Genomic DNA, 286739 nt, shown 5'->3' with positions numbered 1-286739 from the left:
TTTGGCACCATGGAAGTGTCAGGGTATTTGCTGTAGTCTCGGATCGGACTGAAGACAAACTTAATTCTAGAATTCCTCGGTACGGCTAAAGGCCATTCTTACTTTGCTTTCTGTAGCCGAACTATACTGGGACTTCTAAGGCATAAACCAACAAAAAATCAAAAAGAGTGAGCAAACAGTGTGACTGACTACATTGTCTCCTGGTATAATGAATTCTGTTCTTCGTTCCATTGTCGACGTGGCATGTGGCATGGCTCTCCCGGTCTGCTCAGCTTACTCTCCTAACTCTAGGCAAAGTTTAGTGGGAAAATACTTTTCACCCAGATGACAGGGGAATAGCATTCTCTTCCTGTACTTCTCTGAAGTCACCTGTACTTCTCCTTCATAGTATTTTACACATTTCCAGTGTATAGCGGACTTTTTGGTGTGGATTGATCAAATTTGGCTTTTCTGTTAGGGAGTAAACTCTGTGAGAGTGTGGAGTATGTTTGGTTCATTAGGGTATCAAGTCTGGCACAGAGTTAATACTCAGTAAATATTTGCTGGCTAGCAGACGGATTCCTGTAAGTCTGACCAACTTTAGCACTGCTAGAATGTCAACTCCAAGCGGACAGGCACCGATGTCTGTGTGAGCCCTCGTTCATCTCTGCAGCCGCAGTTCCTGGCACAATATCAGGCATGCTGTAGACCTTGGATAAGTATTTCTTTCCTTTTTAAAAAATATTTTATTTATTTACTTGACAGAGATTGAGAGCCAGAGCACACAAGCAGGGAGAGAAGCAGGGTGAGAGGAAGCTGGCTTTCCACTGAGCAAGGATCCTGATACGGGGCTTGATCTAAAGATGCTGGGATCGTGACCTGAACCTAAGGCAGCCACTTAACTGACTGAGCCACCCAGATGCCCCTGGGTAAGTATTTCTGAAATACGTGTGTGTTCACAAATGGAGCTTTTAGTGACCTGAAGAACTATTTAGTTTTTAAATATCAAAACCCATTTGATGACTGCCTGTGATACTCTGTCCATCCCTCTCTCTTCCATCAATCTCTTCAGAGCAAATATCACCACAGGCTGTCCCTCCTTCATGGAGTCTGAGCCACTGCCATCCATAAAAGCTGTCCCTCCACTCAAGAAATAGATCATCCATGGACAGCACACAGTTCATTCCCCCATCACCCCAGTAACTGCGCTACAGGCCATTTCAGACCACGTGCTCATAGGCAGTGCTATGGAATCCTAGAAGACATATCTTTTACATACTATAAACTGGCAAGACAAGTAAGAGGGGGCCAGAGAGAAGGCAAACAGCATTGCCAGGCACATGAACGTCTACCTTCCAATAGGCCTATTTTTGTGGCAATTTTTGTTTTTACCTTCACAACTTCATGAGGTATATATGACCACCCCCATCTTGCAGAATTGAATTTGAGAAGCTTTCAAATTCTAACGAGCATGCTCAAGATCCAAAAAGGCTTTCCAGTGTTCTATCATGAACATTTTCAACAACACCGGAAAACAGAGAGTCTGAAATCAATGCTCGTTCATTTACCTGTCTATTTCTCAATCCCTCTATCTAGCCATCAACCCATCTTAGTATTTATGAATTTCAAAGTAAGTTGCAATACTTTGGTATGTGTATCATTAACTAGAGTTTAATATTTGTTTAAGTTCTTTTATTTTCTTAGAGACATGTTACATACAATGAAGAGCACAAATCCTAAAGGTCCCATGACATGATTTCAAAAAAGCACATACCACCCCCATTAAGTTACAGGACATGCCCTTCATCCCTGGAAGTTCTTTTCTGTCTCCCCTCTTCAAATTCCCTCCTCAACCTCTGGAAGGAACCAATGTTCTGATGTGTGTGTGTGTGTGTGTGTGTGTGTGTTCACCTGTCCTAGCTCGTCACATCACGGAATCATAAAGTATGTGGCACTGTGTAAGACTTCTTTCTCTGACCAGAGTTTTGAGAGTCACTTACGTTTTTGTGTGTAATGGGAGTTCATTCTGTTATTGATGAATCCTATTTCATGGGCAAATATACCACAGTTTATGCGTTTTCCTATTGACGTACACCTGGGCTGTTTCCAGTTTGTGTTGTTATATATAAAGCTGTTATGAGCCGCCTTATGCAAGTCTTTTTTGTGGAATGTACAATTTCAAAGCACAGCAGTCCAAGTCCATTTGATTCCAAAACCCACATGTTTTCCACTACACCCCGTTGTTTCTCTGCGGTGTATCTTCCAGCACTCTGTTTATGTGGAATGTACCTCCAGAGTTTTTAATCCTAAAATGGTTCATTACAGTGTGAACACAAATGGGGAAATATGATCTTTAGACAAAAAAAAAATCCAGATAGAAATTCACCTCTTAAGAAAAAAGAAAAGAAAAATAAATTCAGCTCTTCATTAGCCATAATCCAATGAAATATTCATCTTGGTATGATTTTTTTTGAAGGGTAGTTATCATTTTACCTGTTTATACTATCTAGATAACTTCTTTCTCTAAAAGATTTCAGTATAACTTTGTTTCCTATATGTAGAATATAACCAGTCATAAAATATGGGTTAAAGTTCCTCAAATAACAGAAGAAGCGTGGTTGAATTTATTATGATATGTCTGTTTAATATAAAACTATAGAATAGATTATTAAAAGAAAGACAGTATAGCAATAAAAATGTTATTCTATTATTGTAAATAATAGAAATCAGAGTAGAAAATTGCATGCTGACTACCATTATGATAATTTTTCAAAACATATGTGCATATTAGTAGACACTAGAAGGGAACTTGGAAAAATTGAAAATCATTAGTAACGTTGGAAAGGTAATCTTAGTCCACATTAAGAAATTTAGACCAATTCTAATCATGTGTAAATCATGTAAAAGAGTATTTTCAGAAAAAAAAATCTTCAGAAAAAAATGTTCCCTTAATGTTGTTAAAATATTGTATATCTGAGTATAAATCTGAAGAAAAATGTTCAAATTTAGTGCTACCATACACTACTGTACAATTTATACATTGTACAACTAATTGTAAAACAAATTTTCCAGAAAATGATACTAAAAATGTCAGGAGTCAGGAACAGCTTTTTCTAATTTGCACAATGATGCACTTGAACAACGAAGAGGGCTGTACCCCTTATAATCTTCCTTTAAATGACACTGTCTGATTGATTTGTCAGCTCATATCTGCTTTGTCCTGCTTAGCTATATAAATGAGCCCCTTTTTTCATTCAATCAGCAATTTTTTTTCCAAATAAACTAGTTCTAATATTTAAATCTTCCTCAGTTACTCTTACATGGTCTTTGGATGGAGGCATCCGCAAATTTTTTTCAATGACTCAGCTTTTCCTTTAGTTTATCCTTCCTTTCATACCATGATGTCAGAAAAAGTTGCTCATCCTGTGTGACAACAGCAGCCTTTATTGGTTTGGAAGCTCTGGTCTACATCACATTCACATGGTCCTTATATTACCGAGGAGGGCAATGAATAGAAAATCAACTGCACAGAAGTTGGGAAGGCCCCATCCTGGCTTCCTTTACACATAGGGCCAGGCTCTGCTGAGCAGCTCACACAGCCCGGATTTTCCTTCAGAAGACAGTGGCAAAAAAACAATAGGGGTCTCTGGCCCCATCCAGGCCATAACGGTGGTGGTCATTGTGGCTCCCAGGCACTTCGTGTCTAGTTAAACTCCTGCTGGCTCTCCTTGTAAAAGGACTTCCAGAAATTCTCCTACTGCCCACTGTGCCACCTCATGTGGCACGTATTCCACATTGTCACTCATGGGGCACAATGAGGAAAGGGCCAGACCTAGAGGGTGTCTCTCGATGGGAACCTGTCTTACGGCTTCTGGCACCAGGGGCCACGCTAGAGGATGGGTTGGGTTCTTTGCATTCTCTCTGCAGGAAATAATGTCACCAAAAACATGTGTATGAAGAGGAAATGGGGAAAAAGTAAGGTGAGATGTATCAGGCAATCTGGGATACTGTGATGTTTGTAACTCTTGGCAGCTTTTTAGTATTTGTAATTTAGTTAAATGAATATTCCCTTTCATACTTAATTTTGCATTTTTATTTTTTAAAAGTGAGAGCCCCCCAAATTTAAAAACCTGCAGGCCCCACAAAATTTGGATTGGACTCTGAATCTGAGAAATAGTGTTCTCTCCAGATGAACATGCTTAATAAACATTCTTCTGATCCTTCTCTTCTCCTCTTTGCTGCTGCTGGTCTCTGAATCCAGGCTTCCTGACTGCCTGCCTTGTGGGCAGAACTTCTAATAGGTTCCCCTGACTGTGTTCTTGCTGCCCAGGGCCATTTCCATAGGGCACCAAAAAGACTTCTTTTCTCACATCTAGACCCTTAAATGAATTCCAGCCCTTTTAAACCTTTCATCAGTTTCCAGTGTTCCAAGGATTGGTTTAAGTTTCTTAATGAGGCTTAAGATACCCTGAACAGTCCAACTCTAGCTGAGCTGACATATTCAGACCCATCTCCTGTCCCTGCTGGACTTGAACTCTGCAATCTCCTCCCATTTCAGATTCTACAGTGGGCCCCCCAATCAGCAGCTTCTTGACTTGGTTCCCATCTCAAAGGGTCTTATCTCAGTCATCACTGTGGAGGTTCTAGTCCTAACTCAGCACAACTCACTAAACCAGGAATAGACTTGTCTTGCCCAGGGAGCCCACAGGATGGGCCAGAATCCCCTCTTTCACATCTTCCCTCTCTGAATTCAGTTACGGACTGCTGGTATTAGTCAGGGTTCAGTGCTGGAATTTTAAGAAGGAAGAAACTCAACACAGGGAAATGAATGCTTATAAAATCATTAGAAGGCCTGAAAGATCAGATTCCAAGCAAGAAGAAATGACTCCCAGAATAATACAGAGCTGACTTAGCTGAGCTCCTGTATCCAAGGCCCCCTAATAGATCTGTGAGTTCAAGAATGTGTTGTTTAAATCTAGGGATCAGACCATAACTGCCACCATCACTGCATTCTTCAGGAAGCTGTTGATGCTGGAATGCTGCCTCAGGAAAATTTCACAACTGCCTGATCCCATAGGCTAGCAGAAACTCCCCAAAGAGACAGAGAAAATCTGTATCTGTCTGCGTGCAGATGCGTGTAATTGACAATCTACAGCCTGATTGCAAGGAAGTCTGGGAACTGAGACTGATATCCTTGTCTCTAAAATGAGATAATAATAGCATCCATCTCCTAGGTTTCCTATAAGAATGAAATGAATTCATATACAGAAAGTATCTAGAACAATATCTGACCACAGTGATCCTTAATAAGTCATAGCTGTTGTTATTACTTGCATCCAAGGGACCCCACAGAAATATAGGAAATAATAGAATAATAGAAAAGTATAATAGTCAAGAGTAATAATAGAAAAAAATACTAGTTCAAGATTAGGATAATATAAACTCTAAGGCTGGATTTTTTTTTTTTTAATCCAGATGAGTTTGGACATTTCACAGTATTCATCTAGGCTCAGTTTCCTTATCTGGATAGGGAGACATATATTTTCTTTGCCCAAAGCTGCTTTTGCCAGGTAGCCAAGCTCCCTTCTTTTGGAAATACCCTTGTAATTTTCTTTTGGGAAAATTATATGCTGTTTTAATGGACCTGCCAGCTAATGCACACCACCCTTTAGTCAAGGAGTAGGCTCGTAGCTGCCTGCCATGACAATGAGATGTTCTGTCTTGGGAATGTAGGTTTTCAGAGGTGACACAGGGACTGTAAGTCAGTCATTCCCAATGGCAGAATTCATGAAAGAACATGCAATAATTCCTATTACCCATTTCTCTAGAACTTTCCTGGTTGTTCCCATGACTTTGTTCTCCCAGTTGCCCCCCTCAGTTCTACAAACCATTCCGGAAACCAAGCAACAGATTCATTTTTGACTAATGCTGGCCAGAGTCCAAAATTCTGAACATGAACTCTCTGAAAGGATTTTAGTGAAGATAAAAATCAGATGAAGAATTTGAAAGCACTTTTAAAACTGTTAAGGTGCTACATTAAATACAATTTATTCACCAATGCCACAGCAACAGTAAATGTAGAAGAAAAACTATTTGTTTATCCATCCAGATCATGCACTCCATTTCTAAATAAGGACAGAAACAGCATATGACGGTAGATTGGCAAGGGATACAGTGGTGATAAACCAGAAAAGTCTACGAATCCCCAGCTTTTACAATAGCATGACCTGACTCAACAGTTCACAGAGCCGCATTACCCAACTGGAGGCCCTGGGTGAGATCTTTACCTTTCACATGAAAATATGGGGGCTGGCCTGGCTTCCTAGGAGAAAAGTGAGAAGGGAAAGCTCCAAGTATAAAGGGTTGAAGGTGTATCTACATTTTTCAAGCTCCATCTTTAGACAGTTCACTCTAAGAAATAGCAAGGGCAGCCCTGTCTTCCTTCCCTCCCTACTGCCAAAAAAAGTTCTCTCACCTTTAAAGCTCAGAGAGTCAACCTGGGCATCAAGACAGAATGGATTTGCTAGGACAGAGCTTCCTAATTTGTGTTCTAAAAGTGTCCTCTGAGAGGTTAATAGGTAGCCTGAGGAATTAAAAAAATGGGGGGGGCGTCTTCCATTATCCGGAGATTTGAGAAATTGTCCAATAGGGTATGCTGTTCTTAGAACACCCTCACTCTTAAGAAATTTTTCCATATAGACACTAAGCACTTTTAAAGTAGATTTCTGCTACCTTTAATTTTAGATCTGTAATTTCTCTACAAAACAAAACAAAACAAAACAAAAACATTACTTTTTAGAAGAACACAGCTTGGAAAATCTACATTGGACTATCTGTGGGATTGGGGTGGGCTTTATGTCCAGAGGCCTCAGACCAGAATTTGCTCTTCTCTGCTGCCCCCTCCTGATAGGTGGAGGGAAGAGCAGGTCTCCCTCCTCGAGGGGCTGAAGAGATTGAAACAAGTTGCCCCCAGGGTCTGCTAGGAAAAGAGAGAGCTCCTCACCAATGGTGGGAGTTGGTCTTGACAGCTGCTCTGTGTGGTTTTTGTGACTCTGGTAAGCTGTTTGTTCATGCTACATCTGTGCCTCCTCAGGTGTCCTTGGGCCCTGGAGGGAAAGGAATATGGGCAATCTCAAAATCTCACTCATCCATCCATACAAATATTTATTACGTGCTTACTAATACAACAGTGATAACCCGGTACAAAGTGATGGGGATAGAACCGTGAACAAGGCACTCTTGTGGGAGTAACAAAGACTTTTCCAGGCTGTGTGACTGGATTCATTGTGCCTGTACCTGACCTTCCTTCGGTGTCCAATATCCTTCCTTTCTCTCTGTGAATCTCAAAGACTGCAGCTGCCGATAGAGACTTCTTTCTTATCTCAGAAAACAGCCATCTTTTCAGTTTTTCAGATTCCAGCTAATGTTCGTAAGGGCATTTTGCTGGTTCGTCATAAATGACCTCCTTAGTTTCATATAATTTTTACTGTCTCCAGAACTCTTATTTTATTCTGTTTTGTACTGATATTTGAGGCAGGATCTGGGTCACAGAGTCTACTTGAAGCTACCCTGGGCATGAAAAGGTATTCACTTTGGGAATAAATACAAATGGAATTCTTAAGATACATGGTCATCTTCTTGAGCATGGTTTACAGCAAACGGAATATTTTTAAAAAATTTTCTCTGTAAGGAACATTTATGAGGCAGTTTCTAGCCCCTCCATCTCTTTCCTGGACCTCTATCCTCATAGAAACTTCTAAGTGACATAAAGAATCTACTGGCAAATTCTAGTGTCTCGCCCCTCTGCAGAGCACCACAGAGTAGTCCAGATAGGCTGAGACACTGTCACTTCAATCACCCTTACTGTATGATAATTCAGTCATTCATTGGCTGGAAGAAAATAGTTCTATTTTATTGCTCTATGAACTTTTGCCAGAACTTATATCTGTCCTCTGAAAAAGGTAGAAGAACCAAGACCTGTGTATTTTGATGGGCAGGACAGCAGTGGCACCCCCCTCCCCTCCCCGGACCCTGTCACCAGCACCATACTCAGCAGCAGAGTTCAGGTTCACAACTCATCTTAAATGGTGCATCACAACTCAACTTAAATCTTTCCACAACCCACGTAACCTACTCAAGAGTCTTCTTCAATGGATTCCCTACTTCCTAAGCAGAGATTTGAGGATGAAAGAGAAGAAAACCCAGGTTTGAAGATTTGTATGTCTAAGAAACATAATAAAATTGCATTAGCAGAGATGTTAATTCAAAGAGCAAGCATCTTTCACAAGATGAGCACCATTCACATGTCTTTATTGATTTATTTCTAGAAGACTAGGAGATATGCACTTTTCTAAAGGGTTCTGCCCACAGCTTAACCTTTTCTGGGCTCAGGAGAGATCTCCCTGATGCACAGACATTGAATAAGTAAGCTGATCCCTGGCCATTTCTTCTCTTCAGCTTTATAATGACATCATTAAGAACCACAACATGTAAGAACTGAAAGCGACCTCAGAGACTATCAAGTTCACGGTGCCTTTTTGACAAGTAGAGAAATTGAGGCCTTAAGTGCTTAAGTAACTAACCATGTTGTGACCTACTCAGTAGCTTTAGTATATAAATGAAGCCATTAATTATTATATGGTAGAATTACTAACTTCACGTCATCTTTGATCTTTATAATTATCAAAAAACATTAGTAACCTGAGGTCACTTTGGGTGCTGCGCCTGAAGACAGGCTGCTGTGCTCAGGGCCCTGTGAATGCCACTCTCCCATTGTCTCACCCCTGGCAAAGGACTGACAAGGAGAGAATCTTATCCAAGGCCAAGGGGCAGGTGAAGAACAGGATGAAGATTCACGTCAAGCCCTAGTAAATATAACTTTCCTTGTCCTCAGTCTCTTGAGGTGTTTCTTTTCCATTTCCTTCTCTACCTTGCAAAACATTTAAACACCATGGAGGGCAATGAGAAATCCAAAGAGGTGGGCCTGTGTGACGCAGTTGGTTGGGCATCCAATTCTTGGTTTGGATTCAGGTCATGATCTCAGGGTCCTGGTATCTAGCCCTGCACTCCGAGGGGAATGTGCTTGAGATTCTCTGCCTCTCCCTCGGCCCCTCCCCCGGCTCATGCACTTGGGCTCTCTCTGTCTTTCAAGTTCTCTCTTTCAAATAAAATCTTAAGAAAAAGAAAGAAAGAAACCTAAAGAATGGCCAGATTTGAGTTGGCTAGGCAATTAGATGATGAATGAGGCTCTTGATGAGCATTCTGAAAGATATTTCACTTGAATCATCAGGCCTATATTGTATTATATGCTTCCCTGCCTTAGCTGACATAGGGTAGAAACCAGATGGAAGGTTTCCTGGGTTATCCTGGATAACGACTATGTTCAGTTGTCATGCAGTGACGTCTTGAAGAGTAACTAACCTGAAAATATGAAGCTGCCTTTGCTCCTTTACTTACTTGCTTTGAGCTTGTGACCCTCAAACATCTTTGCTCAAGGATACTGTAAAAGAATTTGAAAAACTCTTGAGAAATTCAGTAGCTCTTCATACATTTCTAAGCTGACGTCTAAATGTTTTACCATGAATTTAAATCCTTGCAAAGTCTGTATTTTCTAGGATACTGCAGAATATATATACTCTTTGGATATATTCATTAAAAGCAAGGAACTATTTAGATTCCATCTGTGAATAACACCTGTCACATACCATGATGGGCCTCAATGCCAAACCGAACAGTCAAATAATACTTATTCTCCACCAGGAAATATTTAAACTCATTTTTGAGTTCAAATAACCACATTAGTGTGCACCTTTCTGTGACGGTCTTCACATTTCTGAATTCTTGTTGGAAAATAGACTTATGATAGATGGAAAGAAAAAAGAGCATTTCCCATGAGTTGGAACTGACCTTCCTGAGTTTGCATGAGGAGTAGGAATGATCCCCACCCATCTCCTGATAAAGATATTGTTAAAAAGCAACTAGAGCTGTCACGTCATGACAAAGACATGGAGGAACCCTAGACCCATATCACTTAAGTGAAAAAAGCCATAAAAACAGGTTTTTTCAACTATAACATACTGGAAAAGCTAGTATGGTAGAGATCAGTGGTTGCCAGAGGTTGAGGGGAGGGAGGGATGAACAGGTGGAGCAGAGAGGAATTTTAAACCAGTGAAACTACTCTGTATGATAATATAATGATGGATACATGTCTTTATCCATTTGTCGAAATCTACAGAATATACAATAGCAAGACTGATGACTAATGTAAGTTATGGACTTGGGGTGGTAATGATGTTAATGTAGGTTTATCAGTCATAACAAATGTACCGTTTCTGGTGGAGGATGTTGATGGGAGGGCCAGAGAGAATATAAGAAATCTTCATCTGCTCGGGGCGCCTGGGTGACTCAGTGGGTTAAACCGCTGCCTTCAGCTCAGGTCATGATCTCAGGGTCCTGGGATGGAGTCCCGTATTGGGCTCTCTGCTCAGCAGGGAGCCTGCTTCTCTCTCTCTCTCTCTCTCTCTCTCTCTCTCTGCCTGCCTCTCTGTCTACTTGTGATCTCTCTCAGTCAAAATAAATAAATAAATAAATCTTAAAAAAAAAAAAAGAAAGAAAGAAAGAAATCTTCATCTGCTCAATTTTGCAGTGAACCTAAACTTACTTTAAAAAAATAAAGCCTTAAGAAGAAAAAAAAAAAAAAAAAGGCAACTGGACTAGATTTGACCAAGCTCAGTCTGAACTGACCTGTGTGTGTGTCTGGCAGGTGCTGTGCTACCAGCCTTAATCACTCTGGCCTGGAGAAGTATGCTAACATCAGTTGGCTGTGTCTGGATACTTTTATCATGCCAGAGTCCAGGAAGAAAGCCACGCCCTCTGGACTGGGAAAGCAATTCCAGGAAGCAAGTAGAAATTTCCACAATCACTCCTGTGAAAGGGGCAGATCTAGAAACCAAAAACGACAACTTGGAGGACTGGGATGAGATTGGGCAGGGAGGTAGGGAAATGTTCTTTCTTTGGGGCTTTAACAAAGAAGGGCTCAGGATTGATACCCCAGGGGAAACCCCGCTGGAGGCCCAGCAGGGAGAGAGTTGGCACCTGAACCTGGAGGCAGGCCGGTGTACAGCAGGCAACTTAACATCAGACTAGCCCTGAGCCTCTGAGCTGTTGTTCTTTGTGTCTACATTGTCCACAGGTTTGGCAAACGGTAGTGGCCAGTCTCAGCTACTTTGGGAGGAGTGGAGGCAATCATCGGTGCACTTGCTTAGGCCCCAACACAGAGAAAAGGGAGCAGTCTTTTCTCCTTCCTTGTAAATCCTGATCTGTGACCAGCCTGCTGAGTTCCTGGGGGGACCTGATAGGCTGTGGCTCTTCACCCACTCTTTTCCCACATCTCAGGTTCTCTACATCTCCACTTGGAATCTAGGATGGAACTAAGGAAAACAGTTCCCCAGAAAACATTTATATAATTTAATAGGCTCTGTGCCTGAGGAAGGAAGGGGTAAGTAACTCCATCTTTCTCCTGGTGAGATCTCTTTTGAGTAGCCGAAGTCATTTTTTTGGTGCTTATTTTCAAGTTTGAGCTGTCATGAGTGGGTGATGACATCAGATATGCGGGCTTCAAATAAATCTGGAGATAGAAAAATACACATCTAAAGATTCATCCAAGAACACATTTGCCCCCCATCTTGAATGAATTCTAAGAACATCCCAGTGTAACCCAACCTGGCCATGCCACCTGAGTTACAGGCTGAGCTGCTGGAATTTGGGTGGGGGCAGCCCATGATGGAAATCAATCAGAAAGTGAGTGGCTGTAGTTACCAGTCTGACAGAAGTAGGGGTAGGAAGTAAATGGTCTCACAGTGACAGGTGTCCCAGGCCGGAAATGATATCACCTATGAAATAGCTCAGGTGCATTAGTGTCCTAGGATCGCCGTGATGAAGGACCATAAACTGAAGGGCTTAAGCAAGGAAAATGTATTGTCTCATAGTTCAAGGGACTAGAAGTCCAAGATGAAGGCCATGCTCTCTTTGAAGTACTAGGGAAGGCTCTGTTCAGACCTTTCTGCCAGCTTCTGACAGTTCCTTGGCTTGTAATTCCAATCCCCAACTAGTGTTTTCCCTGTGTGTCTGTCGTCTTATAAAGAGAGGACACCAGTCATCATGGATTAGGAACCTACTCTACTCCAGTAGGACCTCTTTTTAACTAATCACACCTGTTAAGACTCTATTTCCAATAAAGTCACATCTGAGGTCCTGGGGTTTAGAATTTCAGTATATTAATTTGGGGATGGGGACACAACAGAAACTCTTCTCAGAGCAACCTTTCTGCAGATATTGGACTAAAATGTCTAAGAACTTCAGAAGAGGATTTAGAATCCACTGAAAACCAGAGGACACTGAAGGTTGGTTTCCTAAACACCCACCTGAAGGCTGTCTAAAAGGCTGGGGTCTGTTTTTATACTGAGATTAGAGTTTCTGGTGCAGAAGGAGATGGCCCAGGAGATTTAGAGACCTGTAGCTGGGAATTTGCTCATTAAAACAGGGTATGTGCAAAACAGAGGGCCTCACCTTGCTCCATCTCCCACTCCAAGTGCTCTACTACCCACTGAAATGGGTGAAGGAAAGCGGGGAGGTAAGGAGTGAGGAAGCTATTGCTCAGTTACCTGAGTACAAGAGCAAGGCATGAGTAGGTTGACTTCAGTGGCCCATATCTTGCCTGTTATAATAGATGGAAATTTACTACCGCAACAAAAAGCCCTGACTTCCCAAAAGGCAGGCTTTGGGGAAGTTGGTGAGGATGCCCTCTTAGAAAGGCGGGTCCTGAAGCATCCTAGAGAGAGTACCCTCTGGTCTGGTACCCCATCAAATGGGTCTTACTTGGTCCTTAATGGAGCCTAGAACCGAAACAAAGCCATTGAAACATGAAGTAGGCCCCCCCCCCGGGGCTCCGGGGGAGACAAGGACCCCCATGGTAGGAAGATCCAAAGCAAGCCACTGAGGGTTTAGGGAAGCCCAATGGGCTTGTGTTTGCCTTTCTTGTGGTGGGCTGTACCCAGGAGTGAATGTACAACTAAATAGAGGAAAGTAGGGTGTGTTTGTGTTAATTGTGGAGAATCTGGGAGGGAGCAAAGAATGGAGACACTACACACAGTAAGAAATTAGGCTTAGCTGTCTTCTTTGGTTTTCCCTTTTACTCCACACTACAGAGATCATAAAAATTAGGTTAAGAATACTGAGGAAGAAGAGGGCACAATCCCCAGTTAGGAGACAGGATCTCGTTTTGTCAAAAATGGACTCTCTTCCTCTCCAGCTGCCTTTGAGCCAAACATTTGCTTCCCAAAATTAAGGTTTTACTAGGGGCCTCAGAGCCTAAGAAAATTCTATGCATCAGGCACATAATGAATTGGGGAGTTGCTTCTTGATTCACTTGCTGGGGACCCGGATACCCCTGACTAGTAGTCCAGAGAACATGGGGAAGATCCCTCACCAACTGAGAAGCTGCTTCATTCCAGGGAGCTAACCTCCTAGGAAACCTAGACCTGGTCCTCTTGGATGGACCACGGGACAGGGAAATGTTTTCTTTTCAGAGACTCCAAGCTCCGGTGGGGAGATGGGAGGTAGACAAGAATGTTATAAGATCATTCTTGGAAAATACCAGTTGGTGTTTCTGTCTTGCTGCTAGCGAGTGTTTATTCCTCCCCTCCCAGAAGATCGCCAGGCCTTTGTGTTCCAAGCCAGACCCAATGCTTTTGTGCCTCACGGCAGGAAGTGGCGGTTGCCAGGCACCCAGAAGACACCCCCCCTCCTGGCTTTTGTTTTGCGGAGGCCTCAGCTGCTGGAGGGGAATTATGCTGCCTAAGAGGGAGATCAAGAGAAGTGAGTGCTCAGGATTGAAAAGACCCAAGGAAACTACAGGGGAGGAACATTTCTCCAGAGCTCCCCTCCAGAACTGAGAAGGAAATGGGGGCTTTTGTGATTTCTATACCTAGAGAAGCAAAACTCTGCCGTCCCAACATATCCACACTGTCTTGAGTATTTTGGAGCAGGACTGTCAGAAAGCTCAGAGGAACGGAGTCTAGGTTCACTAAGAGGCGGCTCCTCCTCTCCCTACCCAGTCCTTGTGGAAATTGGGACCCAGCTGTCCCTTTCACACACAGGGGTTCATGAACAGACTGCAGAATGGCTTTTAGTTCCTACTGGCTCCTTCACTCTGACAAACCTGTCAGTACCAGTCTCCGTTCCCAATTCATTAGAGTTATTTTTAATTCTTTGATTGGATTTTCCACATGCCTCCAATTCTCACTATAGCACCTTCTAACTTCTAAAACCAAACTTATTTTTACATGCTCAATATTTATAGCGTCTGTGTTTATAGTGTCTTTGGCTTTAATCAATTTCTTCATACTTTCCCTGTAGTTTTTTTTTTTTTTTTAAAGATTTTATTTGTTTATTTGACAGCTAGAGAGGGAACAAAAACAGGGGGAGTGGGAGAAGGAGAAGCAGGCCTCCCTAAGAGCAGGGAGCCCTATGCAGGGCTCATCACAGGATCCCAGGACTGATCCCCGGACTGATCTCAGGACTCTGGGATCATGACCTGAGCAGAAGGCAGAGGCTTAACGACTGAGCCATCCAGGTGCCCCAACCTATAGATTGTTTTTAAAAACTGCTATTCACCATACCACGTTTATAACAAGATACTAATTGTAAATACATTATTTACTACAAAACTAACTGAAGTGGTGTGGTGGGATACATACAGAAATGTACTCATGTGTCACTAAAAGCTGTAATATTAAAAGGAAAAATATGTCCAAATGTTAAAATCAAATAATTTATTTTCTTATACTCTACCAATTATTTGAAATTGTACCACATTTTTTATTGCTTCATATTTGAACCTTGATTTTCTTACAGACGTTTGTTTTTAAGTCTCTAATTGCCTTTGTATTTTCCTAAAAGAAACAGATGCCATATTTTTCACTAAGATCATCTAGCTTCTTAAAGATATTTGTGGAGTTGAGTTCACTGACCTTCTTTGACTTCGTGTTTTAATATGAACATGTTGCATTTCAGCTCTGCTATATAAACTTCATCATGGGTTAGTCTCCTGTCTCTTGACCTCATACTTTTTTTTCTTGGATTCAGTTTAACTTTTTCTGAAGTAAATCCTCATTTTTTCCCCCAAAGAGAAATAGTAGAAAACCTTTTCAGCTATGCATGTTTCAGAATACCTCTGTCTTGCCTTCATGTTGGAGTAATGGTGGGGGTTGGTATATAACTCTAGGTTAACATAACTCTTCCTCAGAACTCTGAAGGCATCCAGCAATAGGCTGGCCACCTAATTTTCATTCCTTCTAGAGAAACTGTATTCTTCTCCCCCTCTCAAAATCTCTTAAGCTCTTTTACTTACTCCTGGATTTTTGAAATTTCCTATCTTGGTATAAATCTTTTTTCCTCTGTACCCATTCGTCCCTCTTAGCAGTTTTCAGCCAGACTTGTTAATCTTTTTATATTTTAGGAATTCTTATATTGCATAATTTACTTCCTCCCCTTTATTTTCTGTATTTATTTTTTTATTTCTAGAACTTTCCTTTACCAGACTTTGGGTTGATTTCTCATGTACTAGTTATCTATTAATGTGCAACAAAATGCCACAGGCTCAGCAGCTTAAAACACATTTACTATCTCATGGTTTCCATGGTTCAGAAGTCTAGGCACAGTCCAGTCGAGTCCTTTGCTCACGGTCTCAAAAGACTGTAATTAAAGTATCAACCGGGTTGCTGTCTCATCTGCAGACTTGACTGGGGAAGAATCTGCTTCCAAGTTTAGGAGAATTCATTTCCTTCCAACTATAGGACTGAGGGCCCTAGCTTATTGGGGGTTTTGGCTAGAGACTGCCCTCAGCTCCCCAAAGCCACCTTCAAATACTTTGGCACATAGGCCTCCCAACACAAATATTCTCTTCTTCAAACCAGCTGGGGAGAGAGAATCCCTAGCATTTGTCTTCTAGCAAGAAAAGATCTTATATAAGGTAATGTAGCCACAAAAGTGACATCCGTCAGCTCTGCTATAGTCAAGTCACTAAAAGAAAGTCATAGGTTTAGTACACACTCAAGGGGAGAGAACTATACCAGAGCATGAATACCAGAAAGTGGGGATCATGGAAGAGCCACCCTATCATTTGTCCCCTGCATCCCATGTCTCTTAATCACCCCTCACCTGCCTTGTCTTTCTCCTGCAATTTTTATTTGTTAATATTTTTCATCTTTTAATCTATGCTTTTTAAGATTTCCTCTTCTTTATTTGCCTGTTCTTCCTGAGAATACTTCCCATGAAGTAGGGGAAAAAATTACAATAATGTGATGTCCTAGATGTCTAGTGAAGAATATGATTAAAAGAAAGGAATGATTAACAATGTCAATGCTATGTTTTATTTGCTAATGAGTCAAGAAAAATGAGGACTGAAAACTTCCCTATTGGATTGAGCAACATGGCATCATTGTGAGCTTGGCAAGAACAGTTATGGTCGAATGATAAAAGTAGAAGCCATTTGGAGTGGGTTCAAGAGAATGGGAGGGAAAGAACTAGAGTAGGAACTAGACAACTCTGTGGAATTTTTTTTTCTTTGAAGTTTGTTCCTAATTTTATTGAGAAATAATTGGTATACTGGGGAAGTTTTTCTTTTCTTTTCTTTTTTAAAGATTTATTTACTTACTTGTGAAAGAGAGAGAGAGAGCAAGCAAGCAGAGGGAGAGGCAGAGGAAGAGAGAGAGTCTTGAAGCAGACTCCCTGCTGAGCGCAGAGCACATGGATGAGGGTCTCAATCCCCAAGATCATGCCCTGACCCAAAATCAGGAGTCAGACACTCAGACTGAGCCACTCAGGCACCCCTGGAGGAGTTTTTCTATGAAGAGAAACTGAGAAAATGGGGCAGGAGGTGGAAAAGGATGAAGGATTGAGATTATTTAACATGCAAGAAGTTACAGAATGCTTATATGCTCGTGGCAGTGATCTGGAAGAATGGAGAAAAATATTAAGGGATACAGGAGAGAAAGGGAACAATAACTAGAGCAATAGCTTTTAACAGATAAAAGGCAACAGGATCTGATGCACAAGTGGAAAGGTTTGCCCTAAACAGCAGTGTAGAGACTTTTTAGTAAAAAGCAGGATTAAGGGTTGGGAAGGGAAATGTACCTAGGAATGTGACCTTGTGACCTCCTCCTACTAAGGAGACATGGCACGAGGATGGTTGACCTTGACCACACCCCCTTATAAATATGTTAATGATGTTTACTGTTAGATGGACACACACACTCACAGAAAGAGAGCTGCCCCGTGTCAAGGTGGTCAATTAAGACAATAAATAGAGTTAGTTATATAACAACCCATACTCTTATTTCAACATGAAGACAGAATGAAGGCATTTTTAGACATGGGTATCTCAGAAGATTTTCTACATATGCCCTTCTGAGAAAAGAACACTGAAGCTATACTTCAGCCAAACTTACAATGAATCCAAGAAAGAGACAAATATCAGATCAAGATTGCTTATTATAAAGAAGCCTGGAACTTCAGGGAATTTTGCTTAGTGACAGGGTGGGGAGCAGACGGTGCCCTAATACCACAAACATGGTTCCAAAACCAATTGTTGATCTGAAAGCAAAATGCATTCTGATGAAGGAGAAAGAGACGTTTTTTAAAAAGCTGAGTCTGACAGATTTGGGCTCCTCCTTCCTCCCGAAAGAAATGCCACATGTGTGCCTAGTTCTTGCCCATAGTCTTCAAATTATCAGTGAAGTTTGCTGCTGGGTGAGCTCTATTATTCAAGTGAGTTTGCTTTGACAGTTCAACACTTCTACTCAGAAGGCAGGTAGGTGGGCAGATGTTAATGTGGGAGTGTGGTGGGCACAATATCTTTTCTATTTTTTTTTTTTTCCTTTTGGGTTTCTTGGGTAAACTTTGATTTCTCTGGGATTAGTCATACTGTTTATTCCTCTTGGTCCTTCTCTTGATGACTAATTTTGGGAAATTGTTCTTGGTTCCTTGGCAACAAGCTAGTTGAGAATGATGGCTCACGCCTCTCAGGGGCAGAGTCTGAAATTTCCTTTGTAATCAAGGGCCTTCACAAGGAGGAATGGTACTGAAATTCAATGTTTCACAATTACAGGCACCCTCAAAATCTCCAGATGAGAATAATGGCATTTCCTAGGAGGGTCCTAAATCATTGATGTCTAGGCTCAGACTTCTTTGTACCCTAGACCATAATGTTTATTTTTCTTCATCCAAGACGACTGTCATGCTCACTTTATACAAAACAAGAGCAACAAGAATCAGGGTCTTCCTCCTGGAGACCAGTCCCACCATGTGTTCTGCTGCTCCCAGATCAAGCATGCCTCCCTGGAGGGTGTCAGAGACCACAGTCCTCTCAACTGGCCTCACAAATAGCTTCTGGTGTTTGCCTAGATCTCTGGGGCAATGGTCTGGTGATCCTTGGCTGTCCTTTCCTATTTTTGCATGCAGGGCTAGACTGATTAATGGAGGAGACTGGCATTGTTTCCAAAGCTATTGCCTAGGTCTATTGTCCCAATGAGAATTTTCCTGAAACCAGCATATGGTCCGGTGAAGGGGTGTGTGTGTGTGTGTGTGTGTGTGTGCACGCAGGCACATCTGTGCATGTATACACATGACTGAACGACAGGGTTTACTCCTGGGTGGAAGCCCCATGGAACACATAGGCTCATTTTGTCAACAAAAAGGCTAAGGTTTTAGTTTGATTTGCGACATCCACTCTTGGAGCCCTTAACTCTGTGTAACAGATCACTCCCTTTCTTTAGCTACCGTGTCTCTGTGGCTTTTCCCCCTTTGGGCTAAAGACAGCAGCCAATTACTTGTTAAGTGTGAGATGAGGGATGATAGATGGGAAGGCAGCCACTAGCACTAATGTTCTGGAGAAAGCCTTCCAACAAATGAAGGCCTCCCACTCCTTGGAACCTGCCTATGCTAAGCTTAGCACTTCCTTGGAGCTTGCAAATGGGAACAGCTGCCACCTCTCCTGCAGCCTTCTCCTGGGGGTGCTTGAAAAGTACTCCCCAACCTTCTTTCCATTTTCCAGAAATCAGTCAAAACCACCACTGTGGTTTGCCTGTTGTGGTTGTTTTCCCCTCTGTATTTCTTACGTGTAGCACATACATTCGTCCAAACCTTTGAACGAGAAAGCCAACACCTTTATTTTAAAGACTCTGGGTATGAACTAACAGGCTACTATGAACTCTGCCTTCTGTGTTTGTATGGGATGTTGAAGTAGACACTTGCCCTCAATTTTGGCTACAGCTTCAAAAGGCTGAGTAGAGGCTAATCTGCAGCGAATGTTCCCATATTCTCAAGAGAAGTATTGCACCTCCTAGGCAGGGCTGGCAAAGTTGGTGATCAAAAGCTGTTTCCATGACCCTTCCACCCTAACATCTAGCAAAGGGTATGAGAGGTAGAGGTTGCAGAAGAAGTTTCTTTGAAAAAATGCTAGTAAGGTAGCTGGTAACTTTGAAAAAATGCTAGTAAGGTAACTAGTAATGCCTCTTCTCTACTGAAGCTGATGACAGGGGTTTCAGAGACACACTTAGAAAGCTTGATGGGTGTTTCTGAGTTTAGGAATCAATTTGAGCCATTCATATAGAGCCAAAGCTAAAAGGCTAAGCTGAAGCCACTTGTGGAGATGGGAAAGGAAAACGGGCTGTGTTGGGCAGGTGGTACAGTCAAGGATGCTTGAGCATACCACAGACCCAGTGGACAGTGGGGACTGATCCTGGATGCATCTGGAAGGAGGCCCACACAGAAGAGCTGTGAGTGAGGTAATGCCATCAGTATCAGGTCAAGGGAATACATTGGCTCTGGCGTTAAGGGGAGAGGTTGGCACGAAGGATCAGTTAGGGACTGCAACACCCATATCAGAGGATATATGGGAGGATATATGATGTGAGGTCTCATAAGGGGCCTCTGAAAATCCCACAGGAGCACTAAAACAACAAGGTCATCTTGGAACGGGGAATGAGTTTGAGCGTCCTGAGTTGGAGCGTCAGATCAGTTGGTAGAAAGGAGAAAGAAGCTCAAGGAAATAGAAAGGAATCTGACCATGTCCCTCTTTCTCACTGCAGGTTTCCAGCCCAGAGGCAGCCTGGGCTGGCTAAGAGAGAAGACTTTACTTAATAAAGTCTGGAATTTTTACAACACGTGGAAGTAGATACATTGATGATTGAAATAAAGCTTTTACTATGACTAGAAGTAACTGGAGGTCATTTTTATTTTCTGAGAGTTATTATAAGATTCTTGGGGCCTGCCTCAGATGTTATCCAACAGACGGAGAAGAAATATCTCTATAAGGGCAGGTTGGAAAGGGCAATGAAGAGAAAGAAGAAAATTGTTTTTTCTGCTTGCATGCCATGGAAATTACATTTCCATTCTTCTCACTCAGATCCAATTTTCATATGTACCTTTTGAGGAAAAATGAAATTGGAATGAGAGGTAGCAGTTTAGATGAATAGAAACAGCTGGTACGTTGTTGAAACTTCCAAATGTGAGAACATTCATTCGTTATTAATTCATTAAAAATAAATGGACCACCTACTGTGTAGCTTGACCTGAGCTAGGCATGTGGGATACAAATGTGAATAAGAGTGAGCCTGCACAGTTCTTACTCGAGTGGGAGAGTCAGGTGTATAAACAAATTGTGGCACAATGTCATATCATACTATAGACATAGTCCCAGAATTATATGGAAGCCTCTTCATAGCTCATTCTGCTCATTTGCATTTCTTATCTGCATAGTCGTAAAATCAAAATATACTAGGGGAGAGCCACTAGCCCTAAATGTGGAATTTCCTAGCAGGAAAGTAGAGAAGGAGGCCTCAGTGGAATCCGGGGTGGAGTGGGGCCCGGGCTTAGAAAGATTAAACTGGATGAGCCCAAAGAGTGTTTGCCCAATTCATGACTTTGCTGAAAGCCAGAGCACCTTGCCAGGAAACAAATTTTGTGACAGCTATTATACAAATTAAACCCAACTTCTGTGATTAGAGCATGGTGGGAACTGGCACAGTGATATGTCTTTTTTCTATCACATATTAAAAAAAAATCTTAAAAAAGCTAAAGCTATTTCTTGCACACCACTTTTGGATTTGGCAAATGTGGCGAATGAGGAGAAAATGGAAAAATTTTAAGAGTTTGTGGCATTTAGCCCTTATCAAAGATAAGAATTGAAAGTGAGAATAATACTAATCATTAGCATTTCAGTCTTCAAATACTTTTCCCTTGGAGATTCTGAAGTGAGCAAGGTACAAGGACTACAATGTTCTTTTCAAAGGTCTTAAGGATGATAATTTTTTTCTTTTATTCTTCTGTCACATTAAATAACATTCACTCCTCAGAAATACGGTATTTTGCCCAGGTATGTACAGATTACATTAAACTGGAAACCCACTGGGTTAACATATTTGGATTTATTTCTCTGTACAATAACTTGAACATTTTGTTTGTCTGTTTGTTTGTTTGGTATGGAAAGAACAGAGAATACAGCCGCTTTTTATTTGCTTTTTTTTGAAACAAATTTACCTGAAGTTTAGGATTTTTCTTTCCCAAGCAATAGAGTAGCTTTATGCAAAAAGACGATCAACTTTTACACTGTATAACTGCCATACCACTTGAGGGAAGGCCCTATTTTTTTCCCTTCCCATCCTACCCTCCAAATGTCTCAATAACAACCACCCTTTCAAAAATATATTTAAATTATTAGTAGCAGTTATTAACATGATCTACAGTTCCTACATGTGAGAAAGGTTGTATTATTTATTCTAAATTAAATATATCAGTCATATTTTGGGGGTGACATTAAGGATCTGAAGCCTCTTATGGAGCCCTCAGACATGGAAAAAAGGTTTCTAGTCTTCACAACAACATCGCCATGGTTGAGACACCCACCTGCCGTATCCCCCTCCCCATTAGAACTGTGCCTAGCATATCGATGCAAGTTTGGTAAATAGATGAATGAATGCTAGAAAGTTATTCAAAGTGGGCAAGAGCTCTGTAACTCCAGTGTCCAAGGCCATGATTCTTAGTTATTGGTATCTGAAGGGGTCGATACACAGGACCCCCTTTTCTTCTCACTTGAGTTCAGGGCGAACTGGGAGATGCATCAACCATGCAGAAGGAGATGGAAAGACCACTTCAGATACAGTAAAGCTACATCAGAGAAAATGGCCAAATGGTTTGTTGAAACTAAACTCCAGAGCTCAACTGGTTTACCCACCAAGCTAGATTGGTTCACTGACCCAGCCAAGGCTGCTGTGGGCAAGGGCAGTCCTCCTCCGTTAGAGGCAGAGCCTGGAAAATAAACAGCAAAACAGAGCAGGAAACAGTGGGGAAGAGCCTGGGTGCACAGGCCTCTCTTTTTCCCATCTCATTCACCAAAGCAGGTCAGGTGTTTGACTTTTATGGAGATCTCTCGTCAAGGGAAGAAACATCAAGAAAGGGAGTAAGCGCACTCCCCCTGACATCAGTATTCAGTTCCTCCTTCAGTTAGGAGCCACTTCATGTGGGAGGTCTTATGTCCCCTGGGAACACAAACAGCCACCCACTGTGAACCCCAAACTACCTGTTTCTCCTCAGGCTCTGGAATGAGCACTCCTGCAGGCTCCTCTGGCTGGTCCTGGCTCTCTACCCACAGTAGCTGCCTCCCTCGGTGGGCCATTCTCCAGAACAAAAAGGTGGGTAGGGCTGGGAACGGCCAACTCTGAGTGTCTCTTACCTTCTATTCACCATAAAAATATCCCTGAAGTCATGGAGCCCATAGTCAGAATCTAGTTTCTTAGGATGAGAAAGGGGAAAAAACAATTCTCCTCCTTCAGTTTTCCTATAAATTAAGAAGAAAATGCAAACAAATGGTCTAAATATGTATTCTTTTCACCTTTAAAAAATCGTCTTTGCTATTTAAGTCGTAGGCATTTCTGGTGGATCGGTTTAAAATTCAACACTTAAGGGAGATGAAAGATAGTGAAGTTTAACTTCCTTCCCCTCAGGCGCATTGAGGTTTTAGCCCCGGGGGTTGGGGTGGGGAATCAGGGGTTGGGGGAGGGGACAGATTGTATGTGACGGAAAGAAATCTTTTTTTGGAAGGATGGAACTCTGGCCAGTTACAAAGTCATCAATTCTGAATTTTCCCCTTCAAAGTGGGCCTTCTGGTGGTGAAGGCAGCTGCCTGCTAACAGATATGCCTGAGTCAATAGGTCTTTCCAAACAGATCTGCCTCCAGGAAGGCCAGCATCAAAATAGAACTATAAATACAGCACGGACAAGTTTTTTCCCTGGACATGGATGAAGAAGCAGGTCGCCCAGATATCTTTTGCCACCATCTTGTCAACACAAAGCAGAGCCAGATTTACGCAGTTAAAATAATAAAAGGAGAGATGCTTGCTCCTTTTAACACCTTTGTACCTGTAAATCAAACCGATCCTATCCTACGTTTGAAATTTTGAATTACACCGACCCATGCTATTTGAGCTAATAAGTAGATAGAAAAATTTTTAAAGAAATGGTAACTTCTTTAGCTGTTTCCCACCACAAATTTGGTGGTTTAAGTTGATTAAATCAAATTAATCACAAGATTGACTTTCAAGAAATAGAGCACAGGCGGTTACATTTTGGTAAGAGGGGAGGGAGAGGAAAAAAATGGAAGAGAAAAAGGAGGAGGGGAAGAAAGAAACAGGAAGCAATTTTCAAAGCTGGCCCTTTGAAAACTATGTAGTATTATATATCAGATAATATCTTAATTTAAAAATTAATTAAAGGTGAAAGGATGGGGATTAGGATTTTGCAGACTCTTGCTTTTTTTTTTTTTGAATTTAAATTCATTAGCCACAGAAGTACCTTTGAGAAGACTAAAAAGCATTCTGGCTTCTTTAAACTCATGGAACTTCCTTAGAGAGATGGGTGAGGCAATGGGATTAAACAGACAAGCCATTATTTTATATCTTACTGAAGTGGTACTGGCTTCTTAATTAGCAATAATGGGAAAGGAATGCAACATAACTGAAAGACTGGGAACTGATTTTTAGAGCCTCATAAAGTTCACTATACACACACACACACACACACACATATATAGACATATATATGTTCAATTTACATATATATAAAATATATATATAAAGTTCACTATATATATTCATAAATATAAATATTCACAACTATATGCACAAACACACACACATAATATAAAGGGAACATTGAACACAACTCAACAAACAATGAAGTTTACTCCAGAAACCTTGTTTTAAGTATGAATGTTCTTTAATCCTAAACTTGGCCATTATTCATAAAGTGTTTCATGTTGATAAATCTCATGATCAAACCAAAGACTTTTGTCAGGAATTGTATTTTTGTCTAATCTACAGCTGAAACGTGATGAGGCAGCTGGTTTAGCACTTAGTAATAAAATAAAGCTCATTCTCACAATTCTGATCTAGACTAGATTTATATATCCTTTGGCCACAGATAAATCTGGAGCTTTGCACAGCTTTGATTTAAAAGTTTCTCAATAATGACCAAACCTAGCATCTATCCCTTCACCCTTGCTGAAATACTAGAATGAAAAAATTCTCACTGTCACAGTAATTCAGAACTTCTTTAATGAAACAAAAATATATGGAGCTTTCAAAAGCTCCATATATCCAAGGGATGTTAGCACAGCTCTCTGCCCTTGACTCTCCATGGAATGGAATCTGCCTTTATATATAAAACATGGGGATTGACTACTTCATATATTCTGATAGTACATTTTCTAGTTTACCTTTCTACTGGTAAAATTTCAACTAGGGTAAAGTTGGCTTTTTGGGGAAAGAATGAAAAAGAACCTCACTCTCTTCAAAGGAGAGTTATATAAGAGCTAACGAAGACTTTAATAGTTCAAATAGAGAAATAGGCACTATGCTCTTGGGAATACCTCCTAAATCAGCAAAATTTTGATCAGGATGATGATCTGGAAATCATAAATTAGTGTCCTATGACCTCATTTCATCTACCCTTGATCAAAATGAAAGAGTGGGTTAAGGGTGGCGCCTGGTGGCTCAGTTGGTTGAGCATCTACCTTGGGTTCCGGCTGGGAACCTGCTTCCCCCTCTCTCTCTGCTTTCTGCCTGCCACTCACCCTGCTTGTGCTCTCTCTCTCTCTGTGTCATATAAACACAATAAAATTAAAATAGTTTAAAACAAAACAGACAAACAAACAAACAATCCAAAATGGCAGAGTGGGAATGAGGCAAGCAGCCCCTGTAGCAAGGAGCTGGCCCAGACTACTCATTAGATCCGGGTTTCGCCAGCCCTGGCGGCTGGTGCTCCTATCTAAGTTCTGTCTCTCACTGTTGAATGACAGCAGCTTCACAGAACATCAACACTAGGCAAGGCCAGCTGGGATGGTGATGGATTAGGAGAAAAACAAGTTTGCTCTTTAATCATGCCTCAGCACAGAGAAACACAAACATTCTCCAAACCACAAAAATGACCAAACATCCTCCTAGCCTGATCAGTGAACTTGACTGCTGCCTCTTTACCAGGCACAGCCTTAGCCTCCTCGTCTTGTTCTGTCAAGGTAAGATTCACTAAGATGCCATGCATGGATGGAGTTGTGCCACCCTACGTGTACTGAAGCTCGAGCCCCCAGCACCTCAGAACGTGACCTTGTTCACAAATGAGTTTGTTGCACATGGAAGGAAGTTGAAATGGGATCATGCCGAGCCCCTAACCCAATGTGGCTGGTGTCCTTGTAGGAAGGGGAAGTTTGGACACAGACATGCACACAAGGGAGAACGCCATGTGAAGATTGGTATTGCACTGTCTCAAGACAAGGAACTGCTTATAAGTCAGGAGAGAGGTCTGAACAGAGCCTTCCCTAGTGCCTTCAGAGAGAGGCTGGTCCTTCTGACACCTTAATCTTGGACTTTTTAGCTTCTGAAACTCTGAGACAATACATTTCTTTCTTTCTCCCCCCCCCTCAAAGATTTTATTTATTTATTTGACAGAGAAAGAGATCACAAGTAGGCAGAGAGGCAGGCAGAGAGAGAGGGGGAAGCAGGTTCCCAGCCGTGCAGAGAGCCCAATGCGGGGCTGGATCCCAGGACTCTGGGATCATGACCTGTGCCAGAGACAGAGGCTCAACCCACTGAGCCACCCAGGCGCCCCAACAATACATTTCTTTTGTTTAAGCCCACCTTGTCTATAGTACTTTGTTGTGGCAACACTAGAAACTAATGAATAGCCAATCATAGAATAACCCTCTTCCCCCACAGAATCAAATCCAGAGCAAAACTTTACTTCCTTGAATTCTCCTCAGAATCACCTAACACAAGCCTGGGTCCTTTGAGTTTTTTTCTTCTATCCTTTTACCACAGTTCCCCACCATGTGTGTCCTCCCTCCTGCAAAAACAGATAAGACAGACTTTGTTTAACTGTGAGTGAATTCCTGGCAGCCTTCCACTAAGGGGCATTGACACAACTCAGGAACCTTTTTTCGGTATGTGGATAATTATTTCTTATTTCAATTGCTTGAGTTATTTCTTCAGGGAACCCTTAACCTCATATTATGAATGTCTGTCACCTTCTGTACATTATACAAAGGCTCCTACACATTACCAGTTGGATTTTACCTGATATCAAGTCTGTTCTTTATTGGCTTAAATGTGGACTTTTAACTATTTCTTCATTTTTTAGCTCATTTAAAATGCCTCACGATTTTTCTACTTTTATTATCCTAGCATCCTTTTTTTTTTTTTTTTTTTAAATTTCAGATTTTCCTCTCCTTATAACTTTCTGGTCCTGTTTGACATAGACAGTTTCATTTTGAATTTTACTGAAAATTTCAAACAGTTTTCTCAACTTTTGGGGGTGGGTTCTACAAGAAATCATTTTCACAGGTTTCCTCTTTTCTTTCTGCGTCTTAAATACCACAAGTCTCTTCTCTTATTCTGAAAGACATTTCTTGAATCTCTATGTTTTCTGTTTGTGTATATGTTAGATTCGATTATTGCTAAAGACTATTCACCTCTGTAGAATACACTCAATTGAGTCCACCCCAGATCATTCAACCCTTACCTGAGCCACAGATCCATGAGAATAAATATTTATTGTTGCATGTTACTACCCTAAGATTTTGTGGCTGTTTGTTATGCAATAATAGCTAATGGATGCATCATGTTTTCTCATTTATTTGTTTGGATATTCATAGCCCACGATGGGATAATTACTGTATCCAGATCTAGAATTTGCCTAATGGAGTGGATGGTGCCCTTGGTTTCAATTTCTGACAGTTGGGTGTTAGATAAATTTTCTGTTTAGATCTGTGGCTGTTTAATAGGTTAGCAATCTCAACCCCTAGCTCAAATTCTAGCAGTTTACAAATTACATTCATCTATCTTTGTTCTGTGGAACTGATGGGATTTTATTCTACTCTACCAGTTTTCTGACCCTGAACACAAAAAGATTATAAAAAGTGATTCCCTCTGGACCTGACACTACTGATAGCACTTGAGTTATAAAACTACACATCCCTAGATTCAATGCATTTCTTCCTTGTCCAATTGTCTACCTCAAGCCCTGGTTCCTAAACAGATATATGAAGAAAGGCACCGAAAGGAGAATGGGAATGGTGGACAGAGGGGAGAATGGCAACTTGGGAGTCTATAAAATCAAAAGCCACAAGGGACAGGGAGAAATGCCCAGATTTCTTTTTTAGATCAGGACTTGCTTTTCTGGCTTGGGGGCACATGATCTGGAAGGTAATAACAACATGGTACAGGCAAGGCATTTCAACCCAGGTTGAAATGGAATTCCCATAGAATTAAGCAAAAATTCTTTTAGTCTTAGTTTTTAGTGTTGTAAGCTTTCATATATTTCTTTTTTTCATGTACTTCTCTTTTCCCAAGAATTTTAATAAGCAGAAAGAAGACGGATTGGAAGATCCTTGTCAGATGCCATTTTGAAATATGGACTACAAATGAATACAGTGATACAGCCAGAGTATATGTTCCTTATGGGCAGAGACTGATTGTGCATCTCTTAACTAATTTATAGCATAGTATCAGCACATGGTATTCAACAAATTTTCTTTGATGGATAAAATCAGTGTGATCTAAATCATGGATGATCCTTAATTACCCAGCTGGCGGTTTTTGGCAACTGAGAAAGGAATTCCATAGCCTTTTCCAAGGTCAAAATAGGCTGTTCAAGTATGAAGCCAATTTACAATTCACAATTCATATAAATTAGTACCAACTTCATAAATTTATTGTGAAATGTGGAGTATTGCTTAAAGCAACCAGTATAATTCCACCATAATAGCAAATGGGTCTTCCCCTAAACATATATGTTAGCTTTTATTATAAGTCACTCTGAACGTAAGTTTCTTGACAGCAGGGCCTTAACGGTTTCCTTCAACCCTGTAACCCTAGCACCTAGATGCCTGGTATACATCTACTGAATGAATGAGTGATTGAAAGAATGCACTAGTGAATGCACAAATCAAGTCACATCCAGACTTAAATTCCCTGACGTCCTCTTTGGAATATTAACCAGGAGTTACTGTAATGTGTACTAGAAACTGATGAGTCATTCCTCAAGCTTATCATTTGGTGGCACCAACACAGGTAATGGAAACCACAGAGTGATTAAGCTCAAAATAAGTGTAATCAGCTGAAATGAAATTATTCCTAAGTCAAAGGAAATATTCCGTTTCTAACTTTTTCCTGATTTAAAAGATCATGACGGGCATTAACAGCAGTTAATTCCATTTAAATTAGTACTTGAGCCTTGAAACAAAGCTGCTTAGAGAAGTTTCCTTTAATTTTGGTGAAGTGACTCTGAAATATTCAGCATTTACAGCAATGTTGCCATGTGTTCATAACAGTCTTTTTAACTACTGTTAGTGAAAAATATAGGTTGGACAATAAAACCAAGTCCCTTGGGACAATCAGACAAGTAGATATTTACAAACAATATTTATGTAAGACAAAGGATTTACCGGATTTTCTGTTAAATGATCTAATTTATCTTATTTTATGGTGCTTCACCTCAGTAAATCTGCAATACGATGAGGGATTTAACATTTAATTACCTCCCAGCCTTTACATTCTGTGATTTTACAGCTCTTCAATCCTGAGGACAATTCACGTCTCTTTTAAAGTAAATGAGATAAAAATAAATGTTTTCAGTTTTCAAAATGATAAACAAACCTAATTTTTATTTTCATACATTCATGGTTTCTTTCTGATAAAATGAGACCAACCAAAGTATTATTACAGAAATCTTGTAAATTTAAAGTTTCTAGAATATTCCTTTGCTCCAAGTTTAAATTTAACGTTTGGAGATTCGAGAGAAATCATAAAGTAATAAAGCAACAGCGTCCCTCTATAAACAAAAGCAAAACCCTCTTTGAAAAAGCCATAAAGAGCTGCTTGTTGCTCCAGCGCCAGAATTTTCTCTAAGGGTCCTTTGTAGTGGGCTGGTGAGACGTTTCCGAGCCAATGCTGCCATCTGTTGGTGAAGTTAATACGGAGTTTACAAAATGTAATTTTGGTTGATAAATGGTGAAGGCTTTGTGTTTGCTTTCGCTTTGGTTTATTTTCTGAATTTTATTTAAGCTGGCATGTAAAGGGAAGGAATCTTCTTCTTTTTCAAATAATTTCACAATTTGGTTTGCTGACGAAGGACGCTGGGTACGTTATTTCCCACTGGTGTGAACAAGGCAAGTTAGTTAATCTCCCTGGGTTTTTCTCATCCATAGAGTGGACCTACTAAGCACAGTGCCTGGGGCTTACTTGTGCTCAGTGAACGTTAGTGATTATTATTGTTTCCTTCTTAAGGCAAACCTGAATGAAAGCTTCTTGATTGCTTTCTAGGAATATTCCTGGTTTCTAAGATATTTCTCATTTGTTTGTTCATTTGTTTCAATATGTCTGCAATAGCAGAACATAACAGAAAGTCTCAAATGTTACTGAAGTTTTTATTTCCATCTCTTGAAATTATTCAAACTCTTAAAATTTACTTCGTTGAGAGAGATTTCAGGTGACAGCTTCTTTTTTTGGAAGCACTAGTTTTGCTTTGAATTTTCACATTTTTCTGTAAACTCAATTTATGATGGTGACAAAATTCACAAAAGAAAGCTATAAACAAATAAAAAAGGAGTCGTGCTTTTGGAAATGCAGCGTAGACTTACTAAAAACAACGTCTAGAATGTGGGTATTATCACAGAAGGCAAGCAGTAAGAGTCATTCCGTGTTCTCTTGGATTGGGAACTGACTGAGGGCTACTGTGACATGTATACCTTGGTTTTTTTTTCTGCCAACAGGTATCTTGTCCCCCTTTTTTTTGCTTTAAGATTTGTTCTGTAGGCTCATGCCCTTTCCAATGTAAATTTGCCTCTCTTTTCTCAGCTCCTGCCAAACTTCCTCTTCATCAATTACCCTGATCAATATTAAAAAGGCCCAGGAGAACAGCAGACCCCGGAAGAATTCTCCTCAGAAGGTCAAGGGGAGGATCCCTGGGGATAGTTCCATGCTAGCCTCTGCGACCAGCCACAGAAATATAAGTCACAGCTAACATACAGTTCAGTTTAAACAATAGTTCATGTTCCTCCTTGTCAGAGACTTGGTAGAAGTGCTACCAGAAGTTTTTGCCTTAGTCCTGTTAGGATCCAATGCTCTGGACTTTTGACTCCCACATTGTCTCCTTTTCTGCCACTTACTCTTGTTCAATTTGAATAGTCAATTTTTTCGTATCAACACTTGAACACTAATTGCAGGGAATCCCTGAAACCCATCCAGATCTGATGTTTGCATTACCACACGCCCTCCTGTCCTACCCACAGCAGCTTCCTTTGGTTTCTACCCATCGTCTTCAATGACACCACCTCTCATCTCCTGGCTCAGGCCCCAAATCTTAGAGACATTTTTAATTTCTCTTTTCTCTCACATCTCAAATTTAGTCCATGGACAACTTGCCAGCTCTACCTTCAAAATACATGTGACTTTTTAAAAATCTCCCCCACTGCTAACATCCTGTGCTAAACCAGTCTTCTCTCCCGGGACGACTGAAATGTCTTTGAACGGATCTTTTAAGTATATAAACCAGATCATGCCTCCTCTTTGTTTTGACTCTTCAGCATCTTACTGTTTTATTTAGCTACAGAAACTGGCTGGTGATGACCTTACTCATTTCCATCCAGACCCCCATCACTGTGCCTGGCAGCTCTTCCTGAATATTCCAGCACACTCCCCCCATCAGAGCCTTTGCACCTGCTGTGGTAGTCACCCAGCATACCCTTCTCCAGATGTTGCAACAATGTGCTTCCTCACCTCAGTCAGGCCCCTGCTCACATGTCACTTCCACAGCTAGGCCTCTCCACACATGCCGGGTGAAGCAACCACCCATTCCTCCACATAGGAGGCATTTCCAAAAATATGTTAAATTTGTGTGAGAATTATTGAGTAAATGCAACTTCAGAGTCCCTGCTGACTATTTCTCAGACATCACACTTGATTATGAAAAATATTAATTACCTCTCAGAGAACTTACCAAGGGACAGATGTGACACTAGGCACTTGATACATGTTGTCTGATTTAATCCTCACAGTAATGCAAAAAGAAACCTGGGTGTTTCTGCCTGATAACCTTGTTTTTCTATGAATTTCCACAAATTAAGAAAGCTGTTCGTCATTTGATGAATGGAATAGATTTTACTGCGACATTGTGCAGATAGGGTTCTAAGGCACTCCTTTCCCCCGACTGACACCAGTCTAAGCTCATCTGTCCATTTGAAATAGCTTCTTTTTTGGGACATATCAGTCATCTCCAGCGATGAGGTAGGAGACAGAGTTAGGGGTGCACTCTGCAACCTTGCTATCAGCGTATGTTAGTATGAAAGCAAGATGCAGGTTGAATTATGCTACACGAACAGCTTTGAGCAAGCTGTCACAGTAACAGCCATGCAGTCTATTGTTAAATCTCTGTGACTACCTTGCCCAGGAGATTCACGGGATGTGACGATATCCTGGCAGCAGGATTGAGCTGATCTAGTCAGATCAGGTGATTGGGTGATCGGGCGATTTTGTGAAGTGGGGTGGCCCGGTCTTATCTGAAGCTTAGAATGAGTTTTCAAGGGTCCGGGCTGTGGTCCTCATCTGAGCCTAGGATTCCAGTTTACATGGGGGCAAACACTCCTGTGCAATAGGTTTAAGCAAATCCCCAAACTTGAACACACTCATTTTCACAATGTAAAATTAATCCTAACAACTCTTCCGCTGATGAACAACCCTTACAGGACTGCTAGAAACAGTGGGATCCCAGAGCTGTGGCCTCTGGAGTGAGATCTCCTGATTAGAGTGTTTCCAATGCTAACTAAGTACTTCTGGAGTGTGTGCTCTTGACTAGAGAAAATACACTTTGAATGTCAAGTAACCGATCCTCGAGTGTTCCTACTTCATTTTTACATCACACTTTCCAAGATAAAGTACTGAAAGGGGAATTATAAATGATGGAGACGCTCCATGGGATGGTCAGTCCCCAGGCTGTGCGTGGGCAGGCCGGGCCCAAGGCTGGGGGCACCTTCGTGACACCTTCCTGGACCCCGAGCAGGCAAGATGGAGAAGATGAAGCCCTCAGTGGCCAAAGGGAGACTTCTCTCAGTTGAAGGCTGTACAGCATCCAGAATTGGAGGGAGCTGTCTTTACCTTTGTTCCCACCGGGACCGTGGTTAGCTGGAAAGTTTGCTCAGGCTTTCATCCACATCTCTTGGTCCCTACTTGGAGCTCTCTGAAGTAAGCACCCACTTTTCTTCAAAAACTGTTTGGGGGTTGTGGAATTAAATGAAGATCAACCCAATGAGAAAAGCAAATGCTATTTATTCAGAGCTGCAAGGGAATCAGCCACCCACACGTGTGTTTTGGTAGCGATTTTAAGGCAGAGGAGTGGGCAAGCTTTATAATAAAAAAAAAAAAAAAAAAAAAGAGAGAGAGAGAAAGAAAGCTTCAGATGTGCCCTGCTAAGGGGTGGTTGCACTGGGGAAACTATGAGCAGGCTAACTAGAAGTGGGGCATCCCAGGTGACTGGTTGGGGGTATGAATTTGGCTTTCTCTGCTTTATCCTAAATTGGAAATGGGACAAGAATTAGGGGCGTGGTCAATTATTATTCAAGTTCTAGACATTTTGAGCCAATTGGTAAAGAAGTTATTATTCTACTTCCTGGATTGTTACTAAACATAGCAGTCCAACTTCCTCCCAGTCCGACTTCTAGCCAGCTGGTTTCCTGGGCTGGTTACTGTAGATAAGGAGGTTGGTTTCCTGGGTAGGTTGTTGCAAACTGTGGCTCAGAGTTCTGTATTTAAATATGACCTGGCCGTTGTCTGTTTGTATATTCAGTCTGTCCTGGTAGCAGAAGAGTGGGTTGAGAAGACTACCCAGTGCCCAGTTCTTTCCTGACCTTGGCTATTCCTAAGCTTGTTGCTTGAGGTTATGTGCTGTGGGTTCCCTAAAGAAATAGTTAGTAGGTGGGACATTCATGGGGCTCTGTAGACATTATGTCATGTTTGATAAATTTTCATTTTGAGGAACCACATTCTCCACTGCTGACCAACGTTGACAAAGTTACATATATTCTGTAATATTCAAAGGAGGTTTTCAGAAATACATCCAGGAAATTCTCTTCCAAAACTTTGCTGTATTCAGCAATATAAATATATCAAATCAATACATTGTATTACATAATGTCAAACATAAATCAATTTTGTCAAACATAAATCAATTTTGCTGGATTACAATAGTACTTAAAATAGATTTTAGGAAAAAACTTACTTATTGCTGCCGATCAAGATCACCTTTCTTACTATGACTGGTATTCTATTTAAATTGGAAGTGTTTCCACGTTCCAGTAATTCTGCAAATTACTTTGGTAATCTGGCACTGAAAAAGCCATGATGTTCTTTTGATATAGTGACCCTTTCTTTTAATACTAGTGCTTTTACATCCACTATAGGAAAAGAACTGATTTTGAAGTTTGGTTTTGGCTCTTAGCTGGGACAAATCTTGTGATTTTGAGCTAAAATAAATCTTCTTAATATTTCTAGTGTTTTCTATGTGGAGAAGTCAACATTAATATCAATGTACTCTGTCCTTTAATACCAATTACACATTTCTCACAAACACAGTTTGTTTTTCCTCAAGGATTTTCTTAGGGCCTTTGATGATCTCAAAGACTTTGTTACCCTGAATTCTGTTTTCTGCCCTCTTTTTCTCATAACATTAATTTTGCTTAAAATATCATGTCAGACTAATATGGATAAGATGAATTTAATAACATCTATTTTTTTCAAAGGTATACTTTTTGCTTGTATTCTAGAATTTATTAATGCATCAATAACTTCTACAAGATGGTTGCATACTGCCATTATTTGAGTTTTTGTGTTGACTTTCCTCTTGTGGTTTAAGTAAAGTTTTTATTTTTATTTTTTTAGAAGATTTTATTTATTTATTTGTCAGAGAGCGAGCGAGCGAGAGTGAACACAGGCAGACAGCATGGCAGGCAGAGTCAGAGGGAGAAGCAGGCTCCCCACAGAGCAAGGAGCCCGATGTGGGACTCGATCCCAGGACACTGGGATCATGACCTGAGCCGAAGGCAGCTGCTTAACCAACTGAGCCACCCAGGTGTCCCTTAAGTAAAGTTTTTAAATGTGTGTTTGTTACAAGTGTTTTCATACACCAGATAGTTTCATTGTAGCCTAAATTAATACTTTTTAAAGATCTTCTATTGAGGGGCACCTGGGTGGCTCCATTGATTCAGCAGCACTCAACTCTTGATTTCAGCTCTTGTCATCATCTCAGGGTCATGGGATCTAGCCCCATATAGGGCTCCATGCTCAGTGGGAGAGTCTGCTTGAGATTTTCTCTCTTCCTCTCCTTCTGCACCCCCCTAAAATAAATAAACAAATCTTAAAAAAAAACTTCTGTTGAAATCTGATTTTTTAAATTCACATTTCCAGCAAGATACAGATACCGTGTGTTCATATATATTATATATATATTCCATTCACAGTTCGAGTATTCTGTGTGTGTGTGTGTGTGTGTGTATGTGTGTGTGTATATATGTATATATATGTAACATATATACACAGCATTATTTTATATATTTGTATATATCATATATATAAGTATGTATGAGGAAAGGGTTAACAGAGATCTGGTTGCTTACTCTGCATGCCTTCAAGGAGACCTAGAATCATGATTGACCCTTGGCCAACCTCTGGGCATGTAGCCCTTGGAATGTTCTTTACATTGGTGATTGATGATTTTTTTTGTTTATATCTGGAGCAGTGGGTCATCCTGTATTGGCTGGTCATGTTGATTTGCACAAACAGCAAGATGGATAAGGTTTACCTATTTTTCATTGTTGAGGTTCTGAGTTTCAGTTACTATGACTGGTTGACTAGCAGGGTATACTTGTGTTTTTAGCACCTCTTGAAATCCTCAGACCCTGGAACTCGGATAGGCTTTCTTGCGTGTAGACACTCTCCATTCATGTCACTGTAGCTCTTCATCAGAGAGATCGCACATTGTATGTGGCCTCAGATGAGGAAAGACTCAGAAGCCCTTCCTGGCCTAACTGTATCCCACCAGTGCACCTTTTCTCTGCTGTTTTTGCTCTGTGTTTATTATCACAATAAATCTCAGCCACAAGTACAACTGGCTATTGAGTCTTGTGTTTCTAAGGAATCAACAAATTTGAGGCAAGTATAGGTATATAAAAACATTATACTATAAACCATATTATCTACCAGACACATTTCTCTAAATACATAAATAAAGAAATTTTTACACTTAAGGAATCCACAAATCCAGACATAATTATCTGGATTAATCTCTCCAAACATCAGAGGTTTTATCAAAAACAATTAAACAATATTTAGTATGCATTGTCTTTTTAAAAATTATTTCATTCATTCATCTACTATAACTCTAATTGCTTGGTTTTGCATTTCATCTTTTAGGCCATGTGTTAGCAAATTTGTTATGATTTCTGCCAAAGGAATAAAATTCCCAGTATCACACTCAAGAGGTCTCTTGGATTATCTTCTTGTGTCTTGTGTTGGACATTTTTTTTTTTTTTTTGCCAAACTCTGTGTTGTGTGTAAGTATATTCAAGAATAGCCAAATATCATCTCTCATTGTCTCTGCAGCCTTCATGTGTTTTCAAATCAGATTTTTTTAAAGATTTTATTTATTTATTTGACAGACAGAGGTCACAAGTAGGCAGAGAGGCAGGCAGAGAGAGAGAGGAAAGCAAGGCTCCCCGCCAAGCAGAGAGCCCAATGTGGGGCTCGATCCCAGGACCCTGGGATCATGACCTGAGCTGAAGGCAGAGGCTTTAACCCAGTGAGCCACCCAGGTGCCCCTTCAAATCAGATTTTAACTTCAAATACATACCACTATTATTTAAGTCTTATGAAAACTAATTGTTGAGTTGTCTTCTATCATTGTATAACAAATTACTACACACCAAGTGGCTTAAAACAATACCCATGTATCAGCTCAGATCTGTAGGGCAGAAGTTCCAATATGGCACACCTGGATTCTCTGCTCTCATTCTCCCAAAGCTGAATTCATTCAGCAGCTATTGTCTGGCTGCTTTCTCCTCTGGAGTTCAGGGTCCTCTTCCAGCTTCCAGAGGTTGTTGTCAGAATTCAGTTCCTTATGGTCATAGGACTGATGACCCTGTTCCTTTGCTGGTTGTCACACAGGGCTATGCGAAACTCCAAGAGACCATTCTCAGTCCCTCACCCTGTGGTCCCCTCTGTCTTCAAAGCCATCATTAGAGACTCTTCCATGAGTCAAATGGCCCTCCCATTCAAATCTCCATCCCCAGGAAGAGCTCAGTCCCTTTTTAAGGGCTCACCTGATGAGATTGGGGGAGCCAATCTCCTTTTCCCAAATTCAGCTACAATAATCTAATGACGGAGAAACTAGTCTGTCATTCATAGTCCATGCTCGCACTCAAAGTCAGGGGAGGGGACTATATTGGGGGTGTATATCACCAGGGTGCAAACTTGGAGACTATTTAGAATTCTGCCTTCCTCTAAGTCATTTTACTTTCTTTATGATTACTAAGACTTTATGATAATGGTGACTATCTTTTTATACATTCTTATTTTTCAGTTAATTTTTTTCCATCCTCAAGGAATTTGCAATTTAGCAAAATATTTGGAGGTAAAATAAAGAAAGCAAGTGTAGTAGTTTTATGGATACTTAAAAAATTTGTGTGTAATAGGTTTCTAAAACATCATATTTGTAATTTGGAAGAATTAATTTTCTTGACTGATAGAGTTAGTTTTCCGTAGTAACATCATATTGTTTATTATTTCAATTACAAGGTTATATGACTGGATCAGGGGAAAATATATTAAGTTTAGTGGATTCTTCAGGTGTTGCCTCCTCAAATTTTTTGAGATTCATTTCTGGTTGACATGAAACAAAAGTAAATTTACATTCTGCCCCATCAGTCACATAGAATGTCCCATGTTGTTGAAACTAGTAGTTTTAGTCTTTTCAATTTTTGGTAGTCTCAAAATATACCCTCCAGTGAATCTCACTTCCCAGGATCCCATTTTGTATGAATTCCACAAAGAATTTGGGCTGATTCTAAGCCCCACTTTAATCAACAGAATGTCAGAATGTCAGAACTGATATTAGGCCAGTTCTAGAACTAACATTTAAGAAGGTCTGGCACCTTCTGTCTTTTTTCTCTTAATAATCAACTATGAGAAGACACTTACTCTTCAAGAGAAAGAAGCCACACATGGAGGCCTGGAGGCCTGGAGGCTGGGATGCCACTTGAAGAGACAGGCTATGTGGAAGAGCAACAAGGCACATGACTGAAGCAGCTACCTTGGATGCCCAGCCCAGCAAAGCCTTCAGAGAACTCCAGCCCAGCATCTGATCTAAAGGAATTCAGGTGACTGGCAGAAGAATAACCCAAATAAATCTAATCCACCTGTACAACTGTGAGAGATACTAATAAATTGTAGTTGACCACTCAATTTTTTGGGACAGTGTGTGATGTTTTATATTGTTATAACAATGGATATCCAAAACAAAATTAGTGTCTGAAAGCTGAATTTGTCATAAAGGAATTTTAAAACATGTGGCATTGGTTTTGGGATTGAACAAATGGGTAGAAGTTTGTAGAGGCTTTAGAAGACTAACAAAGACTAAAAGACCACTGAGGAAATTACTACCAGAGGCAAGAAAGGGGTGATATAAATTAAGTACAGACAGAAGAAATGAACAAAGCTGTTTTCTGTAGTAATATGGACTATATTGTGGATATAGTTAAAGAAAATGTTGAAAATGTCAACTGATATTTTTTGGCCACCAATGATAAAGTACAGGAAGGTGAGCAGAGCTAAAGAAGGATACGTTTAGTTTTAAAAAACAATTTAGAGAAAATATTTTCATCCTGGGACATATAGGGTTAGAAACAAACTGTTACTAATGGGAAGAAAGTTTAGAAAGAGGGAGGAAGTAAATTTCTACATAAGAGATACATGAACATTATATCGGAGGCAGGCTGTGGTAGATTGTGCTGGGATGAGAGAAAGGTCCAAAGTGATCTCATTACCTTGACTGGCTGTTGGTGCTGGCCCTCGATTGGGAGTTTAGCTGGGGGCCTCTGTTCTCCTCTTTGTTACCCTCTCTAACTTGCTCTTTAAGCTTCGTTTACAACATGGTGGCTAGTATGTGGTAATTTCCAAAAAGAAGCATCTTAAGAAGAGAAAGCAGAAGTTGCAAATCACTTACATTGTGTCACTTGTGCCATATTCTATAGGTCAAAACAAGTCATAGGACCAGCCCAGAACTAATATGAGAGGGAGACTACACAATGCAGAAAACTCTAAGAGGTGTGGTTTGTTAGTGACCATCTTTGGAGCCTAACTGCTGCAGTTTAAATTTTACAATTTTTTTCCAAAATTTTGTTCAGTAATAATAATAAAAAAATTCCATTTTCTTCTCCAATGGCTATTTTCCATTTTCTAATTATCTTTACAGAATAACTTTCTAATATCTTTACAGAATATATATATATATATATATATATATATATATATACATTTGCATGTTTTTCTTTCTAACATTGGAGGATAATTAATATAAAAGCTTAGTATTTTAGTTTAGATTTTGTTGTATTTTTTCAGTTAAAAATTTTTAAATGTGGTAAGAACACATGATATTTACCATCTTAATAATTTCTAAGTGTATAGTTCAGACATTTTTAAGCATATACACATTATCATGCAGCAGGTCTCTAGAATATTTTTATCTTGCCAAAATGAAAATTTATGCCCATTAAGCACAACTCTGCATTTCCCCCCAATAATTTCTTGATTTTAAGTAATGCTAAATAATTTTATTTTATTTTTTATGATTATGAAATGTCCATAGCAACAAAAACCAATGGCTATAATTAGCATATATTATAACCTTTCATTTATGTCTATGTAATTCTTATTTATTGATTATTAATAGTTACCATATCATAAGTCACATCACTTACAATGAAAATACTTGTAGATTTGAGCTGAGAACTCAGCAATATGGTTCTGGTACAGTAAACGAGGAGCAGGTTCTCTGAATTGCATTAGGGCACATCAAATTCGCTTAGGCATTAAGAGTAACAAGAAATTTTCTTTGAAGATACTCATCAGTGTATCAGTTGAAAAAGCATCTTCTTATTTAGATGTGTTGGTCATTGCAATGTTGTTGGATCAAAAAAGACTTTCAATGATGAGACTTGCTCTTCTGAAACTTCCAAAGTTCCACTCTCTGTCCATGCGCACTGTCCGCTGCACTCTCCCCCCGCAGGCCTCCCTAGCTAACTTTAGTCTACTCCATTGGTCTCCTATCTATCCTTTCCCTGAAACTTCTTTCAGCGTCGATCCACCCCATATGTAGTGTTGCCAAATTAATTTCCCTCAAGCCAAGTTCTGATCTTGTCAACCACAACTGAAAAATGCTTAATGAATTTCTATGGCTTAAAACAGTGGTTCTCAAATGTTGCTGAACATCAAAAGCAACTGGAGAGCTTTTAAATATTCGGATACCCAAGGCATACTCCAATCTAATTAGATCAGAATCTGGCAGCAGTAGACTGGGGTGGGAATGAGCCCAGGCATTAGTGGTTTTACAACACTCCAGGCAATTCCAATGCAGTCAAGGTGGAGATGTGAGGCTTAGAAGAATGGTTAATTAGAGGTAACTTTAGCCCGTCTGTGAAGCTTTAACAACTACAGATGTCTGTTTCCTCTCTTTCTTCTTGCCTCCAGCTAAGAGATAACAAATCCTAAAAATGAACTTGGGCATTTTGTCCTTTCTAAAGGTCCACATAGGACTCTGTTGCTGCTTATTAAGAGCCACTAGCCTAGACTAATTAAAGATAACTTGACCAGACCAAAAATTTTATTTTATTTTATTTATTTATTTTTTTAAAGATTTTATTTATTTATTTGAGAGAGAGATTACAAGTAGGCAGAGAGGCAGGCAGAGAGAGGGGAAGGGAAGCAGACCCCCTGCTGAGCAGAGAGACTGATGTGGGACTTGATCCCAGGACCCTGAGATCATGACCTGAGCCGAAGGGAGTGGCCTAACCCACTGAGCCACCTAGGCACCCCCAGATCAAAAATTTTAAAAGTGGGGCACTTGGGTGGCTCAGTCAGTTAAGTGCCTTCCCAGGATCTTGGGATCGAGGCCCCGTCCAGCTCCTGTTCAGTAGACCTGCTTCTCCCTCTCCCTCTGCCATTCCCTTTGCTTATGCTCTTTCACACTCTCTCTGTGCCAAATAAATAAAATCTTTAGTTTTTTTTAAACTATTGCTTGATTATGTGGTTTAACCAAGTGGGAACCAAGAATGAAAACTCCATGCTCCATCTATAAATGAAAAACAACATACATTACAGTTAACATAGATGGCTTTACTTTTAGAAATCAAGAGGCAAGTTCAAATCTGAACTAGGCTTTCTAGATTATTACAATGACATTAGCCCATCACCTACATGGAGCTGGAGGGACCATGGATTGCAAATCCTAATTTATAACTTGCTGGGGAAATAGGGTCTTAGCCTTTAAGCATCACCAGAGTAGAAACCTCGTCGATGCTATTCTAAACCACATTCTCAGAACGTGGAACAGTGTTTGGTTCATATTAGATATTCAAGAAACATTTTGATGGCAAACAAAGAAACAGACTCTTGGGATGGCTGGGTGGCTCAGTCAGTTAAGTGTCTGCCTTCAGCTCAGGTCATGATCCCAGGGTCCTGGGATCAAGTCCTATGTTGGGCTTCTGGTTCAACTGAAAGCCTGCTTCTCCCTCTCCCTCTGCCACTACCCATGCTTGTGCTCTCTTACACTCTCTCTGTCTGACAAATAAATAAATAAAATCTTTAAAGACAACAACAACAAAAAAAACCAAAACAAACAAACAAATAAAACCCCAGACTCTTAAATACAGAAAACTAACTGGTGGTTGTAAGACGGGTGGTGGGCAGGGAGATGAAATGAATAAAGGGGATTAAAGGTACAAATTTCAGTTTTAGAATAACTAAGTGACAGAGATGAGAAGCCCTGCATAGGGAATATAGTTAATATATTATAATAATGTTTTTTGTGATAGATGGTGATTCTGCTTATTGTGGTGAGCATTGAGTAACGTACAGAATTATTGGAATCATGTTGTACACCTGAAACTAACATAACACCATATGTTAATTAGATTTCAATAATAAATAAATAAATAAGCAAGCAAGCAAGCAAACATTTTGATAAGGAAATGCAATTTTCCAATGAATATAATCTAATATATTTAATTATATTTAATCACCTCACCTACTCAATTGTAAAAGAAGTCATCCGTCTTTCAAACACCAGATGTTCAGCCACAGGTACCCTAGATTCTCTGTCACATGCTACCTGTTAAGCACCAACTGTGCACAGATCAGAGGACCTTTATCCCCAGATCCAGTGATGGCCACTGGTTCTAAATCTCAGTCTCTCATGGATCACTGAGGTACCCAACTTTGGCCTCTGTATTTGTTTCCTAGAACTGCCATAAGAAAGGACCACAAACGGGGTGGCTTAGCATAACAGAAATATTTTGTCTCACAGTTTTGGAGGTCAGCGGTCCAAATTCAAGGTGTTGGCAGAGCTGTGCTCCCTCTGAAGGTTCCCAGAATCTATTCCAGGCCAGGTAGTTCTTTGGCTTGTGATGGTGTAACTCCAGTCTTCACATGGCAGTCTCCCTATGTGTGTATCCGTTTCTACACTGCTTCATTCCGTATGATGCCAGTCACGTTGGATCAGAAGCCTATACTATTTCAGTATAACCTCATCTGAACTAATTTCATCTGTAATGATCTATTTCCAAATAAGTTTGCATTCTGAGATACTGGGTGTTAGGATTTTAACATATACAATTTTGGTGAGGGTCACAATTCAGCTCATTACGGGCTCTAAGGACAACTATTAGTTCATAACCACTGCTCAGCCATTATTCCCAAAGCATTCTGAAGTCCAGAGGAGCTTCCAAAGCTTAGCCACCAACCCCCAGGTTCTACTGTTGAGCCCAAACTTTCCCCTTAAGATTTGTTCACAGGTGGGGCCTATGGTGACCTTTCTGTCCACAGGCCATCTGTCTACCCTGAGAGAAAACTTTAACTTAATATTCCAAAGACAGAGGATTATGGTATTCTTCCCCTCCTTTCAGAGAGCCCCTGGTTTCCTTTTTCATATTGCTCCTCTTCTAAACATCCAGAAAACCAAGGAGAGAGGCACAGAGAAGGGCCAGCTTAAGCCCATCAAATATCCCAGCTCTCTGACTGCAGCAATTTGCTCATTGGTAGGCAAGTGATCCAAACCAAATCAAGGACAAGACCCTTGTTTGAAGTTTGGGGAAGTTCTCTGCTTTCTGGAAACCTAGAGCTCAGAGCATTTAAACCTGGATCTCCATCACACATGGAGATACTGTGCATTAGAGTAAAAGCCCTCAGAGCCAGAAACAGAGCACAGTGTTAGAATTCTTAGAACCTTCTTTACGCTCATTGTTCAAGCTCTATCTGATGACCTTTTAAGGTATATAAGTTATGAAACACTTTTTCATCTTTTTTCCTCAAGTCCATATGAGTTAAGTTTTTAAAGATATTCAATGAAAACCAATGTTGACTGGGAAAGCCCACCTCTTACCTTAAATCTTCCCTATGTCCTACCTTAGCAATGAGAGGAGGATAAAATGTGGTATCAGGATGACCTTTCTGTGGTAAAACGAGCCTCCTCTTGTTACCTCTCAGCCAGGCCTGGTCATGTAGTAATCCTAGCCAAAATGACAAGAACTTGAAAGATATGCAGAAGTTCCAAAGATTCTTACAGTCTTGCAGATACTAAGAGCAAAGGGAAAGCCTTAGTAGAGTTTAGAGCTGAAAATGATGACATACAGGCCACTAACAAGATTCAAAAAGAATTTTTTTCCTGGAAGCATTTACTCAGCTATACCTAAGGGGTTAGAGAGGAAGAAGGTTAATGATTTACATAGAGGAGGAGATGAGACAGATAATGAAGTAATATTTTTACACAAAAATTTAATGGAAAAATAAAATTGAAACACCAAAAAATTAAAAAAAACACCATATTAGCATTATTATACTAAGTCAGGGTCTCAGAAACTTTCTATATAATTATAATATTGCATAGATTCTGATACAATAATACAAAATGGAAAAAAAAGATCTCAGGAGAAATTAGAGAAAAAAGGAAAAATCAAGAAAAGAGTCTGGAATAGGAAATTTGGAAGTAACCATGAGTAAAGAAGAAATTCCATGAGCTTTAGAATCCAATGGAATTGAAATCCGAGTCCTGTAACTGTAAACCTGTTATTTACTCTCTTTACTTTTAAAGTTTATTTATTTATTTATAAATTATTTATATATAATATATATTATATATAAAATATATATTTTTAGATTTTATAAAATAAATAAAATACAAATAAAATATATAAAATATATTTATATATATAATTTATATATATTTATATAATATATCAATATAAACAAATTTATTATTATAAATAAATAAATATTTATTTATTTCAGAGAAACAACATGCAGGAGATCAAGGTAAAGGGCAGAGGGAGATAAAAAGAGAGAATCTCAAGCAGACTCCATGTGCAGTGCAGAACCCAGGTGGGGACTTGATCTCAGGACCCCAAGATCATGACTTGAGCCAAAACCAAGAGCCAGACGCTCAACCGACTGAGCCACCCAGATGCCCCTATTTATTCTTTTTTGACTCACTTTCTTTTTTTTTTTCCAATTTATTTATTTTCAGAAAAACAGTATTCATTATTTTTTCACCACACCCAGTGCTCCATGCAAACCGTGCCCTCTATAATACCCACCACCTGGTACCCCAACTTCCACCTGCCCCGCCACTTCAAACCCCTCAGATTTTTTTTCAGAGTCCATAGTCTCTCATGATTCACCTCCCCTTCCAATTTCCCCCAACTCCCTTCTCCTAACTCCCCATGTCCTCCATGCTATTTGTTATGCTCCACAAATAAGTGAAACCATATGATAACTGACTCTCTCTGCTTGACTTATTTCACTCAGCATAATCTCTTCCAGTCCCGTCCATGTTGCTACAAAAGTTGGGTATTCATCCTTTCTGATGGAGGCATAATACTCCATAGTGTATATGGACCACATGTTCCTTATCCATTCATCCGTTGAAGGGCATCTTGGTTCTTTCCATAGTTTGGCGACCGTGGCCATTGCTGCTATAAACATTGGGGTACAGATGGCCCTTCTTTTCACGACATCTGTGTCTTTGGGGTAAATACCCAGGAGTACAATTGCAGGGTCATAGGGAAGCTCTATTTTTAATTTCTTGAGGAATCTCCACACTGTTCTCCAAAGAGGCTGCACCAACTTGCATTCCCACCAACAGTGTAAGAGGGTTCCCCTTTCTCCACATCCTCTCCAACACATGTTCTTTCCTGTTTTGTTAATTTTGGCCATTCTAACTGGTGTAAGGTGATATCTCAATGTGGTTTTAATTTGAATCTCCCTGAGGGCTAGTGATGATGAACATTTTTTCATGTGTCTGATAGCCATTTGTATGTCTTGATTGGAGAAGTGTCTGTTCATATCTTCTGCCCATTTTTTGATGTGTTTGTCTGTTTCGTGTGGGTTGAGTTTGAGGAGTTCATTATAGATCCTGGATATCAACCTTTTGTCTGTACTGTCATTTGCAAATATCTTCTCCCATTCCGTGGGTTGCCTCTTTGTTTTTTTGACTGTTTCCTTTGCTATGCAGAAGCTTTTGATTTTGATGAAGTCCCAAAAGTTTATTTTCGCTTTTGTTTCCTTTGCCTTTGGAGACATATCTTGAAAGAAGTTGCTGTGGCTGATATCAAAGAGATTACTGCCTATGCTCTCCTCTAGGATTCTGATGGATTCCTGTCTCACGTTGAGGTCTTTTATCCATTTTGAGTTTATCTTTGTGTACGGTGTAAGAGAATGGTCGAGTTTCATTCTTCTACATATAGCTGCCCAGTTTTCCCAGCATGGCAGAGAATGTCTTTTTTCCACTATATATTTTTTCCTGTTTTATCGAAGATTAATTGACCATAGAGTTGAGGGTCCATATCTGGGCTCTCTACTCTGTTCCACTGGTCTATGTTTGACTCACTTTCTTTACCAGAAAAATGAAGTTTATCAACTTTGCATTGAGGTTGTGACCATTAAATGTGAGATGAATGTATGTAAAATGTGCGGCATAGTAGGAGCTGAATTATAATTATCTTTGTTCTTGTTTTAGAAGGAGCATTCATATTCCAAGATGACACATTTGATTATTTTAGGTGCTAGGAATTGGGTGGTGAGTATGCAATTGCTGAGAAATCCCTTCAAGTGTGGAATAAATGAGATAAAGTGATTTAACTGAAGTCTTAAAGGAAAAGAATTCAATACCACATGCGATGGCAGGGTTTAGGGGTCCAGGGAGCTGGACTACGCTCAGGGCAAACAGCTGAAAGTGGCTTCACACAGAAGTAGGATCTTGGTGACAGTAGCGGCATCTGACCCGAAACAGCTCTCTGTCACCCAGCCCGTTGCTTCCGAGAGGGTTGGCACCACAGCTGTGCCTGGCGGGAGTGTTCCACAATCCATGGTGACACCCTCGGCCAAACAGAGCCCCTCCTCTGAGGACCTGAATGGGAAACATTCAGTCATGGACACAGTAAGTGACAGAGAAGAGAAGCACACAAAGAAACTGAGTGGGGGACACATGAATAAACAAGACTCTTGCTGTGGTGAGAAGGCAGCATCAGACTTTAACCTCAGGGGTAGGACCCTCAACCAGAGGGGGAGTCCTGGGGCCCCACACTGCTTCTGAAGGGGCATCACTTGGAGCCCTGACCTGGCTCAGGGGCAGGTGGCTGGGAGGGAGAGAGGAGGAGGGGAGAGGGGAGAGATTGGGAGAAGGGAAGGGTGAATGGGGGAGGAATGTGAGGGGGAGGGAGAAGGGAAAAGAAGAGGAGTGGGGGATGAGGGAGGCAGGGGCTCTTGTTGCCTCTGCTTTCCCTCCACAGTGTCTCTGGATTGCCGTAATCCTTTGTAGTTCTCAAACATTCTTATACCATTATCTCATTGAATTCTTGGGAAGTTTTTAAAAAATTTGTATTGTTTTGTTATTTATTTATTTGCTTGTTTGTTTGTTTATTTTTGAGACAGCAGTGTGGTGGACAGCCTGGCTTTCTACAGTTGACCTGGAGATATGCACAAGATCAAGTGGTTACCTTGAGATTTTCTAAACTCAGGAAACGGTTACAGCAAACCTTCAAGGACAGAAGAAAACAGAGAGGAGAACCACCAGACCAAACTGTATGGAAGGAGAGACAAAACAAGGGAGGATGGGATGTACCAAAGGCATGTACAGTGGATGGATTCCGGGGAGTCCCAGATGAATCCACTCAAGACAACAGCATACTCACCATTATGATGAGCACATAGCCCCACTGTCCACAGGTCTGAGGACCCACACAGTCCATCCAGGCTGGCCTTTGTCCCATCTCCTTTCACTCTCAGATTTGTCGCAATCTGAACAATAGGTTATATGGTCCGCTTATTATGAACCTGAGATATTGTTAGTAAATTGAAGAAAGATAAAAATATACTTAACTTTATGTCCAGGACAGAAAAGCATATTCAGAAGAAGTATTCCTCGGAAAATTGTCAATGGCATGTTTCAAAATTATGAAGTTTAATCCGTTTAATCCTTTATTAAGCAGATTATTGAATCAATGAGAACAGCTATACTCTTGCAGCATTTCTATCCATAGTTCCTATAGACTTGAATAAAAGTGTTTGTTGAATTTGTGGTATGGGGTCAAGATCCTGTTCTAACTCTGTCTTTGACGTGAGTTGGGAACTACAAGCAGCCGCTTCTTGTGGTTTGTAAAACATTTAATTGCAGTATCTTAAACTCATTCCCAATTCAGAAGGATCATTTTTCAATAGGTGGAGATAAAAGTACTTCAACGTGTGATTTCACTATAGCCCACGTTCTGCATAAAGGAGTGACTGAGATTACCTGGTTGTAGGAGCACAAGCTGGTTGTGGGCACATCTCCTTATTTGTCCATTCTTACAGAAACAGGTATTTTCCTTATGTGTCTGTCACAAAATCTGGTAGAATCACTTTTACCAAGATGATTGTTCAGTACCTACTTTGGAATGAAGTCCATCCAGATCTTTATCATCCTAGCTCTTAATCATTAGAGCATCCAAATCATTCTTTGTCCCCCCTCCAACCAATCCATCCTATACGGCACCACAAGGCTATTTTTCCTAGAATACTACTTTATTATCACTTCTTTTCTCAAGACATCCAAAGCTCCTCCTTCCTGGCATCATGAACACAAAGTCCCGATTCATCCCTTTGATTGACTTCCCAAGTGTCCATTCCTGGGTCTCTTCCTCTCTCTCCTAACGCCCCTATGACTCTTTTACCCATAGTTTTCATTGTAGCATTTCATAAAATACCAACCATGTATTTAATTTAATCTAGTTTTTCCCGGTCATAGATCTTATTTTCTGAGCAGAATTTAAAGGCCCATGGGGACAGTGTCCTTTTTTTCTTTTGCTTTCTCAGACACAGGCAGTTTAGAGTTGGGCTCTAAGCTTTCTGAGCAAGGGAATCATTTGCCTTGCACAGAATGTAGAAAAGCATCTGATGCCAAATTTATGCCGATACATTGTTGAATTGAATGCGGTAGGATAGGCATTTAGTACATAGTGTAAGTGACCTGAATAATTCACGTTTCTCCCAGCAGATGTCGCTAAATTTAAGGTGTTTAAGACTTGATTGATTGGGCTATTAAAGGGAGAGCTACTTCATTGTAAATATCTGGAGTTTCTTTACGCTGTTTTCAGGAGTAGTTCTTTGGCTAGTCCCATATTGTGCATTTCCTTCTGATTGTTTCCCATGAGTAGGTTTTTGTTCACTGTGCTTGGAGACAGTAACAGTGGCTGACACCTATAGAGGGGTTGCCGCCTTCCACCTGTAGGGCTGAGCACCTCTCATCAGGTGCCTCATCTGAGATTTCCCACTCCTCTGTGAGGTAGGAAGTGTGAGTGTCCATACTTTCCTAATGAGGAAGCCCAGGGAGGCTAAGCACCTTTGTCAGAAGTCTCACAACAGCAAATGGTAGAACCAGAATCCAAACTCAAGCATGAGGACACTTTTTAGCATGATGTCATTAAGTTTTCTTTATGTGCCAGTATCTGCTTTTGTAAACATAATTTTGCTGAATTTTTATCTTGAACACCAATTTGTTTGTTTACCGCATATAATGTATGTTTGGAGCAGAGTGGGTTCATGTCCTCTGACTTCTGACAAGCATCTCTTATGCCTATTAGATTGCTACATTTCTTTAACTAGAAAAAGAGGACTGAACGTTGAAGATTGATTGACTGATTGATTTTACTGATATGAAGCAGACTGTATTTTGACAACAAATCTAGTAATCACAAATGCTATGACTGCACATTAGAATCACCCAGAGAGTTTTATTATTTTTTGTTGTTTCTGGTTTGTTTTTAGGGTTTGTTTGGGTTTTTTTGGTAACAATTGTAAATATATTTTTTAATTTTTAAAATTATTTATTTTTTTAAAAATTTTTATTTGAATTCTAGTTAGTTAACATACAGTGCAATATTGGTTTCAGAAGCAGAATTCAGTGGTTCATCACTTACATACAACACCCAGTGCTCACCACAAGTGCCTTCCTAAATATCCATCACCCATCTAGCCCATTCCTGACCCACATCCCTCCATCACCCTCAGTTTGCTCTCTATTTGTTAAGAGTCTCTCATGGCTTGTTTCCCTCTCCCTCCCCCTCACCCCATATGTTCATCCGTTTTGCTTAAATTCCACATATGAGTGAAATCATATGGTATTTGTCTTTCTCCGACTGACTTATTTTGCCTAGCATAATACACACTAGCTCCATCTCTGTTTGTCATTGCAAATGGCAAGATTTCTATCTTTTTGGTGGCTGAGCAATATTCCATTATATATATATCTGTATGTATAGACATAGATATATATATCTCTCACACCTTCTTTTTATTTTTTTAAAGATTTTATTTATTTGTCAGAAAGAGAGAGAGAGAGGCACACAAGCAGGCAGAGGCGGAGAGAGAAGCAGGCTCCCTGCCAACCAAGGAGCCTGACGTGGGACTCGATCCCAGGATGCTGGGATCATGACCTGAGCCGAAGGCAGGAGCTTAACCCACTGAGCCACCCAGGCATCCCTATCTCACACCTTCTTTACCCATTCATCAGTTGATAGATATTTCAGCTCTCCCCATAGTTTGGCTATTGTTGATAATGCTGTTCTAAACATCAGGGGTGCGTGTCTCTCTTTGAATCTGTTGTTTGTATCCTTTAAATATCTAGTAGTGTAACTGCTGGGTCATAACTTTTAACTTTTTGTGTATTTTTAACTTTTTTGAGGAATCCCCAGACCATTTTCCAGAGTGGCTGCACCAGTTTACATTCCCAACAGTGTATGAAGTTTTCCCTTTCTTTGCATCCTTGCCAACATCTGTCATTTACTGACTTGTTAATTTTAGCCATTCTGACCTGTGTGAGGTGGTAGCACACTGTGGTTTTGATTTGCATTTCCCTGATGTTGAGTGATGTTGAGCATCTTTTCATGTGTCTGTTAGCCACCTGGATGTCTTCTTTGGAAAGGTGTCCATTCATGTCTTCTGCCCATTTCTTAACTGGATTATTTGTTTTGGGGGTGTTGAGTTTGATAAGTTTTTTTTTTTAATATATTTTGGATAGTAACCCTGTATCATATATGGCATTTTGCAAATATCTTCTCCCATTCCATATGCTACCTTTTCTTTAAGATTATTTGTTTGTTTGTTTGTTTGTTTGAGAAAGAAAGCATATGCACAAGTGAATAAGTGGAGGGAGGGGCAGAGAAAGAAGGAGAAAACAGATTCTGTGCTGAACACAGAGCCCAAAGTGGAGCTCTATCTCATGACCCCGAGATCATGACCTGAGCCAAAATCAAGTGTCAGAAGCTTAACTCACTGAGACACCCCGGGAACCCTGTAGGCTTCCTTTTAGTTTCATTGATTGCTTCTTTTTCTGTGCAGAAGCTTTTTATCTTGATGAGGTTCCAAGGATTCAATTTTGCTTTTGTTTCCTAAACTAACTTATTTATTTATTTATATTTTATTTGAGAGAAAGAGAGAGGGCACAGAGGGAGATGAGATGGAGAAGCAGATCCCTTCGGAGTAAGGAGCCCAATGTGGGGCTCGATTCCAGGACCCTGAGATCATGACTTGAGCCAAAGTCAGCTGCTTAAACAACTGAGCCACTCGGGCGCCCCTGTTTTCCAAACTTTAAAGCTCTAAATTCAAAGTTTCTGTCTCAGCTCCAAACTGTACTCAAAATTCTTGATGAAGTCTTCTTCCACCAAAGAGGTATCTTTAAAAGGAGCTCCTGTGAAGCACATAGCACAGGCCTGCACAGAGACGTGCTCCACGTCAGTTGGAGCTGTAGCTTCTATAGCTTCTCTATAGACGCAAACAGAAAGGTCAGAGAGAAAGGCACAAAAAGGATAAAAGAAATTTGTCAGGGCTGTGGTGGGGATCTGTTTGTTTATCTGCCCAGCTTTTCTGCCTTCTCTGCTCTGGGACTATCATCTGCTCTTTTGATATCTTTTCCCAAATCCTCATTCTACGTGAGTCAGGACAGCTGTCACTCAGGGCATGTGTGGGCATGAGGTCCTAGCCAGGAGGGCCGAGTGCTTCCCTGGAGTTTATTAATTCCATAGAGGAAGAGAAGAGTCCTCCCTTCTCTTGAGGAAAATGAAGCAAAATGAAATTAAGTTAATTGTCTAAAATCACATTTGTCAATCCACTTGTATAAAAAGTATGATAGATCTCTGTCTTATATCATGCACAAAAAAAAATTCCACACAAATCAAAGACTTGAAATATATATAAAAGAAAAAAAAAACGAGAATTTAATTCAGCCTAGGGATGCCCTTTTTAAACATTATAAAAGATGCAAAATCTATAAAGAAAAATGATAGATATATTTAATCCTAACAAAAATTTAAACTTCTATGTAATAAACATAAATAAAGTTAAAAGGCAACCAGTAGATTGAGGGGAAGTATTTGTAACATACATAACCAATGGATCAACATCTAAAATTTTACAAAGAACTCATAATCCATAAGTAAAAGATAAACAATATGAACAGAAAATTCACAGAATAGGTAATACAAATTATCAATAAACATGCTCGATTATACCACGTACTGGGGAATGCCAAAACACAAACTTTCATGAAATACCTTTCTTCACCCAGTATGTTGCAAAAAATATTAAAGATATTATAATTTGATAAAATTGTTCGCAAGTGTATGGGTAAAGGGACTTTCTCATGCCTATTGGTGGGACTAAAAATTCCATAATATTATAGAGTGCAGTTTTAAAACCTAGTGCAATTTGGTATAATTTTGAAATGAAATTTTAAAAAGTTTATGATCCAGAAATTTAAATTTTGGTTTCTTTCTGCAGAAACACTTTGCACATGTGCACAAAGAAGCATATTAAAGGTTGTGTATCATAGCCCTGTATGTAATAGGAAAAATCTGTAAGCAGCTTAAATGCCTAACAGAGGTTAAAAACAAAACAAAACCCCAAGTGTATCCAACTACTGTAACTATGGAGCAGCTTAAAGAGGACTATGTTTAAATATCTGATACAGAAAACTCACAGAAAGACATTGTTACATGAAAAGGTGAGTCACAGAACAGAAAGTGTGGCATTAAAATACAACACAATATTAAAATACTATAAAACAAAAATGATAATACACATTCATGTATATATGTATAATATAATCATAGATGATATAAATATAAACATAAACATCATGCCCTCTCAAAGATAAATAAATACCAAACTAGTAGTAGTAGTTAGCTCTATAAGGGATTCTAACTAGGGGTAATGGTTGAGAATCACTTTCATTTGAATTGCTTAAATTTTTTATAATAAGGGTATATTCCCTTAGTGCTTTTATACTTAAATAATTAAAAATAAAAGGAAATATTGAACATGGGTTTTAATTTGTTTTTTAAAGAGAATCATAGGGGTGCCTGGGTGGCTCAGTCAGTTAATCTTCTGCCTTTGGTTCAGGTCATGATCCCAGGGTCCTGGGGTTGGAGCCCTGCGTTAGGCTCCATGCTTGGCAGGCAGTCTGTTTGAGATTCTCTCTCTCCCTCTGCCTCTCCCTCTTCTGCTCTCTCTTTCCCTCTCTGTCTCAAATTAATAAATGAATCTTAAAACAAACAAAATTCTCTCATTTTAAAGGGAATTGTGGTGGTGGTATCAGATCAACTGTGTCATTAGGATCGAGCTGAGAACGCTTGTGTAAACTGGTACAACCCCTTTAGAAACTGGCAGTATCTACCAAAATAAATCAACTACAATCCTTACATTCCAGCAATGAATTGATCAACCAATCAATATTTGTATATAAGTTATACATACACATATAATTCTATGTAAATATGTATATGCCTTCCTAATCTATCCAGTAATTTCACTGTTAAATACATACTGAGTGAAATGAGTGTTTCTGTACAAAAAGAGCCTGTGTAAGAATGTTCAGAGAAGATTTGCTTTTAAACTGGTATGGTAGAATGGAATGAAATACTATTCAGCAATTAAAAAAAGAATAAAATCAGATTAGGTACAACATTGTGACTCTCTCAGAAATAATATTGAGTGAAAGAAGCCAAACAGAAGAGACCAACTTCTGCATGATTCCCCATAAATGAAGACCAAATGCAGTAAAAAAACAAATCTCTAGGGATTGAAAGACATTATTGCAGTGATTATCTTTGATGAATTCAGGGAGAGAAGCTCAGTAAGGCTTCAGAGGCACTGAAAACATGGCATATCTTGATCTCGGTTTTGGTTTTATACATATATGCGTGTGTTTGTGTTTACTAATTGACACACTTATGACTTTTACAATTTACTGCATATAAGTTTGAAAAAAAATTAATAGACGGAAGACAATGGGAAATTCCCACAATAACATCTCGCTGTAAGGAGCCTGACTTTAAGTGTAAATTGTCACTGTCTATTTCTGCAATAGGTGGCAAAGGAAACTGATTCACAGGCACACATAACACCCAGGGACTCTTCAAAATGATTGGGGAGGTGAACCGTAAGAAAAGACTAGATGTCTAACTAATTGAGCAGATGGGGACTTAGAGTACCTAGATTTGCTCTACATTTTCACATAAAGTGATTTCATTGTAACAACTGGCCAAACAGAATCTGTCAGAGTCAGCTAGGACATGTTTGACCGTATCTAGTTTGGTTATAAAGCCAGCACAGCAGATTTCTGATTTTTAAAAGGCATTATTAAGGTGATTCATCAGCCAAATGTTTTCATAAGAATGAACAACTGATTAAGAGAAATAGTTTGGTTGGTTTGTTCTTCATTTACAGGTTTCCAAAATAGCCCTTTCTCTCAAACACCTCATTTTTCTTTGATTTTTTTCTTTCACGTGTACTTAATGTTGCTGTAGTGTCTGACAATTCATTAAAGAAGATCAGGTTTGAAACCAATGAACCCAGTCAGAAATATACAACAAAGCCTTCATGGGTAACCTTTGATATAAGGTTTTTGCATTTTCCGATAACATGTTGGTATTTAGAGCTGCCAGGGACTTTTTTTTTTTTTTTAATGTGTAGAGAGACAGAGCATCTGGTCTACCCCAAGTTCTTCAGTGTAGGTTATACAAATGATGAGAATGATGACAATGGTAACAACACAGCAGAGGCTTCAGCAGCAAATTCTGTCACAGTAGTGTCATTTAAGGAGAGAAGCACTGCTTTGGAGTACCTTGTTTATGTCTGGGAGGGGCACAATTTCTCAGTCTAAATATTTCTGAGTTTTAGTCCTGGATCAGCCATGTATTTATTAGTTATTTGACCTTGGGCATGTTAAACTTCACTGAGTCTAAGTTTTTCATCTAAAAAAAAATAGAGAAAACAGCGAGCCTGGCTGGCTCAGTCGGTTAAGCAACTGACTCTTGATTTTGACTCAGGTCATGATCTCAGGGTTGTAAGATTAAGCCCCGGGTGGGGCTTCACATTCAATTGGGGAGTCTGCTTGAAATTCGTTTGCCCCCCCCTCTTTTTATCTCTCCCCTCACTCATACATTCTCTTTTTCTTAAATAAATAAATACATCTTTTAAAAATGGAGAAAATAATAACCCTCCAGGTAGGAGTGTTTTTTGGGGGCAGTCATCAAGACTGCCTATTGATCTGTGAAATGGACCCAGGCAATTAGAGGATTCTCACCACCTCGGTTGTCCCCGGAATATGTGTTCCTCTTACTTTCCCTTTTCCCAGAAGCTGCACGAGAGTACAACCTTGAGATAGAAAATGGGGGTGTTGAGAGCATCTGGATGGTATACCTGATTAACCCTAATTAAGACCTTTCTTTATAAACTTTAAAGATTTCGTGGGCAAGTATGGAAAACTACTCATCTTATGCCCAAGACAAGCCTTATAAGTCGGTTCCTTACTGATTTCTAAAACTTCCATCTACCCATCTAGAATGGTTTTCCTCTTTCTTTGGTCTCTCCCTGCCCTATGTATATGGGGGTGGATTTCAGATTATACCTGGGAAAACTCCCAAGGAGGTTACAAATGACTAGTGTCTAGTACGTAAAAAGTAACAAATTTTTTTTTTCTCTCCCTTACCTCAGCTGTAACCTTTTTCTATAAAAGCAATATCCAACTCTTCCCTAATCCACACTTGGTAGTGCTGCTTTTAGACTGTTGTAGACTTACCTGAAGAACAAAACTTTTGAGCTTCTGTGTGAGGTCATTACATGACAGCCAATGTGTAGTTTTGGATTCCTTGTAAAGTGTGTGTGCAGCAGGGTGGATGAAAATGTTGGAAAATATTTTATTGTATCAGAAATTATTATTTTATAAATTATTATAAGATGAACATATGAAAGTCAGGAAGCTGGCTTATGAATAGAAAAGGATATGTCTTCTAAACAATACATTTGAAACTGAGATGCCAATCACTAGTCCAACGCTGGGAATCTCTAGTGTTGATCAGCTAGTCATTGGCCTATGGTAGTTTGTTCAGGAATGAAAAGAAATTAAAGAACATTTATGATATACTGGCACTACATCATTGTGTCCAAAAGCAAGGTATGAATAAGATTGCTATAAAATTTTTAGGTTTGGGGGAACAGACTTATACATAAAATTAAAGGACTGGCTATAATGATTTCATTCATCAGATATTTAATTATGGGGTCAAGGCCTCCTCACTTTCACCTGAGGTCCAATTTAAAGTTTGGATTCTTCAATAAGTAAGCTAAAAATTTTTAGTGAGGACTTACTATGCCTAAAACATTCAGCAGTGTTTCTCAAGTAGAGATTAATGCCATTTCAGGAAACCATCTTGTTAGCAGGATTTTTGGCTTCAATTTCTTGCTTCTAGTCTCCTGCAGACGGAGGCTACACCCTTTTCCTACCTGGCAGCACAGCAGTCATGGCCTGAAAGGGAAATCTAAGAGGATTTGCATGAATCGTATGGACTTCTCAAAACACAAGCAGCGAAATCCTCTTAAACACTTATCATCTCATGGGAAATTTGTTTCCCACTTTGCTACTGCAGTAATACTAAAAACTTGACAAAGAGAATGAAGGAAAGTTCTCAGAAGCTGCCAGTTGAGGAGGAATCATGAGAATGCACTGGCCTATTATAGAAGAAAGTCCTGGAAACATCAGGACTCCCACGGGGAACAGGTTCTCAGGAAGCTCTTGAAGAACTGTATTTAATTGAACTCCCCTAGAGGTGAAGAGGCCAGTTTAAGTAAGAGTAGTAATTTTAGCTCCAAGGCCCAGTGACTCTTCTCCTATGGTGGCACAAAATTACCTCAGGATCCCCTGAGGGTGAGGCAGTTTTCTCACTTCATGGAGGCATTTCCTTTATCTTTTCCTGGAATGATTAGGTCTCTCTTCTTTCCATGCTTCCCTCTTTCCCCCCTCCAAACACAGAAATACCACCCAGTCCCGTTCCCTTGCAGAGAAAGTGATGGATGATCTTAATAAATGTTTCCCAAGTATATGTTCTATGGAAGGTCTTCCTCCTCTCGGTTCTCCTTAGCTCTCCCAAGCAACCTAGCATGCCCAGTTACCACTTCCCAGCCCTATCTACTGTGCTCCCCCCAACCCCCAGTAAATTCGTCACAGCACTGCACAGCTTCCTCAAATTTGGATGCAATGTCTTCACAGGTTTTGTATGTTCCAGTTATTTTCATTTGAATTACTCTCCTTTCAAGATTTGCATTTAAAGAAAGCGTAGAAGTTTCTTTCAAAATATTTGTGATTCTGCCCCGTTTAGTGTTCCTTGCAGAGAAAAGTCTCTCCACTGTGGAAGAAAAATGTTAATTCTATTTTTGCAGCAGAAACTGGCCATCGGAGTACTAACCCAAGAGTTCACAAGTGATTATCAGCATAACTCAAAATAATGCTAAATCCTTCCGAGTGGAACATTCAATTACTGGAGACAGGTGGTCATAATTCCATCCTAATTGCTTTTCATAGTTATGGCCCGAATTCAATCATTGAATATTCCTTTTTTTTTTTAAAGATTTATTTATTCATTTATTTGACAGACAGAGATCACAAGTAGGCTGAGAAGCAAGCAGAGAGAGAGAGAGGAGGAAGCAGGCTCCCCGGTGAGCAGAGAACCCGATGCGATGCGGGGCTTGACTCCAGGACCCTGGAATCATGACCTGAGCCGAAGGCAGAGGCTTTAACCCACTGAGCCACCCAGGCGCCCCATATTCTTGATGGGCTTTTTTTTTTTTTTTTTTTTTGCCACTGGAAGACCACGAGGACGTTACTTTGGGAATGGGGTACTGCCGGCTCACACTATCTTCTGAGATGCATAACTCCCTCCAGAGAGGCGAGGGAATGGCGGCACATACCAGTTTGAGCTAATAAAACGATCTCTCTATGAGAAGCACAAGGGCCACTAATATGTGATAGGCTATGTCTCTGCTTATAAACAGTAAATAACCAACTTTCCCCAGTGAATCATGGAATGAACTGACCTACTTTTCTCAGACACTCCATAAACCATTGACACTGTACTTTCTGAAATACATGGCTTCACAAGAACATTTATGCAGTGGGACACAAAAGCAGAACTCTGGAAAACAAACTGCGGGTGGTACTCAGAAATACTTGGACAGGAATGTAGCCTGGGAAATGCTGGGAACAGAGCTGTTACCTCAATGGGAAAACTAAAATGTTTAGGATAGGGACCTCAGGAAGCAGGATCCTAAAAAACTCACACGGACACAAATAGACAGAATTCTGGATTTCCTGGACAGCCTGGGTTACTAGTTTAGAAAGTCTGTGAGTCCAAAAAAGATGATAGAATTAATTAATATAATGAAGTTAATTCAAAATGTCGGAGATTGTCTGTAGCTATAGATAACTTGAATGCATCTTTTCTCACATAACCAATAAAGGAAAAAAAAAACCCACTCAAAATTAAAATAGGCAGGGGCGCCTGGGTGGCTCAGTGGGTTAAGCCGCTGCCTTCAGCTCAGGTCATGATCCCAGGGTCCTGGGATCGAGTCCCGCATCGGGCTCTCTGCTCAGCCGGGAGCCTGCTTCCCTATCTCTCTCTCTCTGGCTGCCTCTCCGTCTACTTGTGATTTCTCTCTGTCACATTAATAAATAAAATCTTTAAAAAAAAAAAATTAAAATAGGCAAACCAAAAGTTATCCGTAGGGGCACCTGCATGGCCCAGATGGTTAAGCCTCAGACACATTTTAGAATGGGGAGCAAACTTGTGGTCATGCAGGATTAAAGCTCAGACCTTGTCATGTGTGTTGGATGCTCCTTTGGCAGATTTTACACCACGAGCAGGAGAACATTTATAAGAAGGAGAGGGCAATGACTTTGTTGGTAAAATGGAGATGGGAAGTCAATAGCGATGGCGTCAAATCCTGGCTTGGGAGATGACTTGTGCTTTAGCTCTAAGACATTTAACCTCTCACTTTCCCTTGTAAAATAGGAATGATAATAGCAACATTAAATGTAACCCGATGCTGAATTTATACAGCACTTATAAGTCTTGAATAAAAAATAGCTTAGAAAATGTCTCTGCATTACTCACTGGGATAATGGATCAGGAATAGGCTTCCTTTGAAAAAGTTAAACTAATAATACTTTTATTGGATATTTGATCTCAATATTTGTGCCAAATGCAATGGACATAATACAATTTCTTACGTTACTTACATTTTTATGACTAAGCCACAGAAAGTTCAAATTGAACCTCTACCTATTTTGGGGGATGGAAAAAAGCAAAACAAAGCAATTATTCATATATCCATGGTAAAATTAAAGGCTTTGGCTTCAAAGAAAATATAATACTTACATCCATTTAGTCAAATGTCTTAAAATAAGGCTGACTTAAAGGACATGAAGTCAAAGACTTGGCAAAAATGAGAGACAACTGGGATGCCAGATTTCTTATTGCAGTCCAGGGAGAAAATGGATGGAAGAAGCCAGAGGAAACAAAGGCTTACGGGTCAAGCAGAAACAATCCATCCACAGCAGGTCTCAGAAGAGCTGAGCTTGAGGAACAACAGCCAGTCTCTTCTGTAGGTCTGGAGACCTGTTCTATGCCCAGGAACTGTTAGCTCTGCTCCTCCTTGACCCCAGGAATAATTCCAGATTCCTGGATGTTTTCTCATGGAAAATTAGTTCCAGGTTCGGTTTTGGAAGTTATTTCTCATCCATTAAGGGTTACTAACAGTTTATTTTATTTTTTTTAACCTAGAATTTAGATGCAATTCAGTGCAACTGGTCTGTCATTTTAGGTGAACACAAGGGCTGGCATGATTGTCTCCAGAGAAAATGTTATGAAAAGACCATGTACTTACCTGCTAGCAACTGGGGAGGACCTGCTCTCACCTGAGTCCAGCAACTATACCACATCAGCCTCAACACAGATCTACATCTACAGTAACTTAGGGTATCCTATCAAAGTGATTCTAGGTTTGGATAACTTCTACCTGAGTAACCTCTGGGTAGGTGCTTGTCAGGGGTGTGTCCTGGGGGTTTGGGGTGGCACAGTTATCCTACCCTCGATGACGACTTTAAATCACCCCCGACAAATGAGAATCTATCCTATTTAACTTTCACTTCTAAGGAAGGACTCTGTTTAGCCATTCCCTAGAATGCATTCCAGAGTTTATTAACCCACAACCCACACTGTCAGAAAATCCTTCTGTGTAAAGGGACTCATGCCCTCTCACATGTGAATTGGAGTGAGGTTAGGGGACATGGGGTGAGGAAGGCCAAGGGAATGTCTATTTCCAGAATGTGTCCCAGGCCAATCTGACAGCTGCTTTAATACTAGTTTAAAATAAATGTTCTGGGGGCTTTTCCCAGAGAATTCCTTAATGCAGTTTCCCTGAGGATTTTGCTGTGAAACACTGGCGACTGACATCAACAGAGCTCTTATCGGGCCTCTAAGAGAGTGGGGCTTGGTCTCCATGTTTCTGCTAGAAGTAGGTTTTCCAAGCCGGGGAACTACAAACATGACACTTTGATATCACGATTGCTGAAAACTAGCATTCACGATTGCTGAATGACTTTTCCATTTTCTTGTTATAATCTGATTCCAGAACTCTTTGAACCCTTTCTTAGTTATTTCAAAGAACTCCAATAAACCTGTGTTTAAATAATAATGTTTAGGCAGAAAATTTCAACGGCAGATAAAAATAATAGGCTATGCAGACGGAAAATGCTTGTATACACTTCTAAATGGTTTTGTTTGTTCTCAACATCCCAGAAAGAGCATCAGAAATGTAAAATATTTGGAGCTGGAAGAAAATGTGGGGGTTACCTGCACAGGTCCCTCCTTAACCCAGTACAACATGCCCCCAAAGTAGGTACAGAGTGTAGTGAGTCATTTTATATGTCAACTTGCCTGGGCAAAGGGATGCTCAGATAGCTGGGAAAACTTTATTTCTGGGTATGTTTGTGAGGTTGTTTTTGGAAGAGATTAACGTTTGAATAGTAGACTGAGTTAAAAAGATGATCCCTACCAATGCTGGTGAACACCAGGCACTCTATTGAGGACCTGAATAGAACAAAAAGACAGAGGGAGGGTGAATTTGCTCTCTTTGCTTAAAGTGGGACATGCATCTTCTCTGGCCCTCTGACATTGGTGCTCCTGGTTCTCGGACCTTCAGACTCAGACTGACTGATGTTGCTGATATTCCTGGGTCTCCAACCTGTAGATGACAGGTTGTGGGATTTAGCATCTCTAGTCACATGAGCCAATTCCTACAACGAATCTCCTTTTACACATATCTGTACCAATCCTATTGGTTCCATTTCTCTAGAAAACCCTAACACCCAAAGTCACAAGATGGTCATGTCAACTCCCAAGATCTTACTACCTCCTCGGATTTGAAGCCAGCCTTTGTGTGATTTCCACTTGTCCTGCCACACAGGACAGCAAGAGAAGGCTAATTCTTCCTCCACATGAAATATTAGTGCACAGCTATTTGCACACCCCCTTTAGGCTCTCTGCCAACTTACAATGCCTCCTTTCCTAGCTAGACATTTGGTTTTTGTGTATGGTAACTGGTTTCAGTAACTTTCCCACCCTGCTCATTTAATTGGGGTGGTTTTCTTGAGATACCCTTCTTCTCCTGGTATCACCTCATGAGTAAAAAGAAACAGAATTGTTTTTCTTTTGAATGCAGTATTTCCAGTAATCAGCCTAAGAGTGCACTTGGTTTTGGGAGACTTCATTTGTCCTTGACTCATCCTGAGATTGCAATCAATTAAATTGTCTAATTTTCCTATGCACTATTAAATCTGATCTTTTCACTTTTACAGTTATGAAATTGACTCTTTGGACTCTTATCTGAAACTTCACATTTGCTTTTTACCGATTTCCATTTTTGTCTCTCAATAATCTTCTTGAATTCAGACTCTGACATATATCATGTTATAGCTCCTATTTTTAGTCTCAGGTTTTAACGTCAGCCTCTGGACTTGTTTCATTCATTTGCTTGTTTTGACTAAATGACTGTTGACATTGATCCAAGTCATATCACCTCTGCTTTTCTAGCAGAGATTTTTTTTAATGTTCTAAAATATTATACAATTGGGGCACCTGGCTGGCTCAGTGGGTTAAAGCCTCTGCCTTTGGCTCAGGTCATGATCCCAGGATCCTGGGATGGAGCCCCACTTTGGGCTTTGTGCTCAGCAGGGAGCCTGCCCCCGCCCCCACTTGTCTCTCTGCCTACTTGTGATCTCTGTCTGTCAAATAAATAAATAAAATCTTTTAAAAAATATATTGTACAATTGAATCAATCATTTGTTCATCTAACAAATACGTATCAAGTGAGCACTTACTATATATGCTAAGCATATGGGTGCTAGCATTTTGTTTTATTTATTTTTTTTTTAAAGATTTTATGTTTTATTTTTTAAAAGATTTAATATTTTAGTCCCGGTGCTAGCGTTTTAATAGAGATCAGACAGATAGAGCCTCTGTCCTTAGGGAACTTATACTTTAAGAAGAGACACAAATGAATAATGGCTGAGTTGTTGTGCTGAAGGAAATAAACATGCTAGGAGAAGCTTCAGGTAGGGTGGAGGGAGCACATCTTCACCAAAATGCAAATAGGTGAAGAAGCTTTTCAGAAAGTAGGAAGAGCCAATGGAAAGCTCTGAGACAGATAAGAGCCTGAACACTATGCCTGGGTCCTGAAATGCATGGTCTAGTTTAGTTTCTGTCTATCGGGTTTCATCTATCACCAGGCCCCCAGGATAGGACCTGCTGGGTATGCTCATGGCTTCGCAAACCAGAGCACCATGAGACGCCTTCCCCCAGAGCACAGCCCTGACTGCAGAAGCCTGGCTGCTCAGCCCAGCCCTCGCCCTCACCAGCCTTGTCCCAGCTGTCCCTTGGCAATTGCTAGTTTCCTCTCTTATGCCCATTTCATGGAGAATTTTCATCTGAGAGAGACCATGGACCAGGTATTCCAGCCTGAGCTGCCACAGAAACACTGTGAAGTAGTCCTTTTTGAAAAGCCCTTGTGGCTTTTAGAACTCAGTAGTTGTATGTGATGAGTGCAAATACGTGTATGCTATTCCTGCTTCACGACACCCGGTATGTGGCTGCAGGCATAAACCTTCCATTAACCTTATTACCTACTTTCAATCTTCTCATGTCAAACGGTGATGCCAACTCAGCTGCAAAGTCATCTGGAAAATTAATATCAAGGTCTAGTGACACCAGTCTCTTTCCCAGATTAGATTTGACTTCCAATTTCCCTTCTTCTTTCCATATCATATTAAATAATAAGCACATGAGCCAAGGAGGAACCACCCAGTGGGCCCTTCTCAGAGGTCCATGTTGCAGAGAGAAAAGTTATAAAAATGGAGTCAGAGCTTGAGAATAAAGAAATACTAATAAAAGCTTGGTAACCATGTACTTCCCCAAAGAAGACAATATAAAGTAAGATGAACTTACTTTAAAAGAATTTTTTGATTCTAGTAATGCCCAGGGAAGGATCTGAGCTTTCCCAACTTTCTCTTTAAAACTGAGGAGGTTGACATTAGCAGTCTTCAGTTTCCTAATGTCACATAATTTGACTGCCAGTTGACTGAGTATCATACACAGTGAAAGACATTCAGGTCAGAGATGAGCATGTTTCCATTGGTCATTCTCCTGCCTGGGTGGAAGGCAATCAAAATATGAGGGTCTTTGAGGTCGGCAAGACCTGACTTAAGTTCTGTCTTTGCCATTCACTAGCTCCCCGGAAAAATCATTTATCCTTGCTATTTTCAGTGTCTCTTCTATAACTCAGGGACAGTGTACCTGATAAATAAGATAATACATCCACAGTCCCTAACATATGTGTGGGTTCCTACAAAGGTTAGCCCTTAATCTTTCCTCCTCTCTGAGATATTCTGAGCTGTGTAGGAATGAGTATGTATTCTGATAACTGGAACAGTATTTGATGCATTTCCTTCGTTCCTATGTAAGATAAGGGAGTTGTCTGAAAGATGGTCCGCATGGCAAGACTTCTAACAATATTGAGAAGTATTTTCTGTCAATATTGTTCAGCTCTTCGGAAGTATCCGGTCTTCTCAATGGTATTTAAGGAGATACAACTCAGAGGGTTGGAGTCATGGATTTTAGTTCCGTCTCACCTTTTAACAAGTCGTGAGACCCACGCTAGCTAATTGAGCTTTGTTCCCTCCCTCATCTGACCAGTTGAATTTGTAACATCTGCTTTACCCTGACTCTTGGGGCTAGTAAATGAGATTTTCGATATCATTCCTGGAGGTGTTTGAAAAATAAATAGCACCTATTTGCATTCTCATATCACAATGTTATACACTAATGTCTCAAAAGTACTAATTTTCTCTTATTTTAAATCTACTTTACAATATTTTCCTCTTTGCTTTAAACTTTGTGTACCATTTTAAGGGTCAGTGAATATGAATTGATGCATTAAAAACCATGTGATCTTTGATCACATGATGCTATAAGCAAAGTATTTATTAATCACCTATTATATACCATGTGCTATAATAGTCATGGCTTTCCCTCTTCAGCAGAGGTATTACTATTAGTTCAATTTCACAGAAAATAGAAAGTAAGTGTCAGGAGAGAAAATCATTTGTTGAATGTCAAAGAACAGTAAGATATCACAGGACTTAAACCCTGGTGTTTCTGACTCCAAATTCCTCTCCTTCCCACGGTTATCCTATACCATGGAGAAAACTCCTTTCTTCTTTCTGTGATTGTCGGGTTTAAACACCATTGTAAACCCACTGCACCCCAAACACCTAGATACACATAAGGACAAATTAGACTCTTGCTGCTCTGGAAAAAAGTAAAAGGAAACAAATACTCTCATTTCCTGAGCTCAGGGAGGCAACATTTGTATGGTTATTGAATTATTGTGTATTTCTCTCACTAGATTTGCAAACTCCATAAAGGCAGGGACCACATTCCTTTTTGCTCATCATGGTATGCCTAGCACTGGGCATGACACCTAATATTAAAAATATGCAATGGATTTTTATTAAGGCAAAGATATGTGCACTAATGCGTGAATTGCAACAAGAAAAAAATTCAAGTGTGGACTTAGCAATTTTAAGTACGACTTCTATCAAGAAGGAAACAGACCTCTCCAACAACATCTCCAGGTTTCCCTTCTGCGTTAAATAATACCTCCTTTATTAGACAAACAGCTGGGTTGCAATTCTGACAAGAACAGCCACAGAGGATGAAGCACTGCAAGTAAAATACGGGTTTTGCTTTGAACTTTGGCTTTTTTTCTCATGAGTTATGAAAATAATATACAGTGGAAAGACCTCCCATAAACTATTTTTATAAATCAAAAAATATGAAAGAAATATACTGAGTGTAAGCAAAAGACCCGAGTAACAGACCTATAATACAGGTAGTTTATTGCCTGAGAACCGACCAAAAAAAAAAAAAGCATCATTTTATCCACTAGGTGGCGATGCAGACTGATGTTGATGTTATTTCACACTGTTAAAGGGAATCAGGAAATTTAAAAAGGACGGTCATTCCTTATATGTAAAAACTCCTCTCATATGATTCTTACAGCAGTTCTAGGTGGACTGAGGGTATATATCCCCGTCTCTTAAACACAAACCTTAGACACCATTAAGCAGAAGAAACTGCCTCTCTGGAGATTTGTAACAAATTTTAATGGCTCTATTCACTTTAAAATGGCTCATTGAAATGTGAACAGCGTATTCCAAAGTTATTTGCTGTTGAGTTTAGGTTTCTTTCCCAGTTTCAAGTGTCTGTCTCAAATACTGGCAGTCTTTTTAAGGAAGGGAGACTCAAACAGCTGGCCTGTCCCTTGCAGGCGGTGGCTCTTCCGCTCACTGGCTCAGGATACTCTGAAGAGGCTTTGAAAAGACAAGGTCTCAGGTGTCAGAAGCAGTGGCTTCGGGGATGACTCTTCCATTAACTCCATGGGTGTCAAGTCAGGTAAACCTCTCAGAGTTTCAACTTCAGTGTATATAAAATGACAATAACCCTGTTGGCCTCTCCAATCTGATAAGACAAAGCGAGTCAGCTTGTGACCCTGTGAAGTGCTCTGTGGAGGTAGGTTGTTCCTGCTTTTCCTGGAAGCTTAATCCATGTTCATTAAAATCCTAATCCCACCTACGTGGTCATCCCCAAACCCCATGCAGAAGACTCTCTCAGCTTCTCAAACCAAAAGGTTTCAACTTGATGTACCTGTTCACTAACTAGCTAATCAATGACTTGATAGTCTTCGATTTTTTTTCTATTAGATTTATAGTTTTCTCTTTCAAATTTAGGTCTTCCATCCATTTGGTGTTTATTTTTAAAAGTCTTGTGAAGTAGGGATCCAACTTTTTTTTCTTCATATACTAACAGTATTTGCTGAGTAATCTACAGTTTCCCTATTGATTTGTGCTCACTCTAATCTGATATATTTCATTTATTTACTTATTTAAAAGAGAGAGAGGGAGGGAGACAGGGAGAGCATAAGGGGGGGGTAAGAGGGAGAAGCAGACTCTCCACTGAGCAGGGATCCCAGTAGGAGCTTGATCCTGGGACTGATGACTTGGGCTGAAGGCAGACACTTAACGGACTGAGCCACTGAGGCATCCACTAATATCATATCTTATATGCCATCTATTCTGGCCCATTTGTCTCTCCATTCACCAACTGCATGCTTCTTTAATACTGTTTTGATGCCTCTGTAGTATGTTTAAGATCTAGTAGATGCCGTTTCCCCTCTTTACCCTCCATTTTCTGTTACAGTAGATCAACTCTTTCATGTACATTTTATATGAAATATTAGTGGATAGTAAGATGTAATCTTTCATATGCATTTTGTAATTGATTGTTAAATTCCCTCCTAAACAAACAACATTTTTGGAATCTTCATCAGAAATCTACTGAAACCAATACATAGATTTGGGGAGAATATCAATCTACTGAAACCAATAGATAGATTTGCAAAATTCTGACATCCCATCTATGAACATGGTATTTCTTGTCATGTAGTCAGTCCCTTTAATAGACATAATTTTTTCCGCTACAAAATGGTTGCACATTCTGTTGGATTACTTCTTAGGTACTTTATAATTTTTGCTAGAGATATAAACAAAATATATATTTTTTCTCTTATGTTACTACTGAGTGGAGGAACATTATTGAATTGTGTAGGTAGATACTATATGTGGCAACCTTGCTGAACTCCCCAAGTAGATCCATAGTTTGTTGATATTTTTAGTGTTTCTGTAGAATCACATCATCTGTGCCATTGGCAATTTCGCCTTTACTTTCCTGATACTTATACCTCATTTCTTTTTCTGGTCTTTTTATGTTGCTGGATCCTCTAAAACTATGTTAGGTATGTTGAAGAGCAATAAGGGTTCACCCTATCAGGATCTCTCTCTCTCTCCAGTGTGTGATTTTCATTTAAAATAAGCTTAAAGAAAATCAAGAGTCGGATGCTTAACAGACTGAGCCACTCAGTTGCCCTTATACTTTGCATTTTAAATTGCTTTCTCACACACAAGATTTCATCATGTTAAGAGTTAGCAGAATGAAGACCGATTCTTCATCTCTGACTTCGGGGATTTGATTCCTTGAAAAGCTTCCTGTTTTTTTTTGTTTTGTTTTAAAGATTTTATTTATTTTTTTGACAGACAGAGATCACAAGTAGGCAGAGAAGCAGGCAGAGAAAAAGGGAGAAGCAGACTCCCCGCTGAGCAGAGAGACTGATGCGGGGCTTGACCCCACGACCCTGGGATCATGACCTGAGCTGAAGGCAGAGGCTTTAACCCCCTGAGCCACCCAGGCACCCCAAGCTTCCTGTTTTTAAAGGGAAAGAATTTCAAAGGCAATTCAAATAAACATATACATTAGATGTATTTAAAAACCAACTTCTACTAAGTAACGAACTCTGAGTAGCAAAATCTGTTACGAAAGTCTTAACAGACTCCTAGAAGTCTCAAGTATTAAAATAAAAAGTCATGTAAATTGGTACAGTACCAGGCACGCTGTCTCCTGAGAAGCATCTGAAACTAACTGATCACTTCCTGGTCGGTGAAGCCCATTCTCATACAACATCTGTCTTGTTGGATCTTTGCACTGGCCTGTGAGGAAAGCAGAAGAGTTAGTTATCAGTGTCCCCATTTTATGGAAAAGGAGATTTACTAAGATGGTGAAGGCAGAACCTGAGCCCAAATCTTCTGACTTATATCCTGATATGGCCCCAACAACCCTGGGTTTCTTCCACAGATCTGACCTTACTGTTGTTAGTGATAATGAAACAGTAAGAACAAAGCTTTTGTGAATGTGTGACTCATTTTTTCTATCTTTAAAGAAAAGGTTGACATGGTACAGTGTCTGTCAGCCTATAGAACACAGTACCGCTGTTTTTTTGGTGAGTTATGTGGCATAATTCACTCTTATTTGATGATGTATGCCTCAGAAATATAAAAGGAATTTAATTTGAAAAGTTTAATAATCCTTTGGGACTATTAGGAAGACCTTGAACTCCATATAACTGGGACATGGGATTGTTTACTTGCATATTGTATTGTAACTCTTCACAATCTGCCTGTTGTAGCTAGAAGGTGGATATGCCTAGGGATATGAGGGGATGCAATCATTCTCTGTTCTTTTAAAGATGCACAGTTGGAGAAGTTGACTGGAAACAGTACTTTAAGTCATGAAGCGTCGGAAGAGCTGAGTTGTCCCAGACTCTCAGCAACCCCAATCAAGTGCCAAGAGCACTGTTATTTACTTATTTATTGAATTACATTTTTCTGTATTGAGACACATATTATCTCAGATCCTTTAGAGTACAAAAGAAATGATTTTAGTCCCTTTCTTTGGGAAAGAAGGAAGGCCCAAGAAGACTAAGAAGTGGAGATGGGTTTCAAAAATCAGAGATTTTTTTTCCTAATTTACTATGCTGCCTCAGTCAACCTATCTTTTTTTGGCATCCTGTTCATTGGAACTTAGGATAGCTTGGCCAAGCTCCTTCTTTATCCTTTTATAGGAGTCAGAACATTCTTTGGATTATTATAAAACTATACCTGATCCATTTTGCCTTGTGAGTGAGGGCCTTTTGAAAGCTAGATTATACACTAAAAAACCTGCCAGCTTCCTTTCCAAAACTGGTTATGGAATTCTGATGGAAGTTGGGACCCCTGATGTGTGAATATGATTGGGAGCTAGAGACAATCTCTATTAACCCTGAGGGATGGACTCTGCCATCTAATGACAGACTCCTGTCCTCAGAAGCCCATTTCTTCCCTACTGTTAAGTACTTGAGAGAAGCAGACCTTTCAATCCCCAGTGTTTAGGGTTTTGTTTTTGTTTTTTGTTGTGTTGCTCATAGTTAAGGAATGACAAGAATGCCAAAGAGAGGGCGGTTCCTTAAATTTTGCATAGTTGCATATGAGATTAGACTAGAAAATTCCCAGATGTTTCTGCCCATTAGATTTGTTTTACTTGGCCAACACGAATTTTATTTTCGATCTTAATTATTATTTTAATTTCAAGGCTTTTAAGAGAACATACATTGTCTGTGACTCCTTGTGTCTTATTCTAAGATGATTTACAAGTCTGGTTCTTAAAGGTGCTGAGTTTATGACCCCTGGACCTAGCATTATTTCTCTCCCTGACATTTTTATGATTCTGTGGAATTGGAAAGGACAGGATAGTTGAGAGGGAGAATGACTTAAGGAAATGTGGGAATGGTTGGAAGGGCAAGTATTGTCCCCTAACCAGGTGATGTTTGTGCAGACATTCAGGTGTGCCCTAGGTTTGAAACCGCTCTTTAAGTGACTGGAAAATCAAGATGGTTTCCAGCTGTTTTAGAAAGTGTAGCTAGAGCCAAGTTGCTGAGCTGTTAGGTTCCAAAGACTGTGGGCAAGGCAAAAATTGTACATTGTTGCAAAGGGCAACCTTGAAAGCCCAGTCTTGTGTCTCAGTGAGTCTACCACTTTGTTTGTTTTTTTCTGCAACATGAAACCAGATTGCTGTGTTTTCATTCAGCACCAAATGAAAAAGTCCCCGTGTGGTGTTAAGCGTTCTGTTGCACCAACATTTTTTTAGACACTAGAATCCCACAAGTGAGATTTTGAGCTTTTTAAAAAATATGAACAATTAAGATAACTTAAAAAAAGAAATCAACCAGCAGTCAAGACACCTCCTCTGCTCCCGCTTTTAAAATTCTAATTCTGTGTTATTGGAAGGAAGCCTTTATGTTTGTACATGCATACCACAGTTCTGAAAAGATACACCAAAAAGCTTACCATTGGCTATTCCCACCAAGGGAAAGTTGGGGTGGGAGTGGCTGGGAGAGGCAACTGTGAAATTATTACTCATTTTAACCCATCATGTTTTTACTTATTTATTTTACCATCAGCGTGTTATCCATTTATAAATAAAGGAAAGCACAGTTTCATTCATTCTTTTCTCCTCCCTGATTATTTCATCTTCATTTTGTTCTGTTTTTAAAAGAGTTGTCATATATATGTTTGATTTGAAAAATTATGTTTTCTCTAAGTTTATCCCACATGTCCATCACTTTAGGTATCCTGTAACTTAATTAGAGGATCAGATCATCACCATATTTCTTTCTCATGATCTTTCAGAGGAAAATATAATCACTGTTTTTAATTTGGACTCCAAGTCATTTCCAGTCTTACTTTAATTAATTTAATTAAATAAACTTTCTAATTTAATTAATTATTGCCCAAACAAATCTGTACTGTACTTCACTAGCAACACAGCAAAACATTTGGAATCGAGCAGTTTAGATCTGGTTGGGGAGGGCAATGACTTTCGCCTCTGGAATGCTACATTAAGAGTGGATATGCCTATTCAAAGTGGCAGTAAAATCAGACTGAGCAGGAGTGTGTTACGATTATCTAGATGTCATGAACAAATTGGCTGTCACTCATCTGTTTTATATATGTGTATGTAAAGTGACACTATGTTTTTATGCTTATGACCCTTGGCCTACTGTTCACAAGTAGTGATTGTCTGCGTGTATATTCTCTTGGACACAGTCTGTACCTTGTATATGGTTGTTACAGTATCGTCATCATGCTTGCTGTGATATGCTAGGTGGAGCACAGAACAGACAACACGGAAAACAAGAAAGCAAGAACACTACCCTTTGGAGCCCATGGTTTCCAAGGTATCCAAATACACAAACTTATCTGTCCGAACATAATGTTATAGGTAAACACTAAACAAACATCAAGGATTACCCCAAGTCTTGCTGCCACAGTTTTTCACAGAGAAGATGTGGAAAGCAGAAAAAACATGTATAAATGAAACATGTTTTTATATAAGAGGTATGTAAGGCCAAAGTAGACCAGGAAAGATCACATTTAAGCACAAGGGAAGTCTAAGCAATAATCACTAATTGTTGGTTTTGGTGAATGGGTAACAATTTTCATGCAATAAGAGGAAAACATTTAAAGTCAGTCAGAGAAAGACTTTTATCATGTGATCTCACTCATATGTGGACTTTAAGATACAAAACAAAAAAGCATAGGGGAAGGGAGGGAAAAATAAAGAGGAAATCAGAGAGTGAGACAAAACATAAGCGACTCTTAATCACAGGAAACAAACTGAGGGTTGCTTGAGGGGTGGGGGTGAGGGGATGGGGTAAATGAGTGATGGACATTAAGCAGGGCATGGGATGTAATGAGCACTGGGTGTTATATATAATTTTTGAATCACTGATCTCTACCTCTGAAACCAATAATACATTATGTATTAATTAATTGAATTTAAATTAAAAAATAAAAGTACCAAAACAAAACCAAAAGAGAGGAAAGCATTTAACTTCTCAAATTGGGCTTAATTAATTTAGATGAATATATATATATATATATATATATATAATTATTATTTTTTTAAATTTATTTGACAGAGATCACAAGTAGGCAGAGAAGAGAGGGGGAAGCAGGCTCCCTGCTGAGCAGAGAGCCTGATTTGGGGCTAATCCCAGGACCCTGGGATCATGACCCAAGCTGAAGGCAGAGGCTTAACCCACTGAGCCACCCAGAAGTGTTGTTCTGCTTAACACCAGGTCAACTTTAACATCATTTTGCTCTTAAGACAAGGCTTGAGGAATATGGAATAGGACCTTAGAGGCTTTTTGATGGATGAGGCAAGAAATTTCTTAACAGCATAGGGTACAGATTGGCTTCAGTATGTAATGTCTTGCCTTGCTAATTATGCTTGTTGATCACGTGATTCCTTATGTCTTGGGGACTATGAAGAAACTAATGGGTGACCTTTGTTGTAGATGCTATTATTGCAGCTATGACAACCACTTCAATAAGTCCATTACCTTATTGAAACAAACTACATTAAATGTGTCTTGTTTTGGATCAACCCTTTTTCCTCCATTTCCAGTGACTCACTAAACTCCATTGATTTAGGGGTCTTCAAAACATCTCTTTATCTTTTCCTTGTCACCACCAATTGGATGACTGCTAGAAGTCTCCTAGTTGGCTTCCTTATTTCTTCTTCTTTTAATTGAGAAGCCTCCACACACTCCCAGCTCTTGGCAAGGGTCACCAGAGCGCTCCTTCCAATCACTCTCCTTTCTTTGGGGACAGTCTTCAAATGCTTCCTGTTGCTACTTTATGGATTCTAAACTTCTCTGTGAGATTTTCAGAAACAGCAGTGACAAGGTCCATCTCTCTATTCAAAATGATTCCTCACTGTTTTTTAATATCCTTTTCTCCTATACTCTGGTGAAGAGGAGAGGTAATTGAAGAATGTAATGATTTGAGAAAGAAGAAATTAATTTGCGTTCTTTGAATTCCAATTCCTTCCGGCTTTGTCTCACAGATAACTGTGAAGAGGTAGGTTAGGAGAGAGTTACCACTTGTCAAAAGCTGGAAAGCTGATCAGAAGAGCTGGAATTTGAAACTCAGTCTGTCTGATACCCTTCCTTTTCTCAATATCCCATCTACTGTGCTTATGCAAGCTGTCCCCTCTCTCCCTGACCTCTACCAGCCAGCACCCGAAATGTCCCTCTTTCTGCCTCATTTCTAAGATTCGGTTCTCAATTCAGCCTATCTGAACACTCCAGATCTCCCTAAGCATCTCTGGCCTAAACTACCTGAAAACTTAGCCCTTGACCCCCAAGTAGATAAGATGCTCCTCTGTATTCCCATGAAATCCTGTTTTTATTATACTAATTTTTTAATAAACATTTCTATTGATACATCACAGAGACAAGTGCACATATCATAAGCATAAAACTTGATGAAATATCAAACAGCAAAATCACTCCCTGAAACCACCAACCAGATCAAGAAATTAACAGGCAGGCAGAAGAACACCCCTTTCCTGGACCCTCTTGATCATTATCCCCACTTGCCTCCCCTCCCCAAAGGTCGTCATATCCGGACTTCCAGAGAGATTCATTTTCTTTGTCTGCTTTCAGGTTTGTATAGAAGTTAAATCATGAAGTCTGGCTTCTATGTTTGTGACATTTATTCCCTGTAGTTGTATGTACGGATTATTCATTCATTTTCGTTGTAGTATAGTATTCCATTATATATTTTCCAATATATGTTCCATGCCATACACTAATTTATTTTACTATTGGTAGACATTTTGAATCATTCTCATTTGGGGCTGATGTGAATGGTACTAGTATGAACATTACTGCACATTTTTTATTGACTCTATGTACATTCTTTGTGCATATAAATCATGGAGTGGAACTAGTAGGTCATAAAATTATATGTATGATCATCTTTAATAAATAGTGCCAAACAGTTTTCCAAAGTGGTTGTGCTAATTTCTGCTCCCGTGGCAAGGTCTATTTCCAGCTGTGCTTCATCTTCATCAACAACCAACAGTGTCTACATTATAATTGTAAATCCCACCCTCTTTCTCCCTCTCTGCATAGGATGACAACTGCAAGGTATCTTAGTAGAAGTCAGATGAAATAATAAGTGAATGGATAACAAACACACAATCATGTGCTCCTCTGCTTTTTGTCACGGGTTAGGCGGAAAAGCATAATGGTCACAAGCACAGGCTTTGGGGACGGGCCATGATGATTCACCTTCTTACTTCACCACTTACTAATCAGCAAATTACCTGCCTATGCTAGTCTGTTCACGTTTGACATCACAGGGTTGTTCTGAAGATTTAAATTGACAGGGCTTTGAATACTGTCTGGCATATAGAGCAAGAGCTCAGTAGTCTTAGCTGTTAGTGTTCTCCAATGCTCAGGGCCTGCACCCAGTTAGAGTTCCTACAAATAGAATCAGTTGGTGTAAGAATCGTTGGCATGCCCTCTGTGAAGCCTGCTCCAGGGAACTGACCCCATAGAAGCCTCTGGACTTCTAAAGTTCTCTTTATCCTTTATTCAGCACCAGCCAGACACCATCAGTAGGTGCCATGTCTCTCCAAGTAGATGGCAAATGCCCTAAGCAAAGTCAATGACTTAGTCTTCATGGTAGCAGTGGTTTCAAAGTCTCATTTTAACTTGTGGGGATCATAGTTCAATACATTCCCCAAACCCATTGTTTGGGGAGAGAACAATGGAGAAGTGCACTATCTGCCTTTGCAACCACGATGCTCAAATGCACTTTCAAATGTTAGCAGGGATGTACTTACTCTTGTAGATAAAAGATACTTCTCCATGTATGTGACTTGACATTATAGTACTTAGTAAATATTTGCTCTTTTTTAAAATTGATCCCTTGTTCTTTCTTGACTTCCTTGTTCTTGCCTTGTTCTCTTCCCACCCACTTGCGTTTGATCTAATCTCCTCCTTTGTGTGACAAGGCCTGGGACTTCTCTGCTCTTATCAATTCCCCAAGCAGTACAACGAGATCTTCTACAGTGATGGACTATAAGCCAATAAGCCAAATTTCTACCCTAAAGAAGTAAAAAGCTCTGTCATCTACACCTAGCTGCTCTGACTTATCTATAATTAGTTTGGAGACGCCCAGCCTGTGTTCCAATAAAAATGTGATTTAAGCACTCTTTGTTCAAGAAGGAATGCGTTACTGTTATTGATAATGAGAATGAAGGGAAGACAGGCAAATAGTCTCTCAGTCAGAGCTGGTATCAATCTTTATTAGGAAAATGCAGGCTTTAGATTCCCTTTGTCTCTCCAGTTGACTTTGGCATGTGGATCTGGGAGGGGATTTAATGTGTAGTTAGTGCCTGTAGGTTCACCAGTTTCTCAAATGCAGCAGTGGGGGGTGCCCACCCTCAGCAAGAATTCATTGACTCGCTTCAATCCCCTTGCTTCAGTGGATTGCTGGTGGGGAGAAGTCAGTCATCTCCAAATACCTGTCCAGCCCTAGAAGCCCTGGAAGGGGATGTGTTGGGGGAGAGGGTGTGTGTGTGGAAAGTGAGATGTAAGCAGCAGGATAAAGGGGAAGAAGATCACAACTTCCCTGGGAGAATCCCTGGGAATCGAGAGCTCTTAGAGGTAAAGGCAGCAACAATCCACTGTTTGAGGACTCCCTGTGTTTGCCAGGAATTTGTGTGAAAGGCCTAGAAAAGTGAGAAAGTACAATTAATTTGGACTCAAAATGATGATCTCTTAATATCTTAGTATCTTCCCTTCTTCCTCAGTAGATATTCCTGCGAGATGGCCCCATGAGTGGCCGCTGCACACCAGACCCAGGGGCAGTAGGTTTAGCTCAAGAGGCTTCTGGGCTAAGCCAGGGACTGGCTCCTCGGGGGTCCCTCTCTGAGCTGGCCCCGCACTCTGTTCAGCTCTGGGTGCTCTCAGAAACCTATAGTCCTGCCAGGTCAGCTTCTCGGAACGTCTCCCTTTATGACCAACATCCCCACCCTCTTCAGCAGCATTCTGCTGGCAGACTATTATCTTCTTCCCATTTTAACACACTATTTAAAAAGTTTGCCTTTTCCATGAGGCTCCTTAAGGGCAGAGATCTGTGTGCTTTGCCCACTGCTATATTCCCAGCACTCAGGCAGGGCTTGGCCCAGAGGAGGCACTCAGATTAGTTGTTGAAAAGAAATACTTGTTCTTTAGGCAAGCCAAATGTCAGGACAAACAGCCAACTTCAGAGGGTAGGTGATAAACATAGGGAACCTGGCTTCGTGGCTGTCCTTGTGAAACAGATTTGTACATTGAAACGGATGGATTTGTGAATGACTGACATCATAAAATACGAAGACCTGGGAAGATAAACAGGCTTTGAGACCACTCTATGCCCTCTGGAGTCTGAAGTAGCTACTGTTGGAGGCCAACCACTGAGCTGTAAAGCACAGCAGCATTTCCCAGGTTTATAAATTTTAAAGGGACCCTTGATTACTCCCCCATCCCATCCCAACCGAGATATACAAAATAACACACATGACACAATTTACGTAAATATTTTTCAAGGTTTTATTGCAAACCAAAGTTGGTTTATCACACACAAAAAAAGTTGTGTGGTGGTGGGGGGAGGAATTGTACATATTATAACCATGTTAATTACAGTACATTAAAATGGTGGTTTACATTACAAATAAGCCTGTCAGTTTAAATATACTAGTGTTATAACCCAATGTACAGACTTTTCTTTATACAATACATACAATTATCAGGAATGCAAAAAAAAAAAAAAAAGAAAGAAAGAAAGAAAGAAAAACATAAATAATGCCCATTTTACAGGTGACATTTTAAACAATGGAAAATACCAGGCTTTGACCGACAACTGGGGCATTGGTCCATAAAAACCCTTTCTAAAAATAGAAATATTTGTAGCAGCAATGCTTTCTTTAAGCATCTGGATACAAGTCATTGCAAGACCATTTTCAATAAATTTTCGTTATTAACTGTATCTTACAAAAAAAACAAAAACAAAAACAAACGGTCTACACGTAAATTTATCTTCCAAATATGGAAGAAACGAACAATGTCCCACATTGTAGTGTCCTGCAAGTGTCACATTGAGGCTTAGAACGAAATCCGTCTGGGATCAAGCATACCACACTCATACCACTGTTCACACAGGAAATCCACAAGGAAAAATAAAGAACTGAAACACTCTGCAAAAGGAAAAGCTTTGGAGCTAACACGATCTCATCAGAAAAGGCACATTTCGTAAGATTCGTTATCACGGCCCAGACGGACCCTTCCGAAAACCCTTCTCAGAACCGCGTCACCCACTAAGACTACTGCCATCTGTCCAAGGCGGCACGCAATGCTCAGAGATAGCACCATGTTGGAAGGAAGAATAAAAATGAAAACCTCATGAGCTCACTGAGAGGAGGGTGTGCTCTTCAAAAAGCTTCCAGCAAACAGTGTGCAATAAGATTGCCAAGATGTGCAAGCTTCCAGAGATGTGCAAATTCTCTTGTAAGATGTCCTGTCAGCCGGCAGCTCCGCCACGAGGCTAACTAAAAACGCTTACGGACACACATAAAATCCTTCAAGACCAACCCCGAGGACTGTTCAGAGGAAGGAGTCCATGGGAGGGGCATAGGAGAAGCCCAGGAAGGCCTCAGCCGCCTCCTGGACGCTGGCTGTGAGAAGGATGCTGTCGGGAGACCTGCCGATGGAGTTGGGGACTGGCTCTTCGGTGAACTCAGGATCGAAGTGCCGCAGGTCACTAGGTCCACTCTACGGTGGAGAAAAAAAAAAAAAAAGGCACTCAGTGTCAAGAATTCTGTGTGCAGACAGGACAAGGAAATCCTCATTTTGGGGCTTTAAATACTGGAGCTCCAGTCTTTGGAATACTATATGGAGACTCCCACACTAACCCTCCATTTCAGGCACAAAACCCACAGGCCACACAAAGTTTACATAACGAGGAGGGTGTTCCCTTTTTATCCTTTGGTACTTTAATTGATGAATGTGTGGAAAGGTTATGTTAGCTTGTGGGACAAAAATTCTACTTTTTAATCTAGGTGAAACAATGATTTGTGAATAAAAGATCTGCCAATGTCTTCCCTGAAGGCCCTCTACTCCCGACCACCAATCCTGATTTCAAGAAGCACCCTTTGGACCCTCCTAGACTCAGAAAGACACTCACCACATTTGGGTTAAAAGGGGGTGTAATCTTCTTGTTAATGAGATCATCCCAGTTAATTAGGGAGAAGAAGACATGACTCTTAATCTCCATCTGTCGAGAAGAAAACAGGAGATGAATTTAGACAGGTGGAATTCAGGAAGGGCAGCGGGGTCCAGGCAGCTTCCCAGAGAGCCCAGGAGAACAGGAAAAAGTTACTCACAAAGTCGTCCTTGGCGCCCAGCCTCTTTGTCCTGTCCTTTTGCAGGAGGCCCTCCAGGAGGTGTCTGGCAGAGTTGGTAATATTTGGCTTCAGCTGGAGGGGCTTGTTCAAAATGTTGTCATACATCTCAGCTGTGTTGCGGCTGTAGAAAGGAGGCTGAAAGAAGGGGGAAAATGCTCGGTTGGAACGTTTGTACAGCAAGCACCACAACAACAGAGAAAAAGTCTGTACAGATCTAGATTAAGCTAGATCTGACAAAGCCTTTCCCTTAATAGATTCTTTGCCCTGGATTTCAAAACTATTTTGGGACCCTTATCAAGGGGTAGATATCTGGTGGAAGGGGAATTTACAAAAGAAAAATTCACTAAGAGCTTACTCTAAAACACTTATAAAATAACCAATGGGCTTCTCTTATCAGCATCTGATAAGCTTATTGATAAAAGGGCAAAATACAACGACCAGATCTGCAATGGGGCTTGAGCGCCCAGGTAAGTCTGGACTTATGAAACCACGGAGGAAGATTCCATAGCTCTCAATGCACCTACTCACCAGGCCATATAGCATCTCATATAGGACGGCCCCCAGGCACCACCAGTCCACTGTCCTGTCATAAGGTTGCTTGTGGAGCACCTCAGGTGCGAGATACTGAAACACAAAGCCAGAAGACAGAGTTTAGAAGACTGTGAAACAGGGCAATCCCACAACCAGGCCTGCACTTTGAAAGGGCTGAGACCCTGAATCCACTTCCAGGATACATTTCTTTACATTACTTCCCAATAAAACTGTGGGACTTGGGAGGCTGACTGGCCAGGTATGGGTGCTGATATTTAGGAAGTGACTGGGCACCCAACGGATCGCTTACTTGGAATTTACAACCTTTCATGACATGGCTTTTGCAAACATCGGGTCTTAATGAAAGCAACGTAAGGCCTTGCGATTTCTCATGCTGCATCAAACAGCACATATTTCCCTTGGACTCAACTGGACTGAGAAACCTCTGAGAACAACCCACCCTTCTGGTAGTTTCAGTTATTTTTGCACTTGGCTCTCCCAGGAAGGGGCAGACAGGACACCAAATGGACAGCACTCCTACCTCGGGCGTGCCACAGAAGGTGGATGTCGTGCCGTTGTGTTCGATGTTCTCCTTGCAGAGCCCAAAGTCAGTAAGGACAATGTGTCCCTGTGAATCCAGCAGAATATTCTCTGGTTTTAAGTCTCTGTAAAAAACCAAAAAAGTTGTGTAAGTTAATTTCATTTCATAAGAAAGCCTCTGTGAAAATAATAGCTTGGGTTATTTAGAAGCATTTTCAATTCACTGTAGCTGTATAGTGAATTTAAAAAAGGGAGTCCTTGTTCTGCTAATCTATTCTGGATTAGGCACAATCCTAGCCAGCTAGCTCCTGGTGGCATGGAGTCAAGGCAGCTCCCATGCTAAGGGATCTGGTTTTAGGTGACCGAACTATACAGAAATACAATTTATTTTAAGGCTCTGTGGAAGGCTAGGGCTCAGTCTCCTTTCTACCCGGAAAGGTAACCTTGAGAGCTCTCCAGCTTACCTATAAACGATGTTCAGAGAGTGCAGGTAACCCAAGGCACTGGCTATTTCAGCAGCATAGAAGCGAGCCCGTGGTTCCAGGAAGCAACGTTCCCTCTGGAGATGGTAGAACAGCTGCAGGAGACAGAACAAAGTTAGGCTGGGTTGCCAAGGCTTGATAACAATGCATTTAATTAGTCTCAACATATACAGCTAAAGGGGACAATTGCAGGAAGCGGCCTTAAATAGTCTATTAACTATTTGCAACCTTCAGGTTGAAGGAAAGGCTAATTCTGGTAACTTTTCCCCCCCATCATTGAAAAACTTTCCTCTCCAACTAAAACCAAGAATGCTGTGCTCAGACACTCAAAGGTTAGCTCATATTCCTGCCACTCACCTCTCCACCGTTGATGTAGTCAAGGACAAAGTACAATTTGTCAGCAGTCTGAAAAGAGAAGTGGAGGCCCACCAGGAAAGGGTGTTTCACATTCTTCAGCAGAACATTCCGTTCCGACATAATATGTTTCTCCTAGAAAAAGGACAATTAAGATTTAGTGGCAAATTTCAACTTGGTACCAGAATTCCAAGGTAAAACCATTCAATGAATGTCTATCTCCAACTCCAATCCATCCAGTGCATTCCGTACCTCCTTCTTTTTCAGGATGGCTTTCTTCTGTAAAACTTTGACTGCATAGAATGCTTCTTCTGCTTTGTGTCTTGCTAGAAGAACCTGGAATTTCAATTTAAAAAAATCATTTTGCTATCTATACCCAGGGAGAATGTAAAATGAATGCATGAAAGATTGGAAGTCATAAGGTCTTCGGATCTGACATTACCTTCCCAAAACTGCCTTTTCCAATCACTTTCAAGAAGTGAAAGTCAGATGGTTTAGCGTGAGGATTGGATGATGGGCCAAGGTTGATTTGCTGAGAAGGGCTTGGCTGGAAAAGAAAACATTTTCTTTTAATACCCTTGCTTCAAAGGAGGACAAGGATAAAGGACAGACAATGTAAAAGGTGTTATATCTGCAAATGACTGAGGCAAGTCACCACCACCCCTCCCAGACTTAACCAAGACTACTGTATGGGAGTATGGAAATTGTACACAATTGTTGTACCCAGATAAGACTTTTAGGCAATAAGCCTTTTAAAATACTTCACTGACTCAATAGTTAAATAACTGCTTATGTCACTTGTTATGCCATTAACTAGGCATTCCTGCCTTGATACTAATTTCTAGAAATGCTACTGTAATCCATCGATGTAGGAATACTAACTGACTCATTTACAAGATTCCTCTACAGAAGCATCACAAAGAGAGAATACTTACTGGAGGAGAAGGGTTGGCATTCATAAGCTCAGGCTCCTGAGGTTGGGAGATTTTCAAAATGGACTGAACTTCAGGGCTGCAGAGAAAGGAACAACTTAGAACTTCTTTAACTCGACACGAGGGGGCACACTAACACCAGTAGTAAGTTTCTGGCTCACTTGCCGCCACCCCCCCCCTCCCCCCCCCCCCCCCCGCCTCTTCGGAGCGTTTCAACTAAAAACACCCAAAGAAGTAACTCAGTTAAAGAAAATAATAAACCCAGTTAAATACAAGGATGAGGGTTGTTCTTCGTGTTAACAGGGGGTGAACTAAGCCAACACGAAACTCTTTATCTTTCAGCTCTAGGACAGGCCAAATGAGCACATTAAGTTTTAACGTCTAAAATGTTTTCAATTGGGACTTAAAACAGAAAAGGTTCCCACCCTCCGGGAAGGTTTCAGCTTTCTGATCAACCTTCTGATGAGATTGTGTCTTTAGGGCTGGTAAAATGAAACTTTACTACTTATTTTTATTTCTCCCAATCCTCCCCAAAACTTACTGTTTGCATGCATAGGAGTTATTGGCAATCTTCTGAATAAAGTCGTTCAGGCCCATCCTCCTCTGTTTCATGAAAGCTGTGAATTAAGAGAGGAGAAATAAATAAACGTCTAGATGGCTTCATAAGGTCCGACGCCACACAAACTAATCTGATGCGCGACCCTAAAAACAAGTCCCCTTCGCGTGTCCTAGAAGTTCAGTAAAATTCCTACACTCACCGATGAGAATTGCTACCATTCCCCTCATTCTGGAGTAAGTGAGGGTGCCCCTAGCAGCCTCGGTTTTCACCGTCATCTCCGCAGAGAGTGCGCAGCGAGACGTTGGTGACGGGAGACCGGCTCAGCCAACACTGTCCGCGAGCCGCGCCGCCTGCTTTATAAGCCCTGAGCCGCCGCAGGGGCGGGGCCCACGCGACAATGCGGAAGAGGCCCCGCCCAGTCCCCGCCCCAAGCCCCACCTCCAGCGGCCGCGGCGCCAGGAAGGCTTCTCCTTGGCGGGCGGTGGAGGGCGGTTCGGCCCCCCAGCCCGAGGGCGAGCCCGGGGCGGGGGCGGCGGGCGCAGGGACTGCCCGGGAGGCCCGGCGCGGGACTGTTATCTGCCTCTCTCCGCTCCCCGGCAGAGAGAGGGAAACCGCAGGCGGAGGGGGCGGGGGCAGGGAGAGTCCGGGGTAATTTTCCACCTTTCTCATTTATTCCGCCCAGCTAGGAAATCAGAGTCGCGGCACAGGGCGCTTTTCGCCCGGTGCTCCGCCAGCGGGTGGCTCTGTGCCCGCTTAAGTTAGTCAAACCCTGACTGCCGATTTCCTCCCGGTCCCGGAGCCGACCCTCTCCCCTAACTCCCCCAGCAGCCTCATCAGCCTCGACCCGGCGGCCGTGCACCACCAGCCGGAGGTGTCCGTCGGCCGAGGGGAGCCCCGCGCGCCCTCATCTGAGGGGTCACCGTGGGTCCGGGACAACCGGTGGGACCCCCGCTTTCGCCGCCTTCTCTCCGGCCTCAGTTCCTTCACCCTGAGAACGCGCACCCTCCACCCCCACCGGACACCCCCCCCACCCGGCCCCGCTCCGACTCGCGGGAGCCGAGCGACTAGCGGCGGAGCGGAACAGTCCCCGCGTGGCAGGCGCGGCGCTTACCCAGGCCAGTCAGCAGGAAGGACTCGCTGCGTTTCTGCGCCTCGGCCCTCTTTTTGTGGCGGGGCCGAAGCAGAGACTCGAGCCGGGCCCTGGCCAGCGCGCCCTGCATCTCCCCCATGGGCAGCGGCGGCCGGGCGCGCAGCGGGCGAGGGCGACAGGAGAACACTGACGTTTCCTTGAAGGAGCCGCCGTGACTCAGGCCGGGCAAGATTTCCTGCCCCGAGACCCAAAACAAACAAATGGCCCTTGTGCACGGCCGAGCTGCTTCCGAAAACGCCTTTTTTGTGCTTTTGGCCAAAGCCAAGCAAGGCTGCAAAAATCCCAGAACTTGGAAGCGGAGGAAGGAAGGAAAGAAAGAGGGAAGGGGGAGGGAGAGGTCAGGAATGTGTAGGGGAGGGGGCGGAAATAAAAGTCGTCTCTGCACTAAAGAAAAAAAAAAAGTACAATCTGCATTTCACTTTTACCCCCCCCCCATCTTTGAGAACATTCTGTCCGTTCCGCATGTAATTTTTTTCTCTTGCATCTTTAATCTCCGCCACGCCAAGAACACGTGAAGAAGTGGCAAGTTCGGGGAGTGGTGGCTCTGCGCTAGGCGCCGACCTGGCGTGACCCCGGGCACCGGCGACTCCCCATCCCCTTTCCCGCTCCCCCACCTGACAACGTAGCAAGGTCGCGTTACATTGTCTTTAAAACCCTCAGTTTGTCCTCGTCTTCCCCGGCCCTTCTCCGGTTTATTCCGGGGCTGACTCGGGAGTCTTCTTACAGTTTAACCACCTTGCTCTTTCTCTCGAGTCCCAGTTTATCTGCGATAAACTGGACTCGAGCACTCGCGAAAGATTAGCCGGGTGCCTGCGCTCCAGAAAGCGGAGGAGAGAGAGAGGCTCGGTAGAGCGGCGGAGCGGTGCCTTCCAGTAACCCCGCCGCTGGGAGATGCCTGGGCGCTGCAGTCTGACCGCGGCGCGAGGATTCGAGCCAGCGCTGACCGGGGAAGCCACGAGCACAGCAACTGGGCCAGAGCGGAGACGGCGGCAAGTTACCAAGGTTTGCAGGGCCGGTACCTGGCGCTTGCCGGTGCTGTCTGCCGTGGCCTGCCCTGCCGTGACCCCTGACTGTCAAGGGCCCTGCCATCTTGGAGTTGCATACTGGGTCTGACACCCTCTGAAACACCAGCTGTCAAACCAAGAATAGCCTGTGAAGCGGGTTTTCTTTCGTCCTGGGCAGGGATTTGTTTTGCAGGCACAACCACCTCATTTGCCCTAATATGATCTGTAGCCTCAGCTGCTTCTTGGTTTGCTCAGTTGCAACAGCTCCAGACTGGGAGAAAGGAACACACATCATCTCTCCTGGAGAGTGGCTGGGAAGTGTTGAGCAACACTACCTAAAGGGTTGAGCACCCACCTAAAAAAGCACTTCTCAGGTGCCTGAAATTGACGCTCCAACCTCAGGCAGGGTTTAGGAAACTCCAAATCACAGTAACTGGCCCATTCCTGCTTCCTCTTCCATGGATTCTTCATATAATACGACTTTGTTACTGCTGATGGCCCCCATACTCCTTGTTCCATTTCAACTAGCCCAGCGGGTCCCTGTTTCCACACCATGCAGCCCTGTTTTAAGCCAGCAAATTTGCACTGGGTGTTATACGCAACCCGTGAATCACTGATCACTACATCAAAACCTAATCTGTTGGCTAATTGCACTTAATAAAAAGAAAAGAGAGCAAATCTTGCAAAGACTGCAAAGAAATACCAGCCTGCACCAAGATTTCTGCTTGTTTGGTCTTAAAGTATGAAACTGAGAAAACTTCCATCAGACCCCTCCCCCACTGCGTCCCCACCTCTTGTGCCTTTCCCAGGCCAAGAAGCCTCAGATCCTCTAAAGCATCTTCCTTTTACCCCTTCCCTCTGAATTAAAGTAATAAAAGTACACAAACCTTTCAAAGGGGATCTTAGAGCTTCCTCTTTCATTCTTCAGGTTGCCTAGGATATGAAGGTTGGGGATTACTTTCTGGAGTTTGGAGGTAGAGCTCAGTTATGGTTGGAACAGCCTCCCTGCTATGTGCCTGATAAGGCTGAAAACTGAGATGACAGGGAGCAGAAGAGTCAGAGGCAGCCGTCCTCTGTTATGCACCCCACTTTATATGAAGGCAATTTACATACAGGAAGGGAGCAAGCTGCAAAGTTCAACACTAGGCCATTTATTCTCTCCATTGCAACATCACTCAGAAAATTACAGTCCTCAGCGTCCTGACTTTATTACACCCCCAGCAAGACACACAAGAAATGTAACTTGACTGATCATCATTACAAATCAGTCCAGAAAAAATTCAAAACACATGCAGAGCCTTCATATTTTCAAAGACGCTCTGCCACGTGCATTCCAGAAGGAACGTGGAATTCAAGTTAGAGGGCTCTAAGAGGAATAGAGAAGAGGCACAACCATATGATTTGTGGTTGGAACAGAAAAGGAACGTCTGATGTTCTCCTTCCTCCCCCTACCCTAATGTTCAGCAGTTGGAGACGGACGGTCTGCTAAACTTATCATTTAACGTAGAGACTCAAGTTGTTGAGACTGGCTTTTCTTCCAACCGGATACCTGAAGGGTGGAGCAGGCGCCCCCTGTTCTGTCCCAGCAACCTACTAAGACTTCCGAACAGGAAGGTGACACACAGCGGCGGGTGGATGGGGTAGGGGGAGTTGGGGCGGGAGACGGGGGACGGTGTGTGACGCGTGCCTGTTAACTCTGTATGGGCTTTGGGTAGCCCTGTGGACGCTACTCAAAGGCTTGATCTGGTCTTCCTTCCTGTCGCCAGCCTCTTTCTTTGGTCCAGGTCGTCTTCCTAAGGGAGGAATCCGGCCCCTTTCCTCTTACTCCCTGGTGGCGAAGTGGTCAGAGTTGCGTCACCAAATTATGCTTGGAAATGCAACCCAGAGGGCGATCGTGTTCTCTGGCAGAACCACTCTGGCATGCAGAATTTCCCCCCCTTCTCCTGAGGTTTAATCAGTTCCAGGTAATTTCTCTACAACACCTTGTGCAGTCACAGAAAATACAGATGGCTTGATAGGAGGTAGACTAATTACCTCCCCACTCCTCCAAGCCAGTAATCTCATTTATGCTTCATAGTGGGGAAACTGCAATCAAAACACTCAAATGGAAATGATTCACCAAGATATAAAGTTTGCATGGAAACAAATCATTTTCCAGTGCATGTATATTTTAATGCTTAAGAAAATCATTTAGTTCTTCTACTTTAATTTTCCTTAAGGAAGGACTGTAAATACTGAAACCTGAAAGCTTTCCGAAGATAGGACCCTTTTCATTTTTTAATTCGCAGGTTCAGAAAACAAATTCCTGGTATTTCTCAACATGCGAAAGCAAATATTTTGAAAAATATATATATATATATTTTTTTTAAAGATTTTATTTATTTATTTATTTGAGAGAGAGAGAGAGACAGTGAGAGAGAGCACGAGCAAGGAGAAGGTCAGAGAGCGAAGCAGACTCCCCATGGAGCTGGGAGCCTGATGTGGGACTCGATCCCGGGACTCCAGGATCACGCCCTGAGCCGAAGGCAGTCGTCCAACCAACTGAGCCACCCAGGCGTCCCGAAAAATATATTTTTTAAAGATTTATTTATTTATTTGAGAGAGAGCGCGCAAACAAGGGGGCAGGTAGAGGCAGAGGGGAAGGGAGAGAGAATCCTCAGGCCAACTCCCTTCTGAGCGGGGAGCCCAAAGCTGAGCTCCATCCATGACCCTGAGATCATGACTTGAACAGAAACCAAGAGTCAGACTCTTAACCGACTGAGTCACTAGGCGTCCCCAAAAATATTTGTATAAGGACTTAGCTCTTTGACTACATCTTAAGTGTGTTAGCTCTATAGTGTCTTCATTTCCTAGTTAGAATACTTTCCATTGATAAAGACAATGTAATTGTTTTGTATTGCCCAAAGGGCCAAAAATTTCAGAACAATTATGTGCACAGTTTGATTGATTCTTTCATTGATGCTAATAGGATCCTTTTCCTGAACCATCACCAAAAAAAGTATAAACACCAAAAAACATAATCATTACTCCAGAGAGTAACTAAATGCATCAGTTTTTGTTGAAGGTTGTCACCAAATGCATGCCCCCCCCTTTTTACAGTATTCATTAAACAGAAAAAGATGATAGCAAATAAGTTTATGCACAAGAGCTATTGTAGTAAGGAATCAGCAATGGTAGTTAAAAAGAGTCTATAGACCACAGATTCTATAGTGATTACTATATTCTGTGCTCTTAATTGTTGAAAGTGACAGGCATAAAGAAGGTAAGGATGAGATTGAAGAGATAACTATGAGAGAAACACATTACTTCGGAATAGCAAGGTTCAATGTTATTAAAACTCACAAAACCACGTGCTTTATTTCTGCAGGGCCTATTTCTTTCCTAAGACTGTGGTTTTGCATAAAGCAGGGCTCTCCACTGGAAGATCCTTGGAATAGGGTTTTGCGACATAACGTCCATGTGGCTGTCTAGTGGAGAGACCTTGGTTGTGCTAACAGCACTCTTCAGCTATTGATGATTAGGTAATTGTTATTTTTCTTCTGAGTTGAGCAGATGATAGGTAAAATTGTGAAGTAGCGAAACTTGCTTTTGAAATCAGATTTATCTCCTCCCTATAGCCCTTCTCTGTCACTGGAGTGAGCTGTGGTGCCTCTCCTGCTTCACTTCCCACCCACAGCCCCCCTGAGCTCTGTTGTCCTGCAGACTGTGAAGTATTGCCTTCCGCCCTCCTCCCTGCGAATGCCAGCTGTCTCAAAGCCCTGTTCTCAGCTAATCGCCCCAGGAGGTATTGACCTGATTCTCCTTCCCTCTCTCCCTGGCTTTCCCCCTCCTTCCCTCCCTTCCTCCCTTCCTCCCTCCCTCCCTTCCTCCCTCCTTCCCTCTCTTCCTCCCTTCCTTCCATTTGTTCATGCAAGCATTTAACAAGCATTTATTAAGTAAGTATGAATATTAAGCTCAAGGGACACAAATATGACTAATCCCGTTATTTGAGATTCACAGAAGCTGTCATTCTGAGTGGGGATCACATGCATAAATTATGAGAGGATATGATGAGTGTTAAAACAGGGGTCCCAGCCATCTACCTTAGGAGAAGAGAGAGGGGAATTTTCTACTGGGGAAAAGCAGCACACGTGTAGTTGTTGAGGAAAGTCTCCCACAAAGGTGTAATATTTGGGCTGATCCTGGAAAGGTCAGCTGGGGACCAAAGAGGAATGTCATTCTAGGCAGAAGAAAGCACGAGTACCGAACTCTGAGGTGCCATGTAGCATCTCTGGAATGATTTGGAAATAGGGCCCTTACTTGGACCTCTTGCACAAGCAAAATGCACAGGGTCCTTGCTGCTGCTGCGAGAGCAAAACAGTGTATATGTACGTACATACGTACGTATGTACGTATGTATGTACGTATGTATGTATGTATGTAATTGACAGAAAGCACAAGCAGGGAGAGTGGCAGGCAGAGGGAGAAGCAGTCCCTTGAGCAAGGAGCCTGAAAGTGGGGATCTACCCTAGGATCCTGCGATCATGACCTGAACCGAAGGCAGATGCTTACCCGACTGAGCCACCTAGGCATCCAAAACAGCACTTTCAAAAAAAAAAAAAATCCTAGTGGCATAAATCTGTCTGTCCCTCTCACTGCCTCTCCTTCTCCAATCTCAATACTTATGGAATTAACAATGTTTTAAAAATGTGTTCACTTAAAGGCCTGCCAAGTATTAGTTTGTACAGGTATCTCTGTTTCTGGTACAGCTCTAGGCATGGCTCGAGTGCATCCATCCATCAACAGATTCTTTTAGAACTATGCTTCAGACACTGCTAGCTGCAGGAGGTATGCAGATGCACAGCACTCACCCAGGGAGGGGACAGGTGGGAAGTCACCTACAAAGGCACACTGAGCCCTACTGAGAAAGGATTAAAAGCCACAAGGAAAACTATCCCACCAAGGCTTTTACTTTTTTTTTTTCCCCCCACCAAGGCTTTTAAGGTGACACATTCCAGTATGTTTTGGAAAGTTCATTCAAACCAACGTGTGATCGATAACTCAACTGTTACTCCCCCAAAGGATATTTGCTTTTTTAAAAATACCCCTGGCTCATTAAACATGAACAAGTTTACACGCACAGACATATAAGGGAAGAAGCTGGAAGTTGGAATGGGAAATTCACATAGCTGGGGCATGGATGAGTGTTTAGACAAGGGTCGCTATAATCTGGCACAGGGTAGAACAATCTCACAGAGGGAGGGAATGACACCAATGTTCTGTATCTACCTCTCCTAGAAAGTCGCACCACAGGAAAGCTGGTGGGGGATAGGGTCATGGTCTGGTAGTAAGTTTTTTATTTCAATCAGTAAAGGAGGCTGGTGGTAGGTCTCAACAGGGGAGGTATGGTAATCTAGCTAACAACAAACCAAGGGGTCTAGCACAGGCTGAAAACCCACCTTATCCCCATCTTTTTTTTTTTTTTTTTTTTTTTTTTAGGAAAGAGAGAGATAGTGAGAGCATGAGCAGGGGGTGGGGAGAGGGAGAAGCAGGATCCCTGCTGATCAGGGAGCCAGACCTCTTTAGATTCCAGGACTCCCTGCCCCACCCCACCGCCATCAGGAGCCAAAGGCAGCCGCTTAACCTCCTGAGCCATCCAGGTGCCTCAGGCATTTGTGTTTTATTTTATTTTATTTTATTTTATTTTTTTAGTTTTATTTATTTATTTGACAGAGAGATCACAAGTAGGCAGAGAAGCAGGCAGAGAGAGAGGGGGAAGCAGGCTCCCTGCTGAGCAGAGAGCCCGATGTGGGGCTTGATCCCAGGACCCTGAGATCATGACCCGAGCCGAAAGTAGAGGCTTAACCCACTGAGCCACCCAGGCACCCCGGCATTTGTGTTTTAAAAGGCCTCTGTCAATTCAAAAATATTGATTTGTAATGATAAAATGCCAGGCATTGAGACAAGCAAATCCAGCTGGCTTTGGCCTTCAGAACCTCTTCCTTCACTCTGTCCCAAGTGAATACACACCTGCACTCCCTTTCCCTGACGGTCCCAGCCCTGCCTAACATTCAGGCAGCACAGGCTTGAAAAGTCTTCCCAGGCTGGATCCTTCAGAGACACACTTATCAAAGTTGTAACCTACATGGAGACAGTATAAAGGGCTCTCTTTCAGCCCGACTCCATTTACCATGTGCTAAGAGTAAATAAGGAACCTGGATTTTTGGCAGACAGCTTTTGCCAGACTGAAGGGAAACCTGAAAGCTTTAATTTGCCCAGAATAAATCTCTCCCTAAATCTCTCCCCTTTATGACCCTATAATTTATCTAGCAAGCAGCAACAGAAGCTCGTCCCAACCAAGGCTTGTTTCCTGTAAACCCTGCCTACAAATTGCCGGAACAAAATAAGATAAATCTGACGGTAACCGACATGGGAAAACCAGGGATAGGATGGCTGGTGGAAGGTTGACGGGGATCATTTGAATGTAATACAGTTTAGGGAATTTCCTCTTAATTTCAATCCTGAGTGGAAGTTACATATACCTTTATGTTACCTCCCTTAGCAAGCTCTGGAATGTCTGCAGCTTGCTGAAGGCGGGGCTCCTTGTGGTCCCTGTTCGTGGGCTACCCCTGAGGCTCATTACCTGTGAGATCCTAGACAAAGGATTCTCTGAGCCTTGCTGACCTGTATAATGGGGGTGCTAACTTAATATAAGTTACAAAAAATAACTGAAATAGAGAATTTAGTAAGTGCCTCATTCAGGTTGGAATCTCACGCAGGACCTAAGACATGTCTACGCTCCTCCCCCCCACCCTGCACACATCACAGCTACAAACAGAACATATCATACAACACAAATGGCTCCCACAACTCAAGAAAATAATGGTTATGGACTGTGCTTTAAGCCCATGAACCGTATGGGCCACTTAATCTGCTAGGCCAAGGACAGGCCGGCATGATGGGACTTCCATCAAAGGCCTGAAAAGACAATTCATTTTGTTCTTCAGATGTCCCCCTCCTTTTTTGATCTCCCCACAGACAATGCTCCAGAATGGGTTGTATCAAAGTACTAAATGCCATGATAAGGGAATAAATACTTATTTATCAAGCAAAGCTAAAGTTTAAGTAAAAAAAGCAGGGGCTAAGCTAAAAGCTAACCCAGCAGAGTTTTTAGTTGTTTAGGGTGTATGGGAGACAATAGAAAGTACATTTGGGCCTATTGAGAGGGTGGGGTCACTGAAAGCAGGTCAGAGAAGGCTAGCTAGCACAGAAGATGTTTTTCCTCTGTTATTCAACTTGTCAGGGAAAGAAGAACCAGGTCCACCCGAGTGTGTGTGGCCTGTTAGTTTTAGTCATTCAGACCTCTATGGAGCACTGTTTTGTGCCAGGTGGGGTGCTTAGTCCTGGTTCTAAGAAAGATACCCAAGATGGGCAACACTGCCACACTCCAGGAGGGCATGGTCCATATGTATTTGGCTAAATTGGACAGTGTTTTCCCAAAAGCAATTTTTTTTTTGTAAGTATCTGTAAGCTTTTTTGGGTTAAAAAAAGCTTACAGATACTTCTACTTTCTCTAAGGCCAAGCTATGCCCAAATGCCATTAGAATATAGTCTTGGGCAAATTTAACCATTTGGAATACTTAAATTTTCAAGTGAGGACTAAGCTGAAAGTACTCCTATAGCTGTGATTGTCTGGAAAAAGATAAATCTAAAAGGAAATTCTTGAATTCCGAGAACAACCTCATGTGTCTAATCCTTTGGAACCTCCCCTTCTCTACCTACCGCCCCCCACTATAGCCTTAGTTAGGGATTTTGTGGCTTGGTTATTTACATCTCAAGTGCCTCTCTGGACTGTTGAGTTCCTTGAAGATGAGACCACCTGGGCAAGATTCATGTTTCTTGCCTGACTAATGGTCTTTAATCAGGCCCTACTCTGCTTCCCCCTTTCCACTCTTCCCTTTGCTCTCCAGGCTGGCGCCATCTTGGCTCTGTTCCTTTTGCAAAGCCAACCTCGCGTCTGTCTTTGGGAGCTTATCTATGCCATGCCCTCCCCCTGGGGTGATTTCCTCCTGGTGCTCCCATGACTAGATCCTTCTTGCTGTTTAAATCTCAGAGTAAATATCACTTACATAGTGGACCTAAACTAACCAGCTGGCCATCATTTGTCATTCACCCTATTTCAATTATCTGCATATTAGTTTTATTATCTGGCATTTTTTGTGAGTTCATTGTCTGTCTCCTTGCACTAGAAAGCAGTCTCTCTAAGACAGGAATATCTGTTTTATTCTCCATAGTGTCTCTGGTGCCCAGAAGAGTGTGTGGCCCAAACCAAGTGCTTAATAAATGAAATGACTTAGTAGTATGCCCCTGATATATTGCTGGGCACAGAATTTAAAAACAAATTTTATTTTCCTGCCTTTACCTAATAATCAAGGGTACGTTTTCTTAGCAATTCCTTTACAACTCACTATGAAAAGCAAGAGAAAATCAAACCAAACAAAAAACTCTTGAGTTCAGGTATTTTGTTACATATTACGTATTATGCTATTCAACTTCAGAAAACTGAGGCACTAAATTTTATGAATGATGTACAATGAAGATTTTGAAATCAAGGTTGTTCCCTTGGTCTAATGAGGTCACTGAACAATCATATTGAATAACCATTTTTTGAGAAAACTGTAATACATACTCTTTTTTACAGATAACATTCAATGGATACTTTGTCAAGTCCAGGAAACTAAACCATTAGGAGGATGGCCATCTAGGCTCTCCTCTGCCCAGCTTGGTAAAGTGCCAATTTAGACTCTTATTCCAAGAATGACAGATAATCTTCCAACAGGTCAGAAAAATGTATCCTCTTTTTTCTCCCCTTTTAAACTTGCTCCCTAAATTTTCCATTGCCCTCCCCCAATTCTTTGCTATTAAGAAAGAATTTTAAAGTGAGAATCCATTAGGTTCCATGATACTTCTGCTTTCTGCTGAAGGCCCTCTGGCCTGTTCCTTTTATGAACCTCCCCAGTTTTGCAGGTGTGCAACGATCACATTCGTGAAATGTTGGTAGTTGACTAAGGAGAACTGTGCTTTTTTAAAGTTTAAAGAAATAGCAAACTATCTTTCCCAGAGTGGTGCAATTGGCGCTCTCTCTCAAAGTCTCTGACCAGCTTTCAATGATTGCCCTGCAGAATCTGTGAAAGCAGATGTGCCCTTAGTAGATAATGGTAGCAAGATGTCCCAGTGTATTTGTAGATACATAGGAATAAAGGTAGGGAAAACCCTCCTCATTAATGATACCATATGAATTTGGTTTATAGAAAAGCAGGCTGACATAGCCTCTTTGATTTCTGTCATTCAACCAAGATTCCCCAAGATGAACATTTCCCTGAACGAACATTTATTACAAAACACTCCTACTTTATTTTCTTTTTAAAATATTCTTTGCTACACAATGGTAGGGCCTTGATAAAAGGGTCCCTGTGCAGCATCTAGTATGTTGTTTTATTTTATTTATTTTTACTTTTTAAATTTATTTATTTGAGAGAGAGAGACAGAGATAGCCACAGAGAGAGCACACAAGAGACAGCACATAAGAGAGCATGAGTGGGGAGAGGAGGGAGAAGCAGGCTCCCCACTGAGCAGAAAGCTCGCTGTGGGACTTGATCTCATGGTCCTGGGATCATAACCTGAGCTGCAGGCAGACACTTAACCAACTGAGTCATCCAGGTGCTCCTAGTGTGTCATTTGAAAGCCATAGCAGAATGACCATGTGCATGTACAAGGAGCAGGTCGGTGAGCAACTGCATTTTTGGGTCTCTGTGATTACATGGACCTCCATGTATGTTAGTCAAGATTCCCCAGAGAAACAGAGCTAATAGTGTGTGTTTATATATGTATATACATGTTCATACATATATGTACATATTATTACGTGTGTGTGTGTGTGTGTGTGTGTACAGAGAGAGACAGGGAGAAAGATTTTTTTTTTAATTGGTTCATGTAATTATGGAGGCTGTCAAGTCCAAAATCTATAGGGTGGACTGGTTGGCTGCAGACCCCGGAAAGAAGTAATGTCGCAGCTCAGGTCTGAAGGTCATCTGCTGATCGAATTCCTTCTTGCTCAAGGGAGGTCAGTTTTTGTCCTGTTAAAGCCTTCTGCCATTCAGCTGTTGGGATAAAGCTCACCCACATCATGGAGGACAATCTGCTTTACTCAAAGTTCACTGATTTAAATGTTAACCTCATAGAGAAAATACTCTTGTGGAAACATCTAAGATAATGTGTCACCAAATATCTAAGCACTGTGGCCTGGCCAAGTAGATACATAAAATTAACTACCACAAGCTCATTTCCTGTGAATTTGGCACACATATGCATCTTCTTAAATTATATTTAATCTTCATACAAAGACAATAATAAGGTCAATACTTTCACCTAATATGGAGCAACTATCCTGCATTTAACTGAAAACCTAATAACCTTTTCCCCAGAAGAGGATGTGAAGTTCCTATGGGATGTTTATTCTTTTTGATATCCTATAAGTTAAATACTGTGATATGAAGTTTACAATTCTTAAATACTGTGATATAAAGTCAATGCATCTTATGTTACATGACAATGGGGTAAGAGAGGGAAGAAAACAAAGAGATTTACATACACAATCACAAACATATTCATAACAAATAAGGAAGAAATATTCATGAGAATCACAGTCCTTGTTTCTGTAATTGGTCATGGGGTCACAACTGGTATTTATCACTATTTTAGTCTACTACCTATTTGTCTTTAGCAAGCATCTCAACTGGTTGTGGTTCTTTGCCTAATAAGGAAGGTTTGAAACCTTCCTTCCCAACAGGGTCTGAGCCATTAGTAGTCCTGTCTGCACTGGGTTGTTGAAGTTTTCCAGTGAATTTAATCAAAGAGTGTGGTAACAGTAAGAGACTCCTAGAAGGATCTCCTATATTCCAAACATACTCTTTTTTACCTCCATTATGGAGTGACAATGTAATTTCTCCTTGGTCATGAGGACCAATCATCTCAGCCAGCATAGTACCTCCCTTCTTTGCCTGCTGATTTAGGGGCATAAAGAGCCCAAAGTAGCTGAGTGGCAGTCTTAAAGTTCCAGTTCAATGAAATCATTACTGTGTCTCCCAGTGGAAGCATTACTCCCTTTGAAACCAAGATTTTAGGCCAGCATAGCATAAAGTTGGGAAGATGAGAAACAAAAATGTTGCTAGGAGGTCACTAGGGCTAATTGTTGAGTAGTGTCACTACCATTTCTGCTCCTTGACTTCTGGATCTATGAACCCCAGCTATGGGAGGACCAGTACATGTATTGGTTCACTACGTTTATAGCCTCCTGGAAAACCTTGCTCAAGCCCTGCAAAGTATTACCATTTAGCTGGGACCAGAACTGAGTCTTCAAAAGGCCATTCCACTATCAAGCCAGTCACCTCAGGGTATTGGGGAATATGGTAAGACCAGTGAATTCCGTGAACATAGGGCCTACTGCCGTACTTCATTTACCGTGAAGTTAGTTCTTTGATCAGAAGTAGTGTTGTGTAGAATACCATGATGATGGATAAGGCATTATGTAAGTCCACGGATGATTATTTTGGTAGAAGCATTGTGTGCAGGAAGGGCAAATCTGTATCTGGAGTAAGTGTATATTCTGGTAAGAACAAGAGGCTGTCCCTTCCATGACGGGAGGTTTGGATGTAATCTGCCTGCCAGATAGTTGGCTGATCACCCTGGGGAATGGTGTGACATCAGAGAAGTCAGGATTGGTCTCTGATGGCAGGCTGGGTACTCAGCCATGATGTAGTTAGGCTGACCTTGGTGAATGGAAGTCCACATTGCTGAGCCCACCTGTAACCTCCATTTTGGCCACCATGGCCACTCTGTTCACTAGCCCATTTAGCGATGATAGGGGTGGCTGGGAAAGAGGCTGACTGACATCCACAGAGTGGGCCATCCTATCCACTTGATTATTAAAATATTCTTCTGCTGAGGTCACCCTTTGGAAGTCATTCACATGGAACACAAGCATCTTCACATTTTTTGCCTATTCAGGGAAATTTGTCTACATTTCTCTTCCCCAGACTTTCTTGTCACCCATTTTTATTGCCTGAGCATCCAGCCAAATCATTAGCCATCTCCCATGAATAGATATGTAATCACATGTCTGGCCAGCTCTCCTTCCAAGCAAAATGAGCAACCATGTGAACTGCTATTCAGTTCTGACCACTGAAAGGATTTCCTTCACCATTGTCCTTCAACAGTGTGCCAGAAAGGAACGGGGATTGTGACTATCTGCATCCATGATTGTGTTTAGAAGTGTCCTTATCTCAGAAGTGTCATTTATAACCCGAGGGGGTCACACACAAGCTTCATCTCACACAGAGATTTGGAAATGCACTATCCTATTGACTTGATACTAAGTGCTTGGAGTTTTATTTCCTGAGAATTCTACATCATTTGCCACTTTCTTAGCACTTAGTAGATTGGAGTACAATTCACTATTTTTAGAATATCCTGGCTAGCTTTGATATTTGGGTTTTGTTGTTTTTCTTGTTCTCCCACTCTTCATTTAGCTAATAATTTACAATATTCTTTGTAACCCTGTGAAAATTGGGCACTGCATCAGCTTACTAAGCAAAAATTCAAAGAAATATTAGTGATGCCCTAACTATACTACTTGACCACCCACTTAATGTATTTGAAAAATATCGAATCAAAGTATGGAAGGCATTATCTTAGCACTGGATAATTTTCTGTGGAAAATTCAGAGGGTCACCTAAAACATATTTTATGTTTTACACAACAGAACCACAACTTGGCAATTTGAGGTTGCTGAACACTCTGGGTACTAGAATATGGCACCTGAGTCCTTCTGATGCTTCAAAAAGTCCCAAGAAAATGTTGCTTCTTGATATCCGTGATTTAGGGAGGTGTCCATTATGCCTCCATGATTGGTTATTCCTAGAATGTTGGAAGATAGAGCAGGCCTTCATTTTCCACAGATCTTACTGGGAAGTTTTGAAGCTTGTCCCCAACCTTGAAGACCACCAGTAACTCCATGGTCTCATCCCCACTAGCAGTGACCCCCTCAGCTGAGCAGGGTTGGTAGGAATCTGTGCACATGTCTGTACTTTTCTAGTAATTAGAGACATGAAAAAAGGAGGATTATTTTGTGCACTTGTCTTCCCTCATTTCCTAACATATGCCTTGCACATTATCAATGTACAGTAAGTGCTGGACATATTTAATGAGTAAGTCTCTCTGCTGGGCCCACGATAAATTCTCCTACTTACTCCTCTTTAAAACCCTAAGGAGCATATTAAAAGCCATGATCCTTTGCTCAGGTGACACACTGCAATGGCAGATATTTATTCTAGGCGAGTTAATGGGAGTATATTTATTTTTGTTTTTTTATTATTATATCCTGGATCAGAACCATGATCAGTTGTCATTGCCAAATTTTCTAAGAGCATATGGTTATACCATCAGACACTTTTGATAGTACTATTTGTTTTTGAGCTGTGATTACAGAATTATTTTAACAAATAAGATTGGTTGTCCTAAAAGAATGATTTGATGGTTTGGCTAAGACTTTCAGATATATTAACTACTTCTGTTGTGTGTGTGTGTGTGTGTGTGTGTGTGTATGTAGATAACACCAAGCTTGTTCCATAATCACGACTGCACAAAAGATATAAATAAAATCTTTAAAAAAAAAAAAAGAAAAGAAGCTTTGTATAGACTGCAGGAACATCACAGAGAAGAAATTAGATGACAGGTTATCATGAAGAATGTCTCACTTTCTAAATCAATATGGCCACTTAGAGAAGTCGCTGTAATGTTATTTGTTTAGAAAGCTTTATATTTAAAATTCCACTGTACTCTACTCTCATTTAGAGCAAATGACTATTCCAAAGAGATAAGACTAATACTGTCAGTATCTACAAGGGTTCTGTTTCACAATTTATAAAATATTGCTTGAAAATCAAAGGCCTTAGAACATAGGCATAGATCATCATGATAGACCTGCTTGGAATTCTTTCTTCAAATCGTGTTGTTTATATATCTTTTTATATAACCAATATAAATCTAGTTTGTCAAGTCCTGTTTCATAAGCCTCGAGTTTACCTTTTAAGAGCAAAAGCATTGTTTTTCTTCTTTACCACATTGTAAATACTGTACCTTTACATCCCCAAGCTGCTCTTGGAAGCATCACTAATGGCCCACTGCCTTCTGACTTTTCCTTTTACAATGGGAACAAAAACCAAAGGGCAGGAATGAGCCCAACACACACAGTTCTTGTCTAAGCCCCTGCTGCCACCTTCCTCTGCCTCCTTCTTATTTCTTCCCATTTCCTGTCTACTTTTCTCAGGATTTTCATTTTCTTTAGGATTATCAGTTTCTGTAAGGTTAATGGGGATCCTGTAAGGTCTGTCAGGACTGTAATTTTTTCCCCATATTTTTTCTTATAACAGTTATACAGGGTTAACATTAATATTACATACAATATGTTATATGTATTTGTATGTGACACAGAATCTACATTGTGTATGACATTCATATTATAAAAATAGTAAAATTTTAATGTTTTGAAAATGCATTTACATCATGATATCAAAGAACAAAGAACACACATACAAGACCTAGGTAGGTTACTTCCAGAAATAAGACTATCTAACACAGGGAGCCTTGTTAGAACATGAACTGGGGATCTGACATCTTATGTATCCCACATAAGCCAATTATTGTTCTTCCCAGAGCCACCCTTTCTGATTTTGACTACTTTCGGATAATCTGTCTCACAAAGAGATGGGATAAAGTCATGCAGCTAGATCATCGCAGACTCCTTGACATTTCTAAAAATAACCCAACCACAACTTACCTTCGTTCTATTGTATTCATGCGCTCAGGTGTGTGGAGGACCTTTCACAGCCCCCACGCAAAATTCTCTTTTTCTCTTTGTTTTAGTGTTTGAAACTATGGTATTAATGGGAAACTTAGGGCTTTTATTTGACCAGCACTGCTGTTCCCACTTCCTGGTACTCATAGAATCATGATCAGATTCTATCAGTGTGAAAAGGCCCTTAGGAGCTATGAACCTCCCTACAATATTCCTGCTAACCCATTTCTTGAGCTTGTTTCTTGTTTCTTTATTTTTTCCACTGGAATCACTCTACTTCCAAGGCAATCCCTACTGTGGTCAACCGACATCAATTAATAGAGTTATTCCATAAGCCATGTTCAAATATCCTCATGGAGTTTTTTTTTTTTTTTAAGGACTAGCTCCTCTACTTGTTCTAACCCCAGCATACCTGGTGTTACCAGGGACATGTGGATAAGCAGAAATGAACGTGCTCCTCTCTGTAAGTCCTATAGAACATCTATTACAATAGCTAACATTGAATAACTACTCTGAATGGCAGGCACTATATTTAAGTGTTCTGTTTTTTTTTTTTTTGTTTTGTTTTGTTTTTGTTTTTTGTTTTTGCAATTTCACATTTGATCCTCCCAAGAAGCATATGAAGAACTTACTACCCCCTATATGTTCTTAAGACCTGAGGATTAAAGGGGTTAGCATTAGCTGTGTGATACAACATAGCTAGAAAAGGTAAAAGCAGAATGCAAATCTAGGTTTTTCTGACACTGAAAGATCTGCTTTACATCAGTGAAATAATCTGCCTTACCTTCTGTTCCAAATTATAGTCCTTCACATATCCCTAGGCAGCTGCAATTATTTTAACTTGGATTTACATTATATTGTTCGTATCCTACAGGTGTCTGTCCGGTTTATCTACCTGAACTTATAAGGGGAAAACCATTGCTCCTTTTCCCCATAGAACCCAGCAGAGTGCTGGGTAGGAAGGGAAACCTTATACCTCCCTCCTATAAGACAAAGCCTGAATTTACTTTAATTTCTTCCTTTTGTCAGCTCCCCCAGCCTGTGGCAAGACCACATCTCAGTCTGAATCTCAATCTTGACTTTCTGTCCTTTCCTCAAACATTGTGTCCACATTCAAGTGACTTTCATTACAAAGTTCCCTTCTTACCTTCATGAAGTTGTAGCAGGAGAGCTGCACGAGTTTCCAGATCTGATAACAGTTCTGTATTTTAGTATTTATGACTCAACATTTAGCTCTGGGCAAAACACTTAACTTCTTCAAGCATCCTCTGGGTTAACACCCATTTTGTTAATCCCACAGGGCAGTTGGAAGGATCAGATGAGGTGAGGGATGGGAAGACAATTAGAAAAGGCAAGTGTTATATGTAATGTTATACCTACAAGAACAGCGCAGATGAACTATTCCCATAAAATTTTCCTCTAAGGACCAAAATTTTAATCAGTGGAAATGCTGATCACCACGTATTTCTTTCCTTTTTTTTTTTTTAAATTTAAATTTTAGCTAACATGCAGTACAATATTGGTTTCAGGAGTATAATTTCAGTGATTTTTCACTTACATACAACACCCAGTGCCACATATTTTAGAGGAGGGAAAGCTGGGCCCCTAGGGCTACACTGTTCACTGAAGTCTGTGCAAAGGCCCCAACTCACACTGAGCTATTTTTTTTTTCCTGACCTCATTTTCACTATCAATTGGAGTCTTCAACAAATAAGAGTTTCTGAATAAGAAAGCATCTTAGAGTTGATTTACTTCCACTATCTCTCCATTTTACAGATGGACTTGCTGGAGGCTCCCTGACCTAAATTCCAATTCTGTTTTCAGTCTGAGCATCCTGGGTATGTATACTTCTCCATATCCCCATGCTCCTCCTGCCACCGTGCATCCCACCCCTCCATTCCCAATACCTCCCTTTCTATCCCTTTTCATAGGCCCTTTCATCCCTGAGATAGCCCGTTTGCATTATCAGTCACTGATCCATTCTCTTTATAAGGTACAATTATAAAATTGAAAAGTAATTTTTCTTCAAATTTTGAAAACCATGTTTATATTTGACTAAATAAAATGCTTCTGTTATTAAAACAATCCCAAGCCCTTTTATCATTGGCTTTTCCTATGATAGCATATAACCTCCTGAAATATTGTCTCATGTATTACACCTCTTCTTGGGCAAAAGCAAAGCTATTAGAGGCAGACTATTTCAGCATATTTAAAATAATAAACTACATTAGGACATCTTTACATCAGCTGCAACCCAAATCCACTACATTTAAAAAATCTGTCTGATTAGTCTGAAGTAAACTAATAAAGCAAAATATCCATTAAAATGTGAAAAAGTAACTGTGGAAACTATGAAGTTGAATTTAATGTACTTTACTCGCATTGTTTAAGGGAGAAAATTTTCTGGTACTATTTTTTAGCCATAATAAAATGCCCTTAATAAAATAGTAACATGAAAATCAAAGATCTTAGACACTAAATGAATGATCTGGATAAAATAGGCACAAAGAAGTAGTGTGTGAAAACATTTAAAAAGAATTCTGGAATCAGAAAAATCAGCCATTGTGAAACACTGTTAGTTCAGCCTTGGGTAAAACAGCAACAATAACAAGCAATTTTGGTCATCACACAGACGAAGAGACAATTGTGAGTTCAACAAAGTCAGAAACAGATTTTGCTCCAACTGTAAAGCTTCAGAAAGCTAAACTCATAATTTCCCCAGTCTGAGGGAGAGGAAGGGGCTTCTCTGTGCTGAGCTGACCTGAGTCTGTAGTCACATATGCACACATTTGGAAGCAGGACAATCAGGAGGATTGGGTTTGACAAACTTTTGCCATCAAACTATGGCTTAAATGCTAGATGAGCAGACTCTAAACAGAGGAGTTCTGAAATGATACTCTGCTACTCACTGGAATAAATAACTCCTCCTTGAACTTAGAACCCTCTAAAGCATGGGAAAAGGTTAAAGTCATTTGAAAATGAAGTGTTTTTTGCTTTACAGATCCTTGCTGAAGAAGGTGATATTTTATCTAAATGACTAGGCCATGTCTAAGGTTCTTTCCAACTTGAGGATTTTATGTCCAGCCATATGTCTATTTTCAGGAAACTTATCAGTCTTGTGTCTGGGGAACCAGATAACAGTTGACAGTGAATAATGCACTTTGTGGTCCAGAAAGAAAAAAACAAGCTATAGGTCCAGTGAAGTAAGAGACAGTAACAGCAATGACAAAATAAAATGTATTCTTTCAACCCATGGTTTGTAAGCCCTAAATAGAGCAGGGCTATCTGTGTTCAGATGTGTCTAAATGACATTATTCTTTCTACAAATAAGAAGAGCTAACATAAGTTGACCCTAAGCTATATGCTGGATATAGTTCTGAGTACATTTACCTGCATTCTTTCCTTAAACCCTCACAAAACTCTGTGATCTACTATAAATATCCCATATTTTGCAGGTGAAAGAAGGGGAAGTACAGAAGGGTGAAACCATTTGTCCAAGTCACACGGGTAACAAGCACTGAGGTTGGTGGCCAACTCCAGGGGCCCTTCTCAGGAGTTCAGCAACAACCACAACGGAAGGTGAACTGCTGAGCCATTTCCTGTTGCTCTGCACATGCTCACTGGCAAGCCTGGCCAAAGGGCTTGCTGGTCAGCTGTCATGGGAGTGGGCCCAACTGACTGAAAGAGATGTGGTTCAGGAAACCCAGGATGATTATGGCTACCCAATCTATGATAGAGGAAATTAATACCAAGTCTGGGATTTTGAAACATTTGAGTTGCAGAAATAGGGTCAGTCCAAACCCCATCAAGTGCAAAGTCCTTATGATTGTGTTCTTGGTCCTTCCAAAGCCTAGCTCTGCTCTGGTGCCATTGATGGCTTTAGGTAACTCTGGAATTCCTCACTCTGGGTATGATGACCTTACTACTGAGATAGCTACCTTTCTGTGGTTAGAACCTGAGTAAATAAGGTTAATCCACTTACAGGATTTTCACATATCCATAGATTTTTACCAAATGGTTTATCTTCAATGGCAAGAGGCAAAGTCTACACTGGCTAGCATGTATCAGATAGAAAGTTTCCGTGTAAGCAGATCCTGTTTAACTCGTATCACATTTTTCTGTTTTGTTAGATAATGCCATACTTTGAGGGGTGAAGCAACTGTTTTCTAGATATAAATATGAGACCATTTTGCTTTTTAAGAAAAAAAGTCTAAAAATTATGTTTCTTCACTTTTTAAAATCTATGTAATGAAGTCCTCCCTCTCCTTATATTAATTCAATGATCTAATTTTACGTATTCTCTGAAATACTGAAATATTTCTGTAGTCCATATGTTTTTAAACTGTGAATCATTTTGTTTCTACATTTGGTACATAAACTATTACTGCTCCTGAATACATATGAATCTGCCACTTTTGGTGATTTCTACATCCCCAGAAATTTGGGCTGAATTTTAAAATGTAATGACTCATCAGAAAATATAAAGAAACAAAGAATAATCCTGAAAAACAGAAGAAAAAAAATCATTTCTTCTTCCCTCTGGAAAAAATTTTCACAATAATGACTTCTTGGTCTTTAATTTTTAGCTTGAAAGAAATAGAGAAATTTTGAACATCCCAAGGGTAAAATTACATTTTCTTGTGAAAAGGTGACTTTAAATCAAAGCCCAGAGAAAATATCAGAGGGTTCCATTTTCACACCTGGCAAATCAAGTGCCCAGTTAAAATCATGGCCTTTGCAAAAAGAAACCTTATTGTTTAACCACTTCATTATCCAACTTCCTCTAAGCAAAGAGCATTATCTGTGTAGCCAGTAAGAGGACTGGGAAAAATGCCCATTTTGAAAGTGTGGAGAACTCATCTTACCTTGATATTCTAATGTAAGAGAACGTTACAGGCCACTGCAGGACCAGCAATTGAGAAACAAAGGTGTGCAAAAAAACAACTCAAGTTTCAAAGCCTAAAAACAAAGAAAATAAGAAAGAGCCTAAACTTGTGTAGCCTGTTTGCCTATTGTCAGGACAATGGCTGGGAATGTGCGGGAGTCCAGTCCAATGAAAACAAGTGTGGGCAGGAGGATTACGCGTGATTAATTTTCTTCCTTTCTCTATTTTCCATTTCTTTCCCATGATGAGATGCCACTTCTATATTATGTTCAAAAAAACTTTTTTAAAATTACTTTTGTTTCTCTAGCTACCATAGCTGTGCTAGGCAACTGAGCGAGCCGGTCCTGGCTTCCGATAGTCATGCAAAAAGACGGTGAGTATGAAATATCCAGACGATCCCACCAGATTTCAGGGTGTGCTGACCCTCAGTAAACCTTTATTTCAAAACAAAATAACTTTAAAATTTGGCATCTCTTTCTATCAGTGTGTGGACTAATTACCCCTAATAGTTAACTCTACTTAAACTGTGTATCTAGGGACTATACATACTAAGTCAAATAAGTAAAATACTCTGATGATGGCTAGCTTTGAATGGAAATATGCTATTCACTGTAATATATTTGCTGTAGGAAATGATGGAATGATATCACAAATTATTTCAGGAGGTGGTAAAAGTTCCCATAACAAAATTCTTGCTGTGACTAGAACACTGCCTTTGCAAAGGACCATTTATAGGCTCACATGTTTGCATGCTGCAGAGGATGGCTGAAAACTGCTTTAGTTGGTGTTTACACTTAATAGAATTGAAGGCATTTAGGAAAAGTTTTAGTTGGAATCCTGATATCCCGAAGAACAAAGGACACGGGGCAGTGTAGAATCCACAGCAGAAATCATTGCATCCTTCAGATTCAAATTCTAAGAAATCTACTAATAGACAAGAAGGATGTTTAAATTCATAAACCTGAGGGGTCTACATCTTAAAGAACACAGACTCTAGTTAAGACACATCAGAGTCAAACTGACAAAAACCAAAGATTAAAGAAATTAAACAGGCAGTGGAAGGTGACATACTATATTCAGGTATTTTGAACTTATGGATTAGAAGAATTAATATCATCAGAATGTCCCTCCTACACCAAGCAATCCATAGATCCAGTACAGTTCCTGTCAAAATACCAACAGTATTTTTCACAGAACCAGACCAACTAATCCTAAAATTTGTATGGAACTTATGGAAGCTAAATGTGAGACCTGAAACCGTAAAACTCCTTAAAGAAAACAGGGGCAGAATCTCTTGGACATCAGCCTTAGCAATATTATCAATGTCTCTAGAGGCAAGGGAAACAAAAACAAAAATAAACTATTAGGACTACACCAAGACAAAAAGCTTTTGCACAGCATAGGAAGCCATCAACATAACAACTAAGTGGGAGAAGATATTTGAAATAAAATATCTGATAAAAGGTTAGTATCCAAAATACTTACACAACTCAACACCAAAAAACCGAATGATATGATTTAAAAATGGGCAGAGAACTTGAATAGACATTTTTCCAAAGAAGAACTAGAGATGGCCAACAGACACTTGAAAAGATAGTCAACGTCACTAATCATCATGCGAAAATACAAATGAAAACTGCAATCACCTTACATCTGTCAGGGTGGATAAAATCAAAACACAAGAAATAATGAGTGTTGACGAGGATGTGGAGAAAAAGGAACCCTCTTGAACTGTTGGTGGGAATGCAAACTGGTGCAGCCACTCTGGAAAACAGTATGAAGAGTCCTCAAAAAATTTAAAATAAAAATACCATTCAATTCAGTAATTCCACTACTAGATATTTACCCAAAGAAAACACAAACACTTGCTTGAAAAGATATAGGCACTCCTAATGTTTATTGCAGCGTTATTTATGATAACCAGGATATGGAAGCAACCTAAAAATGATGCGGTATACATATTCTTTTTAATGACTGAATAATATCCCATTGTATAGCTATACATAGGTATAGATATAAACATTTCAAATAACAACAACAACAACAAAAACCCCACAGATTTTCAGATAGGATTTAAAAGGAAAACCTAACTATAAGAGGTGTATATGAGAAGCACTTTAACTGTAAGACACAGACAGATAAGTTGAAAGTACATGGATAGTAAAGATATACCATGTGAAGATTAGGCTTGAGAAGGCTGGCTTGGCTATATTACTATCAGGAAAAAAACCAAAAAACAAAAACGCCAGACTTTTAACAAAACCTTTTACCAGCGATAAAGTGGGATATGATAAATTCATCCGAAAACTATAACTTATAAAAATTTATGGCTTAGTATCAGAGCTTTGAAATATATGAAACAAAAATTGACTGAATTAAAGATAATTTAAATTAAAGATAATTTTAATTAAAAAATTAAAGATAATTCCACCCCATAGTTAGAGATCTTAATATCCTTGTGTTGGGATTTGACTGAACAATGAACCCCTCTCCCTTCCCTCCAAAATCACTAGACATAGACCCTAGTCTTGGACTTGGTTACTGGAAAAGCTCTTTGCTAGATGAGCCACCTCAGAGGGAACACGGTATCTTTGTACCCCCACTGATGACACAAAAATAATTTTTAAAAAAGTTTTTTAAATGTGTAGATTTGAAGTATTTCTATTGCTATTTCTTTATATGTTCTGCATTAGTTTTTCTCTTTTTTTCAAGATTTTATTTATTTATTTGAGAGAAGAGAGAGAGAGAGAGAACACGAGCAAGGCAGGAAGGGCAGAAGGAGAGGGAGAGGGAGAAGCAGACATAGTGCTGAGCAGGGAGCCCGATGTGGAACTCGATCCCAGGACCCCTGAGATCATGACCTGAACCAAAGGCAGATGCTTAACCGACAGAGCTACCCAGACATCGCCCCACTTGCATTAGTTTTTCTTGTAGCATAATTTTTCCAGCTCCAGAAAGTGCCTGAACACTATTTTCTGTACAGATTTCCTTCCTATTCCAGCCTCTACATAATTTTAGGAACCATTTTTATTATTTAATTGTGATGTCTTGTTCTACATAGCTTCTTTACAACACATGTGCGGCGGGTCTTAGTGGCATTAGCCAGTGGATGGCTTGTTTATTCTGTGCTTGTATTACTAATGGACCAAAATGATGGCATAAATAGGCCAATTCATTTTCATGCTTTTCATCTCTGTTCAAAAGGCAGAAAACAAGACAATCATTTTTTTTGACAGAGGAAATTGATAGTAAGTTTAGACTCTAAGACTTGTCTTTGAAAAAAGGCATGAGAGGGTTTTGTACTTCCTTCTTAGGCCCCCCTCCAGCTTCTGCTAATGGGCATAGTCTCTGACTCTCTTTTATAAAGGAAAGATTAAAGCAGGGACTTAGCCCACGTTGGTTCTCATAAGACAGCTTCTTCTGAGGAAGCATGTTATAGAACTGGGCCAGCAGGCTCTCCGACCTACTCCCAGCTCTGGTATTTTCTGGTCATGAGCGTTAGCTCTGTCAGCCAGCCTCTTTCAGGGTCTGATTTTTATCTCTCACACAGGGACAGTGTGGATAGGCTGCCCCTCCTGTTTCACAGGGTTGCCGAAAACACATGAATTCTTGTGAATGAGCTTCATAAAGCCGTGAGGCCTAATACAAATATGAGGTATTATCTCTCCTACTCTACTACTGCTCTCTATTGAATTAGATCTTATTTTAATTAGAAAAGGTGAAAGCTCTGGTAACACTCTCTTAGGTATTTTAGCTCCTTTGGCTTAACTTTCTCTTTTTATTTGTAGTTGGGTCTTTACCTCTCACAATTAGGCCTTGTGTCTCAGCTGTGAAAAAGGGAAAAAAATGCCTTGCATTTCCATACCATACTCTTTTTCTGAGGGTGATTTTTAATTACACAACCTGAAGCAAATTCTCTCTGATCTCACAAAGTGACATTCCTCTGATTCTGACTAGATTTATACCCCTGGATAGAAGTCATGCCTACCCTCCGCTAAGATTCTCAAGTGTGACTCTACTTGAGTTTTTTAATCTACTTCTTCCTCTAGAAGAGAAACTTCCAGTATTTGGCTACCTTATCCTTTACCTCCGTCCTCCAGTCCAGGAAAGAGACTCATTCTTCTGTTGCCCCTAATGCCTGGAGATACTTCACACTCCATAAAGTTATGCCTGATCATATATATGCTTTACATACTAAAAAATAAGATAAAATTAGGGGACTTGTATTATATATACATGTACCTGTGTATATATAATATATATATATAATTGATTGTGAAGTACAGTCAAGTGTTAGACTAGGTATAAACAAACAAACAAACAAACAAGCAAAACACAGTTTCCCCCCAAACCTTGCCTTTGTGTAGGGCTTTACTACAAATGCTTCCTGTACATCCCAGGGTGAGAGTGTATTTTTCCAATAATACCTGAATCATCATTAGTCCAGAAGGTTCTTGGGTCAGGCTTGGTCAGGATGCTGGCATGATTACATGGCTCTTTTGCCTTGAAAACATAAGGAGAAAAGAAGAGATGTGAAAATGGATTCACTGTTTCATCTGTCTCCAACCTACAGTTCTATAGGCAAGATTCCAAGGCTGAAGCTAGTGCATATGGCAGCCCCCGGCCAGTTGGGATTGTGGGTGACCCTTGACCTGACAGAGTTTCACTGCCAGGACTCATGGCTGGATAACCACATGGGAGCTGGAGTTCAGCTTCCGCTAGCTCCCTTATCCCATGCTTTTTGCAGTGTGCAAACTATATAGCTGTACACAGAGGCCTTGTAAGATTAGCAATGTATTAATGTAAGGACACTCACCACATGAAATGTGTTTTGGACTTCTACATAATAGAGAAGGTACTTTTAGCATTTATTCTTGGGAAAATACACAATAAGGGAGAATTATTTTTAATTCAGTGGCACCTTAAAATAAATTCTTCTGAAACTTACACCACACTGTATGTTAACAAATGAGAACTTAAATAAAAACTTGAAACAAAGAAATAAAATGAATTCTTATTTTATAATCGTAACAGAATCTATATTTTTAAAATACTAGCATGCATATATACATATATATGTATATATATATGTATATATATATATATACATATATATATATAGCATTCAACCTAACGTCTCTGCCTAGGGCATATCCAAATAATAGATTCCTCACAACAATTTCTAGGGAATAGCACTAATCCTTTTTTGGGGTGTAACTTCATACTCCTGTGATGTGTGGCTTTCAAAAATAGTTTCAGTTGGGGAAATAGAAATCTTAGGGTAAGAAGGACATTCAATTTAGAGGATGTCTTTTTTAATCTATAGATGTTTATATTATTTTAGTGTTTATTATAGATTTTATATTATTGTATATAGAAGATATATTTTATATCTAAATTTGATTACTAGTGAAAAGTCCCTATGATTATTTCATGGATGAATTCCTTCCATTGCAGCAACAATCAAAATACTCAAGAATGTCATTTAATACTTTGCTTAGGTCTGCTGAACTTTCCTTTCCATAGCAGGTCTTTACTGTTAAAAGAAGCAATGAATCAATTTGCAACCTGGCACAGGCTCCTTCTCTTGGTGGAAACTACTAGCAAAGAACATGTAGAAACCAGGATCCCAGAGAATTATTTGCACCCTTATGCTCACTGCAGCATCATTTACAACAACCAGGAGATAAAAACAACCCACAAGGCTGTAGAAAGATGAATGGATCAAGAAAATGTGGTATATACCTACAATGAAATATTACTCTGCCTTAGAAAAGAAGGAAATCCCACCATCCACAGCAAGGTGAATTAACCTATGCTAAGGGAAATAAGCCAAACAGAGAGGAACAAATACTGCATGATACTACTTCTAAGAGCTATCTAAAGTAGTTAAACATGCAAAATCAGAGAGTAGAATGGTGCTTGTCAGGGGCTGGCTAGAAGGAGGAAGTGGAGGAAGTGGGTATAAAGTTTCAGTTACATGAGACAATTAATTTCTAGAGATCTGTTGAACAGCATTGTGCCTAAAGTTGGTAATACTGTAATATACACTGAAAAGATCTGTAAATAGGGGAAATTTCATGGTAATTGTTCTTACCACACACACAAAAATTAAGGGATCAGTCACCCTCTGAATAGATCAGATAGGTACATAAAATATTTGATAAATAAAAATGGAAGGAGTCTACATTTTATTAATGGAATTTTCTGGTAATGTAATGTGTTTTTAATTGATAGGAAATATGATTCCAGAAGTTAAATTGTGGTAAAAAAAATCATGAAAATGTAAATCTCAAGGAAAAATAAGAAGAATGTATGGACCACATGACATTCTGAGCAGCAATGCAAAAATCCCTCCAACTTCACTAAGCGGCCTCAATATAAATTCCTTCGAAGGGATAACGTAGTCCACTAAAATACTGCTCCAATTGTTAGAAAGTTCTTTACAGGTTGAATTGAAATCTGGATCCTTGAAACTTTGTTCACTTGTTCTAGTTCACCCTTGAGCTGCATAGAACATCTGCTCTCCTTGGGAAATGATTTCCTCAAATATTTCAGAGTAGCCATTCTGTCTCACCCGGGCCTTCCATTTCCAGGGTGGCAGGCCTCTTTTTTGCCTCTCTTCCTCATGATATGGTTTTAAGTCTCTTTACTGAGGTAAAAACTTCAAGCACACAAAAAAGTAAACAGTATAATAACCATTTATGTACCCATCATACAGCTTTTAACAGTTTTCAACACTTTATCATTTTACCAGTCTTAGTTCATCTATTCCCCTCTTTTTTAGGCTGGAATATTGTGAAGCAAATACCAGACATCGTGACACTTCAGTTGTAATTTCTTTAGAATGTTTTTAAGTAATGACTTTTTTCCCCCCATAACCACATGCCATTACCACAACCAACAATTCAAACCATAATTAGATTTATTAAAGTTTAATGAAGGCTGTTAAAGTTTATTTAATAAATGGCAGCATAAACATTCTGAAAAAACAAAATGATCCCTTGCACTGTTTTGCATACGGAGCAATTTGGAACTGACGATTTAGAAAGAGATCCTTTAAAACTGTGAATTCAACAAAGTCGATGGGACTTAGTCACACTTATTTAAATCCTTACAGGTTTTGGGGGGAGGTTGTCTTAAAAATATATGTTTTTCTCATAGAAGAGGTGCCATCTTTCAACTTATTTCTAATACGTCCCTGGAGGGAAAGGAGGGAAAATCGTCTTGCCTAATAGAATTGAAAGTTTTAGAGTGAAGGTGAAGGAAAGAGGATTACTTCTAGAAGGTCATTGCTGAATGCTTATCCCCCAGAGTTTTGAGATCTAGAAGTACTTTCGTAAGTTACTAGAACATTAGAACATTAGAAAGTTAAGGGCATTTGAATAAGGATAGAAGTGGTTTAACACTAAAAGGTAGGGTGCTTCAGATGAACACATCTAGGGAGATGTCAGATGTTCAGAAATTTGGGACAAGCTCTGGGAAATGAACCTGTGAATAAATCATTAGATATTCCACTGACATGAGAAATGAGCCAAATCTTAATTCTACAAAATGCCTTCAATTAATTACAAGTTGTAATATCCGTAGGGTTGCCAGAAAGGAAACAATTATGGTCACCTTTCCTCATTCCATCTTATCCCGATTTAAAGAACATTGCTCCACAATAAATACATATACATGCATATATGAATAATATAAAAATCACCTGTGGTGATGACATAGGAAAAATTAATAAGAACGTATTGATTTGTCCCTGATTTACTTTAGACTTATTTGTAATTTGTGTATGACTTTTTATGATTTTAGCAGTATGCTACTAAAGTATGCAGTATACTTTACTGCTAAAGTCATTAATTCTCCCTAAAACACAATAGAAACTCTCAACATGTTTGTTTGTTCTTAACCAGGGAAGTTGAGTCTCTCCCAACTCAGGTTACATGATGTTCAAAAGTAAGCAAGAACACTTTATATCTAGGGATATAAGATTTTGCTTCTTAAATTGCTTTAGTGAGGCTTTAGAAAATGTCCTCTAGATACTATCACAGGATATAAAGCCATTCTGCAAATATTAAATTTAAATTCAGTTCTGTGTACCCAGGGGAAGAAAAGTCTTCCTAATTTTTTTTTTCTCTCAGATGGCTTTATTATATCCAACAAGTATTTATTAAGCTTTTGTTGAAGACCAAGGGGCTACCCTGATTGTTATAAGGGCACAATGGAAATGCATTGATCACTAGGTCCTTACCTTGTGATTTTGGTAACAGGACATAAACATCTACAAAGATGTCTATGGAACCTCATATTAAGTTCCTCTAAATCCAACATGAAGAATGTTGTATAGCTATTAGATTTTGTCCATTTTTAAAAAAGGAATGAATAGTGTGGGCAAAGTTGTTGAGCAAGGCTTTAAGGAACAGGGAGGACTTGAGCAGGTTTGGAAAATACTGGCAACACTGGATTGGTGGACAGGCAGTAGAAAAGCATGCAGGGTGGGAGGGGCAATTACAAACAAAGGTGTGGGAACAAAACTTAATAAGGCATGGTTAGGCAACTCTTGGTGGAACTACCTCATGGGAATAGAAAGCTCATGGGAGAAATGACTGGAAACTAGGTAGAAGCCAGATGGTGAAATGCTTTGAATGTCAATGAATCCTTCACTCTGGGGGAATTCAAGAGCCTTAGTAGTTTGTATGAAAGACCAGAGTCACAAAGAACCAAAGCTGAGGAGATCAGGAAGCTGCTGCGTTGTTGGAGAAACACCGAGGAAGAGCACAATGAGTGAGGGCACAGTGAAAATCAGAAGGGAGGGATGGCTATGAAGGGCAGCTGTAATGATTTTGTAAAATTTGAGGGGTGACCAGAAATTGGGAAAGAAGGAGGAGTCCTAAATATTTCAGAGCTTTGGAATTTGGGGACCAAGAAGAATGGTCAGCTGTGGCCATGACTGTCCATAGTCCCTGGAAGCTAAAGAAATCACTCTACCCTGTGCCTCAGAAAACGTGGCGGGCTTGTGGAGCATACTTAAGGCCTGGTTCATGTGCTGTACCTACAGTCCTTCTGGTGGCACTTGCTTCATCTCTGACCTACCCAGACCATATCATCTTTGGGTGTTTAGTGGAGACACTTACACAGTTGTGGATGGGGGTAGGTAGGTGTGGGTTCTCAAGTCTCCACCTTTGGGCTAATCCTCCACATTGCTCATGGCAGGATGAGAATCCATCCACGCTATTTCACTACAACAAACATCTCACGTTCTGTATATCTGGTATCACTAACCTGACAGTGTACACAAGGACAGCAGGAGTCTTGTCAAGAGATTCGTCAAAGAATTTCAACAGAGATACTAAGTCTTACAGTTCTGAAAGAACTAATGATTTATCATCATTCAGCTGCTTAACATTAATTACATTCATATGACATGGAACATAGGGACTAATCTTGGCTCCTGAGAACATTGTGATTCCAATCAAGTAGACAAATGTTCTTCTTTTGGAGGCTTTATTTCAATTGCATTTTTGTTGATTTTTTAATATTTTTTGGTTTAGCCTTTATGACTGTGAATTGCTTAAGACAATTTATCATCCAACCCACTTTGCTTATTTATGTTTCCTGCTGGCCCAGCAAGTATTTCATTTTCAACCTCTGGTCTACATAAAATCAAGATGTCCAGGGTAAACCTCTATTAAATCACATGTTAGTAGAGTTGAAAGGATCAGAGATGTGGGGAGCTGTAAGAGATCTTTTGTCACCTTCCTTCTTGCTTCATAGATAAAGATACTGAGGACTAGTGGGGAACATAGCATAAGTGAGTGACTGATGGAGGGACAGAGTCCGAGTCTTGACATTTCAAGATGTCTGTTGAGAACTGATGTTGGCTTCTTAAAACTTGGATTTCTCCTCAATTTTGAAATTAATTCAATTATACATTTAATCGAATGAATATTTGTGGAAAACATATTGAATGGTAAGGACAATGCCCGAATAGCTGGGAACCAGATGGATGTGCCCCTGCCCTCGCAGAACTAGTTTCCTAATGCCAGCTGTTGAGAAGAGCACCATGGCGGCAATAAACAGGAAGACTTGAGTAGGGAATCAGGTAATATGTGGTCATTTTATTTTATTTTATTTTTTTTAAAGATTTATTTATTACTGAGAATGAGGGGGGAGAGAGAGAGAGAGAGAGCGCGCGCAAATGCAGGGGGGAAGAGCAGAGTGAGAGAGAGAGAATCTCAAGTAGACTCCCTGCTGAGTGCCAAGCCACAGGTGAGGCTCAATCTCAGAACCCTGAGATCATGACTGGAGCCAAAACCAAGGGTTGGACACTTAACTGACTGAGTCACCCAGGCACCCCAATATGTGGTCATTTTAGAAGCTTTAAAGGATCCTATCTTCCTACAAATTTTTCAGTAACAGCATCAGAACCAACAATCACATATCTTCATTTGTAAGTTAAAATACAAAGCAAAGAAGACACACAGAGCTGGTTTGACTGACATCCAGGTCAAACCTTTATATAATCTGTACCAAAGCATATAACTACATTCTTAAGTAGAAATTATTTGGAGGAATGGTGTTTGTAGCTTGTGTCTGGCCCAGAAAAGGTAATCGCTGCATGTTCACTGACTACATCATTGGTTTGGTAGGATTCAAAAGATGGTACAGGGGCCAGCGTTAGTTAACGTATCACAGAATAATCGTATTTTGTAGGTAGAATGGATTTAACACATGACTTAGTTTAGCCTCCTTATTTAATGGATGGGAAAACAAATTCTGAAAGGGGTAAAGTGACATACAGAAGGTCACACAGATAGCCAGAAGTTATTCATGTTGTTTGCAATACCTCCACTGTGGTTAAGAGACACTTCCTTGCATTTATTATAGATCAAAGTTGGTAGAAATAACTGGATATGGCTGTTTAGAGCATGGGCTTTGGAGTCAGATAGACCTGTAATAAAATATGGCCACCCCATACTTGGCTCTGTGTGTGACCCTGGCAATGTTACATAATCTCTTTTAGCCTTAGTCTTCTTATTGGATAAACTGTCAAAGTTAAGGTTGGGCTTAGGGTCAGGCTTAGGCTTAGTTTCCTGTAGGGCTTGATAATTGATAGGTTTTATTAGCCATGGTCATACAATTGAACATGTTAACAGGAGAATCATGACAGACTGGAGGCTAGAAGAGATAGACTCTTTCAGCATTTGTTCTGTTAATTGAATTATCTATATACCGATAGTACCAGCAAAAAATAAAAAAGACTTCTTTCCAGGCATTGTGCTTGCTGAGCACTCTGACTAGAACTTTCTTTTCTCAGGTATCTGCATAATTCTCATCTTCTCCAGGTATTTGCTCCAATGTCATCCTCTCAGTGAAGCCCTTCCTGACATCCTGTTTTGGAAATGTCTTTCCCTTTCTGCTTTTTATTTCCCAATGGCTTAATATATAATTGTCTCATTCATTTTTTATGGTCTTTTATAAATTTCATGACTCCTGAGGATTGTTTGCACACCATAAGCCTTCAGCAAACATGGGCTAAATGATTGAATTATTAATCTCTAAACAATTAAAAATGAAGTCTGTACGTCCCCCTCAATTTAAGTTATTAGAAATTAAAGGAGACAATTGTTATGCCAAAGGGTCATGGTTTAACACATGTTTTCATTCACATGTTTTCAAAGACATGTTTGAACCCTCCTGAATTCCTGGTGTTGGAGTTCTGAAGTGGTGAGAGTGGGGTTAACTCAATAGTTGATGCTTCCAGAAATACGTAGTAATGGAAGAAACTGGAGGCCTGTCTCACGGTAAAGCCAGGACCTAGCCTGACATTCCAATCAAATCACTTATTTTTCTTTGCATAAAGATGTAGAAAATTGTTTAGGCTCTACTGCACTACCAATACATTCATTGGAGAAAGTTATTAATGATTGGCTCTATTTATCTTTCAGACTCTTATCTAGGACTATAACACCATAGGTGGGAAGAATAATCTTCAAAACTGTGCATAGATTCAGGCTCAATTCAATTTATCATTTGGATTTGTCCATGACGAGTCCGTGTCTAGTCCACTAGATTCTTCTTTTCCCTACTCATGCACATTGCTTTCCAGTTGTTCTCAAATGAGGCTACACATTGCAATAAGAAGCTTAAAAAATAAATACCAGTGCAGGACTCCATGCAAGGGGAGAGGGACTGAGTACCAGCATAATGGTACACTCCTCAGGAATCTCTGTCATGCTGAAACCAACTTCTGTCAAACAGAAGTAACACCGATTAAGTCATATTTATCCACTGGGTATAGGGAAGAAACTAAGTATGGTGATTTCAGGATCACTGTAGCATACAAGGGTGACATAAGGGATGATTTCCAGGCCTAAGTTAAATGTTGAACAAACACCTGATCTTAGGCATTATGAGAAAAAGAGAAATGTGGGTTTTTTTGAATATCTTTCAAGGCAAATGACAATGTTCTTTAGTATTTTTCTCTTTGAGCAGATCTCTACAAAGGTATTTGACAACGGGTGGGGGGGGCAGAAATAGAAATCTGGATCTGGATTTTATGTAAGGTCCTAGGATAAAATGTTCCTACTGCTTTACTATACAGAAGCTATGTCAGATTCAAGGCCAATGTGATTATAATTTGCTCTTTGCTATAATTCTTGATGTTTAATTTTCTTTTAATAAAAAAGTCTGATATTCAATCTTCCAATAACATTTTAGCCAGAGTCTAAATTTTCAAATGCAATTGCCAACAAATGCATGGTTTCTTTTTCCCTCTGTGAATGGAACTAGACACCTCCATTTAACTACCTGCTGTTTTTCTCATGCAGTGGGCTAACTATACAGTATTTAATGGTCTACAGGTCTAAAAATATTTCTTATATGCCTTGGCTTTCACAGAGTGCTTCTGCAAAACCAGTTAATAAAATGGCCATCCCAAGAGCCCAGAATGTTGAGTTAATTTTTTACAGAGGTTCCCAGATGTGCTGGAAGACTCACTTTTAGCAGATCCAGCCAACATTTTTTTTAAGATCTCATTTGACCTTTTTTTGTATCTGATATGAAACATATGTTAAAAAAATAGTTGATAATTACGAAATGTATCTTTTCCATAAGCAAAAACACCACGAATAAATACATCTTTTACAAAGTTTAGAATGGCAGAGAAGGAAGGTTTTCATTGCGAAACTGTGTTAGCATTTAGCCAAGTTAATCATACAACTTGACAATGATCCTTTATCCAACATGTCTTTGGTATTCAGTGGGTAGGTCATTAGGCCCATGGAGAAATGAGTAGGAAAATGTCCAGGGAATGAAAAACATCTATATAACATGTGGAGAAGTGGACAGTTTTTACTAAGCACTGAATTTCAGCTTTAAGAGGTGTAGGTTCTGATCCCAGTTAGAACACTTGAGGGAAATAACTTCTGGGAAGTAAGCAGGTTAAGATCGTGGGCCTGTGAGTGTTCCAGGATCCTGCATTAGCTGCTTCCCTGGGCAGGTATTTTCCATGTGCAATTGACTTTTTTTTTTTTCTTTCTGTCTCTATACTTTTTTCTACTTATTTTTTCAGTGGGCTCTAGAAAATCCTTAAGTGGCTTGAGTTTGGATTTTATCATTCAAGCATAATTGTGGATCCAGAGGTTGGTCAAGGATCAAACAGACGCTCCAGATCTTTAAAGGCATATAGGACCATTCCTGAGGACTGAATGATGCTACCTTTAGTTGTCCTAAAAAAGCAAATAAATGTCACTGCAATCTGGTATTGAAGATTTCCCTAGACCTAGAATTTAAAGTCGCACTATATTTCAGCAAATAATCACTAGTCATATTTTTATGGAGTGTTTACAATGGGTCAGCATATTTATTATCTCATTACTCCATGAAACCTCTGAACAAACTCTAGGCATTCTTGCTGTCTGTTCTTGGGAGGAGGGGAAGTGTGGACACGTTAACCTTTGAAATCTTATCCAGGGAAATCAGCAAGATGGTGGAGTTGGCTCCTCCAAGTGCCTGTTCTTGGGCAGAAACATCAAAAAGCAAGGAGAAGTTGTCAGAACCAAATCTGTTAGAACTCCAGAAAACAGGTTTATCACGACCAAGTGAAGGTTGAATTAAAAAAGGGGGGCGGGCAACCTAAAAATGGTAGGAAAGCTTTGCGTTTACTTGCCCTCACCCCAACCTCTCCTCAGCTCAGTGGCAGTCTTCAAGAGTCAGCCCTCCCTCTGGCTCCCTCATTCCCAGTCCCTGGCCCTGTAGCACATGTATTTTCGAACCTGTCTGGGAGCTACAAAGGACTGCTGCCAGGAACCCAACACTCAGCCAGGCCAGAAAAGCACATGCTGGAAAACTTCAGAGGGCAAAACACAAGTGTAGCCTTCTAGGGCAAAAGACTACACCTAGAGCCAAGAGGTTCTAGTGCTTCACATTAGCTAACTCTGTACTCTCCACATTACTATGAGAAAGGTATTATTATCATTATGCCCATTTTACAGATGCCAAAATAAGATAACTCAAAAAGGGAAAATGCAGCTAGCAAGCCCAGGCTTTTAATCACTAAACCGGAATGCCTCCAAATATCTACATACTTACAAATGACTTAGGTTGTAAATACTATACATGAGTTACTAATAAAATCTATTTGAAAATTTTATTCAAGATTTATTTTTTTTAATTAGAGGGTTTAATTCTTTTTAATTTGAGGGTTTATCTCTCCCTTATTAACCTGTTTGGAAAAAAGAATGGAATTTATTCTTGATACCATCAGTGTTCACTTTCTTCCCAGACGGTGTAAAATACATTGCTGTTTTTAAGTATTTGTTGTGGGAAAATAAAGATGTTAAAAGGATGCTTCTTTTCACAAAGCAATGATTAAAAGTTACTTGGGAGAAAAAAAAATCCCATTTCAGGGGAATAGAAATTCACAGAAAGATAGGGAGCAGAAAAAGTACAAAAATATGTACTTCTTGGAAAAATGAAGCCTTTCTATTGCTCATTATTTATAATTTAGATATTCCTAGACCGTAAGCTCTATAGCAAAAGAGACTGTGTCCTGACTTATTCACCAAATCCCAGTGCCTTAGCATACTAGCCTACTAGTCCAGCCACAGAAGTAGTTAAACAGCGAAGTGACAATAGATACTTACTAAAAGAATGAATGATGAACTGTGGTTTTACATTTATATGTAGATATCTTACTACTCAGTTCTGCTCAAAACCGGAAGCATGCCCTAAAGTAAACACAGACAGGTCACTGCTTGTGTTCCCTTGTTTTCAATGTATCCCAAGGTCCCCCATGGGGGTTCCAAATGATGTTTGTAAAGAGAATGAAAATTCAGGTCTTGCACCTGCTGTGGTCGATTGCTACAGATCACTGGTGCTGTGGAAGAGAGAGACTTGCGGGGGATGTGGAGATGGGGAGATTGAAGGCAAGGCTTCATCTCGCGTACGCTGTGCTTGTTAATGCCTCCATGTGGTCCCGAAACATTCCTTCTGTTTTTCCCGGGGTATTTTAACCTAACGAGAGTTAAGCGTGAAGCACCTGAGTGCATAAAAGAAAATGAATCTGAGCAGTCTACTACTTACACATCTGCTCAAGTTACTTCATCCTGTTACTATTTACTCTACAGTCACACAAAAGTGCCAGTTCCATTTATATTGGCCACATATGCTTCTTTTCTTAAAGAAAACAGAAGAATATCTTTTCAGAAGATTGATGGCCATAACTGGTTTTTAAATAAATTGATCTTTGAGAGGAAGAAAGAAAATCTGTCCCGAGTTCCACAACCATCACCAACAGTCTCCAGGAACTATCACCAATTGTCTCCAGGAACCGCACCAACAGTTTCGGGTGGGTTCTTCCAGGAAACTCCCATGCATACATACCCAAATATATATCTGCGACAATTCCTTCTTTGTGTGTGTGAGTGCGTGTGTGTACACATGCATGCATGTGTGTATGTGTGTGTGTGCACACACGCTTCCACATATATATCTGGACTTTGTCTCTGTGGCGAATAGAAAGAATGAGGCCTCAAGGCCAGGAATGGGGACGTCAGTTAAAAAGAAAAGGAAAAGTCTTGCTTAGAAACTTTGTCATTTCTTTTCTGAACTCAACACTTCTTTTATCAATGCCTTTTCCCCCAGTTAAAACCACTTAACAGTCTCTGTACAGAAGCCCTTAAGAGTTTGATGTGATAAGTAACAGGACTTGACCTTGCAGTACAGATGCTAAGTAAGGCTGGAAGAACACAGCAGTTTATATAACTCTCCTCCAAATGAGTTAGACTTTAGCCCTTGGTGTTATGGAAAATCTGCCTCAAAGGCTACTGGGGCAGGTTATAACTGAAGACAGTGTGCTGGTTTATCACCACAATCCTTAAGTAATCCAAGCTGCTCTTTGAAAACCCAAGTGGAAAATGCCTTAACAATATATTTTAAGTGATACCTATTTCTCTTTTCCCCATGGAAAGGGATAGGATTATGAATAATGGTGTTTGATTAGAATATATATGTTTTAAGAGAAAATGATATTCCTAATAATAAACAGAACTTATTTTTTTAAAAGACAATATTCAGTGCTGGCAAGGGTTTTGTAAAATTAGTATTCTCATAAACTTTTCCTTTTACTTCAATTTTTAAATGTTTTCTGAAAGCTGTTATATTTTAACAGTTTTAAGATGCCCAATACTTTTATTTATCTCATTTTAGATCACTTATCCTAATAAGTAATTCATAAATTTGTGTGCACAATGCCATCTTAACATTATCCATAATTAAGACTCACTGGAAGCAATCTAATGTTTAATGAGAAAATGATTAAGTTAAGAGCAGCATAGCCACTGTGCTTATAATGCCTTTTTTTTTTTAAGATTTTATTTATTTATTTGTCAGAGAGAGAGGAGCGAGAGTGAGCACAAGTAGCCAGAGAGGCAGGCAGAGGCAGAGAGAGAAGCAGGCTCCCTGCCGAGCAAGGAGCCCGATGTGGGACTCGATCCCAGGACGCTGGGATCACGACCTGAGCCGAAGGCAGCTGCTTAACCAACTGAGCCACCCAGGCGTCCCCTTATAGTGCCTTTTAAGTATTTTCCATGGTATGGAGAAATGTTACCTATTGTTATGTTAAAGAAAAGAAATCACAGTATCAAATTGTACTTCAAATGTGTACAGAAGGACATAAAAGTCAATATATGAAGCAATGCTTATTATTTTACTGTAGTGGGATTATAGATGCTTTTCTTTTTTCCCCATTTCCTAAAATTTTAGCATTTTTATATTATCTTCATAATGTAAAAATTATCTAACATTGATATCTATAAATCTATCTATCTTAATGCAAACAGAACAGTTTTGTCCCTATCTAGGAAATGGAAGGATGAAAGTTCTAATGATTGGAAAAGGCCCTGATGTAAAGTGTCAAGATAAAATATATAAATATATATATATTTTATATATAAATATGCAATATAATATATTATAGTTATTTATATATATAATTTACAGATAATATATAATATAGTATATAGAGAGTATAGAGTATATATTTATTTACATATATTTACCTCTCTTCATTGGTCTTCTTTTCCAACACTTGAATCATTATATATATAAAAATGTATATATTATATTTATATATAAAATGATTCAAGTGTTGGAAAAGAAGACCAATGAAGAGAGGTAAATATATTTATATATAAAATGTGCGTGCATTTTGAAGCTATAGTCTCATGCATCTTTCAGCATAGAATTATTGATGATCTTGAATGCATGTCTACCCTCTTCTAGTCCTCAGTTTGAGTGTAGTGTTCTTGAGTTTCTTTAGACATGTGCAGAGATAATATTCTCTAATATTAACCCATGAGAGGTTCATTTTGTGTTATTGGGAAAGAGGGAACAAAGAGTGTCAAGGCTCCCCCATGAAGATTTTCATTAAGTCCTATGGCCTCAATCTTTATGTCCATTGTCTAGTTTCTCCATGGACCTGGACACTTTGTTAAACTTCCCAAATACCAAGACTGAATATGTTAGATAAGGTTACCATTTCAGGAGGCCTAGACCTTCAGAGGTATTAGCCAAATTAATGAACTACAAATTGCATACTGGCATATATTGTAATTTTCAGGCTGCTTTACAAAAAAAAAAAAGGAAAACAATAGAGCTGAGATTCAAATATAATTCATGCAGAAATAGCCCAAAACATTTCTAAAGACTCTAAATTTGTTCATAATCACAATGATGCCAAACTAAATTGGCACAGTTATTGCACTGGTGTTATGCAGCTAATTTCTGATTCTCTCTCTTTTTCTCTTTTTTGTTCCTTTGGCTAGAAACTTGCTGGAAAAGTATAGAATTGGAAAATTTATCCAAGATTAAGTAGAGGAAAATATTTGAAAAAAAATTAAGTAGAAATACAATAAAACTTTTTTTAGCTGTGATTTTAATTTCTATAAATGTCTCTTAGAGAAGTTTTACTTAGGCTTCAGCATTGCATAAAAATGTCTCCCTCATAGAGACTCTATACAATGTATCCTCTACAAAATCTACTAAATCAGTTGCATTAAAAACAAATCTAAATCTAGACCAGAAAAAGTTTTTAATAATAAGACACTTAAGAAGACCGATATAAAAATAAATATATTTTTATGAGAATTTTATGAGAATGAGAGGAAGATGTGGAGGAGCTGTTGGGTAATCCCAACTTAGATTGTACTGAACTCTGAGAGTCCATGTTGAAAGACTGAAGAACTTTGAAGTTATTTAGAAAACAACCACAGAGATGGTAAAGTGATTCAAGTGTTGGAAGATAAGACCAATGAAGAGAGGTAAATGGGGCTGTTACTCATTTTCTTGAAGAAAAACCAGATGGCAATTGAATATATTTTTTAAAGGTAAGAGTGGGCTTTTTACAAGGAAATGGTCAGCTATCTGCCTTGAATACCAAACGAGGCAGACAGGCTGGATTTGAAGTGGGAAGGCTTTGGTTAGAAAGAGCAGAAGTATTTAAACATCAAGATGACATGCAGGTGGACACTGTGTACTCTTCTCTAGAGCTATGAGAAACAACCCTTGGGTAGCATCGTCTTTGGAAGACTCTGCCTAAAGGGGAAGGGTAAACCCATGTCCCTTCTGGGCCTGTGATTCAAGTGCCTGGAAAGAATCTTTTTAAAGTTAAGAAGTGAATGTAAACTCTGAAACAAAATGAGCTGAATATTGTAAACAAAAGGAGGAGAAGCAACTAAATACAAGATGAAAATAAAGCTCCAAACTCTTTTTAGAAAAAAATGCAATTAAGGAATTACTGAAAAATGATGAAATTCATTATAAAAAATCTAGAGAAGGGGCTCTGGTTGGCTTAGTTGGTTAAGCTTCTGACTGCAGCTCAGGTCATGGTCCCGGGGTCCTGGGATTGGGTTCCACATCAGGTTCCTGCTCAGCTAGGAGCCTGGTTCTCTGTCTCTATCTGCCGGAGGCTCCCCCTGCTTGTGCTCTCTCTCTCTGTCAAATAAATAAAATCTTAAAAAAAAAAAAAATCTAGAGAACTCTTAGAAGTGGAAAAAAATAGGTATTTTAAATAAAGAACAAGATCAAGCATCTCACCTGAACTATGATTTAGGTATTTCTAATAGGTTCATTTTTCCAAACACAACATTAGGAAACATAACTACAAAACATGGAGCTTTAGGTCAGCCTCAACCTGAAAGCCATATGCTTAGTGTTTCACACAGGGCTGCATGGGTGCGAGGCTCCTCAGTCAGTATTACCTGATTATTCCATCAGTCTCTGACTTTTTGGTATGAATTTTAATCTATCGTGAAAGGGGTATAGTGCTGCCAGGTTTGTTCCAAAATAGATTGTGAGTCAGTTATGAAGAAGGGATTCCAGGAATCACAATTTAAGAGTAAAGAAGTTAAAAAATTTTACATATGACTCAGTTCTCACACATTTTGCATAGTATTAGGTACTTTCTCTTCCTATAATTGCTTCTGTGTTTCATCCCCAGAGTTTGCTGTTTTCATCCGTAGCCTAAGAGAAGTGATTTAAAAAAATTGTCAAGAAATGACTATTTTGGGGTAGTTGGCCGGCAACTCAAATATCTGAAATAGACTTGTTCTAAGCATTGAATGTTCAAGATTTTTGAGATGATTACACTAATTGCAGACTGGAATGATTTACTAACTGCTAAGTTACAATGCCCCTGACCCCCTCCCCCCAATCAGAAGGCGATTAACTCCAAAAGTAGAAGGTCCTGTGGCTATTGTCAGCTTCCTTACATGGCCCACCAACATTTTCATTGGTCTTATTTAAAAAAAAAAAAAACTCAATTTCATTTATTCAGATTTTGTTTAGGAAGAAACTTCTCTATTCATTTGTTTTCTCCTAGCTTTTTGCTTTTTTCTATCCTATTACATAGTCTGACTCCACTGAAACAGCTTGCCACCAAAAAAATCTCTTCTCTCAAGCTAAGGTACACTGAAGGAAGTAAATAAGTTATGTGTTTGCAGTCCCAGAGGATTTAAATCAGAATCAACTTGTCATGGGGAAAAATATACTGCAAATAATTCATACAACATGAAATTTTGCACCAGTAAAAATGTGAATGCAAATCTTATTTCCCAATGTGACAGTTCCTTCAATTTATGTGACCTAATAATTCTTTTTTTAGAGTTTAATTGTTCTGGAGTCTAGAAACTTTTCAAAGAAATTATCTGTATCTCTGGGAAAGGATTGTTTTCCAGCTGGAAAGATAATCTTTCTTCCATTCTCCCACCTTCTGCACAGAAAAGTAAATAACTTACTTCCTGCCCAAGCACACCTGGATTATTTCTCATGAGAGCAAGAAGTGGGTTGATTTTTTGAATTAGGAAAGTGACCATAAGGTCTTAAAAAATCATTGACTTTTGATGGCAGGGAGGAACCTCGGAATCTGGTTTATTAATTCCTTCATAAATGACAAGTATTGGAGGGGCGCCTGGGTGGTTCAGTGGGTTAAGCCACTGCCTTCAGCTCAGGTCATGATCTCAGAGTCCTGGGATCGAGTCCCGCATCGGGCTCTCTGCTCAGCAGGGGGCCTGCTTCCTCCTCTCTCTCTGCCTGCCTCTCTGCCTATTTGTGACCCTCTCTGTCAAATAAATGAATAAAAAATCTTTAAAAAAATGACAAGTATTGGATATGAAAACTGCTTTTGAGAAGCATATTAACATCAGGAGTGAGGTAAATCCCCTTTCAGCATTAATTACACTAACCACTATATAAAGAAAGGGGACTCCCGCAACTACTTCCCACATGGCAGAAATCCAGAACAGATCTGAAACTAATGAAGTAGGAACGAAAGTCAAATGAACTGACATAAAAACATTAAAAAAAATTAGGAATAAAGAATATTAATTTTCTCACATGATTCCCAAAATCAGTCAGTTTTTTTTTTTCAATTCCTTCAAACATTCATGCATCAAAAGATGATCCTGAGATACTGACATGGAAATAATTAGTGATTTTAATTAGCACAGCTGGGAGATAAGGCAGATTAAAGATTGGAGAGATAAGGCTCTCCAATCTGGAGCACATTAAAGTAAAAACACTTTTTTTTCCCCCAATATAAAAGTACATTCTACTGTTGAATACACGAAATGAGATATTTCGCAAAATGGAAAGAGTATAATTGGATTCAGAACAAGTTCAATGCATTAAGAAAGGAGACACCTTGGAACTCTGGGGCCTGGGAATTAGAGGGTCTCAGATGTTCACCAATACGATTCTAGAACACACTCTTCATACAGTGAGGTTTTTAACTACTCTATCTATATATCCTAAATATCTTTCCTGGATAATGCCTATTTGGAGGCTCAAAATTAAAAATAAAAACTACCAAATTTATTAGAAGCATGCCAGCCAATATTTCTGAATTCAGTCTAACAGCTGAGTACATACTTGGCAGGAGGAAAGTGTGGTCACATCACCCCAGATCAACAGTAGCAAGCACATCTGGAATCCTAATGATCCCGGGAGCTTTGGGGCCTTTGGGGGACAACCATCTGGTGCAAAGGAAATCTGAACCAAATGTCCCACCCAACAGAGAGAACCTCACTGTGCTGCTATGGAAAGCAGGCGGCCCTACTTCCCTCTGACAACACATCAGTTTCTCAATTAGTGAATGATCAAGATAAATATATGTGCAAAGGGTGTTTACTAACAGACTTGTATCTAAAATCATGACAACCTGGTAAAAAAGATAAAAAAGATAAAAAGTTGTCAAGGATATAGTCAACAAAAATAAATCCCTTTTTGAAAAGGAATAAGCAAATTCTGTTATCTTTACCTAATCTTTTGGCAATTTCTGAGGATAATGTCAGTTTATGGGCTTCTCCAGACCTCAGTTCTTTAACTGTAAGGAGGGGGGGGTTGGGTCTATGAAATTTATGCCCTTTCTGATCCCAACATCTCATCAGCTTGTGACTTTACAGAATATATGCTGCCCACATAGTGAAAGGACTACTGAGGAGCAAGAAATGACAGCAAACACTGAGGCTGCCTCTAGGAGAGAGGTCACTGTTGCTTGATGGCCTCAGGTGGTTGGGAAGAACAGTGCATCCAAAGATGATCTCTCAAATGGTAATAAATGTGCTTTATAAACCTGCCAGCAAATTCAGCCGGTGTCACCCTTGCTCTAAGCTACATACAAACTATGGCTAGCTTGTGGGGTCCACAGTGCATACTGTAGGAATGTCCAGCAGAGAACCATGATGTCTGCATGACAAGGAGCAGCCATGCAAGGCAATGCATGAAGGGCATGATGAAGGAACAGGGCACAGCAGTGGCAGCCAGAGAGGAGATAACTGTAGAGATTAAATGAGATAGTGCATATCAAACGCTAAGATACGTAGTTCATAGTAGATAGTCAAAATGACATATTAGTGATCATTAGTGTCGTCTTTGGTACTGTTACAGGTGAGTGTGAATATTGGATTTTCCCAGGACGACTAAAAGAGTAAGAGAAAAATTGTTAAATCAGGCACTAAAGTGATTTAAAAAGAGGAAGAAGAATCTTGGAGACTAGTAGGTGATGAGTGTCAAGGGCATGGCTCAGTAGAGCTGCTGAAGTTCTTGAAAGCTAAGTTAGAGAGTGGCCACCAAGCTCTTGGCCTCTAGACAGAGGGAGCTGCAGAAGAAGCTGTTCATGCTTGAGGGTCATGAAGAAGATGTGTCACCTTTAATACAAGGCCAAATTTCAATTGAGGCAGCATTTTCCTGAAGATTTTTCTTTAAGAATGGTTTTTGGTCCAATGCATGTGGGGAAGCTCAGGCTCTTCCCTCATGGGGATTCAGAGCACATGGTCCAAATGAATGTCTCTGAGACATATCACCTGGCGTTTTCAAAATACAGTTGGCCCACAAACACTGTTTAATATGTGGCACATACCCTGATCTTCCAGAACAAGAGAAGAGGGCAGAAGAAGGCTTCTGAGGAAAAGTTTAATGATTTAATGGCGTTTGCTGACAGCAGTCCCAGAAGATGCTGTAGAATGGGGAAGCCAGGGGGCTCATGGCAGTGCTGGGTGAGAAAAAGGATAAACCAGAGAAGGGCCTGAGTGAACGGCTGTGAGTGCCCAATGGTCATACTCAGGACTCCCAGAGTTGGAGAGTTGGAGCAGGACTACTGTTGGAGGAACGTGGTGGCAATTGGATGGACTGTTGATGTTGAAATGAGATTTTGCAATAAGGTGTGAGAGTGAGGGAAACAGGTGGTCTGGGCCAGTGGTGGGGCTGCTTTGAGCACGTGAAAGGTAGCTAATGTTGCTTTATTACGCTTCAAATCTTTAGACTTTTTTGTATGTTCAAAAGAGTAATCTAGATTATACAGTGGCAGTTGGAACAGATATTTCAACTAGTGAGGAAAAACCTCAAAAAGATTCTCATGCCTTCCAAATTAAAAAACACTTAAAAGCACTGTCGTCTTTCAGATTCCATAGTCTCTCAACAGTCTGAGGGGTTTGAAGTGGCGGGGGGGTGGGAGGTTGGGGTACCAGGTGGTGGGTATTATAGTAGATGTGCTGCCGAAGCGAGCACGGTGGTGGGTATTATAGAGGGCACGGCTTGCATGGAGCACTGGGTGTGGTGAAAAAATAATGAATACTGTTTTTCTGAAAATAAATAAATTGGAAAAAAAAAAAAGCATTGTCGTCAATACATTTCCCTTTTTAGCTTCTGCCTTCTGATGCCAGAAACACAGAATTGATTCTAATGAATTAATCTGAGAATACTCAAGAATCTATGCCACCTTTAATACACTAATGATTAAGCTTTACTTCTAAATTGCCTGAATGGAGGCATATTAAATGTAAACTATAAAAGTATAACTGGGGCAATTCATTACATACCAATTTACAGCCTTGTTATTTTTATGGTAATTTATAGTTTTAAGATATAGTCCTTGAAGAAACTCAATCACTAGTGATTTATTTATTTATATTATTCACTAATGCTGCACAGAGGAATTGTAGTATCTGGTGTATTCTCAGAAAGCTCAAGATGTTGTTCATCAATGTATAGATAATTTTTATTTATGTTTTCCATACTCAATTCCATTTTTATCTTTATAGGTGAAAAAAATGGTCTTGATGAGAAAATGTTTTAAAATAATAAAATCAAATCTAAGAAAATTCTAGACAACAATACAAAAATTTAGGAGCTGTGGTTTTATTTATGTTTTAGGCCATAATAGTTTTATCTTCTGGGAAAGCAATGATCTCTTACAAATAAAGATAAGGACACACCTGCTTGAGATGCCTTCTGAGATTCTACAGAAAATCTGTCCTTCCAGGAGGTTGGGGGGAGGCTAAAGTTCCATGGGATAAAATGCTAACATAATTAATTTTCCATGACAACATTTCAGGTCATAGTGTGGATTGGGCAAATAATCTGTGTGATTCTGTCAATAACCAGTCTTTAGTGAAGATACAACCTTCAGAACTGGGGGTGGGAATCCTAAAAATTTTGCCCTAGAGAAAGGGTACACTTGAAGATCTTTCCTCCAGTTTTCTCACTAGTTTTAGCTCAAGAGATTTGGAAAGCAGACATAGCATCTGAGACTGGGAATAAGTTGACCTAATACCTTGACTAATAAAAAGCTCATTTGTTCTTTAGAAGTTATACTGACACAAACTCATTCAATCATGTACTTGCTTTGTGATCTCTACTTCCTCTTTTGTCTTTTTGCTGAACAAAAAAGCATTGGACATAAACTTGTGATTAATAAGGCTAGTATCCAATGGATACACGTTATAAGGTGAAGAGAAGTAGTAGATTGGCACATTACACGTGATTTGGAATGATACAATTTCACTGTGTGGGCCTGTTTGATTTCTTTTAGACTTGGGAGACTAAAATGGGGTTTGGGGGACGATGGAAGCAGAGAGAAATGAAGTAAGTGTCCGTATCTTCTCTCACTGAAACCTCACAGTAAATCTATTTAGTTTGTATTCTTATACATTTTGCAGACAGGGAAACTCTAAGACACAGATAATGTTGGAGCTGGGCTTTCAATGGAGATCTAATTCCAAAATGATGCTGGATGCATATGTGGGCCAGTGACCGATGTTTTTTTCTTATTTATTTATTTATTTAAAGATTTTTATTTATTTATTTGACAGAGAGAAATCACAAGTAGGCAGAGAGGCAGGCAGAGAGAGAGGGGGAAGCAGGCTCCCCGCTGAGCAGAGAGCCCGATGTGGGACTCGATCCCAGGACTCTGAGATCATGACCTGAGCCGAAGGCAGCGGCTTAACCCACTGAGCCACCCAGGCGCCCCCCAATGTTTTTTTCTTTAGTGTTGGGTAATATCAAGTAACAAGCCCAGAGAAATGACAGGCTGACCAGTGTGTTTCAGAGGTTTGTTTTTACTGTCCCTTTTAAACTCCAGAGCTTAAACTACTCCCTGTTCTCTATCCCTACCCACCCCCTCCTCCAATGCGGTCACCCGTGACACGGCATATTGTTAGCTGCTTTGAGAATATTTTTGTTCTGCAGAGTTAAGGAAGAGGAAGGAAGCAGTGTGTCCCAGAGTAGAGGGGAAAATCCCTCTTTTGATGAAACATCCTGTATGGCCACTTCGAAGCTTGGATTTCCCCAAAGTAAGGTTAGGCAGCATGTTCTTGCTTGTCACATGGACTTAGTTCAAAGTCACACCTGCTGTGGCCTTCTGTAAAATTTACCTATATATCACCCACACAAAGCCACAAACACAGAACCCAAAATAGCATTGACCCCTGAGATGTTCAACAAAGAGAAACGCCACTGTTTTTATGAATTAAGTGCATGGGCTATACCACAAGGAGGAAGCAAACCCTATTAGCTTAAACATTCACATCCTTTCCATGCTGAGAGATTAATTTTGATGACTGAGGTTAATAATACGGTTATTTGTGTTTGGATATGAAATGTAACTTGATGGATTGGGGAAGCAGGTGCTAGATTGATGCACCCTCCCTGAGACCCATGAGTCATGTCACTGATTTATAAGCTGTCCTTATGATGAAAATGAAAGCCACAGCCAACTCTATGTCATACAATTTATACCATTCACCAAAATTATAGATAATTTCGGTCTGTGCATTTGTGAAATGGTCTATGCCATTTTTGCTTTAAACATCTTTTGCACTTGGTATTTCTAACTTGTCTAAATAAATATTATCATCTGTAATAACCATTACCAATCCATTATGAGCCTTCATGAAAATACATATAGCTTTTAGACTTAATCCATGAAATAAAGTCTTATGACTTCTGCTTGCATCTTTGATAAACATCAAGTTCTTATAGCTGTTAGGATTTCAATTATGAAGAAAATGGGAACTTTTACATTCTTCAGGGACTAGAAATCACTCAAAAAAGCATTTCTTCAAATTCTGTTTTTTTTTTTTTTCCACTTGCTTTTATCTAAAGCTATGGGTATGATCAGTATAGTTGATGAAAGCATTGTGTTAAAGGCAAGGCCCCTTGTTCAAGCCCAGAGGAGGTCAATCAGACTAACCCTCCAAGTCTACTAAAAATTTGTTCTATGAGAGTATGGTGAGATTATGTGAGAGAATATAAACAGATCAGTACAAATCCAGTCTTTAATGCCAGGAAATGTAGCTCAGACCATACTCAACATTGATACAAGGTCAATAATGTCATTTCCTCCATACAAAGACTGGTGACACCTATGCAGACACACCTTAGGGACACTGGTTCTCTTCAACTAGTTACAGCTTTTTGCTTATTCATAGACAAGCAGTCTTACCAAACAGAACTCCCTGACTCTGACCTCCAGACATTCGGCTTCTCCAAGAGGCTGTGGGATTTCTCAAGTCAAATGGAGTATATAGCCTGTGATCTTTGGTATCACACCCAAAAAGTTTCCTCTCTCTCACTGTATCCTCCCCTCCCCCTAATTGTCATCCTCTTTGAAGCTTTTCAATTCTACACCCTAATTTCACCTTTCTCTTTAGTCACTAAATAAAGGCAAATGTAATGAAAAACAAAGTTCGTTCAGAGGTTCTGACCCTCTTTTGAAACCACCCCCCCATTCCCCCCTCCACCCCCTGCCAATTTCAGTAATGAGAACTTTTTGGTTATTATCAGCCTTTCCCCAATCTGAAATCCTTGCTTCTCTTTACAAAACAAGAACGAAGCTTATTGTATTAAATCTCAGGCCCATTTGTCCTTAACAGGGTCAGAACCATAAACCTTAACCCTAGGCCATAAATCTCCAAAGGAAGAATTTCTGGAATCTGACTCTCTCCTATTCATTCTTTATGCCTAATGATAACACTGTTGTGATTGAAACATTTAAATGGACTTTTGTTCCCTGAGGATAGTATATAAGTTATTTTAAATGCCTTGCAAAAAGCTTTAATGACCTGGATTCTTGTTTTCCAGTTCAGTTTTATTTTCCTAGTTTTAATTTTATTAGGTTACTTCAGTCCTCCAGATATTTGGTTATTGGTCTCATCTGCCTGGGCTTCTTATCCCCATCCTTTCCTACCTCACTAATTTACTCATCCTTCACCAGTTAGTTGAAATTACTCTTCTTCTGGGAAGCCTTTATTGGTCCCCATGTCATCAGCTATGGGACCCTCTTATGTGCAGTCCATACCTTCCCCTATGGTAGCAGGTATCCCAGTGATCATGACTGCCTGGTTACTTGTGAATATTTCGCCGCTCTCCTGGAAGCACTGCATGGGATACTTTAACTGTCTGGTCTATACAGAAACTCTTAACAAACACTATTTGAGAGAACAAACCAAGGCTCTGGTCGTGGGCTGGGAGGGTATTTGGCATTCTTGTGTCCCTGCCACCATTTTGCATATGTGGTTACTAGCTGAAAGGTCTGCCTTCATCCTGGTATCAGATTGATCGCTTTAAAAATAACACAGTATTGCTGATACATGCAATTTCAAGCCAAAAAGAGAACTCTAAGGGTCATTAATTTCTTTTCCTCTTTTGGTACCACCAAGTTAATGCATTTAGCATTTTCTAATCTATAAAGACTTATAAGCCCTGCTCCCTATTACTTACATAGGGAACCACCTGTCTGCTACTTATCTAACCCATCCAGAGTTGTTGAATTCTTGCATTTTCCCTCAAATAGAAATCTAGGTGAATCTCCTGAAATGGTTATTTTATAATCAAGTCAAAGGGAAAACACCTACCAGAGTAAGAGAGAAGAGTGATTTGAGAATAGAGTTATGTATTTACAGTTATCAAGGCTGATGGACACTGGAAAAATAAACTAAAATTATAGATAGCAAGCTGTGGAGTTTGGCTTGACTTCAAAGGGAGTTTTATATGTTCTTATGCCAGTGTCTGCTACTCAAGGTCGATAAGAAAAGTTTAATCTTCTTATGGAATAAAGCTGAGTCACTTATATAATATTGGTGTACTCAGCTGGTTGTGATGATTCTCTCAAGAGATGATGTCACTCAAATTGAGCTTTGCTAGAGTCTTGCCTAGGAATAGATTGATTTACTTACTAGCTACAAGGACAAGGGGCTCTAACATTAGTGACAAGTGAAAATAAAATGATTTATTTATTATGAACACCAAGGGCCAATCCATGTCTTGGCCCATAAGTATTCGTCTGAAGTTCTCTGTAAGCAGAATGAGTGAGGAGCAATTTACATTATATGAATAGGAAATATCAAGGATATATTAATCACTTTTACTTCCTTTTTCTTTAAAAGGTTTATAAGAAGAGTCTTTTCAGGCTCCCACAGGTAATTTTTAGAATCGTTTCACTGTTTTAAGAAATTACCATTATGTCTTTCCCCCCAATTTTTCATTTCTTGGTTTAATTTATTCTCTATAGAGTAGTTTATACTACAGGGATACTATTTAATAGATCAAATTCTATCGTTTCAGTAAATAATCCAGGGAAAATATAGCATAACCCTTGAGGAAAAAATGAAATAATGGCAAAAAATCAAATGGCATAGCATTAAATTTTGCTTTATTTTCTTAAATTTCGCCCTTGCTTGTAGACTTTTAGTGGTTTATAAAAAGTCTTCTTTTAAAATTTTCAGTCTCAAAACTAATAAGAAGAAATACTACTATTATTTTAGTGGAAAATAGCTATATGGTTTCTGGGAAGGACTATACTGAAAGGAATAAGTTTAATTAGAAGCAGGAAAGATTTGGTTACATGTAACAAGAGCCAGCAAGATATGCTCCAACCCAAGAGTAAGTGTAAGCACTGGCTAGAGATTTCTAGAAGGCAGGGGGGACCTTTCCTGGAATATTCCATGTCCTAAATAGCCTGGATGGATTCCCTTATCCCCTTCCAGACTTACCACCTGTGAAGGAGGAGTACTAGTAGGATGTAACTCGTAGGAGAGCGTGGGTTGTAAAAATGAAGTGAGATATGATTGCAGGCATAAACTTATTATACCCCCAAACTTCATCTCTAAAATTTAACTTCTGTGCCTTGAATCATGTCTTTAAACACAGCAGAAGCATGTGCCAAGTTGTGGGTAAACAGTCCTTTGGTTGGAAGACACGGAGTCCACGCTGCCTCCTTTTATGCCCTGGATCCTGGTAGAATTCTCCTCCAGAGCCCTGGTCTTGACTCTGGGAGAGAAAGGCAGCACTGAACTGGATGGAGGTGGCCTCCTGGCTCTAACAACCCTGGAAACATGGACTGGAACCACAGAAGCAATCTTGGACAAGGAGGAGACGGCTTCCTGGTTATCGAGCTGTCTGGCCAGATATGAAATGTACACATGGCACAGGCAGAAAGCCATACTCACCTTGGACCTGGCTTTCTTTCTCATGCAACCCTTCTGTTGGCAGCAGGTCCCTACTCAGTACCTTTTCTGAAGGAAGAGGGTGTGCCCATTTTAGCGTGAAGCGAACACAGACATTTCCTCTCATGGTCCAAAAAGCAGACCTGGTTCATTTTTTGAGAATGTAATAATCAAGACTCAGACTGGGGGAAAAAAAGTCTGTCACAGATTGGATTAAAAGACAATTTAAATCTATATAAAAAGGATTCATTTAACTCGATGAAAATGAACACAAAATTGCAACAGAGAAAGAGGCAAGGGTAGAATGAAATCATTCCCAAGTCACACATTTCAAAATGGAAAAATTCCTTCTTTTTTTTTTTTTTTTTTTTTGGTGACCAAAGAAATGCATATCCCATCACTGAAGTATCATTTAATTAAAGTACAAAAACTAAAACATGCCACCTTCAAGGGAGAGTGTGCTAGTGGAGTAGCTTTGTTCATATAATGCTGGATTGACTCAATTCTTCCAAATTGGTCCCAGTAATACATTGACAAGCACAGTAATTATCTTCAAACTCTATTATGGGGGACTTATACCAAGGTTCGATTTATCCCCAAGTTATTCAAATTGAGGGGGGGAAAAAATCACTTGCAACCTTATCAAAAAGAGAAAAATAATTAATAACATGAAAGGACTAACAGTAGATAGATGGTTACATACCATGATATCAATTTGATGTGATGTTAACCATAATGATAGTTATTAAACTTACGTTGACAACATATACATATTTCCAATGAATGCTAAGTGAGAAAAAGGCAGCTTCACTATCACATATTCACTATGACAACAACCAGGTACAAGATAAGTACACAGGCGATGGGAGGGAGGTGGGGAACCAAGGGAGAACATGCACCAAAACATAGCTGGTATATAAAGAAAATGGATTTTTTTTTTCAGATTTAAAAATTTACTCATAATACTCCTTAAACAGGAAAAGCAGCATTTTTGTTTCCTTAAAAGATCTAAATTGGCTATCAGTTTTCCATTTTTTAAAAATTACTTTAATTAACATATAATGTATTATTTGATCCAGGAGTACAGGTCTGTGAATCATCAGGCTTACACATTTCACAGCACTCACCATAGCACCCACCCTCCCCACTGCCCATAACCCAACCACCCTCTCACTACTCCCCCACGACCCAGGAACCCTCAGTTTGTTTTGTGAGATTAAGAGTCTCTTAGGGTTTGTCTCCCTCCCACATGTCAATAAAGCTGCTATAATAATTCTTATCTGAATTTTGGAAAATCATGCAGAAAAGTTAGGAAAGAGGTAGACGATATTAAAAGATACAAAACCTAAAAATGGGTATTTCAGCCAGCTAATAGCTCTTAGCAGAAGCTATAGGATGACAAGGCAATCTTCCCTCTGGCTCTTGGCCAAAGAGAATTGCTTGAATTAGAAGTCACTTAGGACATTTCAAATTACTGTAGAACACAAGGAAAAATATTGAAAACATCAAAGAGAAACTAATAGAGTTTCCTCTATTTTATATACCCCTGCTTGAAATACACATTTTTTAAAATGCTGCTTTTCTAGTGAAAAGATTTCCAAGGATATTTTTTTGGGGGGGGCGGGTAAAACTATCTTTCTTCTAATTCTGCCTCTGTATTAGAATAATAATTTCGATATATAATGGCAATAGTAATTAGAGAGATTTTCACTATCCTAAGGGGGTAACTTAGTGAGTCACTTTTAATGTTTCCTAAGACATATTATTTTCCAGGTAGCATTCTTTTATTATTATTATTTTAATGAAGAAAGTGTAGAAATGTGATGAATGTTTTTCTTAAGACTGATTTACTTGTTTTAAAGTCTTTCCAGATTTTATTACACTTAGGTGTGTTTGCCAACTGATAATATTTCAAATGCTATTTATGTTTTTTTCTCCCAAAGATTTATTTGTTTATTGGGGGGGTATGCAGAGAGTGCACAAGCAGGATGGGCAGAGGTAGAGAGAGAATCTTAAGCAGATTTCCCATTGAGAGCAGAGCCCTACAGGCGGCTCGATCTCAGGACCTCGAGTTTCAACCTGAGCGGAAACAAAGAGTCCAGTGCTTAAACATCTGGTCACCCAGGTGTTCCTGCTTATGGTTTTGTTTTTCTTATGAGCTCATTTGCTCCTCATCCTCTCCTTGGTCCTGTGAGGTGGGCAGCACTGTTTTCTTCTTCCGGGCTTGCAGGAGAGCCTCAGACTATCGAAGAACAAACGAACATGACTACGGGCACGTGATCTGCCAGAGGCAGAGCCTGATGTGGAACCCAGGATTTTGGATAGAATGTCATCTACTCCACTATATTCTCAATATACAGAGCAACAAAGGGGGCTCTTTTTCTTGTCCTCCCTCCCCACTTAGGAGTCTCATCTTTTGTTTTATGTGATGAGAGCTTTCCCAAAGACTGCATGGCATAAAATTCGGTGCAGAACAAGAACCATTATGAGTGCTAAGCCTAGAAATCACCCTACATCCTTCGGAGACCATAATAATGTCATGCCAAGAGTAGAAAACTGGGAGAAGAGGGCAATAGAAGCACTATTATTTTATTCCCTATAAGCCTTCATAAAAATTTTTTATTATGTAAATTGAAAGAAACCAGAAATCTATAAAGCCATCTGGATGATTTAAGTATATTTTTTATAGCCTCCTCTTAAGAAGGATCAGAAAAACTCAAGGCGATATGAAAGTAAGTCAGCATGGAAACTATTGCTCAGCTGACCACGTTGTACTGAGCTTCCTGGGCTTCAAAGAAAGAGCTCAACAATTTTGAGAGGAAATAAAATGGTAACGGTGCACCTCCTTGGGCCGTGGTAGCCCAACAGATGGAGGTAAGGTCTCTCAACCACTGAAGAAGCCTCTTGGGGGCTGACTCGCTCCCAGAACTGTGTAAAGTCTGCTTCATTAGAAGTGCATTCTATTATTGTCTTTGGTGAGTCTCTGAGGAGGAAGAAGAGGCAGTGACCTTATATTTCATCGCAGCAAAGACTCAGGGTTAAATCTTTTGTCTGTAGTAACGTGTTAATAACTTCTCCCAATCAGATGGCTCCTTCTGGGGGGCTGACTTCACTAGGGCCTGGAAAACAGTGCAGGGTGCCCCGGCTTCAGCTGTTGGTCGCTGACTAAGCACCTCTCGAGCTGCCTTCTATTGGAAGACAGAGGAGTCTGAAGAAATCCTTCCTCCGCCAAATCGATCCCATATGAGAGGGCAAGCTTAATGAGAATCAGCCGTGAGCCCTGGCCATGCAGTGCCGCTGGAATGCATAGGATTTCCAGCCAGCATGGGCTGCAGAGTTTGCAGCCTTAGTCTCTGCTTTTCATGTTCAAAAAACTTTTATGGACAAAATTTCAATTTCAGCTAATAAAGGCAATGAGGAAAAAAAAAAAAAAAAGAACACCTCAACCTTACAGCGCATATACAGGGTCTGGAGGAGACAGGAAGATGAACAAACATTAGACCCTATGACTGCAGAGAGTGTAAAGAATAAATGGACACAATGAAGACATCAAACAGGGCAGGGCAGCATAATTGACAAACAGAAGTAGAAGCTAGGTGCCACGGAAGCACAAAGATCATGCACTGTCCATTTTCCTCAGAAGTCTTTCTCTGTAGTGATGGAATGGTTTTGAGGTGGGAAACCATCTTCATGATGGTGCTTGACTTTCAACCGATAGGCTGAGTTGTAACTAGTTACTTTCTACAAGTGAGTCTCCTGGTGGGCATGGCATTTTCCCCAAACTCATGGGTCATATATTATTATGGTCTGAAAAACTCAACCAGTAGAGACAAAGCTGAAGTCCTTCTTGACTACCTTTCCCTTACCTTATTACTTCTCTATTCTAATCCCCAGAAGGGGGTAATTACCAGTTCAGTTTGGTGAGCATACTTCCAGATCTTTCTACTTGCATTTTTAAACACAGACATACAAACATGTGTGCACACATTCATAGATAGACACACACATACACATTGAGAGAAAAATATGAAGTTTAAAAAAATGTGGCAATGCTAATGTTATATATATATAATATGCATATTTTATATATATACATATATATTATTCACCTTCAACTTGCTTTCCTAACTTAATATAACTTGGGATACATCAATATATGGGCATTGTTTTTAACTGCTATATACTGTCCCGCAATACGGAGATGCCATAATCAACAATTCCCTCTGAGTTTACAGTCTTGTTACCCACAGATGGTCCCCCACTCCCCTGTTTTTTTTTTTTGCCACCTCCAATATCACAACAGTTACTATTGTACCCATTCCCAGCATTACACAAGCAAGGATGTACTGAGGGTAGATGTGGACACACAGATTTGCTAAATTAAAAGGTATGAGATCTTAAGAATTTTTAATAGAGGAACATTGCCGTAAAAATTCTACCAGTAACATTTTGGCCGATGTTTTCACCAATATGACATTATCAATCTTTTCAACTTTTAACAATCTAATCGATTCAAAACAAATACAGTCTCGTAGTTTCATTTTGCATTTTCTTGGCAGTAGAATAAGTACTTAAAAGTTTTTAATTTCCTTTTTTCATTTTCTAAATAAATCCAGAGTTAATAGTAGGGTGTTTGTGGATTCTAGGTGAAAGGATTGGCCAGGGATGGCAGTTGGCTCTCATGTTGTTGTTAGTTTCTAATTTTATCAAATTGTAATCAGCTCCTGTGGTCTGTGTGACTTCTGCTTTTTGGAATTTGATGAGATATGCTTCATGATCTAATTCTTGGTCAGTTTATGCAATTGTACCATGTATGCTTAAAATATGTGTTTTCTTTGTTTATTAGATACAAATTTCTACATAAATTCATATTTCGTTAATTGTTTTTATTAAAATCCTCTATTCTGACTTATTTTCAGTCTTCTCGGAAGACTCTAGAAGCATGACAAAAACTCCCCTCTATGACACAAATCAACAAATTTTTCATTGTATTTCTATTAGTGGTTGTTTTAGAGACCTCCATGTTGTCTTATTAAGTACAAAAAGGTTTGTGAATTTTTTTTAAAGATTTATTAATTTATTATTTGAGAGAGAGTGCAAGCATATGGGGCAAAGGGAAGGCAGAGGGAGAAAGAGAATCTCAAGCAGACTCCCCAGTAAGAACAGAACCTGACGTGGGGCTCAGTCTTACAAACCTGAGATCATGACCCTGAGATTATGACCCGAGTCGAAATCAAGAGGCAGACATTTAACTAACTGAGCAATCCAGGTGCCCCAGGTTTGTGAATGTTTTATCTTCTTGGCAGGTATCTTTCATCAATGTGAAATATTCCTCTTTGTTTTTTCAAAATTGTTTTGTCTTAGATTGTATCTTGTCTGAAATTTATATTGTTAAAACTACATTACTTTTATTAGACCTTGCCCAGAACATCTTTATTTTCCTACTTACGGAGTCCTTTCGAATATGTAGGCTTGTAGTGTTCCCATCTGTTGGAGTGGTTCTTTGATATGACCCTTTTGGACTGTGGTTTCCTTCTGGACTTCATAATCCTATCTGCCTTCTGTTTTTCAGAGATTCCGCATTGTCTCTTACTTATACAATGGCATGTCTTGTTTTCTAGCAATATTATAAATGAAAATGTTTGTGTGTGTATGTTTTCCTGTCATTTAGAGCAGGAAGGAGGGAAGACATTATACCGTCAGGCTGCCATCTTAAACCAATCCTATGCTTTCCTTCATTCTAGATTTCCTTCCTCATCCCTACTCTAAGACAGATCTTTCTCTTTTCCTTTCAGCTTGGTTGATCTTGATGTTGACGGTGCTGTGAGAGATTGTACAGAACAAACTCTGTAAATATGTTTAGTCAACATGTACCCAATGGAAAGCTACTTCAGTCTCCATTTCTATATGGACCAAAAGTTGATTTCAGACAGAAATGCTACAACTTGAGTTCCACTAGTGTGTATTACTCAGTAATTACTCAGTAATACTCAGTAGTAATTACTCAACTTACATAGCTCAGTGTTATCATCTTTCCATCTCATTTCCATAAAGCTCTGTTTAATTTGCAAACAGTCCATTTTAGACAACACTACTAGTGGTATCACAATATTGGTATTCATTTGGGTGATTTATTGGCAATACATATATCCTAACATCTTCCATGGGAGAAATATGTTTAAAGGCCCCTAACTAGACTATTGGCAAAGCCTGGCACAAAGTAACTGCAATATAACTCTTACCAAGTTCTGGCCATTGAAAGCTGCATTTAGAATGTACCATTTTTTGAATTATTATTTTTTAGAGAGAGAGGGCACACAGATGAGTTGCAGGGGAAGGGCAGAGAGAGAGGGAGAGGATCTTAAGCAGGCTACACACTCAGTGCGGAGCCCCATGGGAGGCTCGATCCCACAATCCTGAGATCATGACCTGAGCCAAAATCAGGAGTCAGACTCTTAACTGCTTAACCAACTGAGCCACCCGGGTGCCCTTAGAATGTACTATTTTTAAAGTCAGAACCCACCCCCTCTCCCATATTCTTAAGGGACTAGTACTCTATTTGTGCTATTATTTTATTTGAAACATTCTTACCTCATTTTCTATGTTTTATCTTTTCATGCCAGATACAGAGTTTATTTTCATTTATAGATCAATACCAACTATAGGATTTCAGACTAAAAAGAGGTTTAGAGTTAACTGGATTAGGCTCTTCATATGTTTGAGAGGTTATGTGACTTGCTCAAGTTCATATATTGACTTTGTGGCAGAGCTGGCATCAGAATGTGGGTTGCCTGACTCCAGCATACTATTTATACATAAGTTTACACTTACAAAATGTTTTAAAAATCCCTCATCCTCAAATTACTAAAAAACCCCAGGAAAGACCAGATGGCAAGCGTGAATAATCTTGATTTTCATAGGAGGGAACACTGAAAAGAAAGGATGAATTAATGACTTACTTAAAATTATCCACATCAGGGGCACCTGGGTGGCTCAGTGAGTTAAACCTCTGCTTTCAGCTCAGGTCATGATCCCAGGGTTCTGGGATCGAGCCCCACATGGGGCTCTCTGCTCAGCAGGAGCCTGTTTCCCTCCCCCGCTGCCTTCCTCTTTCCTACTTGTGATCTCTGTCAAATAAATAAATAAAATCTTTAAAAAAAATTATCCATATCAGGAGTTGTTGGAGGCAAGATTTAAGAGTCTTTACTATGAGCCCTGTGTATCTAACAGCCTCTCCATCTTCTTCTCATCATATAAGGCCACTTCCTAAAAAGACAGAGGTACCTTCTCAAGGAACTATCTCATGGTTTCATTCTGATAAGATCAGAAAATGTAAGTTCATTGTTAAATTGTTAACACATCAAATGTCTTCTTGATTCGTGGTGACCTTAAGAAAAAAACTTAGCAAAGTCAGAGGCAGTTATCCATTGTAAATCAGTGAATGATTCACCTATTATTTCAGATAAAGTAGAAGGATGAATCACAGTGTTGCCTTAAATTCCTTCCAGCTCTTTGTTTATTGTTTCTTCTTATATGGAATTCCAATTATTCATTAATCTATCCCTAGCTCCTAACAAATGGGGCATATACCAGGCCCTCAAGTAAACAGTTAGTACTAGGCCTTTGTGCTCTGTGTAGGATTTCTAGAGCCCTCTTTCTACCTCTAAGTTATGAATAGTTCTTTAGACTCTGAGGAGTTGGCAAATTCTTTTAGACTCTAAGAGTCTAAGAGTCTGTAAACTAAGGCTGGTGGACCAGCCACATGTTTTTGTAAATAAAAAACTTTTATTTGAACACAGTCAGGCCCATTCATTTGTATATTATCTATGGCTGCTTTCCCTACAGGGCAGAGCTGAACAGGAATGACAGCGACTAAATGTCCTGCAAAGCCTAAGATATTTACTATCTGGCCGTTTGCAGAATAAGTTTGTCAATCCTTGCACTTAGAATCTATTTATTGTCTTTTATGGTCAACCTGGAGTTGAGTCAGTGTCTAGCTAAACAACAAATGTGCCATGACAAATGTTCATAGATCAGCAAAGTGTTAACTTAGTCATGGAAGTCTAATTTAGTGTTACAGATTCATAGGCTTAGCTACTATGAAGATCAGCATAAGTAATAATGATTTCTATTTGCATGGCACTTTCTAGTGTATGATATAATTTATATGTGTTATCTCATTTGATTTTTCCAATAACCTTAGAAAGTAGGCAGGAAAAAGATTCGGAGATATCACATATCCTTGAACTCAGATTCAAGCATTTTTAACAGCTGAAATGATTCTTTTATCTCTGGAAAACATTTCCTTCAGGGAAAAAAAAAGGCAGGAAGGAGTTATTAACATTTATCATCTTATAATGCACTGTTCTAAAATAATGTATCAGTAGATGATTTGCAATTAATTGTACTTTGTAATAACATATTCTGTCTTCCTAATTTGTGGTTTTATGTCAATAAGATGATAATAAAAATAACATAGGCATTTAATCTAAGGGTTTAAAAAGTCAAAATAAATATAAGCATCACTGAGTTATACGTGAAAAATACATTCTTAAATTTTTGATATCTTAAAATCTGCAAGGTAAGTCAGTTATTTGGCTTTCTTAGATTTACAAAATTGAAAAATAAAAAAACAAAACTCTTGGCAGAGTAGGAAAAGAATAAGTCTTAGTGAAAAATATGAGTATATATAAAAAATATGAGTACTACCCATGTGGAAAATAGTGAAATATGGGTTGATATGGTGCTCTCCTGTGGGTCAAATCATATTGAGACGAATATTTCAGTGAAAGCTATAAACTCGTCAATGAGGGTTATGATATATTTTTTGCATGAAAGTCAGAATCATATACTGTATGATTCCAACTATATTCCAACTCTGGAAAAGGCAAAACTGTGAAGAGTAAAAAGATCAATGGTTGCCAGGGTGTGGGAGAGATGAACAGGAGTAGTACAGGGGATTTTTAGGTCAGTGAAACTGCTCTATATGATACTCTAATAATGGATACATGTCATTATAAATTTGTCCAAACTTAACACCAACAGCAAACCCTAATGGAAACTATGTCTTTGGCTGATGATATGTCGACATAGGTTCATCAATTGGCATAAATATACCACTCTGGTGAGGGGTGTTTGGGGTGGAGGAGGCTGTACTTTCGTGGGGGCAGGGAGTACATGGGAAATCTTTATATCTTCCATTTAATTTTGCTGTGGAGCTAAAAATTTTCCAGTAAATAAAGGCTATTTAAAAAAAAATTAGTACTGGGTGGTTGGGTGGCCCTGTCAGTTGAGCGTCTGACTCTTGATTTCAGTTCTAGTCATGATCTCAGGTTTGTGGGATCAAGCCCCACATCGAGCTCCATGCTAGGTGTGGAGCCTGCTTGAGGATCTCCCTCTCCCCCTTCCCAGACTGAGTACAGTGGGCTAGAAAACATTCAGTATTTTCCTCAGAAGCTTCATACATATATATTAAATATGCTTGGCCTAGAATCCTTTCAGGATAATGGATCCAGAACAAAAATGAACTTACTTCACACCCGGACTGAGTTTCCCATGAACATGACTCCTTCTCCTGAGGGAGAACACCTCTTTGGAAAGCATGGTCTCCCAGACATGTTGGACACAAGGCAGACTCAAAATCTGGCTCCCCTGGAGGGATGTGCATGACTGAGGGGCCTGTGTACTTCAGGCTGGGACTCTGATGCTTGTCCACACTGACCATTGGGCTCTTGATCCATCTTCGTACCTACAACACACAAAAGAAGAAAATGCATTTTACCTCCTGTGATGTTTAACGGGACTCCAGTGGGAAACTTGGTGGAGGGATACTCATGAAAGGAGAGTTCAGTCTCATGACTTCTCCATCTTTCAAGTCTTAATACAATCCAAATGGGTCAATTCGGACCAACCACTTCTTAGGCATGTGTGTTTTTTGTCTGGTTATTTCATCTCATTGAGTCTGTCTCCCCATCTGGGGATGATTGGGATAATAATATTTCCTTCCAGGTTGTCATGAAGATTTTACAATGTTTTTCAATGTCCAGTTGTTTTGCCTGGCACATAGTGTTCGAGTACATGGTGGCTATTTTACTTTTATTCTTACTATTATGATAAAGCTGACAGAATGATTCACAAATGTCTTAGACAAATTGCTAGCCATTCTTACTGGAGGAAACACTAACCTATGATTGCTTGCTTAAGACCCAATTGCTGCTAAATGAATTGACATATATCTCACTACTGCAAAAAACTTGATTATAAAAGAAGTTGCTTCTGGTTAAGAAATTATTTCATAGTTGTTTTTAAAATTTGAAAACTTACCACTTGTCTTCTTTACATGCAGAATTCCTATAAGGCACAGAGAATATAGAAAGCTTTTCTAATATGAAAAGTGATATTGTTTTATAGCACTTTAAATATAAAAGGAATTGTTGTAAATGTTTGACATAGGTTGTCTTGCTTAATCCTCAGAACAATTTTTACTATTACTAATTCCATTCTATAGATGCAAAAACAAAGGCACAGAGAGCTGAAGCAAATTCCCCCAAGGCACAATGCTGGTATTGAGCAAAGTCACCTTGAATCCAAATCTATTCCTTAATGAGAATAGAATTTTAACAAGCATTACAGCACTGTAAGATTTGTGGTCACTGAATGCTAGAAATGTATCTTGGTTTAATAGGTGTCTTCCATTATCTTTGAAACTCCTGAGGATTTAGCCCAATTGGTGAAATCAGCATATAGCAAAAGAACAAAGAAATGAAATGACAGTATTGAATTATAATTAGTAATGTTACAATTAAATATTTTAAGGATAGACTGAGAAGAAACTAAAATTGCAATAGCAAAAAAAAGAATTAAGAAATTTGGTGGAATATTATGCTATCACTAAAATTAAATATAAAGATTCTGGTAGTATGGAAAATGCTTAGAACATAATTATATGGAAAAAAAGGCCAAATACAGAATTGTTCAGACACTATAATTACAAATATAAAAATGTATATTCTACCTACAGATAAAACAAGAAAGTTAACAGGCAAAATAAAAACTGTTATATTCATTGTTATATGCATTGATTAAAGGTGTTTTAGTTTTCCTTCTTTTTACATTGTAATTTTTCAAAGAACAATGTCTTTTAAAGTTAAAATTCTCATATTTCTTTCTTCGGTTACATATGTGTCTTTTAATTGCTTTATTTATATATACTCTTTTCAATAGCCATTTCTCTTTTTGGGTTTACCATCCTAATAAATATGTTAATATTTGGGAGGTATCCTTGAGTATTTCTTGCACTCCAAGGTCCCATTAACTTATTAGTAGGTATCTTCAAAGTGTTTATTTGATTCATTAATGAAAGTCTAAATGAAATTCTAAAAGTTTGAAACTATGATAGAATCTCTCTTCCTGATGTTAAAACTAAACGTGTTTTTCATCAATCTGAAAAGTACTAAACTTCATTAGAGATGGAAAATGGTTTGTAGTACTCTTATTCGGAGGGTTTTGAGCTTGAAGTTTGGTGACCATTCTTGACTAGTTGCCAACCTTGTTTTAAATTCAATCTTTTATTCTGGCTTACTTTCAATGTCTCTTTTGCCAAGTAGATTTAACTTTGGGGTTTCTGTGAATAGAATTTTAAGGAGATTTATCTTCAAAGGAATTTATATGGCCTGACTGATTAAGAATTTTAGTATATTGAAATGTATATCTTAAATTTATGGACAACTTTATTTAGAGTAAATCTTATATAATACTGTCTTACAATTATTCAATTTATAATGAAAGAATGTCCCTGTAACTGAATCTAAGCTTTCATTACATTATAGAAAAAACAAACTGGTTTTATCAAAGGAAGAGAATTTAGAGACATTATAAGTTATTCCTTTTTTTTTAAATTTTTTTTTTTTTTAAATTTATTTTGAGGGAGAGCGAGAGCGCATGAGCTGGGGTAGAGACAGAAGCAGAGGGAGAGAGAGAATTTCAAGCAGATTCCTGTGCTGAACACCAAGCCTGATGCCGGACTCCATCCCACATCTGAGAGACCAGGACCTAAGCTGAAATCAAGAGTTGGACACCCAACCAACAGAGCCACCAAGCCACCCCCTTAAGTTATTCTACCAGGTAGAAATAAGTATGAAGTAGAATTCCATGGAGTAGAAATAAAATGATTCGATATCTTCTAACTTTTTCCTTTCTTTTTTTTTTTTTTTTAAGACTTTATTTATTTGAGAGAGAGCCAGAGAGAGAAAAGCAGCAGGGGGAGGGGCAGAGGGAGAGAAAGAAGAGACTCACTGCAGAGCAGGGAGCCCTACATGGGGCTTGATCCCAAGACCCTGGGACCAAGACCTGAGTCGAAGACAGGTGCTTAACTGACTGAGCCACCCAGGAGCCCCATCTTCTAACTTTCTCAAAAAAAAAATCTAATGTTCTCAACATTTTAACTTTCATTCATTCATTCCTCATTCTTTTTTTAAAAAAAAATTTCATTTCATTCATAAAGATTCATAAAATGAATAAGTGAATTATAATATGTAAGAGGGTAAATAAAGCAGAGAAGATTGATCAGGATCACTGGGGGTGGGAGGGCCTGAGAAGGCAGGAAGCCTTTCAGTAAAGACTTCAGAGGTGCTAAGACTCTAGGACATCAAAGTGAGCTATCAAATAGGCACTTAGACCATCAAGTCTGAATTTCAGAGGAAAGATTCAAGCTGCAAAGAAGAATTGGAGACTTGAAACAAACAGCCATATTCTACTGAAGTCTTTGGGGGAAAAAACCCAATGACTTGGCTGGATCTAGGTATTAAGCTCATATTTCTGATAAGGGGCTCTGATTATTAGAATCTATTCCACTTAAACTTACTGAAATATGTGATTTACCCAAGTCTTCTGAGAGTAGGAATGTGTTTTGTGCCTTAACACATTCCAGGAGGGCAAGGTGTGAGTGTGGGTGATATTTCATTAGAAAGGCCCAGGGTTCTGAATAACCTTCAACAAATTAACCCATTCTGAGTCTTAAGGACATGGGAACATGATACTGCCTCTCTCTCCACAGAGAATGTGGCAAGGGAAATTTAGAAATATTCCATTTTTCCAGAAGCACCAGGGAGAAAGGGGTTCCAAAAGGAGATGCAGTGATCCTTTTTGTGGGACTGTTGCTGGCATTCAAGACCTGCTATCGATCTTGAAATGCTTTATCTCCTTCTGCTGGGTCCTTATTCTGACTTCAACACGTTCCTTCTCTGCTACTCCTTTGCGCATTTTGTTGGCTTTATAGCCTCCCACGTGGTTTATCCAGGCCTGGTTAAGGACTGGGTTTATGATGTTTACTCCATCTCTGGAGAATGGCTGGATGTTGAGTGAAGCGCGGGGCTCCCCCTCAGGCCTTGGCGTCCAGCAAGGTGCCCTCCAAAACCGGAGAGTGGAGCACCACTGCTTCTGCCCCTGAGGGGGTTGGAGCTACAACAGGCCTGTTGTGTCCCCTCAGGCTCTGCCGGAGGGAGTAGCTGCCTGCGAGTGGCTTTGGAAGCTCCTCAGAGACCAGTCACAATGGCTCCGGGAAGGCTGCGGCAGCTGTGTGTGTGAGAGAAGTGAATGCCCGGATGTGAGCCGCTGCCCTGACTCCTCGGCCATCTGGGCCCTGGTTTTATTCCGAGCTACTCAGCAACCGTCGGTGGAGAGCCTTGTAAACAAACATAGACCAGGGTGAGACATCCTCCTCACCCTGAACAAATGCAGAATTCCCTCACTCGGGCTTTATAGGAGCCTGTTCTCCCAACTGCATTGAAGATTTTTTCAGAAGCCATTACTTCTGCAGACATCGGGGGTGAAAGAGTACGGCCCGGCCACTTACCCATAGGGCTCCTCTTACTGAACAGCATTTGCATAAAATCTTAATCCAATTTCTTTGTTAAATCCAGTCTGCCCTGGTTTATTAATTTGATTATTCGAAAAAAAAATGATATCCAAAAGCAATAATCCCGCAGACTAGAAAATTGCCAGATGTGATTAAATAGATTGGCCAGCTTCTAGGGATTTTCCACTTGTGGTTTTTTTTTTTCCTCTTATGTAATAGTAAACAGATATTACTCTTAATGTTGGTTTAGCTGGTTATGATAGCAGCTGATGCAGAAAACTTACAGAGTGTTCAGGTGTTTATTTGTGAACTCATAATAATGCTCGTCTCATCATTCCTTTTGTTTTCTGGGAGTGAAGAGCTGTGCTTTCCTTAAAATCCAAGTGACCTTGACGTCGGACACAACTCTGCAATTTCCAGGGGGCATGTGTTTTTATTAGAGAAAACTGACTTTGTTTATATGATGCCACAATTACTTTCAATTCAGATATAGCAACCGAGTTTTTTAGTGGGAATTATTTGGATAAGCTGTCAATCGGCTATAAAAAGGGACCTCCACACCTCCTTCTTTTCCAGGTGTATGCTGGTGTGTTGGTTATGACATTAATGTAAGTCAGGAGAAGGCTCCTGGAAGCAAATCCCTCTCACACATTGGTGCCTGAGGGGGCTTCACAGCATGGCTCTTAAAATATAACAGTGATATGACATAAGGTCAGTGGTAGTAATCTGATTGATTCACGCTAGCTATATGGGTCATCACATAGTTTTCTTTTCTCTGAATATCTGTAGTGTTTATTATTTGCTTACATGAAAACTTATATAACCTTTTTAAAAAAGATTTTATTTATTTGAGAGAGAAACAGAACAGGAGAAAGAGAACAGAAAAAGAGAGAGAACAGGGGAGGTGGGGAGAGAAAATAGGAGGGGGTGCAGAGGGAGAAGCAGACCCTCTGCTGAGCTCGGATCCTGTTGCAGGGCTCGATCCCAAGACCCCATGATCATGACTTGAGCAGAAGTCAGAAGCTTAACCGAGTGAGCCACTCGGGCTCCTCAAACCTTGAAACTTTTATGCTCACTGGTTGTTATTATGTCTATGTCATCTTTCCAACTGGACCATAAGGGTAAGAACAGCTTCTAGGCTTTTTTTAATTCTCCAGAGGCTGGCATATGGTCTTACAAACAGTAGGCAATAAAAATAGGAATTGCTTGCTTATTTTTGACAACCATATTCACTTTTAGTTCTTAACGTGCTTTGCTACCATCCTCTATTAAGGTGATAAATACGCTCTGTGTAACTGTTTCTCTCGCACAGTAGTACCTCCCCAGGCCAGGCACCCTGAGAAGATTGAGTGCCTTTTGGAATTCCCCATCCTCCTGTGTCATTTGCCCTTGGGATTTCCCAGTCTTCTCCTCTCAGTATTGACCAACACACTTACATCCTGTTCTAGATTCTCTGTCTAACCTGGTGTTTCCCCACGCCAGGGGAAGGGGTGGGCAGCCAGGGGGACTGAGAGAAGAGGAAGGAAAGAGAGGACATACATAGCTCCATCCTTCTCCATGACACTGCTGAACTGGGCAGTACCCAGGGCTCCTCTCCTCATACAAGTTCTCAGAGAATTCAACACCAAACAAGGCCTTTGCCCTATACTTGCAGCTCTACAAATATAAAATCCTCTTCTTCCTCTGCCCCACTGAGGCACTCACTAGACCCTACCCCATCAAGCTGTAAATAGAAAAAGCCCAGTAAATAAATAAAATCTTAAAAAAAAAGAAAAAGAAAAAGAAAAAGCTCAGGAATTCAGTGACAGAAAGTTTCCATTTGAAATAGAAGTAATATTTTTCTTAGTCCCTAAAATATAGACTAATCCTTTTGGTTTGAATTGGTCTTCCCTGGATTTAGACAATTAAAAAGAAGAAGAAGAAGAAAGAAGAAAGAAAAAGAAGCAGGAAGAAGTTATATCAGTTATATCTAAAGTTATATCAGTTATATCTGAAGGATGGTATTTGTTATTTCGCTTGTGGATGAAAATTGAGGCTTGGAATATGGTGATGCTTAGGCTGAACCCTGGGGAAGAAAGAGTGGCCTGTCCACGGCTCATTCACCAGAGTTTTGGAAACTTCCCTCCTGATTCCTCCAAGAAATCCCCTTTTCTATTATTTTTTTACCTCTCCCTCACTTGGCCACTGTCTCTTAGTGCATTCAACACGTTGTTCTTGCAACATCTCTAAAAAAAACCTAGCAAACTAAACACAAAACATCCTCCTTTGGGGCACCTGGATGGCTCAGTGGGTTAAAGCCTCTGCCTTCAGCTCAGGTCATGATCCCAGGGGCCTGGGATGGAGCCTGGCATAGGGCTCTCTGCTCAGCAGGGAGCCTGCTTCCTCCTCTCTCTCTGCCTGCTTCTCTGCCTACTTGTGATCTCTGTCTGTCAAATAAATAAATAAATAAAATCTTTTAAAAAACAAAAAACAATACACCCACCTTTTACCCACAGACTTCCTTCTTTCAGAAACTTTCTCACCACCACTTGAACTCCTTTCCTTCTCAGCCACGCTTTGTGGGAAAAAACCACCTCACACGACTCCTCGGCCCACTACAGTGCATTCCGCAAATGTTTACAGACCACCTAATATTTGCAGGGACTAAAGTGAAGAACACGACAAAGAGACTCACCCCACTGAAACAAGTGTTCACCAAGACGCCAATAAACCTTCATTGCCCGATCCAATGGACACTTCTCAGGACCTCTCTGACTTGTCTACTGTACAGCATTTAAAGGTTGTGATCTGCGAGCGAGTGGCATTTCAGAGACTTACCCAAAAGCCCGTGGTTTATCATAATGTAGTAAGTGTATAATGTAGCGAAAAATTGAAAGCATGAGCTCTAGAATAACACTGGTTGGCTGAAAACACCAGAACTATTGCTGCCTCTTCCCAGGGCCTTAATATCTACCTCGTCAGGGTTTTGTGAAGAGTAAATGAAATGATAAAGGTAAGCCTAGAGCCCAGCACTGGGTGAACATTTGGTTAATATTTGCTGTATAGTTATGGCTCCACATAATGAGAGAGGTTAATACAAAATGCCATCTGGGGAAAAAGAGAGGGGGTTTTTGGTCCACTTGGGAGAAGTCAAGGAAGGCTGTCTGGAGGAAGTAAGTTTAAGCTGAGTCTTTTTTTTTTTTTTTTAAGATTTTATTTTATTATTATTATTTTTTACTTGACACAGAGAGAGAGAGAGAGATCACAAGTAGGCAGTGACAGGCAGAGAGAGAGAGAGAAAGGAGGAAGCAGGCTCCCTGCTTCCGGTTGCGGGGCTCGATCCCAAAACCCTGAGATCATGACCTGAGCCGAAGGCAGAGGCTTAACCCCCTGAGCCACCCAGGCACTCCTAAACTGAGTCTTGAAGGTTGAGTTCAAGGAAGTCAGGTGAGTGAAAATGGAAAAGCTATTTCCAGCAGAGAGGATGACAGAAGCCAAAATAGGGAGGCAAGGATCTGCACAGAATGTGTAGAAAATGAGCCCAAAGAGAAGAGGCAGGAACTGAAGCTGGACAGAAAGATTGGGGTGTGGAGCAAAAAGTGATTCCTGAAGTGTTGTAAGCCGGAGAGTTGGATTGTCAGATGTGTCTTCAATTCGGTGTGAAGGATGGATATGAGACGGTCAAGAACACAAGGAGCTGGATGAGTCAGGAGTTGTTTACAAAAGAAATGATGAGGGCCAAAGCCAGAATAGTAGCAATGCGAGTGGAGAGGAGAGATGAATCATCAAATTTATCTACCATTTAGTTCTCAAGTCTATATCCTTTCTTGGATTCTGAAAGCCGTCTCCTAAATGGCCTTGCCCCATAAATCTGTTCTTATTGGGACCACAGCATCTTTCTAAACGCAAAGGTTGATCTCATCTCTGCTTTAAATTGTTCAGTGATTCCCCATCACCAACGCAGTGACTTTCAAACCTGTTTGGTCAAGACTGATGTACCATAAGAAATCCCTGTTCTCATATACATTTATAATAGAGAGATATGCAACTGAGACAACCGGTACCACCCCTATATTTACCCTTTTTGCAGGAAAGGCACTCACATTTTCTATTCTACTCTAGTCCTTCAAAATGTTGATTACAACCCAGTGAGTTGATTTCATGACCCACTAATAAGTGGCACACAAATGGAAAAATATCTAAATAGTAAAATCTACATTCCTTGGCCTTGGATACCAAGTCCCCTAGGGTCTGAATTCTCATCTCTCATTATGTCCTCCATGCATCCAGACCTTCCGTCATATTGTTTGATTTGTGCTTGTCTTAAAGACTGCTCTCCTACGTCTTTGATTGTGTACAGGCTCTTCCTCTGACCCAACTTGTCCGTCTGGGTAGTCCTGCTAAGAGTCACATACTGGGGACACTTTCCCATTGTCTGACTTCTCACTGCTTCTTGATTCATTTTGGCATTTACTTGTTTAAATGGGAACACACATGCATTTACTCTGCTTTACTTATCTTTTCCCTCTATTAGAATGTGTGTTTCACATGACCAAGACATTATTTTCTCTCTTATATTCATTAATAGGACATTCACAAAGTTTATTTTGTGTGTTCCTTCTTCTTAGCTTATCCCCTCCAAACTTCCCATCTGCCTTCACTCTGAGTTGAAGCTTCCGTGGAAAGAGGCTCATTATTATATTCCCAGAGGTTCGCACAGCTCCCAACGTATAGTAAATGATGAAGAAATATTTTTTTATTGGTTTAAAGCCAGTTGCTATTCAAGGCACAGAAAATAAAAAAAAAAAAATAAGAGTCAGTTGTTCTTAAGAATCAACCAGGAAATCAGCTGTTATAAAACAGTGTTAAAGCTAGTGTGAGTTCATCACTGGGACAAGCAGGATAAAGCTGTGATGGGGAAGCTCTGATGGGGATGAGTTTGGGATAGAATAGCAGCTTACAAATGGCTGTTAAAATTTATGAATTTTATTTTCAAGCTCTGTGTGACCTGGATAAGGGTCAGGAAAGGCTGAATGGAGCATGAAAAGAGTCAGGGCTTGGAGGTCTGTGTTCAGGTAGGATGAATAGGAAGTCACCGGGCAGACTCAGGAGGGTACACTGGGAGGGGGTTATCCCCATATATAATATAGAGTGGAAGCACCTTTATGCCTCCCTGCTGGACCTCTACAGCATTGTCCTTCAAAGACCATCTTTTCTTTCTTCCATTTTCCCCACTCCATCCCCCTCAATCTATTCTAGTGCCAGAGGTTTATTATTTCATATAGCTGTTAGACACCTTCATATTCTGGGTATATTATGAACTTAACGTATTTTTATGGTTAAGGGTAGCGTTAGGTATGGCACATAAAAGGTTACTAAACAGCAAATATAGTATTGTTTTTATATTATTCTGAGGTTGAGCAGTCAGTTTACAAGTAATTTGTATTTCCCCACAATTAACGAAAAGAAATACATGTAAGATACAAAAATGACTTTCTACAGGAATGGACAATGAACTAAATTAAGAGAATTGGATTCTAGTCCTGACTTTGTGACTACCTTGAAGAATTCATGCAAACCACTGAACTTTACTGCCTTTCAGCTGTAAAATGCAGGCTGGGAGCAGAAAAGTCTTGCAGTTTTTTCTAACTGTGTCACAGGTTCAAGGCTATTTACCCACTGGAGTTCCAGCAAGTAACATTGCTTTCCCCAGGACATCTCCCTGCCTGGCATTTCTGTCACTTTCTATAGTAACCTTGTATTCCCTCCGTTAAAGATACTGAAAAAAAACAAAAAACAAAACAAAACAAAAAAAAACAAAAAGAAAAACCATAAGGCTTTTAAAATAATCTTACAGTCTTAAGGCAGTTGCTAGAAACTCCATTTAAATAGCAATAATAAAGCTGAATCAAGTCTCATTATTTGAACTGTGTACATTACTTAATTAAATTCAAAATGCTAAATGAAAGGAGAGATGGTTCACAACATCCAAAATGGGGCTCGTTGCTAGTCCCTGGTGTTTCTGTTCCTTTGTTGAGTCTTCTTACAAGAGAAGCACACGGCATACTCAGTTTCATTTTTATGCAAAAACAATTTTCCTCTAAATGATGCTTGTGGTGTATTGGTAATGGCTTCTATTTTGGTATTCTATTTTTTTCTCACTTCATGTTTTATAAAGAAAATGGTAAGGTTTCATTATTCTCTGAAAACAAGAAGAGAGCCAGCTAATAAATAGATATTTACTAAGGACCTACCATGTCCAAAAATCGTGTGCGGTTCTGAAAAAGTGGAGAATGAATTGTGGATGTTTGATGATCCTATGGAAATTGTTAAAACTGGGAAACTCACCCTGACCTCAGGACAACTGATAGAGAGGAAAATCACTGTGAATATGAGTCCATGTAAGTGGAGGAGAAAAAACAAGATATTTTTCAGGACAGATGCATTTTTGTGGCATGTAAATAATAAGAGTAATAATAATAAAAAGACTAATGATGGACCTAAAGGGTCAGAATCAAAGAAAAATCCCAGCAACATTGTCCTCAGTGATCCCATTCCTCCTGAAATAGCATCATGTGTCGATGGATATTAATACTGATCAATGTGAGCTGACTTGTTAAAGGGGGGAAAAAAAGAAAAAAAGGAGGGACGCCTAAGTGGCTCAGTAGGTTAAGAGCTGCTTTCGACTCAGGTCATGATCCTGAGGTCTTGGGATTGAGCCCCACGTTTAGCAGGAATTGTGCTTCTCCCTCTCACCCTGCTGCTCCCCCTGCTTGTGCTGTCAAATAAAGAAATAAAATCTTAAAAAACAGAAAAAAGAAAAAAAAAGAAATGAATGTATAATCCGGAAATATGCACTTAACGCATTCATTACTGTGGTCCTCATGAAACCCCAAAAGAAAAGAGAAAACCCTTGGCTTTGTCAGGAGAGCTTCATATATATTTAACATTTTATATGTTCATTTACAACATTTACTTGGTTGATAGAAACTTCTTATCATCATGCTGTGCCAGTCTTTTACTGGCATAAAACCAACACTCAAGCAAGTCAGATATTGAGGTTATAAAATTACCTCTCCACCTCCACTTTCCTATCTGGGAACTACTCATTTCAAAGATTCTGATTTGGGGGACCTGCCAAGGACAGTTTATTGTTGCCTGAACAGGAGAGATTTGTGATTCAGGCAGATGGTGATAAAATCCCATGCCTCTGGTCATGGTGGCTGCTCCAAGGGTTGGCATGTGACCCAAACACAGCCAATCAGAATCTTTCTACACTATCATTTTTTTTTTTCATCCTGAAGCTTGGAGGTAGACTCTTCTGTTTCCTTTAGGATTGCAAGCTCTAGGGATGCTCCCTGAGGAAGTACCAGCGGCTCGTCTTGTCCTGTGGAGAGAACAGCCTGAGATAACACTCTACCTGGTGACAGGCAGAGATACATTTGCACCCAGATTCCAGCAAGTGTGCATTTTTTAATACAGACTATAGTGGAGTTAGATGCAAGGCATTAAATTATACAGAAGAGCAAGTGGCTACACATGGATAGTAGATAGATATAATAATTCAAAATATTTTACAAGCTGAAGAGCAGGGACACAGAGCATGAATGCGGTTGTAGTTCCCCAGGCAGCTCCCGTAGAGTCCCTACCGTCCTAAGCTTCATCCCTTTGCTGGCTAGATGGTGGGGAGTGCTTGAAGAGTCCTGGACTAGGGAGAATAGCAGGGTTGGTCAGAGGGAGGGGACACTCACAGGGCACTGGACAGTGGTATCTATGGACACTTCTAGAATTATTTTAGTCTTTCAAAATCAGTATGGCTTACTGTGCATTCTAACTGAAGGTCAGCCCTGGTTTGGGGAAAGAGGAGATGGTATTGGAGCTGCTTTGTGTGGAAATGGTGGCTTAGACTGTGAGATAGATGGCACATGGCTGTAAAAGCTGTCGAACTGCTTGAATTCAAGCTGTTCTTACAGTTTTGGATCCTGCGGTCTCTGTTGACATCCTAAATTGATGATGACCATGATTTCATTTCTTTCCTCAATCCAGCTGTCCCTGAGCACTCTACCAAGTGCCAGCAGGTATTAAAAAAAAAATCATTTGTCCATATCCAGGGTGAAATAAAATAAGCAGCTACATTTCATTTAAAAAAACAGCAACATGGGCGCCTGGGTAGCTCAGTGAGTTAAGCTTCTGCTTCGGCTTAAGCTTAAGCTTAAGCTTCGGTTAAGCTTAAGCTTCGGCTCGGGTCATGATCTCAGAGTCCTGGGATCGAGCCCCACATCGGGCTCTCTGCTCAGCAGGAAGCCTGCTTCCCCCGCTCTCTCTCTGCCTGCCTCTCTGCCTACTTGTGATCTTTGTCTGTCAAATAAATAAATAAAATCTTAAAAAAAAAAAAACAACAACAACATTAACAACAACAGGGCAAATGTTCTGAGTGTAAGGGAAAAACGAATCTGAACTAATCAAAAAATAGGGAAGAATTTTCCAAAAACATGGGATAAAATTTCTTGAATGCGTTTTAGTAGGTCCTTTGGCTGATAAATCCATGAAAGCAAAACAAAAACAGTATTAGTTACAATGAGGGACTTAACTCCAGGTCTGTCTCACTCTAGTGAACTGAATATTAAGGAAATGCTGTTGGTTGACAGAAGAACTGGTTAGCAGACAACTGGCTCACTAGTACACTTTCTTGCCCCATAGGGAACGTTTTTTGGAGCCCAAGAGTCACAGTCCACATGGTCATTAAACACAAGCACAAAACCTATTCATTTCCCTTCTTTCTTTTGTCCCTTTCCAATCCACCCTACACTTTGCTGCTGTATCCACTTTCCCCAAACCAGGTTTTGATTATGTTAGTTCCCTGCTTAAGGCCCTCAATGGCTCTTCACAGTCAACTGAATACGGGCCAAGCCCCTTTGTGTAGCATTTTCCCTGGACTCTCCACATGCTCTGGCCTTCGCACAATTTATAATCCTGTTCCCCACAACTCACCTACCTTTGTGCCAGATGCCAGCCAAAACAGATTATTTGTTTTTTTCCTAACATATCCTACCTCTTTTGAGCTTCTGGCTGTTCATGTGTTCTTGTCAACAGAGATGCCTTTTATTCCTTTGTTCATCTCAGTTTTTGAGGCCAAGTCTTACCCAAATTTGAAATCTTGGCTCTGAAAACATCTTAACAAATGCCAATTATAACTCCATGAAGTATCTTTCTCCTTGAAACCCCATTCTTTTTTTTTTTTTTTTTGAAACCCTATTCTAACTTCAAACTTCTCATGTGAATCTATCATGTTATATAGCACCATGATTCAGGCACTCTTTAATGACTCTAGCCAGTATTTATTTTCATGGATGATTATCCTGAGGTATAGTCCCCTCCTGGAGTCAAGGGAAATGCAGAAGAATTTCTTTTCTTTTCTTTCCTTTTTTTTTTTTTTTTTTTTTTTGCCATAATGTCATGCTAGAAGGATTAGGAAGAAATAACTCCCAACACATACATGAAATAAGAAGTCTTCATCTATACCCTGAGAATTCCCTTGGGTGTTCAGTCATAAAACAAATTCCTTTGCCACCACTGCTACTATTCCTTTTTCTCAGGGAGGCTACGAGACTTCAAGGGCTGCAGTAAAAGTCCTGACATGTCCTTGGACCAATGCTTTCCATAGCACTTATTTGCTTTAGACATTTCTTTGACTTGGGTGATGGCCAATGATTCACTTATAATTTCCTCTCCTGGTGCTTCTTGCCTTTCCATCCATTGGAGTTTTGCCTCTCTGATTATATCAGGCTTTAATATTCTCACTTATTACTCTTCTTAAAAAATCCCTGGTCTCCTTATAGCTCTTGACTGCTTAGTCATTTTCCCTTGAAAACACACAAAAACCAGCATGAGACTGTTCTGGGGGAGGAGTTCTTGGACCATTTTACTGGGAACTTTCGACCTGACTTCATCACATTCCTCTTTTGGATGAAAAGCTTCCAATTTCAATCTTCCAAGTGGCCTTTCCCTGTAGAAAGATATCTGTATCCTGTAAAGTATACTTCCTATTACCATTTCATTGCCTATATCTTATTCATGACTGTCTTGAGGGCACATAGAAATTCTTAAGTGTTTGTTGAATGAATAGATGGGTAAAGGAATGGAGAGATGTCTTACAATCATGATTCAGCTTCTTAAACTGTGTCCCTTACTAGACTGTAAATGCTTTATAGATAAAGATTTGACTTTTGGCATCTTCGTGTCACTTACCATCCCAAGCAGTGTCTTGCATGGATCAACATCAGCAAAGAATTTGTTGTATTATTAGTTAAGTGTGCACCTGTCACTCTGTGGGGGTCTAACAGAGCCAATCTTTGGAGATTTCACAACCCCATTTCCTTGAATCTAGATCATACCACGTTTTGAAGGCCCAATGATCCAATGTTTTCATCTACTTACTTATTCATAGTTTTAGCTTTTGTCCACTTAGGTGTTTATCTCAGTATCTTAGTACTGTTAAGAAGATGTGATTTCAAGTGTTGTTTCTACCACTTATTAGATGAATGACTTCGGGCAACTAACTTAAATTCTGAGTGTCTTCTCATCTGTTGAGAGGTAATGATCCTACCTGTCGAACAAGTGGAAAGGATTGGAAAATGAGTCCCTGGTAGTAACAGGAAGGCATGTGAGTTCTAAGTATGTAAAATGAATATACATGTACAGGTACACCTCAGAGATTTTTGTGGGTTCAGCTCTACACGATGGCAATAAAGGGCATGTTGCAATAAAGTGAGCAAAATGAATTTTTGGGGTTGACCAGTGCATGTAAAAGTTGTGTTTACACTGCACTATAGCCCTAGTATGAAGCAGTATTATGTCTAAAAAAATGTATATGCCTTTTTAAAAGGTATGCTTTATTGCTAAAACATGCTAACCATTATCTGAGTTTTCAGTCAGTTGTAATCACTGATCACAGTTCACCATAATAAGTATAACAATAATGAAGAAGCTTGAAGTATTGCGAGAATTACCAAAATGTGACACAGAGACAAAAAGTGAGCAAACACTGTTGGAAAAATGATGCTGAAAGACTTGCTCAACATAGAGTTGGAGCCCCACAAACCTCCAATTTATAAAAAAAAAAAAAAAGAGGGGTATCTGAGAAGCGCAACACAACAGAGCATAATGAAAGGAGGAATGTCTGTTATAAGGGTAATTAATTTTGTAATTTTCAATGTGCTTTTCCAAAATGAAATTGGCTATCAGAAGAGACAAGAAGCTTTTAGTCACTAGGGTTACTTCAGAGAAAGTTGTAGGCACTTGGCAAGTATGGGCAAAGGGAAGTCAAGATCTTTATGATCTTGTTCTTTTCTGACATACTATAATCCCACATATAACTTGTACACATGCTAATAAAGTTTAACTATGTTCTTGAGCTTTTTTACATTTGAGCTATGACAGGTCAACTCACTAATTATTTTCCTTCTACTTGTGGAATAGGAGACACTGGTTTGCAAGCAGTTCAAGTAGGAAAAGTCTCAGGGATTTTAGTTTACTGTAAGCCTTGTAGAATAGTCAAAAAAAAATTTTTTTTTCTGGGCTACTTAAATGAGGCTCTATTATTAGAAACAGGAAGGGCAGAGCAAGAGAGGTGATACACTGCCCTTTGTCCTGTTAAATCAAACCTGAAGTACTGGTTCTAGATTTGTTCTTTTGATTTCAGCAGGGGTATTGACAAACTAGGGAACGCCCAAACAAGAGTAGATAGAATGGGGAAATAGATTATGATGGTCAGTTCTAGGTATCTATTTGGCTATACTATTTTACCTGGTTATTATTATTTTTTAAAGATTTTATTTATTTATTTATTCGGCAAAGAGAGATCGTAAGTAAGTAGAGAGGTAGGCAGAGAGAGCAGGGGGCTTGCTGAGCAGAGAGCCCGATGTGGGGCTCAATCCCAGGACCCTGGGACCATGACCTGAGCCGAAGGCAGAGGCTTTAACCCACTGAGCCACCCAGGTGCCCCTTACCTGGTTATTAAATTAAACACTGGTCTATGTGTTGCTGTGAAGGAATTTCATAGATGCAATCAAGATCTACAATCAGTTGACTTTAACTGGATGAGTTTATGTTTGATAATCTGGACTGACCTCATCTAATCAGTTCAAAGGCTTTAAGAACAAAACTGAGGTTTCCTCTACAAAGAAGAAATTCTGCTCCAAGATTGCAGTATCAGTCTCCTGGGCTGCCCTATGTATTTCAGACTTGCCATTTCCACAATCACCTAAGCCAAAGCATTGAAATAATTCTATATATGTCTCCCACTGGTTCTGTTTTTCTGGAGAACTTGACTGACGTAGAGATCAAATAAGAAAGATGGAAATGAAAAGTCAGAAAGGTTTTTCAGTATTTGAACAGCTATCCTGGGAAAGAGAAACCAATGTATGAAGGGGACAGCAGGGTGCCTTTGGGCCGGCCTCCCGTATGCCAAAAGTTCAATGGAGCCTTCTTTCAAAGAAGGCAGCTGTCCTTCAGCAAGTATAGCAAAGAGAAAATCTGACCAATCTTTCAGCCTCTTAAATGAAGTGCCAAAATAATGTACTTTTTAGTAGTAGGCATTAAATGAGTCCTTTCCTTATAGCTCTTTTATAGCTCTTTAAAATATTATTTGCCCTTAAAACTATTCTTCCCAGAACTTCACTGTGGCTCATATAAACAATATTTTCACTTTGTGGATCATTGTAACTAAGCCAGAAGCCCCCAGATGCATATTCATTCACTAAGTGAAGCTGCTCACATGGTTTTCATTTTGGAGAAGATAAAGTTGATGCTTTTTTGAAGTCATCCAACCAGATCAGGATTTGGATAAGGCTAGCGAGTTTATAAACTTTGAGCCAGTGGTTTTCTTACCCAGCGAGGCATCATCTCTCAGCCAAATGGCTTTAGCATTGTCCAATTTCCGCCAATTTTTCTCTGTGCTTTTAGCCAGCAAAACAAATTCTATGCTATATAGGCACAGACTCAAGAACTGAGTTCCTAAAAAGGCAGACTTTGAAATGCACAAATGGCATTATCATGTAGAGATGCCTAATGCTACCATCTCCATCTCTCAAGGCTATTGAGTGAATCTCATGGAAATAACTTCAAAGCTAGGAGGTGACTTAAAAATCATTTGTTGAAACAGACACCCTAAGTGTGTCCTGCGTCCCCAATTCTGGATGCCATGATATATGCACACGTTCACGGAGGGCTTCTCCCTTGACTTTCACTTTTCCCGGTGTACATTTCATGGGATTGTTTGCTATATTTTTTTCTACACTTCAGCAACTTCAGCTGAAATATGGGACCAATATAAAATATAATAACAATATAATAATTATCCCTTGCAACTTGAGATGAATGTAATGGATTTCCTCATTTAAAACAAGGTACATTTTAACTCTAATCATTAGTTCTTAGACAGAAATTATGCCTGTTTTAAGTCCCTATGTCTAGTTACCTTGAAGGATATTGTATGGGTTCTGGTACCAGTTAACATAATCTTGTTTCTGCTTTTTAAAATTTCATTAAATTATATACAATTATATTAATTCAGTAGGGTGTAGACTTTGAAATATTTTAAAAATGTATTTCTAAAAAGGGAAAGGTATTATTTCATATCAATCTGAAGAGAACAAATGAATCTTAGTGGAATAGAGTTTTCCAGGTCCTAAAATCTCCATGGTGCTCTTAATTATTTGTTCTTTCTCATTTTCCTGGAAATGGGGAAATTTTTTTAAAAAGATTTTATTTATTTATTTGACAGACAGAGATCACAAAGCAGGCGGGAGGGGGGCGGGGGTGGAGGGTGGGGTGGGGTGGGGTGGGAAGTAGGCTCCCTGCTGAGCAGAGAGCCTGATGTGGGGCTTGATCCCAGATCATGACCTGAGCTGAAAGCAGAGGCTTTAACCCACTGAGCCACCCAGGCACCCCAGAAATGGGGAAATTTTTAAAAACATATTTAAGAGTTTCCAAAGCTGGTATGCGGTGAAAAAAAATATTTTTAGTTCTTGATTAGAAGAAAGGTTAATTCATTTGGAATTTAAAGTTAATCTGAAATGCAAGTTCAATTGATATTAATTTTCTAGTTAACCTAGGTTTTTGGAAATTATTTCAGAATTCTACGTATAATAGCCTGGCAAAAAAAGGCCTATCCTTTTTGGTAATTAAATGATCAATTTAGGTTACAGAATACAAACTGGCGAGCAGAAAAATATTAACACTTCTTTCAAAAGTACACCAAAGGCATTTTTCATAGAGTTTCTTAATTTCCTCCCAAAGACTAGAAGATTCCTGAGGGGAAAAACGTAGTGATGGTCTTGTTTCTTTTCACAGATCAGCTATTGGAACTGGGGTCACTTGGGTTGCCCTCAGATAAAACTGTGAGTAGGTGATTTGTCTGGGACACAAGGGTAGATATTTGTGACAGCATCTAGGGCTGCCCTAGTCCCCAGCCAAGCCATCAGACTCCACTCCATCATCTGGAGCTCAAGCTTCAACCCCAAACATGACCCCAAACTGTGCCCTCCAACACTGTAAGAAGGGTCATCACTGGAAGAGGGCTTGGGGCCATTTGTATGAGAAACCTCAGGTGGGAGCAGGAAGCATGTACTAAAGGTATATTGATCTACAGGAGGGCAGTACTCTGGAGAGTATGGGACTGGGCTCTACAGACTTTTTCTCCAGCAAGGGCAGAACACCAATGGCAAAGGCATTACATAAATGGGGCCCAGAGGGGATCCTCTTGCCTCTGTCCCAGGGTTAGTACCATTGCCAGGATTCCTTCCCACCTCATAGGTGGCCTTCCTCTAGGCAGTGATTCTCAAACTTAAGCTTGCATAAGAATCACATGCAGGGGTTGTTAAAACACAGATTTCTGAACCCCATCTTCCAAGTTTCTGATTCAGTAGTTCTAGGATGGGGACCAGGATTTGCTTTTCTATCAAGTACCAAGGTGAAGCTGATATTATTCCAGGGACCCCACTTAGAGAACCACTGCCCCAGGCCTTGCACAGTTCTTGCTTTTCCCCCCAGTGTCCTTCCTCTCTTCCCCTCTTCCTTCCTTTCCTTCCCCTCTTCCTGCAAGGAGGGATTTTGCAGTCTTGATATCCTCATAAGGAAAACACACTTTATGTCCTTCCCATGGGGCCAGATTGTTTGCATTTTCTTTTTCTTTTTTTTTTTTTTTAAAGATTTTATTTATTTATTTGACAGAGAGAGATCACAAGCAGGCAGAGAGGCAGGCAGAGAGAGAGAGGAGGAAGCAGGCTCCCCGCTGAGCAGAGAGGCCGATGCGGGACTCGATCCCAGGACCCTGAGATCATACCTGAGCCGAAGGCAGCGGCTTAACCCACTGAGCCACCCAGGCGCCCTGTTTGCATTTTCTAAAGTGACTATTTAGTAATCTGATTTGCTCATTTGAATGTGTCCCAGCCCTCAAGAAGCCTTTTGGTGCAATCAAGGTCAGGTTAAAGGTAGTGGCCAAATGACAACTCAGTTGCAGTTTCCCCTCAGAGTGTCCCCAGAAATAAATCCAGTTGTGTGTGTGCGGTCTTTAACCTCATCTGGGCCTCCAGCCTGCTTGTGTTTTCCTGGCTCTGCACAGCCACCTTTGCTAACTGTCTGGCATCCTTTGCTGGTGATGAATTAGCTACTACCTGTCGATGCTGGCTGGGGGAGCAATGAAGGGACCAATGGTTAGGGTGGAGGAAAACTCCCGTCTGTCCAGCTCTCAGTCCCATTCAGCCATCACGAGGGGTCCGAGTCGTGTGATTATTGCTGAGGTGCAAAGCCACTGCGGAATACTGCCCTTCAGTGTCTTGTCCTGACATCCCCTTCTCCACCACTCTGCAAACCCATCCCTTGACGTAGGCAGGGAGACAAATCCTATGCAATCTCTCTACACTTTACCCTCTGCCATCTCAAGGGCCTGTACCCCCATCTACTCTCCTGTCCCTGTATAGTGCCTTGTTCTTCCTTCAGTCCAAACCCAAAAGCACATAGGCATTTTACTATGTGTAAAAAGACCCTTACTGGGCACTCTAGCTGTGGAGATGGATGGAGATTTCCAGCGTGAGGTTCATCTGAGACAATGTGCTCTGCTATCAATGCAAACCCATACCTTCATACGTTTGAACATTTTTGAAGGCTATTATTTGTTAGGTGCTTGTGGAGGCCCAAAACAAATGTACATTTGAAATGGGAGACAATTAACTTTACTGAAGTCCTGTAGTTTTGAAAAAGTGATAGACAAAATATGCTGGGAAACAAATATCAGAAGCAGTGAGTTTGGATCGGCTGAGAGAAAGGAGCTGTGAAAGCATTTGCCTTCCAAAGCAGATCACCCGTTGTATCAGTAAGGAGGATGCCACTGACTTCACCTGATCCAGGATTGACTCTAATGGATAAAATGGTCTAAGATGAATCAGGACAAGCGTATTCTTGGAGTGTCTTCAGATCACACAAGCTGAACACTGGCCGGCAAGAGACAACCTCTCACCCAGACTAGAAGGTCGGAGGTTAACAGAGCTCAAGGGATCATTTAGACCATCCTGACAGCTGGGGAAAATGAATGCTGATTACGTTAAGCAGCTTGCCCAAGTTAAAACAGGTACACCCTGTTCATAGTGAAATGATGGTTGGCATTTGGCAGGCTGGGATTTGGATTCTGGCTGGAATGCTCCTTGTGACCCTAGTCATGGTACTAACTCCTGGGCCTCAACTTTCTCCTTTACCAAATGGGAATATCCTCTAATTGACTGAGCTATGGCAAGGACCAAAGAAAATGTGTGACAGTTAATATGCACCTAATTCATCTTAGTTTCTTACTTCCCTCCATCCATCCAGATTGAGAATTAGAGCCAAGACGTCTTGTGCTTTCTTTTGTGTGCAATCTCTCCTCCACTGGCTGATCATACGATGGTCTTTTCCCCAATCATCATCATCGTCCCCACTATCAGTGCCTACTTTCAGGACAGAACAGTTATTGCGAGCATTAATAAAGACAATGTTTGTAAAAACACTATATTTATACAAATGTACATTATAATTAAAGGCTACACTGATGGGTCACGAGGTGGTCATATTGGTTATCAAATACACTAAAATCCAAATGATTGGTGGAGAGGTTGTTTTGTTTTGCTTTCATTGGATTTTTGGTGCCACATATTATCAACGACTATACAAAATGTGATCATTTATGAATGATGTATTATCCAAGGTTGCAGAATCTGAGTTCCATGTTTCTCCTCTATTCTAGATTCACAAATGTTTCACAAATGAGCACTCAAGAAAGTAAGGACTCTTTTCAGCAAAAATAAAGTCAAATTTCTACCACTGACTCCAACAGACTTGTCCAAACACCGTAGAAGCAACTTTCTGTTATTGAAGGCCTATTGTGTCATAAGCATGTGCATTTATCACCCCTTACACATAACACTTCACAAGGTTAACATCATTACCGTTTTGCAGATGAAAAATATTGAGCCTCAAAAAAAGTTGCTAGCTTTGCATAAAGCCAAACAGCAAGTAATATGCAGAATCCTGGTCTGACTCCTTTTAGAATTCTACTCTTTGATCTCCTAACTGCCTCTCCACAGAATGTGCTGGACCTCAGCAATAAATATACCAGCACATTTTTAATCCTAGAATCCATAACTGCACTTGATGTAATTTAAAAAGTTACTTCTAACAAAAGTATTTTGAGCCTAGCAATAAACAGAAACAACATTCATATAAACAAGTACAATACACAATATATTAGAGAGGGGTTCATTAGTTCTAGGTATTACCACATCCTCTGCTCCTTCTGAAGAAAAAAGAAACCAATAAAGTGACTGTCATATTGGCCACAAACCATTAAACTAAATTTAGGCACCTATGAGAGGGGTAGTATGAGAATTCTTCTCATACTTAATCTTCATTAGTGATCTGACAACTTTTTGTTGTCAGATATTCATTATTTCATTATTCAGATAATCAATTATTATTCAGATAATCAATATTTCATTGTAAGATATTCACAAAGAATCCTGGGTCAGCAGCAGGAGGAAGGCTGAGATGAATGTGGATACACAGCAGGCATTTCAAGGGACAAGGTGAGATGAGTTTGGTTGAAGCTGGAGGCTCCTATGGCAGCGTGACAGAAAAGAAGTCTGCAGAAAAGAAGTCTAAAACTAAACATCTTTTCCAGGTGTAAAACACAATTTCCATGAAATCAGTTTTTCTAATTGGCAAAGAGGTGTTTCCAACCATTTTATGAAGAAGAATTACATTAGCTCATCCTCAAAGGCCCCTTAACAAAAGGGCGAATGTGTATGCCCTTGGGGGAGCCTCCATGACCCATAAGAAGAATTGCTCTGAACCAAAAGGCAGGCAAAACAAAAATAATCCATAAAATTACAGACCTGGTGTTGAGAAATCCTAAATGCCTTTTCTTATACTGGAATTACTTGTTATCTGAACAACTTTTTTCTCTGTGTTATGTTTTCTAGACTTGAAGTAATTTTTCTTTGGTCTCTGTCTCATCATTAAGGAAGACCAAGTTAACACTAGAGAATGTTCATAAGCAGGAAACCACATTTTATTCCATCACTCATAAACCATCACTCAGAATAATCAGTGTCAGTTTAGTTATAGCAACAGATGTAAAAACACACATAGTAACTACAAAGGCTCTTTATAATGTCAGTTTAATTTAAACCTTAACCTCAGATTTTTTCCACAGATACAGTGAGAAACCACAAGGATCCTCTGTCCTAATGCTCCTTCCATACACTGCAATAATAGTTCTTGTTTTGGAAATAGAGAAACCTTCTGAGTCAGCAGTCCTAGCCCACTGTGTTGGGCACGGTCACACCATATGTCCAGTACGTTAGCCTTCTTAGGGTCCATGGGAACCCGTGCTCCAGTCCCTCACCCATTAATTTCCCCATGGAGTTTCGGCTATACATTTCAGATGGAAAGTGTGTACTGTACTAAAATTGTGACCCACTTTTTAAAAAAACCCTTTAGAAAATGGCAAAGAATTTAAACAATATTTACTGAGTCTTCACTATGGGCAAGGGAGTGTGCTCCTTACTTAGAGGGATAAACAGATGTATAATTGAATAAACATTCACTATGCAGGAAGTGTACAGTCTAAAAGAGTGTTATTTGACAGAAATAAAATGTGAACCACATATGCAATTTTAAATGCTCCACTAACCTCATCAAATCAAGTAAAAAGGAAGATAGAATTACTTACACATATAATTTATTTAACCCAATATGTCCAGAATACTATTCTTTCAAAATGTCATCAATATAAAATTATCAATGAGGTATATCATATTCTTTTCTTTTCTTTTTGTACTAGATCTTTAAGGTCTGGTATGTATTTTACGCTTATAGCACATCTCAGAATAGTTACATTTTACGTGCTCCATTGCCACACGTAACTGGTGGCTACTACGTCGGACTCTGTGGCTCTAGAAGGCATAGAGACAGAAATGACTGTAGTATAGGGAAACAAGGAATTTTCCATAGAGTTCCATGAGGTCCTATTGATGGTTGTGTGTGTGTGTGTGCGTATTATTGTTTTGTTTTTGTTTTGTTTTGTTTTGTTTTAACTCTCCAAAGTTATCCCCTACATTCAGGTCTCTGCTCCAGCCTCACAATCGATATGCTATGTCTCACAAACTCCCCACTTCTTCCCAACCCAGTCTTTACATAAGCAGTGACTTGCCTGGAGCTTCTCTGTTTTGGCTCGTCATTACTTCCAGCATATAGCATGGTACTCAGCAGATACTCCTCATTAAGTACATCTGAATGAACAAATAAATAACTGCGGAGAACACACAGGGAAGAAGAAGATGGGAAGGAAGAGGAAAGGTTCCACAGGCCGTTCTATTGCCGAAGACCTTGGGCACGAGCTTATAGGTTTGTAATTAATCCTGTGAGCAAGCCAGATCCACACCTGTCACTTTCGTATTAAATGTTTATCTGCAGCTTGGCCACACATGGGATATTTGGGAGTGAGGTGAGACAGACAGTGGGGAGCCCTGTTAGAAACCTTCTGAAGGAGTCTCGATGAGAACCCATCAGGTCCTCCACTGTAGGGGAGTGGTAGCTATATGCATTAGTTACACATCGCATCAAGAGAGCAAACTGTTTTGCACAAATAGTACCTTCTTAGAGGTGAAAAGAACTTTTGTCATTTTACAGATGGGGCAAGTGATGGGGCAAAGTTAAATAACTTTCCTCTAATTAAATCTTAGGGTTCATCACTCTGCAAAAATGGATTTTGTTACAAAAGGAAGGGGAGGTAGAGATTGCGTGTTTTAAGAGAAGAGATCATTTTACAAACATTTAATTAGTAGTTACAGAAAAGTGTGGGGGGAGGATGAAAAGGATCCAAAATTCATTGAAGTTATGAAAGGAATGGTTTTAAAAAGTTTTTGACACAGGACAAAACTGGCCTTATACATGAAGCTGGTCAAAGATTCATTCAGTCAAGGGTTCTGATTTAGCAAGTCACTTAAATACTTCCATTTTCTAACACCTTTAGAAGTATTACTAATACATCTTCACAATGATCAAAATGCCAAAGGCTTCCCATTTGACAGAATGCAAAAAGACCTAAAGAAGGAAATTAAATGACAGTTCCATGGCCAAAGTATTCTGTGATTCATATGTTGTCTTCCAAATTAGATAACTTATGTTTTTCTAGGCTGTGATTTCAGCTGACCTTCATGTTTTCAGTCTGAATGTTTCAGAAGGAGAGAATATTTTTAATTTTATAAGAATTAAGCTCTGATAATTTATACTTCAGATCTAGACAATGTAAAATGGTTTATAATTTGCCAGTTTCTAGTAAGTCGTAAAAGTCTTCCTATTTCACTGGGAAAGATTCATAAATTTTTAAAATTTTAAATAGTTGCAACTAACTAAGATAATCTTATAAAGAAGTATTAGACTTAATTTCATAAGGCTTTGCTGGTCATATCATCCCTAAAGGGCAGACCCTTTAGATTAGAGGTAAACAAAGATATTAGAAGGTATACTGGTTGAACTACCATTAAAGAAAAAAAAAATGAGCAAGGCTACATGGTTGACATCGCAAAGTCAAAAGATCCTTGATTGGATAGAAGTTTGACTTTAGGCCAGTCGTTTTTATAATGTGGAGATCAAACTTTGATATAAAACCTTTAAACCTCAAGATTTGGTAACATTTACTTTAATAAAAACTTGCATTTTAATATTAAAAAAAAAAACCCAAAAGTCAGATCGCTTACTACAAGGTTGCAATTAGACTTGGAATCCACATGGACTGTTTTTTTGGGGGGGTTTCTTTTTGTGTGTGTGTGTGTGTGTGTGTTTTGTATGAGTTAAGAGAAGTCAATAATATAAAACCAACCCAAGGAAGCCTGGATATTAAGGTGATTTATCGAGACACTGGAAACATAAATCAGATGTAATTATCTGATTTTCAAAATCTAGTCATCTTTACCTCCTGAAATGGTCTCATAATTCTTTGATGATGCAAGGCTGAGAAGTGCTTATGTCCAACCGAAACGTGGATGAGGAAAGATAAACAGTAGTTCTGACTAACAGTTTGAGATGCCAATATTCCTCTTGAGGAGTTCCCTTATTGACCTCACGGGAAGAATAAAAGGCATCCAGTTCTTGGGAATTTAGCAGCCCACATTTCAAAAGCTTTACTTTTGTATCTACCGGTAATCAGAAGGAAGGTTTAGGTCTTTCTGAATCTTCTTCCAGACTTGTGGTTGTACATGGTAACTCAAGTCCTGAGCAAAAACAAGCCAGGAACCCTGTAACAGTAAAGCCTATCATCACCTCCTACCTCTCAGCCATCCTAATCCCTCATCTCATCTTTATTTCCCTTAGCCATTCCCCATCTAATAAAGTATGTTTTATTTTTTTATTGTGAGAAAACACACATGATGTTGTATGTACATAATGTACACTATAATATACATAATAAATCACATTTACCATTGTAATCATTAAGTGTGCAATTCAGTATATTCACATTGTTGGACAGATCACTACCATCCTTATCCAGAACCTTTGCATCTTTCCAAACAGAAACTCTTATTCATTCAACCCATTAACTCCTCATTCCCTTCCCACCTGGCCCCAGCTCCAGGAAGCTGCCATTCTACTGTCCATCTCTATGAATTTGACTACTCAGTGTACCTTATGAAAATGGAATAAAGACCTTCCTTTGAGAGCTATCAGGAATCACTGAAATGTAGTAAGCATAGGCATATCATGCTCCAACTTGTGCTTTAGAAAGCTCTTCTAGACTGAAGTTTGGAGGGTTCTGTGGGGGCAAGATTGGCAGCAAAAGGGCAGTTATGCAGTGGTGGCAGTTCTCCAGGGAGGAATGAAGGTGACTTGAACTAGGCAAATGGCAGTGCAGACTGTCAGTAAGTATATGGAAGTGGGAGCCAAAAGTTATTTAGAAGGTAGAATGCACGAAAGTGGATTCCCTTCTACTCCTAGACCAAAGAATCTGAGGATGCTAGCATGACAGCAAAAAGTTCCTTACAAGTTTCTGAAGTTCCTAGGCTAACAGACAGTGAGCATAGACTGTCCAGGGAAAACCCACAACGATTGCCAGAACAGTGACATGATGTAATGAAGGAGAATCTCAAATGTTGTCAACAGACAATGGGCCTTCTTATCTGTGTGACGGCAGAAATTTACTTAATCTTTCTGATGCTCGGCATCCTTGTTGCTGAATCAAGGTTAAGGATACCCGCACTCCTGAGCTGGGAGACACAAGGGAGAAAAAACATCATTGAATGTGTTCCAAATTAAGTGCTATGAAAATGCTACTTGTGAGAGCATATTAGAACCAATCAATAAAAGGTAATTAGTATGCTAAATCAGTATTTACAGAGAGTTGAAGAGGCATTTGAAGAGAGAAGTCTGGGCAATTTATAGCAGCGGGGTAAACTCCATGGATCACATGGAACTACAGCTAGCTACAGAAAGATAAGTAGAATTTAGCAAAGTGTGTGCTAAGGATGAGGAGTGAGCAGAGGAGGAACTCTCAGATGGAAGAAGAGTAAAAAGGATGAGATGGAGGCCCACCCAGTTCATTCCTGAGCTACTAGCGTCAGAGAGCTATGCCAAGGAGCATAGGGGATAAGGTAAAATACGCTGGATATATCCAGAATAGGAAGGACTTTCAAAACTATCCAAAGTGGTCAGTTGACATAAAGTAAAATTTATAAAAAGTATGGTCCCTAACATTATTATTATGCTCTGGTTTAGTAAACCACTTAAAAAAAAAAAAAAAAAAAAGATTCCCAATCTGGAAAAAAGATTCCCAATCTGGAAATACTCAATGTTTGAATATGTCTATTTGTTCTAGTTCCAAAGAAAGAATTAGGACATTTCCTTCTGACAGGGTTTTGGGGCCTCTGGTAATTTTTCCAAACTCTGTGACTTTTTTGCTCTGAAATAGGTGGGGATGAATAATGTAATTCAAACGAAAGCATTTTAGCATCTGCTTTTTTAAAAGAGCCCCAAATATCTTAATTTTTCACAAAATAAAATGCTTCAATTAAAAAAAGAAGAATACAAATCAAGAAGAGGAGAAAAACAAAACAAAGCAGTAGATATCAGAGAGTAAAAAACTATATTGCCACAAAGAAGGATCTTGGTTTCTAAGGTCAAGTTTACCACTTCTCTGTACAACTCTGGGGAGGTTTTTTCTTCTTTTACTGCCTTGTTTCCTCAGGAAAACTTACTACTATGGGAAAGCTGTTAATCTGTCTAAAAGTGCTGTGATTTCTTCATGGGAAAGTTAAGGAGGAGAAAGGCAGGGAAGAGTAGGTGTGAAGAAAAGAGTAAAGAAGTTTTATTAAAGAGTCCAAAAAAATGGGCGTGGCTTGCACCAAGTCTGTGAAGATAAAATGAGGGGAATTTTAAAAATAAAAAACAAAAGCAAAACCAAAAATCTATTTTAGAAGTCAACTCAGTAGGATGTGTCGATGAATTACATTAATGTTGGAAGAATTGAAGGAAGAATAATAATTGGTAGGTTTCTGGCTCTAGCAAATTAGTGGACAGTAGTTTCATTTACTTGAGATGGGGAAAATAGAGAAAAGAATCAAATTACACGGGAAGGAAAATCAAGAGTTCAGTTTTGGATAGGATTAGTTTAAGGTGTCCACGAGACATTTCTACAGGAACATCAAACAATTGGGAATAGAGATCTGACATTTAGTGAAGTGATAAATTTAAGAAAGATACAGATTGTATTTAAAGCCTGGGAATGAATGAACTGGTATATTGCTGGGGAAGGGGAGCTAAAGGAGAGAATACATGGGAAAGTGAGAAAGATGGAGAATCTGAATGAGAGGGTAAAGAAAGACAAAGATAGAAAGGGGAGAGAGGTAAGAAGAGAACCTGGACAGTGTTGAGGCACAGAAGCCACCACAGAAGCTTCATGGTGGGAGTGGTCCCCAGGAAAGCCTGTGGAGACAGGGAAAGTTAAGATAAGGAGGGCTAAGTATCTGCAGGACAAAGGAAATACCAATGAAAGAGCTTGATCTTAGGGTTAAAGAAAACATAGGGATGGACTGTCTTGCAATATGAGCTTTTGAGACTTTAATAAGAAATAGTTTCATGAAAGTGGAGCAATTAAAGGATTTTAAGGAGTATTTCAGAGTGCTCATGAGTTACATGGTCATGCTTTTGAATATGCAAATGAATTCCAAGTAGAATCCATTGGTAGAACAGGGTAGATTAGAAAACAAGACTTGGCATTACATTCAGATAGAATCTCATCAATAAGTGATCATGTGTTGGTCATAAGGGTTTGGGTATCTGTTTCTCTGTCAGTACCTTGTGCACATGGAGCCAAAAAAGCAGAGTAATTTGGTACCATTTGATTTAATGGGATCCTGTACAAATGAAGTACTATTTCGGTGATGAAGCCAGCCCTCTGGGGTTGCTCTAGGGACGAGTATCTACAGAAGAGAAATTAATTATGTTCACTAGTTCCTAAGCCTCTGGAAACCACTAAATAACTCAGTAAAAGCGTAAACCTGATGACCAGGAAGAAGTCTTTTGAGAAATGACCTTTAAACAATAAAATCCAAAAGCAAAGAGATTTAATAGCAGCATGTCTCTAAATGGACTCATGAGGAAAATCACAACTTATACCATAACAAGAAGTGTAGAATTGGTAGTTTAAAAAGACAAGCCAGAATTTTAAGGTCATCTTGATAATATCTTACATTTTGGGCCTCTAAATATGTCCCAGACATGAGGATTAAGTGCTTTCCATGCATTCTGTAATTTAATCCTCTCAACGGTTCTGAGTTCTGTGTTGTTATTAAACCCATTTTATAGATAAGCCAATAGAGGTAGAACATTAAATAGCATGCCCGATGTTACAAAGCTTGTAAGTAATGTAGGTAAGAGTCCACCTGGGTTTGTCTGATCCTGTATTAGGAGTCCTTAATATCTTTCTCCTATGAGGGTTTGAGTGTTTCTACTTTTGGAGTGCAACTGGAAATGTCTTGATTATAAGAGGTTATAGATTAACTCAGTACAGCTGGGTACAGTTTGGAAAATTATGTAGTTTTAGTGGAACAAATAGAAACATCCAATAATTTCACTTTGCACTCTTCTCATTGAGAGGTGGAATTTATTCCTTCCCTTAAATGTAAACCGGCCCTGTGACTCTTTTGATGAGCCAAACGCAGTGAAAACAGCACTACAAACTCCAAATCAGAGCCTTACAAGATGGGCAACTTCTGCCACTCTCATAAAGCACTTGTCTCGGAAGCCAGCAGACATCTATGTCCAACTAACTTATGACCATGATGGAAGGAGCCCAAGCTACCTGGAGAAAGAAAGATGCCAAAAGAGAGGAGCAATAAGGCTCTAGGTATGAGAGTGAAGTTTTCTGTGACTTTCTGGCCCAGTCCAGCCCCCTGTTGAACACAGCCAAGGAATGACCCAGCCAAGGTATGACCCAGCCAAGGAATGACCCAGCCAATGACATGGAGCAGGACTATCCTAATAAGTCAACCTGAACTCCTAAATTATAGAATCCTGAGAAAAACAAATTGGTTGTTTCAATCATTAAGTTTGGGTATCTTGTAACACAACAATAGATAACAAATTTAGTACAGTTTGACACGATCTGGAGTATTATAATGTATTTTAAGGGGACAAGCAGAAAACATTCCTATAGTTTTACTTTGAGTCCATGAGGTTTACATTTTACATCTAAGATAATAAACCTACAGTTTAAAAGTTAGCTCTGATCCAGTGATCAATTTCATCTGGTCTGAGGCATGTATTTTCAAGAAGAAAAGCTAATAGAGAAGCACTTCATAATTTAGAACTAGATTTCTTCTGTGTTTGCTGTTTTATCACCATAGCAATGCATTAGTATAATATGCCATCTTACTTTTGAAAACATCTGAGGCAGTTTACAACGAGATACACAAAACAAGAGAGTTAAAATAAAAATACAAGATTAAAACCAAATTTAGCAACTCGGAAGTTATTTCTACAGATTGGTCTAATTTGTTCACTGAAATTTACCTTTAAATTTAGCTTTGAGTTTCCTGGCAACTGAGGCAAACCTGTGGGATTATATCATGCTAAATGTGGTTTCTTTCAGAAAAGAAAAATCTTTAACCTACAGCTAAATTATAAGAGCAGTTTATTATGTGGCTCTCCTCACAGGAACAGTAAATGACAGAAGAGACAATGACTTAAAAAGCAATGCCATTTGGAATATAAATGTGTCTCAGACTTGAAGTCTTAGCATCTGCCTCTGTTTGAAACAAAATAAAATTTTAAAAAAGCAATAAAATGGAAAGGACTTGTGTGTTTTAAGCGTTAACTCTTCTCTCCCTCTTAGATCAGCATTTCATAATTTCTTATCTTTTTGATTTAGTAAAGACTCATTGATAACATTCCAGGAGCCAAGCTCTGAGGACATCATTGCAAGCAAGAGAGAGCACAAGCCCCTCCCTCAAAGAGACCAGAGTCTAGGAGGATATTAATTAATGATAAGGATATTTATTAAATAGCTATATCAATATGTGATTATACATTGACAAGTGCCATTTAAAAAAAAGTACAAGACAGGAAGTATATGACAGGAAGATGTGACCAAAGTTCCTGGAGTTAGGGTAGGATGTGAACAGTGAAGGAAAATATACTTTCTTATATTTGCATTTCTATCCTAATGCCTGATACACACAAGTGTAAATTATACTGGTTCTTAATGATGAAAAACCTTCACCCTCCCCCACAAGTGTGAGTTTCAACACTAATTCTGAACCTGCTATCGGAAGATAACGGCTTTAGGAAGGAAGACATTGCTAGAAATGTTCATTGCTCTGATTTTTGGAAAAGAATAAAATGTATAATATAAGAGCTAATTGTCAAGATATGGGATGAAACAAACATTACACATCCTGGAATTCTATGTGATCGAGATGAAGTCTGAAGAGTTACTCTCAAATGCCTGATTTAAAGAACTCATTTCGTGCTAGAAGACTAGTTATCAGCAATGGCTTCACCACCATCTTATTACTGGCAATGTGAGAAGGTATGGGCCCTTAAATGGAAAAATTGACTGATGGACAAATAACTTGGATATGACTGCTTTGCCAAAGCTGACAACTAAGGCCCTGTATACAGGAACTGCTAGGTCCTAGTTCTTACGTAACACTTAATCTTTGAGCTCGGGTGGTTAAAGAGAAAATAGTTATATTGATCTTCTTTGATTAAATTCATTTACACAGGGGTATTATTTAGTTGTAAGCTCTTAAATGTTATATTAGATATTCCATCAGCCCTCCAGCTCTTCCAGCTTTGTTACATAAAAACTTAGCAGCAATATTTTTCCAGTTATTGCTCACTTCCCACTTCTACCACATTACCGTCCTTAAAACAATTAAGATAATTTTGCCTGCCAAACCTCTGCCTCACCTGATATTCTTCAGTGTTATAGATTTTCTGCAATATTTGTTTCCCAGAATTTACCCATATTTTTAATAAAGTAAAAATTTCTACTTTAGAGCCCATTCTATTGGGGATGTTCCATTGCAGATATAAACGAGGCTTCGATGGTAAAGAAAAAACTATAGGTTGAATTACCCCCCCCACCCCATTTGTATATTAAAGTCTTAACCCAGAAACTCAGAATGTATTTGGAGATAGGATCTTTAGAGACGTAATCAAGTTAAAAGGGGGTGGGCCCTAATGAGGTGTGATTGATGTCCGTATAAATGTCCTTATAGTTATCCTTATAAAAAGGGGAAATTTGGACTGATACATATAGAAGGAGGAGGATGTAAGGATGCAGGGAGAAGGGGTGCCTGGGTGGCATAGTCCATTAAGCATCCAACTCCTGGTTTGGGCTCAGGTCGTGATCTTGGGGGTCTTGGGATGGAGTGGAACCCTGTGTTGGGCTCCACGCTCAATGGGGAGTCTGCTTGAGATTCTCTCTCCTTCTCTCTCTTTCTCCCTCCTTGTCCCTCTCTCCCTGCCCCTCCCCCCCACTCGCTTCTGCTCTTTCTCACTCTAAAATAAATAAATCTTACGAAAAAAAGAAAAAGATGCAGGGAGAAGATGATCATCTATAAGCCAAGGAGAGAGGCCTGGAAGGAAATCCTTCTCTCTCAGCCTCAAAAGGAACCAACCCCACTGATACCTTGATAGACTTTCAGCCTCCAGAACTCTGAGACAATCAATTTCTGTGGCTTAAGCTACCCAGTCTGTCATTTTGTTATGGAAGCCTGAACAGACGGGTACAACTCTTATTTCCCTGTGAAAATCAAAGACTGTTTTTAGACATTTTTTTATTTCTCACTTAAAGATGGATTACAGATTCTGTGATTTCCCTCCATGAACGAACTGCCATCTCTTAACTCCTTAACTCTTCACTCCTTAATTTGACATCTCTAACTCCTTAAGCTTTATCATTGCATTCAATATATTCTTCAGGAAATTGTTAATATCTCCACTCACCTGTTCTTGTTCATCATGGTACAATTGACATAAAAGATAAGAGTATTTCTAGATCAAGCCACCCAACTTATTACTAATTTTTAAAATTATTTACACCTAGTATTATACAAATGGCAAACTAATCATCAGAATAGAACCCAGTTTAGAGGTTATTGCTCAAATCTAGCTTCTGCCAAACCTAACTAAACAAATACGTCATTGCATTACCAGCTTTAAAGTACATTCATTCATTAAGGCATAAGCTTCTAATTCTTTCACACTTTTATTTGTTGGCATGCAAACAGCACTATTTAGAAATAGTGGAAATCATGCCAAGATTTTCTTTAATTCTTACTTCCTCTCTTTATCAATACTTTCTCTATTTAACTAGGTAATTATATTACAATTACCAGGACACCTCCTCCCCAAACCATTTGATTAAGTTCTCTTTATTGATTCATTAAGTGTATCTTGTTGAGTGTCTACTGTGTACCAGAAACTCAGAGCTGTGAACAAGATAGACATGATCTCTGCCCTCAGGGAGTTTATATTCCAGGTTTCAGAGAAACCCTATGAAACTAGAGAGTTCATTTTTAATGTATTTATTGCTAGGCCAAATCTCCACTGTTGTGCCTCTTAGCTTTACCCCAATCTTTTTAACCACCCTAAAAGCTACATATTCATAGTTTTCTGTCTCAAAAATTTTTTTCTGTGATATAACCCAAATTAATGCTGGTCCAAAAAGATTCAGGATTCAAAAGAAATTCGATTACTTTTCAGAAAGATCATTCTATGGAAAAGATTATAGTTGTGACTAATAAGCACTCAAAATAAAGATTCTTATTTATTTTTAATTCTCCAACTATTAACTTATATTTTTTTTTCCTCAGTATATTTTAATGTTGGTCCCACATGGACTTGAACCTTAAAATCTTTGAACTATTTAGGGACCCATTTCACTTTGCTATTTCTAGAATCTAAAATCTTGATCTGTGGTGGTCTTTCATCCTGGCTGAACTCTCTGTAGCAGACTCAGAAATGGAAAGATATTCCTGTTACCCTTGGATTAGAGGAATGAGAGTTCTGGGTTTTCTATGGCATGTGAATCCAGGAATATTTCAGTTCAGGCTTTTGTCTCCTTTACTTTGATGTGAACTTATCTTTTGGAGATGAGAGAGAGGGTGGGGAGAAAGAAGAAGAAGGCGGAGAGGAAGAGGAGGAAGAAGGAGAGGAGGTGGAAGGGGGAGGGGGAGGAGGAGGAGAAAGAGGAGGAGGAGGAGAGGAAAGGGAGAAGGAGGGGGAAGATGAGAAGGGATGGAGAGAGAGGAGAAGAGGAGGGGAAGAGCCACACGGTCCATCATTGCCCAAGCAAATGGCATTTTGGGTGAATGCCCTGACCTAGGAAGGGAAAATAGATCAAGGTGACCCCAATGCTATAAAAATAGCTAAGTGGACTCTTCCCAGAAAAATATCACAGCAGGCTCTGTAAAGCAATTACAGTAATATTTTGGCATCTTGCTTTACCAAGGGGGACATTCTCCTACCGTCCTAGTTACAGCCTTGATTTTCATTTTCCTTTGTTGTAAATGCTTAGGAAATCATTTTAGAAGGCTGCAAAGAGATAGGTGTGAGAGTAAACAAACTCTAACAGTAATCTTGTCTCCAAGTGTTGGAATAGCTGCACGAGGAAGCCAGAGCAGCACCTAACTTGCCTGGTCTGCTTTTCCTTATCATTTTCCTCCCACCTTACTCTCCTCTGCCTCCCACACAGAATGGTATAAAATTTGCAGCCTGATTCTGCAGTCTGCCAGGGAAATCTGGCCACTTGCTGGTGAGCTGACCCTTAGACCACGGACCAGGGTACATCACTGTGACTGCCTTCTTGTTGCTGGGCCAGGAAGAGGCCTTGAGAAGAAGGGCCAAAGTGTTCGCCCAACAGGAAGACATGGATCCCCAGGGAGATTGTGCATATTCCTTCAGTTAAAGCTCTTTGGGAAAACTGTCCTGTGAACTGAACTTTCTTAAACCCCATGGAAAGAATAAAGGTCCTTATTGTGGTGTTGGTGAGAAGTCAATGAGTCCACACTCAGACAAGCTGACAAGCTAGGATCTGAGGTGCAAGTCAGTCAGAGGGCAGGTGACGGTGTCTTCCCGGTAAGTCAGGAGTCTTCTCCTTATCTGCCAATGTTAAGAATATTAACTTTTTATACTTACGGCTGAAACTTAAAACTGGTGTGTGTTTTAAAAAAAATGACACTTTAAAATCTGCCTCCACAGTATTTCTTCTAGTGAACTATCTTTAGCTTGACCTAAATTACTAATTAAATTTTTCTACGAATCCAATTCTCCTACAGTTCTTTCCTTTATGTTTTTATAATCAGACCTCTTCAGCGGGGGGTGGGTGGGGGAGGTGGGGGGGTGGGACATGCGTTTCAGTGGCTGCCCACCCCCATTTTAGTTTTGCTTTGTCTCAAGAAGCATTTGCAGATCATCAAATATGGGGGAGCTTGGAAGATTTCTTATTCTGGTGTTAGATATGGCACCAGCACATTAGCACTAATTCTTCAAAAAATGAAACCTTCAAGGAACTCCGCTACACTTTCCACTCAAAATATTTCCCAAGCACTGTAGCAGAGTGAGAGCCTAAATAGTGTCGGGCTTTCTCGAGAGCTGCTAGGGTGCCAAAACATGGAGTCCATGAGAATGGTGCCTCTCCTGCATGCCGCCATACTGGAGACCCAACTCCCCGGCCCAGTCACACCTGACCAGATGAACTTGCCCCTGCTCCAGGCCAACCCCTCAACAACTTAGTGGTCAAAGTGGAAGAAGCATCTTGAGGTCAACTTCTTCACACTTGGTGGCTCCTAAAACCACATGGAAAAATGATAGCTGGAAAGATTCTTTTTTAAAAAAAATTCCAGGTGGAGAATACATAATGCAAGCACTACATAATACTGAAGTCAGATTTATATTCATGTACAATAAAGCAAAGTAGTCAATCTTACTGCATCTGTCTCGATTGACCTAACAGGGAAAGTATTACAGAAAAGAGGCTGTGGAGTGGACACTGCAGCAGCAAACAAGATGAGGTCAAGTCTCCCAAAGGACCTGCCAGCTATCAAGCACAGTGATAACTTGTCCTTGAACCAGATTTAAGGTATTTTTCAAAGTCTTCATTTATTTATAATCCATATCTAAACAGAGAGGAAATTAAAATGCATTAGACTTCTAAGTCATTAATCTCTCTCAAGAAAGAAAAACAGGGAGGAAGAGGACAAGACAATGACTTAGGGACAAGTTAACAAAAGGATTCATTCGTTCATTTTGTATATACTTTCATCTAATAAATTTGGCTTGACAAGTAAGGGATCTGATGAACAAGGTCATGGGTTCTCTGTCCTTTAGGACCTTCCTGCCCTGTGGGAGCTACGGGTGAGTAAACAGTCCTGATGTTACCATGCAGGGTGAGCAGGACCACGAGCTATGCTGTGGGAGCCCACACAAGGACTCAAACAACTCGGGTTTTAGCTACCTCGGAAGAAAGCTCAGTAGGAAGCACTATGGTGCCAGGAAGTATGATCAAATATATCTTGGAGACTTCGGATTTGTTGGAAAGCATTCCTCCTACCCTCGGGAGTCGCTTGGAAAATGTTAACTCTCCATAGCTATGGCCAAAAGCTCCCCACAAAATCCTCTTTGGATCATCCTCACAGTAGTTTCCAATGGGGAGAGCCAACCCTGAAGCAGTGTTAGCATCATAGTAGTGCACTCCAGAGATGTCAATGGAAAGATTGTGGAACTAGAGCTGACTCCTGAGTTTGAATTCTGTTACCTCTCTTAATAACACTATGACCTTGAACTAGTTACTTAACCTCTCTGAAGCTCTGTGTCCTTGGCTGTAAGATGGGCGTAATCAAAGATTCTGAGGATCACACTAGTAAAGTACTTTGAACAGCGCCTGACGCTTAGTAAAAGCTCCATAAATGTTAACCCTCTGGGAAGACATGGAGTATTTCACATAGGTAGAACATCTTTGTTATCATTCCAATTCAGTGCTTTAAGCAGACATAATAGGACAGTAAAAGGAAATGCATGTAAAGGAATGCTGTTAATGGAACAGTGGTGGAGAATAACCACTGCAGAGGAGCTAAATTTCACCCCTCAGCTCTGCCAGGATAAACAACATAATTGGGCTGAGAACCTTCGCTTTGTTCCCTGACATGTTTAGAGAAAGGAGGAAGCTAGGGCTGTAGTACCTCTTCACTTCTCCTCTGATCATGCTGGACTGGTTAACGCCAACAGGCAGGGTGGACAGTGGTTAAGGCTATGGGCTGTGGAGCCAAGCACTTGGATCCAAACCCTGTTTCTGCTGCTAACTGGCAGTGTGCCCTAGGACTGCTCTGTCCACCTCCATACTCCTCAGTTTCTTCACCTGTGAAATCGGGATGCCGATAGCATCTATCTTGGGATTTTTGTGAGAACTTACATACATAACCATACTTAAGACTCCGAGAACAGTGCCCAGCGAAGTTAATGTTGAATTTGTTATTAAAGAATAATACAACATAAGGAAATTGTCAAATGCACAAAATCATGAAATACTGGGTCCAGACAAAAGTGTCTTGTCAAAGCTAGTGGTCACTAGGCAGTTAATTCTATGAAGATGAGAGCTGGATTTTGATTAAAAAATGAATGGACAAGGCATGAAACCCTGAATTAGTTACAGGGCACCATGAGGAGGAAAGCACACTAAGAGCTGGAAGTGAAAACCCTGCCCATGTGAGCAGCGCTTAGCCATATTCTAATCTGAGCAGGTGTCTTCTCCTTCCTGATACTGTTTACTCATCACTAAAACAGAGAGGTCACTGAGAGCATTTCTAAGTTTCACTCCAAATCCAAAATTCTATGTGGCCAGATAGCCTCTGAAATTTTACAGAAGACAGTTTAATTATGGCTACCCGAAGTCTTTTTTTACAGACCTAGGATTATCAAGTTGAAGACAATGCCATTTGTTTGTGCTTTCTGAGTCATAATGCAAGAATCTGAACTATGAACATATCTTAAAATCCATGAAAATGGATTATCTTTAGCACAACTGATAACTTTTAAAGCTGTCGGATTGGGAGAATAAAACTGATAAGGACATCTTCTCATTCACTTTAAGTGAATCTTTACAGACTCAGACTAAAACATAATCCAAAGATATCCTAATGCTAACTTATCATTAACATGGGGAGATTGGAAGTAGAACTCTTATGGAGTTTAGCTTAGGAATTCTCAGCTAAATGAAATTAAGCTGATTTAGTTGAGCTTTTGAGACTTGAGAGTGGAAAGCATAAGTCCAAAGGATTTGGGGAAATTGCACCAAGACTGCCTGTCTCCAGACTGTGGGCTGGAAAGGAGCTTCGAGAGGCTTGTCTGCTGAGGGTCGGCTGCCTTCAGAAGTTTGGTACATTGGATAGAGACACAAAGATTTCACTTAGAAAAAAAGAAAAAAAGATTGTGTGGTGGAAAATTTAAAAAAAAATGTGGGAGGATGATTTGAAATCGAAAGTCTGGACTAAGAACACAGGCTTTGGGTTAAACAAAGTTTAAATTTTAGCTCTGCTATTTTTTAGCTACATGACCTTGGGCTGGTTGGTTAATCTCCCTGAGCCACACTTTGCATTGGGTTTCTGTGAGGATTAAATGAGATCATTCACATAAAGTATTTGGCCCTCAACCTCTAGAACGTAGGAAGCACTAGATAAATGATGGCTATTATTACTCTCCTAAATGAAGGACGGGACAGGTCATCAATATTCCCCTCTAGTGAGCTTCTCTGTGCTCCCTTTGGAATGTCTCAGAGGCGTCAGAAGCACTCTTTAAGGCTTCTGCAATCACAGTTTGTGTCCAAACCTCAGTCTTTCTCGTGAGCCCTAAAATACCTATGGGTTTTTTTTTCCCCCCTAAGATCTATTCATGGTTTTACGTGGGCACTGGATAAAGGTTCACTTTGTAAGACTGTCCATCTAGGTTAAAAATAAAAATGCAGAAATGTGTGGAACTCCAACAGTAGAATATAGGGAAAATAGATTATTCTTAGCTGAAAACAAAAACATTCTCGTATATGAATGTGTATGTAAATGCAGAGAAGAAGGCTGGACTTTATGAACACCAACATGGCCACAACAGTTTCATCTGGGGAAGACTGGGGAAGAGGTGGGATTTACCTGGCATTGTCTTAATGCTTTACACATCTGTTTACATGACTAAACCCCAAAACCAAACCAAACAAAAAAGAAAGCCCAAAGCAAAAGTCATGGTACAAAATGAAATAGACTTTTGGAACTACTGTATACCAGTAGACAAGAACCAAGGAATTTATCTTCAGAGCTGTCCATGACCTCTTACAAAGTCACATTCTGCTGATTTTGCTGTCCTTGAGGAGTAAGGAGACCAGTAGGGAGATTTCTGATTCTATCTCCAGCAACTGATAAACGCAGGTTAGAAAGCAGTTGAAGCTCCAGCCAGAAAATCTTGTTATAGACCTCTTTCTCTCTGCCAAATAGATAAAACCCTGGCTAGCTCTTCGCAAAATTCAAGGTCAACGGAGGTGCCAACTGAAGACGATTGGTCAATTATGCTTTTAAGCAGAAAGAAACCAGATAGTAAATTATATATCGATCAGTACATTTTGATAGCCAAGAAAGTAAGTGACAAAAAAAAGAAAAAATTCTACTTGACAGCTACTTGGTTGATAAAAAAAAAATACCTAACTGAGGAGTTGTAAAATATCACCCTCTTTCCCCTCCCACCAATACCACTAAATAAATTCATTAATTCAAAGAGAGTAAAGAGTTTCAGCTCTGAATTATGGGCTATGACAAGTTTTTTGATTATTAGCAAAACATTTTTTTGCTGTTGGTGATGACTTTTCACGATGGGCCCATTCCTTGGAAAGAAGCATTTTGGCTGCAGGGAAAACCAAGAAACACTGCAGAGCTCTGAGAAGTTGCACTGACTTGCTTTGATTCAGCCTGCAGTCTCCACTAGTGAGGGATCTTCAGGGGCAGCAGGAAGGACAGGGTGGTTTTGCCTTGTTGTTAATGCATATGTTTTGGCCCATGACTTGAGGGAAGGTTGTGCTTTAACCATGAGATAGTCAAAGGGAGCCTGTGCTAGCCCTCTAGCTGGGCCTAACGTACTGCTTCCAGAACTGCCTTTCCAGCTTGCCCATTTGGTGCAGGGAGGTAGTCTGGCCCAGTGTGTAATTCATTGTGTTCTGCTGGTGGGTTAAGGGAAGAGCTGTGTGTTAGGCACAGCGCAGAAAGGACCTGAATGAAGGGCGGGAAGAATGAATGGAGAGAGCCATTTTGATGGAATTACCCTAGGGGATTAAATAGGACAGGGCATCTGGGGGCTGAAAGAAGGTTCTGTTGCTTACAAAACTCTCCCTAAGAGTGCCAATCATCAGTTTCTTAACAATCATACATTTCTTACCTCCCACTTATGTATAAATCTGCAGGTTTATGCAGACCACCAGCGTGACAATTACAATGCATTCAGTTTATTGTGAAACACACAAAAATACCGTTTTCTCTCTTTCCCCCCCTCATTTATAATCAAAGTGATATTAACAACTATGAATGGAAGAACAAGGAATTGAAGGGTTAAATATATACAGCAGCATAACCCCATCTTGTCACTTGGATTCAGACTGTCCACTGTTCTCTTGAAAAGAAAGGCAGTCATACCAAGCAACATTGAGGCAACGTGAAATAGAGAATTTAAAATGCTGGATTCCATCATATCTGCAAAAGGCCATTCTAGTCCTTTGCTATTTTTACCGCTGATAGAGACTAGACAAGTTATTGGCTGCATGGCTTTGGGAAGCCAGAAGCTGCGGCTTCCAATGAAGATGGCAATACAGGACTTGAGACAGAGTCAGTGAAAGGGGTGGAAAAAGTTGAACCCTTCGAAGGTAAGAGAGGAGAGCTACTGAATTAGTCCTTGACTAAATTACTAGTCATAAATGTACCCCAGACCAATTCTCTTAAACACTGACTGTCATCTTGTGGCTTTGAGAAATTCCTATTCGGGCTCAAACCCCCTCTAAGGCAGGCAGCCCAGCCCACCCCCACTGTTCAGAGGCGCCCCCACCCACAAATTTGCATCAAGACAGGTATATTTCCCAGCTGGACCAAGGCATCCAGAAGCTCGCCTTTCCTTCGGGAATCTGCAAGACAACCTTTGGCTTATCCCTAGCCAGCAATCAAAAGCATTCAGAGAATAGCAGAAAACAAAAGAAACCAACAAAACCCGTCCTTACCCGCTTCTTAAAAAATTGGAAGGCTGAGCATTTCTTGACTGGGAATCCATTCATGTCTTTGTTTACCATTTTCCACAGTAGGGAGTTCACAGTTATAGATCCAGGGTGGCACCGCCTGGTGAGTGCAGCGAGCGGGTCCCCCGGCCGCGCTCCCAGACGCAGGCAGTGAAGACAGAACGGGATGGAGAACCTGGCGGGGCTCGGGTCCTCACTCACGCATCCTGCAGCGTCGCTACCGCAGCAACCTCTCCCCGCTCTCAGTTGCCACGGGCAGTGGCTCTGCTCTTCCCATCGCTGCTCCGAGGCGCGGGCATCGGCGCGGCCGGCCCCCCGGGCTGCGGCGGATCCCGGGGAGAAGCTCTGCTCTGCGGCTGGCTAGTCGGAGAGGGGCACCCCCTGCACGCCCCCGGCTACCTGGCGGCTCTGCGGCGGGCGCGCGGGGCCCGCCGCTCGGCTCCAGGTGCTGCGCGCGGCTGGAGGTTGCTCGGAAGGAGAGCTGTTTTTGATCGTGCAAGTTCCAGTGGGAGCTTGTAGTTAAGCAGCTGAGAGAAGGAGTAAGAAAGAGCAGAAGCCGAGGGAGGGAGGGAGGGACAGCCGCGCCAGCGAGGCAGAGGGAGAGAGAAAGCGCTGCTGAAGACGCAGCGATTCATGAATATCTGAGCAGCCCCGGGAGAGAAGACGCCGGCTCTGGACGCACTGAAAAGCAGTTGACAAGCCCTCGGGAGAGCTACTTTAATAGCGCGTTTTGTTGTTGTTGTTGTTTTTTTTCTTTTTGTTGGTAGGGCCGTTTAAATCAGATTTTCCTGTGAAATGCAGACCCTTTTTGGTTTTATGCTCATTGACGTTCTTTGGACACGTATTCCTGAATATAATAAGTCTCTCGGTGGAAATTTAATCAAATTCATTCCCGATCTGTCCAAATGTGGAGAAAAATGAAATAAGGTGCAAGCGTAGGTAGAACAATGGAGGCTCTCATACTAACCGTATAGAACGTCTTTGAATGCCCTCTCCCCACTTGTCATCACAGAGTGGACAACGGTGAAAGCAACTGCCTTTTTCCCTAAAGAAAGCTCTTTAAAAAGAACACAATGGACATATACGAAGTGTCTTGTGGTAAAACACACAAAGAACAGGACCAAAAAGTATTACTGAAACCATCTGATGGAAAGGAAGCCCTGGTGAATGACCAAAAAGCCTTTACCTATCAAGTGGAAATCTACCCCCCGAAATCCTTACCCATGTCATTCTTTGCACATAAAATTCATTCTTAAAAACACCACTTAATTTGTGTGTGCCCTATTTTCCCATCTTTACTCTTTAATGTTGATATTTTATGGAGACTTTTTAAAAAATGAGAGTTGATGGGTAAATGGAGAGAGCAAGGAAAAGAAACTTGGCTTCTGATCTGGCCTGTTCGCATGTCTGTGTGTGAGGCTCTAGGCCAGTCCCCTGACCTCATCATGCCTCTCAGACAGTGCCTATCCATGACATGAAGGCAACTGTTCATTCATTCCGTCTTTCCTATTCTCATTTACTTATTTAGTCATTCACTTGTTTGCTGTGTTATTCCATATATCCATCAGATCAAATCCAAAGGTACCAAGTATCCCCAGGATGAAGAGTCTTTTCATAGTCATGAGGGAGTGTAATCGAAAAATAAGGGGAAGGCACATGCCTACTTGATAAAACAAATGGCCAGCTCCTTAAAAGCAATACCTAGAAGAGAAACATACAAGTCAATTGGGAAGAGTTGCATTGATTTCATTGGAGTATAAATCTCTATAGCAGGACCAGGTTTCTTTGGGAAAGGACAGTGCAATCTTATTTGCTCAATGCTTTGAGATTTCCGGAAGAAAAACGCCATGCAACCAAATGATGGCATTATGACTGAGGGAAAATAAACCATTCATTTTGGAGAGATACATTAAGTTGTCCCAGATGCAAGGATATGTTACTTAATCTACAACATTGATCAGTTTTGTGGTTTTTCTAAAGAGTTCGCTTAAAATTCTGGTAGTTCAAAGAGAATTTCTGAGGATTGTAGAAATGGTCCCTACTGTGATTATGATAGTGGTCTCATGACTATGCATTTATCAAAAGTCATCAAAACTTTATATATGAAAGAGGAAGAATGTTTTGTTGTGTGTAAGTTATAATTCAATAAACCTGATTTTAAAAAAGCATGATCATCCAAGTGATTTCCTGTTTTGCATCTTTCCTCTCTCCTGAAGGCATTTGAGCAGATACTTACTGAGTTTGAGGGATAGATAGAAGGTGCTCTTTAAGCATCCCGTGGGAGAGAGATGCTGGGGGCCTTGCCTTGATTCTACACTGGCCTAGCATGCATACTGGTTTTAAGTACCCTGTATGTTTACTTGGGGGTAAAGAGGCGATGGCTAATAGAAACTATGGGGGAAGAAGTTAAAGTAAAGTCCCCTCTTTTCTCCCCACTATACGCCATCCCTTGGAGATGTTGCCACTGTCTCTGAGTCTATGATAATCTTATGCAAGATCCTGTGAATACAAATATCAATAGTTTCTGTCTCTAAGGAAGTTACAGCCTAGTGGAGAAATACACACTGTGGTAAGAATGAATCCTTGAACACTACATTGAAAACTAATGACGTACTCTATGTTGGCTAATTGAACATAATAAAAAAAGAAGAAGAACGATATCTAGAGCCATAACTATACCGACGTTCCCCCACTTTGGTTTGGAGGGTGGCAAGAGTGGGTAGGGGAGGCCCAGGAAGTCTTTTTTCAAAGGGAGAATGTGAGTGCAAAGTATTAAAGAAAGAGTAGAAGTTGGCCAGATGAGGGAGGAGAAGCAGAGGGCAGGGGATCTCTCCTATAGGGCCGGGAGTCTATTACTTGGACCATATTTTGGTCACTGCAATAAATAGAGACATGTATTAAGTCTGTTAAATCAACACTGTGCTGGCTACTCAGGGAAGGAAGACATCTTTCATCTCACTGTTAACCTCTTTTTTTTTTTTTTATAAAATCACCTGCAGGTAGACCTACAGTGACCACCATGTACTTACCATCTCCTTTACCAGGCTTATTAGTGCTGACGAAGGAGCATAGACTACTGCTTATGGCAAAAAGGAAAGTAAGGACTGTTCAAACATTGTGTTTGAGCATTAAACTTGCTTTATTAATTAAATGAATATATTTACTTGCCTGTTTTTCTCATTAAACATGTTTATTCATTTTTGTAGCCCCAACCCACTGTGGCGTGCCTGGACCATGCTTAGCAGTCAATGGATGGTTTTTGAATAAATCAGATAAAAAACTATGAAAAGCTAACATCAGTGACCATTTGTGGGAATCATTAAATACCTTTGAGATTCTGGAACAACTAAGTGAATTCCCATCCTAACCAATGTGCCAAGCTCTAGTAAGAACAAAGGACCCACCATTTCTTCTTTAAGCCTCAGTGACATTGTGACCCTGGGATGACTCATCTTTTTATGGAAAACTCTAATGTTCAAAAGAATCCCTTGAAACTCTATTTGCTTTTGTGCAGTATATTCACTTTTCTTCTCCCAATAATATTATTTGAACCATAACACAAAAGATAAAATAAAATAGCTGGGTAAAACTGATGACTCATCTATACAGAAGGTAGAGAGAGTGCCTGGTAGATATGGAAGGTATGGTAACCTCCATGGGACCTTGAGCAAGTCTCTTCAGTTCGGTGAGCCTCAATAGTCTCATCTGTAAAATACTCCTATAAAATGCATCCCATTTACCTCATGAAGCAATTATCAGTACCAAATTTTTGTGAAAAGATCTTGCAAGACAATAAATAATGCTAAATTTTTAATTCTCTAAAAGAAGAAGCATATACTGTTGTAATACTTTTTTAGAAAGCTTAGCTTTCCATAGATTAAAGTGTTTTGTGTGATACATTTAGTCGGTGAATGGAATGTGATTTTTTTTCCTATAGCAACCTGGAAAACACAAAGATAATAAACGTTAAAATATCCATCTAGTGAGACATGTCTCTAAGGAGAAAGGGACACAAATAGACCATATCATGAGAAATGTTTTACATTCCTCTCTGTCCTGGATGACTTGATCATATGTTTAAAACTCCAGCCTAAATGGTAGTGAGGTATGTAATTAGGAATTAGGAAAGCCCACTGGGAATTCTGTATTGTTTTTGTATATATGAAAACCTTTTTGGAGAAAGAAACAGCAACAAAAAAAATCAGAATCTTTTGGTTTAATCAAATTAGAATTCATTTAATTCATGAATTAGACCAAAGGAAAAGTTACAAAAGAAAAGCCAAATCTAAAATGTCAGTTCACTGCATCTTTTCTTTGAGAGGATTATGTACAAACAGAAAGAATCAACAGCAGAGTGGGTTCATGGCCTTTTGTAGAAAAGATGCAAGTAACAAGGTGTTGTCCTTCCTTCTGAGGGGAGAGATCAAATAAGGATAAAATGTTAACAATTTGTTGTCATTCCCACTATGCTAAAAAATAGGTAATTTATAAGTATACATCTTCCTGACAGAGTCAGTATTTATCAACTGTATTCTTCCAGTTGGGAAAGTTAAAAAAAAAATATTTAGTGTTACCTGACTTGATACTACTTATTAAATGTCAAGTATGTGCTAGTCCTTATACTTACCAGGAAGAGACCAATAAAAAAGGTCTGCATTTTCTTGGCAAATCACATCTAGTAATAGTATTTAATTCACCTTTAAGGCATTTGATGCTTTTTTTCCAGGACATGTAGTTTTAGTTAGATCACCAAATAATGGACTTTTATTTATCTCTATTGCCTGAAATATCTTTAGATAAAATTATAAAATTTAGTTTCTTAGTTCAAGAGAAGTAGTTGATTAAAAACTCATGCTGCCTCTCTCTCTCTCTCTCTCTCTCTCTCTCGCTCTCTCTTACTTGCTTTTTAACTGTACTTGTTCTCCCACTCAGGCAGCCACCAACAGCCCTCCCTCTGTTTGTTTTTTTCTCTCATTGGTACTATATAATAAAATTGCACCAAATCTATTTATGATCTAGCCTCTATTGACACAAAGGCATAAAGAAATCTTTCTTGTGCCAGTGTGACAACATGTAGTCCAAGGGGACAAATCAATTTGTTAGTAATTGCTCATTTGAATATTAGTGATAATTCCCTCAATAGAAACAGTGACTTTTACAGCTCTCCCAGACTTCACATTTAGGCATTTATTTCTATTCCTTTGTTTAAATCATACAAAGGATTTGGAACCACCAAAAGCAATCTGTTTTAAAGAAAATATATTCCTTTGAGATCCCTTTTAAGGGCCTGACCACTTTTATTATAGTGATCTCCTGTCTCCTCAGTCAGGGTATTTTCAGTGTTGTAGCAAGACTCTGTCACTGTGTACATCTCATTGATAGAGGACCTGCAAACATACGGATACACCCTTGCACACACAAAACGCACACATGTACACAGACAGTGGGAGTGAATAAAGCAGGTCAGTGGAGTATTCTGCAGAGGTTATTAATGTCTGTGAAATGGATTGCTTGCTGAATGACTGAGAAATGAAGTGGAGATGATAAAGCATTTTATAGCCTTTATATAAGATGTAATTTTGTATGCGTGTGTATTTTTAGTGATTATTCTCTGTTTTATTTCAACCCTCAACCTTTGAGATGATGTTCAATATAATTCCTTAACCAAGGCCAGTAAATTGTGCTTTCAATGTGACTTGTCCAGAAAATGTTCATTAGTGACTTCTCTGCATAGGACACAAATGATCCATGGCATGAGAAGTTGCTTCTATCGATGTCTCACCATGCCATGGAGGTAATGAAATAGACTATTGGGATTGGTATTGACCGAGAAGATGCTAGAGGAAAATTAGTAGCCCATACCAGAGTCTTGTTTGCTCTACTCTATAAGCATGATCTTTGGCTCTGTCTCTGTGTTCACCATGAAATGAAAAGCTGAATCAATTCCTCTGATGATTCAAGTCAGCTGAGGCTTGTGAAAGGGAGAGTGAGTGAGGTAGATATGTCCAGCAGCAGGAGCAGCTCCAGCAAACAAAACAAAAGAGAGAACAAAACCATTCAGGAAATCACATGTTAGAATTCTAGAAAATGTTGTGCCTTAGGGTGAGCTGATGCCTTGACACGATTGGCTTCAAGTTGAAAGTCTCTGAGAGCTTACCTGGGGTTTGTCTATTTTGTAAATTATGCTTATTTAAATGGAACACAATTTCATTTCCTATGGCTTCTTTTGTTTTCAGAGGAAATGGGCTACTTTGAATATAGTGTCAACTCAACATTATTAGCATGGCAGTTTTAAGCATTGAAACTAATGGAGTTTCCCCTGGGGTTGACATGGTTTAGTAGAATTCATATGACATTGGATTAGAATCCTGCCTCTACAATGTACTGGTTATGTGACCCCAGGAAAGTTGGAATAGACATAATACAACATAGCCAAGTGATTTGTTGTGAGAATCATAGGGATTTAATACACACTCACACACACACACACTTACACATGTGTACATGTGTACATATATCTATATCTCTAGGTTTAGTTTACATCTCTAGGTGATGGTTTTAAAACATGGCTACACATTTTTTAGTTTTGTTCCCATTGATAAGTAGGGTTTATGACTCCTCTCCTTGAATCTGAGTGGGCTTATGACTGCTTAATGTAGCTCAGAGGAAGTGATGCTTGTGATTTCTGAGCCTAGGTCATAAAAGGCCATATTTCTCCCATTTGTTTACCGAAATGGTCTCACATGGAGCTCTGAGCCACTGTATAAAACTGTCATGGTACAGTAGCTTGTGAAAGCACACGCTACTCAGAGAAGACAGACAACAGTAGACACCCTGATTGGCAGTCTCAGCTGAGCCCAACCTTCAAGTCATCCCAGTCCAGGCACCAGACCTGTGAGTAAAAAAGCCTTCAAGTGATTCCAGCCCCAAAGTGTTTGGGTCACATAGCTGTTTGAGGTCTTCAGCTGAGGTCTGAGACTTTGTGCAGCAGAGGTAGAGTCTGTGAACATAATAAAATGGTGTTAAGTTTGAAGTAGTGTATTTTATAACCATAGCTAGAGATGTCCTGTAACCCTCCCATCACCTCTGCGAGCATGGGTGATGTTCAATAAATGAGTACAAGTAGACCTTTACTGCCAAAAGCAATGCTCAGTTAGGAAACAGTCAACAATTTAGATGGGAAATGTTCAAAAAGGCATCAATAATTGTTGAGGAAGTTGAAGGATGCTGCTCTCTTGTAGGCAACATTATCGTTGGGTTTTGTATATTGTTATTGTTATAGTCACCTTGACCATGGGCTGGGTGGCTTAAATGACAGATATGTATTTCCTCACAGTATTAGAGGCTAGAAGTCCAAGACCAAGTTGCCACATGGTCAGTTTCTAATGATACCTTTCTCTTGACTTGGAGATGGCTGCCATCTTGCTATGTCCTCCCATGGTAGGAGGAAAAAAAAGAGCAAATTCTCTGATATCTCTTAGTATAAGAGTGATAATCTCATCATGAGGGGCCCAGCCTCGTGACCTCACCTAAATTTAATTGTCTCCCAAAAGCCCTATGTCCAACCCACTGAAGGGTAGAGCTTCACGTATTAATTTGGGGATACAGGGTTCTGGGCCTAGCAGTTATTCTGTAATGTGAAACTATTTTTGGTACTGATACACTCTCAATTTCCATATCAGTTCTACAAAATGAATATTATTATATTTCTTATTTGGTAATAGGTAGAAAGATTTTTCAAAATTTATGTCAACCCATGTGACAAAGTGTTGATTTAATTCCTATACAAAATCTCCTATAAATCTATATAAAAAAAGACAAATAATCTAATAGAAAATATTTCTAGGATATAAAAAGAAAACCAGTAAAGGCATACAGCAAAAGAACAAAAACACATGCAAATAAACGTGTGTAAAAATGCCAAAATTTCTGTTAGTTAGAAAAATGTAATTTAAAATGGCAAGATACGTTTTTTCACTTATTAGACTGGAAAAAATTTTTTTTCAAAGTTATGTATTCAAAGCTGGCAAGACTCTGGGGAATAGGTACTCCTGTATCACTGAGAGGAATGTGAATATTTTGGAAAATAATTTAGCAATATTTATGCAAAATTAAAATGGGCCTATCCACTGATCTGGAAATCTTCTGAGAATAAACTCTTTGGAAATATATATACCAGTATGCAATAGTCTACATGTAGGGGTACTTATTACAAAATTGGCTGTAATAACAAAAATTGGGGGAAATAGAAACATAATTAAATGCATTATAAAATCATGCTAAAGAAAATTATATACATATTAAATTTAAAAACTTGCATAATACATTGTCAAGTTAAAAAATGTATAATGTTTTCTAATGAATAAGAACAACTTACTTTTCTATAAGCATAGAGGAAAGAATGGATAGTTATACACCAAAAAGTTGAAATGGTTGCTTCATTCAGGAGATGGATGGCTTTAATTTTTCTTTTAAACTTCTACAATGTTGTGCTTGTTACAAAAAGCACTTGTTACAACAAAGCTGGAAAACATTTAAAGTCCTGTGCCTTACCGAATGGACGCAGGTCAACTTATTTTCATCAGATACTGTACCTCCTTTGAAAGCTACCATCCATTCATCTCTGACTCTGTATACATACTTCATAGATTTTAGGTGCTGTGCTTGCTGCTAGGACTTTTACAAAGAATAATATTTGACCACTTAGCACCTAGAATTATAGATTATAACATGGCATTTGAAGGCTTCTTAAAGATTTTTTAATCCAAGGACGCTTGGGTGGCTCAGTCAGTTAAGTGTCTGCTTCTTGATTTCTGCTCAGGTCTTGATCCCAGGGTCATGAGACCAAACCCCAAGTCAAGCTCCACTGTGAGACCCCCGTTGAGACCCAAGTGGGGCTTTGCCCTGGGCATGGAGCCTGCTTAAGATTCTCTCTCTTTCTTTGCCTAACAACCTCTCACCCATAACTCTATAGCTCCTCTTAAAAAATAAATAAATAAACATTTTATTTATTTGATACAAGGAGAGAGTCAGAGAACATACACGGAGGGAATGGCACAGGTAGAGGAAGAAGCAGGCTCCCTACTGAGCTGGGAACCCAATGCATGTCTCCATTCCAGGTCCAACCCTAATCTGAGCCAAAGGCAGATGCATAACAATCTGAGACACTCAGGCAACCCCCAGAAAAGATTTTTTAATCCAATCCAAAACTTCTTTCTATAGATGATGAAATTGAGGCCCAGAGAGAGACTGATTTGCCCAAAGTTAATCATGGTTAATGACATCACCATTCTGAATTGAGCCAATCATAAGTATATATGAAATCTACAGAAAATTAGAATAGAAAATACAGTAAAATGTATCCATCAAGCAATAGGATAGTAAATCTACGTTGACAGTCCAATTACCCCTTAGGCTCTGAGTTCAGGCCTAAGTATCTGTCATATTGCTTTAGGTTCTGACTCATTTTCTTTAGATTCAGTCATTAGCTACCGATGTTTATTTTTATAACAGTCTATGTAACAGAATTTGTGTGAAGAGCTGTAGTTACTCTTTTTGGTGACCATCCTTTTCAGTTTTTTTCCATTACTGATTACAAAATCAGCCAAACAGCCTCTCCCTATCAGTAACCTTCTTAATCAAAAGAGATAAAGTCATCCAACCAGGTAGTGATTAAGAATTTGAGTGAAATTGAGTCCTAAGACTTTCACGAAAATTTCCCATCAGTTCCTCAAGGACCGAGATTTGTCAGGAGTTGAATGAAGAGTTGAGACTTTCCAGATGGAATGGGAAAAATACATTTTTAGTTAAAAATATAATAACATTCTGAAAAAAAGCTGGCTACTTGGAAAAGTTATGTGCAACCTAAAATCATTTGAATTGTGAAAGGTCAGACATTGTAAATGATTGAACACATTTTAGTGACTGCGTTTCTCATTTGATTTGGCTTTTCCTTCCACACTATCTTGTCATTGAAGTACAGACTTGACATTTGAACCAAAGCTGGTGAACAGAGTGGGGGAAGACCAATACGTTCTAAAATTCCTATGTTTGTTTATTTATATTTTAAAAATACTTATTCCTTATCTAGCCTATCATTTGATATTTCTATTTTTAGTTTTTAATATAGGGTTTTACTAGAGTTCTGCCCAGAATTCCTTTTCAGCTTTGGCTGAACAGAGTACCAATATTTTAACATTTTGGGAAGGGCTTAAAGTATACTTAAACTGTAATAGCCTTATTTTGATCCACTGTGCGCTATTTTTATAAATGAAATGGACCATTGAAAGGCTTATAAAATGTAATACAAATTTATGTTTTATTGCAAGGTGCTCTAGATAGTGCACAAACATGAAGTCTTAAGGAATAAGAACAGACCTAAAATAAAAAACTTTCTATTTGTAAGTCTCTACATATATCTCTATATATTTTTAGTCTACTAGGAGTATGTCACCATTGTGATTGCATATTGTATATCACCATCTAAATAAAAGCTGAAAACCATATATTTATGTAAAACTTACCAAATTTTTAACTTAACTCTCTATGAGACAAAAAGATTTTCTGTAGGCTGGATCTAGTCTTCTGAATCTCCTTCTAGGTTCTTTGTTGTCTCAGAGGATATATGATAGCTTTTTCTTTCATGTTCTCCACCCCAAAGAAGGAGGGAAAAAGGTGCTTCTGGACTCTGGGGAACCAATTTCAAACAGAAAATCAGTTGTTTTTCTCAGTTGGGCCCTGGGCAGTGCAGGCTAGACAGGTTTGCCACATAGCGTAGACTGGGATGGGGTATTCTATAGATCTGGAACTTTCCCTCTGTGTGTGTGTGTGTGTGTGTGTGTGTGTGTGTTTATAGGAGCTAGTTTTGAATCTCCCATGGGTGGTGACATTTATTCACCTCAGTGGAAAAATTCATCTCAGTTACACATGTAAACGACTAGTTTCATACCATTCAGACTCCTACTGCTTCATCCTCAGATATATTCTACAATATGGAAGAATCAAATTTAGCTAAAGAAGGATGACATTTATGGATAACTGCTGCCAAGTGACATTTGAGGCTGTAACTTTGAACACTGTTCATTCTAGAACTGTACATTGAGTATCAACCTCACATTGCTTCCTTCACACTCTTTCCTCTGGTTCTCCTTGTGACCAGTAGTGTGAGTATACTGGGGTTCAGTGAGTGGCAGTGAGAGCAAAGGGGCTCATAAGGACTCTGTCCTAGTGAGTCCATGGCTTTATCAAATGATCCAGTCAGCAAATCCTCATTCAGAACACTAAACACCCAAACAGACCATAATTTTATGACTATAGTCCAAGGAGAGAATAAAAGGACAGCTTATAGGATATCATATTTACCCTGGTCTAAAGAGACATCAACAACCAAAACCAGGTTGGGAATTTAATACTACTTCCTTCAACTTTTTTTTATTCCATTGAATCCTATTAACACAAACTTGGCAAATTCAAAATTTCCCAGAAGAATTCAGATTAAACAACGACACTTAATAAGCAGTAATAACAACAGGATTTTTCCTGCCCAAATTTACATCTTTAATATGTTTTATGAGGAAACACTGTGTTTTACTCTTTCCTACCATGACAAATCAACCTGCTGTCTCTCCAGTCTTGTCCCAGCTCAAAGATTTAATTTACATTCTAAGTAAACAATGTCCTGACATTTGGCGTTGTGCAACTCAAAGACTGACACCCTCTAGACTCAGCTAGCCACATCCAATTTGAGGATGCATTATTCATTTCTGCTGGAAATGAGTAGTATCCCTCAATGCAGCCCTATGAAGGCACAAAAGAAGAGAAGCACCTCACTGCTCTTGGTGGTCATGGCCATGGTGGTAACACATATCATAGCCCTTCTTGCCCTCAGTTAGATTTTCCTACGCACAATGTCTTCAGGTCTCTCACGTGTTGGGATTCAAACCTCATAATCCTCTACTTTGTGATCTCATTGAGTGGAAATCCTTTCCCTTGGTAATGGAGAGGTTTAGAGCACTACAAAAAATGTAAATGCCCTTAATATTGTGCAATATGCTGTTTCCCTGAGGTGAATATTGAGACTTTAATGGGAAAAAAATACTAACTAGAAAACTTAATCCTTTTCCATTTCTGTTCTGCTCTTTTATATTGAGCCCATTCTCTTAAGGTATACATGAATGTTTTCTCTGTGAGTGTAGATCATGTGGGCTATTTATTGTAAGGGTTAAATTAGTTCATATGTGTAAAGGATCTAGAAAAAGATCTGGAACACAGTAATAATCAAATCTTGATGATGATCATCATCATCAATATAAACTTTCTCTTTGAGTTTGTCACTTTGCTTGTTTAGACTATGCAACCCTTACCTTGCATTTTGTATCAGAACTTCCAGTGATAATACTTAGGACAGGAGGTTTTCCCTACCTCAAGTTGCAGAACACCGCTTCTTGTCGACCAGTTCCCCCCTATCCACCCTTAGTCAGTTGTAGCTTGCAGATGCTTCTGATTGGGATTTGATCAATCCATCAGCAGATTTTTATTGAATACTTGTGCGTAAGGTACAGGCTTGTAAAATATTCTTTAGGAATTTTCCTTGTTCTAAAGGAGTTGATAACATGAAAGAGAGAAAAAAATGAACTTAGAAGATATTAGAGCTCAACAGAATAAAAATGATAACAAGACTGAGTGTGAACAGGAGGGACAAATGAGTGGTGCATACATGGTGCTTCTGAAGAGGGAATAATCTATACCAGGTGAGTAGAGTGAACAGGTCTCAAGCAAGAAGTGGGTCTCAGAGTAAAGGATGTGGAGGATTTCATTCAGCAGGCATAATGGTTATATCTTGAAATATTAATTTGTGCATTTTCTAGGTGTTCCTATCCCTGTGATCATACCCCCCACCCCCAGTCTCAGTGAAGCAGACACAAAGGCTCATAGAAAACTCCATTTTAAGTGGGAACATTTTAGGGTACATGGAGAAGATTAAATAACTTCATTATTTAAATAAAAATGTATCAGGAGAAAGGAGAGGGGAGGATTGATGGATAGAGGGGAAGAGAAGAAAGAGGTGAGCAGCAAAAGAAGGTCCTTCCCCTCCAGGACCAGGGAGCTGAATGGAAGCATATTTGACATAGGTTATTGTTTAATGGAGACCCCCAAGAGCCTTTGGATGATGGCCTTCTCTTTACTCTCCTGCTTATTGCCTGTGGATTACCCACCATCTTTTGGTGCTAAACTCCATATGTTTATCTTCTACCTCACCTCTAACAGAGCTAAGGGGGCATGGATAAGTTACAAAATGGAGGAATGTCACACACGACCCTTGATCAAAGTAAGATCCAACAGAACCAATTGGGAATACCCCTTTGAGTGAAGACATCAGTGACCACAGTGTCCTTGGTACATACAGAAAAAAACAGGTATAAGAATTAGCATTTAATGCATTTAGAATAGGTAAATTAGAATAGTTTGCAAGTGCATAAAAATGCCTCGGACAGTTGGACCCTTAACCTACATAAAGAGTTCATCCTATGAGGCAGTTACTATGTTTAACCACACATGAAAACTTGAGACTTCCCCACAGACACAACTTCAGCACACCTTAATCCCTTCTTTTAATGAAGTCATAAAATACTATTCTTTGAGGATTGTCTCAAAAGATTATCACCGCATGGCTATCCTGGATAAGTGAAGAAATACCATGTAGTGATGTAATTAACACAGGGTTTCAGGATTGAAATGGTAGAGCTGGCTTGTAGGCAGATGGTTTAACAACTGCCAACACGCAGAGAGAGAAAAGCTGAGAAACAAGCTTGTCCTTTATTTACTTTTGGAGCTGTACTCTCTTTGTCAGATTCCAGCCAGCTGAAAGATCCAGTGATCATCCGTCCATCCGCCCGTCCATCCATCCATGCATCTATTCATCCACCCACCCATCCATTTTGACACAAATTTACTAAAAGACTACTATGCACTAAGAATTCATCTATAAGCAGGGATGTTAGCAGTAGGGGAAAAAATAGAGAAAAATCCCTGGTCTTGCGATGCTTAGATTTTAGTAGCGGCAGCTAGAGAAGAAACAAAATAAATAGGTATGAAATAAAGCAGATCATGGAGAAAAAGAAAATAAGGAAAGGGGCATGGAAACTGACAGGGTCAGCTGTCATGGACAGCTTAAATTGAAAAAGGATAGTCAGGAAAGACCTCTCTGGGAAGGTGACTTTGAGTGAAGGCCTGAGGCGGCCCATGGAGAGAGCCATGGGGATCCCTGGGGAAGTATTCTAATAGGTAAATCATCACGGACAAAGTCCCTGAGCTAGTTTATGGTATGTAAAGTCTACTGTGTGAGCAGAAAACTGAGTTTTCCAGAATTTTAATGATTCTGATATATTTATAATAGTAAGAGACATATGATGAGCCTTGGGTCAAGGTAAATTTACATCCACTCCATGTTTAAGCTATTGCCAGAAGATGCTGAAGCTAAATATTGACCTATTTTATTCTATGTACATAATGTTCTTGTTTGGAAATAGAGTACAAAGCCATTCCAGCAGGACCGGAAGTTTCTCTAATACTGTAAAAGGATATGCCACTTGGTGCCTAGGCAGTTGGAGATGGCAGCCAGTGACTACAATTCATGACTGCCTATTGACAAATTAAAACAGAAATTGTGATGACCTGACCTCATTCTAATGCAAATCCTTAACAACCAGAGTAGCAAGGAAACTCATTTTGTGTCATGCCTCCTTTCTTATGCCCCTTATTAGATTTATATAACTTTGCAATCTTTCAAGGAGGTCAGCTCTCAGCATGCTTTGGCTTTTAACTGGCATCATTAATCAATGTGATATTAATCCAGGAGGAACAGCTATCACACTAGGGCAAGTGGTAGGAGCCAACCTTGTTGTTTCCTGGGTGACGGTGACCATCTTCATCCCTAAGCACTTCACCTCCTTAGCAGGTCTCATGAGACCAGTAGCTCATTTTTACAAAGCTTCTTCAAACTCTAATCTCAACCACACTTCTGCTGCCACAGTGCAGTGATGGGTGAGCCTTCAGACTGAGAGGATGTTAGAGAGCTTCAGATGTCAGGAGAGTTCATGTCATACACCATGGCAAGAGACAACCCGTCTTCCTTTGAAACCACATTTCTTGGTGCCCTCAGAGAATTCTGTTTGAATGCTTTTATTTGTGGAGCTAACATGGCAAACACCTTTGTCTTTTCATAATTGTAGTTTATACTTCAGAGCAAAGTGGGATTGAAACTAGGGCAGAACTCAAGTCATCCTTATTGTGAGCCGATTTGGGGGTCTACTAGACCTCCTAGCTTGTAGTTCCATTACAGGTGAGTGATCTTATAATTTACTTCTCATGGCGTCTGGCATGTTTATGAAGAACCTGTGTTATGTAAATTACACATCTGGCTCCTCACTAGTCCTTTTCTCACCTGTCTCTCTCACTCTCTCTTTCTCTCTCTCTCTCTGTCTTTTTTTTTTTTTTACCAGAAGTAAAGCATGCCTCTGTGTGTGTGTGTGTGTGTCTGTGTCTGTGTCTGTGTGTGTCTGTGTGTAAAGGGACAGAAAGAATTCTGAATCAGAAGACAGGAGATGGACTTCTTCCCTACTCCTTACTACACTACATGGTTCCTAGAGGTACATTTCTCCATACTTCCTCTCTGACTCAATATCCTCATCAGTAAGAGGAGGATACCTCTTTCCTAAAAATGTTCTTGTGGGAATATAATGAGCTAATTCATGTAAATCACATCCAGGCTATACGTTTTATCAGAGTTTTGATGCATGGATCATCATGAGTAGAGATAGGACCCCCAGGTGTTAATGTAGCCCTACTATTCACCAACTTTGGGAAAGTTATTTCTAAAATTACTTGTTGGGGTGCCTAGGCAAGTCAGTCAGTTAAACATCAGACCCTTCATTTCAGCTCAGGTTACTATCTCAGGGTTGTGGGATCAAGCCCCGAGACAGGCTCCACAGTCAGCACGGAGTCTGCTTAAGATTCTCTCGCCCTCTCTCTCTACCACTCCTCATGCTCACCCACACTCTCTCTCTTTAAATAAATAAAATATTTTTTAAAAATTATTTGTTACTCCACCTGCAGAGGGACAGTAAGTTTTATGCAAATGTGTAGGACATCATCTAACAACAGCTGAATAAATAGCAGCTATTATGGTTTGCAGGGGATGTGGGAAGTGTGCCAAAGGTCCAAACAAGCTAGAGCCCCAGAAACCCAACCTCGGGAGACCTCACCCTATACTGCAAGCCTAGCACAAGGGTAGTGGCGTGGCAGCCGCCGGTCCCCAGGGGCTCTGCATCCTGCTTCAGGCTCCCTGGCTGGTGGCTCCACCTTTTCCTGACCCTGGGTGTGGACACTCCCACCACAGTCGCTCTTGGTGCAGGCAGCAGGGTGGAGCTGGAGCAAAGCTTTTTGGATGACCCCTCCCTCTGGAATGAATGCCAAAGCCAAACTGCAGATTTCATTCATCTTAACAAAGGACTACTACTATTCAGTTTTATTAAAATAGAAAACAGATTTCTTAGGAGTTATCAACATCCAGTCATACTTGTCACACATTTGCATACGTGAGGAACCTGAGGAATAGCCAGCTGCTACTTGGAGCTCAATGCCTGAAACATTTTCCCTTCTCCCAGGTGCTTCACACCAGGACTGTTGTCTGTGATCACGGCATTCAAGCTGAGAGACTTGTGCACATTATATAATTAAAAAAAAAAATCTGAGATGTTTCCTTTTTCCAATCTGTGCACAATTTATTGACCAGTACTTAAACTGAACATGCCAAAATTTTTAAATTATAGGTCAGTAGTAAATCAATCATCAGCAATTTGTTAAAGTTTGCCTACTATTCTTAAGTCAGGCAAAGGCCAAATCACACAAAAATGATCACACTGTTTAGCATCTTTGAGCAAACATTTATAGAATACCTCCTCAATGGCAGACCCTGTGCTTGGCCTTGAGGGTACAAAGATGAACAAGACATAGTTCCTGTCCTCCAAAAACTCATAAAGTGGTTGGGGGTGGAGTCAGTGGGACACAGCAAACCAATATTTTCAACACTTAAATGTGCTGGAAGAAAACTCAGGTGATAGTAGAAACCCAAAGTGGAAACTCCACTCTGGAAGTTCAGAGAAGCCTGTCCTGGGGCTTGAGTGGAGTCTCCGAGGATAAAAGGAGTCACCCAGCAAAACTGACAGAAGGGTGGGAGAGTAAGGAGGAGTCTGCCTTGGGGTGAATAGCTGAGCCACAGCACAGAGATATGAAACATACCTGCAAATAAATACACAAGGAAGGTGTGTAGCAAGATATGAAGGAAGATGGGTCTGGAGAGAAAAGTAGGCAGTGCCGGGCCCCAGGGAGGCTTCTATGCTTGCTAAGAAATTCAGACTTTACTCTAAGACATGTGGTGGATGGAAAAAACCGAGAGTTGCTCCTTGCACTTGGTTCCATTCCTGGAAGATCCCGGGATTTTTGCGATAAAGCCTATCAGGCCACCAAGTCTAAAGGAATGTTAGAAAGGCCCACACCTAGGAAGACTGCATTGTCCTTAACAGTTGATAAACATGGTGACTTCTGCTTCCAAGCATTGTTCATGTTCGGTGTTTGATACTCAACTTTCTTTTCCAGATTTTAACTCCACTTTTTTTTTTTTTTATAAGTATAGAGCTAGATTATTTTAACACAGTGCTTTCCAACTTTAAAATTTTTCATGTTAAAAATAATGATAGCCCACACTAGGATAAAAAGATAAAGCTGTTCCTAAGTTAAAGGGAAACTCTATCCTTTACACACCCTTTTCCCCAAGGCTTCAAGTACACAGGCTGAAGGAAAAGAGCCATACCTTGGGTGCCAACCATTTGAGACCGAGCCCAGACTGAAACATTGTTTTAAGGTCTATTCCCAAACCCTTTAATGTTTAGTAAACAAGTGTTTATTTTATTCAACAAGTGTTTATTTTATTTATTTTATTACTTGTTTACTAAGTACCCACTATGTATAGACATTGCCCTGGGTGTCAGGACTGGAGTGGGGAGCAAGATAAATTGAGTTTCTGTTCTCAAGGAGCATAATAGCCAGTGGTGATGGTGGATGGGGAGTGAGGTGGACTTGGGGAAGTAAACAGAAATTACTGTAATGCATGCCAAATGTGACGACGGGAACACTATATTTGGTAGCACACAACTAAAGCACGTTCCGAGATTAGGTGTCAGAAAAGGCTTCCCTACAGGAATTGACATTTTAGCAGAGAGCTGGAGGATGTGTAGGAGTGAGCCAAATAAACAGAAGGAAGAAGAGTGTTCCAGGCAGAGGGACAGCTTGAGTGAGAGTTCCAAAGACAAGTGGGAACGCAGCACTTGCAGGAATTCAAAGGAACTCCCAGCGGCTGGAGAGGAGCCTGGGGGAGGGAGCACTTGGACCCAAGGGGTTGAGGGCCAGAAGGAGACAGGAGGTGAAGGTCTGGTCAGGGAGGGCTTTGGCAGCCACAGGAAGCAGCTCTTCACCTGCTCTGACCAAGTGAGGCTCCCAAATCTTTTCCTTAATTTACATTTGAGGACAATGACTCTCAAAGTTAAACAGCTTTTCTCAAATCAAAGGACTCTACGTTGACAAGGCGACTGTCTTCTTTGGGTTCTGTCACAATCAGACCTTGACACAGGATTTCACTATGTGGGAGATAAGGTGAGGAAATGACCAGCAAGGAAATGGGAAAGGGTAAAGGAAGAGAAGGCAGCTAAAAGAAGATATGGTAGCAAGAAGGTAACTACAGGGCAACTGGGCTGAAACCCCACGAGAAACTCAACACATGCCTTGGAGTAAGGGAGATGGGAGCTGGTGACCCCAATTCCACTTAGTTTTGGGTTGAAGACCACCATGGAGGTGGGGGGGGGGTAGATATCCTCAAGTACTTCAGTCTGTCCCAGGGGTATACCCAGAGAATTTCCTCGGGCAGAGTTATAGGCATTTGGAAGGCTGGACTGTGTGCTCTGTAGTTCCAAGGATGAGGACACGGGTACCACAGTATCTGTCCCACAGTTCTACGGCCCTGGACACCCGTGCTCCAATTCTGAGCCCTTATAACTCAACACACTGGCTCGATTTCTCCTGAATTCCATCTGACTTCCTGGAGAAAGATGTATAGCCACAGAACAGTCCGGGACTCAGTGCCTGAGGTCTTGCCAACTGTCAGGTTCAAGTCTTATGCCTCTTTAATCAGAGCACAGACTTTCCATAGTTCTCTTCACTCTGAAATCTTCATACTGAAGAAAAACATGCCATCGTGAGTGGCCTATTTATTTGAAAGTGTCAAGTTTAACAGGGGAAATTAAGGAGACTCTACAAAATGAGAATTTAGTGAGGCAGGGGATGTGGAACAAGGTCAAGTACTTAGCTTAAAAAAGTTGGATTAATTAGGGTAAAGTCATTTGGTTTGGGGTTTGATGGGGGGCCAATCTGACTCATAGCATTTTTCCAGAAACAGATGAATCATAAGTTTTGGGGAATCTGATATTTAATGACTTAGTTTTGGAGCTAAAAATCTCATAGTAATTCGTCTTAATAATGATTTTTCTTCTAAGGGTCCATGGGACAAAGGAAAGACCAGGTTCTTGACCATCCTTTCCTTCTAGGCTTTCTGACCTCATCAGACATTTATTGGGGTAGGCACTGTGGATTTAAATGTTATCATCATGGTTCAGGTGCTCAAAGAGTTCATGGTCTGGAAGAAGACAAACAGAGAAGGGGACACTGTCTAACAAGCTATGAGACCTTGGGACAGTCCATCAGCCCCTCTGGGTCTGTTTCATTAGGAAGGGCCTGGATGGATGAGATCAGTGGTTCTCAGCCTCCACCCTCCAGCAGAATCACTGTAGAGCTTTAACCACCAGTGCCATGGCTGGCCCCACTCCCAGAGAGTCTGTCTAACCTGCTTGGGTAGGGCCCCAGCAGTGGTATTTTTCAAAAAGCTTCCAAGGTGATTCTAATGGGTAGTTGAAGTTAAGAACCATTAGATGATAATTTTCAAGCTTTTGGCAACTGAGAAACTCTTGCTTTTCCTGAATAGCTTGCTCTCCGTTTATCTCAGTGGAAGGTAGGAGATGGTGGCTGGAAATCATGTTTGTTATTTGGACTGATTAAAACAAAGCATGAGAACAATGGAGCTCTGGGTTAGGTGACCACATGTGGCCAGCACTTGGACTGTGAGTAGATAGCTTACCTCAATAGAATGCATGGAACACTCATTCCAGAAATAACAGGTGCCCAAATTTTTTCCTCAGAAGACACATTCCTAATGCCAACAACTAATTATCATACCAAGAAAACAAAAACTGTGAGGGATAGCAGAGGCGGGTTGGCAGTGCCACTGAGTTGTACAAACCATGACTCACTCTTGTTCTAGGCTGAAGCGTCTTTGTAGCATCTCTCTGAGAAGTACTCAGTGTTTGCTTTGCAAAGGAAAGAAGGCAATGTACTTTGCTTGTGGGTCTGAAGGGAAAGGGAAATCTTTTCCAATCTCCTGCATCCTCTGGTTGGTTTTGAACCACACCTCCCAGTGAACTTTCCATGGTAGGAATAGAGAACAGTTGGCTTCCCCATCCCTGTTCTGGCTTGTTCACTATACTAACAACCTCTTCTATTGCGTATAAGGCAATTAAAAGATGAGCTTAGATGCTGGCATCTTTCCTTTAAAGTAAAAGCCAGAAGCTTATTTTTGCTAGAGACAGCCTCCTATAAAAACAACTGTCTTATTAGTGATGACATAAGAGCCATTGGAAACATCTCAGCTCAGGATTATCTTGAACCCTGCTTCCTGCTCTTCTTAAGTCCTCTCCCTGACGTACGGGCACCAACACCAACATAAGTACCTCACCTTGTCTTTTTATTTTTTTAAATTTCTACTTAGTTTTTTAGTTTTTAGTTTTTAGTTTTTTAGTTTTAGTCAACTTAATTTTTCTAAACAAGATTGGGTACATTCAGGGTGGTATGGCCGTCAACTAATTTTTTGAAAGAAAGAAAGAAAGAGGGAGAGAGGGAAGGAGGAAGGACAGAAGAAAGAAAACATATCACTTCCCAATCTCTGCCTCTTGTAATCTCCAATCTGCTCTCTGTATCTTTGACCTTGTTTTTGTTTTTGTTTTTAGATTCTACATATCAGAGAGATCTTATGATATTTGTCATGTTTCTCTTATAACTTTTAGGATAAGACTACAAGTCTCTGAAGGGACTGCTTCTTCAGAAGCAAGTTGAGGAGATGACTTGAAGGCATGGATAACCTGCCTGTCCTTCTCCTTGCTGGTTATGAAGCCAGGATTGCTCCATCTAATGCAATGTCCACAAAAAAAAAGCCCCCAGAACTACTTCTCTCTCTCTCTCTCTATATATATATATTTTCTGATCCATTTCCTATTTCATCTTCTAGCAGAATGTTCAGTGACCACTTGGGATCATGGCATTGAACATCAATTGATTGCCAAGGGGTTCTCAATTTAAAAGATGGAGGCCTATATTTACCTGGTGAACACTCGGGTGGTTTAAAATTATAGCAACATACATAACCCCACAAAACTAGTTTTGTAATATATGGTGCGGGCAGGTAACAAGGGCATTAAAAAATGGGGATAGAATTTTCTAATTGGATAACATTTTTCCATTTAAATTATCTTATTGCTTTCTTTTTTTAAGTTTTCATTATTTATTTATTTATTTTTCAATTTATTTATTTTCAGAAAAACATTGTTCATTATTTTTTCAATCTTATTGCTTTATTTAAAAAGCAATGTATGCTCTTGGAGAAAATACAGAAAATGTAGGAATAAGATTTTAGAAATCACTATATTCTTACCCCAAATAATGAACATTACAGCTTGTTATGTTTTCTTCTAGTCTTTTTCTGCTCATGTAGCTTTTTGGTAACATATATTTATGTATCTGTGTATCCATATAAGGTAATATATGTATATATGTGAAAATATAATATTCAGTAGGCAATTTCTGGGACTTCAGTTTCTTTATCTTCATGCTGGGGATAATAATAGTACCTACACATAAAATTGTGAATATTAATACAAAGACTGGTTAGGACATGCCTGTTATGAATTAGCATTCTCAAAAGGCTAGCTGTTATTATTTTACTACTATTTATGATTTACTATTATGTAATTGTGCATCTTGCTTTTTTTATTTAGCCTATAATGTGCAGTTTCCCATGTTAGTCTATACTTACCATAAAATGTCCCTTTCAATGGCTATCTAACAATCCTCCTGACATCAAATTATTTTTGATTGAACCACATGCTACTTCTCCATACTTCATTCTATGAATCTGGGTGGAAGGCTGCCCTCCCCCAACCAGGCTAGATATCCTAACCAAATATTATAAAATAAAATTCAGATCTTTGTGAATGGGTTGCAAAATAAAATATAGGATCCCTAGGTAAATCTGAATTTCAGGTAAAGAAAAAAAGACATTTTTTCAAGTATAAATATGTCTCAAAATTACACAGAATGTACTTATACTGAAATATTATTCATAGTTTATCTAAAATTCAAATTTAACTAGGCTGTCTGTATTTCTGCGTGTTAAATCTGGCAACTCTATGAATGAGATGAGAAAGGACAGGATCTGTTTATCTCACCTAATTGATGAATTGATGCTAATTTTTCAAACAAGAAAGTCATTTTAATTCTCATGAACAATCCACCATTTGGCAATAGCTCAGCAGAAAATAAACATGAAAAAGGAAAAAAAAGGAGAGCAAAAATGACAACAGTATTTACAGACTCAAAAAGGTAAATCAAAGTAATTATACTGTGCCTCACCAAAATTATTTAAAAGTATGATAAAAAGAAAGTATTGGTGTGTAACTATTCATTTTATGTTTTAAAAGTACTGCAGGAAATTCTCTCTGGTTTTACAGATGATCATTAATACTGTAAACTGGGGTTGTTCTAGGCTCTTGGCTTTTCAGATAGAGTATGATTATGTGGCAGGTCATATCTGCTCGTACTCTTGGGAAATTCAGCTGAAGATTTAGCCAATGACCAAACCATCTGTTGCCAGTTTCTGGGACAATGGTACTAAGCACTGAGAAATGGAAACTCTCTCCCAGCTCCCACGTGCAGGAGCTTCTCCTAGCCATTTGAAGACCACAGGGGTTCTGAGAGAGTTTTCTCAAAAGACCCCACACAAGAAGGCATCCCAAGACCTCTAAGGTCTGGAAGAATCAAAGGAACTCCTGTGAGTCATTTGCTGATACTCAGGGATGCTTCAGTATTTACATACTAGAAGGGCTTCTGAGAGCGCAAGTGGGTTGGAAAGGGGAGCTCAGAGCCTGGGCTTGACCCTGACTTGTCAGTGCAGAGCACAATGTGTTGACTTAGATGAAACGTCTCTTTGGGCTAGCTGAAGGAATGGGTGAGAAAAGGGGTGGTGGTGGCAGTTTTAACCTCTCCCTCTCCAGCACGCCCGGCACACACCAGGTCATTGCTGCTGACATCATTAGCAATTGGCATGGAGTTTGGAGGATTAAAAAAAAAAAAAAAAAAGGCTACTGCTTTTAACTAGTGGTCTTCAATATGAATTCAAAGATTGAAATGGCACTGGGGAGAAACATTTCTAACCAGACTATAATCTACATGCCATCACCGTAGTTCCTCATTTTGTTTTCCTCCAGAGACATCCATCTATCCATCATGCAAGTCTGATCATGTCTCATCTGAAAACTTTTCCCTGGCATCTCACTGACAGGTTGATCAAGGCTGGGCATGAGTGTGGGAGTGGTACAAATGACCTTGGCCATCTGGTGACCTCCAGCCGTATCTGCTCCCATCAGATCCGACACCTACTTACCTCATCACCTAACTCGCCAATAATACTCTCTGAGTTTTGCAGGACAACATACTATCTCATGGCTACATTTGTGCCTGCTGTTTTCTTTTCTCCGAGCAATCCCTGTGCCACCCGTCGCTCCACTTGCCCTTGCACTAAGGACTGCCTGGTGCCCTCCTATTTCTCTTTTAACCAGCTCAGGTATCTGTTTCTGCAAGACCCTCTCTTTACAACTTCTTACTCCCAAGGCTTAAAAGCTCTTTCCCTTATGCTATTTCTGCCTCCTTCTCACACTTTATCATATCAGATTATTTGTTCCTTTTGGTTATACATTTTCCTTCCCCTCGTAAGCTTGTTGAGAGCACGGGTCATTGTTTTATTCATCTCTATTTCATCAGTAAATAGACAGAGTCAAATATGTCATAGCAATCAGTATTTGTTGAATGAATGAATCCTATTCTAGATTTTAGGGTTAGCAATTATGCAATATTCAATACATGTCAATTTATTCAATTAAAGTAAATTATGTAAATATCCTCATGAATGGATAAAGAAGATGTGTGTATACACCCCCCCACACAATAGAATATTACTAAGCTTTGCAATCTTTACAGTAACATAGACGAACCTAGAAGGTATTAAGCTAAGTGAAATAAGTCAGTCAAAGAAAGACAAATACCATATGATTTCACTCATATGTGGAATTTAAGAAAAAATTTAACAGAACAAATGAACAAAGAGAAGAAAAGACAAAAAAACAACAAACTCTTAAATACAGAGAACGAACTGGTGGTTGCCAGAGGGAGCTTTGTGAGGGGAATGGATGAAATAGATAAAGGAGAAAAAGAGTACACTTATCTTGATCTAAATAAATAAATAATCATTTCATAATTTTAAAAACCTGTAGCGGTACCATAGGGCAAGCTTTGTAAATAGAGGTGGTTTTTCTAGGTCTAGAGTTTGAGATCCAAAACACACCTTTGCACAATCGTTTTAGCTCCCGGCTAGGCTCTTGACCCTATAATTTATGGATGATTGTATCTTTTGAATTTCTAATGTATCATACCACAAACTTCTCAGACATCTCAACAAGGTAAAGGGAGCAAACACATGATGTCGATTTAAACCTTCTTGGTCTGGTGAGGCAGCTGGTCAGATTAAAAGAGAAGCTATAGGACAGGGGTGTTTAGTTGGGGATAAGTTTTTCACAGACAATGGTAAGACAAGACAGTCAGTGGTGAAACAGAAACAAGAAAATCCTAGGTCAGAGAAATCACAGCGCTTACATTACAGAGAGTCGCTATCCTCATACTCTCCATCCCCACATGTCTTTGGGTACCTGCTATTTTCTGATTCAAGTCTCAGTTTGTTGTAAAGTGTTAGTCATCTTCTGTCCTTCTTGAACTTACACATAAATAAATCGTTCCTTGGAAACAGAGAAGTGGATTGCTTGTCAGTACCCCTCGGAGACTTCACTGAATGGAGACTGATTCATTCCATGTGGTATCAAGTCTCTTTGACTAATATCTCATTGAAGTCATGCAAATGACTAATGGAAAGTTCTCTGGAGAAAGTTCTCTGGAGAAAGTCAGTTGGTTGCTTGTAAGTTTCTTGAGTCTGTGTGAGGAATCCTGAGATCTGCTCTTGAATGGTCATGCTTTTCATTTTGATCAGACATTGTTAATCCAAAAGTGGCTTTAAAGTGGCCTAAACAGTCTGCCTGCTCTGAGAGTTTGTGTTTGCTCTTCTCCCAATTTTATGCAGGAAGACTTCCACCTTCAAGGAAACTTAATAGATCAAAAGTGTATCCTAAAATTAAACAACAGAGTCCAAATTTGTGATAGTTTTATTAGAGTTGAATGGAGTAAATGGAGTTTGCAGTACTTAGGACATGGTTTCTGGATTGAGGCCTCTTGGGAACAGGGATTCTTAGCTGCTATTGGCATTTTCTTACTCCCCTCCCCCATTATGTAGTTCTGTCTCAGTTCTGTGCCTCGAATTAGTAAGACCCTATTGGCATCATTTGGAGATAGCACTTCTTAGGGTAAGCCTGGCATTTCCTTAAATGACTAACAAAATATATTTTCCTTCTTTCTCTCAGGGTCCTATATGAGTCCATCAGAAAACAAAATGAAACAAAGCAAAACAGACAAAACAAAACAAAAAAGTGGTTCTAGGTCATCTGAAAGTAGCCCACACATGCACACGTGCACACACACACACACACACACACACTCTCACACTTAAATCCATGAGTTTATACTGATACCTTTGTTTCTGATCCAACACCATGGAATTCATTCTACCTAGTCTCCTCCTTTCCTAATTTGAAATTCCTTTGTCTGACAGAGATAAACCTTGTTTTCACTGTCCATAATAGACTTACTTTGTGTTCAGTCCTATTACACACATAAATTAGTTTTGAAATTGCTAACTCATACCAATGAAAGACAGAGTTTACTTGAATATAATATTTGTGTACATTTTTTTCATTTATATAGACAAAATACTATTTCCCAAGTTACTCAGTGTAATTCTTTCCTTTTCCACTCCCTTCAGTGTGGTTTTGCTGTTCCTTAGTAAATGCAGTAAGTCTCATCTGTTAGTGTTTCCATTCTATTTTGCACCCCCAACCTCCTATCTCCATGTCTAAAGTAAAGTATTAATTATCCCCGATTTCACTCTCTGTGGTTTCAGTTACCATGGTCGACATGGGTAGGAAACTGATGACCCTCCTGACATATTGGCAGAAGATCAAGAATAGCCCAATGCTACATCAGGGCGCCTGTGTCATTCACCTCACTTTGTCTTATTATGTGGGCATTTAGCCAACTCACATCATCACAAAACGAGGGTAAGTACAGTCCAATAAGATTTTCGAGACAGACAGACCACATTCACGAAACTTTTATTATAGTATATTGCTATTATTATTCTATGTTATTATTATTTGTTGTTGTTAATCTCTTACTGTGCCTAATTTATAAGTTAAACTTTACCATAGATATTTATGTATAGGAAAAAACACAGTATATGTAGAGTTCAGTACTATCCATGATTTCAGGCATCCACTGGGGTCTTGGAACATATCCCCCATGATAAGGAGGGATGATTATAATAGGATTGATATTATACTTGAGATGAGCCTGACTGATGGGTAGAAACTCTAGGTTTATTGAAGAAAAGTAATTGACTTGTAAATACCTTTCCTCTTCTATTCGTAATTTACCTGGATTCTGGAGAGAAGTTGCACTGTGACAACCTGAAGTCCACAGCCACATCAAACTGCTTTGCAATTTTTTTCTCTTGACCATTTTCCCCACCCCATTTCCTGGTCTCATTTTTAAATGAGTTTCTCGTTAAGAGAAAAACTGGTTCTAGGACTCCTCCCTAATACTTTTAATTTGGAAGGAGATCGGAATGAAGTCAAAAGTCCAAAAGGTAGGAAGTGGGTGGTGGGTGGAGGCACCACAGCTAGGGGTGAGAATAATTTATAAAATAGATTATAGAGATTTCAGTACAGCTGATGGTTGGTGCTATTTGTGTTAATTTAGCACTAACACAATGAAGAAGGGGCATGTCCTTCTTTACCTCTGACCTGGGTCATTTGGTGGGGCCTGATCAGCTCCAGGAAACATATAAAGCCAAAATGCCTTTAGGATTACCGGAGTGTTGTCTAAGTGAGCCTCTGGGGTTGGCAGGGCCTTATTCCCCATAAAGCTTAGCTACGTGTCCTATGTCTGTTCATCCCTTAGTGTGTTTATTCATTTATTTAATCATTATTGACAGACGCAGACCTGAGTTCTAATTCTATGTGCTGGACTTTGTAGAAGATGTGTAAAAGCTTAGTGACTTAGTGACTAAGTGTCCTTCTGCCTAGTCCTATTGTCTCTGTTTTGCGACCATCCTCAACAGTTGAAGCATCAATACCAAAATACTTGGAAGCTAAGCAAATAGAAACCATGGAATCATGCTCAGAAACAACCATACGAAGAAAAAGGCTCAGGAGTCCTGCGGAGGGAGTGGTTTTGAAAATCTCACGCCATACCCTCTCCTCCTGTTTAGACTTCAGAGAGAAAGCTACCTACAGGCCTTGCCTTAGCTCTCTTCCCTGAAGCAATTCCGACAGCCCAGCCTGGACATGTATTTGAATCAGTGTAAACAGGGTTCTCCAATTAATGGGGAAAAACAGCCTATGTCAGTGCTGGGAAACCAGGGTTGGAAGAGCAAGGGTGATTCATCAGGCCTGTCACAACAAGGTCAATGCAAATTCTAAACTGTTTGTTTCACTTGAATGCTAGTACTAGCATAGTAAACAGAACTACAAAATAATTATGTCAAGTACTGCAAACAACAATATAAATTTCCAAATTGTGCAAAGGGGAAGTAAGAGTGAGATTTTCATAAACTGCCCAATCCCGGTATTTAAGGTGATATTGGAAAGTAGATTAGGTTTCAAACTTTAGAACTTTTAGAACCCAGGTATTGAAAATGTCAGTGTGTTAGTAACATGTTTCCCTGAAAGAAAGATGCATGACATCCTTGGATGTGGGATGTGCCTTATGGGAGTATGATCTGGGTTATGGTCTTTGTGAGAAGGTAAGGCAGTTTGCATGAGTAATCTCTCTCTCTTTCTCCCCCTCTCCTTGACTTTTTCATTATAATGTACCTTGTGACATTATTCTATTTTACCTTGGAGCCTAATTAAAGTGAACATAATTAATTGTGCAAGGACTGGACAGCAAATACCTTTTCTCAAAACCTAATATCAAATCTCCTCTGTTTTTGTTGGCAATCTTATTTCTATCTGTTTGACAATTAAAGCTAGTATTTGGAATAATATTCCCAGTAGCAATGTTATTTGTTATTTCTCAGGGTCTTGTATTTAAAAATGTTATTACAAGCCTTTATTTCAGCATTTTATTGTGGAGAATCCCTATCTACCCAGCGGCCTCTGCTGGGTAGGAGGAAAGGTGTTTCCAAATGTCCAGATCTTATCTGTGTATCATCTGAAATAGTCAAGGGCCCCACATTTACACATTCAGGTTGGCTCTTCATTGGAGAATAGTTCACATAAAATTGTTGGAATTTCCTGCTCCTCTTAGGCTCAAACTATAGTAGTAACAGCCTTTCTGGTTGGATTCAGGCACCTTTGCTTCAAGCCCAGGCCAGTATCAGGAAATGAAGAGACATGTAGGAAAAGGAAAACTACTGGCAAGGAGTGTAGGGGTGGGGATCAGGGAATTTCTCCACTTTTTCATGGCATCAAAATGTTCAGCATGGATAAGTCATTGGGGCGGTGGGGGGAGAACCTGCTCTTAGTGGAAATTACCACTGGTCAGGATCTGCCTTGTAACTTCTGATTCTGACATGGTGAAAAAGGCCTGGTAGACCTGAGAGGCTGCAATGTTCCTCAGACGAGGAGTTCGAATGCTCAGTTTCTTTGACGTATCTTGAGGGCTCATACAACCTGGCAAAGGTCTTCTCTAAGAAAAAGAAAAAGAATGCACATTAGAAATACAAAATCAGGTATGAAAGGGAATATCGATTTTAATGAGAAAAGAGATGCTAAGGATTACAAATTTTATTTTAAAGATTTTTATTTATTTATTTATTTGAGAGAGAGAGAGAGAGAGAGAGCTGAGCAGGAAGCCCGAACACAAGGCTCGATCTCATGCCCCTGAGATCATGACCTGAGCAAAAATCAAGAGTCAGATGCTCAACTGACTAAACCACCCAGGAGACCCAGGATTGCAGATTTTAAAAAGCTGGCAAATGTTATCTATATCACAAAATTTATGAAGGCAGAACAATATTTTTTTTTCAGAACAATATTTTTATTAGCCTGACACACTTTTATCATAGTTTTTCCAACATTTTTTGGGTGCATGCTATTCAGTTGCTTCCTCAAAAGATAACAATTTTATGATATGTCGTATAGAGGATGGAATGATAATTTAGTCTGACTATGTGAAAACTTGTTTCTCATACCCACGTACTTCCAGTGCTAGATGCCGCTGGACAACCATAGCCACACAATCTTTGTGTAGAAGCCAGCGGAGCTGGCAGGGCATGTGTGTGTGTTTAATGGATACAGGGAAGCTTCCAGAGTCTGAGGAGTTTCCCAAGAAGTAGAGAGAATTTTGCTCTACCAGGATGGAGGGAATAGGGCCTTTACTGCTGGCAGATAAGGTGTGGAGGAAGGTGAAGGATGAAAGGTTGGTGGTGAACGATGAAGGGAGATGTCATCACCGTAAAGGAGAGCCCTCCTTCTGCAGAAAGATAAAGAGCAAAAGGTGTATCTAAGGAATATAATCGTTTAGCAAATTAGATTGCCTTTATCTAGACCAACTTGGAACTGACTAGTGAATACACACACACACACACACACACACACACACACACTTTTCTTTTCCTGTTGGGCCCAAGGCTATGAGGTGGATTCCAGCTCTTACCTTTTCTCGTCTCCAAACACTTCTACCTGGTGCTTTATAAATTGCTGTCATCAGCAATACACCACATGTCCTTAACCTCTTTTCAGGATATGCACTTCATCTTCTAGACCTAACCGAATCTTTGCTTTCTCCTCAGGACATTGATTTTGTGCCTGCTTCTCAAGTGGGGCAGTTTCTCCCATACCCCATTGACCCCTGGGTCTGAAGATGCAGTAGCTGTTCTTGATCCTTATTGTCAATTCCAGGTAATTTCTTCCTCTCAATTTCCTCAAAATTTTAAGACTTTGTTCCACTTTCCTCCAACCCTCCTTTTTTGTTATTAGCCTCCTATTTTGTCTATCGGCTAGAATGTAAGCTACATATCAATGGATGCTATCCCTCAATCCTGGTACCTGAGGAATACCAGGCATCTAACAGACTTTCAATAAGTATTTGCTAAAGGAAAGAAGAAAACTAAAGGATAAAGGAAGGACAGAAAACACATCTGTCTGTGATGTACCTCCACTCAAATTTGCAGCCTTCTTGGATGAGACACATTAATTATCCCAACACAGATCATGTCCAGTCTCATTTCCATGGCTTTGTTTCTGTGTTTTGTGTTCTGCTTATATAATATGTCAGACCCTGTTCCTCAGTCTTTTTGTCATTTTCTCTTTTAGGGCAGCTCATATCTGATGTCCTTGATGAAGCTTGTACTGGTTGTTGAAGTCAAACCAACCTCTTTCATTGGGCTCATATCATAGTTGGAGCTAAATACTTCTATACAGTACTCACCATAGGTTTTGAAAATAATTATGCTTTGAGTGTGAGAGGATAGGTAGTTTTGTTTATTCAATTAGCACAAATCTACCTTTAGGACAGACACCGTTCCTTATTCTTCTGTTAAAGCCCTCACCGCACTTAGCCTTGGGCTGGATCCACGGCTTAATAAAGATTCATTAATCTATTGATGATAATCACATGGAAATGGGATTTTATCTTTAAATAAACATAATGTTGAATTTATCTTTATTTTTAGATAGGCTATGTACATATACATGTACACACACAAATGGAATATACTTCTATATCCAATCAAAAATGACATAAAAGAAAATAATTACTAGAATTATCTTCACTGTTGTAGGAAAGTCACAGAAGCTCAGTGAATTTTGACCCAGTTTAGGTAACATTTGGGGGAAAGAGGAGTGCCTGTGTGTATGTGACACAATTCTGGCTCTGAGGACCAGAGGCCCTGACCTTCCTTGAGCATGTCCTCACAGTCATGGTGGTGTAGAGTGACCTACCTTGCAGCTGGTTGAGCCATAGTCAAATTCCAGTCATCCTACAGTGCCCCAAGGAAGGAGAGCTGCTTTCTGTTTCATAAGCTGAATGACTTTGAATGAAATTCCGGTATTGGAGGGCTGGGCCCAAAGGAATTAGGAGGACAGAGACTGAACAGCAATTACAGTTTTGGTGAAAGGAATGAAGAAAGAACCCAAAGTATCTGGACCATCCTACAAGGACTGTGAATGCTGTGAAATGACTGGCAATAAGTAAAACCCATGAGGCCTTCCAGTTATGAAGAACAGGCCATTGGTATTGCTCTCTTTCATTTGATTTCTAGGCTCGAGGGTAGGGAAAAGCTGGGAATTAAATTCTACAGTCCTCCAAAAGTTTTGGGGGAAGAATTATCTATTAAAAAATATCTAACCTCTCACTTCCTATATCATTCTTTTTTTTAATTAATTTATTTATTTTCAGAAAAACAGTATTCATTATTTTTCACCACACCCAGTGCTCCATGCAATCTGTGCCCTCTATAATACCCAACACCTGGTACCCCCACCTCCCACCCCCCCGCCACTTCAAACCCCTCAGATTGTTTTTCAGAGTCCATAGTCTCTCATGATTCACCTCCCCTTCCAATTTACCCCAACTCCCTTCTCCTCTCTGACACCCCTTGTCCTCCATGCTATTTGTTATGCTCCACAAATAAGTGAAACATATGATAATTGACTCTCTCTGCTTGACTTATCTCACTCAGCATAATCTCTTTCAGTCCAGTCCATGTTGCTACAAAAGTTGGGTATTCATCCTTTCTGATGGAGGCATAATACTCCATAGTGTATATGGACCACATCTTCCTTATCCATTCGTCCGTTGAAGGGCATCTTGGTTCTTTCCATAGTTTGGCGACCGTGGCCATTGCTGCTATAAACATTGGGGTACAGATGGCCCTTCTTTTCACTACATCTGTATCTTTGGGGTAAATACCCAGGAGTGCAATGTCAGGGTCATAGGGAAGTTCTATTTTTAATTTCTTGAGGAATCTCCACACTGTTCTCCAAAGAGGCTGCACCAACTTGCATTCCCACCAACAGTGTAAGAGGGTTCCCCGTTCTCCACATCCTCTCCAACACATGTTGTTTCCTGTTTTGTTAATTTTGGCCATTCTGACTGGTGTAAGGTGATATCTCAATGTGGTTTTAATTTGAATCTCCCTGAGGGCTAGTGATGATGAACATTTTTTCAAGTGTCTGATAGCCATTTGTATGTCTTGATTGGAGAAGTGTCTGTTCATATCTTCTTCCCATTTTTTGATATGTTTGCCTGTTTCGTGTGTGTTGAGTTTGAGGAGTTCATTATAGATCCTGGATATCAACCTTTTATCTATACTGTCATTTGCAAATATCTTCTCCCATTCCGTGGGTTGCCTCTTTGTTTTTTTGACTGTTTCCTTTGCTGTGCAGAAGCTTTTGATTTTGATGAAGTCCCAAAAGTTTATTTTCGCTTTTGTTTCCTTTGCCTTTGGAGACATATCTTGAAAGATATTGCTGTGGCTGATATCGAAGAGATTACTGCCTATGTTCTCCTCTAGGATTCTGATGGATTCCTGTATCATTCTAAGCACATGTTGTAAGAAGAAAGGAATAATGACATTGTCAAGTTAAGGTAGGAGAATGCAGAATTGCACACCCAGATCTATTCACCCATCACACACCTGTATTCTGTGAGACTTACTCTTTCATCCTTGTGAAAAATGTTGCACATTTACATGTTTCAATGAAAGTGAAAGAAGCCACATTCCAAGGCCAAAGGAGTTATCAGCAGGTATGGTCTCTAAGACTCTTTAGAATATATTATTTTAACATTTTAAAGGAGATCTTCAGAATGCTGGTACATCAGTTGGAAGGAAATTCGTACAATTGATTTTCTCAAATTGATTTTTTTTTCTCTCACCACTGCTTTTAGTATTGTGTAAGATATTCTCAAAGGCAGCGGTCTCAGCCCCTGCCAATACCCCTGCATTAAACTGTTGTAACAAAGTACCACAGATGATTACTTTGTGGCTTAAATAAGAGAAGGTGACTGTCTCACAATTCTGGAGGCTAGAAGTCTGAGATCAAGGTGTTGGCAGGGTTGGTTCCTCTGAAGGCTGTGAAGGAGGATCTGTTCTATCCTCTCCCTGACCTTCTAGAGTTTTGCAGATACATCACCTCATCTCTGTCTTCTTTTTCCCTTGACATTTTTCCAAAGTTTATGCCTGCTTTATGTACAAATGTCCCCCTTTTATAAAGACACAAGTTTTGTTGGATTAGGGGCCACTCTATGGAGCTCATCCTAACTTGTTTAAATCTATAAAGACCCTGTTTCTAAATAAGGCACATTCTGAGGTACTGGGAATTAGGACTTTAACATACCTTTTTGTGGAAAGACAGTTCAACCCTTAAATATCTTTATCTTTAACCAATAATTTCACTGAAAGGTAGGCAATGGTTCTTACAGCTGTGGGTCAGGGTGCATGTCATCCTTGAAATATGTCTAGGTATTTTAGTGAGTTGATGATGTCAGTTTTCTAAAGAGAGAAAGGTTGAGGTGCCTATAAATTTGAACTTGGCCTCTAAGCTCAAACAGCTGCTATAAGGGCAATTATTGTTGGAGTAGAAGTTCAAGTGCATCTGGGATTCTTTGGCCAGTCCATGTGAGAGTGAATGTCCCTTTATGCACCAGGTGGGTTTCCTCCCATTCTACTACCAGTGTGGGTGAAAAGCAAAGCAAGAGTGAGATTAAGGGAGAAAAAGGATTCTAAGAAATCTTAGCTTGATATACTCGATATCTTGAAAACTTTACAAAACTTTTACCACCAGGTGATTGTTGATTGCAAGTATGCATAGAGGGTTTACCAGTAACAACATGCACACCATACAAAGACCCTGTGTTTTGCTCCTTTGGAATCCTTCATGAGTTGCTCATCTCTTATCCTTGCCTCAGGCACAGTAGATGATCAACTTCCCTCCCAAACACTCCACTAATAACAAGTATCATGCTGGGCACTGGGAGGGGACTCAGACAGCAAAGCTGAAGACCAGTCAAGAGAGCCATTCCTAACACATATGCTGGATAACCCAGCTCTGGCACTCCCGCTGCCCTGTGTCCTGGAGGCTCAGTAGAAAATTCTGTCAACTTTGCAGTATGTTTGAAAACTTCTAGAATAAAATGATAAGGAAAAAAAAATCATATAAATCAACTCCCCACAGATAACGTACTTAGAGTGAAAGAGCAAGATCTGTTAGTAACATTTATGTTACCATTTGTGGTAACATAAAGACACTTAGAAATAGAGGGATTGGGGCCCGTTTTAACTCTCTTGGTGATGGCTGGGTAAACAGCACCATTCCTTTAACTGTAGGTATCCAGTCTCTCTTTTTTAAATTTCTGGGATGTGGTAAGCAGCCCTTTTTTTTTCTTTTTCTTTTTTTTTTTTTAAATTTATTTTCAGCGTAACAGTATTCATTGTTTTTACACCACACCCAGTGTTCATGCAATCCGTGCCCTCTTTAATACCCACCACCTGGTTCCCCCAACCTCCCACCGCCCCCCTTCAAAACCCTCAGATTGTTTTTCAGAGTCCATAGTCTCTCATGGTTCACCTCCCCTTCCAATTTCCCTCAACTCCCGTCTCTTCTCTATCTCCCCTTGTCCTCCATGCTATTCGTTATGCTCCACAAATAAGTGAAACCATATGATAATTGACTCTCTCTCCTTGACTTATTTCACTCAGCATAATCTCTTCCAGTCCCGTCCATGTTGATACAAAAGTTGGGTATTCATCCTTTCTGATGGAGGCATAATACTCCATAGTGTATACGGACCACATCTTCCTTATCCATTCGTGGTAAGCAGCCCTTTTATCTTGTTTTACTTTGTTTTATTTAATTGATGAACAAACAGCTGCCAGATCCCAGTCTGCATATTTTAATAACTAACCTATTGGTATTCTAAAATCTTCTTTGTTTGTATCCTAGGTATGATTTTTTTTCCCCCTAGGTATGATTTTAAGTTTGATAGGAAAGATGATCAGAAGATAGAGCATTCCCACTCTGTGAGCTATGTTTTTTTTTCCTTTCCTTTTTTTTTTTTTTCCCAGTTCTAAAGCAGAGGAGTTAATCATGCAGTTTCTGGAGTCAGACTGCCTGGTGTATTAGAATTTTAGCTTCAGTAGGACTTCGGGCAAGTTATTTAACCTTTCTGTGCTTTATCTAAAAGAACAGATAAGACTAGATTTGGCCTCTATGATTGTTAGTGCCTATGGTTAGAGCTCACAATAAATATAGCTATCTGTCTTGGAAGCCTTGTTTTTTTCTTCTGTTTTGTTTGTTTGTTTTGTTTTGAAGATTTGTTTATTTGAGAGATAGAGACAGAGAGTGTGAGCAGAGGGAGGGCAGAGGAGAGGGAAAGGTAGAGGGGGAGGGAAAGAGAAGCCTCAAGCAGAATCCCTGCTGAGCTTGGAGCCAGATACAGGACTTGATCTCACTGCCCAGAGGTAATGACCTGAGCCGACACCAAGAGTTGGCTGCTCAACTGACTGAACCATCCAGGCGCTCCTGGAAGCCTTGTTTTATGTACCATCCTTGCCTCTTTCTCTCTCTCTCTCTCGTTTTCTCTCTCTTCTCTCATACCTCTCTGTTTCCATCTCTATGCCTCTATCTCTCCAAACCTACTACCTACTTTTGTTAGACCAGGGAAATACTGAAGGAAGCCATCTTCCTCCTGTCCTGCCAGTGACCCATGGGTGGCCTTCATGGACCCCATTCTATTCCCTCGTCCACCATTATGAAAAGCAGCCTTCTTGGCTTGAGGTTTTTCTGGGAATACTCTTGCACTCTGTTGAAGTCTCTCTACTTCACAGATAACTGCTTCCTTTATGAACACTTTCTTCACCACCACCCTTTGACCTTTCCCACAGCAGATCCCTAAACTTCCTCTGCAGTCCCTGGTCTCTATTGAGAACCATCATATGCCATGTGAAACATTTAGTCAAATCTCTTATTTGACAAATAGGCAACCCACAAATACGTCTATTAGCTTCCTATGTGCCAGTTACCCAAAGCTGGGTGCCTAGGGGCACCTGGGTGCCTCAGTGGGTTAAAACCCCTGCTTTCGGCTCAGGTCATGATCCCAGGGTCCTGGGATTGAGCCCCACATCAGGTTCTCTGCTTAGCAGGGAGCCTGCTTCCTCCTCCTCTCTCTGCTTGCCTCTCTGACTACTTGTGATCTCTGTCTGTCAAATAAATAAATAAAATCCTTAAAAAAAAAAAGAAAAAAGCTGGGTGCCTCTTTTCTCCGTAAAATCAATATTGAGGTCAAACATACAGCAATAATAATAATTTTCATTAAGTTAAACTGGGTTATGTGTAGATACAGGTTTTTAAAATGCAAAATACAAAATAGACCCAAAGATAAAGGTTAAGATCCAAATGTTAACAACACTGGAGCAGAGATAAGAATGGCTCTCAGAGATAAAAATTTCTTCCATCAAGGGAAAGGCCTCATAGGTATCCTTCAGTTGCAGATGATGGTTTTCTTGCTATTTCCCTTAGAGACTTAAGCTGGGCAGTAAGGCCTCAGAATTTTATTCATATTATAAACATTAATAATAAGGTCTGGACTAAAAGAATCCCGTTTATTTCCAGGAGACCATTGTCAGATGTGACTGACACTGTAGTCATTGTCCTTGTGCTGAAAACACACAAACGGGGTTCCTGTAGTCATCTCTTACCTCTGGGGTCTGAGGACTGCCTACTAATTCAGAGGCACCTGGGGTATGTCTTTAAAATGAAGATTCAAATTCAACAGGTGATTTTGAAGTCCTCTAGAGTTTGAAAGCCACCACCTTCCAGACTTTGGGCCTCAGTAGGGACCATTTCTCACTTGGCAGCACAACACAGGGAAGCTTGAGTTACTCAAAAAAAAAAAAAAAAAAAAAAAACCACCAGAACAATGAGATGTTAGACATATCTTGCAAATGTTTGTTAACCTTCAGATAGCCCGTCATTTCTTAAAATTGATATTTCAAGTTGTGGTGATGAATAAAATCAACTTTAAAGAGAATTCCCTGGAAATATAAAATAATAGTAACTCAGCTGAATCCTGTGGGCATGAGTCAATCCTTTCCTGGAAACAGATGAGGACATCATTCGGACCATAGCCTTGCTGGCCACAGTGCAACTTCTGAAAGTGGAGTCATCCTAGGTTAAGGGGGGGCCTTAGTCACTTCACCAGAGTGTTCCAATTCCTACTGATTAATGGAGCTCTGATGAACAATGGAAGAAGGACACCAGATAAAAGAATATTATCTTCTATGTATAGAAGACTTCACTTATCTCTTTAAAGTATCTATTCCTGGGATGCCTGAGTGGCTCATGTGTTAAGCATCTGCCTTCCACTCAGGTCATGATTCCAGGGTCCTGGGATGGAGCCCTGCATCGGGCTCCCTGCTCAGCAGGAAGCCTGCTTCTCCCTCTCCCACTTCTGCTTCTGTTCCTTCTCTCGCTGTGTCTTTCTGTCAAATAAATAAAATCTTAAAAAAAAAAATAGTATTCCTGGGATCCCTCGGTGGCTCCATTGGTTCAGTGACTGACTCTTGATTTCGGCTCAGGTCATAATCTCAGGGTTATGGGATCAATCCCTGGGTCGGGCTGTGCACACAGGGAGGGGTCTTGCTTGAGATTCTGTCTCTTCCTCTGCCCCTCCCCTCTCTCTAAAGTAAAAAAATTAAAAAAAAAATAATAAAGTATTTACTTCTTCAGGTCTAAGGGATGGCCTATTTCTTCCCTGTGAATCAGTGAAGGACTTTACTGGGAACATAGTTCTAGACACTCCTGCCTCCCCTTTGTGGGATGAGGAAGCAGAGCAGCCTTGCTCCTGGGACTACCTTGAGTCAAGGATCTCCACTGCTTTCCTGTCATCAAGTCTCCAGAAATGCTATCTAAAGAGGTCCCTTAGAACTAAGGCCTATTGTTTTACATTGTACAGTCAGCACAAATAAAATCCTTTGGCTCTCTTTTTGTCCCCCAAACAGCAATTTGGGGACTTGGACATCTTGGAATTTATTTGAAGTGCCTATGATAAAAGTTGAGTTAATTAAGATGATTAAGAGTTTAATTAATTAAGAGATTAGCTCTTTTTTCTGTTTTCTACGTCTTAAATTTGCATTTCAGCCTATAGGTTGGTGGTTTTTGTCTCTTGCTGCATAATAGAGTCATCCAGGGAGTTGTGAGAAATTCCATCACCCATCCCCTGTTCCCGGAGAGAGTTTGATTCAATCAGTCTTGGGTAGGACCTTTAGCATCAATACATGTTCTAAAGCTTCCAGGTGATTCTAAGTGTGGTCAATGTTAAGAATCACTGCTAGTTTTATGATATGACATTTATGAATAGCCAGTTGTATTAAAATCAACCACGACCACCAAAAAAGCTTCTGATTTCACAAATCTTAACAGTTCAGTCATTTATGGAGGCATTTGTCTTGGTTTGAGGTTCTTCTGGGAATTTGACTATTTCACCATTTCAGTGACCAGGGAAGAATTCCAGGACTCAATACTCCCAAAAGACAGAAGAAGATCTCCCATCACACAATGATGGAGTAGTAACAACAATCCCCAAATTCGTATTTGTATACTGTTTGAAAGCAGAGGTCAATAAGATATTCAGTCAAATTGCTAGTGAAAGTTTGTTTTCTCAATTTGTCCATAAAATTCCTAACCTCAGAGCTCTAGAGAATTCAGTTTTGTAAAGTCCAACCACTGTAATAAAATCAGCTGTGATGTTTTTGTGGTGGGGTTGCACTTGATAGATTGTGGGGACTTTTGTCTAAAGCAAACCCATGCCCACAGAGCCAGCAGAAGCACTTACATGGAGCCACAGACGCTTATCTCATTTCATAAGAAGGTGATTAACGCCTGCAAGAAAAATAGCAGGCCCCATAAGACTGGTTTGGCCTTGGAAGACAGTGACGGCCTGAGAGAATAATTCCACCAGGTTCCATTTGGTGGGGAGGAGGTTGGAAACCTGCCCAAACAGTGGAGAGGGGGCAGTAGTATGCCCTTTTTGGCTAATGTTGTGTCAGTCAGTTTGATGGAATGAGATTTAGGAGTTGAATTGCTGACTTCTGATGTTGGTGAAAGATAAGTGTGAAGAATTTACCAGAGCTAAATTGCTAATCCCTTGGAAAGTCTGAGGAACACGCATCGGTCAACCTTTTTCTAGAGGGCAAGGGGACAAGGTGAGCAAGAGAACAGAAATAATAAAGGAAATTTGTTATTTTTGTTGTATTTGAGGGACAAGACAAACTTAGCGTCCCCCTACTCCTCCACCATCTTATCTCCTCCCTAAGAAACAGTATTTTAAAGTGCATTCACTTAAAGTTGTCCTTAGTGAGTGTCACCCCTATGTTGAATAGGAGGCACTTGGATTTGGTAGGTGCAACCTTCTACTGATGGCATCTGTACCTTGAAAGCTGAGGGGGCAGAGAGTGGGGGAGGGTGGGGAGAGGGGAAAGATTCATTGTAATCATTGCTGACTTTCATTTAAAGCCAAAGTCATAGAGGGAAGCAATTGGATTTAATGAAAATGGAGTTTTAAAATGAAAATGCGTGGGATTTGATTAACTGAATTGAATTAAACTTATACTTTAGATTATCTCATTTAAATTGTCTGTATTTCCATCTATGTTTTGATTCCTTGGCTTTTACTCCATAGGCAACATTTTCCTAATATGAAATAATGAAGATCTGTTTGCCTTTCCAAGGCCCTGCTCTCTCTTCATGTGAGCCAGGGTCAAGTGACCCAGACTGCTGCAAAGGCGATCTCTTCCACCGCGATGGTAGTTGAGTCATCGAATGTGAGCAGCAGTAGGACATTGTTGCCGTGCTCTCTCTGGCCCTGTAGTGTGAAGGCTCCTCTCTCTCAGCCTCTGCTTGTCTCAGTAGCTATGGGAGCCAGGCTGACTTTCGCAGCCTCTCAAGGGCACCCAACACTCCTGAGGGCAAAAGCCATGGGGACTTTGACAGCACATTAGGTGAGGACAACGCGTTCATTTCCAGAACGAAAATCAGTCTTGCATACTCGTACAAGGTCCTTTATCCCAATCACAAAACCCAGATTAATGAAACCAGTCAGTCAGACCTCATGATTAGCTGGACTAACAAGGTGAATTCCTTCTGACCTATATATATCTCAAAGTCCCTTTGCTTTTGTCTCCATTGAAAGTAGGATTCATAGCAGATCAGCCCGTGCTGGGAAGAAACTAAGAGGAGAAGGGAGGGAACCGTCCTGGTTGTGGCCCTTGGAGTGGGCGGAAGTAGGCAGCAGGCCTCCTATAATCTCTCCCTCCTTTGCTGTCAGTGAAGCAGGAATGTCTAAAGTCTTGAAACAACGCATCTGTGGACACTCATAGGAACACACTTCCACCGCAGGACGGAATCTGGTTTTCTTGTTTCTCCGCACACCCACTCCCAGGGGACGTCTGAAATTCCTATCCTCAAGCCCTCCATTCACTTCATTCCTTTAATTCCTTTGAAGTTTATGGAAAATCTGTGCTGCAGTTAATCATAAATGGATCTATTGTTACCTGTAGGAGCAATATTCTTTGGAAATATGTTTTTGTATCAGTTTAAAAACATACATGCAAACTTCACTGTTTACACTTTGTAGGGTAATGGTTTGCCTTCTCTGCTCTTGTTCTGCTCCAATAACTTGTGTACCTAGAGGAGCCATTAAATTATGGTTACTTATCACTCTCTGTAGAACAGGCAAGGCAGCAATATAGCTGGTGACCAACCCAATAAGCATTTATTGGGCAACCACTTTATTTAAGGCACTGAGCCCAGGTATTGTGGTCAGTACAAAAATGCACACGGACGTGACCTCTCTCCCAGGGGCTTCTGGTCCTGTAAAGGAGTCAGCCGCAGATACAAATAACTAATGCAAAACACAAAGTGGCAATGTGAAATAAAAAGAAAGTGCCACGAGATTTGTGAGGACAGTAAGCTCCTATCTGAGAGTCTTCCACGGGTGGGATGTTTCTGCCCTGGGCTCTGAAGGAGCTGAGGGTTTGGACGAGTAATGATGGGTGTGGGGAGATGGGGTACCCCAGGTAGTGGGAGTAGTGTGAGGAAATGGCTCTGGGAAAGTGCTGAGTGCTTTCTGGATGCATAAACTAGCTATTTAGTTGTGATGTAGAGAGAGCATTCATGTGTAGGTGGGAGGAGTAAGTTCTATTAACATGAGACCCCCAGAGTACTTTGGTGTCAAGCTAAGGAGTATGAGCTTCACCAGTTTAGATACCTAGGTTCAGAGAGACTGATCCAAGTCTTTTCAGGGCAGAGAACACCCTGGCAGGCTCGGTCCTCCTCATGTAGGACCTGGTACTGCTGAGCTGCTAATACATGGCTGAGTCACACTATGCACTTGAGCTTCTATCCCAACCATTCTTTCCTCTCCCCTCCTGCTGCCATTTGAACATACACTGTTCCGGGTGCCCCCACAGGCCTGCAGCTCTGCTCTCAACCAGAGCCCACCGCATTGACTCTGGCATCTGTTCAGATCTTACTGGGGTAAATCTTCTCCCATTCTCCTGTCACCCAACCATCAACTGCTGGCTAGGACTCATTAGTGTGGAATTCAAAGCTAGTGCTTCTGGTTCTTTCCATTCTACCACTTCTGCTTTCTGTGGTTTACTCTCCCCGTGATGTGTTTGCCATATTAAAGGTACAGACCTCTAAGAGTGGGAAGGAGAACTTCCATCTTAGTCGGTGCTTCTCACAGTTTGCCTTTTGCTTAAGAGACATAGGATAGCCATGACAGAAGATATATCAATTGAAAGATGCTTTTGAGGCATTTATTCATGAATACTCTTGAATAAATATTCCATTGAACAATAAAGATATTAGACCAACGTGATGAAAACAGATCAGTCAGCATGATGATGACTGATTTCTGGACTGATCTGCTGTCCCACAGCTTTGCTTCACTCTTATTTATGAAAGTTAAAGAAACTTCCTTGTCCTCCGCTCACATGCTGAACACTGAAAGTCTTCCTCTTCCTCAGAGATCACAGCACAGACCCCTTCCAACAGGAGCAGAAACAAATGACCACTTCATGTGCTGATTTTCCAACACCCCAAGATTTTATGTCAATTATCCAAGGACAAAATAGCTCTGGTGTGAAACCTTAATATAAACCTAAAGAGTTTAAAATCTAGATTTAGAGTCATCACATGAGGAATGACTATTACTACATCAAGGGAAATAATTTTTACTAAGGGAATGACATTTAATCCCGATATTTTTTTTTGTAACTTTAATGTCCTGTGAATATATTTAATAAGAACTCACAAGAAGGCAAAAAGTGGAAAGAAATTATTTTGAGCCCAAATACGTCAATAAACATGTAAGTTGGGAAAAAGTGAGTTAATCCTAACATCAGAATGCTCATCCCATTTGTCTTGTACAATAACAACAAAAATATAACTACATCATATTGAGCTGTGTGTGAAAATTGCAACAGTTTGTCATTTCCGTTTTTTAAAAGGAGAAGCAAATGTGTCTGGCTTACTCAATTTTTTCCTATCTTCAAGTTTTCACCTTGCAATAAACATCATGGAGACCTGCTGACTCACAGCACTTCCCTTCTCCTTGGTCTTTGAGAACCAAGAGTGGGGCCGCCGAGAGAGTGGGCAAACCAACATCACGAGTTATTTATTCACACAAGTCATATAATTGTATTCATTTATGTCTGTTACCTGACAAAAGTCTGCATGAGAGAATCTCTAAATAAGAATTACTTTTAAAACACTGAACCAAATGATAAATCTAGCAGTGAGTTTTAGATTTACAGGTGAAGCCACACCTGGTTTTCCACGTAGGGCATGTTAGGCATGTGTTCTTGGTGCTCCCATAATGCCTGGGATTTACGTTAGCATTGTTAGCACCACAGGGTTTAATATTTATTGGCTTAAGAATCTTTCTTCCCAGTCATGTGAATTTCTGGAGGATAGAGACTGTCTCACCCATAATGGTTTCAGGAAAGTGAATGAAAGGCCATATCTGCCAGCAGATATATGATTCTATGTATGGGCTGTCAGGTTTTCATTTCAGGCTTTCCATTTCATACACAGACACCTGTGATTTCTTTGTCACAGTCATGACCAAGAAGGAAGTGTCCAGCTTGGTTATCTAGACTGAGGAAAACCAGGGTAAGACTGCATGAAAATGCACAGTTATTTAAGCAATGTGGTCTAAAATAAAAACTGAGGAAAGATAGGGAACCACCACAGCAGCTTGCTAACTGTCTGCTCTTAATTCTTTCCTACATTGCTGCCCTTGCATGCATCCAAGAATACTTGGAGTAGAGACCATACCCCAGACGGGCCGATAAACCTGAGTGCTCTGACTCTCTTCCTTCCACCTGCCCTTCGGAGTCTCTCTGTCCTTCGGCTTCTGCCCTCCACCACCATTGCTCTCTTTCAGCTCATCAAAACAGATGGCTCCCTCCTGCCTCAGGGCTGTTGCACCTGCTGCTCCCCCTGCCTGAATTGTCGGAGCAGGAGGGGTGTGCCAGCTTTTCTGCTGTTTTTGGCTGCAGACCTCTTTTGTTTGGCCAGGCCAAACAAAATAGATTTTTAAAGTTTGAATTTGAATGCCTTAAGGCCAGTAGACTTCCTCCAGTCTACCTTGGGCCTTAATATTTCTTTCAGTCTTATCCCCTGTCAGATGCACACATTTTTGTTACCTATCTGCCCCCTCCCAAAGGAATTTGAGTTTGCAATCCTGAACTAATTAATTCCCATCAACCAACTGGTAATCCTCGCCAATTTCACTTCCTCAAGGAAGCCTTCCCAGGCCCACACTCTCAAAACATCCTGTACTTTATCTTCATGGCACCCATAACAAGTAATTTTTCTTTTTTTTTAAATCACATTCTGACTTTTACTTTTAAAATAAATTTGAGGTCTGGGGACATTTCATCTAATTTTCACCCTTTCATTAAAAATTAAATTATTCCCAGAATAAGTAAGCCTGGATAATATCAAACTTCACACACACACACACACACACACACACACACACGTACACACACACTCAGAGAAAGCATGTATTTCTTTTCTAAATTGATTCTGTTTAAACAAGAAACAAGGAAGAACTTTTGATTTGGAACTATGTTGTTAGCTTTTTAACCCACAGCTGGAATTCAATAACCAGTTATGTAATTAAGTATTTAAAACCTACCTTCCTGGCAAGAATGGACATCATGGAAGGTTGGGAGATTTTGTCTTTTCAACATGGATTCTCAGTGCTTTGCAAACAGAAGGCACTCGTTTATTGAATGAATGAGTGGATGATAAAACAAGAGTATTCTAAAACTTAATAATTAAATAAGTCTCTAAAAGTTTTAAATGACAAATATGGGCAAACATCTTTCTGGGATTTCCTTAAATCTAATCCTTCCTGTAGAGACTGCTATTTCCTGACCCTGAGATGCCACTTTTCTGAAGCTTATAAAGACAGTGGCTTCATACTGATGTACGGGGATCCAAACAACAGAAAGAATGGGGAAACACAGAGGGCTCCAAGCTCCACGCAGCTAATTAAACTAGAGCACCTCTGCTCTTATCATCATTCATCTTTTATCTTCTATGTAAATACAACAGACTTCTGCACAAGATTTAATTGAATAAAGCTTTTATGAGGGCTGAGACAATGTTAGCTTTTGATTGTGGCATCAATATCCCCTAGAATGGTGCTGAGCACGGAGTGTGTGATCAATGACTCCTTGGTGAAAGATATTGATGTATGGAAACATACTTGTGGATGAGATACATTTTGAAAGCTAGGATCAGATTTCCATTGTGTTTTAGAATCAGGAAACACATTGTTTCATTGCAGGTAATTTTGTAAGAATTATCTGCCCCACATCCTGAGTGTTTCTTCCATCCATCCAATCCCACTGCAAAAAAGAAATCAAATAATCGCCCCTTCCCCAAATGATATTAATGCTGGCCCTTCAAATGCATTTCCAAAATTTCTTTTGTTCATGGCCCTTCCCTCCATTGCATAATCCTCTCTGCCTTTGGTCACATGCAAAATGCAATGAGTTAATTTTCTGCATAAATATTTTTCATCATTTTCAAATGGATTAGAATGTGTCCAAAGAATGCTTCACTAAAATGGTTGTTGAGAAATTTTGAATCATTATTATTATTATTAGTAGTAGTAGTAGTAGTATTTGGCCTTGTAGTTGAAACACGCAGAAATGAAGTGTATAATTTTTCACAGTGATGCAATATTATCTTAATGTGGCAATTAGCAGTACCAAGTGGGATAAAAGCAACCATGTAAAATGGTGTGTGCCCTGAGCCAGATGCTTTCCATTCCCACCCTGCTGACCTGTGTAAATGGCTTTAACAAGTTCATTTGACCTCTGGTTCCCAACTGGATTTGCCCCAAAAGGAGTCCCTGCAGGGGGTCAGAGGGAAGGTGCACAGTGAGGTTAGGTCCTCTGTTTCCCTGCTTCTTCCCTGTAGAGCTGTCTTGGAGCTGGCTACGTAACTGCCACCCAAGGCCAAGGGTCACAGCTCCTCTCAAGGTGACCTTCCACACTCTTTTTCACTGGGTTTAGCTTCCTCCTCTTGTTTCTTTATGTGTACATGTTGTAACACCTGTTCTTACTAGCCTGGGGGCATCTCATTCTTCTTTGCTTTCTCCCTATACCTCGTAAATAATCCCTTCTCTAAACCTTCCTGGAGTCTTCCACTTGCTTCCTGTGGAAGCCTGATTGATAAACTCAACCAGGGGTTCTATTTGATCTCTTTCATTCCAGTCATGAATCAAGAGTTATGGTGATAGGCTTGGAGTCTACTGGTTTAATCACTTGAAGGTGTAACATTTTTATTGTCTCTGAAACCGTGTTGAACCATTTCTTTTTTTTTCTTTAAAGCAATTAAAAAAAATATTTTATTTATTTATTTGACAGACAGATATCACAAGTAGGCAGAGAGGCAAGCAGAGAGAGAGGAGGAAGCAGGCTCCCTGCTGAGCAGAGAGCCGGATATGGGGCTCGATCCCAGGACCCTGGGATCATGACCTGAGCTGAAGGCAGAGGCTTTAACCCACTGAGCCACCCAGGCGCCCCCATTTCTTTTTTTTTTTTAATTAGATCTAAAAACTAAATTAATCATCTTTTACTTATGTACTAAATGCCTTATTATCTTCTCAATACTTTTTTAAATGTGTAATGCATAATCTTGTCTTCTGGAAATTATATAATTAGTTGGGTATTACTGTTTTGTTTTTATTTTTGTTTTTGTTTTCTATACTACTTTCTCTTCCTTTCCAGTTAATAAATTTGCTTAATTTTTCAGGTGCTATTTCTAATAATAACCACAGATTATTTGTTATTGTTAAACCCTCTCAAGATATTCAGACATACCAAATTGTCTATCAGTTTTATTTTAATGGAAAAGTCTGTTCTGGAGTATTCTTAACTATTCCAATATAGACTAGTTGCCTTCCCCATTTGCTGTGAGAGCCACACCCTGGACATTCTTATCACGTCTTTTATTGGCTCTCATTCCTTCTTTTATTGATTTATTCTCCTGGTTTGGTGAAACAGAGCTTCTAGAAGCTTCCAGAAGAAGGTTCATGGGAGGTAAATTTGAAAATATTTTATGACTGACAGTATCTTTGTTTTATCTTTGTACTTAACTGATAGTTTGGGTGGATATTTAATTCTGGATTGAAATAATTTTCCTTTACCATCTTGAAAGCACTTCTCTGGTTGTTTATAACTTTGAGTGTTGCTAGTGAAATTCTTTTACCTCATCTTTTTGTATGTGACTTTTTCTCTCCCTCTGGAAGCTTCTAGGATCTTTTTCTTGTTTTAAGTTTCTGCAGTAATTGATGAAGAACTTTGGGGTAGATCTATTTTCTTTTACTGCTTAAGGGCATTCAGTGGGCTATTTCAGTTAAGAAACTCGCATTCTTCAATTATGGAAATTAAAAAAATATTTTGTTAAATATTTCCCATTGTTCCCTTCTCTCTCTCTCTCTTTTTCCTGGAATTATATCAGTTGAATGATGGACTTTTGGACTGGTCCTCTAATTTTATTATCTTTTCTCTTTCATTTTCTATCTTTAAATTTTCCTATTTTGCCTTTCGTGAGATGCCTAGCAGCTTTATCTTCATCTTCTTCTATTGAATTAAATCTTTTTCTTCTATTTTATTTTTAATTTCCAAGATTTCTTTTTTGAGTATTCTTTGAATATCCCTTTGTTGTAATACCCTGATCTCATTGCATGGCTCCAATTTTTTTTTCTAGTGTACCACAAAGAATGTATAATCTTTTATTCTGTTTGTTCACTTAACACTTGGGCTAATTAATAACTTATTGTTTTTCAGTTTTTACCTACTTACAGAATTCTTGCTTCTTTTCCTGTAGTTATGAGATCTGATGGTTTGGGGGTTTTGCTTTCCAAGGGAAGAATAGTGTACTGGGAATACAACAATAGTTGTATTGAATTGGAACACAAGACTGCCACCTGGCCAGTTCGGAATCCTCACACCACTTAGCCAAAAGAGAAAGAAGGGAATTAGTCCAAGGGCTAGGGTGATTTATCCTAATTACCAAGAGGAAAATTGGGTTACTGCTGAATAGTTAAAGGCCTATATGTAGAAACTAGGGGATTCTCTGGGCTGTCTTTTAGTTCTCTCATATCCCAAAAGAAAGTTGATGGAAAATTATACTACTCACATTAAGTCAAGATCATTGAGGATTCAGACTCTTCAAGAATGGAATCTTGGTCATTCCACCAGGAAAAGAAAGCTAGATGAGGTTCTGGATAGGGACAAAGAAACCATGGAATGGATAGTGGAAAAAGCAAGTCAAAATACTATTCTTGATCATTTACACTGTACTTTTTAGCTGGTTATGATTAGAAAATTGATAAGATATTTTAGAGGGTTAGGTATCTTATAAACAGTTACATTATTAAACTCATTAATTTTAATAGTTTCAATTAATTCTTTGGGTTTTTCTAGTTAAGATAATCTGTAAAGAATAGTAAATGTATTCCTTCTTTCCAACAATTTTATTTTTAACTTTATTATGCTTTTTGTGAGTGATTTTGGGCATTTTTAGGTTGTAAGAATGATATTTGTTTGTAGTTAAGATTTGCATATAGGAAAATATAAAATAAGAGTCACAATTTTCACCCAAGCTGACTCCAATTTCACTGCCCAAATGTAAGTATAATTAATGGCTTAGTATGTATTCTTCCAAGTTTTTCTGTGCACATGAACTTTTATGTTTGCAGGTTATTAACAAAAATAGAGCTATATTATATACACCCTTCTGCAATTTGTTTTTTTCTTTATTTACTTTAACATATTTAAATGTCAGCAAACATAGTTCCGTCTTATTTTTTAATTTTTTTCTATTTTTTAAAAAATTTTATTTATTTACTTCACAGAGAGAGTGAGACAGAGACAGAACATGAGCAGGGAGAAGGCAGGCAGAGAAAGAGGGAGAAACAGACTCCCTGCTGAGCAGGGAGCTGGATGCGGGGCTCCATTCCAGAACCCTGGGATTATGGCCTGAGCCCAACGCAGACATTTAACTAAATGAGCTACCCAGGTACCCTATCTTATCCTTTTAAACAACTGCATATTATACCATCTATAAAAGCTCTTTAATGTGTTTATCCAATACCTGATTATTAAGCTTTTTCCCCAATTTTTCTGTGTTCTTTTTTTCTGCAGTGTGTATCTTTGAACATCTTTATGTAGTCACATGATTTTTTTTTCTGCCAGATATACTGCTAAAAGCAAAATTGTTAAGGAAATATTTCATTGTTGTTTTTTAAAGGATAAGGCTATTAAACTATCATTACTAAATGATAGTTTCCTCAGTGCCCTGCACTGAGGAAATTAATTTTTTAAAGACGCTCATCCACAAATAAAGACTTTGTTTTTTGCCTTTTCTTCCCTAGGCTTGAGTAACACAGAACTTTTAAAGCGGAGAAAAATGACCTTTAATTCTACGGGATTTACAGCTGGAAAAATACTGGCTTAAGAAACAAACATCTTATTTTTTGAAAATTGCTTTCAATTGCTAGTTCACTGTAAAAGAAAACCCATCAACATATCTAGTAATACATGCTTTTTAGGTATAATTGTATGAACACACAAATATTAAAGAATTGCTCTGGAATTTATGGACGCCTGGAATTCATCCATGTAAAATCACAAGAAAAATAATTACTTTTCTAACTGCCTCATATTTACCCAACATTTCACTCTACCCTGCAGGGTCCTATTTTTGTGTTCTCTTCCTTTCTTCAGCTGGAGGGAGAAGGACTGAGTTCCAGGCTTCTAAACCACCATGCCTTGGCTGCACAGAGCTTTGAGGACACTGTGATGAAGGACTGGATGATATGCTTAGTTAAATACTTTTTTCGTCATCAGTGTGTGTGTGTGTGTGTGTGTGTGTGTGTGTGTGTAGGGGTGAACAAAATGGTGGGAAAGTATATCATCTCAAACACAAGAGACTCATGGAATACCAAAATGGCTACCAACTGTTGAGGATCAGCTTGTATATTAGGTGGCAAAGAAGAAATAAGGATTTACTCATCTAGAATATTTTGCCAAGATCCCCTTTATTTCCAAGTACTTTTCTTCAGGATTTATTGAGGATTTAGTATTATGTTTGTGATTAGGAACAAAGCACTGAACAAAATAAGACTGTTTGGGGCAGCAGTCTTCACTTATTTTTTTTTTTTTTTTGTAGTGTTTTCCCTGAAGTAATTTTGAAAAACTACACCCCCCCTTGCAAATTTTTAAGCTGACATGTGACTTTTATTTTATCTTGTTTTGCTTTATTTTATTTTTCTTAAAGATCTATTTTTTATTTTTTTATTATTAACACATAATGTATTATTTGTTTCAGGGGTACAGGTCTGTGGATCTTAAAGATTTATTTATTTCCTTATTTGAGAGAGAGAGAGAGAGAGCTTGCAAGTGGGAGGAGGGGCAGAGGGAGAGGGAGAGAGAGAATCTTAAGCATGCTCCACATCAAGGCAGAGCCCGATGTGGGACTCTATCTCAGCATCCTGAGGTCATGAGCTGAGTTGAAACCAAGAGTCTGATGCTTAACCAACAGAGCTACCCAGGCACCCCCAAGCTGACATATAATTTTTAAATCAAATTTATAAAGTATGTAGTTTCTATCATTGGTGACTAGGTAACAAATCCATTGCTCTGGTTAAAATGGAATCTGTAATTACTTTCCTCAAAATATGTAACTTTTCCTCCTAACAACTCTGTTACATTAACATTTATTAATATTCTCAATTATTATCAAGTTTTGATTAAAGAAAAAAATTGATATTTTTATCTAATGAAACAGAACTCAAAAAGGGCTGCTGAAGTCTTATTCACCATCCTAACCACATACAGATTTTGGGACATTTAAAGTAACTGCTCTTTTGTTTTTACATTTGAGGGCAGAGTGATAGGATTTTTAAGTGGAAATTTTGTAATTTTGGAAAGGAAGCTTAAAAAATACATATTGCAACTTTTTATTCTCTGGGGAAGACAACTGAGACTGAGAGAGGCAGGGTGACTTACCCAAGTCACCCAGCTGGTTGGTAAACTTGAGACCCTCAGTGTCATTTGGTGGCCTTTTCATTATTGTATGATCAAAAATACTACAACCTCTCTGGTAGGCTTACGTAAAAACTAATGGGAACAAATAACCATAGAAACCACAATAAGCCTACATTATGTAAGAATGAGACAAAAATCCTATATATGATAATTTCTTTTTTTAATAGGAGCAAGTAACAATAGCAACAACAATATAATACTCTATCAATAAGACAAAGTCTTGGCTATAATCATTTCATTTCACTTTCTCTTATATTGCTATTATTTTATTTATTCCATAGTATCTATGAAATGTTTTGCCTGAATTTTTGAATTAGTTTCCCATTTTTATTTGGGACAAGTTTACCATTTCTTTCTTTGATTTATACATCTTCAATATCACTGAGAAAAAATGGAAATACATTCAATTTTAGAACGATAAAATGTAGAAGGATTAATTTCATCACTGAGTATTTTAGGTAATATTTTGACAAATGATGTAGTCTTTAAAAAAATTTTAGGATGTATCTTTGAACCAATCAATATCAGTCTAATTAAGTGGTTAGAAGACTGGTTATGCTAGTGAAATGATTTCTGTCCAGCTCAATTATTATCAATAACATAACAGATTTCTGGTATAGTCAAAACTCAGTTTGGAAACTAAAAAAAGTTTGTAAACAAAATAAAGACCCTGTAGGAATACTTCTCTGTATTACTATTCAAGTAACTAGAAGGAACTGCAAATATGTTTAATAACTGGGCCTATTTGCCATATAACTTCCTAATATCAGAAATGAGAAAAATAGAACTTTCTAGATGGCTTCTGGTATTGATACCCAAATTTGCAATTTTTCATGCAGATGTCTGTATCAGGTATGTGTTCAGGCATAAAATACAGACTACTGTTTTTAATACTACAGTTTAAAGTCTACCTTTATGTTCTCCACTGACATCTAAAGTTAACATTTAATACGAATGTTAATTAAATTAAATGAAAATTAAACTAGATCATACATGAATGTATAAATATGAAAAAATATTTGTTACTGGGGATTCCTCATTTAAAGAAAACCTAAAAGGAAACCTAGTCTAATAAAAAATAATATAGATCTAGGGTGATTGGTCATTCACCCTGCAGGCTTTTACCATGACGTAGGAATGCCCCCAAATGTCCAAAAAAAGACTTGATTTAAAAAATGCCTTTCAGCATAATGTTTGACTAAAGTGAAGGACATCTGTTTAATGTATGTATGTATCTATTTAATTTTTCAAAAATTAGACAAACTGGTGCCTGATCTGGCAGTTCATATACTAAAACTGGGATGATACAAAGAAGATTAGCATGGCCCCTGCAGAAGGATGACAGGCAGATTAGTGAAACGTTCCATATTTGTGACCCTCATGGGGTCCAGAGCCATCACCTGAAGAAATAAAAGCTGCACTCAGTTGGCTTCCCAAGGCTGAGGAAGGACCTGGTAGCAGGCAGGGCAGGAAGGGGTGCTGGAAGCTAAAGGGGGTGCTGCACAGACCCCAGCGGCCCACCCTGGAAATAGCCAAGTCCCTCTCCAAACACCCCTCCACTGCACCCACATCAAGGGCCTGTAATCACGTGGTCCTCTGCACAAAAAGAAAGAACAAAGCAGAAGAAACAAAATCAGATAAGCTGTTGTTTTGGCTTCCTCAGTAGCCTGTTCTCTAGAGCTCATCTTCATCGTGTTTTTCCCCTAGCTGCAAACCTACACACTCCTAACCCCATTACTTTGTTGTGGATCAGTGCAGATTTTTCACCTTTACCCCAAGCAAAATTCCAGGCTTATCTTTGCATTACCAACATCTGATGAAACTGCTCAGCTAAACACAGGAACAAATGGACCTTCTACTCTAGGTCCCCTCCGCCACCCCGCCCCTTCAGTCCCACAGAAAAATGGCAGATTTGAAGTTAGTTAGAGCTTTTTCATTAAGATCACCCAATTTTATTTTATTTTATTTTTTATGACAAAATATGAATTTTATTTTAACACCATTAATACCTATTTATTTATTTTTTTAAATTTCTTTTCAGTGTACCAGAATTCATTGTTTATGAACCACACCCAGTGTTCCATGCAATACGTGCCCTCCATAATACCCACCCAATTTTAAAGAGGGCCGGCTACCACACAAAGCCCTAAAAATGGAAAGGAAGAAGTCTGAAGACATACTCTTCCTTGCTACAGAGAAATTTTCCCAGGGGTGGGGCTGGGAGGATGGGGTGGAGGTTGGGAGAGTTTGGTTGCAATGAAATTTACTTCCCGTGAAATGTAACGAAGCCGTGTCTGTAAGTTATTTTAAAATTCTAGTAGTATCATGAGCTGAGATACACTTACAACTCTGTATCATTGTATTTTCAAGGTCTAACTCTGGCAAACTGTATTACACTTAAGTAAAATATCAGAGGTGTCCTAGAGCTGACTTGTAAAAGCTGATTTAAATATTCAGGAATTTTGCATACAGTTGTCTGACACAGTCATCATGAAAAAGCAGGTTACATAAACTCAAATTTTAAATTATATTCCAAAAAGAGGTGATAAATACTAGAAACTCATCATTCTGGTTTACTGTTATTTATGCACTGAGGTTCCTTCTGTCTGCAGTGTCTACTTTAGGACTGTCAGGTAAGATCTAGGATGCCCAGTTAAATGTGAATTTCACAAAAACAATGGAAAATCTCTTCATATAATTGTTCCCCCAATATTACATGGAAATACTAATACTAAAACACTTGTTGTTTACCTGAAATTAAGATTTAACCAGGCATTCTGACTTTTTGTTTGTTAAATCTTGCAGATTCTGTATGAAGAAAATACCACACAGTGGTATATCACAGTGCATTTCTTTCTAACTCTGTGTTTGCTGACTTTACATGAAAACTTGAAATCAGTCCCAGTGGTTGTATTTACAACAAATCAGGGCTCCCATCCTCCAAGCACTTGTTAAATATTTACCAATATATTTTGAGTAGAATCCATTTTAATCATTTTGCAATATTGTATGATGCTGTCCAGATGGTTAGAATAAATGAATCCTTTGATTATTTGGTTCCTACAATGCAAATTCGTTAGTCTACACATATGTTTTTATTATATTCTCTATGCTTACTATTCCATGAAGAAGACGGCAGTATCACTTGTAGGAATTTTTTTTTTTTCAAGGAACTTTTAGTGCACAATTTTTGCCTTGAAGTTTTTGAGAAAAATGATGTTTTACTCAAGTTAGGGTTCTCCATTGATTATAACCCTACGCACACTAAAAAATTCTTTATTTTTCTCTGCAGAAATAAAATGAAAGCTTCAACTCATCCAGAATATTCTTCCAATTCATGCACTTACACACCTTTTGAAGTTAGAATAGTGTAGAGATTTGCAGAGCGGATTAAACTTGGGATCACAAGTTAATTAACATGAGGAAGATGTGTAAGAAGAGTGATGGTTGCTTTGCTTATTCTTCTCTCTGCCGTGACCTGTACTGATGCTTCTCATAACCATCAATAAATACTTTAGAGGATGCAGCAGGCGAAGTTAGACTGCACAGGAAAATATTTTTGCTTTCCCCTCTCTTTAAATTAAATGAGTGAAAGGAGAGAATGGATCAATTAATCATTTTAGGCGCTAGGCTCTGGATAATCAAGGTCAGTGACCTCGGTGGGCTGATAAATGAATTTGATCCCAAGGAGGGCTGGCAGGATCAGGTTTCTGGTTGCCTAGTTTTAATCATTTATGCGTGTCCTATAATTCACAGAGAGAGGTATAGAGCAAGCAGCTCCAAATTCAGGTTCATCAATATTACACAACAGAGCAGGTGTTTCCAGGACAGCTAAGTCAGAATAGCACTCCTCACTAGAAAATGTGAAAACCAGGGTAATTGTCTTCTAACTACGCAGCAGGCCCAGACACGCATGTTTATGTGGATGACTGTAGCTGGAATTTTCAACTGACACTCACTTGCATGTGTCCATACTTCGTAACAAGATTCTTCTTCTCTTCATCTCTTCCTCTTCCTACTACTTTGCATTTCAAAAAAATCCTAAGGCCAACAATTTAAAAGCATGGGTAGTCATTTTCTTTCTGCAGACTTAAGCTAAATACTTTCATCACATACTCTTGCTTACTATTGACTGAACAAGTCTGGATTTGAGAAAAGCTAATATTTTAATAAGCTCATTTTCTCCCACCAACTAAGATATTAAGTTTTGTCTCCACATGCAAGCTAGTGTATGAATAGAAACTGAGTGAATTCTAACAACAACAAAAAAATTGGTTGTTTTGAAAATGGGTCACTTGAACGAATGTGATAAAGTCTCCAACGGATTTTTTTTTTAAACCTGAATTGAGCCATCTTAAAAAATGGGTCAAAGGTAGCCTACCAGTCAATTTTTAATGGTTGCCAAGGCAGAAGTTCATGAGCAGTCATCAAAAGTGATGCGTTCAAACCCAAAGAAAAGAATATTGAATCTTCTTATTGTAATTTCGAATTCAGGTGGGTAATTTCATCCTTTCTACCCAGATCGCCCTTCAGGTCTCAAATTGTTTTGGTGCTACGCTATCTCATTTTGAGGAGGCAACCTCTCAAGGATGGTAAAAATCATTCTTCTTGCTTTTAAGAATACAAAGAATAAGCAGACTAAGACAGAAAACCTTGGTGTCATTTAATTTTTTTTTTTTCTACGCATGCAGGACTAACATAAGTACTTTGGAACTGATCCTTAAAGGAATTATCCTCCTAGAAACAATCTAGAAAAAAAGGGGAGAAGAGAGGGTCTGAAAAGAAGCCTGTGTTCAGCAGGATACAACCAAAGCAGAACCATTTTTGTGAACTTTGGAACCGTGCAGAACCTGAAGCCTTGTCTTATCCAGTCCTCCGGATGAGTAGCACCGCGGGATGATTCTGGTCCCAGGACTCTCCTTTTGACTGAGCTTAACTTCAATAGTTAATAGTATTTTACTTTTATCTAACATTTTATACTTCATAGGACACTTTCATAGGATAACTAAAAAGTGTAGTAAGTGCTGAAGGCATCATCATCTCATTTCATTTCCTGAATTGCCGGAAGAGCGTTCTATTATGCCTGTTTTACACGGGAAGACAGGGAAGCACCGAGAGATGAAGTACTTGTGTTTTAGCCCCTGCCCTCGTGCATCGTCTTCGTCCTCTGAGGAGCTGTAAGATAGGTGCTCTCATGCTTGCTGAAGAAAAAACAACTGATGATCAGGGAGATTAGGGAATTTGCTCAAGATCACTCAGCTAGTAAATAGTAACACCGGGGCCCCGAGCCAAGTTTCTAAATTCTTCGAAGTTGTTTCTGGAGACATCTTCTTGATTAGAAAGCACGGGACAAGCTGGTAGAAATTCAACTGGCTGGCAAGAATTTCGTGTGACTCTGAAGTCTTTGAACATAACTTCGAGACCTATATATTCAGATGCAATAATTATAATCTAATTCTCACTCCGTGTTGGTACCACTGGGGTGACATTTATCACATTCTACCCTGTGCTGTGCTGCTGTTGCGCTCTCTGAAGGCTCCGGCAAGCAGAGCACGGAGCATGTTCTCAGCGTATCATACGTGTTTCGTAAATACATGAATGTACACACTTGTAGGGGAATACACCATAATGGAATGCAAGGGTGGCTTCTCCCTAAGACGCGACAGTCTCCACTGAGACTCGGGCTGCCCTTGGAGGAGAGTGTGGAGCAGAGTGTTTTGGAGACCATCAGTTTGGTGCACCTGGCTCGCTGCCTTCAGTGTTGCTCCGGAAACGAACGGAATGTGCCACGTAAGGCAGGCAGCAAGGTAACTGCTCAGTCTGCCCCCGAATCAGCAGGCCTGGTGGAATGCAGAGTCCCAGGCTGCTTAGACTTCTGCCTTTCTAGCTCTCAGAAAATTAGACTCGCAGACCCCACTGACTCAGGGCTTCAGCGTTGCGCAATCATGGGTGTTTTCCCAGAGCAGCAGCGGCAGAGTGAACCCAACCGAGGCACAAACACCTGGGAGGAATTCTAACAGGTCACTTCAAGACGTATTTTCTCATCAGTAAGATGACAGGTTCCAACGAGGTAACCTGGAAGCCCCTTCCAGCGCTAACACCCCCCAGTGTTTTGCTTGTGGGTAACATACTAGCAAAATATATGCCAGGCTCCTCACAGCCATGCTTTTGCAAACCGGATGCTAGGAACAGTACCCTTCACACTTTCTTACTCTGTCATGGAGGAATGATCATGAAATAACAGTGAGAAATGTCCTTTGATGACAGCTTGGTTAACTAACGACTCAGTATTTATTCTAACTCTTGAACAAACAAAGAAGATTTTCAATAACTCCTGTGACCTTGGTTGACAAAGAGGAGTGGGTCCCAGGGAGGACTGGCAGGATCAAGTCCGTGGTTGTTTAGCTTTCATCCTTCACGGGCTGTGTGTGCATGTGTATTTCAGGGTCACTTAGATAAGGAATGGACCCTTGCAGGAACACAATCATTTAGCAGAATAGGCATTTGTTTTGCTTCACTGAAACCAAATCATTGTCATCAGGATATTATTGGAAACTATTATTCATGTACAGAAATGACAGGTTAAGCCTTTTAATTTCTGTCAGTGGTCTTGGTCACTGAACACAGAAGAGGAAATAGAATTTGGTGATGAATTCCTTTTGTCTACTGGTTTGTGTTAGATCTCCTTTTGAGTTTTTTTGTTGTTTTGTTTTTTTTTTTTACGTTTTGGAATTCTTTTTGGTTAAATGTGGTTGTTGATTATGCACTAAATATACTTCTTTAAAAATTTTGCTGAGTGAATACAAAGTGAATGTAGCTAAGTATGTGTCTTCAAAAACACAATTTTTTAAAACAATTTATTTATTTATTTTTGGAGGGGAGGGGAAAAGGGAGTGGAACAAGCAAGCTCCTCACTGAGTGGGAAGCCAGACCAAGCTTGATAGCAAGATCCTGAGATTATGGCCTGAGCCAAAATCAAGAGTTGGGTGTGTAGTCAATTGAGCCACCCAGGTGTCCCCCAAAGCACATTGATTCTAACAAACATAAAATTTGGAACACATCAAATGAGACACAGCAAATAATACATAAATTATCTGTTGATTAAAACAAACAAACAAACAAACTACATGGGACCTCTACTTTAAAACTAGCATTCAGGAAGATCATCAATTTATTTTATGAGCCCACTTTTTTCAAACCTTTGGACCATGAACCCAATAAGAAATACTTATTTCTCATTGTGGTGCTATATATGGTATATGAATAAAATTTTCACTAAATATCTTTTCTTGTTATGTGTGATGTGCTATGACTTAAAAAAAACTCTCCACTTTACTTAAAAAAACTGATGGCTGTAATTCGCTAAGTTGATTTGTGACTCCCTAAAGGATGGTGACCTATAGTTTCAAAAATACTTTTAGAGGTTAACAGACTGTTGGAGTGTCTGGGTGGCTAGCTCAGTTGGCTCTGCTTTTGGCTCAGGTCATGATCCTGGAGTCCAGGATTGAGCCCCCATTGGGTTCCCTGCTTGGTGGGGAGTCTGCTTCTCCCTCTGCCCCTCACCCTGCTTGTGTTCTACCTCTCTCTCAAGTAGGTAAAAAAAACCTTAAAAAAAAAAAGAAGAAGAAGAAGTTAACCTACTGTTAAGCCCGTATACTATACAGTGTATGTGTATGTATGTATGTAGTTTGGCTTCAGAATAGGTCCATCTATGTATCAATGAACCATGTTCTGATGCCATCCTAATGTAGGCATATGCCATAGGCAGTATGTAAACAAATGGGTGTAGCTGTGATCCGCTCAAACTTTACTTATAAAAACATGTGATGGGCTGGATTTGGCCCATGGGCCATAATTTGCTAAAATACATCCAGAGTGTTCTCTGTACCTTTCTTTCCTAATGAACAACCCTGTCCATCCTTTGTCTCTTCCCTGAAGAAGCCTTCTCTGAGATCTCCGACTAGATCAAATCCTCTTCTCACATGTTCTCATGATACCATGTATTAATACCTTTGTGGTAATGGCCATGCTAAAAATTTTATATTGCCTATTGGTGATCAGAAGGAGCTTCTAAACATCTGGCCTTGCTCACTGTTATTCACTCATTGTTTTTTTTTTTTTTTTTTTTTTTTTTTTTTTTAAAGATTTTATTTATTTATTTGAGAGAGAGAGTGTGAGAGAGAGCATGAGCGAGGAGAAGGTCAGAGAGCGAAGCAGACTCCCCATGGAGCTGGGAGCCTGATGTGGGACTCGATCCCGGGACTCCAGGATCACGCCCTGAGCCGAAGGCAGTCGTCCAACCAACTGCGCCACCCAGGCGTCCCTTATTCACTCATTGTTACGTGCAATGAACTGGCACCTCTGATCTTGTGTCTTGTACATAGGACAGTGTAAAAAAATGTCACGGCTCTAATCCCCATCTACCAGCTCACCCATCCCTCAACCTTCTCTCCTCTGGCAGCCATCATGTTGTTCTCTATAATTAAGAGTTTGTTTCTTGCTTTGTTGCTCTCTCTCTTATTTTCTTTTTCCTTTGCTTATTTGTTTTATTTCTTAGTTCCACACATCATGTATTTGTCTTTTCTCTGACTGGAGCAAGGGATGATATACGGAAGTGCTGAATTACTATGTTGTACACCTAAAACTAATACAACACCGTATGTTAATGGACTGAAATTGAAAGGAAAACTTAAAAAATAAATAAAAATAATTTTTAATGTGATTTAAAGTAATGTGTCTATCCATTTGTTCATCCATTTGACAAATATGTATTGAACCTCTGCTGAGCTGAAAGGAAGACACCAAGCTGTTAATGCATGAAGCCATCATTTCAATAGCTTGGGGCTGTTTCCCCATCTGAAAAATAAAGACAAAAATGCAAGAAAAACACAAAAATGAAAACCATAAAAAGAGTGTTTTTGACACCACAAACATAATATTCTTATAGGTGTAGTCCTTTGCTTTGCAGGATACTGTAGGTTAAAGATAAGAATATATTGCTGGGATACCCACTAATTTTCTGCAGTTCAACCTGGGCAGTTTTCATAGATTTGTTTTTGCTGTTCCAAACCTAAATATCGAGAGCCTTTTACCTCCCCTGCCTGACTTGAGAAGTTGCTGCACAATTAGAATTGGAATCAGATGCTGCACTGCCCGTATAACCAGATGTGCTCACACAGCCCTCTGGAATCCTCATGTTACATGGCAGCTATATTCTGAAAAGAAGGCCAGGAAAAACAATACTCCAACAGTTGATGCAGACATAGGAACCAGACTTTCCAGACGCTTTTGGTTGTTTCGGGCTTTGTATGTATACGTATGGGGGCTAAAAGTATCTTGAGCAAGACTTGACTTTATTGCCTACTTCTCAGCTTGAGAGTGAAGGCATCACCAAGGACAGACTATGTCAGGCACTGGTAAGCTTTACCCTTGGCTCTGATTGGTTTCAATAGGCTAGACGTGAAAAATTACATTACAAGCAGAGTCACTTTAAATGAAATGCAAAAAAACCCATCTTCCCCCAACCAGCTGCATCTGGCCCATAGATTTGTTTGGTTTGGCTTTCGCAGTGTTTAAACAACAACCAAAAATCGGATTTGTTGATGCAGGAGATTTCATATAAAAATCTGGATTTCTGGCACCTGGGAGATCTGGCAGCTCTGGGTGGCATTTCCCTGAGGGAGGGTGGCTGGATGCAGCCCTGTTCAGATGAGTCATGGAACTTGCCAGGACACTGCCCCTAACTGACCACCCTCACTCACTCTGTGACCTTCTTGGCCCACATATGCCAGAAAGTTTGGTGTGTCTTTGCTGGAGAAAAAGGAGGTATAGTGGCATAGAAATATTTTTATATTTTAAAGAAAACAGCTCTTCATGCTATTGTGTTATTTGGGCGTTTGTATATGACCTTGTATTTTTATAGATATCTTCCCTTCAAGGGACTCAAAAGACTTTGCAAAGGCTCAAGAGTGAAAACGTCACTGATCCCTTTGGTCAGGTGAACTATGGTGTCCTGAAGTACTACAGAGTCTGAGGAAATGTTTGATTGGGATGAATGTGGCTAAAAGGGCATCCTGCCCCACCCAAGGGACTCTTGGGGCCTTTGATGGGCACTGAGCAGATGAATCACTACCCAAGTGAGGATGGATAGAGGAGCCAGTGGGAGCACAGCCATCCCATCAGCCTATAGGGATCTGCTGGGATCTGGCTCCAACCATGTCCTGGGAGGGTGGACTCCAGCTTTGGAGAGGAACTTAAAAGACAATTAGCAATTTACCGGATGGAGGCAGACTTTAGAGAGCAAATCGGCAGGAACGGAAAGAGCAGAAGCTTAGAAACATTAAAGACAAGGTTGAGCTGGAAAGGGGGTTGAAATCATGAAATTTTTCATTTTCCGCTATTTATGTCTCCTGTGACGTGGATACACTGTTATGCCTTGTAGAATCCACTACTCAAAGAATGGTCGTGGACCAATAGCACTGGCGTCACCTAGCACTTGTTAGAAATAGTTGCTATCACAGACCCATTGAATTAGATGCTCAGAAAATGCTTATGTGCATGAAAATTGGCAAAGTGGAGCTTTGGAGCCATGTAATGATAGAGTGACTCCCCTCCTACCCCACCCCTCATTTATTTAGATAGCATTTGATCTTGAGACTAAATAGCTACAAAACCCCAAAAAAATGGAAACAATGCCTGATGTCAAGGTGGGTGGCACGGAAGTCCATAGTAAATAATATAAATGCCATTTTTTTAAATTAAATCATTCTTTTTCTAAATAAATCGACACTTGATTTTGTTATCCTTTCCCCTCTCCCCCTTAATTACATAAAGACCAGGTAGAAATCATCTCTTTAAAAAAATGAAGCCAGTCTTGCCCTTTGGACTCAAACATTAATAAAAAGAATAGAGATTATTGAGTTATTTATTACATTCATAAGCCTAACTTAAGTTCAGGTTTATGGCAGGAAGCATGAAAAAATTTTTTTTTCATTGAATGAGTAACAAATGTGGTGAATTGACAGCATCCTAAGATAAAGCTATCCTTCTCACATGTGTACTAGGTGCTGAACTCTTTGTATACAGCTGATATTCTCCACAACAGACATCAAGCAGCCTTAACGTGTAATAGGGAACTGAAAGTCATAGGTGCTAAGATACTTATATAAGGTCACACAATCAGAGGTTTGGAGTTAAGATCTAAACACGCACTCGACTCTGAATTTCATATTGTTTTCCTTTTTCTGCAGACACCCTGGACTCAGCCTCACTTTATTTTTAACTCCTCTGTAACCCAGAAAGTTTTTCTATGATCTTGGCCATCAAAACAGAAAGGCCCAGTTCTCCTGGATTTTATCTTTCTTGCTTAGACAAAAGTATTATAAAAAAAAAAAAGTACTGGTTTGAAGTGGTGGGGGGGTGGGAGGTTGGGGTACCAGGTGGTGGGTATTATAGAGGGCACGGATTGCATGGAGCACTGGGTGTGGTGAAAAAAATAATGAATACTGTTTTTCTGAAAATAAATAAATTGGAAAAAAAAGGTTAGACAAAAAAATAAAATACTGGTGATACTGACAGTGAATTTCTTTTTGTATTTTCCTGAGTATAAAGTCAGTCAGGTACATTTGGCCAAATTCAGAAAAAATGGACAAACCCAATGAATAAAGTAATTATCACTCATAACCCTATCACTGAAGTATAACCTTATCAGAAGTGACCACTATCAACATTATACGTTTCCTTTGTTAATGAATATATAGGCACATTTTTTTAATTTAAATTCAATTAGCCAACATATAGTACATAGTTTCACATGTAGCGTTCAATAGTTCATCAGTTGTGTATAACACCCAGTGCTCAACATATCTTATAAAAATAAAATTAGACTCATGTTCTATATACTATTTTATAACAAACATTTCAATATCAATAGATATTCTTTCTACATCATATATTTTCATGGTATCCCGCCATCGTATCTCGCCTATAGATAGAATAATATCGTATCCCACCCATAGATAGAATAATATAAAGTCCAGGAACCATTCTAAGAAACTTAGAAGTATTATCTCACAGAAAAACATATAGTAGGTGGTTTTATTTTTTTTTAATTTTTTATAAACATATAATGTATTATTAGCCCCAGGGGTACAGGTCTGTGAATCTCCAAGTAGGTGGTTGTATGATTCCTGTTCTACATACGGAGATGGTGAGGTGTGCTGAAATCGTGTGGGATTTGATTTCGATCACAAAGCTATTAAATGACAGAGTTGGGACGGGAACTCCTGTGGTCTCGATCTAGAGCAACATCCTTAATCCCCTCTGCTTGGTAAGTCGAACTGAACCTTCAGAAGCCTTTTAAAAATAGCAAATGCATTCCTCTTCAATTCTTCAATATAGCACAGCCAGAGTCCATTCTGTCCCAGCAATGCCGCACTTCCTTTTTTCTTTGCATCCTTTCATTTCCTTCACGGACGTACACTTATTTTTAGCAGTAATTACCTTTGCCATCAAATGAGACTGTGTGTGCAGACACACACTCGACCCCATGTCCCGACAGGCTCAATAAATGGCAGCGAAACATAATTCTTATAAATTTTTTTCTTTTTATCCTTTCTTTTTTCCTTCCTTTCTCTCTCCCTCTCTGTTTCTTCCTTTTGCTCCAGTTTAGTTATTTCATGGTACTCACTAAGACCAAGCTACCCTAAAACCCAAGCAGCATTCTACGGGGAGGGGGGAATAAAAAAAGAAGCCTGGTTTCAGAGTTCCAACTGAAGCCCTTAGGCACTTCAAAATGATACATGTTACAGCTTCAAAGAATAAAGATATTGAATGGTGAGAATTTTAAAATATCAAAGAGGCTTTCAGGTGGCTACTTTACAATCTGAAACACACCATTAACTTTAAAAGCAACATTTTGTAACCTGAGTTGTCTCTTTACCCATTCATGAAGACCACGGAAATTTGGGGGGAGAAACAGATCTTTGCTTCAAAAGTGAATATGGAGATTTTAAAACTAAAATGCTGTTTCCCAGAGCTGAGATTGTAAACAACAAACGAAACTGGGGAGGATCCTGAGAGTAGCAATAATGTAAATTTTCTGACATCAGCCCCTGGAAATAGGAAGTACCCACTTCTGCAATTGCACTGAGAACGGAGACAACTCAGCCATCCCAGCTGGGGTTGATTAGAGCAGTCTGGCCGCCAGCAGGCCTTCCCAACAAGCAGGCCATGGTCAAGATGCCGCCAGCAAGAACCCGCTGGACTCCCTCAAGATGCTCCTGCAAGTGCTGGTGCTCTCACTGAACTTGTATCCAGCAGTGCCAGGCCCTATGGGATCATTATCATATGTTTATCTCATTTCCCACCACTCAGATTATGTTACTAAGGATTATGTTACTTGTTTTTTTGAAAAACAAAAACAAAAAAGAAAGGAAGGAACAAAGGATGGATGGAAGGGAGGGGGAAAAGAGAGAAGAAAAGAGAAGGGAGGAGAGGGGAGGGGAGAAGGAGAAGGAGGGAAAAAGGAAGGAAGGGAACAGAAGGGAAGGGAAAGGAAAATGGTTAGGAGCAAAGGATTTGGAATGAGGCTTGAATTCCAGCTCTGTCACATATGGTTGGGGATATCACATGTTTTGGCCAACCCAGTATCCTCCTCCATCTTTTGGAAACAGCACCTTCCCTTTCCATTAGAAAACTTCTCCTTCCCTATTTTGTGCCAATACTCAAGATCCCTATCTCCACCTGGAAAAATAGTAAGGCACGTGACCCAAGCAAGGCCATTCAGATTCAGCCTCCCAGAAACATGAATTGTGAACCCCACCAACAGGAAGTGACCAGAGCTGATCATCTCTGAGGTGTTTTGCTGAAGAACTGGCCCCTTAGTTCATGCTGGGAACTTAGTTCGTCTGCCTTGATGCTGGGAACTGCTGTGTTCTTACTCTTTGAATGATCTAATCATTCACCCTTCTGTGATCCCCATGCCCTTCCAATATGGTTCATTTTTCCTTAAGTTAACAAGAATCTGTTTCTCTTGTTTAGCTATTCAACCAAAGAACTTAAATAGCCTAAACAAATTAAGTGAATCATGATTCTAATCTCTATAGACTGTAGCCAATGTAAAATATTTGATTCAATCTAATGGCTCTGTATTAATCACTTCAACATACTTGACAATTAAAAAATGTTATTTTGGTAACTGTGGAATGTTCACATCATCTTCCTAAGAAGTTACCTCATAGGTAAAATTTTGAAAATAATGCTTCCTTCCCAGACTTGTGAGAATTCAATGAAAACATGTCTGGAAAATATTGAGCACAATACCCCACAAAGTCAACGATCTATATCTTTTGGCTGTTATCACTATACAAAGTCTATATAATGATAATGATTCACTGTATAATTGAATACCTCAGTCCAAGGCAAGTTCAGGCATTAAATTAATTATGCTAATAGATTGTCATACATCTCTGAGTTTTTGACAATGCAGGAATGACTGCTAGATAGTTATATTTAGACTAAAAAACTTAGCTACGAGTTTGAACACTTTAATGGAACAGTAACCAACTTGGTATTCAGTTTTAACAAAATAGATTTGATACACCAAAATTTTAAAAAGGGCAGGGGGAGCTCATTTCTTTAAGAGCAGCTAGGCAAGATTTCCACTAATACAAGTGAGCAGTTTTGAGTTTCCCCAGGAACTTACGGTATTTCATTCTAGATAATGAGGTGATCTACTAGGGAGGTATTTTCAGATGTATGTCAAACAAGGGAATAACTAATTTAGTCTTTGCTGTCAATGTTTTTTAACATGGATGCACACATGGGCACCTAATATAGTCACTTCAAATTGCACTTAAGATTTTGTGAAATATAGGTATACACAGGATTCAAACAAGATCTGAGATGTCCTGAAACACCTGGGTGGCTCAGTCGGTTGAGCATCTACCTTCGGCTCAGGTCATGATCCCAGGATCCTGGGATCCAGCCCTGGTTGGGGCTCCATGCTCAGCAGGGAGCCTGCTTGTCTCGCACCCTCTGCCCCTCCCCCTGCTCTCCATCACACGCTCTCTCTCTTTCTCAAGTAGATAAATAAAATCTTTTCAAAAAACCCCAACATTTGAGATGTCCTTGGCCATTGGTCTAGTTGACTCACGGACCTGAACATTTTGAGGGTTGCACACCATTAGGCTCACAGCAGTAGGCATTTGGCCTCAAAAATTTTCAGTGAAAATTTCTGATGAAGCCAAGATTTAAGGCTATCAGGTCACTTTTTTCTGCTTCGTCAGTTTTTAAAACTTTTCCCCACATGGAGAAAGCCCCCCAGTGACCTCCTTTGCCAAGAGCCTTCCCAGTGAGCGGACATTATTAAAGTCATTCCACCTGCTCTGACGAGGCAGTCCAAGTTTGCTGGCAGAGCGAGAGGAGGAAAGCATGTATCCAACAGCCATTTCCTCCTTGCAAGTCAACCAAACCCGAACCCCCATATCATTCAGATCCCAGCCGGTGATCTCCAGGGAGTGTCTGTCAGAGGTCTTGGCAGTCATAGTAATGTGGTTCCCCTTTGCCAGCGTTTGTTTAGCATGTGACCAACTTCTGATTGAGAGATTTAAGGGAAAAATCTGCTGGGGGAAGGGGCTTCTAGAAAAGATTTTTTCTTCCTGGTTCAAACTCTAGAGAATTTAAAAACAACCTTTTCTTTTTCTCTTCAAAGTAGCTCTGGAGCATAACTAGCCAGGGTATCAATCTTTCCATAACCGTGACATGAGTGCCCATGTATAGTGGGAGGATGTGGAAAGAGCCTGAATCCTTGATGTCATTTTGAGTTACTGCCCCCAAACTGGAACAGGAACTGTCTACTTTCTGGACACCTTGTTAACTGAGAACATGAAATGCCTCAATTGCTTCCCTGTTACTTGCCAGCTGAAAGTTTCCCTAAGCGCATTAACCCTCACACACCTCTAAACCCCCTAATTTTGAATGCTTTGTGACACCAAATGGGATCGTTGTTTGACAGTGAGGTGAAGGTAGACCGCCTTATAACCTTGAGCTCAAAATTCAGTGATTTACAGCCGATATTAGGGGACTGTTTGCATTTGCTAGAACAGTCAAAGTGCCTGCTAGTATTGTAAGCTTGGCTAGAAGGAGGGACTTTACAATAAGGGCCTGTGAATGGGCCCTGTGGCTCAAACACTCAGCAGTCCTCTTAGAGAGAATTCTGGAATCAAAATGAAAGAAATCGGTCAGCTTTTAACTTGGAATGCTGATTAGTCTTTGGTATCTGCAGAAATTATGAGTTGGGCGTTTGTTTGCATAGAAAGTAGCAAACTTTGAAAATACATAGTATATAAAAAGTATGAGAGAAACATTTTATTACTATAAAGAGAACTATAGCCTCTTGAACCTTGTGGCCTATTTTCACATAGAGAGAATTCTAGAAGCTGTGACTATGACGACTACTGTGCTCTTAACGGTGCCCCACAGGCTTCTGATGCTAAGGAGATTTCTCGAAAGCATAATATACCTGAGGAGAAATTTCTGAGGGAAGAACATCTGTTGCTGGCTTGCAGAGAGATTTTTGAATTTTTTTTTTCAACTGTGACACACAGTAAGAAATAAATTTTACCTGCCCTGTGTAAGGATGTTTAAGTGTACACACATAAGGTTGAAATAAAAGTTTCATGAAAAGATATTTATTCTTTTTATATTCTCATATACTCTATAATTTTTCTGTGCTTATTCTTTCCATTTTTAAAGAAGTGCTAGTCTTGGGCGCCTGGGTGGCTCAGTGGGTTAAGCCGCTGCCTTCGGCTCAGGTCATGATCTCAGGGTCCTGGGATCGAGCCCCGCATAGGGCTCTCTGTTCTGCAATGAGCCTGCTTCCTCCTCTGTCTCTCTCTCTCTCTCTCTCTGCCTGCCTCTCTGCCTACTTGTAATCTCTCTCTGTCAAATAAATAAATAAAATCTTAAAAAAAAAAATAAGTGCTAGTCTTAAACTACTATATTGATTTCACAACCTGCTAATGGGTTACTACTTGCAGTTTGAAAAAAATATTGAGTCAAGATAGTTTGTGTGGCTCATCCCAGCTCCTATGAGTTCAATTGGCTTGAACAGTATGGAAACTTGTTGTCCTACAGAGCAGAGAATCCAAAGATAGGAAAGACCCTAGGGCTGCTTGTCACCTGTCACCCAGATACTTTGTCTTTCTTTGACTTCTGCAGCATCAGATTGAAGCATCACAAAAGACTCGTGTGTTGAATGTTTTCAATTACTCTCCAGACCCACACTCTGCCCTTCTCTCTGCTCTGTGTCCCAAGAGACCTAGCTGTATGGATTATGTGGATAGGCTCCCTCAACTCCTGGCTTCTGCCTGGAGTCAGCCAATGGAAGCCCCTGTAGGAAACAGAGCAGAGAGAAGAGAAAGAAGCTGGAATATTTATTTGTCTGGTCTTCTCTTTGTGAGGTCAATGTGTTCTGCCTATCTTCCTTACCTGAAGTACAGAGCTCTTCCCAGGATGGCCCTTTCTCTACCACTCTCTTCTGGGTTTGGTAACTCCTGTGCCTTATGCCTTTGAACACAGATGTGATGTGCTCTCTGCTGTAGCTTGCCCCGGGCTGCTTCTTTATCCTTTGTGCTTTCACTTCACACTACCCTTACCTTTGCAGAGAGTCCCTTTTAGTAAATCACTCCTGAGTGGCGCACCTGGGTGGCTCAGTATGTTAAGCATCTGCCTTCAGCTCAGATCATGATCTCAGGGTCTGGGATAGAATCTTGCATCAGGATCCCGCTCAGCAGGGAGTCTGCTCCTCCCTCTGCCCCTCCTCCTGCTCATGCTCTCTCTCTTTCTCAAAAAATAAATAAATAAACAAACAAATAAAATCTTAAAAAAACCCAATCACTCCTGAGTGATTCCAATTTGAGTGTGGTAGCAATTTCTTGATGGGGGCCTGGCTAATATCAGCTGCGAAAACCAACACTGTTCACCACCATCAGGGAAAGAGATTGACTTCTTTTCCCAGGAGCTCTGAGTTAGTTAGGGTCTCTGCATTCCCCACAAGTTCAAATGGGTGAAGGCTGCCTGTTTCTGACTCATCAGCGGAGGGGGAAAGGAATCGCCATTAAACTACACATCTGAGGTCGAATGGATGTTCACCAATCACATAAAGATGTTCAACCCAGAAGGGCCAAATAGAAAAGTAGCTCTCTTTTGTACCTAGGGGACTGTGATGTTGCAACATGAGATTTAGGCTAGCATCAGGGCAACAAGGAAATGAAAGTAGTTATTTCAGTGGCCAAATGAATTACTTAATTACAAAATTATTAGCACATTGGGTGACTGACCCAAAGATCAAAATGTTTTTGTCTAAAAATGAATCTCTCTTTCACAGAATACATTTCCTTTCGCTACAGTGGAGTCAGGAAAAAACGGCAAGGTCATAGAAGACCATGTACACCATGTCAAAAAAAAAAAAAAAGAAAAAAGTTTAAAATCTGCTTCCTGTACTCACTGGTAGAAATGTATTTGTCTCTAAGGTAAGTTTCAGAAGATCATACAAGGTATTATTGACTTCAGAAGGTAACCCCAAATTGGGAGAAAACTTGTTTAATATAATTTTCCTCGCTCTCTCTGTGTGTTACCCCAGAAATGTTCTAGTGATCACGGAAGGACCATGCTGGGGTTGGAAAGGTCATGTCTCACTCTCTTTTTCTTCTTCTTCTCTCCAGGAGACAAGATACAGCTGTCAATGTAGAAGAATTACACCAACACTGAATGGCTTTAGAAGACAATGTAGTAAGAGCAAAGAGTAGTTCTGATGCACTTTCACTCCGTGTGTGTGTGTGTGTCCCATCTCACTCCAGCCCCTGGAAGCCTGGCCTGGGATGGGTTATAGGTCTTATCTTCATAATCTCTCTAACTGCGGTTCCGGGCCTGAATTTTTTCCAGGATCTTTGTCTATGCCCAATGTCAGTGTCGCCTTCCCCATGGTGACGGGGGTGGGGAGCCAGAAAAGCACCATGGTGTCAGTGCCAAACTTGAAGCAGAACTCTCATCTCAGGTGTGTGGTTCCAAACTGTATACCACTGTGCCCTGGGGCACCATAACCAATTCACAGGAACACGATGGGACGGTCACTGCGTCTGAGGGAAACAGCCATCTTCATCATCTGTTGAACAGAACAGGAAGCCTTAGCTCAAGGTAGCCCCTGGTTTCAAAATGAGAGCACAGTACATTTCTTTTAAGGACATCACATCTTTGTGAAGCTGGGTTTTTAGTTACTGCTGTGGTAAAAAGTACCTCAGAAAAGTCAAAGTAAGACAGGCAATGAGGGTTGTGATGCACAGCCTGATTCTAAGCTTTCAGAAGTGGTGCAGGACCCACTGTGTGTGTAACTGTGACAGTTTGAGATTGAAATGTCATTATTTTTTCTTTCATATCATGCATATTTTTTTCCAACAGCTACAAAATTGTTATGGCATAATTACTTACTAAGTTGTTCAGACCTAACTACTCAGGAACAGAATTGTGAGCTACATCCCTGGTCTGAGAAACACCACAGAAAAATTACTGAGACACTTAGGGCACCAGGAATGGAGAAATCCTGGAATGCTCTGAGTTCTGTCTGAGACAATAAACAGTAGTACTTTAGGGAATTCTTTTTGTTTGTTTGTTTGTTTTTTAAACCTAAAGATCCCCTTTATTATAGACAAACCTATAAAATGTGGTTTTCCCTCAATGGCCATGTAGATTTGCTAATTCTTCAGACCTGACAAAACAGATTTATCCACCGAATCACAGGATGGAGCTAGGCTGCTTCTAGTCTCCCCCAGGGGCAGGCCCCTTGCCACAAGACAGAGAGCAGGCGAAGACATATGTATTTTACAGACAAATTGGCTCATAAAAACAGGCAAGAGAAGAAGTCTGAAGTGGGAAAGCTCAGTTTTGTCAGATCAGGCACTCAATTCTCCCCACTTAGGGAGGAGAGGGATGCAGTAGGGAGAAAGATCAGGGATGTTCCTTCTCTCCAAACAGAAACCCAAATCACCCGGTGTCAAGGGAACCAGGAAGTCCCTCCTGTATACACATAGGGGAAGAGGATTCGGTTATAAAAATGGGTGATAGGGAGGCTAGACATATAGAAACAACACATGTCCTTTTTAAGAAACAAATAAAGCCAGTTGTACTTTAGCAAATAAGTTTGCCTTTCTTTGCCGGTGAAGCTGAAGCATTTTCACATTTTTGTTATCAGATCGTAAGAGCTCTTATTGTGTACTGTTTTTTCATGGACAGTACATTTTTAAAAGGTCCTTAAAAATGTAGCCTGTTGAATAAATATGTAAACCAAGAAAGTGAAATTGTATCAGAGTTTGAAAGTGTAATTGAAAATCTAGAAATACAAAATAAAATGGATTCACTGGGAAAAAAAAAATAGCCTGAAGGAAAGGAACATTTGTGACAGGTCTGGCAGGGGATGGAGTAGAGAGAGAGCTCTAGGTGAGGATGGAAAAAAATACTTAATCAGCTCCTATCATTTTCAGGATGATGAAATCTTTTCTCTGGTAGTTCTCTGGAGTTTTGAGAGAGTTGGAGTTTTTTTCTTTTGCAAATGTGTTCATGCCTTCACCCCCTCTCTCTTCCTTGCAAACCTGAACCACAGAAGAGCTTCCACACTTGCCTTGCCTTGGCTGGGCCAAGGAGAAGGGCCTTTTGGGAGACTCCCCAGCCAGCATGTCCAAGGTAGCCCCCAGCAGCACCTTCACAGAAGCCCTGCAGACCCGCCGGGCTCCTCTAGAAAGCGAGACTTCATTCTCTCTGCAACTTCATGCCTTTTCATTCTCCTGTAAGGCACTACACACTCCCACACACCTGCCACCCACTCTCAGCAGTGAATCGTGTATCACGTTGTGGGGAGAAAGCTGAAGACATGGAGCACTTTCCCTCCCCACCACCAAATCCACAGCTTCCCCTTCCAGCAGCCAGCTCTCCTCCTGTCAAAGCTGCTCACAGGGCCACTGAGCACCATACCTGCCTACCTACTACCCCCTTCCTCCCCTACCTTCTTTCCTCCTGCCTTCCTCTCTCCTCCCTTCCTCCCTCCTCTTTCTCAGCATGCAGTCCAATAGAGCTTCCTGCACATGTCTCTATTCGGGCCTGCATGGGCATATTCCATGATAGTCTCCCCCTTCGCCTGACCAGACCTGGTTCTCTCAGAACCTTGTTTTGCCCTATCCATCAGTGGAAGTTTCTCAAAGAGAACTTCTCTTCACAACTCTGCCACCCTACTATGTTGAAAGTGTTTATTAGAGGTTGAGAAATCTCTCCAGTGTGTTCAGATGTCTGGAGAAACGGCCTCTAGGCTGAGAGTCCAGGACTGATGGTATCGAATATCTGTGGGCAGAGGCCCAGGAATGTCCGTTTTTATCAAGTGCTGTAGGTCACTAATAGGATCACCATGGTAAAGGCATAGAAATGTCTTTCTGTGAGGCACTGCAAACACCGTTAAAACAACCAAACCTTGTAGGTTACCAGGACGTGGGAACAGAGGTGAGGGGAAGCGGGATAGGGAAGAAGTGCTTCCTGTGTACAGGGGTTTTCTTTTGAGGTGATGAAAATATTTGGAACTACATAGAGGTAGTATTTGCCTAACTTTGAGAATGGACTAAATGCCAGTAACTTGTATACCTTACAGTGGTTATTTTATATTATATGACTTTTACCTCAATTTTAATAGTTTACTGAGAAAAAACCCCTTATTTAGTATCCTCTGACAGAAAATGCTTAAAATATTTGTGATGGGCTGCTCATCAGGGAATAAAATTATAATAATTAGTTAGAGGGAAAGGTAGGTTCTTATATAGGTGAATAGTCTAGAAGTTTTCTTGATAAACAAAATGTCAAATCATGAGGCTTTATTTGTATCTAACTTGGTCTGGTGTCAATTATTTATTTGTATTGGATCCCCAGGGAAGAAGATACAATTTTTTGAGGTATATAAAAAAGTGTATTTTATTATATCGTTAACCAATTTGGAAACTGATTGCATATGAGACACTAAATATTGAAAATCTTATAGGAGTAAATTATATAAAACATGGAAAGAAGAAAAAAAGCTATAATTATTCAGCAATTTCCTTGGTAGTTTAGCTTCAATTTCGTGCCACCTCATTTTAAGAGAGAGTTGAGCTGCACTTCGAGGACTAATTTGCACTGATAACATGCTGTGCTTTAATGGACCCTGTGCAAAAGCCAAGGCTGTGAGGGCGATCAATGGTGCATATTCTTTACTAAGGCATTTTAATGCATTTAACCACATTTGGGTATTAGTCTTAATAAGCTTTCCAAGCCTTGACTGTTATTGCTCCTTAGAGTTTTAATAAGAAATATAGAATTGCATATTGTATTCCCCTTAAATAAGCACATGCACATTAGAAATCATTATGGAAACTAATTATTTAGATAAAGGAAAGCCATGCTACTGGTTGGGAAATCATAATGTTATATTTAGAAGATATGAAAATACCCCTTATTGCTGGAACATCTTACCCAAAACAATGTCTGAGTACATTTCCCCAGTCCCAATCACTTCTTTTGCTTCTCTGCATGATGGTGAGAGAGCGCCTGCATGAACTTGATCTTCCCTGGGCTAGGAGGCTCCCCAAGGCTGGCAGGGTGACCTGCAAGGCTGGCCAGTGGATGGATATAGGGTTGGACTTTTTTACTGGCTGTTCACTGCTGCAGATCATATGGACCTGGCACTCGCCAACTCCTGTCTTGTCCATTCCTCACAAAGAGCAATCCTCGATTCACAAACAAAAAACAGTACCCCCCCCCTTTTAGAAAGTGGAAGCTAAATTTCAAACCCAGGTCAGTGAAGCTCTTAAATCCTTGATTCTCTGAGCTGAAAAACTGTCTCTGCTGGGAATTAGCAAAAGGAAAAGTCCCTTTCTCCCTCCAGACAAACAGGAATAAGAGGATCATGGCGTCTTCCTGTTTTGGGAGAGGTGGGGTGAGCCGTGCTCACTCATCTCAGGGGGCCTGGGAAATGGGGGAATCCTGTTGGCCTCCTTCCTTGGAAGAGTGCTTTATTGAAACCTGAGAAGAGGAGGAGACTCATTAAATTGTCCCTGTGACACCTGCTGGGGAAAGATAAATACCATTACAGTTCTCCACATAGAGAAATCCAAGAGCAGACGTATTTAAGTGTCTCCCATAGTCAGGGATGGGGCTGTGGGAAGGGAGCCCAATTCGAATTGACTTCTCAGATTTCTTATTCTAATTACTGCACTATATTTTCACTATATTGTTAAACATTAAAATGTCTCTTCAGCTTTTGGCAAGATGTTTTAAAACATCAAAATTCAATTTTCTGCCAATTAACAGTCATTTAATTTAGGACTACCTAATTGAGTTTTCTAATTTTAAGGTACTGAAGGACTAAAAACTCAAAAGCCATATTTTAGCCCAGAGCTATTTTTTTATAAGCACGCTGTAACCTTTCTAATAGACCTTGAACCACAGTGACTTTTCTTTGCAGGTGTAACTATACTGAGCTTTGATCGCTTGCTAGAGTGTATCTCCACCTGGTTTTGAATCTATAATGAATCATTAGCCTGAGTCCAAGTTGCCACCTCGGGAGGACAGCCAAGCATAAAGGTTAGGGAAAAATCTGTTTTTGTCTAAAGTGGCCCCTGCAAAAATATCTCATTTAAAATCTGCTGAAAGTTGGTATTTTCTTTTCTTCCTAATTCAGTGCTTGCCCTCTGAAGAGCAGAGCAGAATGAAGCAAAATGTTGTTACTATAACAAGCATTAGGAGGGAAGGAACTCAGAAAGCAAAAAGACAATGTTACATTTCAAATATTGGATTTCATGTCAGGTGCTAAGGCACATTTTTTATATGGGACTTGTTATGTAGCCAAGGGACAGTTACATATCAGTCAGGATGGTAATGAGTCACATTCAAGTTCAAGGTGTATGTATTTTTGTGACTAAACTCTGTCCAGATATTTCTACAAGAAACTGCTTCTTATGGTCCTACAGGCCGGCTTCAAGTTTCCAAAGATGGAAGCACCCAAAACGTTTGCTATCGTATAGTGTGTTTCTGTTGACCTTTCTTGTTCACCGTGATGATAGCAGAGAGCAAACTACTACATTTAGATGGAGCTCCTGCCGTGTGGTTGAGGCTATAACAATGTTTGTTGAATGGATGAATGAATATTTGGGTGAATAATAAAGTGTGGCAGAATCAACCAAGTTCCTTCTGGGTCATACGGGCTTTTATGAATTCAAAAGTTCTCTCAAGGTGACTATGGCTGTTCAGTTTGGCTGGCAGAATCACCAAGATATTCTGAGAGTAAAGCCAACAAGCCTCTTAGCCAGTAGTAGAAGATCTCCCCACTTCCAGAATGACCCTCTGAGTGGAAAGGGAAAACCCCTCATGTGGAGTATTTTCACGCATAAATGCAGCCAAATGCCAGAAATCCTATTTTTTTTTAAATTTTATTTATTTATTTATTTATTTATTTATTTATTTATTAAGTAGGCTCCACATCTAACATGGTGTCCAATGCCAGGCTTGAACTCTTGACCCTAAGATCAAGACCTGAGCTAAGATCAAGAGTCAGATGCTTAACAGACAGAGCCTTCCCCCACCAGGTGCCTCCAGAAATCCTTTTAAAAGGACTTCCTATGGATTGAAAAAGGTACTGTAGGAGGCCTGGGTTTCCTATGTGATTGAGCCACGGTGAGGAGATTCATGATCATCTGAGCCAGCACTGAATCCTTAAAACTGAACAGGTGGAATGTGATTGTGGTAAAAACTATATCATGGGCTTCGTAATCAGAGTTCTGGGGTTTGAATAAAGCACGATTACTGGCCATGACTTTTTTTTTTTTTTTTCTGTGACTCTTATTTAACCTCATTCAGACTCAGTTTCTTCTGTGTAAAATGAAGGTAATAAAAATGTATCCTATAGAAGGGTGAAATAATATGTGTAAAATGACTAGCACAATACTATTCCCTTAGCAATTGCTTGAAAACAATAACTAGTGACGTTTTGAATGGATACACATGCTACCTTGAAGTGTTCATTTTCTGCCTCTAGACTTTAGACAGCCACATACTCTATGCTAGAAGTATGCTGGGTATCATGCAGAAATCGTTGACTAAACAGATATGGCCCCTTGTTCTAATGAAATTTATACTTTAGGAAGGAAGATGGACAATAAACCAGTAATCTTTAGGTAGAAAAAAAAATCAGAAAGTGTGAAATGACCATCAGTGGTCCAACAATCCAAGCTTTATTATTTTGAACTATTTGGAACCCTTTCCTTTCCTTGTCCTCTGTCTCTTCCCATGGACTATTAGGAACTTCAAAAGAACTTCAGAAGAAGAAGAAATGTTCTACTCTCCACTGCTCTAGTCTTCATAATTTTTGAAATTGCAGACCTTAAGAGAAGACAGTTTAATGTATTAATCAACATTCTTCTCGCAGAGAATGGGGTCTTCTGTGGCTAAGCAGAATGGCATAGATCAGGGAATATCAGTAATTCCCAGCTATTGGGAGGTGTGAGGAAATAAATTTAGGTGAGTTAGCAGGCATGAGCTCCCAGCCACTGTAGAACCAGGCCATGAAGAGTTGCGGTCACCTCTACACTGGTCAAGAAACTATGAAGTCAAGAAGTTGCCCCCTCAGCTTCCTCAGACCCAGGACTCTCGGCTCCATCCACCCTGGCACAATGAGAATCCTGGACCTGCACTTGCCCCTGTGGGAGTTGGTTCTGAATCAAGGTCTTGTGTGAACACATCTAATTGGAGGTGCCAAGATCACATGCAGAATGGCACCACAAGTCACACCTGGGAAATGTGGTTTTAGCTTTTCCGCCTCAGCACTCCTCAGTCGGTCTGGAGTGGAGGGAGAGCCAAGGTAATCCACAGGATCCATCACCAGGTGATGCAAGGGCAAAACTTCCAGTTGAACAAGGGCATATCTTTTCAAGAAGAAGAGTAGATTCTCTTGCATCTCCAATCAGTTCACTGTCTCCATGGCAGTGGGGCTACCCTTCTTACCTACCGCTTTTTAACTAGTAGGTAGACCAGAAAAGATGTTAAGTAATCCCACTGATCTGGTCACCTTCCTTTTATTTTTATTTCTAATTTTTTTTTTTTTTTTGAAATGCTCAGGTAGGATGTTTATGAAGAGAAGGCTGCCCAAGGCTAGCGTCCGTTTCCTGACATGCCATGGGGTCTCACTATTGGTTTGGCCGTTCGCTGGTCAATGCGGTTTGCAGGCACAGCTGATGAAATGGACCCAGACATGGAATGTAACAATGTAACATCTGTGACCAATTCAAACCTTTCAGCATGATGATCTGTTTATCAGAAACCAAAGCTGTTAAAAAGAAAGTACAAAAAGAAATCTAAAAGGCCAACTATTCATTATAAGTTTGAAAACAACCTGTATGTGTGCGTGCCTGTGTGTTTGAGTGTGTGTGCTAATGTGTGGACCACATTTTAAAAAACTAATTAGACTGTGGTGCACATTGACTGGGGTGACTAAATTTCCAGGTTTACCCAGGGTACGGGCAGTTTCTCGAAACATTGGACTTCCAGGGCTAACCAGGGACACTCTCGGGCAAATCAGCTTGGTAGGTCACAATAAAGCATCCTTAAACAGAGAGATCCTGTAGCCTGTGGTCTGATATTTAGTGTTGCCAAACATCACAAGGAGTTGGAAACTATTGGACCACAGAGTCATCCAATATGGTGTCAATTTTTAAAAATTCATTGCCAGCATTTAAAAGCAAAGAGACTTTTGCCACAATAGACACGTCCAACTCTTCTTGGTAATACTCTTGATGATGATGCTTAATTCAGAAATGCCAGATTTTCCTGCATGAATTCCATGTGGAGGGGCGGCAAATACAGCATTCCATTTGTCACCGTCTCCGTCATTCCCCACTGTCTTAACTGTTACTGAGCCTCCAGTCAGCTGTCATCTACCATCTTGTTTGTGCTGTTGCTTTTCTTATAACTGAGAAACATGAATTTTTTATACACTGTCATAAAAAAATTAGAAAATGAAATACATACTGAGAAAGCCATGCATTTCAAAAGAATGTGGGAAGAGTGCCTTTTTTTGGGGAGCGGGGAGCTGACCTCCTTCTCACTTTTATATCACCTCACCTCCCTGACCTCTATAGGCACTGGTTTGTGGCTCCTGCTCTGAGGAAGAGAGTTCAGTGGACAAAATAACTTCCCTGATTACTTTAATGAATATTGTATCCCTTAATAGAGAAGTTAAGATGTTCACTTTCATATCATGCAGTCATTGAAACATGTTTTTAAAGACTTTTTATTGACATGAAACCCATTTATGATGACTAAATGAATAAAAGATGGATACAGTATTGTAAATATATAGTCCACATATGCCTGCATTTATAGTATTATACCAGTTAGGTAAGAAACATGTACACATAGGGAAAAAACTGGAAGGAAACATACCAAACACTAACACTCCAAAAAGGAGGACCCTCCCCTACCATACCTATTTGCCTATTGACTCATCTGTCCAAACTTTACTATGCTTACTATAAGTAAATGCCAAGCGTCCCAAAGGTCTTTATTAGAATCCCTATTATCCTCTCGTCCTCATTCAGAAAACGCAAAATATGAAAAGTCCAAAGTTATAGGTCAGGAGTTGGTAAAATTTTCCTGTAAAGAGCTATAGGATAAATAGTTTCAGCTTTGCAAGCCTTGTGGTCTCTGCCCAGCTGCTGACTTCCAGAGTGGAAATACAGAAGCAACCACACGCACCGTCATGAATAAGGGTGCGTGGGTGCGAATAACAAGTTTTACAGACACTGACATTTTAATTTCATATAATTTCGGTATCACAAAATATTTTTCTTTTTATTTTTTTCCCCCAGCAATTAAAAAATATACAAAACATTGTTAGTTCCTGAGCTGTACAAAGCTGTACAAAGACAAGTGGTGGGTCAGATCTGATCTTCTGGCTCTGCTTCTCTGACTGGTTTTATAGATCCCTGGGCTTTCCACCCACAGAGGCTGAAGGTTCTTGGATCGTGGCAAGCTGTACAAGTAACTTATGGGATTACGGTGTATTATTAGGATCTCTCCTATGGAAATAAATATTATCACATGAAGATGATGCAGCCCCTAAACAGTATGGCGACTTTATTTAGATTATAGACCAAGTGTCCATGGTGGGAGTAAAGTGTAGATTCACATCTGGTAAGCAAAGTGGCATATTCACAAATGACTCATGCAAATACTGTCCCACTTAATAACGACATGTGGAAGAGCACACAGTGGAAATTCACTTGGGAGAAACATTTCTCATGCAGACGGGATGCTAGCATTATTCGTGGGGTTGTTATGTCATTGACTGATGGTCTATATGGACAATGAAATGGATAGCTCTACTTTAATTTTCACTAGTTATAAATTGTTTCATAATAAAGGGCAGAAAGAGAAATTGGGCCTCCTGGGAGTGACAGAAGAAATTTTCCCAGCTTTGCTCCCAGGGACATGGGCTGCTGGGCCTTAGCTGCAAAGACATAGGACCGCTTATTTTTAAGAAGATAGTTTCTATTACGCTGATTGGTGAGGAAAAGCCCCTCTGGCAGGTATGAGTAGAATGCTGCAGCTTTTGCTTTACCTTTCCTGATAATGTTTCTAAGCGGAGTCACGTACATCACCAATATATGTTATGTGGATACCGGAGGCCCTCCCCAGAGCTCCTACTAAATCAGAAGGTCTGGGGGCTGGGAGCCCGGATTCTGACATTCAGCAGGTGATTCTTATGCCCATCAGAAGACTCAGGGTAAAACTGCAGAGGCTTCCATTGCCTCAGAAGAAAGTGTTCAGAGTTTTGCTTCCTGGCTGTATTTGGGAGCATAGAACCTTCTCGAGAGACTGAGAATCCCAATGCCTGAGTGCATCTTGGACTTTCCCCTCAGGGTTCTACCACGTACCTGATACTACCAGGACTAGAATGCTAGAAGCTTCCCTGCCCTTTGATAAACCTCAGCTTTCTCAGATGTCAGATGGGGATGTTGCCTCTCCTCTCAATCCTGCAAAAGCCACAGAGGGTGGCTGCAGCAGGAGCCAGGCGAACTTCTAGAAACGAGGCAAAGAGAAAATACAGAGAACAAAGCACGAGTAGTATCTCAATAAAATATCCGGCCACACACTAACACCTGACAAACATGGGGCTACCCAAGTTAGTCTGACAAATGCTGGGCTGAATCAGAAAGCCAGCCAGCCAGAGAGTAGTTGGTGAGGAGAGGTGGTGGGCGGTCGGGAGTTGCGTGAAGATTGGGCTGTTGTCCTCACCACCACCACCCCCACACAGCTAAAACTTTCAGTTGCCACCAGAAAGAGCTCCCTACATGTCAAGGGTTGGGGGGGGGGGGAGGTTCTATTTGAGGCATGAGGGACTGAGGGCCCCGATTCTCAAAAAGTTTCTGCCTTTCTTATTCCTGATGTGCAATGCTCTGTTTCCTAATTCACAGTAGTCCCCAGCATCTGTAATGCTGGGTGCTACCTTCATTGTTTCTTGATTATACGTTAGAGTCTGGCTCTGACCACATTCTTTCTCCACAATGACAGAGTTCCTGAAAACAAACCCCCTCTCAATTCACCTGCTCCTGAATTCTTCACTGCTACCTAAGCCATTTCCTTATGTAGACTCCTGAATTTTGGCTTTTGCTTAATTCTAGTAATCACTCAGGTCCAGTGGTTCTGAAACTTAAGCGTGCTTCAGAATCTCCTGGAGAACCTGTTGAAAATCAGATCATGGAGCTCCAAATCTGATTTTTCTGGTTGTGCAGGCCTGGGGGTGGGGTCAGGAAATTTGTTTTTCTAACTCACACCCAGGTGATGCTGGTCCCCACACTTTGAGAACTACCACAAGTCTACTAACTGATTGCTCAAATAAACTTGCCTCTTCTAGAAGTTCAGGCTGCAGCCATCCTTCAGGAAGCAAGTGCGATTCATGGGGCTCAGGGCCTCTCTCTGATTTTTCCAGATGCTGTATCAATTTATGAGGTTGTATCTAGCCTGGTGAGAGTCATTTTTATATAGTGCATATTTGACTGAATTCATTCATGCCTTCTACTTCTCAGCCATTTTGAAGAAGTAGATGTAGAATCACCTTTTTGCAGGATATTTCCATTTTCAAACAAGAAATAGGGTCACCTAAAACACATTATAAAGCTGATCATAATTATAACATCAGTTAACATCATTACTGTCTACTGAGTCTTCAGGAGGGGGCAAGGTGCTTACATGAATAAGTGTGGTCTGAGTTTAAAGAAATCACAAAGGATGGGGTAGTACCCTGGGGCCAGGAAGAGTAGGATCCTAGAGCTGGAACCCACAGACTGCAGCTGTTAGAGACAGCAGCCAGACAAGAGCTGGGAGCTTCCATGTGACAAGTGGCCAACCATGACCACTGCCGGGGGCGGGGGAGCAGCTGCGGGAGTAATTATCCAGATCTCTCTCACCTCTCATCCGTGGTCTTCCACAGGTGCTTCTGTGGAGGTCAGGTGGCAATAGAGCCTACTGATGTGTGCATATGGTCAACCTCCCAAGACAACAGTCATGTAGAAAAAAGGAACACCTGGTTCTGGAAGGCCCCACACGAGTCTTCTAGTGGGATACAGACCTTCCTAGCAGCCTTCTCAGGAAAATTTAGCTTTTGCTCATTTGACAGGCTTTGCAATAACATAGCTAGTAGGCTTCCGAACTGAGGTTCAAAATCCTGATGGCTTTGCTTCCATTAGAGGAAGGGGAGGGAGGAGAGGAAGGGCATCTCCCTGGAGATCCAGGAAGTGTCCCATATGTCCTGTTTCTGTTCATCCTGGAAGTCTTTAGCAGCTTGTGGAAGAGCTTCACATCGTCTGCTTCTAAGCTGCTGGACAGGATGGTGGCGGTTGTGGTGGGTGCAGGGTTGTTGGGAGAGAATCCACTTTCCATGCATAGCATGTGCTCTAATCCCAAGTGTTCCCCAGCATAGACATCAAGTGTAGACATTCTTTGGGATCTATAAGATGCATGGAACACACCAGGGATGGATTAACACTTGCTGCCTTCTTTTAGTACACATCACTCCCATCTTGCAGTCAATCACTGTGGGATTTTGCCTCAGTATCCTCAGGCAAGTGTTATTTACCAAATGTTGTTGGGAGCGTGGTTCACAGGCAGGTTTCCCATTTTTTCAGCATAAATAATAATACTTGGGAAAGTGACACTTACAGCATCGATTATATCTCAAAACAATTTGGTTGGTGCCTGCTAATTATTTTAACGTTGTTAGTTAAAAGGTGCCGTAGATTTCTTTATTTCCCTCTTCTGAGCCAGGCACAGAAATGAAAGGATGCAGACTTGCAGGACAAGCATCTCCCAAGATGACTTTTCCCTCACAAGAGTGAACATTAAACTGCTAAATGTGATATGAATGTCTTAAGAAAAGTCAATGTAATTGTCATAGATGTTCAAAAACATGCCATTCAGCAATGTGCCTTCTGTCTACTTACGACCTTTGTGTCATAGCTTAAGGTCAGAGAGTAGAAAAGGGTTGAGAAGAATGATGTAACTCAGTGTTCTTTCTGGAAAGAAGAGGAAAATTTAAAACATTTAAATATTTTAAGAGGCAGGCCAGAGAAAGAACATGGGAAGAGGGATGGGGTAGGTGGGAAGAAGGCCCACAGGAGGGCCGGAACCCAGGGAGAGAGGAAAGGCACCTGTTCGTCCTCAGAAGAAGCTTTTCTGGCCTACAGCTGATTCACTGCTAGCTTAAGAGTGTGGGCCCCAAACTTCTCAATCTTTCCAGTTAAAAAACCAGGATCTGAGATTTAATTTCTCATTAAAAAATAATAGACTCAATAAAAACACATTTAAAATAAAACACATTTAAAACAAAAATAAAAATCACAGAAAATTTAAAAAATTTTTTAAACTACTAAATAAAATAAATCTTTTATGGTCTGTCCCTATGTGTCCAGGTCAAGGAATCTAGGAAGGAAACCCATTACTCCAAAAATAAAGAGACTTACTGAATAAACTATTTCTAGTCTTAAAATGTAAAACATAACCTTCCCCGATAAAGGCTGATTGGAGATATAGGGCTAATATGTCAAGAATGCCACTGTTCTGAGCTAACCTTATTCAGATCCACACTTTGTTCTTTCTCTTTTTTATTTATGGAGAGCACAGATGTCACGTTCACATATATTTAATATTTTTTTTAACATTCAGACCGAGAAGCAAAAGGCCTTTGTTTCCCATTTGCTTGAGTTTGTTAGACAAAAATAGGTCTCTTTTTCATCACCACATGCACAAACCATTTTATTAATAATTTACCACAGTGTTCTATAGCAGAGATAAAGCAGACACCTACGTGATCATTATGAGTTCAGGGGCTCTGCTGCACTTTTCATTTTCCTGCACCTGCTGTCACCTGGTCTCACTCCTTTGTAAGGTTTGTGTTTCTATTCTGCTGCCTGCATCACCTTTAGCTTCACGTTGCAAGCCGCCTGGGTGGCTTGCTGCACATAGAGAAAGCATCTGGTTATAGCTTGCTGTGACCCCATTTACACCCACCACCCTGCTTTCTCAGGCCCCTGCACTGGGATGTGGAGTACAGAGGTCCTGGGGGCCATGATGCATAAGGGACCTCAGTGCCGGCCTTGGCCCAGCCATTACTTGGGCTGGAAAAAGAGGCATTCTGAGTGGATTCTCCTTGTGTGTTCAATGTGGGCATCTGACCCAATTTTAGGTTCCTCTTTGCAGTTCAGAGGGGAAAGCTGATTCCTCTCCACACAAAGACTGATATGTGATGTCCTCAATGCCAATGGTTCTCTACTCAAAGAGCAGACAGACAATGGGAAGCCTGGGACTTGTCAGTGTGACTTCCTCCCTTTCTGCTGTTTTCTGACTGGGAATGCTGATTTTTCTTGTCCTCTGCAGAAAGGACCTGGCTTCATGCTTCCTCTGTGAGCAAAGCCTCTCCTTTGAACACTGTTCCGTCCTCCTGAGATATTGGCATTTTTAAGAGATGCCCTGAATTAACTACTCATGTGTATTATCTCATGGAATGCAATCTGATGTGTTAGGAATTATTGTTTTCATTTTGAAAATGTAGACACAGAGGCTGAAATAGATGAAGGGCTCAGAGTTGGTAAGGGTTGGAGCTGAGATCTGAACCCTTTGAAGGGTATTATCCTCCACTGTAAGGTAATAGAAAAAGGATTTAGAAAACTTCTCTCTTACCCAGTTCTCTCACTCCCATTTCTTTCTCTCTATTAGACTCTGTACACACGCAAAAGATTCATGTCAGTGGATCTCCGAACATATAGATGACTGCAGCAAAATTAGGTCCTCAGTTGAGACCCATGAATCTTATGGTCATGTGGCCGCCGGAGGATGGGAAAGAGAAGAAAGATGGGGTAGGGGGTGGGAGGCTAGGGATTCCAGATGGTTGTGGAGCCTGCCTCAGAGAGAAGAGGAATGAGAAATATCCGCAAGGAGAGAGCTAGAAATCAAGGAAATGCCTATTGCTGCCAGAGTGCTACTTTCCCCCCTGGGTATTACTCAGATGCAATTAGTTATTAGGGTGAACCGTTTAAGGCATATATTTGCTTTTTTGTGTGATCCTTCTTAAGTTCTTATTTAAAGCACTTGTTCTTTCATACTGGGGGTAGAAAAGGAAGAGAGAACTGAGGTCATAATGCTGACGTTTTGAACATCAGCCCTTCACTGAGAGTGAAGATATGTTCCCAGAACCATTTACCCGTTGCTGCCTATATCCTCTATGCCACTCATGCACCATCTGTTGGATTAGCCAAAGAAGCAATCCAGTTTGGTCAGTAAGAAAGCTGAAATCAGAAGGTCAGACTCCTTTGCAACAGAGACTTGGTCAGAGTTGGTCTTTTTCACAATAGCTGCCATCAGGAGAGTGTGACAGTTAAGAGTGAGTCAGACTCAGGCCCGATTTCCTATTTCCGAGCAGCCTTGACAAACCTTTGCCTCAGTTGTCATGTGTAAAATGGGGAGAAGGACACCACCTCTATCTTAGTGTGTGGTTATGTGGTTTAACTGGAGTAACGTGTTTACATCATCCAGGACAACATCTGGTGAATACACACACACACACACGTTTACATACATTATATTTATATACACACAAGTGTGCATGTATAAATTGATTCTGTAGTCAAACAGCAATTTGGAACCATCTGGGAAATGTTTCACAAGGACACCGAATTTCTTTAAAATGCATGTGTAAACTGCTACAGAGCAAGGCATCTGGGGACACTTGGATTTATACATCTGTGGTTCAATAGAATTTGATTGCTTCTTCTTGCCTTGTACTAACAGGTTGTTGGGGTTACAGTGGAGACACCTCAAGTTAAGGCTCGAACAGCCTGAGGACTTTGTGCAGACTAGCTGGCAGGGCCCCCTGAGGCCTGCATCTCAGAAGGGGGACCTCGGGAAGTACGCAGTGGTTAGTTCACACTCTTCACCCATTCATCCCTTCCACAAGGCCCAAGTCATGATGGCGTCACTGTGTGGTCCAGAGTCAGACTGGATGGAATTCCTTAACTGGAACTAATTGGATATGGGGTGTTGCTCTGACCTGGCAAGCATATTGTTCATGATTCTGATACGTGTTACCAAAGGACTCCCAGGAACAGCTTGTGAATCAGTTACAACAAAGCCGAGGGCTCATAAGCCTGATAATTTATGTTTATGATTTGGGATCAAAGGAGGAAGTAGGAATCGAGTTCATTAGCCAAGCATGCACCCTGAGCTCTCCATGTCCCGGCTGTCGCTGAAGGTGAGTGATTTCTTCCTGTGTCCTTAGGAGTCCATCAAGCTTCTCCGCGTTTGTGAGACGCCTCCCGCCTCCACTATAGCACAGAACTTGCCACTCATCCTCTTTCTACCTCAGTTAACCAATCCATAGCTGATGGATGTTAATATTTACTTACTGTTGAGTGCTACTGTGAGATTTGAGATACGTAAAATGATACACTCGAAAAGCATGCAGAAAATATCCTTGTGTTTGAGTACTTGAACAGGATTCAAGGGAAAGGGGTAGGGATGTTTTGGACAAATAGCATAGTTTCAATGCACTTGTTACCTGAGCCAGCCATTCGATCAAAAAGGGCTTGTTTTTAAAAGCTGGAGAACACAAATAAAAATGGTTTGAGGGTGGACCAATCCAGAGGTATACAGGGAAGTGGTTGAATGCCCTGGCTTTGAGCTCAGTTGAGTTCATCTCTGGTTCTGCTTTCTTGATAACTCTATGTCCCTGATAAAATCAGTTAACCTTCAGAGGTTTGACTTCCTCATCTGAAAAACAAGATGGTAATACCTACCTAACAGAATTGAAAGGCCAATTAAATAATGTGCACAAAGAGTTTAGCACAATATCTGGCACATAGGTTCAATGAATACATGTTGGATGCAGAGCTCTCAGAACCAATGACTGCACCATGTTAGTATCAATCACCATTTGAGGATGACAGATGGAAACTGATCTAAATAGCTCAGACTTTTGGGCAAAATTTCTAACTGACCTTCTCATCTCTTCAGAAATAAAACCCATTTGCTTTGTTTGTTCTTCTCAATATTCGAGAGATTATATTGTTGTTATCCTTTTTTTAAAAAAAGATTTTATTTGTTTGTTTGTTTGTTTATTTATTTATTTGAGAGAGAAAGAGCATGAACAGGAGGAGGGTCAGAGGGAGAAGCAGACTCTCCGCTGATCAGGGAGCCCAATGTGGGGCTCAATCCCAGGATCCCGGGATTATGACCTGAGCCAAAGACAAACCCTTAACAGACTGAGTTACCCATGTGCCTCATACCTTTCTTTTTTTAACTAGAATCTGGAAACTCATGACCCCATACACAGCAGGAGAATCTTGTTTTATGAACAACAAGTTTTTTTCAAAACTATGTTTGCCTGTAGGTTGCTTGAAGTCTAATATATATTTTTCAGCAGTAACAATGTTGTAGAAGATGAGGACATACCTATGTCTAGGCCAGGCCATGACCACTCATTTAAGACAATGTAGCTGAATTGATACAGAGCTAATGAGTTGTTCTACTCCATGCCTCCTGTAGATACCAGTGTCAAAGTTCTGAAGTATGCTATGTTTCTTATCTTCTCAGAGATTTGAGGCTCTCCTTCATGTTCAGGATGATCCAGACTCTTCCTGGCATAAGAATCTGGACTTGGCCTCAACTCTTCCCACTCTCTCCACCAAGACCACTACACTTCCTTCATTCAGACATTCTTAGGCCTGGATTTCTCATGTTTGGCCAAACAAAACAAAACAAAACAAAACAAAAACAGAAACAAACAAAACAAAACAGAAAACTTACAGAAGTGTTAAAAGGAAAGGATTCAAAGCTCAGGAAGAGAAATCACCTTTTTTATTGTTCTTGGATCAGGGTCTACTCTCCACAGTGATAGCTGCATGGATATCACAATGATATCTTAGTTAATCCTTCCTAAAGTCAGCAAATAAAGGACCTGAAAATGATGTAGGGAAGTCAGCTTTCACATAGCTTAGGGTCTCTCTTATTAAAAAATGGATGTGTCATGGGAATTCAGACAATCCATTCTTTCTTTTACATTTATTTTTTTTTCCATACATCTGTTCTGCCTCAAACATCAGATTGTAAAACCTTGAAAAAGAGGAATTTTTGTATCTCAGTGTGGCTAGTATGGCACTGGGCTAATAGGGTGGGGTATATATATATTTTTAATTTAAATTCCAGCCAGTTACCATACAGTGTAATATTAGTTTCAAGTATAATTCAGTGGTACCTGGAGCTCATCACAAGTGCCCTTCTTCATCCCCATCAGCTGTTTCACACCCCCCCACACACACATCTCCTCTCTGGTAACCATAAGTTTGTTCTTATAGAGAAGAGTCTGTGTCTTGGTTTGCCTCTCTCTTTTCCTCACCTCTGGTTATTTGTTTTGTTTCTTCAGTTCCACACATGAGTGAAATCATATGTTATTTGTCTTTCTCTAACTTATTTTGCTTAGTATAATTAATATTCTCTAGCTCTATCCAGGTCATTGCAAATGACAAGATTTCATTTTTTATGGCTGAGTAATATTCCTATGTATGTGTGTGTGTGTGTGTGTGTGTGTGTGTGTGTATCTTCATCCATTCATCAGTCAATAGACATTTGGACATTTGGGCTCTTTTCATAATTTGGCTATTGTAGATAATGCTGGACATTTGGACATTTGGGCTCTTTTCATAATTTGGCTATTGTAGATAATGCTGCTGTAAACATCAGGGTGCAGATATCCCTTCAAATTAGATCAAAATTGTGTTTTTTAATTTAAATTTAAATTCAATTAACCAACCTATGGAACATCATTAGTTTCAGATTTAGAGTTCAGTAATTCATCAGTTGCGTATAACACCCAGTGCTCATCACATCATGTGTCTTCCTCAATATCTGTCACCCAGTTACCTCATCCAACCACCTACCTCCCTTCCAGCAATGCTCAATTTCTTTCTCATAGTTAAGAGTCTCTTGTGGTTTGTCTCCCTCTCTGATTTCTTTCCATTCTGTTTTTCCCTCCCTTCCCCTTTGATTCTCTGCCCTGTTTCTTATATTCTTCATATGAGTGAAACCATACAATAATTGGTATATTTTTTGTGATGGTGATTCAGATCTTTATATGTATTTTCAAGTTATCTTATCCTAAGTAAATAAAAAGGTTCATGAAAGAAGAAAAATAATAATACAGTACAGACATATATTTTTTCAATCTAATAACAATTTAAAAGAGACCCAAGTATTCAATCCAGAGAAAATCAAGGCAGCAGATTTGTTAGACTGATATGTAATGTGATTTTTCTCTTTATTAAAAAATGAATTGCATATTAGTGCTTGTCCAATTTCATAGTGATTTTAGAAAATCTAAGGCCACTTTTAACAGAGAGCACCTACTAAATTTCTCTTGCAATTTTAATAAAACCAGAGGGTTACTTTGTACCAGGGAAAATATAGTTCCTCCCTTTTTCCATCTCTATCTCCCATCTCCTCATTCCACTGCATTATTAGTTAAAGAAAAGTCAGCTGTTTACTTGGGATTTTGAGTTCATCTTTCTTTATTATGCATAGAATTCAATAAAGATAAATCTTAGGGCAATACAACTTCCAGATATTGTAAAACCAAACAGAAGCACAAATAGCTATTTCTAAACACTTCTTCATCATGTTCTAATTTTTTTTACTGGATGGAAAATCCCTCAATGAAATGGCAAAAGTTCTTAGCAACTGAGACCTCACATTCCATTGCAAAATGAAAAAGATAGAGTGTTTGTTTTATGAAACAAAACAAAATAAAACAAAATCCCAATGGCAATAGCAACAACCCGTATTAGTCACCTCTGCCTCTCTGACCAGATGGACAAAACGTTCCATGGTCTATAAATTAGAGTATGATCACAGCCATGAGTCAGTGATGTGATGTGAGTCAAGTGGTGAGTGGTTGTCCAGTGTCTGCACCAACGCAGGAAACTCAGGTGGAAATAAAGTTGGTATTTTTCTGGTAGAACTGCTATGTTCAATATTGGGAGAGTCCAGAAAAAGGGAACTGAGAAATAGTTTGACAAGTTTATGGCCACCATGTCTGGGGAAGATGGACTAGGGGTGATGCTGGTGGGTGGGTGTGGGGAAGGAATGGGACTGGATTGCATACTTCTGCTCTTCTTCTCTTCTCAACAAAATACAAGTGAAACCGTACAAAGTATATGAACAAAAGCTATGAAGAATGGATACTTGGTGTTTAATATCCCCAAAGGGAAATAGAAGGGACCTAGAAGACAATCTTTGTAGGAAGGAACGACTGTTTTTAATTTTTTTTTTGTTTGTTTTCTTAAAGACTTTATTTATTTTTGAGAGAGAGGGAGAATGAGAGAGAGAGAGAGAGAGAGAGAGAGCAAGCAGGGGGAGGGGCAGAGGGAGAAGACTCCCCACGGAGCTGGAAGCCTGATGTGGGGCTTGATCCCAGGACCCTGTGATCATGACCTGAACCAAAGGCAACTACTTAACCCACTGAGCTACCCAGGTGCCAAAACATTAATAAAGTTTTTCAAAAAACTTCATTAAACAAAGCAGAATTAGGAAAAGGGGGAATTTGACAATTGTTACAGGTAGCCATTGTTTGTGTGTTTGAGGAATCTGCCAAATGAAAGTTTGAGGAATTTTCCTATTATACTTAATATATTACGACTGTTTCTTTATATAGTTTCATACAAGAAAGAATGTCTAAGAGGAAAAAGGTTTTAGATATTGTTTTCGATACTGATCGGCTTGAGGAAAGTTGATGTGTGATGAATAGTTTGTAAGATACTGCTTACTAAATATGAATACAGGCAGCTCCCAACTCACAAAATGGTGATGTTCTAAAAATCTCTTTCTAAACAGACTGTTTAGAACTTGGAATCTACTTTTGTATTTACTTATAGTCATTCTTCCCTCAAAATGTTTGTTTAAGGCCTGATATGTGTAAGGCAAATTCTGAGCTTTTGAGATTCCAAGACGAATCAAATCCAGGGCAGGATATCAATGACCTCAAAGTCTAGGAACAAAGGTAAGATTGGTATAAAGAGAATTCTAATACTTGGTAAAAATTGCATAGTGTCAAAAGAAAAGTATACACAAAGAGATAAAGACTGAAGAAGTATGGTGAGTGAGGGCTTACAAGGCATGGGATTAATGTTACCTGACATAGGGAGCCCTGAGGATTTGACTGGGGGCTTGGGAGACCATCCAGCTGGATTTGGGCCCACATCCTCCTAATCAGGCAGCTACTCTGGGCACCAGTTTTTCCCTCTACAAAATGGAAATGAGAGAAATGCTGGCACTTCATAGAGACATTATTAGGACTAGTCAAGATATATGTGAAATTTTTAGCCCAGGTCATGAAATATAAAAGATACCCGGTAATGTTATTATTAGTTCCAAAGTATTCTGGCAAGCTGGCACTATACTATATAGATGAAGAATGTTAATAATGGCACAACGGAAGCCCTATTACTTGTTTGAGGTGAGAACGGCAGTTTTGGTATTAGGACATCTGCCAAGCTGTAACTGTATAAGGAGAATTAGGGTCTTCTCTTCTACACTCCAATCCCCACTTCTCTATCCAGGGGCAACAGAGTCACTTTCAGCTCAAACTCATCATTCTCTGGCCTGGACAGGGACTCATCAGCCTGAGGTTTTGGGGCAAGAGAATGATCTGGGAAGGAAAGACATTTTGAGAACGTCCCACTGGTATCCCCAGAAGGTGTTCCTTGTGTCTTTACTCTCTGAGGGTCCATCTGCTTCCCTTTCTACAACTACCAGCTATTTCTTCAATTAGAGAATCATTTTCTGCTATGGTCCTCTGGGAAACAGAGGGAATTTCCCTTTTCTGTGTTATGAAGCTCTTAGAGTTATTTTAACTACGACCAACAAAAGGAAATAGAATAAGATATATAGATATCAGGTCCTTTTTATGATCAACCTCATCTCTCCACACTGCCCCATCTTTCCCCTTTTGGCCTAGGAAGCCGAGGTGGATCTTTTAGTACTTGAAATCCTGAGGTATAAGACGTATCTGTATTTCAGAGATTCGGTTTGCTGTGATGTTCCTGGACATTTGATCACAGAAACTCGGTAGGGGATTTGGACTCTAGGTCAGTACCATACATGGGACAGAGGGAGAGGATGCTAGAGGATGGGCCCAGACTGGGGATGCTACAAATAAAAATAGTGAACCAGGGAGATGGGGAGTTCAGGCTAGGTGGGAACAGAAAACCAGGCCACTAGGTTCACATGCTGCTCTATTATATGGAAAATATTTAGCTCCAGGCTGGATGCATGTATAGTGCCCTGAATAAATGTTTAGTGAATGCTAAGAATGAAGTACTTATGGCTCCTTTTCCTAATGGACACAATCTAGAAGAGGAGGCAGATAGGTGAATAGATAGTTAAAAAGTGCTACTTTAAATGACACTGATGGTTATACAGAAACTCTGAGGAGAAAAAAAATTTTTTTTAATTTATTTGACAGACAGAAATCACAAGTAGGCAGAGAGAGAGGGGGAAGCAGGCTCCCCGCTGAGCAGAGAGCCCGATGCGGGGCTTGATCCCAGGACCCTGGGATGATGACCTGAGCCGAAGGCAGAGGCTTTAACCCACTAAGCCATCCAGGTGCTCCTGAGGAGAGAAATTTAAGTGGGCTTGGGGAAAGGGCTGAGGGAACCAATCAAGGCAAAGGGAACCTTATGCACAAAAGCTCAGAAGCTCGAGAATGAGCAGCCAAGCAGTTGATGCTAGCTCTCTGCACAGCTAAGGGTGGGAAAGAGCAGCAGTGGCAACTATGCCTGATAAAGAGTGGATTTCACAGTGATGGCCCGAGAGAGGCTTTGTATGGATTTAGGCAAAAGAGAAACATGTTTAGATTAAGTTTTAATTTTCAAAGGCTTAATCTTGGGACCGTGATAGGATGTTTTCCCCCTTTGTCAGTGGCAAGAGGAAGAAGGTACGGAAATGAAAGAAGGAAAGAAGATTGATTAGGGAAGAGGCTCTTCAGTATCCCAGGAGAGATGATGCTGTGCATGTGAGCTAAGAACATGCTGTGGAAGTAGAAAAGTGACCTACGGAGGCAGAATCGGTGAAATTTGGCGATCCACGGGATATGAGAGGTAAGGGAGAGAAAGAAGTCAACGATGACTCCCTGGTTCCAGTGAATCCATTCATGGAGTCTTCATTTATGCTCTCTTTTGTCAACAGAACATCAACAGACTTCACATACCTAAATAATTGAATTTTATTCTTGAATTATTACTTAATTCAAAATTATCTTTATATTGTCTCTAGAACTCAGATGCTTATACCAATGGGAATTTTGCCTTTTTTTTTTTAAAATAGTATGGGCAGGGTCCTGTGTTTTCAGCAACATTTCTGGAATGCCAATAGCAGACCTCCATTCTGACGTCAGGTAAATACCAAGCAGACGGCCTCCTCTTCCCTGGATGATCACATGTGACTTCTCAGTTAGTGTCTCACCAACATCATGTCACAGAGATCATTTTCTCCATATTTGGAGACAAGGCAACAATGACTCTGATTAAGTAAAAGCTAATAAGGAGAAAAGAAGAGGTTCAAAGCCAAGTTCCCCAACTTCATGTCTTTCTTATTCTCCTCACCAAATGACATTTGTCTGAAGGGATTAAACCAAGAAGAGTTGAACCAACAAATTAGTTTCACCCAAATCTTTCTGCACTTTCTTCCTTTGGCCCATCATGTATGTGGTCTTTGAGATGGCTGAAGAGAACTGAAACAGAAAATAATGTGAATAAGAGAGAAGAGAACAGCAAGAGTAGAGGGGTTATGATACTCACTAAATGACTGGCAGGGAAAGCTGATGACCTGACTGTCTCGTGGCCATGATGCAGTCAAGGAGAATCATGGCCACGCAACACTGAGTGGACACACTTTCCTGATCCCTCCTGCATCACCTTTTCCTGGTCTCATTTCTTCACAGAATTTATGTCTGTTCAGAGAATCATCTGAGATTATTCTGATTACCCTGATATTATTATAATGTACTAATTAGTTCTATTTCCCGAATTAGATTATCAACTCCTCTGAGATGGGGCCATTGTGTCTGGTTCACTGCTGTGTCCCCTGAGCCTAGAAAAATGATAGTGTATAATAATACCTCAACAAATATTTGTTGAATGAAGGAATTTCAAAAATCAGGCATTAAAGAAAAACCTTTTATTTACTTAGTTATTTTTTAGAGAGAGACACAATGAATGTGAGCGTGGTGGGGGGCAGAGGAAGAGGAAGAGAGAGAATCTTAAGCAGGTTCCATGCTGGGCTCCATCGTCACAGGGCTTGATCACACCACCCTGAGATTTTGACCTGAGCCAAAATCAAGGGTAGGTGGCTTAGCCAACTTAGCCACCCAGGTGCCCCTTAAACAAAGAAACAAATAAACTTGTAAAGCAGTGCAGTATAAACAAAACAACTTTCTGAATGAAACGATCAACTTTGGTTATGGAAGTCTGTGTATAATATTTTGGAGGATGAGTTTTCCATTTCTTTTTCTACTGCTGATGTCCAAAAATGTAGAAGGAAGACTTGATAAGCCCTGAAAGGTATACAAGTAATCGTAGGGGAAAAATGTTATGAAGATCAGTGCTTTATGAGCACTAAGAAGGAATCTTATAATGTCACATTATTTCTTTTTTTAATTGTTAGGGCAATGTGGAATGAATTATTCAGAGGATTCTTAAGATGTATGAAAACTAATTTCATAGAAGAAAATCTTAACCACTAACACTATATGCTCTGTCCCAGAATCCTGGAGCCAGGCAGTGACTGTGGAAACAAAACTGCCTTTGTTTATAAATAGTGTAAAACCTTAGTTCTTTGGTCAAAACAAAACTTACTTAGCTCCAAATGCCTGCACTTCTTGATCCTATGTGAGAGAGTATCATCATCATTTTACACTAAAGAAGGGGAAAGATCTGTATTATACTTCTATAGATCGAGGCCTAAAATTAATAATTTGGGAGGGGTAATAACCTGTAACATGTAAGTTGCATTCGGGAAAACAATGGTAAGCACTAAATACTCCTGGACATTTACATTCTTGTGTATGCCTGTGGACTGGCTTTATTAATTAAAAGTAAAACAACAACAAACAGAAGGAAAGACAGAAAACAGAATGTATTAAAATCTACTTGGTTTATTAAAATTTATTAAATAAGTTATCTTCACTCTTGTCAAGAACTGGTAATTTCACTTTTAACTAGTCATTTGATGGAGACCTTGGAACAAAATATAGGTGATATTTTGGATTTGATATCAATGGGACTTAGATATGTTTACCTGGGGTAAAAACAAATCAGTTTCTATGTCGACTGGGTTATAAAATCTCTTTTGGATTATGAAGTGTAATGAGGGAATTCCTTAAAAGAAGCCCCTTCCTGATGCGGCTCCTGGTCCCTCCAAGTTCCTAGAAGAGTGAGACACATAAACAGATGTTTATAAAGCCATGTAGAGAGTGCAGGTTAAAGGAGTACTTAGGAAATTATTGGTGCCTGAAGGAAGGTCACCTAAGGAGGCCAGACCAAGGTTATCTAAATGACAAAATTTTGTTGTTTTTTTTAAAAAAAATTAATGAAATCTCATTAAATGTTTATAAAAACACAAGTATTTGCAATTTTACTTTTTGTTAAAAGATTTTATTTATTTATTTGACAGACAGAGATCACAAGTAGGCAGAGAGGCAAGCAGAGAGAGAGAGGGAGAAGCAGGCTCCCCGCTGAGCAGAGAGATCTCGATCCCTGAGATCCCTGAGATCATGACCTGAGCCAAAGGCAGAGGCTTTAACTCACTGAGCCACCTAGGCACCCCTGCAATTTTACTTTTAATATTCACTTCATTGTTAATGTTAAAATTGGTATTATGTGTTATACATGTTCTATCTGGATGTGCACAAGCCAGTATTTTGTTATGCTATCTGAGAGGAAGAACTTCAGCAAATATTAGTTTGCCAGAGCTGCCATAACAAAGTACCATTGACTAGCTGGCTTCAACAACAGACATTTATTTCCTCACAGTATAGGAGGATAGAAATCTGAGATTAAGATATCGTTCAGGGTTGATTTTTTCTGAGGCATCTCTCTTTGGTGTGTAAATGGCAGTCTTCGACCTGTGTCTTCACGTGATCTTCCCTCTTCGTGGGTCTGTGTCCAGATCTCCTCTTCTTATAAAAATACCAGTTCTATTGCCTTAGGCACTCATAATGACCTCATCTTAACTTACTTACCTCTTCAAGGACTTTATCTCCAAATGCAGCCACAGTCTAAGGTAGTGGGGACTTCAACATGTGAATTGTGAAGGGCGCAATTCAGCCCACAACAGCAAGCTTGTTCATTTGTCTTTTCTTTCACCGGAACACTTCTTGCCCACTTCAATTTCTCAGTGACGAAGAAAGCAGTTCTTCTCTTACGTATATAATAACATAATACCCACCTTAAGTAGCATACAGATAGCTGCCTTTTGTTTGAGGGAGCTGAGGGAAGAGATGGGGAGAAGAGATATGGATATGGGGGGTCACATGAGCGCCCACCCAATTTTCCCCTACTGGTAATATTAGCTCCCCTGGAGCATTTTTGTTCCACATTTGTTCCAGCGCTGAGCACCACATCTTGAATGACAGTCACCACGTGTCCCTCAACAATCTCTTGTGTTTGTGATGTGCTGGTCCTTCTACAGCACAACACCCAGGGCAAAGGCCCCTCTTGTCGAGTCTCCAGGAAGTACTGCAAGGAATGATGAGGGCTTCCATTATAGCCGTGCAGGCAAGGATACAAGAAAAGTCAGTAGGGGATGATTTGATAAAAATGGACACAAGGCAAAATCTAGGATTTATAGGAGGAAATGAGGAAGAGGAAGGAGCCAAGAGTAATTCCCTGGGATCTTTCTTGAGTAATTAGACGAATAGTAATATTACTAACTAAACAAGAGCATCTGCAGAATTTACTTTCAAGATAAAGAGGAGCCGCATTTGGGGCATGCAAACTCCACAGATAAATTCTGTTGACCACAACCAAGCTCACATTCTCATACATAAATTATGCCAGATTGCAGAACTTGATTTATAAACTATGGTGGTATTTGGTGTGCTAATCAAACATACACCAGTCAAAATGTGAAACCTGAGTTTATTGATAGTAATATAGCTATGAGAAAAGGGAGGATAAAAAGGAACAAAACAGGGGTGTAACATTTCAGGGTTTTGCAAAAGCAGAACCAAATATATGCAAACAACAAAAACAAGTCTTTTGAAGAATGCTACTAGGTCAGTTGACTTTAACCTGGGCCTGCAGAGCTGCCTCTGATGATACCAATGACACGAACTTCAGTGACTGATTTTGAGCATATTCACTTATCATGTGACATCAGATAATAGGCATCTATGCTAACTACAATGAAGCCAAATTTTGAATTCCAGGAAAATTTAACAAACTTCTTTTTTTTTCTTTTTTAAAAGAGTTAGACTTATAAAACCTATTGTGTTGTATTGGCCAAAAGTTGGCTCTGTTGGTGTTAATTCCATCAACAAATGAATGGATAAATAGAATGTGTTTTATACATATAGTAGAATATTACTCAGCCATTAAAAAAAGAATGAAATTCTGATAGATGCCACAACATGGATATACCTCAGAAACATTATGCTAGGTGAAATGAGTGAGACACAAAAGGGCAAATATTGTATGATTCACTTTGACAAAATTTCTAGGATGGGCAAACTCATGGAGAAAGAAAATAGAGATTACCAGGGGCTGGTGAGAGTGGGGAATGGGAAGGTATTGTTCAATGGATACAGAGTGTCTATTTTGATGAAAAAGTTTGGAAATAGATAGTGGCTATGGTTTCATAACATTGTAAATTTAATTAATGTCACGAAATTGTACACTTAAAAATGTTATGTTATATATAATTCCTCATGACAAAGAAAAAACTCCCTGTTGTTGTGTAGGTTTTGAGCTGACCAACAGGGTTGAGAAATCCAGTTTTCCCCTCAAAAAAACATTGTTTAATGTGTTCCAAAGCAATAATACCAAAGAAGAGTAGACATAAACTTACACCTCAATTACTGGCTATAGGATCCAGATAGCATTCTAAAATATAACAATTTTCTGTTGAATAGACGCTGATTAGCATTTGAAATAAGGTTTTTGGGTCATCAATTCATTCTTAATGCAAGAAACCCAATCTAAATGCATCTTAAGAGATGAGTTCCTCTGGGTCATTCCTACTTGCTAGATTCATAGGCAGTGCCCTACTTTGAAAGAAAGAAAGAAAGAATCAAAACCTTGTAAGATTAGTAGTAACAATATATTTTATAAACCAAATGAAGCAAAATCTCCCAATAGTCTCTTTTTCTGAAATTTACAAATCTTTTTTTCTTAAGGCATCAGCTCTAATTTTTCCACTTTATTTTTTTAAAATAAGCTCTGTATTTTAAAATATTTTTAGATTCATGCCAAAGTTAAAAAGGTAGGTCCCATGAGCCCCCACCCAATTTTCCCCTACTGGTAATATTAGCATGCTACACTTGGATTTCTTCTGTATTTTGGTGGGGGTGGTGGGATTTTATTTATTTATTTGTCAGAGAGATGTAGATAGAGACAGAGAGTGATTTTAAAAACAAGGAGAGTGGCAGGCAGAGAGAGAAGCAGTTTTCCTGAGCAAGAAGCCGGATGTGGAACTCGAACACAGGACCCTGGGATCATGTCTTGAGCCAAAGGCAGATGCTTAACCAACTGGGCTATTCAGGTTTCCCAAGTATGGTACATATGTGACCACTAATGAACCAGTATTATTACAATATTATTAACAAAAGTCCATTCTGTATTCAGATACCTTTAGCTTTTACCTAATGTCCTTTTTCTGTTTCAGGATTCCATACAGGAAACCACACTACATTTAGTTATCTGGTCTCTGTAGGCTTCTCAGACTTCCCTTGTTTTTCATGACATGGACAGTTTTGAAAATAGTTTCATTAGGTATTTTGTAGATTGTCCTTCAGCTGGGGTTTTTTGGATGTTGTTCTCGTGATTAGACTGGGGTATGGGTTTTGGGAGGAAGATCTCAGAGGTAGAGTGTTATTCTCAATGAATCATAGGAGGGTACCTGCTGTCACTATGACTGAGAATTGAGGATGCTAACCTTGATCGCCTGGCTGCGGTAGTGTTTGCCGGGTTTCTCCACCACCGAGTTACTGTCCTCTCTCCTCCCACACCCCATTCTTTGGAAGGAAGTCATTGTGTACACCTCCTCCTTAACCCTGAACCGGTGTCAGCAGGAGTTTTAGGCTCCAGCTCTTTCAGTGAAGGGTAGAACTTCACAGCATGAAAAGTGACCCTTAATGTATGCAAATTTTGTAGAAGGCGAAAGGGCATTTTTATAGAGAACACACAGATCAAGGCACAGGTTTCAAAAATTTCTATGCTAGTAAAATAGGTTTATTCCATTTAAGCGCTGTTGAGAGAAAGCGAGAATCATCACAATTTTTTCCACCTTTGATAGAAAATGAGAGAAGTTAACATATGTATTTAATGTAGGCATTATTTTAAGGAAACAAATGAGGTTCCTATTTAGTCAGCCTGGTGTCAAGTAGAAGTATCTCAAGATAAAACAAAAGTTAAGACGAAATCTATGTGGTGACAAAGGAAGGAAGCATTGGGCTGGGGACCAAGAGCAAAAGTCAGGCAGATAACTGAACAAAGCCAGAGAAGGAAAATCAATGCCAGAGCCAGAGCAGGGATGCCAGCTTTACTATAATATATTTGTAGGTTTTTTTTTTTAGTTTAAATTCAATTAATTAACATATATTATTTGTTTCAGGGGTGTAGGTCTGTGATTCATCAGTCTTATATAATATCCAGTGTTCATTACAACACATGCTCACCCCATCACCCAGTTACCCCATCCCTCTACCTCCTACCTCTCCAGCAACTCTCAGTGGGGTTCCTAAGATTAAGAGTCTCTTATCATTTGTCTTTTTATAAGGTTTTGGAAAGTCATTTGATTTCTTCCTTGTGAGGCTCAGCATTCTCTTAGGTAAAAGACAGCAAAAGAAGTCTCTCTATTCTGATCTCAAGTCAAAGAGGAATTATTATAGTCTCCAATGATTTAGGCAGGCTTCATGGGCAAGTATGTTAGCTTGCCTTCTAATGAAGCTGGAATACTAACAGATAAATAACTGCTAACCTCATTTCTTTTTTTAATATATGCAAACTTAAAAAATCATTTACAAGATGGGGGGGATCCCAGGATGAAATGCAAGTTATGCCAAAATAATCTAACTATATTATGAATGTAGGAAATAATCTTTACCCTAGGGGTTGGGGGGAAGTCTGCTGATCTAAGTAACTTTGGAAGTGAATTGAGTATAAACGCTATATAAGACCAATGGTAAAAGCAGCTATGCAAAGGATTGCACTCTATTGGCGAAGATGAGCTCCACTGGGTTAATTTTGAAACCACTAGACAGGTAAACTGGAATTGAACAAAAAGTAAATGGGTGGTAGATGTTGAGAGCCAAGTTTCTCACTTTTGGAGCAGAAGGTTATAGATAAGCAAAGGGGAGAGACTAGAGTGACTCATGTGGCCAAGCACTGGAGACAGCAGTTGATCTTAATACAGATCCAAATGAATACGTACCGAAATATTTATAGATATGTGTACATATGCTAGTTTGCACACACACATATATTTCTTTGTTTTGCCAAAGAATAACTGTGCCCAATAGCAAGGAGATACTGGTTTCTAACACTGTTCTCTCATAAAAGCAACCAGACCCTTGGAGAAATGGCCGATTTAGGATTGGGACAGGAAATACACAAAGTAAGCCCTGGGCACCTTGTAGTGACAGAAAATAAGAAAAGGCTCAAAGAAAAGCAATAGTAACAGCAGCAAACAAACAAACAAACACTCAACTCCACAATGATAGGAGTATGTCCAAATGACACAGCAACCAACTGAAAAATCTCCCAGTGACCAAAGCTGGAATAATTTGAGTGAGAAAATAGGTAAAGCAGTATTGGATTGTAATGCAAAGCATAAAGCTAAATATCCAGGTGCCTGTAATAAATGATTAAATACATAAATAGGAAAAAAAATAGATAAATCTGTGCAAAAAAATCTCAAATTTATTTTTTGTGGATCTAATTTGTATGCTTATAATTATCATTTCAACATCATATAAAATTATGTGAGTTATTAAAAATGCTATATTTGTAGAGGCAAAACTCAGGGATGATAAAGCCACAGGGCATCCTTTAATTGAAATGAGCAAACTCAGGGTCATGCAAAGCCATCATTTTCATTTGCTTCACCCTTAGGTTTCTTTGATAATGAACCTTATCTGGTAACTATTACTTATACCTACTTAAGCACATACCTCTCTTGAGTCTTACCCCACAGATTTGAATTTCCAGGTGTGTGCATTCTTATCCAAGAGTGCATTCATACCCACGTCTATACACCTTCAAAAGAAAAATAAATGTAACAATGTTTGGTTTTGTTTGTAGCTAAAACAAGATTTCAGTGTTTACTAGTTTCTGAAAACCACAACCGTGGTGGGATGTGTCATCTTCCTGATCAGCCATTACTGAACGCTCTGTGTAAGGACAGCAGTGACTCAGTAGCAAACACCGTTGACACGCCCCTTGTCCTCCTGAAATGCGCCAAGAAGGGGTGGGCCGTGTGACTAAGCCCTTGGGCATTTACAGTAAAGCTCTGTGCTGCTCAGAAGTAGGTGTCGACGATAGCTTGTTTTACAGAACCAAATACTCTGACTGCTGAAAAATGTTTTGAATCTTTTCTCTACGAAAAGTTTTGACAGTCTGAGACATTTGAAATGATGGCAGTGTGTTGTTCAACCTTAGTTCTTTCCTACACATTCTGTGTCACAGTGCCTGTGTCCCGTCCCAGCCCATCCAGGGAGCTGCCAATGACAGGGCTCCCCAGAGAA

General features: G+C 39.9%; 1 protein-coding gene, 1 long non-coding RNA gene and 1 pseudogene across 5 annotated transcripts; 2 read left to right on the top strand and 1 right to left on the bottom strand.

Annotated features, from left to right (window-relative positions):
* Positions 1 to 76233: 76233 nt before the first annotated feature.
* SGK1 (serum/glucocorticoid regulated kinase 1) lies at positions 76234 to 184917 on the bottom strand. 4 transcript variants are annotated; one of them, XM_044248418.1, is made up of 14 exons: positions 184810 to 184917; positions 143181 to 143396; positions 107801 to 107876; positions 81424 to 81499; positions 80886 to 80961; positions 80393 to 80497; positions 80203 to 80286; positions 79954 to 80085; positions 79579 to 79691; positions 79116 to 79239; positions 78572 to 78667; positions 78023 to 78178; positions 77824 to 77913; positions 76234 to 77411 (listed from the first exon to the last, which is right to left on the bottom strand). In XM_044248418.1, exons 1-14 carry the CDS (start codon positions 184876 to 184878, stop codon positions 77244 to 77246), a joined length of 1581 nt encoding a protein of 526 aa, XP_044104353.1. In that variant the 5' UTR covers positions 184879 to 184917; the 3' UTR covers positions 76234 to 77243. The 4 variants fall into 4 exon arrangements, with proteins under 4 accessions (XP_044104353.1, XP_044104379.1, XP_044104359.1 ...); XM_044248444.1 differs by lacking the exons at positions 107801 to 107876; positions 143181 to 143396; positions 184810 to 184917 and adding an exon at positions 84483 to 84673; XM_044248424.1 differs by lacking the exons at positions 107801 to 107876; positions 143181 to 143396; positions 184810 to 184917 and adding an exon at positions 82553 to 82685.
* On the top strand, positions 178412 to 187861 carry LOC122906477. The gene is made up of 3 exons (XR_006384541.1): positions 178412 to 178652; positions 179530 to 179655; positions 187824 to 187861. It is a non-coding gene; the product is annotated as an uncharacterized LOC122906477 (long non-coding RNA).
* A 49530-nt stretch (positions 187862 to 237391) lies between these two features.
* LOC122897684 lies at positions 237392 to 237492 on the top strand (annotated as a pseudogene).
* Positions 237493 to 286739: the final 49247 nt, after the last annotated feature.

The sequence above is a fragment of the Neovison vison genome, chromosome 1, assembly GCF_020171115.1.
Source record: "Neovison vison isolate M4711 chromosome 1, ASM_NN_V1, whole genome shotgun sequence".
Classification (NCBI taxonomy): domain Eukaryota; kingdom Metazoa; phylum Chordata; class Mammalia; order Carnivora; family Mustelidae; genus Neogale; species Neogale vison.
This window is presented reverse-complemented; position numbering and strand designations above follow the sequence as displayed.

Excerpts from the sequence above, each read along its gene's own strand:
- SGK1 (XM_044248418.1), bottom strand. The coding sequence starts at position 184,878 with ATGGTAAACAAAGACATGAATGGATTCCCAGTCAAGAAATGCTCAGCC. Across the intron at positions 80,287-80,392 it reads GAAAAGGCAGTTTTGGGAAG|GTTCTTCTAGCAAGACACAA; the intron begins GTAATGTCAGAT and ends TTGAAATTCCAG. Across the intron at positions 77,412-77,823 it reads CCCCTTTTAACCCAAATGTG|AGTGGACCTAGTGACCTGCG; the intron begins GTGAGTGTCTTT and ends TCTCCACCGTAG.